Source organism: Mercenaria mercenaria, chromosome 12, assembly GCF_021730395.1.
Source record: "Mercenaria mercenaria strain notata chromosome 12, MADL_Memer_1, whole genome shotgun sequence".
Taxonomy (NCBI): domain Eukaryota; kingdom Metazoa; phylum Mollusca; class Bivalvia; order Venerida; family Veneridae; genus Mercenaria; species Mercenaria mercenaria.
The window spans coordinates 20,834,020-21,110,645 of NC_069372.1; the positions used below are offsets into that span (position 1 = coordinate 20,834,020).

At 36.0% G+C, this 276,626-nt stretch overlaps 9 protein-coding genes across 9 annotated transcripts; 8 read left to right on the forward strand and 1 right to left on the reverse strand.

Moving 5' to 3' along the window:
- Positions 1 to 3,696: 3,696 nt before the first annotated feature.
- LOC123535291 (uncharacterized) lies at positions 3,697 to 7,719 on the forward strand. Its single transcript, XM_045317896.2, has 3 exons — positions 3,697 to 3,869; positions 4,696 to 6,471; positions 6,873 to 7,719. The coding sequence occupies exons 1-3, from the start codon at positions 3,781 to 3,783 to the stop codon at positions 7,060 to 7,062; spliced, it is 2,055 nt and encodes a 684-aa protein (XP_045173831.2). The 5' UTR covers positions 3,697 to 3,780; the 3' UTR covers positions 7,063 to 7,719.
- A 1,307-nt stretch (positions 7,720 to 9,026) lies between these two features.
- LOC123534270 (intraflagellar transport protein 22 homolog) lies at positions 9,027 to 24,010 on the forward strand. The gene is made up of 6 exons (XM_045316442.2): positions 9,027 to 9,163; positions 16,196 to 16,278; positions 17,101 to 17,193; positions 17,406 to 17,504; positions 18,445 to 18,545; positions 22,938 to 24,010. Exons 1-6 carry the CDS (start codon positions 9,125 to 9,127, stop codon positions 23,090 to 23,092), a joined length of 570 nt encoding a protein of 189 aa, XP_045172377.1. The 5' UTR covers positions 9,027 to 9,124; the 3' UTR covers positions 23,093 to 24,010.
- A 9,209-nt stretch (positions 24,011 to 33,219) lies between these two features.
- LOC123534281 (amine sulfotransferase-like) lies at positions 33,220 to 39,466 on the forward strand. The gene is made up of 7 exons (XM_045316451.2): positions 33,220 to 33,331; positions 34,459 to 34,669; positions 34,897 to 35,056; positions 36,092 to 36,252; positions 36,776 to 36,876; positions 37,685 to 37,862; positions 38,584 to 39,466. Exons 2-7 carry the CDS (start codon positions 34,492 to 34,494, stop codon positions 38,694 to 38,696), a joined length of 891 nt encoding a protein of 296 aa, XP_045172386.2. The 5' UTR covers positions 33,220 to 33,331; positions 34,459 to 34,491; the 3' UTR covers positions 38,697 to 39,466.
- A 1,805-nt stretch (positions 39,467 to 41,271) lies between these two features.
- Positions 41,272 to 81,980, forward strand: LOC123533172 (uncharacterized). Its single transcript, XM_053519381.1, has 20 exons — positions 41,272 to 42,029; positions 47,278 to 47,446; positions 48,449 to 48,623; positions 54,133 to 54,305; positions 56,635 to 56,716; positions 57,156 to 57,278; positions 57,805 to 57,954; positions 58,227 to 58,435; positions 58,677 to 58,773; positions 61,244 to 61,374; positions 62,151 to 62,267; positions 62,908 to 63,059; positions 64,756 to 64,876; positions 65,301 to 65,457; positions 66,455 to 66,657; positions 67,768 to 67,911; positions 70,718 to 70,847; positions 71,178 to 71,357; positions 74,854 to 74,950; positions 75,525 to 81,980. Exons 1-20 carry the CDS (start codon positions 41,899 to 41,901, stop codon positions 75,622 to 75,624), a joined length of 2,841 nt encoding a protein of 946 aa, XP_053375356.1. The 5' UTR covers positions 41,272 to 41,898; the 3' UTR covers positions 75,625 to 81,980.
- Positions 81,981 to 82,818: 838 nt separating this feature from the next.
- On the reverse strand, positions 82,819 to 102,170 carry LOC123533174 (arylsulfatase B-like). The gene is made up of 9 exons (XM_053519382.1): positions 101,609 to 102,170; positions 99,956 to 100,301; positions 97,890 to 98,073; positions 93,591 to 93,769; positions 92,917 to 93,028; positions 91,777 to 91,872; positions 86,060 to 86,309; positions 84,007 to 84,167; positions 82,819 to 83,787 (listed from the first exon to the last, which is right to left on the reverse strand). The coding sequence occupies exons 1-9, from the start codon at positions 101,617 to 101,619 to the stop codon at positions 83,570 to 83,572; spliced, it is 1,557 nt and encodes a 518-aa protein (XP_053375357.1). The 5' UTR covers positions 101,620 to 102,170; the 3' UTR covers positions 82,819 to 83,569.
- A 4,365-nt stretch (positions 102,171 to 106,535) lies between these two features.
- Positions 106,536 to 113,245, forward strand: LOC123560643 (galactose-3-O-sulfotransferase 2-like). The gene is made up of 2 exons (XM_053519383.1): positions 106,536 to 109,213; positions 111,849 to 113,245. Exons 1-2 carry the CDS (start codon positions 109,176 to 109,178, stop codon positions 113,041 to 113,043), a joined length of 1,233 nt encoding a protein of 410 aa, XP_053375358.1. The 5' UTR covers positions 106,536 to 109,175; the 3' UTR covers positions 113,044 to 113,245.
- Positions 113,246 to 120,699: 7,454 nt separating this feature from the next.
- Positions 120,700 to 124,977, forward strand: LOC123561652 (galactose-3-O-sulfotransferase 2-like). Its single transcript, XM_045354165.2, has 2 exons — positions 120,700 to 121,059; positions 122,936 to 124,977. Exons 1-2 carry the CDS (start codon positions 121,022 to 121,024, stop codon positions 124,203 to 124,205), a joined length of 1,308 nt encoding a protein of 435 aa, XP_045210100.2. The 5' UTR covers positions 120,700 to 121,021; the 3' UTR covers positions 124,206 to 124,977.
- Positions 124,978 to 131,741: 6,764 nt separating this feature from the next.
- LOC123561662 (galactose-3-O-sulfotransferase 2-like) lies at positions 131,742 to 156,369 on the forward strand. Its single transcript, XM_045354176.2, has 3 exons — positions 131,742 to 132,029; positions 153,442 to 153,480; positions 154,801 to 156,369. The coding sequence occupies exons 2-3, from the start codon at positions 153,443 to 153,445 to the stop codon at positions 156,155 to 156,157; spliced, it is 1,395 nt and encodes a 464-aa protein (XP_045210111.1). The 5' UTR covers positions 131,742 to 132,029; position 153,442; the 3' UTR covers positions 156,158 to 156,369.
- Positions 156,370 to 221,978: 65,609 nt separating this feature from the next.
- LOC123533178 (1-deoxyxylulose-5-phosphate synthase YajO-like) lies at positions 221,979 to 236,706 on the forward strand. The gene is made up of 5 exons (XM_053520469.1): positions 221,979 to 222,137; positions 223,880 to 224,025; positions 234,060 to 234,213; positions 236,002 to 236,175; positions 236,590 to 236,706. Exons 1-5 carry the CDS (start codon positions 222,045 to 222,047, stop codon positions 236,704 to 236,706), a joined length of 684 nt encoding a protein of 227 aa, XP_053376444.1. The 5' UTR covers positions 221,979 to 222,044.
- Positions 236,707 to 276,626: the final 39,920 nt, after the last annotated feature.

The window sequence follows — 276,626 nt, forward strand, 5'->3', positions numbered from 1 at the left end:
CCTTGACCTTTAACAGAATAACCCCAAAACCAATAGGGGTCATATTCTCTACATGCTCAATCATCCTATGAAGTTTCAACACTTTGGATAAAGTGGTTCTCAAGTTATTGATCGGAAATAGTTTTCCATTTTCAGGTCCCTGTGACCTTGACCTTTGATAGAGTGACCCCAAAAACTATAGGGTCGTCTACTCTATAAGCCCTACCATCCTATAAAGTTTGAAGCTTCTAAGTCAAATGGTCGGAAATTAAGTGTGACGGACGGACGGACAGGGCAAAAACAATATACGTATGTGTAAATCCTATAAAACAGAAAAAGTGTAAACTTCATAATTCGCCTAACACAACAAATACGAAAATGTTGCAAGTTCGTTTTGACTGAGCCTGTTCATGGACAATAGTGGACGTGCATGCTACAATCAGCATACCCTCTAGCCACGGGTTGAACAGAACTCAACATCTGAATATGTTACACGTACTTAAATGTAATTTAGAGACAGCACGATATGTTCATATGGCGGTGTATGGATCCTTCAATGATAAACTTAAGTGCATTTCTATGAAAAGTGGCGTATGGTCCCAAATTGAGATAACGGACTAGCCCTAAACGAGACAACAATTAAAAGAACTAAACAAACTAAAAATTACCGTCAGGCTGAGAGGAGACCCGAAGTTATAGAGCCTGCATATCGCAAAAACTGACAAAAGGCAAAATTAAAAATGTGGCACCACATCCAAAGGATGTAAATTTTCATTGAACGCCCTTCGAATGATATATGATACTGCCCAAATTGAATGATGGACAGTCCATTTTCATTTTCTTTTTCTCGTTGTAATATTATCACTCTTAGTGCATGCAACTTATTTCGAAATACATGAATAACGCGGTTATATAAATAAGTCAACGCAGTTGTACTAAGTTTTCGCAGCTGAGTGAACCATCAAGGTGTTAGCTTATTACTAACTTATGAAAAGCTGATGAAAATGAGTGTTCAAATGCGGTACGATCGGCTGGTATGATTGTAATGGCTGAAGATAACGTGTTCTGTGTAGTGGTGGAAGAAGGCAATAAGTTGTTTTGATGGTTATTAATCTTTAGTCTTGCATAGTGCAACGTGCCTCTTTTATTGCCTTGTAGTGACTTCTAATTTAGTTCCTGGAGTATGTCAGATACACTTTGTCTGTCGTGATACCGGTTTTTTTTACAAAGCGGACTCCTCGTCGATGGACCATCCCTTGTTTCTAGATATCAATTTTGTGTTAATTAAGGGTCCAAAGCTGTGCAGGTGTATACGACTTTGGATCTGACAAAAGTCTTGCGGAATTGTTTCCTTTACTGTAACGGAGAAGATGTTGAGATTTCTGCTTAGAAAGCTGCATCCAAGATACTTACCGATTGAACAGGTTGCAAAATCAGACCATGGAGTTAAAAATGGAGATAACTTGGCTTTTTTTGCAGAATGGAGTGGCATGCACCATGTATTTTCCCACAGTTGGAGGTTTATGTGGTCTTGTTGGAGATTGTAACAGTCTATATCACTAGAAATGGTCATGTAGACGACAGTGTTATCTGCGAAGAGTCTGGATTTTGAACATATTCTCTAGTATAGTAACAACGCAGGACAAAGGACAGAGTATTAAGGGCCACCGGACTTTCCGTTGACAGTTTCAGGTGTTTCCCTAATGGAAACAACTGTTTCTGTGCAGATATAAGATATAGGGTACGGTTTATATTTATCGGTTGGCTTTGCCTTATATTTGGTAGAGTTTGAGTTACCAAGACTGTGGGGCACTAAATATCGGATGATTTGGTTATTTCATGACGAAAACGTCTGTCTGCTTTCTACTTGACAGGTTTAATGTTACTATTGTATCGTCTGTTAATTCGAGTAGTTGGGATTCTCATGATCTCACTTCCTGAAGCCATATTGCAGTGGAAAAACAATGTTGTTGTTTTTCTGCTGATTTCTGATTTGGTGCTCCAAAATTTAAAGTATCAAAAACAGTGTAATTAAGTCTTGAACAAACGCTATTAAACCAAGTCTTCTATTTTTAGTTTAGTTGCGTTCTATGCGTCCAAAGTATCTTCTTATATATTTTATTGTGTATTTCCTTAGATTGTCACCAAATACGAAAGTAATGTACAGTTTCCTTCTGAATACTTAGAAATGAGCAACCAACAAGGCTATTTCTTCTCTCTAAAATACGAGGGCCATTGCCTCTAGAAGAGGAACCTAAAACAACGCCCTTGGGAGAGAACTTGCGCATAGTGCTGGATGACTTAGCCATACATTAAGACTGCTTTGCCTATTTTACAGTTTGTGATAAGGTAAAATGTTGGTAAGTGCTTCTAAATGTAAAAAGTCGAGTCGTTAAAGTGTTAAAGTGTTAAAGCACGGTCAAAGTATCTGACTCCCCAAACAGTGCATCGGTTTACTATGGGAACCTTTACTGGACTGGAACCTTAAACTTTATTCAGTGCAAAGTTTCGAAAGCGTTTTCGCAACACGGATAGGAATTGCTATCAAGTAAATACAAAGGTAGTCCAACACTGAAAAGTCTAAACACTTGAACAACAACAAACAAACAAACAAAAACAACAAAAAACAAAGCAAAACAAACAAACATAAACAATGATCTACAGTTCATTTTAAGAAATGTTCGATTTGAAATCCGTGACAGTAATAAATCACTTCGCAATGCTAAAAGACGCCAAAGATTTTTATCTAGTTAAATGGTCCAGTTTTCTCTTCGTACTCTTAAAGTAGAACAAGACCTCATCAAAAGTAACAAAGTTCTCCTATGCCCATTGCACATTTTCTTTTTCAACTTCATGGAACAGCGTTAAGCAGGCGAGCCTCGCATAAAATATACTGAGCAGCAAAAGAAACTATCCAGTTTTATAACTAGAGTAGTTTTTATTTAAAAACTTTAATTTATAAATCACTTGTGTTTTTCATATCACATTACACTTGAAGAACTTCACGTGTAAAATTTTTAAAAAATCAATCAACCGTGAAGTCATTAGTCCCACAATAGCTGTTTTGCACGAAATTCACGTGCGCCTGTAATTAACAATTTTCTTTGTGAAATTTTATTGTCATTGGAAATATTGATAATTGGCTAACTCGAAAAACAGCATAAAGTTAAAAAAAATATTGTTGGTTGCACCGCACGACTGAATCAAATTTAGCGCGAGCGCCCAATTGGGATGTTACAATGCAACTGACGCGCAGAAGATATAGCCTTTTAAACGGCTATTGTGGGACTACTGCATGACGTCACGGGTGATTGATTTTTAAAACATTATCATGTGAAGATCTTCAAGTGTAATTTTGGTATGAAGAAACAACTCAAATTTGAAAAAAATAATTTCTTACTTCAAAATATACTAGTTATACATCTGGATAGTTTCTTTTACTTTCAGTATAGAAATAATATCTGTACTTAAAATTCTCAGATTGCTTTCGGTTTGTTGGTTAAATTTATATTATTGGCCATAAACATTGGCGAATACATCATGGTTTAAAAATGAACATACTTTAACAACTTCAAGAAAATGTTTTTATTAACTTACGAATACGAATGCAAAAATAAACAACAAACCACTAGTATTCTACTGATAATGATAAAATTTTGTTTTATCACTGTGTACACAAATACATCTATGTATAGATAAAATAAGGTGGTCATTTAACAATACAATGAGGAAACTGATTAATCATACATCGTCATAAGTTACTCACAACTACAAATATTATTGCGCTGTTACTTTTAAGATATGTATAAGCAACAAAAAAGTTACAGAATAATGGAGTTCATGTTGACATTTATTGGAATATTTCTTGTTGTAGCAGTAAATTCGAAAAGGTAATTTGTAACTGCACATAAAACTGAGTTGAGCTTTCTAAGGCTGTTTTGCTTAATCAATGTTAAAATTGAATACTGTTTGCTATTCTAGCATAAAACTTCTGTTCTTGTCACTTTTCGGGGGTGTTTTAACAAGAGAGAAAACGTGTGTTAACAGAGAGATTCTCGCGCTCACGTGCTGTTATAACACCTTTTTATATATGCGCGTTCCGTGGCAAAATGTAAACGCATTACGGCCCCAAAACGGATAATTAAAACGGAAATGACGTCAACGTGAAAAAACCCACGCGCGTTTCATGGAATAATGACGCTGAGGGAGAATGTATTCATTTATTATGTTTTCTTTCGCTTTTTATGCTAGAATAGCGTTAGCGCATGCTCATTTCGTGTTATAACATCTTCAGAATCCCTTGGGATACGTTGGTACCCGAGCCCTATGGGCTCGGGTACCAACCAATCCCTCGGGATTCTGAAGACGTTATAACACGAAAAAACATGCGTTATCCCTACATTCACGTGTTCCGTTTTAAATCAGTGGTCTATACCTCCATGAAAATCTTTATTACTGAGACCATGCTTGGCATGAAGCCGAACGTTCATAGAACTGCTGATTTCAAAATCAAATCAAATCTGACTCCCGTGAATATTTATTATGCATCATGAGCTTGTCTGGGTCTAACTTAATGTACATGTATAGATGCAATAAAAACTAATCAGGCACATTTTCTGAAGAACTAATCCATAGAACTTTCATTTACAGTTACTGTAAAATTCTCTTTTCATAAACAATTTCACACTGTTGTTTCATCGAAAAATAATATTTCAGCACAACACTCTCGAAAGACCAGGACAATTTACATGCGGGTATAAACAAGAATTTACTTGAGGATATAAAACGTCTTGCTCTGTCAAACAACTACAAATTGGATCATAAAGCAAATTATATACAAACAAATATCAAAAAGAAAACAGACACTATGAAAGATTCTGATCCGTCAAAGAGTCAAGAGTGGCAAAAAACTGATGACACATATTTTAAAAACACTAACAAAGAACTACATACATCAGATCTAGAACAGTCAGTAAAAAAGGCACATAGTGAAACTTTTGAAGAGAAAAACAGTATACTAAAACATTCAGGCGACAAAGCCAATTTGATTCCAGACCAAGAAGGCGAAACTTCAAATACAGGTGAAAACGAGGAAGCTTACGTAAATAAAGCTTATATTGCTAATAATGATATAGACGAGTCAGAGCTGAAAATAAATAACCAGATAAAGTCCACTAAGAAAAGTGAAATTTCACATTCAACAGAATATAATGAATCTTTGTCTACTGATAAAGGAAACGGGAAGTCGCGTGAAAATGTGAAAACGGAAAATAAAGGAGACGGAGTAACAGACGAAAATGTGTTGAAGGAAAAACTAAAAGTAAAAATTCCAGAGGTATCCGAAAACGGTAAACCGAAGTTTTATGACCATGAACAACAATCTGATAACATTAAACAAACACAAAATGAAACAGAAGGAGAAGTTAATAAAGAGGGGAAGGAAGAGGAAAAAATAAATAGTTCATACGCATCAGAACATGATATTCCCAAACTTTACAATGATAAAATAGAGAAAATACCAGGGAAAGAAAGAAATGAAGATCAGGAGGTAAAGAAAGAAAAGGATTATTTAAAACAGGATATCAAAAATGGTGTAAAAGAGCACAGTCGTATACAATACAACGACACTGGTATAAAAAATGAACATGTTATGTTGTCATATGCAGTAACAAAACCAACTAACAAACATGAACGTGTTAGAGTAAACCCAGATAATGGTATGACTGATAATTCTGAGGCAACAATCCGTGATAAATATTATACTATTCCGATGCAGGAAACTGATAAAACGGTCTTAAACGAGCAGATGCTCGATAAGCATACGGAAAATGTGATAAAACCCGAAACTATTTCAAATGAAGACACAACTACAAAAAGTACTGAAAATGCAGTTGTGAGCAAATTTACTGAATTCCGAAAAAGCACTTCCAATAATCCTACAATGTCAAAACATACAAGGCCCTTCTTTAGTTCTCTTAAGAAGGGGCAAAATAATTTGACTGTAAATGAACGAAAAGGTACATTAACTACAACGACGTTCAAAGAAGAACTGAAAAATGATCACGTGCGTCCAATGCCGCCAAAGAAATCAAAACCACATCGACTACAAAGTACAACTAATAAGAAAGTTACTGAAAGTAAAGCTAATATCAAGTCAGAAAAGCTATACAAGACTACTCAGCCACAACAACCGACTGTGACAAGGCATACAACAGTTTCAACCACGATTTTTAAAAGTCCCAGTGGCAACTCATTGTCATTTGGTCCTGACAAAAATGAAACCATTAAGAAAACTGAAAATGTAGCAGCCCAAAACAGAAATATACACGATAATCATAAACTGAAGACAACAACTACCAATGCAAAACCAACAAAGAAAATTCAAAGAACTTTATACAAAGCAGAAAAGACTCACATATATCATGAAAATAGCCTCGCTGAACAAAATTCGAAAGATGAACGTATTTCAGAAGACCCATGCCAAGGCAGAAAGTAAGTGAAAAATTTATAAAGACATGTTTTGGGGTCGTTACAAATTGACAGCTGGCTCTTGCTATAGATGCCTCCTCTGTGTTCTAGTTTGTTTATATAGCATTTAAAGTCATATGGTAATCAACAGCTTTCACCCTTTATTAGTTATGCACTAAATAACAGTACAGGCATAAAATATATACATACTTATTAAAATAGTAGTATATATACTGGTTTAGCAACATAAAATTCTTATAATTGGGATAAAATTTACCATGACTGTAAGGCAATAAATTGTTCTCCTTTTGGTTACAACATACTTCACAAATCGTATTATTAAAAATAAATATTTATGTATAAAAATATAAAGAAATAATATACGTCTTGAAAATTTTAATACACTATGTCTTTCTGTTTTACAGCGACCCTTCACGACAATACACAGGGTCAGCTCTAGTAGCAGCTACTGTCGGCGGGGTGTTTGTTGGTGCATTTGCTGTTCTGGTGTTGTTTCATCTGAGACAGAAGTGCAAGAAATATGTGAATGGTGACTACAGAAGGGTTCCAATGGAATATGACTTTGAACTTAATCCAAGATTTAAAGCCCATTGATCAGTATATTACATCACGAAGGGTGAATGCGAACGAAATCTAAGTGTGTTTTTATCTATATGCTGTTGCGCTCAGACTTCTGTCGCATTCACCCCTAAAGTTAACAGAGTATGAAAATCTGTAAAACGATTTTGGAAACATAGAATGCTACCAAGCCTCGGTTTGATTGATTCTGTTCATGAGAGGTAATGAAATGTGCAACACCTCTCACTTAGTGCTGTTATATCAGCATTTGAATGATAATGATTTAGACCAATTTCTATTTAAGAACTTTGCTAAGCACGTAAAATGATGACAATACTAGTACTGGGAGATAACCTATAAAGTGAACACTTGTTTCCAAAATGTGCTGTAATACGATGAAACATATGGATCAGGTGAAGAAAATAATCAGGAAGCGTAACAAAGAAATTTTTATACATGCAGTCGCTGTCAGACTATTTTCAGACATGTTTGTCCTTTCAATATGCCTATGAAATCTATATATTCCAAAGACGGAATATTCTAGAGTCTGTATTTATCAACGTTTACTGTCAAATGTTAGACGCAAGGATCCCTGTTGAAAATCATGTAGTTTAATATATACAGCTGAAATCAATGAACAATAACTTATGTTTTAGAGTTTTCAATAATAAATAAAATATTATCTAAAGTAAACATTGTTACAGGTAATGTTATAGCGAAATTCACCGGCAGTTGCAAGAGGAATAACTAATCCAATTAGAAAGCAATTAATGACAGGTTATAACTTCCGCTTCAATAGCCTAGTGATACAGTGTCCGCTTTGAGTGCGGGGGTCTGGGGTTCAATCCCCGGCCGCGTCATACCAAAGACATGAAAAATGGTACTGGTAGCTCACTTGCTTGGCACTCAGCATTGAAAGGGTTGTACCAGGAGGTAAAATAAACGCAAGTAATTATCTGTTACTGGATACCTAGTTTGTCGCACAAGAGCTTTGTAGCTCGTGTTGTATGTTGGATTATGCGACGTTATATAAAGCTTACCTTTACTTATGGCGAATGTTTCTTCTGTTGCCATGTGTTTGGTGAAGTCAGTCTGTGTCATAACTAAAGATTATCACATTATAAACATGACTCACCTTGTCTAATGCTTTACTAAAATCCAATAGGTTTGGATCAATTGTTGTTCCTTGTAACCCGAGTTGACAAGGTCGTTTACATGCATAATTAGTTGGGTTACGCATGATCTTTTTCTGTCGGATATTATGTTGAAGAGGGTACAGAATGTCGAGCCTATAAATTGTTTGGTAACTGATGTGGACACTATAGGTTCTAGTGCTTTCCAGAGAAAACCTGTAATGGATATGGGCATGTAGTTGGCTGATTCTGACCTGTCGCCCTTCTTATGGTTAAATGATTAAAACAGGAGTGGAAGATCAGAATAGGATTAAATACAGAATGTTATAGTTTATTAAGAGCCGTTGTTTTTAAAGTTTCAACGGGATGGAATTTGTTTTGGTATTAAAAAGGTGTTAGGGATGCTGAATCTATTTTTTGTAATGCTTTGGGAGGGGTGTAGAATTGTTGGTGCTTGGTTTGGATACAGGGGATTCATTAAGACCCAAAAGAAACAGACTACAGGACATATATATCAAAACAGCTCAGCCCCGATGGAATCTAAGAACTGTATATCACAGAGTCCTCAAACTGTTCCCCCAGACACAATCAAAGAGGAAAGCATAGCATCCAACTGTAAAGTGTTTGAAAACCAAATATGCGAAGTGTCTTAAAACGTTTCATTACTTTACCAAATGCAGTTGGAGAATTGACATGACCTAAAATCTTTTGAAGTGGGAAAGAAACATCCCCATAAAAACAAGTATTGTTATCCTTCTTGCATAAATGTTCTACCCTTCAAAACAAGGCGTAGCTAATGGTTTATCAAAAAAAAGCTTACTCTAATTTAGTGGTGTTCAAACTATGGAAAAAAACTTGAAAATAATTACGGCGTGCATTTCTTCCAGTACCGCCGGAAGTAGATATCGCGACAGACGCATTCCAAGGAAATCGTCGCTTAAATACAAGATTTTTGTGGATTAAAGATGTTTAAGGCAAAGATTTTAGTATTAGGACCATGTGAGGTGAGTAACAGAACGGTACGATTCAATTAAAAAACATACAGCGAATCTGATTTGAAATAAGGCGCTGCCTAATCGACGGGGAAAATTTGATCTACGAGGTTTTAGTCAATTCGCCCCCAGTCAACTCGTCCTTTGTTCCTATTTTCGGCACCCACTAGTTTTTTCTTAGTTTTCGATGAAGTTCGCACGTTTTTACCAGAGCAGTGCAAATTAATTTTTTTCAAATACACTGAAGGCGGCTGCAGAAGAGCCGTTAATCACAAAGAATAGAGAAGTGTGAAATGAGGCCACCCTTGTGTATTCAACTTAATATCTTGTGCTAACCACTTTACATGTGCAGGGTATGCAAATTAACTGGAAACTGAATGTCCGTTGAAAATGTATGAATTGAGGGTAAAGATTTTGCACGAAATAATTTTTTCTTTTGATATGCATTGAGAAACAAAAAGTATTTACAGTACTAGCACAATTTATTATACAAGGACTGCATTCTGTCTTCTGTGGACGTCAAACCCCTTGCTGGAACGTAGACGATTTGCATGTCAAAATCATAAAGAGAAAGAATATAGTGATACAGGGATCATCCTAGGTAAAAATTTTAGGGAGAAGTGACTTCTCCCTCCGCAGAATTTAGGGAGAAATCGAGGAATTTAAGGAGAAAAATTGGCATAGTATTCAGTTTCCAGCCTATAATTATAGATTTCCACTTTCTGTGGGTCTTGCTATAACTTATAAATAAACAGTAATTATTTAAGGAAATTGATTATTGTATTACCGGTATTGTTTTCATGAAAGTATAAATAAAGTATTAACTTAGCTATGAAAAAGTCGCCTTAAAATTTTTATCAGAAATTTACACGTCCGAAACTCGTAAGTTTATCAGGTGCACGATCGAAACGCCGTGAAAATTTTCATTCATGTTTCGATTCTCGTGCTTTAATAATGCTCGATTCTTGCATCAAATTGTTTAGATTTATACATTTAATTGATATATTTATTAATCTTTTCGAAAATAGTACCAAACTCGTAGATATTGGCGATCTTTTTTGCAATAATTTTGTACGGCAGTTCAGACGTCTGCGGAATCGTATTTTTTTATCCACAGCACCCGGGCAATTCATTTATAGAAATTCGTCGTATTTGAAATATTTTTTGAAGTAAGTTTTAAAATAATAAAATCAATAAATAATATACTGTTGATGCATAAGATCATGCACTCGTTAAGTTTATCGGCTTTTTACACGCCGACTGAAAATTTTCAAAATGGCGGCGGCTTACAATATTATTGATTAACACTGTGGGATATTAACGATACGATTGGCTGAAGTTTGACAGGCGAGTAGGCGGGTATGACTATGGATTTATGGGTAATTTAATCTAGAATATGCATAAAGTTTTACAACTTTAAGTAAACAGATTACAACACGCAGAAAAACTCGGCGATTCGGATTTCGCCTGGAGGCGATAATTAGACGAAGTGGCCGACTTTACAGCGACGTTATTGCTCAAATCGCCTTGTAGGATGATCCCTGTAATAAAAATTTAGAGTGGAAGAAACTAAAAAAAATAACTTTGGTGATATAAAAAGGTTAAAACTTGAGTTTGCAGGATAACTAGGGCGAGGCGTGTTCAAGGCTGCAAACTGCGGCACTGAACTGCTCTAGGGTAGGGAGGTGGGCGACACTGGGGGGAAGTTGGTTCCAATGGTACACAGTTCTCGGAAAATAAGAAAACTTGTAATAGTCAGTGGTTGCAGTAATTAACCTATAACTTAGGGAATGGCCATAGCGGACACATCGGGTCATTGGGGTAAGGTAATCATTAAAATGGAATTTTGGTCGTATTATGAACTTAGCATTTTGGGCGAAGTTGAGTGATAACTTCGCCTTAGAATAATTTATTTCACTTCGCCCTTCCCTCTAAGAAAAGCTAGTTTCCAGTCGCCCTAAAATTGGATGAAAGATAAACATTCAGCAATCAAGTGCGCCGAGATTATATGCTTATGTAAAGTCAGTAAACACAATACACAGAATGTCAATGGGAGGCACGCGCAGTGAAAGGTACCCAACCATGACAACACAAGATGATCACTCAATTTCAGGTTGACGCTGCTAAATTGGCTGCTAATACCCCGGAAGCCAATTGATAATAGTTGGCAATCAGTTTGGGGTGTGATTGCAGTAAATGATGGTTAAAGAAAAATAAAAATAATTTAAGTTGACCAAATCGGACAAAATCATTCGAAAAACACCGATAACTTCCAAATTTCCAAAGCACAATGTGTCAGTAATAGTTGCTATGTAAGAAGATGTCTTATCCAGTGATCATGGTTTCGAATCAAAATTTGACAAAAAAAATATCGTTTCGAAATTTTTGCTGCCAGGGTGGTCTACGGCAGAAATGATTTTTAGCCTGAACGAGTTTTATAAGACATTTAGTTCTTCATCGGGATTAGTTTATAATCTAACCATTTTTAGCTCATCTGATTTTTTGAAAAAAAATGATGAGTTATTGTCATCACTTGAGCGGTTGTCGGCGTCGGCGTTGCCTGGTTAAGTTTTATGTTTAGGTCAGCTTTTCTCCTAAACTATCAAAGCTATTGCTTTGAAACTTGGAATACTTGTTCACCATCATAAGCTGACTCTGTATAGCAAGAAACATAACTCCATCCTGATTTTTGCAAGATTTATGGCCCCTTTTGTACTTAGAAAATATCAGATTTCTTGGTTAAGTTTTATGTTTAGGTCAACTTTTCTCCAAAACTATCAAAGCTATTACTTTGAAACTTGGAATACTTGTTCACCATCATAAGCAGACCCTGTACATCAAGAAACATAACTCCATCTTGCTTTTTGCAAGAATTATTGCCCCTTTTGGACTTAGAAAATCAGTTTTCTTGGTTAAGTTTTATGTTTAGGTCAGCTTTTCTCCTAAACTGTCAAAGCTATTGCTTTAAAACTTGCAACTCTTGTTCACCATCATAAGTTGACCCTGTACAGCAAGAAACATAACTCCATCCTGCTTTTTGCAAGATTTATGGCCCCTTTTGGACTTAGAAAATATCAGATTTCTTGGTTAAGTTTTATGTTTAGGTCAACTTTTTCTCTTAAACTATCAAAGCTGTTGCTTTGAAACTTGCAACACTTGTTCACCATCATAAGCTGACCCTGTACAACAAGCAACATAACTCCATCCTGCTTTTTGCAATAATTATTGCCCCTTTTGGACTTAGAAAATCATTTTCTTGGTTGAGTATTATGTTTAAGTCAACTTTCCTCATAAACTATCAAAGCTATTGCTTTAAAACTTGCAACAGTTTTTCACCATCATAAGTGGACACTGAACATCAAGAAACATAACTCTATCCTGCTTTTTGCAAGAATGATGCCCCTTTTTAGACTTAGAAAATCATGGGTAGGACAATATTTATATTACACAAAAAAAAAATCAGATGAGCGTCAGCACCCGCAAGGCGGTGCTCTTGTGTTATATTTATGTCTCCCCCAGGAGACATATTGTTTTTGCCCTGTCCGTCCTTCCGTCCGTCCGTCGTACGTCACACTTCATTTCTGAGCAATAACTGGAGAACCATTTGACCTAGAACCTTCAAACTTCATAGGGTTGTAGGGCTGCTGGAGTAGACGACCCCCATTTTTTTTTTGGGTCACTCCATCAAAGGTCAAGGTCACAGGGGCCTGAACATTGAAAACCATTTCCGATCAATAACTAGAGAACCACTTGACCCAGAATGTTGAAACTTCATAGGATGATTGGTCGTGAAGAGTAGATGACCCATATTGATTTTGGGGTCACTCCGTCAAAGGTCAAGGTCACAGGGGCCTGAACATTGAAAACCATTTCCGATCAATAACTAGAGAACCACTTGACCCAGAATGTTGAAACTTCATAGGATGATTGGTCATGAAGAGTAGATGACCTCTATTGATTTTGGGGTCACTCCGTCAAAGGTCAAGGTCACAGGGGCCTGAACATTGAAAACCATTTCCGATCAATAACTAGAGAACCACTTGATCCCAGAATGTTGAAACTTCATAGGATGATTGGTCATGAAGAGTAGATGACCCCTATTGATTTTGGGGTCACTCCGTCAAAGGTCAAGGTCACAGGGGCCTGAACATTGAAAACCATTTCCGATCAATAACTAGAGAATCACTTGACCCAGAATGTTGAAACTTCATAGGATGATTGGTCATGAACAGTAGATGACCCCTATTGATTTTGTGGTCACTCTGTCAAAGGTCAAGGTCACAGGGGCCTGAACATTGAAAACCATTTCCGATCAATAACTAGAGAACCACTTGACCCAGAATGTTGAAACTTCATAGGATGATTGGTCATGAAGAGTAGATGACCCCTATTGATTTTTGGGTCACTCTGTCAAAGGTCAAGGTCACATGGGCCTGAACATTGAAAACCATTTCCAATCAATAACTAGAGAACCACCTGACCCAGAATGTTGAAACTTCATAGGATGATTGTACATGCACAGTAGATGACCCCTATCGATTTTTGGGTCACTCCATTAAAGGTCAAGGTCACATGGGCCTGAACATTGAAAACCATTTCGGGTCAGTAACTTGAGAACCACTTGACCCAGAATGTTGAAACTTAACAGGATGATTGGTCATAAAGAGTAGATGACCCCTAACGATTTTGGGGTCACTCTGTGAAAGGTCAAGGTCACAGGGGCCTGAACATTGATAACCAGTTCCGATCAATAACTTGAGAACCACTTGACCCAGAATGTTGAAACTTCATAGGATGATTGAACATGCAGAGTAGATGACCCCTATTGATTTTGGGGTCGGTCTATTAAAGGTCAAGGTCACAGTTGCCTGTTCATGTAAAATCATTTTTTGGAAATAACTTGAGACCACTTGACCTACAATGTTGAAATTTAATAGGATGATTGGACATGCAGAGTACATGACCCCTATTTATTTTGAGGTCACTTGATCAAAGGTCAGGGTCACAGGAGCCTGAACAGTGACTTGAGAACCACTAGGCCACGAGTGTTGAAATTTAGCGGGATGACTGGACATGCCATGTAGATGATCCCTATTGCAGCCAACCATCAGTGTCTCTTTGACTTTCGCTCCTGACCCCTATTGACTTCTTGCCTATAGGACTTTGCATTGGGGGAGACATGCGCTTTTTTACAAAAGCATTTTCTAGTTATTTTTCGTTCTGTGTATTTCTTTCCTAAAAAAACATAAATTATAAAGTTAAATACAAATTTTTTGTTTGAGAAAAATAGCAGAAAACTATTTCAGTTCATTGATATGTATAAAGGGAGGTAATAAATTTAACCAACTTAATTTTTTACGTGAAAATAAAACTCTGCAGTTTGTCAAATTAAAGAAAGTATATAAAAAATTTGAGTGTCTAGGTTAACGAAAACATACTTTTGTGAGCCAAACATTGAATAGGTTGATGAAGGCTGTCCTTGAAAGGCTTTAACATACAGTAGAGAATTAATCCAGGAAATATTAAGTACAAGGTGCTTCAAGTTGTTAATGATTTATGTACTGTTGAAACATTGCACTGTTTTTATTTATATCTCATAAATAGATCATACTAAAAATGTAACTGAATAAACAATGTCATTGTTATTTATGTGTGTAAGCAATGTTCTGTCTCACATTTGCCAAACCTCTCTCTAAATTTCAAAACTTCTCCCTATTTCTCCTGGAAATTTTCAAGGCTAAGGTAGTCCCTGATTATATCCATAGGAGTTGAAATCCAATCATTGGGTTATATACAGAGTGAAGGATTAGTCTAAGAATTGGTATTTGAATAAGGGTTTAGTTTATACAATAATGTTTGTCCTTGCTGCATAAATGGTTCTTTCCAATATTTTCAGTGAGAGTGATGTCTTTTGCTCTTATGAAAAAGGAAATCTTTCAAAATAAATCCTAATTAAGGCAAATAATAGTTGTATCATTTTAGGACCAGAACAAAATGGTGTTAAAGGCACTGAACTCCAGATTTTTGCTAAAAATAATCTTTCATTAAAATGGTACAAAGGCTTTGCAATTTTCAGTGTTAAAATGAGTAAAAACAACTAAATGTTTCCACACATATAGTCTGTTAAGTTTCAAAGCTTTCTTAAGACATATAGCATTAATTTTCTGATACCTGAAAATTTTCTCTTTTTTTTTGTTGTTGTATGATCTTGAGGCCAGGTGCCTTTAAGATATTAGTGATACTTGGGTGCTCAGAATTTAGATCCAAAAATGTACCACAGTACCATTTACATACCTGTTTTTAAACAATGTCCAGGGGAGACCCCCTAAAATCCTTCCATACCTACCTCCAATTGGCGTTGTGTGCCTTCAAGATTACGCCTTCAGCTTTTGTCTCCAATAAAGTATATTGGATTCGGGTTTGCAAAGTTTCATTTTATTTAAAATCTTTTCAACAGTTTTAACAACAATTTACCCATCATGCTTAGATTCCATCTACCATCATCTTGTTGCCATCAACTTTCCAAGTTACATTCAAATCCTATCAAGATTATCTAGACAGATGCACCTTTACTTCTAAGCTTCAGGCAATTACAGGTCACCTTTGAGTATCAAACATTTTCATTATTTCTTCAGTCAGTTGTTTTGTGAAATAAACTGCCTGGCTATATACTATAGTCACCATCCCAGACCTTTGTGCTTACAAGGTGGCTGTGCAACCATCTAGTCCCAGACCAGAAAGCAGTGTTTTTATTTTTTAATGCCATTTCTTTTCTAATCACAATTTCTATTGCTAATATTCCATATCATATTTTGCATTATTATCTTAGCTGTTGTTGGACCCGTCAGCCTATTAGAATTCTTTTCTCACGTTAACTAATATTCACCCCATAGATGTAATGCTAGAAAGACAATTTGACATTATTACATTTTTTCAGTAAATTTGAAAACTCTTATGCGCTTTTGAGGAATTTTTGCTCAGATTCTTGTTAGAGGGTTAAGTGTTAATTTCCTCCAGTGACTAACTTCATTTGTATTTTTACAGAGTGGCAAAACTGCATTGTCAAATTTCCTAGCAGATGCAACAGACACTTCTAGCGGGGAATATCATCCAACTCAAGGAGTGAGGTTAGTTGTGGTTTTTGTATGCCATTTTCTCGTTATTCTGTGCCTGGTATTTCATCTGCTATCAAATAATAAATGTTAATTGCAAAAGATTTTTTGGTGTACATTTTAAAAGTCCAACATATAAACTTTAAAAAAAATACCAAAGAAGAAAAAATTCTAAAAATTGTTATCATGTACAATCCATGGTGACCTTCACCCTCTGCAACAGCCAGATGCTTTCTTGCTAACCAAGAATTTTGGTCATTTATACTAGTTCCCCAAAAACAAAGACTTTCTTAGATAGTTCTTTCTAAAATTAGGAACAGGTATTTAGATTTTCTAACCATCTAATTATTCATAACATCTATTTGGATAGCAACTATATCTGTTTTTAACATAAAAAATAAAAGCCTTATGGATTTTTAAGTTGAGCAGATTTTCTATTTTAATTAGAATTATACTATTTCCTTTTTACTCCTTTATAACTTTCAATTTGTTTGCCAGAAACAGGAAACAGCTGCTGCAGTTGGAGTTAAAGTGTGATTTTTCAAAGGCTTGGACTATCGCATAGTTGGATTAGGGCTTCATATGTTCTAGTTGATTTTGTGGCCATATTGTTCTGTATCTACTGCAGTGCTGTTTCAATGTTTGTCTCTATTAAGTATATAGATGTGTTTACCTTATTTATTCAGCATTTTGGCATACAACCATCCTACAGAGTAATATTGTGTGAAAAGAAAAGCTTGCCAGGAACTTGGCTGTTACATACTACAATAATAATGTATTGGTATCAATTATGCATTGCACTAAATGAAATAATTATTCAACCATCTATACTTTCAGAATCCTTGAGTTTGAAAATCATAACCCAGGTGCTGGTCATGGCAGGCAGTCAGCCGTTGAGGTGGAGTTGTGGGATTGTAGTGGGGATAAAAAGTAAGAACTGGGTGTAGATACAAATAATTAAATGTACAGTGTAAATAAAATACACAGTAGGCAGAAATTTTACAATAGCTGTTGAAAACTAAAACTTGGAATAGAGACTACCGGTATTTGCGTTATTTTTGCTGCAGAAAAAAGTTTGAAGAATAAAGCATGAAAATAATCATGACAGAATTTGTTGTCTCACATTCGTTTTACTATTTCAGGTTTGAAGCATGTTGGCCTGCAATGGCAAAAGATACAACAGGCATCATTTTTGTTTATAATCCTGACCAGCCCAATCATGATAAAGATCTAGAAAACTGGTACAGCCTTTCTTTTAGTTCACTCAAATCATGTTGTATGATATTCCCTAAAGTCATTGGTAGTATATTACACACTTACTAAATGTCAGTCTGGGACTCAAAGTTTTATTATCAAAAGTAGCCCTGTATTTGCAGGAGGGGGTATTTACTAAAATTGCATATGATTTGTAAAATAATATCATATCGGTATGCCATTTATACTTAGGCATTTATGATTTTTATGTTGGTTTTAAAAATCTAGCTTTTTGACAAATATTTATATACTGACACATAATGTAATGTCAAAGAATGGCACAACGTTTTATTACCACAAATATTTTTTCCTTTATTTTTAAGTCTTTTTTGCATGCATACATAGAGGATATTACACGAGTGTCTTTTCATATTGAATTATTATTATACTAGAATTTCTTAAGAGTTGAATAAAATAATAAAATGCGAGGTTCTGTCGAGCATTTTATCAATTTTATTCAACAAGTTTAATAAATTCAATGTGGAAAGTCACAAATGTAATATTCTTTTTATCACATGTTAACTTTTCCTGTCGAAACATCAAAAATTCTACTTTCTTTTCCTATGTAAACAAGTCAATTTGACCAACGTCTCCTGTGCTATAAACGACGTCGACGTCAAAGCTTTATTACACTAGTGTATTACCATTTTTAAGTAATGGCTTTATCACACTTCTGCGACGTCAAACATGTGATAAATAAAGATATAGCGTGAACTCTCACATTTATGGAAAAGTGTGAGATATTTATATGATAAGTTTCTTTCATGGTGTTTTTCTGTAGTAGTTGGTAGCATTGTTTGATACATATTTCACCACAAAGCATTTAAAAAATGCAATTTTAAATTCATTGTTATAAAATGGTCTAGCCGTCAAAGGTTATACCTCACCCGTGCTTATGTATGAAATTGAGAACTATTTTTATTGCAGGTATGCATATTTTATAGACGACCAGGGTATCAAGGAGACGTCTTGTTGTGTGTTTGCTCACCATAAACCAAGCGCTCCAGACAGAGAGAGAGCACAATTATGTGAGTCTTTGCAAACAATATGATACAGTTTACTTTCCTCTTTACTGGCTGAAGTTTTTAATTGCACAATCTTTCGAGGAGTAATGAATGTTAGTGAGTACAGCACAACAGTAGTTACATTTGTAAACCTTCAAATTCGTACAACAGGTCTTGGGGCAGCAATTCGTATACATTTCCAACAGGTTTTAATTATGTTTTAAAGGGACTGGCTTCCAGATCGTTCGACAACAACAACAAATTATTTTTTTTAGATATCTGGAAATAAATGCTATATTTCTTAAGAAGGCTTTAAAACTTAATTACTGACAAACTATATGTTACGGAAACACATGAGAATTTGCTGTTTTTACGATGAAAATCAAAAAGTGTTTGTAACGCTTTACTCCGGGTAAACTTTCTTGATTATAAATATCTATATTTTGAAGTCATAATTCACTAATTCCGTTAAAGCGCTATTGGTTACGATGACGGGAAAATGTCTTTATTGCCGTGGCGGTCCGGCGTTCGATTCCCGAAGCGGTCATCTTTTTTTCTTGATTTAGAATTTTTAAAATATTTTAGAAACAAAAACTCATATTCTAATGTTCATAATATGACCAAACTTCAGTTTGAAAGAAAGATTATTTTTAGCCAAATCTGGAGGTCAGTGCCTTTAACAACAGTGAATTAGTTTAAAATATATTTTAATTACTGATAATGTATAAGATCTTTTTACTTAACAATATTACAACTACATATGTACCGTTTGTACTTGACTTTTACAGTTTCCATCCAATTCAAATGAAAATTCGGAAGGTGCATAATTTTATGACTTATATTTGATTAATAGGTACTGTGTTTTGCCCCTTTTTTGGACTTAACATTATTACAATCTGTACCTTGTGTACTCGACTCCTTCTATAGTTTCCAACCAATTCAAATGCAGTTTGGTATGCATCATCAGCATGAAGTGGACATGCACACATTGTCAGGACTATTATGCCCTATTGTTCTTTCCTGAGTTAGACCCCTTTTCGTTGGACTGTATGATATTACAGCTTCATTTGAGTTTATGTATTCAACTTCTTCAGCGGTGAATTGCAGTATACATTATCAATAGAAGGGGACATGCACATATTGTGACTTTCATATCTTTTCTTAATAAGCCCCAATTTTAGACTTCATCATATAATTCTTCCAAAATTCAAACACATTCAGGTGGCATGTCATATAATTTTGACATCATTCTTTTTTAAGACTATTTTTGGTACTTCCAAAGAAATAGGTTTCTGAACTTTTTGTCTCCTTTTTCTTCCTTACCATTGATTTAGACTACAAGTGCCATTGATCATATTTTATGTTTAGACTCTGTTAACAGATGCTGGTCCCAAATGCTGGTCCCAAATGCTTGTCCCAAATGCTGGTCCCAAATGCTCATCATAGTATGAAAGTATCTTGCACATAACTTCAGATCCCTTGCGTAAAAGTCAATGTTACACCTACGCTTAGCTAAGAGATCCTGTTTCTTGTCTCCTTGTATCTACGGACTTGCTTTAACTTTTCACCATAACGTTATGACATTTCGCACACAATAACAGGCCTTATGTTCACAAAACATTTTAAGTCTGAACTTAGATTGTTTGTCACTTATATCGAAATCGCATGTTTGAAATTAGATGTTAAGTTAATGACTTTTTTTCAAGTGGCTTTTCAGTATGGATGGTCAGTCTTATTTAGAATTTAATTTTAAAGTTCTCGTAAAATTTGCTGCAAAAATTTCAGTCTAAGACTCAGCTGAGACGGAAAACTGTTTTGTGAACATGGGGTTTTGTCCTTACTTCTAAAGTCAAAATAGTTGTGGCATGAATGTATTTTAGTTACAGTAATACAGTATTTAACAAATGATCGGCCATAAAGGTGGCACAGATCAGGTACTAGTTCTCATAGCAGCCTGTTTGTGTTGCTAAATTCTCAACCAAATCGCCTGTAATATTGTCAAATCCTCAATGTCCGAAGTACACCTATATATTAATGAAGAAATATGTAAGCCTATAAAACTATGCAATGTGATTGTTCCTATCTTTAATCATTACAACAATTAACGTTTAAGAAAAAACAGATTTCTTATAATCTGTATAAATTTTTATGCCCAACCATGTCACAGAAGTGGGTGTACTGTTTTGCTCACTGTTGGTCTTGTGTGCCACAAGGTAAAAGGTCAGGGTCACAGTGCCCTTGTATTATATATAGTTTTATGATCAAAAGCTTTAGAAAGCTTAGGCCTGTGACCATTAAATTTCATAGCATTATTGTCTACTATCATTAGGTGTCCCCTCTATTAGGGGTTCAGTAAGTCAAAGGTTAAGGTTACAGTGACCTAGACATGGAAAACAGATTTCGATCCATATCTGGAGGTTACTATGGCCTTGCACTATCAAACTTCATGAGATGAATGTATACGATCAGTAGATACTTCCAACTGTTTTTGAGTCTTTAAGTGAAAGGTCAAGGTCAAACTGACATTGATACTTACAATGGTTTTGCATCAATAGCTGGAGAGTATGTATGCCTTTGGCTATCATACTTCATAGTGTGATTGTGGAAGATAAGTTAGTTTGGAGGTTAAAGGTCATGGACACAACTTCATAGCATGCTTATCTATGGTTGGTAGTTTTTGTGTCATTAGGTCAAAGGCCAATGTATACTACAGTACACTCTTCAGATTGTAAATTACACACCCAGTGATCTCCGATAGACTATCATGAAAAGGGAGCATATGTGTTTTACAAACGGCCCCCTTGTAATTCTTACGGTATTTCTGCTGTGAATTTGAAGTATGACACTGAAGTAGGGCATGTATATTCTTATGATTTAAGTATGAATGATACAACAATTTTCTTTATAATCTTATCTGTAACCAGAATGTGATTGCCCTAATATTATATATAAAGAACACATTTATTGCACATTGCATGTATATAGCCAATGCACCAGCCCATCCAACTGGTAAGCCACTGTCACCTAGTGTTGTCTGTAGATAGTAGCTTTTCCTTAGTTTTTAAATGATGAGGTCTTGATTTGTTCATTTTACTTTTAGTTTCTTAGGACTTCCCGCGATTGGAGGATAACTGCACATGTACAGTGAATAATCAGCAATGTAGTTACTGGGCCATTGTCATTTTCACTTATATCATCTCTGTCATTTAACCAATGGAATCATTTGATCATAATTAACACTTTGAAATTATCGTGTTTAAAATTTGTCATTGTTTTCACATGATTATTGTCATATCACTTTGAAATTTCATCAAAGTACTATCACTGCTATCACTTTATGCTGATTGTTATGACTTGCCGCTAGCAGAAAGGATTTATTTATGATTTATATATATGCTTTGAATTTTTTCAGTTAACCAACAGTTTTACTGATTTGCAAGACTAGTGCCCTTTTTTGCCGAGTGATTTATTTTTTAAAATACTTTTTTATTGATTTTTTGTTAGATGTGTGAATTTTAAAATATTTTATAATTTAACATTATCAGTAGATGAGCAGTTATACAATGTTCAGATTTGATTCAGATTTATTTTGTTGTATTATTTTAAATGTGCATGCATGTGCATTTGTCTAAGGGCACTCGTCCACCTCCTCTGACCTGACCACTGTATATATATATGTTTAATGTATATTGATTTAAAAAAATGACATTTACCCTAAGAGAAATGCTAAAAATGTTCTAATTCTTTGCAAAATTTAAAATGATTGCTTTTAAATGTGTACTTAGATTTCTTTGTAATTTCCTGATCTGTGTATATATTTTGCTTAGATCCTAATAACGTAAATAAACAAAACAAAACAAACCCAACTAATTGGCACTATTTGGTAGATTTGTGTCAGGTATGATTTTAGACCATTATCAGCCTTTCACTGATGACATAATTTGTCATGTTCATTCTGTCTTGAAGTGCATTGTTATTTACTTACTAATCATTTCTCTGCCATTTGATAGAATACAAATATGTACTAAATCTTACGTAACGTAAGTAGCGTTTGGTTACAAACTGTAACTGCATTGCTTTACAATCAAATAATGAAATGAGCCATGCCATGAGAAAACCAGCATAGTGAGTTTGCGACGAGCATGGATCCAGACCAGCCTGCACATCCGTGCAGTCTGGTCAGGATCCATGCTGTTCGCTGATGGTTTCTCTAATAATAATAGTCTTTGAAAGCGAACAGCATGGATCCTGATCTGCGTAGTCTGGTCTGGATCCATGCTGGTCGCAAAGCCACTATGTTGGTTTTCCCATGGCACGGCTCAAATAGATTAGGCTAGGTTCAGTTCTGTTTAAGGCTAGTAGCTGTAAAAATGGCTTAAATTTGATATAAAGCAACATACAACACTATATTTTCAGCAACATGTTTTAGCAACATACCTGTGGTTCACACGAATATAGAGGAGGACAGTGAGTCTGTGAGGAATCAGTTTAGTCAGTTCCTGGCCAAGTTGACGGTGGCATTGTCAGACAAGAGAGACCAAGAAGAACTTAGTATTATGAACCACCGATAGGAACTCCTTGTGATAGACTTTTTGTGTAACTTATTTATTTCTTACATTGACATATGACTTGTGTAATGTGACTTTAAGTTTAAGGCGGATAAATTTTATTCTTTGAGTACTGACAGGCCTTTTTTCATCATTTTGGGAATGCCACCAACACCAGTGAATTGGGAAAATGCTCTCAGAAATTGTCTTAATTGGGACTAAGTATTATGAATCATCGATAGGAAACACCTTGTGATAGACTTTTTGTGTAACTTATTTATTTCTTACATTGACATATGACCTGTATAATGTGATTTTAAGTTAAAGCTGATGAATTTATTCTTTGAGTACTGATGACGTAGTTATTAAAGGTTTACATGTTGCATTATCAATGGGCACAGATATAATAAGAATATTATTATAATAAGACACTGAAGTGTAATGTAACCACACAATCAAAGCAAGTTTAGTTTAACAATTTTATTATAAGACCAACTTTTCGGCTTTTACAGAGCCTTCTTCAGGGTACCAAGAATATTATTAGAATGCTCAGTCAGACTGTCTCTTGTTTGAACTTCCGTCTATCTGCTATAGTTCTACCCTAGGTCTGCTCTGTGTCGAATAACCTTGTACAGATTTTCACCTCCGGAAACAATGTTCATAACACAGTTTCCAAGCTTGTCTGTTTAAGGTCAAAGTCACCCCAACTTTCAAAAATTATAACACATGATTCTTGTCAGCTCCACATCAGCTTTTCCCTTTGATTGATTTAGATGCAAGGCACATGTTATAGTATGCTGGTATTCTGCGCATACTAAACATATTCTGGAGAATGTCATATGACTGAAAGTTGTGGTCAGTGGATTTTGTTAACTATAATGGTGGAATATGAAATACTGTTAGATATATGTACATTTTGATAATAAAATATTTTGATAACCATTTTGTTTCTTTTTTTAGCTCACCTGTCACGTAGTCCGTCGTCCGTCCGTCGTCTGTTCACAATTTCTTGTGAACACGATAGAGACCACATTCTGCAATCAATTTTAATCAGACTTGCACACAACTTGTATTGGCATAATATCTCAGTTCGTTTCGAAAACTGGCCAGATCCCATCATGGGTTCCAGAGTTATGGCCCCTTAAAGGGCCAAAATTTACTATTTTTTGCTTGTGAACAGGATAGAGACCACATTTTGCATTCAACTTTAATCAAACTTGCACACAACTTGTATTGGCATAATATCTCGGTTCTTTTCGAAAACTCGCCAGATCCCATCATGGGTTCCAGAGTTATGGCCCCTTAAAGGGCTAAAATTTGCTATTTTTGGCTTGTGAACAGGATAGAGACAACATTTTGCAATCAGCTTTAATCAAACTTGCACACAACTTGTATTGGCATAATATCTCGGTTCCTTTCGAAAACTGGCCAGATCCCGTCATGGGTTCCAGAGTTATGGCCCCTTGAAGGTCCAAAATTTGCTATTTTGGCTTTTGCAGCCATATAGAGACTTCATTTATGGTTTGATTTGATACAAACTTGCAAAATATCTTCAACAACAATAAATCTTGGATTCCATGAAGAATCTTTCAGAACCAATCTTAGGTTCTGGAGTTATTTTATATTTGATTACCTCCCCTGATTTTAATCAAAATGGATTTATATCAGTAAGTACTTGTAGAACTCATTTTAAATTTCAGTATTGTCATTAGTTGGACTGAGACAATCAGGGTAGATAACTATGGACTGATTTTATTATGCCCCACTTAGAAGAAGGTGGGGTATATTGTTTTGCAGATGTCGGTCGGTAGGTCGATCGGTCGGTCAGAATGTAGACCATCCATTTCCAGATAACTCAAGAACGCTTGGGCTTAGGATCATGAAAATTGGTAGGAAGGTTGATCATCACCAGTAGATGACCCCTATTGATTTTGAGGTCTGTATGTCAAAGGTCAAGGTCACAGTGACCCTGAATAGTAAAACGGTTTCCGGATGATAACTCGAAAACACTTGGGCCTAGGATCATGAAAGTTGATAGGGAGGTCAAAAATGACCAGCAGATGATCCCTATTGATTTTGAGGTCAGTATGTTAAAGGTCAAGGTCACAGTGACCCTGAACAGTAAAACGGTTTCCGGATGATAACTCAAGAACGCTTAGGCCTAGGGTCACGAAAGTTGATAGGGAGGTTGGTCATGACCAGCAGATGACCCTTATTGATTTTGAGGTCAGTATGTCAAAGGTCAAGGTCAGAGTGACCAGGAACAGTAAAATGGTTTCCAGGCAATAACTCAAGAAAGCTTGGGCCTAGTGTCAGGAAAATTGATAGGTTGGTCATGACCAGCAGATGACCCCTATTGATTTTGAGGTCATTAGGTCAAAGGTCAAGGTCACATTGGCCAGGAACAGTTAAATGGTTTCTGATCTTGTCCAAAACCATAGGGCCTAGGGCTTTGATATTTGGTATGTAGCAAAATCTAGTGGTCCTCTACCAAGATTGTTCAGATTATTTCCCTGGGGTCAGATATGGCCCCACCCCGGGGTCACATGGTTTATATAGACTTATATAGGAAAAAACTTTGAAAAACCTCTTGTCCAAAACCACAGGGCCTAGGGCTTTGATATTTTGTATATGACATCATCTAGTGGTCCTCTACCAAGTTTGTCCAAATTATCCCTCTAGGGTCAAATGTGGCCCCGCCCCAGGGGTCATATGGTTCATATAGACTTATATAGGGAAAAACTTAGAATCTTCATGTCCATAACTTACATCATTCAAATTTGGACCACATGTATAGTTTTGAGTGGCCAGATGAACCTTGACATGAGTTGACCTTGATTTACCTAGTGACCTACTTTCACATTTCTGTAGCTACTACCTTCAAATTTGGACCACATGCATAGGTTTGTGTACAGAAAAAAACTTTGACCTTGTTATTGACCTACTTTCACATTTTTAAGGGTACAGGCTTCAAATTTGGACCACATGCATAGTTTTTTGTTCCAAAATAAAATTTGACCTTGATTTTGACCTAGTGACCTACTTTCACATTTCTCAAGCTACAGCCTACAAATTTGAACCACAAGCATAGTTTTGTGTACCGAAATGAACTTTGATCTTGAGGTTGACCTACTTTCACATTTCTGAAGCTACAGGCTTCAAATTTGGACCGTATGCATATTTTTGTTTTCTGAATTGAAATTTGACATTGATTTTTACCTATTACCTACTTTCACATTTCTCAAGCTAGGGCCTCCAAATTTGAAGCACATACTGAAATGAACTTTGACCTTGAAATTGATCTAGTGACCTACTTTTACATTTCTCAAGCTACAGCCTTCAAATTTGGACCACTTGTATAGTTTTGTGTTCCGAAACAAAATTTGACCTTGATTTTGACCTAGTGACCTACTTTCACATTTCTCAAGCTACAGCCTTCAAATTTGAACCACATGCATAGTTTTGTGTACCGAAATGAACTTTGATCTTGAGGTTGACCTACTTTCACATTTCTGAAGCTACAGGCTTCAAATTTGGACCGTATGCATATTTTTGTTTTCTGAATTGAAATTTGACATTGATTTTTACCTATTACCTACTTTCACATTTCTCAAGCTAGGGCCTCCAAATTTGAAGCACATACTGAAATGAACTTTGACCTTGAAATTGATCTAGTGACCTGCTTTCACATTTCTCAAGCCACAGTTTTCAAATTTGGACCACATACACATTGCTTTGTACCGAAATGAAATTTGACCTTGATTTTGACCTTGAGCTAGTCTTGAAATTTGGAACATTGAAACATGGCTCAGTGGATGGCGCCAAAATCACTCTGTAATCTCTTGTTAGGTTAATAGGTCAAAGGTCTAGGTCAGATTAAACCAGAATGGTAGAACTTTTGTTTACAGTGAGCATATAATTTCTGTTCCTTGTGCAATTACTGAATGCATCAAGGAGGGCATTTCATGTTCGACGAGCTGTTGTTTTAAATTACCTCCCTTGATTTCAAATCAAAATGGGTATATCTCCGTAACTAATGAAGATACTGATCTGAAATTTCATTTATGCCATCAGATTGACTTGGACAATCAGTGAAGATACATATTGACTGAATTTATGACAAATTACCTCCCCTTATTGTTATGTAAATGAATATACTTAGCAGCTTCTAATGAGATTGGTTTGAAACATTATTTATGTCTTCCATGGTAGGAAATAGTCATGTTAGATAACTCTTGATTGAACGTTTATCGATATGAATACTTTTCTAATATATTGTTGTGAAAGCTTTTACTCTGTATCTTCTACCAATGTATGATTATCTCCCCTGATTTTAATAAAAATGGATTTATCTCAGTAAGCTTTTATAGGACTCATTTGAAATTTCATTATTATCATTAGTTGGACTGAGACAATCAGGGTAGATAACTATGGACTGATTTTATGTCAAATTACCTCCCTTTGTTTCAAATTAAAATGAGTGTATCTCAGTAACCAATGAAGATACTGATTTGAAATGCCATTTATGCCATCAGATGGACTCGGACAATCAGGGTAGATAATTTTTGACTGAATTTATGACAAATTACCTCCCTTTATTTTATGTAAAGGAATATACCTCAGCAGCATCTAATGAGATTGGTTTTAAATGTTATTCAAGTCTTCCAGGGTAAGAAATAGTCATGCTTGTACAAAAATTCAGCATTTGAGCCTAGGACCCTCAAACTTGATATAGAGATTGGCCCTGACTAGTATGTGACCCATAGCTCAAAAGGGACTGTTACAAGAAAATATTTATTCTGATGATATTTAATGAGTATGCCTATGACATTGTGACCTATGTCAAAACTTGATCTTATCATTAAGAGCAATGGTACTCAGGTGAGCGATATAGGGCCACCATGCCCCTCTTGTTTAAATGAAATGTGTGTACTTTGTAATTATGCTATTTTAAGATTGACTATAGGAATTATATGGATCCTTGCATAGTATCAAGATTGGTTAATTGCAGAGTTACTGGAAATTAAACAGATCATGTAAGCCTTTGACCGTAAATGGTGACATTGACCTTGGTATTGCTGAAATGAGATACATCTAAATGCGTCTTGTTATATGGAACATTTGTCTTGATATTTAAGTCTGAGTTATGTGCAGGACATGAAATGGCCCCTTTGACTGTGACATTTACCTATTCCGAAACAAGGATTTTCCTTGACTTGTCTTTAAATTTTTAACCTTTACCCTGCTTAATTTCTAAAATGGACTGGTCAATCATTCAATTTGGGCAATACCATTTATTATTCAAAGGGATGTTCAATGAAATTTTACTGACTGAATAGCGAACAGTGCAGACCAAGCACCAGCCGGCATGGATGTGCAGGCTGATCTTGGTCTTCACTGGTCGCAAAGGCTGAATCACTTGCCACCAGCAGGCTAAAGGTTAAATAAGACAATTCCACTGATAATAAACATCGTTTTAAAGAACTGTGAGATTGGTAATAGGAATTCATAAATTTTCAAAAGGTTTTAATTATTTTTGAATTTATCGCCATAGTAAATTCCACCAAATGTTTTTTTCAAAATTCAGTTTTGACTTAACCTTATTCGTCAATCTTTCAGGATATCTTAGCATAAAATAAATCAACATTTCCATGCACATTTTTATTTTTATTAAAACTCTCAATTTTTTAACTTGTGATTTTATACAAGAGAAAGTACATTTTTCCCAGAAAATAGACATTATTTGAGATACCTTTAGGAATAAAAAATGCCTTACTGCCGATGTTGGAGACCATTAAAATAATGTATATATTCTCTATTGATTCTACAAAATAAGGCTACAATTTACAAAATGTTACAGATACGGTGGACGAAACAGTTCCTCCACTGTGAGTCACAGGCCTGCTCTCATAAGTGACACAGTATCTTGTTCTGTAGAACATTTGTATAAAATGTTATTATCCGAATTGCAGAACGGAATTAAAACAGACCCTGATCTCCAAATGTGACCTTGACCTTGGAGAACGTACACAGGTCTTCCCAGTGACACATTGTCAAACATTCCTGACAGGTATGTTAAAGACACTTGCTGCAGTTTTTTGTATGAGAGATGGGGCAAAAATTTCCCAATAATAGAATTAGTTTAAACTTTGTATATGAACACAGTTTCATTTTAGAAACAGAAAAATGCAAAAACAATCAGGTCACCGTTCTTGTTTAGGAGTTATCTACCCTTAAAACTGGATTTTTCTTCAAATTTGAATATTCAAGGGCAGATAACTCTTGAACAAGCATGGTGACCTTCGATTTTTAGCTCACCTGAGCACGAAGTGCTCAAGGTGAGGTATTGTGACCAGTCATTGTCCGGCGTCCGTCTGCATCCGTCAACATTTGCCTTGTGAAGACTCTAGAGGCCACAGTTGTGACCAAATCTTTATAAAACTTAGTCAGAATATTTGTCTTGATGATCTCTAGGTCAAGTTCGAAACTGGGTCATGTGGGGTCAAAAACTAGGTCAGTGGGCCAGATCATAGGAAAAGCTTGTGAAGACTGTAGAGGCCACAGTTGAGACTCAATCTTTATGAAGCTTGTTCAGAATGTTTGTCTTGATGATCTCTAGATCAAGTTTGAAACTGGGTCATGTGGAATCAAAAACTAGATCATTAGGCCAGGACAAAGGAAAATCTTGTTAACACTAGAGGCCACAGTTGTGACTCAATCTTTATGAAACTTGGTCAGAATGTTTGTCTTGATGATCTCTAGTTCAAGTTCGAAACTGGGTCATGTTGGATCAAAAACTAGGTCACTAGGCCAGATCAAAGGAAAAGCTTGTGAACACTCTAGAGGCCACTGTTGTGATTCAATCTTTATGAATCTTGGTCAGAATGTTTGTCTTGATGATCTCTAGGTCAAGTTTGAATCTGGGTCGTATGGGGTCAAAAACTAGTTCACTCGTTTAAATCAAAGGAAAAGCTTGTGAACACTCTAGAGGCCACAGTTGTGACTCAGTCTTTATGAAACTTGGTCAGAATGTTTGTCTTGATGATTTCTAGGTCAAGTTCAAAACTTGCTCATGTGGGTTCAAAAACTAGGTCACTAGGCCAGATCAAAGGAAAATCTTGTTAAGATACTAGAGTCCACAGTTTAAGTTTGATTCTCATGAGGATTAGTCAGAATGTTTGTCTTGATGACCTCTAGGTCAAGTTCGAATCTGGGTCATGTGGGGCCAAAAACTAGGTCATCCGGTCAAATCAAAGGAAAAGCTTGATAACACTCCAGAGGCCACGTTTATGACCCTATATTCATGAAACTTGGTCAAAATGATGATCTTGATGATCTTCAGCCCATATTTGAATCTGGATCATCTCGGGTCAAAAACTAGGTTTCCTGTTAAAATCAAAGAAAATCCTTGTGCATACAATATGGGCTGCATTTTTAATTTGATGTGCATGAAACTTTTGTCAGAATGTTTGTCTGCATGAAATCTCAGGTGAATTTTTATCCGGGTCATGTAGTATCAAAAACTAGGTCACCAAGTCAAATCAAACAATAAGCTTGTTTACACCACAGGGAGCACATTTTTGATTCTATCTTCATAAAACTTGGTCAGAATGTTTATCATGAAGTCTTGGATGATTTCAAATCTGGGTCACGTAGGATCAAAAACTAGGTCACTAGGTCAAATCAAAGGAAAAGCTTGTATACACTCTAGAGGCCACTTTTTTGCTCCAGTCTTCCCGGAACTTTGTCAGAATGTTTGTTTTCATAAAATGTTACACGAAGTTCGAATCTGGGTCATGTGGGTTAAAAAGTAGGTCACTAGGTCAAATCAAAGAAAATGCTTGTTTACACTCAAGAGGCCACGTTTTTTGGTCCAGTCTTAATGAAAATTGATCAGAATATTTGTCTCCATGAAATCACTAGGTAAAACATGTTTACACTGTTATGGTGTGTTACTCAGGTCAGCGACCTAGGGCCATCTTGGCCCTCTTTTTTCATAGTTCTGTTTCTAACATGACACTGTGTTCATATACAAAGTTTGAACAAATTCTACTTTGGGGATTTTTTTTAACCAAAACTGCAGCATGCGTCCTTAAATTCCTTAGATGGGTGATAAAGCTAGTTTAACAGACTATTTATTTATTCAACATGTAACACAAATCATACACGCAATCAAGATTACAAGCAAAATAGTGCAAGGGATTTGAATACAAGCTTTCAATTATATGCAATGCTAAGCCATCATCAATAGACCTTAATATTTTTTGGCACAAATGCTAATAACGAGACTATGCTTCGCGTCCAAGACCCAGGTCCATATATCGCAGTGTCTAGTTTAAAATTCTTCATCAGTAAATGAATTTTAATATAACCATTAGTAAAGTTTCTCCACAACTATACCAGCACAAGATCTAAGCCCGATTCTCCAGGTTTTAAATAAAAATGCAAACGGACATTGGTATCTCTCGTTCTTATTCCATTTTACCCTGTCTTTCATCAACAGGGAAGCGGTAGACCTACATTGCGTATTAAATCGGCCTATTGGACTCTTGATAGATTTACATGTTTGTTGAGATTAAACGTTTCCCATTCTCATTAAAAAAATGTCAACAGGCCCATTACAAAACTCTCTTTTCCTCATTCTGTGGCCCCCTTTTATTGTTGCTTATCTAAACTTAGTAAAAAAAAATTCAGAAAGTGCTATCAAAGAGGATTGATTTTATGCATTTAATGACTCTAACGACTGATGCCAGTCTAGACTCTTGATGCCTTAGTAATGTGCTTATTTTAGATTTAACTAATATTGACCAGACGATAGTTGCCTTCATTTGAAGTTTATTTCCTGTCATGAAAGGTTTCACCGCATCTTGATATTTCTTTCGTATATTGATCATGTTTTATACCCAATGAAAAGCTATCTGAAACATTGAATCTAAATCGCATGGTGATATTCTCTTTGGGCACGGAATGGTCCTGAAGCTGTCGCTTGTTGAGACACGATTAGTAAATGTCAAGTAGAGGCTGTTGGACCGGGAGAACTATTTTGATGATCATCATTTTGATGATCAGCATTTTGACTAGGCATTTAAAAGAAACGGTTCTGATGTTTTTCTGTTGCAACAAAAAATTGTCGACATGAAACGTTACTCGATAGAAATAAGAACTAAAAACCAAAAAAAAATTAAATTAAAGTTAAGACGCCATCACCCAATTCTTGTAAAGTAATTTTAAAAAGATATTTTATACGTATTAATATTAAGTGATTTAAACACGAGTGAAATTCTTGCATTTAAACCTTCTTTTTTTAAAAAAACCCAATTGTTCATTAGCAAGAAGACGAATAAGCAAATGCGTGTATGTACATCAACGATTACTTAAGATCTAAGGCAGATAAGTTTTAAATCATTAACTTAAAATCCAAATGACCCCTACAGGCTGTTATTATGGCGAAAGAAAGCCGACCGTTCGATATTTTTGTTTGCCTTATAGTCATCACGGCATTGCTACTTTTCCAGCTTTTCACGATTGAGGCAGACTCCAGGTGCCCCTCCTGGAATTGCTTCAGGTATGGACGAGCACCTGGCGCCCGTAAGCCAGCTGGATAGCTTCCTCGGATGAAGAATTCTAAACCTCAAGCGAGCTTTTTCGAACACCGTTAGGCGAGGGACAAGTGTGTCAATGTCAGCGGCCTTAAAAGCACTCAGCAATTTAGACCCCGTTTCGTTTTTTTTTCTATGTGGCAAAACACTTAAACTCGTTTGTTTTTAATAGAATTTTATACATTACACTTCCTGTACTTGTTTCACAAAAATTTGTAAGTTTCAACCTAAGTATGGAACCCTTTCTTTCACACAATATGCATTAAAATGATGTCTTTAAAATATAGCTAACCACACGTTTGTTCTGCTTAGTTCTATGAATAGCCGAATAGTAACAAATAATTTTCGTGAAAAACTTAATACGCCTATGTTCTAACTGGCCCCAGCATTAAAAAAATATAGCTCACCTAGCTTTCGTTATTTGTGTATAAAATAGCTATATCTACAATAAACAACACGCTCAATTCATTGAGTGCCTACTATAAAGAAAAAAAAAGCAATGGAAGTAATGGATTCGCTGGAGCCAAGATGTAACATTTGCGCTGCCGTTATCTTTTACATAGTTTTGTCACGCCGATGCAGTATATGTGCATTTCAGGTTACTTCCCTTTGTGTACTAAATAAACAAGGTTGAAGATATAGGACAAAAATAGTGATTTAACAGGTGAGCTTTTATGTTGTATAATAGAGAAAGGGCCATGTTTTGGGGTGTTTTGGGGATGATACACATTATTATGTAAGGGAGCTTACTTTTGTTTCATAATTATGGAACATATATTTTTCATTTACGGTTCATGCAAAAACGTTGTGTTACCTCCCCTCCAACAAATATGCAGCTGGTTACATATATGAGCCGCGCCATGAGAAAACCAAAATAGTGGCTTTGCGACCAGCATGGATCCAGACCAGCCTGCGCATCCGAGCAGTCTGGTCAGGATCCATGCTGTTCGCTAACAGTTTCTCTAATTGCAATAGACTTTGAAAGCGAACAGCATGGATCCTGACCAGACTGCGCGGATGCGCAGGCTGGTCTGGATCCATGCTGGTCGCAAACCCACTATGTTGGATTTCTCATGGCGCGGCTCATATGATTACTTGGTATCTTACATAGTTTTACAGGTAGTCCTGATGTTGCATAAAATGTCAGTCTAATATTGCACGTGTATTGCCTCGTGTGAATAAATGGAAATAAATCGAATATCACAAAACGACAACATATATGATTAAAACTTGCAAAATTTAGAATATCTTACAAACTGTTTCCATGAATATCACTACAAATATATGGAATTCAGTAGTAATTTGTAGATAATAGACAAAAACGTCAATTTGAACTCTAATTTTTAGTGATGTCTTCGCAGAATGTTTCATGAGTTACGAGCATAATGACATTTGAGCAATTCACATTGCCATAGCAACGGAATGAGTTCAGTTTCAGTAATCCGTGATTATCTTTGAATGAAAATCTGGAAAATGATCCGTAAAGATAAGTGCATTGAAATGTTACATGTGACACTATTTCAGATTAAGAAACGAAGGGGCAGTTTTGTTTAAACATCTTATAACCTGGAAAATATTACACTTATGTACAATTTATTTGATATAGAAATATATCTATTATATATATATATACAATATATCTATTAGACAACAAGTAAATTACAATATAAAAATGTCTGTAAAATCTATTTTGCTGAAATATCGTTATTAATAAGTAATCGCATTCATCTGCCACTACTCGTATTGAAATAACACACTAAATAGTTGCCTGCTTTTTTCTTGTTCCTTAAGTGTCCTAACACACAAGACGGCATTAAAAACGAAATGACAGAGATCAAGGTGAAGGACGAAGGTGGAGATGCTATGACGATGATTGACTTCGGAGAGTTTCGATCGTCTCTCTTCGGTAGAACAGTTGAATACATCCGCGATGTGAACACACATTTGAAGGATTTTAAGTTTAAAGACGGGGATGTTCTCTTATGCTCATATCCAAAGGCAGGTAAGAGGAAAAATAAAATATAACAATAACAATTGTAATAATGGGCATGTCCTCGCGTATGACGCTATTAATTATCTAGCTTGCAACTCCTTGTCTTTAATTCATGAAAATGGGCAGCAAACATTGAATTATTTCATTTGGACCGTTTTTAGCTCATATGGAAACTCGTTATTTCATTCCAGAAGGTACTTACGACTAAGAATGATTATCGTCTTTACATTACCTAGGATGCACTTGGACATTTGAAATTCTAACAATGTTGATGAAAGGTAAACCTGAAGGGCCTGACCAAAGTAAAATGCACTCAATGTTAGAAGCGACGTGTGCCAGCGATATAGAAAATATTTCATCACCAAGGGTACTGAATACTCATCTGCCGTATAGAAGGTAATACAGCAAGAAAACAAAACTTGTGTATAGTTGTGAGGAACGTTTTACACACGTGCTCGTCCAGTCTTGGTGCCCATATGGGTGCCCCCATAAATTAAAAACCACTATTCATGATGCTAACACGAAAAAATGATTTTTTTTTCTTTATGGGCGGACCCATGTGGGCACAAAGACTGGACGAGCACCTGTGGTTTTACACTGAATTGGTATAGAGCTCATAGATAATGTAATGAAGTTACGTTCACTTCGGATTGGTTTCTATTGTAATTTCTTGTTGCTTTTCGAATGAATAATAGACATTAAATACAACTATACAGTTAAGTCCTATTCACAAATTTTACGACTACACATTTTTAACGCCTTTCCACTCTTTCTAAAAAGAATGTATTGTGTCGGTCGATAGACCAATTGATGTGTGATCAATAACTAGAGAACGCTTTGGCCCACAGTGGTCAAACTTTTTACAATGATTGCCTGTTGTCAGTAGATGACCTCTATTGTTTTAGGGGTCAATAGATCAAAGGTCAAGGTCAAAGTGACCTCGAGAGTGAAATGACTTCACGAACCCTTTGGCCTCCTACCCTCAAACTTCATAGGATGACTGCATGTAGTCAGAAGATGATCCCTATTACTTTATGTACTGACCGCTTAATAACTCCAGAACGTTTGTTCTAACTTTATAGAACTATTGCTTGTGGTCAGCAGTTGATACTTAATGTTTTTGGGTCAGTAGGTCAAATGTCACAGTGATCTTAAACTGAAAACGATGGTTTCTGATCAAGATCTGGAGCATTTTGTTTGGCTTACTAGTACGGCCGTCAATTTTCAAAGAATGATTGCCTGTGATCAGACGAGGCTTATCCTTTTTTGAGGTCATAAGGCCTCGGTCACAATAGAAATAAAATACATAGTTCCCTCTGAGAGGCATATTACAAACAACCCTTGTTATACAGTTTTTATTGCTATTCCGTGCATTTTTTCATAATGTTAAATTTGATTTGAAATGTTATATTCGTAGAATGACGTTTTCAGGATTCCGCCGGACATAAATAACAAGAAAGTGAAACTTGTATTCGTGGTTCGAAACCCGAAAGATGTGGCTGTTTCATTATATTGTATGATGTATGCCTTTAAACATTACAACTACACCGGCAAGTTCAGCAATTGGCTACCTCTCTTCCTCCGTGGAGATCGTAAGTTTTAATTTTGGGTTACAGACGCTGAGTTCCTTAAGGTAATGGACACATAATGACACTCGGCAATTTCCGTGCCATTACGTATCCCCCACGTGCGACTTCGGCATCCTTCGGCATCGTTCGGCCAAAACAGAAACATATTTCAACGGATATCGCATACGGAGAATATGAAAACGAACGGAAATTGCCGATTATCATTACGGGTCCACTACCTTAAGATACTTTCGAAGAATTCTTCTACTTTTGACAATTTAAGATGATTAATAGTTTTCATGCTGGCGACGACGATACATTTTAGGGTAAAATCTATGGGCGCACGAACGTACAACTGAAGTTTCACTCTATATATTTTTGTTCTTGAAGGATACCAAAGTCACTAGCCAAATTAAGAGAATTAGATATTACACACATAATTGATCAAATAAGTATATTTTTTTTTCAAAAACATGCATTTGAAGATGTTATTCCAAGCGATTTAATTAATTAAAGTATCTTGCACGACGTTTTCGTACATTTTCAGTTGCCTATGACAGATACTTGAAATATTTGAAGGATTGGGAAGATGTATACAGAGCTAACAAACACGACATGCTTGTATTGTATTTTGAAGAACTTAAAAGGGTAAGGAACAGAAATATTAAAACATAGAAAAGTTATGTTCCAAGACCACTCAGCTCCCCAAGAAAAACTGCTTGACATCAAGAATGCTAAGGTAGATTGAACTAGCTGTTCCACTCCGTATAGAGTTTGGATGTTTTTAAACTGGGAATGAACTCTATATTTTTGAAAGCTTTAAAATGATTTATCCTTACCCTGATAAGTTTCTATAATGAACTGGTCCATCATTCAATTTAGGCAATACCATTTATTATTCGAAGGGGTGTTTATTGAAAATTTATTGACTGCATGAGTAGCGAACAGTGGAGACCATGATCAGACTGCACGGATGTGCAGGCTGATCTTGGTCTTCACTGGTCGCAAAGGCAGAATCACTTGCCGCCAGCAGGCTATAAAGGTTAAACACCAATGATAAGGTAGTGGTCCCCAGATGACATTCGACAATTTTTGTGCGATCAACTGTTCTGGTATACTATTTCGGCATCCTTCTGCTGTAACAACAGAGGACTGCCGAAATCACATATTATGGTGAATACGTCATCGATCGGAAAAAGCCGACTGTCCTCACGGGTCTGCTACCTTAACACAAACTGGCTGTATATTTTTTTGTATTGGTGCTGCTCGCTTCATATGTGAGTAGTGTCTAAAAGATGGTGTCAGCTTGTTATTTCTCGATTGATATGATCAGTTTCATGTAATGTCTAACATCCTGCAGCCGATCATATATAGATATCTATATCTTTTATTTCTTACAAGATTTAAGATAGGCAGATTTTGTAACATCTGGTGAAAAGTACACGCTTATTTTCAGGATACGCTTGGTGGGGTTAGGAAACTGGCGACATTTCTCGACGTTTCACTCACTGACGAACTTATTCAAGAAATTTCAGAAAAGTGTCAATTCCTGCAAATGAAACAACGTTATACACCGGAAATGCTTGGGTCAAGCGCGTATAAAGAAGAAATTAATTACGGGTTTATGAGAAAAGGTAGGCTTTCCAAAATCTTTGATTAAGGTTAAAAACACTTTTGCGACACCTTCAGAACAACTATTCTTGGAGACTATCACAAGCTTAAAAGTTAAATATAATCATTGTCATGACGAAGTCGAGTGCTCATTAAAATTGTATACATGTACACTTGTTTAAGAACCGTTAGTTTGCATGTACATTATCAATTTTATTTGATCAAGTGGTTGTAATTTTTCGTCTTTCAATATCAATAAATAGCTGATTTACTTGATGGTGATATAAGCAAAACACGCCCGGCGAAGGTACATCCGTAAACAAAGACAAAAGGTTGGGCACTTGACTTCCGGGTCACTGCCCAGGTGGAGGGCCCGCAGTGACCAGCTGTTAGTTTCTTCCCCCTTACGAGCCACAGACAACACGGTGCACGTTAATCAATGAATCCGAGCTTTCCGACAGCTCGCCTCTTTCAATAAAATTTATATTATCTGACAAGTTACCATCATAATAAAGAGAATAATGTTATGAAAATTACAAACTATCCGTACTTTAAAGGACACATTAATTAACAAATATTGCCAAATACCATAAAGAACGTTTGATTTCACTTTACTGTGGACAACTCTTGCCAAAATAACACAAAGAACATTTTATTTTACTTTGCTGCGAACAACTCTTGCCAAAATAACGTAAAGAACATTTTATTTCATAACATTCACTTTGTCTTTGTCTTTTGTTACAGGAGAAGTCGGGAACTGGAAAGAATGGCTTACTGTTGCTCAGAGTGAAACAGTGGATGGAATGGTTTCTGAAGATTTGAAAGATTCCAATCTCAAGTTTATTTATCAGTTGTGACTCTAGTCTCGAGTTAAATATCAGTTTTGACTCTAGTCTCAAGTTTGACATCAGTTGTGACTCCAGTCTCCAGATGATATATCAGTTTTCAACTTTTCAGTCTAAAGTTGCGACTCCAGTGTCGAGTTTATATTTCAGTTGTGACTCAATTCTCGAATTTTACATCAGTTGTGACTCCAATATCGAATTTTATATCAGTCTCCAGTCGCAAGATGTGACTCCAGTCTCGAGATAATATATCAGTCTCCAGTCTCAAGATGTGACTCCAGTCTCGAGATGATATATCAGTCTCCAGTTTCAAGTTGTGACTCAAGTCTCGAGATGATATATCAGTCTCCAGTCTCAAGTTGTGACTCTAGTCTCAAGATAATATATCAGTCTCCAGTCTCAAGATGTGACTCTGGACCTGAGATGATATATCAATCTCCAGTCTCAAGATGCGACTCCAGTGTCGAGATGATGAATCAGTCTTCAGTCTCAAGTTGTGACTCTAGTCTCTAGATGATATATCAGTCTCCAATCTCAAGTTGTGAGTCCAGTCTCGAGATGATATATCAGCCGCCAGTCTGAAGTTATGACTCTAGTCTCGAGATGATATATCAGTCTCCAGTCTCAATTTGTGAGTCTAGTCTCGAAATGATATATCAGTCACAAGTTGTGACTCCAGTCTCGAAATGATGTATCAGTCTCAAGTTGTGACTCTAGTCTCGAGATGATATATTTCAGAATTGACTCCAGTTTCGTGTTTAATATCAGTTGTTACTCCAGGCTCCAGTCTTAAGTTGTGACTCCAATCTCGAAATTAGATATCAGTATCCAGTCACAAGCTGTGACTACTCGAGATGATATATCAGTTGTGTCGTATATGATTAATCTAGTAAAGTAGTATAGCAATATTCTTGAAACTACTTTGTGCAATATTCTTGAAACTACTTTGTACCTGATGAGCTATTTCCGATCTGTATTCAGATACCTCAGTAATCATATTGCATCTTTCAGAGAAAAAACTCCGTATATCCTTACGACAGGGATGAAATAATATAATAACCGCCCCTGATTTTATGTCTCTTCTTAGAGCAACGCCGGTCCCGCCCGCTTAGCTCAATACGGATCGCGGGGTAGTGAGTTCGATCCTCGGGCGGGCCTTATGTTCTCCGTGACGATTTAAAAATAGACATTGTGTCTGAAATCATTCGTCCTCCACCTCTGATTCATGTGGCGAAGTTGACAGTTACTTGCGGAGAATAGGTTTGTACTGGTACAGAATCCAGGAACACTATAGTTAGGTAACTGTCCGCCGTTACATAACTGAAATACTATTGAAAAACGGTGAAAAAAACAACGCCAGCAACAATAAAACAGAGTGTATCTTACTTAAAATTGTTTGTATATGCATCGATAATTAAGAGTTCAATTTTCAGTCAGGTCGAAGCATTAATGACTCCCGAAGCTATTCAGATGTTGTATATGATAAAACATGAAATAGATAATCTACTCAGACCCAATTAAGAATATGAGAAATGGTAAAACTAAAAGATAATCTAGTCGTTATAGGCGGACTACTTGTCCTGTATCCATCCAAGTTTTCTCTAGGTATCACTCCGGGTTTTAACATTAGCCACCACATGAATTCGGGGCTTAAGAGCACAGGTCCCTAGCTTCGGGCTTATTACACTTTTGAAGGGAAAATGCTGTCGAATATTGTCTTTAATATTTTAATGGTGTTTAGAGATTTTACGGAGTAAAATGACGCCGAATTGCTAACATTGAAGATTTAACACCACTCCACTGCAACAAGAACGGTGGAACCTTTGTCGATTCTAAAGTCTTCAGACGACAATCAATGGCATCTGTGAGCACGTGGTGCTTTTCTTTTCATATCAAAAACAAAAATAGAACAGTAAGTACACCTCATTTTATGTCAAACATAATTTTATGACATTGTAGTTCGCAGTAACTACCTAAAAGAACAAGGTGAGTAGCTATATTTTAGCACGCCGAACAGATTAATGGAATCTTTATGTCAGACGATAATTTAAAAGCTTTACTCAGTTTAAAAATTACCGTCAAGTTCTATTGCATATTGAGCTATTTCGTTGCTAATGCTTAAATTAATGACACCGGAGTTACCAGTTCTTGAAGACGGACTTACGGCAGTAATGGTTGACTATATCAATATGACCGTGCAATTTTGCGGTGCTTTTTCTTTCTGGATTCCCTTTAAGCTGACAAATACCTCGTCTCCTCAGAATGTTATTGAAAAACGACGGATAATGGACACTGGAATTTATTCGCGCAATTCCATAAAGAGCTTACAGGAGTGGTATTCTATTAAAGCATAATGAGGTTGGTACCTTGGAAACTAAATATTAATACGTGACATTTAAAGGCGAGACAAAAAAGTGAGTGCCTCAAAAAAAAATGCTGACATTAACCGATAAAACATTGGCCTAGATGGCTAGTACTTATTTCACACCACTATATACGTTAGACAGATAAAATAAAGGATATCATTTAGTTTGTTTATTTTATTTACATGACATGACCGACTGATAAGCTTTAACACTATTGTAGAATAAACCGTGTGGAAATGCGTGCTTTTTAAGGCATTTTATAGGTTCATTGATAAACTCAAATAAGTGGTTCATTGATAAAAAAAGAACGACAATTTCTTTATTGATATAGCTATCTCACCACACGGAAATTTCACCACTATAGTATGTACAGCTGTGACCGAATTATCGTAGAAAACACGTAGTTTACAGTTGGGTTATTGTGTGTTTATTCGTTGAGTTGTTTACATATATACTCAACGGAGGAGAAAAATGTGATTCTGACTGACTGACATTATTTCTGTGCATGTTGCACGAATGCATTTTATTTATTAACTTCAGGATAAAAAAGTTTACGGACGTAGATAGCAAAGGGTAGCTAACCTGTAATCGTGTAGATGTGTTTTACTGTAAAATAGGTCGTGGAAAAGTTCTATTATACATGTTCTGTTTTGCATAAATTGCAAGCGTGCAGCAAAAATACGGTCTAGGGACGCAAGAACTTTATATTATAGAAGTGACCGAAATAATTATTTGTTATTGCGTTCTCTGACGTTACTAGTGGCTAATATATTTTAAAGAATTATTTGTGATGGGATAAACAGACAGAGGGAAGATTAAGTGAGGAGGTGAAAGTAAAATAATTTACTATGGCAGGGTTAGAGAGGAAGCGATTAAAGGAAGATAAGGAAAGAGCGTTGAACTGGAAACGTTGGGGACCATACCTATCAGAACGCCAGTGGGGTACTGTCCGGGAGGATTACTCGGAAAATGGGGACTGGTAAGTACTTGTATACCAGCTGTTCACTGACCTTGACCGTAATCAGTGAACAAGGATTTTAATGATTTTTAAAACACATTTAATTACCGCTCTCGAACAAACATGCTGTTATGTGGCGTTCTATGCTTCCAAAGGGGTCGATTTTATTTTGGTTGCACGGTTGTTTTTAACGTGTATGGTGTCCTCGTATGACCGTATAGGCCCATTCATATAAATGTAACTTGTAACTCGGTCATGTTTATACAATTTATACAGTTAACACGATGAACTATATTGGTCGGCAGTTATCATATAGTTTCAGTTTGCCCTATATCTCGCATGTTCAAGTATTAAATTACATGTAGCTAACAATCAATAGAGCGGTATTGTTTTGTACAGGGGCGGTTCTGTTAGCTTTTTGTCGGGGGTAGTGAAGCACTGTTAGTCGTTTTTGACTGGGGATAATTTATCAGATCATGAAATAAGCCATCCCTGGGAGTGGAAAGAGTAGGCCTCATTACAAGAAACCCTTTGTTTTATAGGCTTATCCATAGAGTATGGCGCTGTAAGGGAGAATCGGTTGAAATAAGGAACGAATAGAACTTTGAAACAACTGAAGAAAGAGCATCTTCAGGAAAATCATGTACGATATATGTATTTTAGTAGAGCGTACATTTTCCTAATTTGCAGACGTAGAGAACGTAGCTTTAATTTATTACTGACAATCGGACGTTGCAGAAACTTGGCTAGGGACAGCATAGTCATTCATTGTCGGTCTGTGTGTAGGCCATCAGAAGCTGTTTGCTGTTCTGAACGGGAGATCTAATATTTCAAAACTTATTTCTTGACAAAGCACCTTGTCATTGACCGTTTTACTCAGCTTTTTACTGAAAAATCTTTGTTTATAAGTGACGTATAAAATATATTAGCTGGGACTCAAAGAAGAAAGCTGGCTATACGATGAGAAAAGGAAAAGCAGGATAAAACACGAAACGTTAAAGACCTGCTCCAGTTCTACCTTTTAACCTTAAATTGTCACTGAAATAGCATGAAAATCCTGACTATGAACAGTGACGCCTGTCAAAGTAGAGTCTGTTTCATATAAAATTTTATATAAAATACCTGTGGTTTTGCCTGCTAAAGTGTGGCGCGTGGCCGTTAACTGTTACCTATTGTTATCATGGGTTGCATACACACAATAGAATTTGAATAGCCGCGGAGCAGGGCTTTAAGTAAAAACTATAAAAATAACAATAATAGAACTTAATACTGGGAAGAAGGATATCCTTGCGTATTACAACAAAACATGCTAAAGTTAGTAATTGTGTATTATAAAGCTACGTAATGCAGCTGCCGTGCATCTAGACACATCCATTTAGCTGCTATAAAACAATGTCGATGACTGAGAGGGAAACTGTTGTAAGTGTGCAGAAATAAAGAGCAAAATACAATAGTTTCGCGCTCAGCCCTCGATGTGCAAAATGCTTGCAATTTGGAATTACTTTATCACCAAGTGAAACATCGAAAAACATCCTTTTCTAATTGTGCCCGTGAGATGTACGTTTGAAAGCACTCCATTTTAATGTACATTGAAAACAGTCCCTACAATACACGGAATATTGCAGAGTCTGTTCTCACACAGGATATTGGATTTGAGTGAAGCGAGTACGATTGGTTTTGTGCCCCCTTTTTTGCCTAAAGCACTTTTCCATTTTTTTCGCGACATAATTGGCAGCGAAATTGAAATGACATAGTCTAAGTATGTAAACGAGGCAGATATTCATCAATAATTCACGTCATTGCTAGAATTAATTATAGACATCCGCGAGAGCGATTTATAGAATATCTTGCTTATGTTTTATGTCAGATATACCTGTACATACGAATTACAAGTGCGGCTCATTACAGTTTACAGCACCATCTATCAAGTTTACCTGAGAGAAGCTAATATCCATTATATAGTTCCTTTGAGACGCGCCTTAACCTTTCACGTAATATTCAAGTCTGCACCTTATAAATGTATAATTTTTGTAACAGTTCATGTTTAGTCAATGGAAAATGACCTTTATTACATTTTTTTCGACTGCTATTTGATCCGGGTTTTTTTCTGACCTCGGACAATAGTATTGATTATTGACCGGAAAACCATTCTGTATGTATATACGTTGTAGAACTTCTTTCACAAACGACTATGATACATAATAAATTATGGGCCGTTTCGTGAGAAAACCTGTATTAGTGACAAAAAAAAAAATAAAATTGAGATAACACAATATTTATGAAGAATATTATTTTGCCTTTCAAACCTGAAAATTTGAAGTTATTTTATCATGCCATTACTATAACAACTGCCTGATAAAGCCTGTCTGAGAAAAGCAGTCTTTCTCATGTCGCTGTATAAACCTATAATAAAGTCCAAGGACATCAGATTGTAAGACCCCCGCCTACCGTATATTCAGTAATTCGCGCTCCTATTCAACAAAAAACTAAAAGTTGTTAATAATGGCATGATAAATAAAATAACAGGTTACTGTCTTTTGAGAAAGGGATTACTCAGACTCGGCTAGATATGGTCCGGAAGGAGCTCGGCCAGCCTCGATCTATAGCATCGTTTGAGAAACCCTTTCTCAAAAGACTGTAACCTATTATTCTCTATTTCATCTTAACGTCAGGTCTCAAATTTTGCGTATCACTTACTACACATTATGCGTTTGAATATTTGGGAACAGTTTAAAATAATTTTACTGAAAAATAACTTAACCGTATATTTTTTTTTTCATCACGGACCTTTTTATCTACATACTTTTTTTTTCTCATGATGCACGGGAGCTTTGGAAATTCCTTGGCTATAACAATACAAATAACATGTATTTGTAAAATATGGTAGAATTTGATTTCCCTTAGATAACTGTATTACATCATACTTGTTTGTTGTTTCTCCATGAGACGACCCATGTAATAGTTATGATATATAATGTTGTGTTTTAAGAAGTAAATTATGTAACTTAATTAAAGGACAATGGTTTTGACTGTGGACTGACAAGCCATTCAATAAGACCCCGATTGTTGTCCTTTGTATTATAATACATAATTAGTTACAACCTATTATTGAAAAGGAGTGTACGTAAAACGCTTCTGCTCTTTGCATTCATAAATTTAAGATTGACGGCTACCCTAAGCACCCCATATTTCTACAATGAAACAATCGATTTGAATAATCAACCTAAGGTCAACCATCGCGGTCAAGTTGCGACTACTATTATATGAACTGGAGTAATGAAACGTTTTGAGTCGGTTAATTGGCCGGGTGGTATTCCGATGCACTAAACTGTTGCTTTGATATTAAACACTGCATGCTACTAGTTTAAGCTGTTAGTATCATAAATATATTACAAAAAACAAAACAAAACAAGTTCCCTCACTGACAGAAGATTTATGAAATAAACAGTTGTTTCTGACTTGCTAAGATTAAATACAACTAGGACAAGTTACTGACACTACTCTCCAAGGTTGAGGTTTGTCTTTAAACTGTGTCATACATTGTACAGTCGAATACTGCAAAATTCAGTTATATACCTGCAAAATTTTATGTAGCAACATTAACAAAAACAACAACAACAGGAATAAATATAGTCTTTATAATTATTTGCAAATGATTCTTATTCCTTGGATAAAATGCCGCAAAGATGTTTAAACATGGCTATTTCAGAGAATTACTCTAGTTAGATGTTTTTACGTGTTCTTTTTGTTTTGTTTATTATTTTATTCAAGAACGTCAACAACGAGGCTTTCAAATACCTGACAACATATGTAATATATGAGAAAATGTAGGAAAACCTTTATCTGAAAGAAAACATTATTCTTAGAAAGCTGTCAGCGAGTTGAATTGAAAAAGGAAAGATTGATATTAAAACACTAAACTGCTCTCAAAATATTTCAAATTCCATTTGGTTTATGTTAGATATATAGAGCATCATTTCATAGTATTTACTAGACTGTGTTCAGGCCCTGTGTTTTGTTCACATGAGATAACTCCTGAGGCTATTCAAATTTTGTATAATTATGTCCCTTTTCTTATCAAATCACTGGGTCTGTGAAAGATTGGTTTCTGCATCTCCTGAATCCTGGATATAATCAGGGCCAAGAAAGTTCGGTCAGAATATATTAGACAAAATGATTATAAATATTAAAAATGATTATCTAGTCTGTATAGCCAGAATAAGTATTTACCATTAAATGGTTGTGAAGCAGACAGCATAATTGTATGCAGTGGCAGTCACATAAAATACATTACACTAAGAGTCCCTCGAGATGACATTAAACCTTCTCCCATTAGCAAGATAATAAAAACGCAATACTTGGCGTGATTTCAGATTCCATTTAGATTCGGTTGCTGAAAGTCATTTTCACCATTATACTCTGAATGTCAACCGTTATAATGGTTGTGTGCAAATTGCATATTTAACGTATCTGAGCAAGAAGCGCTCGTAGTGAACTTTTAGGACCGTTGAATGTCCATCGTTCTTCCGTTACTTCTCTTAAACGTTTAGCCAATTTCAATCGTGAAATAGACAAAAAAAAAAAAATGAAATACAGTCAAACTTGTATTAAACGGCCGGCAAAGGGAGTAACACAATTCGTCTGCTTGAGGCAGGTGGCTGCTTAAGATAAGTTAAAATAGAACAAAGAGTCAATTTTGGACGTCAGTTGACTGGCTGCTTAATAAAGGCAGGTAATCCGTCCTTGAGGTTCAGTTGTAGACCCTGAGCATGGACGTATATATAGCATTTTTAGCTCGACTGTTCGAAGAATAGGTAGAGCTACTATGTTGGACTCACCCATGTGTCGCCGTCAGGGTCAGCGTCCCAATTTGGTAAAGTTTTTGTATGTTAGTTGGTATCTCAGTAACCACTTTTGGGAATGGATTGAAACTTCACACACTTATTCACTGTGATAAACTGCACAGGTTGCATAACTCTATTTTGCTTTTTACAAATTTATGCCCCGTTTTCGACTTAGCAATTCTGGTTTACAAACTGTAGTTTTTGTATGTAAGCTGGTATCTCAATACCCGCTGATGGGAATGAATTGAAACTTCACACACTTGTTCTGAGATGATCTGGCATGCATTGCGCAGGTTCCATAAATCTGCATTGCATTTTTACAAAATTATGAAACTTTTTCGACTTATGTATTATTCATTCAGTTGACAAGGCTGTTGAATATTCGAGCGTTGCTGTCCTCCGATAGCTCTTGTTTTCATTTCCAGCTGGAATCATTTTACGCACGATATGGCAAGATCACGTGCGTATCGATGGGGTGAGGACGGTTTGATGGGTTTGACCGACAGACAGTGCCGGTTGTGTTTGGCGCTCTCGCTATGGAACACTAAAGATCCAATCCTGAAAGAGCGTCTCTATGGCCTAAATGGACATCAGGTAAATCATAACTGCTGTTAACCAGAATTACTGGCAGTTCAGTTGAATTCTGTATTCAAATTTAACATAAAGAAAAACATTGATCTAAAATACAGGAGTCAGTTAAGGTCGAAAAGGCCTTGTTTAGCATGGTTATTTTATCTATACTTTCCCTATTCCTTAACACATAATATAGATGTTATTTCTTAATAATTGAAGATAGTTTTCTTGGTATCCGTCTGGAAATTCAAGAATTTTTTCATCTTTATTTACCATACCACTGCGATGAGTAATTTACATATTTTCCATGATGCAGTCACTTGCCGGTTTTTATATTATTCAAGTACGTTAGCAAGATGTTAACAAATGATGCAGCAGAATCGGATTCGACATTTATAAACTGACTCGATACTAGCAGTCGATAGGATCAATTGATTGAATCTGTAAAGTACTCATTGTCTGAACCTTTTTATACTGTATCAGTTTCACCATTCGTCGTTGAGTTCTATCTTCGTAGGCAATACCTCTAAAGTAATTTGTGCCGTAAGGAAAAGTTGTAAGAAAGTTAGTTGTTTTATGAGAACAGGTTATATACAGATACATGTACCATTGTAGATACACTGGCCACTGAAAAAAACGGTGTAAAACCCAACAGAAACAAGTTTACATATACCTGGCCATCTTGGTTTTGAATACAAATATTACAGATATATATGCTATTATAATAGTCGCATCTTGACCGCGATGGTTGACCTTAGCCTGATTATTCATATCGATTATTTCATTGAAGAAATAAGGGGCCTTAGGGTAGCTGTGTATATTTATATAGACTAAGTTTATTTACATTTGATCAGTTAAAACTTTCCAATACACTAATTTATATTCACACAAATTTATTTTTCCATTTTCGCGTGCAGCTCGTGATTTACGTACACTCCTTTTCAATAATAAGTTGTGCCTCTTTATGTATTATAATACAAAGGTCAACCATCGGGGTCAAGTTGTGTCTACTATACTCAACAGGGAAACCATGGAGAAGACGTGAAAGAGTTGTATTACTATCTCGACAATACGCCAACCCATTCCTACATGAAGGCATTATACAAATACCCGCAGAAAGAATTTCCATACGCTAAAATCGAAAGGGAAAACGCCATTCGGACTGTTCACGATCCAGAATATGAATTGCTAGATACAGGTTTGGAAATTTTTGTTGGATTGTTGAATCAATCAGTAGTAAAGAAATAGAAAGATTTCAAGCTCAAATTAACCATGCCTTATCAGAAAAGTTAAAAAAGAATATAATCTGACCAATTTCATTTTGCGTTAGCGAATAGGCCAACTAGCAGAAACCCAACCCCTCTCTAAGGTGTCCGATCCACAAATAAGCAAGTTCTATATAAACATTGGTATCAAAATATTTCAAATATTGATGCCTGGTAAGCTCATGTAAGTGTATTGCCTACTGAACAAGAGCTGTCACTATTGGTGACAAATGGCCCCGAAGCATGCCCAAGAATGCTACAGTTTTGTGCGCAAAAAAAAAAAACACACATCATTTCATGACCTTGACCTTGACCCAAGATCTCTACAATTCAATTAATGCTCGCTTCAAATAAATCAATGCTCTTTTTGAAAAATGATGTTTGTGCGTATTGATAGACCTCTCTCTCTCAATGAATTAGTGAGAGCATTAATTCATATCATTTGTACCACGCATTTACATAGTTAAAGAGAGGTTCTAAATATTTGCAGAACGCAGTAATTGAAATCAAGAGAAGTCGTTTTTACCTCGGTTGAAATCATTTATGGCAGAATTCGACATTAGCAGAAACTCAATTATTTGAACATGTCGCTAATTATCTGAAGCTCTCTGCAATTCAGTTAAACGCAGCCTCTCGAAAAATGACTTTTTGCAGACATGAATTGATTTGCACCTCTCGCTGAAGCCTTAAATTGAATAACATCGTGCGTAATAAAAAAGAACGCTCTTTTCAATTTTATTGTTTCACGATAGGTTAAAATTAATAAAGAATTTCGAATATCTGGGTTTATTTAATTTGGCGTTCCATCATGACAATTCTCATTAAAAGTCATTGGTTTTTAGCTCACCTGTCACAAAGTGACAAGGTGAGCTTTTGTGATCGCGCAGCGTCCGTCGTCCGTGCGTGCGTGCGTCCGTTCGTGCGTGCGTAAACTTTTGCTTGTGACCACTCTAGAGGTCACATTTTTCAGGGGATCTTTATGAAAGTTGGTCAGAATGTTCACCTTGACGATATTTAGGTCAAGTTCGAAACTGGGTCACGTGCGGTCAAAAACTAGGTCAGTAGGTCTAAAAAAAGAAAAACCTTGTGACCTCTCTAGAGGCCATATTTTTCAATGGATCTTCATCAAAATTGGTCAGAATGTTCATCTTGATGATATCTAGGTGAAGTTCGAAACTGGGTCAACTGCGGTCAAAAACTAGGTCAGTAGGTCAGATAATAGAAAATCCTTGTGACCTCTCTAGATGTCATATTTTTCATGGGATCTGCATGAAAATTGGTCAGTGTTCATCTTGATGATATCTAGGTGAAGTTCGAAACTGGGTCACGTCCGGTCCAAAACTAGGTCAGTAGGTCAAATAATAGAAAAACCTTGTGACCTCCGTAGAGGCCGTATTTTTCATGGGATCTGCATGAAAATTGGTCTTAATGTTTATCTTCATGATATCTAGATCAGGTTTGAAACTGGGTCAACTGCGGTCAAAAACTATGTCAGTAGGTCAAATAATAGAAAATCCTTGTGACCTCTCTAGAGGTCATATTTTTTATGGGATCTGCATGAAAATTGGTCAGAATGTTCATCCTGATGATATCTAGGTCAAGTTCGAAACTGGATTACGTACAGTTCAAAACTAGGTCAGTAGGTCAAATAATAGAAAAAACTTTGTGACCTCTCTAGAGGCCATATTTTTCAAGGGATCTTCATGAAAATTGGTCAGAATGTTCATCTTGATGATAACTAGGTCAAGTTCGAAACTGGGTCAACTGCGGTCCAAAACTAGGTCAGTAGGTCTAAAAATAGAAAATCCTTGTGACCTCCCTAGAGGCCATATTTTTCAATGGATCTTCATGGAAATTGGTGAGAATGTTCAACTTGATGATATCTAGATCTAGTTCGAAACTAGGTCACATGCGGTCAAAAACTAGGTCACTAGGTCAAATAATAGAAAAACCTTGTGACCTCTTTAGAGGCCATATTTTTCAATGGATCTTACTCAAAATTGGTCAGAATGTTCATCTTGATGATATCTAGGTGAAGTTCGAAACTGGGTCAACTGCGGTCAAAAACTAGGTCAGTAGGTCAGATAATAGAAAATCCTTGTGACCTCTCTAGATGTCATATTTTTCATGGGATCTGCATGAAAATTGGTCAGTGTTCATCTTGATGATATCTAGGTGAAGTTCGAAACTGGGTCACGTCCGGTCCAAAACTAGGTCAGTAGGTCAAATAATAGAAAAACCTTGTGACCTCCGTAGAGGCCGTATTTTTCATGGGATCTGCATGAAAATTGGTCTTAATGTTTATCTTCATGATATCTAGATCAGGTTTGAAACTGGGTCAACTGCGGTCAAAAACTAGGTCAGTAGGTCAAATAATAGAAAATCCTTGTGACCTCTCTAGAGGTCATATTTTTTATGGGATCTGCATGAAAATTGGTCAGAATGTTCATCCTGATGATATCTAGGTCAAGTTCGAAACTGGATTACGTCCAGTTCAAAACTAGGTCAGTAGGTCAAATAATAGAAAAAACTTTGTGACCTCTCTAGAGGCCATATTTTTCAAGGGATCTTCATGAAAATTAGTCAGAATGTTCATCTTGATGATAACTAGGTCAAGTTCGAAACTGGGTCAACTGCGGTCCAAAACTAGGTCAGTAGGTCTAAAAATAGAAAATCCTTGTGACCTCCCTAGAGGCCATATTTTTCAATGGATCTTCATGGAAATTGGTGAGAATGTTCAACTTGATGATATCTAGATCTAGTTCGAAACTGGGTCACATGCGGTCAAAAACTAGGTCACTAGGTCAAATAATAGAAAAACCTTGTGACCTCTTTAGAGGCCATATTTTTCAATGGATCTTACTCAAAATTGGTCAGAATGTTCATCTTGATGATATCTAGGTGAAGTTCGAAACTGGGTCAACTGCGGTCAAAAACTAGGTCAGTAGGTCAGATAATAGAAAATCCTTGTGACCTCTCTAGATGTCATATTTTTCATGGGATCTGCATGAAAATTGGTCAGTGTTCATCTTGATGATATCTAGGTGAAGTTCGAAACTGGGTCACGTCCGGTCCAAAACTAGGTCAGTAGGTCAAATAATAGAAAAACCTTGTGACCTCCGTAGAGGCCGTATTTTTCATGGGATCTGCATGAAAATTGGTCTGAATGTTTATCTTCATGATATCTAGATCAGGTTTGAAACTGGGTCAACTGCGGTCAAAAACTAGGTCAGTAGGTCAAATAATAGAAAATCCTTTAGACCTCTCTAGAGGTCATATTTTTATGGGATCTGCATGAAAATTGGTCAGAATGTTCATCCTAATGATATCTAGGTCAAGTTCGAAACTGGGTCACGTCCAGTCCAAAACTAGGTCAGTAGGTCAAATAATAGAAAAAACTTTGTGACCTCTCTAGAGGCCATATTTTTCATGGGATCTGCATGAAAATTGGTCAGAATGTTCATCTTGATGATATTTAAGTCAAGTTCGAAACTGGGTTACGTCAGGTCCAAAACTAGGTCAGTAGGTCAGATAATAGAAAAACCTTGTGACCTCTATAGAGGCCAGATTTTTCATGGGATATGCATGAAAATTGGTCAGAATGTTCATCTTGATAATATCTAGGTCAAGATAGAAACTGGGTCAGATGCGGTCAAAAACTAGGTCGGTAGGTCAAATAATAGAAAAAACTTGTGACCACTGTAGAGGCCATATTTTTAATGGGATCCTTATGAAAGTTGGTCTGAATGTTCATCTTGATGATATCTAGATCAAGTTTGAAACTGGGTCAACTGCGATCAAAAACTAGGTCACTAAGTCTCAACATAGGAAAACCTTGTGACCTCTATAGAGGCCATATTGTTCAATGGATCTTCATGAAAATTGGCGAGAATGTTCACCTTGATGATATCAAGTACAAAACTTGGTCACATGCCTTCAAAAACTAGTTCATTATGTCAAATAATAGAAAAACCTTGTGACCTCTCTAGAGGCCATATTTTTCAATGGATATTCATGAAAATTGGTCAGAATTTTTATCTTGATGATATCTAGGTCAAGTTCAGAACTAGGTCACATGAGCTCAAAAACTAGGTCACTATGTCAAATAATAGAAAAAAACGACGTCATACTCGGTTCATGTGGGGACAGGTGAGCGATTCAGGACCATCATGGTCCTCTTGTCTAATGTATTTTTGTTGGGTTTGTTCTAAGCGATACTGAAACCGTTTTTTAGCTCACCTGTCACAAAGTGACAAGGTGAGCTTTTGTGATCACGCGGTGTCCGTCGTCCGTCGTCCGTCCGTGCGTCCGTAAACTTTTGCTTGTGACCACTCTAGAGGTCACATTTTTCATGGGATCTTTATGAAAGTTGGTCAGAATGTTCATCTTGATGATATCTAGGTCAAGTTCGAAACTGGGTCACGTGCCATCAAAAACTAGGTCAGTAGGTTTAAAAATAGAAAAACCTTGTGACCTCTCTAGAGGCCATATATTTCATAAGATCTTCATGAAAATTGGTGAGAATGTTCAGCTTGATGATATCTAGGTCAGGTTTGTAACTGGGTCATGTGCGGTCAAAAATAGGTCAGTAGGTCGAAAAATAGAAAAACCTTGTGACCTCTCTAGAGGCCATATTTTTCACGAGATCTTCATGAAAATTGGTGAGAATGTTCACCTTGATGATATCTAGGTCAAGTTTAAAAGTGGGTCACGTGCCTTCAAAAACTAGGTCATTAGGTCAAATAATAGAAAAACCTTGTGACCTCTCTAGAGGCCATATTTTTCAATGGATCTTCATGAAAATTGGTCAGATTTTTTTATCTTGATGATATCTAGGTCACATGTGCTAAAAAACTAGGTCACTATGTCAAATAATAGAAATAACGACGTCATACTCAGTTCAACACTGGGTCATGTGGGGATAGGTGAGCGATTCAGGACCATCATGGTCCTCTTGTTTTGTCTTCTTTCGACTTCCCAGCTTTTGATGGCGTTGGGAGATTCAAGGTGATCCTCCAGGCATTGTTTCAAGCATGGGCGAGCACCTGGGTGGAACCAGCGACCTTCCGTAAGCCAGCTGGACGGTTTCCTCACAACCGAGGTTTCGAACCCACTTCGGAGAAGGGCAAGCGACCTTAACCACTCGGTCACGGAGGCCCCTGCTTTTCTCATGTAGAACAAGTATTTGAGAATACCTATAGAGTGCTAATAATTCATATGTTAATGTGCTTTGGTAATAAGAACCAAAAAGTTGCTAAAGAAACTGAAATACAGATCAGTTATGACTACGGTCATTGAACTTTGAACTCAATTATGGACATATATAATGGTCTACGGTCATCGAACTTCGCAAGACAACCTGTGATTAATGCCCAGCGAATTAAATTTCCATTTCATCGTTCCTTAGTACCACTGCTTTATTTTTTTCAAATCCATTTTCAGGTGTGTTTGATGAAAGCCGCTACTTTGATGTTTACGCCGAGTATTGTAAAGGAACTCCCAATGATATCCTTGGACGTTATACAATAATCAACAGAGGCCCGGAAAGGGCTACGGTACATGTTCTCCCGACATTGTGGTACAGAAATAGCTGGGACTGGGGAGATGACTGTGATGTAGGTGATGCTAAATTACTTTGTTCAGGCGCTATATTGTTATCGCTTTGTCCTGTCTGTTTTCCCGATACAATTCAGACAATGCCTTTTACTCCACATTTTGACATTTTCTTGACCCAGACAGTATTTATTTCAGCTACTGACGGAAATTTAATGAAACTTGATTCAGTGAGAAATGATTAGTTGAAGTTGGTAAATCGAACACAATTTTAGGTTGTGGACCTGTAATGGCATTCGGTAATTTCCGTGAGATTCCGTATTCTCGTCTTTCGGCATTCTTCGGCAGTAAATATAACTTGTTCAGTGGCAACCGGAAAATACCGAAGTCACTTTCGGAAAAAACGTGATCAAATATAGTCGCCCATTGTGCTTTAGGGTCCACAATCTTACGGCAATAAAACTAGTGTCATTTCGATCTGTATTAATGCTGAATGCAGTTATTTCAAAATAATGTAATTTATTCCTTTTACTTTGATAAAGGCCAAGCCTGACTAAAATATTATAAATTGACGGACCCTTTTTGGCCGTGCAACGAACTTTAAATCGTAGTGGACTAAATGACTCTAGGTCAGCTCTACGAATACTTTTACTCACTAGTTATCCAAACGAGTGTCTAAAGGATAAATATCTCCCGCTTATTTGTTTTGTTATTGTTTATTTCACGACAAGTGATTGATTTCTCAGCAAATTTTCCAGCTAAAAAGTTTTCCAATTTACATATTTTCAGGTTAATCAGGTACTTATTACAACGGCTAGACCTAATTTGTCAAGTTCTTCGTATTAAATAAAGCTCAATAAACGCACGCAATGTATGACTTGTGTAAATACACGTCTAGACGCTTTCCTATTTCCTGCCTCTCTCATTTTATTTACCCTCCGAAGTCGCTCTTTTAAGTTATCTATTAAAAGTCATTCTTTGCCTCTCGAACGCTGCGTCCTGTATGTGTAAAGACGAAATCGAATACTGAAAAAGGCAAATCCATAAGGGCACTACAAATTCACTAGCTATTACCGTTTGCTTTTACTTTTCACTCTTCTGTTGGTATACTAGAAGATTGACCATTGGGTAGTTAACTTAACGTCATAGGGAATATATTGTTAACATGTCCGAATGAATTTTGTCCGAGTAATACTTCAAGGGAAAGGCAATGCTGTTTTCATGTTAATTCCATCTTCTAGGATTTCTTAAACCATTTAAAGGAGTGAAAGAATTTTCAAAATCGGCTTAAAAATGAGAAAGTTATGAGCATTTAAATATTTGATCAAAATGGCGGCCATTTTGTTTCCACATGGCGGATTTATTAACATTTAAGATACGTATTTTAACTATATTTACTTATTTCTGTAAAATAATTTCTCTACTTTTTCCAGTTATAATGAAATAAATTACCATGTTTTACATCTTACACTCAAGAAATGTATGAAATTAATCTATTTAAAAGGTTATTTGCTAAAATTCAACAGTGTGTAAATGACGTCATAAACACACTAAAATGGCTGCCTCCTGATCAGCCATTTTCTTAAATTTCAAACTGCCATATCGTTTTCAATGGTGGCCCGATTTTAAAAATTCTTTCAGCGTTATGAAAGGCTTGAGATTAGTTTCATATTAAATTAACTTATTATCAGGCTTTCATTGCCCTTTCAGTTAGCTATAATCACACTGCGGCATGTACAAGGCATGCTGATTATATTCTTGATCGCTTGTTTAAGATTTACCATTGTTGATTAGTTGTTCAAGAAATAAAGTTTAGTATTACTGCATGTAATCACAGAACCCAGACACTTGTCCAAAATATTTGAGACCTGTGTTCTAAGGTAAAAATATATGTTGTTTTAAATATATATATCGTCCTCAAGATGGCAAGCAAATTGGAAAACAGTTGGATTCGTTATAAAGGGAAAGTATTAAAAATGTTATAAATAAAACTGCCATGTTTACTGCACATAAAACTTAAGCACACCAGGTCACATGATGATATGTCCGTCGTGCGTTGTCGTGCGTCGTTATCAATAGTACTGTTAACACTCTTGTGGCCACAAATTTTGCCCAGTCTTGATAATCTGAAAGAAACCTTGTTTAAACCTAAGAAGACACATTTTATGCCTGATAATATACGAAACTGTTACAATGTTTGTCTTTCTAAAAACTAGGTCAAGTTTAAAGAAATTAGCAGCAGGTCAATACAGGGCTTTCTTGACGACCCTCTTGATACATGTTACCATGGAAACGCACATGGAGATAAACTGTATTTCTTTTCTGTTACATATGCACTGTCTATTCTATGTTTTAGAACCGAGTTTTATAATATTTCAAACTCTCTTTCAGAACTCTGTGGATTTTAAGCCAATGGTACAACACCTAAGTTCAGAGGCCCCAGGCATGGTGAGATGCGAACATCCGACTTTAGGTTAATACTACTCATACACTTAATCTATCTACACCTTGTTATATTAATTCTCTAAAACAATTACAGAACGCAAAATCGCAAGCATTGTTTTGCATGGGGCATACTAGACGTTTTGTCCTTGCTAATCTGTTCATATATATGTCCTTCATAAATATCTTGTGTGTTTTTCTCCCTTTGCAATGTTCAGATCAGATAAAAATCCCTGCTCAAGGGTTCGAAAGGAGCGTGGCAGGAGAAGAAGTTGTAGTGGGAACTCGAGTCACATTCAACGGAGAAAATGCCTCGAAACGTTTCGTTGTCCGTTCTAATTAATCAATACGAAACGATTAATTGTTACAGTTGGTATACTACTTCTTCATTTTGTACATTTAAGTATTCATGATATAGATGTATACAATACAACACTACATACGATGTTACGGTTGTAATTATTTTGTAGGTGAATCCCAGCAGAGGGCTAGGTTAAATAGCATGGATAGGTATGTAGAAGAATTAGAGCCATCTCATAGGGGTGTAGATAACTTCTTCAACCTCTCACATCCAGTGAACGGTCATGACGAGGGTAAGCATGTTTCAGATAATATGGCTGGTGCATGATTATACAGAAACCTTATAGTAAACAGCGTAAGGTTTGTAGACCTCACAATTTGCGAGTGTCCGTCCGTCCGACTCTGTGTCATGCATATCTCAAACATATTTGATCTAGAATCATGTACAACGTAGGATTATTATTCAACTTGTAAACTTTTGCACCTGGGTTTTGTTTGGAATTACTTTGACTTTGTCAAAACTACATGTTAAGGGCCTTTCAGTTTCTTTTATCTTGTTTTTCTTGCTAATGTTATGTTGTATCAATTCCAAACCCCACAGTTACTCAAACCAAGAGCTTTGACAACAGTACTTCCAAACTAAATTTTCCTCGAATGTCTAAAGCATTCTGCTAAAAATACGTGCTTGTCCTAAAGCTTATACGTATTTGAAACGTAATACTAGTATTAAAGTATTATGGTATTAAATATAATACTGTTTAAAACTGTTTTTATTTTGACAAAATTGGAATAAAATTGCACTTACGTCTGATATTACAGGTATTTTTAGAATGGAATTTGGACGCCATCCCAATGGAAAGGAAGTGCCTTTATTGTTCACCGAGAACGAGACTAACTACAAGAGGCTATATGGGGTTAAAAATACATCAAAATATCAAAAAGATGCGTTCCATGACTATGTTGTAAAAGGTGGGTAATTTCCATTTTAAAATATTTGTTATTACACCCTCTAATTTTTATTTTCCCGGAATACTGTGTCTTTCTAGACCCTAGCTTGGACTGTGCATTTTTACAGATACTTTTTTAAATACTGGTAAAAACTTACTTGTCGTCTGAACGTATTTCATAACTAATATGCTCGTAGTATTTCCAAAAGTATTTTCTAAAAAGTCTGCTTAGAAATTGTGCACGCAAAAGTAATATGTCTTGCTTTCCTGATTAAATCTTTGATTGTTTACAAGGTATGAAAGAAAAAGTAAATCCAAAGAACTTTGGGACGAAATGTGCCGGCCATTATGTCCTTGACCTTGCACCAGGAGAGGAAGCAGTTATCAAAGTGAGGCTGTATCAAAGCGCTGAAGCACCGCCAGCGAAACAAACATTCGCACCAAACTGGTTTGATCGTGTCTTCGAACAGAGGATTTTAGAGGCAGACCTGTTCTATGACGAGGTCAGTGCGAAATAAATAGAGTATTAATACTCCGATAAATATACTCGTTTACAGTATTATGTTTCTTTTATGCTTGCCACGAGTTACGTTTTGAAAAGTTTAGTAAAGAAACGGTTATATTTCTGAAAATGTCATCCGCGTAGGAATCTAACAAATGAACTTAGTTGCCAGCTGAATGTAGTGTTACACTTTTGGAAAGGGATCAGTATGACTCGTTTTGATTATTTTTATTTTTTTAAAGGTAATACCATGCCGAGGTAAACAAGAAAGATTGATAGCTAGACAGGCCTTTGCTGGCTTACTTTGGACTAAACAGTTCTATAACTACATTCAGAAAGGTAAGTTTTTGAATAATATTTTTGCGTCTGAAAAAATGGGAATTCGATATCTTTGCACCAGCAAAAATTGGGAATTAGATATCTTTGTGGCAGCAAAAAATTGGAAATAAAATACATATCTTATTTATACATTTATCGACACAAATAGAATTGAACTATTATTAATTATATTAATAGAATGGCATTAATGGGAAGACTGATCAGTTTTAAATCTGTTGTAATTTTCTATATCAAATTAATGAACAGGAAGTCCTGATTCTATCCAGTTAGATATATGACCGTTATTTTTCTGAGAAATGTAAAAAGGTTTGATGTATATGTACATAAAGTTCAAATATACCACACAGATTGACAACAATATACAAAAAATAAGGATACTAGTAAGTGACTTTTAGTCGAACGTTAGTGTACTCTTTCGATTGGGACACTACTGTCTACAGTTCATAGCAACACAATGTCATTTCGACAGAAACTTTCTTCTGTGTCATGTTCTCTCACTTTGTCTATGAAAATAACACCGGCGTGGTGAGCCGATCTGATCTAACGGTAACGTATGTCTTTGAAATGATTGTGAAGCTACCGATGCTGTATTATTGCGCCCACCCTATTGAGAAAGATTACACTTTGAACATTTACATCATAGTTACTACGGCAACCATTTTTGTTTGTTTGTGTTTTTAGCTCACCTGAGCAATGCTCAGGTGAGTTTTTCTGATCACTCAATGTCCGGCGTCCGTCGTCTGTCTGTCTGTCGTCTGTCGTCTGTCGTCTGTCAACATTTAGCTTGTGTATGCGATAGAGGCTGTATTTTTCAATTAATCTTCATGAATTTTGGTCAGAATGATAACCTTGATGAAATCTAGGCCGAGTTCGAAAATGGGTCATCTCGGGTCAAAAACTAGGTCACTAGGTCAAATCAAAGAAAAACCTTGTGTATGCGATAGAGGCTGTATTTTTCAATTGATCTTCATGAATATTGGTCAGAATGATAACCTTGATGAAATCTAGGCCGAGTTCGAAAATGGGTCATCCCGGGTCAGAAACTAGGTCACTAGGTCAAATCAAAGAAAAACCTTGTGTATGCGATAGAGGCTGTATTTTTCAATTGATCTTCATGAATATTGGTCAGAATGATAATCTTGATGAAATCTAGGCCGAGTTCGAAAATGGGTCATCTCGGTTCAAAAACTAGGTCACTAGGTCAAATCAAAGAAAAACCTTGTGTATGCGATAGAGGCGGTATTTTTCAATTGATCTTCATGAATTTTGGTCAGAATGATTACCTTGATGAAATCTAGGCCGAGTTCGAAAATGGGTCATCTCGGTTCAAAAACTAGGTCACTAGGTCAAATCAAAGAAAAACCTTGTGTATGCGATAGAGGCGGTATTTTTCAATTGATCTTCATGAATTTTGGTCAGAATGATATCCTTGATGAAATCTAGGCCGAGTTTGAAAATGGGTCATCTCGGGTCAAAAACTAGGTCACTAGGTCAAATCAAGGAAAAACCTTGTGTATGCAATAGAGGCTGTATTTTTCAACTGATCTTCATGATATTTAGCCAGAATGATTACCTTGATAAAATCTAGGCCGAGTTCGAAAATGGGTCATCTGGGATCAAAAACTAGGTCACTAGGTCAAATCGAAGAAAAACATTGTGTATGCAATAGAGGATGTAGTTTTCAATTGATCTTCATGAAATTTGGTCAGAGTGATTGCCTTGATGAAATCTAGGTCGAGTTTGAATATGGGTTATCTGAGGTCAAAAACTAGGTCACTAGATCAAATTAAAGAAAAATCTTGTGTATGCGATAGAGACTGTTTTTTTCAATTGATTTTTATGAAATTTGGTCAGGATGATTGCCTTAATGAAATCTAGGTCGAATTTGAATATGGGTCATCTGAGGTCAAAAACTAGGTCACTTGGTCAAATCAAAGAAAAAACTTGTGTATGTGATAGAGGCTGTATTTTTCAATTGATCTTCATGAATTTTGGTCAGAATGATTGCCTTGATAAAATCTAGGTCGAGTTTGAACATTTGGTCATCTAGGGTCAAAAACTAGGTCATATCTAAGAAAATGCTTGTTTTATCGCAAGAGACCAATTTTTTGGTCCAATCTTAATGAAAATTGGTCAGAATATTAATTTTTGTTTCCATGAAATCACTAGGTCAGACATGTTTTACACTGTTATGGTGTGTTTCTTAGGTGAGCGACCTAGGGCCATCTTGGCCCTCTTGTTTGTTGTTTGTGTGTGTGTGTGGATGGGTGGGGGAGATGTGGGCGATGCATTTTCCTACTTTTATCATGAAATAATTGGTTTTACCACTCTTTGGTGAAAAATGGTGAAATCTGGTTTTTCGTTCCTTCTCTAAAAACTCCCGCTATACACTGCGCAGCGAAAGAGAGAAATTGAATGAACACAAGAAGTCCCTGCAAGATTTTTACTGTCAAGGTATTTCTATTTATAGAATGGCTTAATGGAGACGAGACACAGCCGCCACCGCCGGAAACGAGAAAGAAATGGGGACGTAACAGGGACTGGAAACATCTTTTTAACAGGGATATACTTTCTGTGCCGGATAAATGGGAATATCCTTGGGTAACTACCGATAGCAGTTTTACTTCCGCTCGGTTATGCGTCATGATGTCGTTAACCCTTACCCTGCTAAATTTCTGTAATGAACTTGTCCATTATTCAATTTTGGCAGTACCATTTATTACTTGAAGGGGTGTTTACTGAAAATTTACTGACTGAAAAGCGAACAGTGCAAACCATGATCAGCCTGCACGAAAGTGGAGGCTGATCTTGGTCTGCACTGGTCGCAAAGGTAGAAATCAATTGCTGGCAGCAGGCTAAAGGTTAAGAGAAAACACTTTCGTTCGCCATATTAAAAGTGTCAAGTTTGAAGTCTAGATTTTTTGTGTATGACCCATTATCTAAAACTTTCTTGAGATTAATTGGCTCGTGATTGTGTTTATATTCCTTTGCATGAAAGTTTGTCATATAAGAAGAGCCCGTCCGCTTTGCACAATATGGAGAGCGTAGGTCTACAGATCGCGGGTTCGTGAGTTCGATCATCGGGCGAGGTGTATGCTCTCCATGACGACTGATAAAACACATTGTGTCTAAAATCATTCGTCCTCCAGCTGCGATTCATGTGGGGACTTTTTGTGGTTACTTGCGGAGAACAGGTTAGTTCCAGGAAAACTGGTTAGGTTAACTGCCCGCCGTTGCATAGCTGAAATACTGTTGAAAAGCGGCGCTAAACCGAAATCAAATAATCAAACAAACAAACAATAAACATAGGCCTACAAGTAGCTTATTTATGTAGATTTTTTGCCTTCCCTTCATCTATTGTTATTTTTCTTTTTCAGTATGCATCCTGGGACCTTGCGTTCCATATGATTCCAATGTCATCGATTGACATTCAGTTTGCCAAGTCACAGCTGGTGCTCCTGCTCAGAGAATGGTACATGCATCCAAACGGACAGGTTCGTATAATTTAATGTAATTTACTGTGAATCATGTAAGTGGACACACTTTATAGTCAGTAAAAACAATGCAGGGAAAATCCTACATGAATTTAAAGTTGTAGCAAATGTCCAACTATTACATTTTTCTACAGGTGGACATTAACCTGTTCAATATGCATTGCCTTTTTTACTTAGCTCAATAGGGAGAGCGCAGATCTACGGATCTTGTCGCGAGTTCGATCTTCGGGCGGGGCATATGTTCGTGACGATTTGCTAAAATACATTATGTCTGATATCATTCGTCCTCCACCTCTGATTCATGTGGGGAAGTTGGCATTAATTGTGGAGAACAGGTTTGTACTGGTACATAATCCAGGAACACCAGTTAGGTTAACTGTCCACCGTTACATAACTGAAATACTGTTGAAAAAACGGTATAAATTAAACCCAAAACAAACAAGCAAACTTTTTACTGTTATCGATTTTTTTCTTCATTTTCATATGAATAACGTCCTTTGAAAAAAAATGGCCATCGGTATCATCAACTAATTTCACATGTTAGGCTGTTACTAGAGCTAGCTTTCATCCACAAAGATAATCGGATTAGAGACAAGTCAGATAACTTCGAAGTAAGCTAGATTTACCTTTTCTTTTGTAGATTCCAGCTTACGAATTTTCATTTGACGACGTAAATCCACCAGTACATGCGTACGCAGTTCTCAAAGTGTTCAAAGCTTCCGGGTTAAAGGGCACGCGAGATGTGCAGTTCCTTTCTCGGTGTTTCCACAAGCTCGTCCTTAACTTTACATGGTAATTGTTATGTTTAGTTATATGTTTGACCTTTTTGCTATTTATCTACATTCTGCTGAATAGATGGAAGTCCCTTGTGCATGCTACCATAGCACTATATTCAATATCTTTGGGTGACCAAGCGTTATTCTGAATCAAGAGCTCAAGATCTCTTACATATATTGCGTCAGAATCCCGACAGTTTCGTAAAGATCTCTGCTTTCTGTCAGTAAGGTGTATTAAGATGTATAACATCAGCAGGACACATACCAGCCTGTCTCTGATACATAACCAGGACCCACCCCTTCCTGCCTGACTGATACATCGCCTGGACTCGCCCCTGCCTGTCTCTGATACATCACCAGGAACCACCCTTGTCTGTCTCTGATATATAAACAGGAGACACACTTGCCTGCCTCCATACATCACTAGGACCCACGCCTGCTTTTCACCGATACATCAGTTTCAGGCCTTCCGGCGTTCCTATTTTTTCCTACCTTTTTAAATGCCGCCTACTTTTTCCTAGTTTTTGATGAAAATCTCCTACTACTCCTTTTTTTTTTTGAATGACATAAAAAGGGGAAAAAACAACAGCCTTTTCAGTAGTTATATTTGCAGAATGATGATGGTTTGATGTGTTGCTGGCAGTTTCTGGAGCCATTCAGTGCCTCCTGCAATACATTGCCTCATATCAAGGTACCTATAATCCTACCAAACCGCACTGATTCAAGCACAGAAACTGCCTGTCAAGACCTCTAGGGGTCATCATTCGGTTTCCTGTGTACAGGGCCGGGCCAAGGGAACTGAGAAGTGACCTATACTTATCAGAGATGCACCCCGCTATTTTAAAATATTAATAATTTTTTCTCAAAATTTAGACTCAGAAACATACCAGAGGCCACCATTTCATACCTGTATTTCAAAATGTTCCAGGGGGAAAGCCACCTGACCCCCACTCCCATCAAGAGTGGAGTAACCCCTCCATTACCTCAAAATTTAGACCTAAAAATGCACCAGAGGACAGCATTACTTGCCTGTAATTAAAAAATTCCAGGGGGAGAGTCTCTGACCTCCTAAAATGAGGGGATTACCGCCACTAGAAAATGCATCAGAGGCCACCATTTCATACCTGTATTTCAAAATTTTCCAGGGGTAGAGCCCCCTGACACCCCCTCCCATCAAAAGGGAAATAACCCCTCCATTACTTCAAAATTTAGACCTAAAATGCAACGGAGGCCACTTGCCTTTATTTCAAAAACATCCAGGGGGAGAGCCCTCTGACCCTCCTAAAATGAGGGGAGTACAGCCACTAGTAAATGACCCCCTAACCTGGACAAAGGCACCCTTCCAATACCTGCCCACTCTCAGCGCTCGCTATGCGCCTTGGCGGTGACGTCTTCGTTCTAGACTGGTGTCCCCCGAATAAGTCAAAAATATCTGGGTCCGGGCCTGGTGTAGGTGTAGTAACAGCTGATAAGGTAAGCATTGCAAATTTCATGTTAATAACCTTCTACTATTCCTACTTTTTTGTCCGCAAACTTCCTGTTTTTTCCTACTTTTTTGTTTAGGGACCTTCTACTTTTCTTCTACTTTTTTGCAAGGCCATGCTGGAAGGCCTGCAGTTTGACTGGGTTTCGTACCGTTTTTTGGTCCATTTTACACACTGTAACTTGTTTCATATCGATAGCAAGATAGTAAGTGTAAGCTTTTGTTTTAGGTGGATAAACCGGAAAGATGTTGAAGGCAAGAATATATTTTCTGGAGGTTTTCTTGGTTTAGATAACATTGGAGTGTTTGACAGGTCAAAGCCGTTACCGACAGGAGGGTTTTTGGCTCAGGTAAATATTAATCAACTCGTGCTTTGGTTCAGTAACTGACAAACTTTGTTGTTGTGAAACTATGTTCTTTTTTCCCTATGTAATTGTGTACGGACTGAACAATTAAAATACGCTCATAAAGCTTAAAAGTTGTAATATCTGTATGATTATATACGAGATATGTAATTGAGAACCGTCGCCATTTCAAATATTCAACCAAATGGAAAAAAGTATCCAATTATAGAAAACAGAAATTTGATATTGTATGAAAAATATCCGAAATAACGCAAAAAAATGTCTTTAATATAAACTAAACCTTAAGATTTTTAGATAAAGAGGTTAACTTAAGCTCACAGCTGTTCTATGCTTGAATAGTGTGATTATATAAACTGAAAACCCAGTACAGTCTTGTCAAAACATGTTTCGCAAAATTCTTTTAATGTAGGCAGACGCAACGGCATGGATGGGATTTTTCTGCTCTATCATGTTGGAAATCAGTCTGATCCTGGCTCAGAGGGAACCTATCTATCAAGACATGGCTAGCAAATTCTTCGAACACTTTGTGGCTATTACAGATGCCATGAATAATGTGGATGAAGTTGGTAAGGATGAAGGGATATACCAATAAAATACGATTAGAGAAACCAGAATTTCCGAAGTATTGCATCTTGCTAACGCAACAAATGCATCTGTAGCGGTTCTCGTATCGGGTGACCTCGGTAGCTCAATTGGTAGAGCGTTGGCACGGTAAGCCTAAGGTCCGAGGTTCGAGTTCCTGTCGAGGCTGCACATTTTTCCGGAGACTGTTACATTTGAAGGTTCTACCGAGATGTTTGCCCTTGGAGCACATGCGGGGCGAAGCAGTTTGGCTGGGGTGTGCATCTTAATTCGGTTAACAGTCTGCGGCAGACATTGACCAGGAGTGTCAATGTCTCGCAATAAGAGGGAAGGTGTGTAGCGGTTCTCCTATCGGGTGGCCTCGGTAGCTCAACTGGTAGAGCGTTGGCACGGTAATCCGAAGGTTCGAGGTTCAAATCCCGGTCGAAGTTGCACATTTTTCCTGAGACTGTTACACATCTTATGCGTACTTCCTGTTATATACCCGCCCACAACACAAGGATCCTTCAAACGTAATTGAATGTATAATTCTCCAGCGGTATTATCTTGTGATAGAATTACAACTTCCCAGTATTATGAAATTGAAAGAAAAGTTTGACAGTAATTTGTTTAAATAACTATTGTGTTAGTGATTTATAAAATTGTATCCGATATAGTTCAAAATGTTTTAATTTTACTATTTATATATAGAAACGTTTTCTAACGCTCCGTTCACTGTTAGACACATTACCTCAATACTTAGGATGTGACTTGCAACAACTGGTTTGACTGTCTATATCGTTTCCTTTACACATGATTTTTATGACAACATCTAATTGTAAATATTAAATATCTTTGACTGCCTCCTGCCTGTAGTCACTTTTGTTGTCAAATTTTTACCGATTATCAGACCTGTAACAGTATAGCGGGGCTATTGTTATACATCAAAGGTACTATTTATAAAGCCAAAAAGAGACATGATACTGCCTTTAATACATGCAGGTCTCTGGGACAATGACGACGGGTTTTATTACGACCACGTGCGAAACAATCACTGCAGTCAACCTGTAAAAATCAAATCTATGGTCGGCCTGGTTCCACTGTTCTGTACCTTGGTCCTCAAAGATTCCGATTTTGTCAGACACCCCGGATTCGCCAAGAGGACGAAATGGTTTCTTGACAATAGAAAAGATTTGAAGAAACAGGTCAGCAGTAAATTTTATCATGATAAACGTCACCTATTACCTGATATGTTACAAAAGGGAGCATATGTAGCCGAATGCTTGACCTTTAGCCTGCTGGCGGCAAATGGTTTTGCCTTTGCGACCAGTGCAGGCCAAGATCAGCCTGTAGTGCAGGCTGATTATGATCTGCACTGTTCGCTATTCATTTAATAAATTTTTAGTGAACACCCCTTTGAATGTGAGTGGTACTGCCCAAATTGAATGATGGACCAGTCCATTTTAGAAATTTAGCAGGGTTAAGGTTAATGTTGCTGACGTCGAATCACTTGCCCGTAGGAAACCTACATAGGACGTAGAATATGATAAAGCCATCCATCTGTCTTATGGACGGTCAATGGTTCTACCTACATATAGGTGCACGCCAGTGCCAGCATTATTGCCCTTAGGGACACCCGGGTCTTCCTCTATCGTCAGATGCTGGAAAGTCGCCATATGATTTTGTCGGTGTGAGTTAAACCCAACATCATACAAATAAGACAAAAAGAAGTTGAAAACTAGTTACAGGGAAATTTTAATCAAAATGCTAAAAAGAGCAAATGTCTTCTTTCTAAAACTAAAATATATAGCTTTAGAAAATAAAGAATGTCGTTAGCAAATAGTTGTAGCCTATAAAGATACCCATATACACCAAACTTTGTAATTTGAAGCAAAATGGAAAGTAACACACATACTATATCGTGTATAATATGAAAACATCGAACAACTGTATCAGTCAAAAGAAGAATCGTACATACACATTTGTAACAAATCTTTGTGTTTCACGGGCTCATAACACATGTAACAGATTCAATTAGATAATGTGTCTATTAGCTGACTCGCACATAATTATTATCTATAATAAACTGAAATGATTACTATTGTATAATTTAATTATTATTGTCAGATTTTAAATATTGTTGTCAGATTTTAATTATTATTGTCAGACTTTAATTAGTATTGTCATTATTGTCAGAGTTTAATTAATATTGTCAGATGTTTAATATTATTGCCAGATTTTAAATATTGTTGTCAGATTTTAATTATTATTGTCAGATTTTAAATATTGTTGTCAGATTTTAAATATTTTATCAGATCTCGCTGATGAGCCGTGGTACTCACCAAGAGGGGTCACTGTTGCTGTCAGTGTTGAACAAGGAAAAACTTATACGTATTCTGACGCATATGTTAGATGAGAAACAATTTCTGTCTCCATATGGTATAAGATCTCTTTCAAAGGTAAGATGTATCATTGTAAATAGCAAAATGATTTTCAAACAAAGATTGTGGCAATTAAGTTCGGACAGTCTTAAACTAATTGAAAATTACAACAATGATACTAATAGATTCTAATAGTTCAACGAATCTAGTTCAATATTATACACTAAGTCTTACTGAATGACCTGCTCATCAATAGTCGGAAGTCCAGTGTGACCGAGAGCAAGTAGTTTTTTTTTACTATTGACTGGCAAGCCATTTAGTAAGTATTTTATTACATGACATCAGAAATAATTTTTTACATTTTTTTCTTCAAAGTTTTAACTTAAGCCCAGCAAAATTTAGAGATCTCTCACATTGCACAAACTGTGTGCTTCGATATATCTAGTGCGTCATGTAATGAGTATGCTATTAGGTTATTTAACATTGTTCTGTACAATACGGAGATAAATTTGGACGAGTATCCAGCTGAGAAAACCATATTGCACCCAGCTGGGTACGAGTCCAAATATATCTTGTATTGTACAGTTCAATGTTAAATAGATCTAACCTTTTTATTCTATATCTATTTTATTTTGATTTAAATTGAAAATGATGCATTTCCGTCTTCCTCAATTCAAGACGCATAATCTAACTCTGTACATAGAGCGCCTACTTCACCCGATTTACATTCGGAACATTTAGGACACGCATTTCGGGCTTTATCGTATGTTTAACATGGGACTTTTCGAACCGTCCAAATACGGAAAAAATACAGTTTTTTTGTACGCACGTGCGTCCAATAAGGTAATATATTGTACGGTCACATGTTGCAAATGAACGTCCACGATTGGATAGATAAAATAGATATAGAATAAATACAGTTAATTAGGAATGTTAGTTTATTGTCTTTCTGATCTTAAGTTTATCCGGCTTGTCTTAGAAAAGTTTATCACCCTTAGCAAAACCACATGTGGATAGAATTTTCTTCGAATTTCCAGATAAACTGAGTTCAGAAAGACAATAACCAAATACACATCATATATCCATTTAAACGCACAAAAACATCATTTAATTCACATTAATTCCAATCATGGTGGTTGCATTACTGTATGAACACTGTATCGTTGCAATTATAGACAAATGCTATTTATAGAATATTTTCATTGCAGTAATGCACTTTGGTCTTATTCAACATCTACATTGGCTAAACTCTCAGTATATTGTGAGGCAGGATGCCTCACGACCTTGTTTTGATGCAATTGTTTTGCATTGTTTTTACGGCCAATTGGTAGTTTTTATTTCTGATGTTAAAGTTGTCAGGCTATCTGTCAGCTACTTTTTAATCACAGTTCATTGTTCTGTAACATTTCCAGACATTGACTGATAACCAGTCGCATTGTTAAATTGTTGTTTACTAAATTACATTTCAAAATGTTAGAACTCTACTTATGTCATGCTTGTGTCAGTTAGAGAAACTGTAATTCTAGCTTTCACGGGGATTTTTCTATAGAAGTACGCAATGTCAGCCTGAGTTATTCAACCGTTCAATCAACAATCACCTGCTGTATTAAATTAAATAGATGTTTTCATGTAATGTCCATTGTTGACTTTGTAAAACTTCATAAAAATTTATGTGAGTTGAAATTTTGACAGTTGTCAACCATCTTGGATTTTTGTACGTATGCACCGGGTGACTAAAATCTCGTACAAGCGGACTGAAATCGCTTCATATTCTGCAGAAATAGTTAACTTTTATTGTCAAGTATTTGATATTTAATACTTGGCATGTAGTGTTGATTCGTAGCGTTCTATATTGTTTTATTATTTATTTCTGTCCGACTTTGTTTGTTTACACTAGTTTAGAGGTTAAGCTCCGCCTTATTTGCATATAAGGAAACGTTCGTATCCCGAATGACGTCATGGTCGGCCGAAGTAAGTTCGTAGCATCAACTCGGTTACGGACCTGTCCGGGTATTTCCGACTTTGACCTTATTCAGACTAATTTAGATTCTGGTATTCATCCTCATTTGCATACCATGCATACCACAAAGGTTAATTATTAGAACGCTAGAATAATCACTTTGCCTCCGTCTCTCGTATAGAAAGGCTGTTTGTCAGTTTGTTCTTAGACATTTTTTTTTATTTACGCTTCTAAAACCTATACGAATTATTCAAACTTTGAAACTGCACGGTACTTATTATCATTAAATTATACAGTTATTTTATTAACAGTATTTGGCTGTTTTCTCTTAGAAAACTCTGTAATTTTAGAGTTGGTTCTCGGTCCGCCTGCTACACGACTTTTGCCTGATATTTTCATGGTTTATATTTCATTACTGATTATTTTATTCAGTTATAATTAATAGTTATTGTTAAGGCTTCCCATAAATAAAAGTTGTTTGAAGCCGAAAGGAACGTTGTTAGTAGTTTATTTTAAACTTTGAAATAAATTTGAACTCAGGCGCTACCAGCCTTTGAACTCGGGCGTTACCAGCCTTTTAACTTGGGCGCTACCAGCCTTGTCTTGGGCGCTACCAGCCTATAGGGTCGCGACCAGACCCTAGTTTAGTCAACATATTGCTTATCCCTGAACAATGAATAACCTTGTAGTATTTTAATTGGTGGACTCAGTCCCCTGACTGTAGTCCCCTTGCCCTTGGTCTGTTTACATTTAACATTCTTTTTACCCTAACCCAAATAAAGTACAGTGATCAGGGTGGGGGCATTACAATATTGTACACTGAAAGTTTTCAACTTTATAAGAATTAATGAAAACAAAGAAATAGTTAAGTGTTTCTTTCCATATTTAGCAACAGGATATTTAAATTTGTTTTGTGTATTTTAGGAGCATGAGGAACACCCCTATTATCTTCATATTGGTGATTGTAAATATAGTGTACAGTACGAACCGGGGGAGTCTAGAACAAAACTGTTTGGTGGCAACAGTAATTGGAGAGGTCCCATATGGCTACCAAGTTAGCATTTTTAGATTTTTATGATAATACTTTGAGTTTGTTTTAGCATGATGTTAAATCTTCTTATTAAACGAACCTAGACCAGTTGAGACCACGTATGGCCTTGATGTACAATGTGCGTCACTTTAATTAAATGAGCTCGTACGTATTTGTGTTGTTTATATGTTTGCTTGTTATGTGATGTTGGGAGCTGAAACGAATCAGTGTGATATTTTTGTTGTATTTTTAAATTTACAAATAATATTTTCACTATTCTCGTGGTCTTTAACTTAAAAGTATATTTTCTCTGTCCTGTGTGTGCCATATATCTGTATGCTGTTTCTGTTTCAGTGAATTACCTCATAATTGAAAACCTGCATAGATTTGATTATTTTTATGGCGAGGACCTGAAGGTTGAATGCCCTACTGGGTCTGGAAACTACATGAGATTGAAGGCTGTCGCTAGAGACCTTGAATGTCGTTTAATAAACTTGTTCAGGCCAGATGCAGATGGAAATCGCCCTTGTCATGGTAAATTGACTTCCTAGCACATTTGAGCACTATGTGTTCGGTGATTTATTAAAAAAGAATTTCACAGAGATTTTTTCAAATATTCCAATTCGTCTAGAACATGGCTGCCAGAGAGTGTTGTCACATTCTCCAATATGTATAAAGTGGAAACTTTAAAACTCATACTGAAGAATTGGGTAAAAATCGATTCTATTATCTTTCCTTGTTCATCGAGAACAACACTATACCTTGTTGTCTCCCTTAGACCGCCTAGGTAAATATCGATCACTATCGGATATTTTTAGCGAGTGTGGTAGACCGTTATGGTTCGGCTGTCTCCGCTTATCACATCACGGGAGGTGCCGATCATCAACAACAAGGATTATAGATTAGAACGTGGGAAGGGGGGAATTTATTTTACACCAATTTTAAGTACCGGTAAAACAACAACAATAAATATAGTCATCTTTATAATTACAAGGTTACATATAGGGTTACAACTTTGTTTAATTCTGTTTTACAATAATGTACAATATAGAACGGAAAAAAGAAGAAACTACGTTATTTTATTCTTTTATTTTGCATAGTATATGAAAATATGATCTCTATATATATCTTCTTTAAATTTTGCATTAAAGAAACTAAGACATAAATACAAATATAAATGCACCAGCATAACATACATGTACATGAAACATTTTTAGCACATATAATACACAGTACTACTATTGTCTTAAAAAAATAGAAAGCAGGAAAAATTTATAATTTTTTAAACTGCTTACAAACTCGACACTTTCATTTTCAGTTATAAAAAAAAGATGTGAATTACGTTTCTTTATTAGATTCAATGGGATTTAATTGAAATGAAAATTTAGTAATTTATCAATTAATTACATTTATTCAAATTTAACTTGTCAAAAATAATTTTGCTATGTAATCAACATTTTAAAAAAAGTCATTATCACACACTAAAAAAAAAATAAACAAAAAAAAAAAAAAGAACGAAAAACTAACAAGCATACTTGACAATGTAAAAAGGCATCAGAAAATGCTGACTAAATTTCGAAAAAAAATCCATAGGAATATTTTTGGATAATATTTTACGAAGATTGTTCAAATCCTTCCAGTTAAAAACATGACCATACGTTTTACTTTATTATATAGTGGAAAATTTCAAAATAATTCGTCTTCCCAGAAACCGTTAGACCGATTTTCAAGTAATTCCACTCGTGACCCTTAACGAAGATTGTTCAGATTGATCATATGTGTCAAGTAATGACCGCCAGAGGGCGTACATTTGTAAATATTTAAACACTGGAAAATTAAAAACAAATCGTCAGAAACGGCCTCCTCAATTTTAAAATGCGTATGAGTGGCTAAGATTGATTAAATTATTCATACCCGTCCGCTTAGCTCAGTAGGGAGAGTGTTGGTCTAAGGATCACGGGGTCGCGAGTTCGATCCCCGGGCGGGGCATATGTTCTCCGTGACGATTTGATAAAAGACATTGTGTCTGAAATCATTTGTCCTCCACCTCTGATAATTCATGTGGGGAAGTTGGCAGTCACTTGCGGAGAACAGGTTTGTACTGGTACAGAATCCAGGAACACTGGTTAGGTTAACTGCCTTCCGTTACATGACTGAAATACTGTTGAAAAACGGAGTTAAACCCAAAACAAACAAACAAACGTAAAAAGCATAACCACCAGTGCTAAAAAAATCTCAAAAACAACATTGCCTAAACTTGTTGGTCCTTAAGCATCCCTCTACCAAAACTGATAAAAGCTATCTTGATTTGTAAAAGAACATGGCTGCCAGGGGCGGGTTTAATTCTCTGTTTCTCTATGGGAAACTTTGAAAATCCTTGGCCTTTTATTGGGCAGAAATATTTCTTGTTAAGAACTTCATAAGTAAATGCTTATCTCTTTTTACCAATTTTACACTAAATTGCAAACGAAACACGATTAATTAGATTTTTGGTTGCGGGTCTACCCGCTACCAAAGTTACAAGTGTATTTCTGACAATCATATTGCATCTTTATTTTATTCCAAATCACATCCAAAGGATGTTCATGTGCTACACAAAATAGTCCCATTCATGAACAATTCGGATGAATGATCAATGATCAAACCTGTATCTATTCACACTGACCATTTAGATTATATAAGATCTATCATTGATAAGTTTTTCCAGCCCATGGTTACATCACAAGCTAGGTCCGACAGAGATCATCCTAGATATGAGGCACATTTGTATTTGTTTCTCATTCATTAACCAGGTTTTCAACGAAAACCTGAGTTATTAGATTGGGGTAGATGTCGGTCGGGCGGGCAGGTGGAGGCGGCGGCGGCAAACTGGTGTTTCCGGTCAATAACTTTTGTTTCGGTAAAGATATTTGAATAAAACTTGGTATGTATGTAGCTTATATCAAGAGAAAGGCTGGGATTGATTTTGGGGTTTCTGGGGTCAAGGTCACGGTCACTGTTACTTTAAATAGAAAAAGGGTTTCCGGTCAATAACTTTTGTTTCGGTAAAGATATTTGAATAAAACTTGGTATGTATGTAGCTTATATCAAGACAAAGGCTGGGATTGATTTTGGGGTTTCTGGGGTCAAGGTCAAGGTCACTGTTACTTAAAATAGAAAAAGGGTTTCCGGTCAATAACTTAACTTAAGAATGAGCTATCATGATGAAACTTGGTGTATAGAAAACTTATATAAAGTTGTAGCTTGGGATTGATTTTGGGGTTTCTGGGATCAAGGTCAAGGTCATTGTTACTAAAAATAGGGTTAGGTTAGGGTTAGGTTTAGCATATCTTCTACATGCATGGAGGGATTTTGATGAAAGTTGGCACAATTGTTCACCATCATGAGACGGAGTGTCATGCGCAAGAACCAGTTTCCTAGGTCTAAGGTCAAGGTCACACTTAGAGGTCAAAGGATACAAGAATGAAAACTTTGTCCGGAGCATATCTTCTTCATGCATAGAGGGATTTTGATGTAACTTGGCGCAATTATACACCATCATGAGACGAAGTGTCTTGCGCAGTTCCCCTCTTTAGAATTACTTCCCTTTGTTGTTACTATAAATAGCTTATATTGTAACCTTTTCATTACTAGACGTAGGGAAAAATCGAGACCACTTTTCTGTAGTACAACATGCATGTTACATCAAATTTTGAGGTGTATTTTGACCAGTCTCTACTAAACAACCACAAAATTAAAATTACATCTGCAAATACAGGTGCTAGAGTAAAGAAATTTGCTGTGACGGGCGTATATTGTGACATTCTGGCACTCTTGTTTATTCTTATGAAAAGTGTTGAAAACCTGGTTTCGTGGCATTGCCGCGTTTCTTCTTTATATTTATAGACTGACATTTAAACAGAAAATAAATCTACCAAAACCTGCAACCACCAGACCTCTCAAGGCTTTGATTTTTCATATTCAACGGAGCTGTAACACAAGTTGTATGTAAACTTGAATGCTTTTAATTGATGTGATTTTGTCTATACAGGTGGTTCCGACTTGTACGCAAAGGACCCACATTTCAAGAACTTGTGTTTATTCTATGAATATTTTGATGGGGACAACGGAAGGGGATGTGGTGCTAGGTTTGTATTGACTAGCTAAGCTTTTGTTGTGATTATACCTTGATAAATCCAGTTTCAATGTAAAGAATAATTCGAAAAGATTTAATTTTATAATCTACTTAAAAATCTCAAAAGTTTTTTTTTTTAATTTTATTGATATGCAAATGTTTTAATTCGCTGACTACGTTTTATACGTCTTTGCTCGCTTGAAAATGAAAATAAATAAATATGTTACATTATTGTGAAGCTCGTATGTGTACAAATGTATTCAGATTTTCCCTTTAATTGTTTAAATGCATCCTTCGGTGATCAGGGTGATTATACAAACTGTTATCGTAGGGTTGGCATTAATTCTGCCACCTTGAATGTGCAAACGCATTGAATGTACATAAATAAACCTTGGTAAAACCTAACCCTAACCTTTAGTCGGTATATTATACACTCAATACGTGCGTACATTCAATAGGTGCGGATTAAGTTGGCGATTATCGTAGCGTAAGGTTTAAACTGGAAACGAATGGTACTACAAGGGAGCTAATGGTACTAAAACGAAGTTAATGGTACTATAACGAAGCTAATGGCATTTTCTTTTCAGTCACCAAACTGGTTGGACAGCACTCATTACTAAGTTACTTGAGAAAGTTAAAAAGGACGATGATGAGAGTGCGGACAGTCTGGATAGTTGGGAGAGTTAAGAACGTTGGACCACAGGGAGAGTCCTTAATGGACTTTCTCGTGCCTGAACGTGCTTGAACATTGTCAGAGCAATGTGCCTGGTACATAACTGATAAACAGTCAGTATAAACAATCATGGAGCGTTGATAAACGTGGGCTTATTAAGGAGTCAAGTGATGTATCACAACTTTCTTGTAAAATGTGTTAAGAATCTTCTAACCAAGTGTTGGAAAAGAGGAAGCCTGGCAATTTAGTCACCGTGTCAAATAATGTAGACTGAAACTAGTTATTATAGAAACAAAACTACTTCGAAATTCCTTGGTACAAATTTATATAGTTAGTACAAAAGTTCCTGTAAAAACAGACTGGTCCTTATACTATTACTCTTAGTTTTGGATTTAAAGCATTAAAAATAAACTACATTTTGTAAAAATGATCGTTCGCTTCATTGGTTGCAGAATAACAAGCTCTACTTTCGGAGATATTCGGCTTTTGTGGTTGTGTTTTCTGTTAAAATTTTACCGTAACTTTATTATTATTCAAGTCTCGCGATGCTTTCATTTTTTTTTCTGTTCTTGTTTATTTGTTGATATTTTACTTCTGTCATATTAAATAATTGTTTTGTATCATATTCTTTCATTCCTTTATGAAAGAATAGTAACTAGCTAACTTGTCTTCAAGTATCAAAGGGTAAGAACCCACTGTCCATTATTCTATTTTTCCGAATCACTGTCAACAATTCTAACACCAGTAAACAGATCTAGTCAGCAAACTATTTTATATATAAATGTACATGTAGTTTTTGTCAGTAATTTTTCTAGGAAGAACAAATACCTCAAAAATTTAACATTAAAGTGCCTTTTTTATATCATTAATTTGAAACTCTCTATGAATGATAGTGCACGAGTTCTGTCACAGGTTCTCTGTGCAAGTTGACGCTCAAACCATCATTTACAAAGTGTGTTCGGTTTTGTTCGTAACTTCTTTACAATTAAGTATTGAAATTGTGCCATAAATATTACTATATTTGAGATATTGAAAGTTTGACTAAACATACAGGCCGTATGATCCCGGTGCAAAAATTTAAAGAAATGTGATTATAAGAGTTCTTCTTTTACTTTTGATGTATATTTACTAATTCAAAATCATTTAGGGGAAAAATTAGAAATTTAACATATCCGAAACTGATTCTTGTATCCCTGGAAAATCAACAAGCAACTAAGTATTATTAATCGCGAAAATTAACCATTTGTTACTACTCTAATTGGAAGTTAAAACTTGTTGCACTCTTCATTCTGTTATATTTCTTAATGACTCAAAAAACAACTTTCATCCGAATTCATCACATGTTAGCTTGCTTGTTGGTTTCATTGTTATGGGTGTTTTTGTTTTTACTGTTGTAGATTTGATATACTTTGTATTTAGATTATGAATGATGTTTAAAAATTCTGGTGAGAAATATGTGTAACGTTTAAACCGCTTGGTTTATATTGTATTGTTAAGCAGTTTTTATTGTTTTTTTAGCCCACCATCATCAGATGGTGGGCTATTCAAATCACTCTGCGTCCGTGGTCCGACGTCCTTCCGTCCGTCCGTCCGTCCGTCCGTCCGTTAACAATTTCTCGTTATCGCATCTCCTCAGAAACTATCAGGGGGATTTTGACCAAACTTTGTCAGAATGATGTATTGGTACTCTAGTTGTGTCCCCCTGAAAATCAGACTGGTTCAGCAATTTTTTAATGAGTTATGGCCCTTTGTTTATTTCTATAATTTACATAGATTTATATAGGGAAAAAATTTGAAAATCTTGTCCAGAACCACAGAGCCTAGGGCTTTGATATTTGGTATGAAGCATCATCTAGTGGTCCTCTACCAAGGTGATTCAAATTATTTCCCTGGGGTCTAATATGGCCCCGCCCCGGGGGTCACATGGTTTGTATAGACTTATATAGGGAAAAACTTTGAAAAATCTCTTGTTGAAAACCATAGGGCCTTGGGCTTTGATATTTTGTATGTGACATCATCTAGTGGTCTTCTACTAAGATTTTTAAAATTATCCCCCTAGAGTCAAATATGGCCCCGCCCCGGGGGTCACATGGTTTACATAGATTTATATAGGGAAAAGCTTTGAATATCTTCTTGCCCAAACCACAAAACCTAGGGCTTTGATATTTGTTATGTAGCATCATCTAGTGGTTCTCTACCAAGTTTGTTCAAATTATCCCCCTAGGGTCAAATATGGCCCCGCCCTTGGGGTCACATGGTTCATATAGACTTATATAGGGAAAAGCTTTTAAAATCTTCTTGTCAGTAACCTACAACATTCAAATTTGGACCACATGTATGGTTTTGAGTGGCAAGATGAACCTTGACATGAGTTGACCTTGGTATTGACCTAGTGACCTACTTTCACATTTCTGTAGCTACAGCCTTCAAATTTGAACCACATGCATAGTTTTAAACACTGAAAAAAACTTTGACCTTGACATTGACCTAGTGACCTACTTTCACATGTTTGAAGGTACAGGCTTCAAATTTGGACCACATGCATAGTTCTGTGTTCCGAAAAATATTTGACCTTGATTTTGACCTAGTGACCTACTTTCACATTTCTTGAGCTACAGCCTTCAAATTTGGACCACTTGCATAGTTTTGTGTACCAAACAAACTTTGACCTTTACATTGACCTAGTGACCTACTTTCACATTTTTGAAGGTACAGGCTTCAAATTTGGACCACATGCATAGTTTCTGTGTTCTGAAATAAAATTTGACCTTGATTTTAACCTAGTGACCTACTTTCACATTTCTCAAGCTACAGCCTTCAAATTTGGACCACTTGCATAGTTTTGTGTACCGAAATGAACTTTGACGTTAAGAATGACCTAGTGACCTACTTTCACATTTCTGTAGCTACAGGCTTCAAATTTAGACCACATGCATAGGATTGTGTACCGAAACAAACTTTGACATTGACCTAGTGACCTACTTTCACATTTCTCAAGCTACAGCCTTCAAATTTGGACCACTTACATAGTTTTTTGTACCAAAATAAACTGTGACATTAAGATTGACCTAGTGACCTACTTTCAAATTTCTCAAACTACAGCCTTCAAACTTGATGCACATGCATAGTTTTGTGTACAAAGAACTTTGTCCTTGAAATTGATCTAGTGACCTACTTTCACATTTCTCAAGCTACAGCTTTTGAATTTGGACCACATGCACAATGTTGTGTACGGAAATGAAATTTGACCTTGAGCTAGTCAGTAAGTGTTGAAATTTGGAACACTCAAAAATGGCACATTGGTGGGCGCCAAGATCACTCTGTGATCTCTTGTTTTAGAAAAGAATGATTCTTAATATATTTTTGTCGTTTCACTGTATGCTAAACGCTAAAGTCGTTTCATTGTATGTTAAACGCTTAAGTCGTTTCACTGTATGTTAAACACTAAATTTGATTCAAATGCATAATAGGGGGCAGTGGATATTATATTTGAAAATTTCCCAAAACTTCTCTGATACCAGAACGAGAAAAATCCATAAAAACGCAATTCTGAGTATTGGAATTACACGTATGGCATTTTCAGCCTACCATTTTAATCTTTTATGAGAAAAGCGAGTGAAATATTGCTTTCAAGGACACTAAGTTTTGAAGCAGAAATGGCCCAGATTACAAACCTAGTCAGAGCTGTTTCGTATTATCTGCAAATGATTGACCTAAAACGTTGGCCTGTTCTAATAGCACGAGACCAGGCATAAATAAAAGTTGTAAGAAAAGTGTGTCATTTCGCAAATTTGAGTTGCATCTGTCGATACCGCAGCTAAATCGTTTTTAATCTAGACCGTCTCTAAGAAGCTAGGAAAATGGATTCAAGCGTTTATTTGTTTTACACTGCAGTTATTTATTCATGTGCATCCTATGTTTTATAAGCAGAATATAAATGCCTTAAAATACATCTACTCCTTTTATTCAGCATAATTAACGTACCGATGCCACCATACGAAACTGGGCCCTATCACGTTGCAGGCATGTATGCTTACTGTACTGGCTTTGTTTTATTTGCAGCTTATACTTTCATTAATGTGTCTGGTAAATTACACGTATGTTTATTATTTTGTACTTTTTACCCATAACTGTATATATGACCAATATCAAATACGTTCTGCACAGTTGTTAAGCTTTTAAAAGTTTTAGCTCACTTGTGCACAAGGAGCTTATGGTAACTTTTTAGGACCATTGGTTGTTCGTCGTGTCCCTCCATCGTTCACAATATCTTTGATTTTTTTTCATTGCAGAGTTGGTGCAGCCGTTTCTGCGCATGCGCGGAATTATTATCAATTGGAGAGCACGCAAAATTATTCATTGCTTTGCATGTCCGCACGCATTTAGTGTATAGTATGCATAATATACTGACTAAAGGTTAGGGTTAGTATCTCCATGGTTACAAAGTATATATATTTAAGATATTTTCGTTCAAATTTAGTTAACCCGGTATATACCGGAGTCTGTAATATATCACAGGCGCACCAACTCTGCATTTAGTCACAGCCAGTATCTTTAAAGAACATCTCCTTAACCGCCTACTAGTAGTAAGTTGCATCCAAACTTCTAAGAAATATTCCCTTTTGGTCCCAATTCAGAGTCTTCAGGTCACACATATGGAATTCTGTTTCCATGGCAACAAAAAAACCCCGTCAACAATCTTTTCTTTTGAAACCACTGGTCAGACTTCAAAATGATTTGAAAGCAGTGTCAGGCTTGAATGATCTTCTACCAAACTTCTTCAATTCATTCTAATGAATTAAGAAACATGGCTGTCAAGGGACGTGGCTAGTCTTCTGTGCATGGGTATAATTATGGAAATCCTTTTTCTCTGAAACTTCTGGCCCGTATTCAAAATGACTTCACACAGATATTCATTTGGGTGAACCTCTGCCGAATTTCTTCAAGCTCCCGTCACATTATCCCCAACGTTATATCTACCTCCACAATTTTGTCTTGTGTTTCTTGATATTGTCTTTTAGTATCACGTATTTCCCTTCGACGACATTACCTCCCACTCTGCACGTTACCCTTTCCCCGAGATATAACTTCTAGTTTATTGAGTTTCTTGATATTTTTTCCTCGTATCATGTTATTATCGTCGCTACATTTTCTTAGCCCCAACATCCTCCCCATCTCCCCTTTACCTTCCCACCAGGTTTTTACTAATTAATCCATGTCATCATTCCACACCTCTCCAACCCCTCCCGCACATATTACCCACTCAACCCGCCCGCTTAGCTCAATAGGGAGAACGCAGATCTACAGATTACGGAGTCGCGAGTTCGATTTCCGGGCAGGCGGTATGTTCTCCGTGATGATTTCATAAAAGACATTGTGTCTGACATCATTCGTCCTCAACCTCGAGAACAGGTTTGTACAGGTGCAGAATCCAGGAACACTGGTCAGGCTACCATCGTTACATAACTGAAATACTTTAAAAAAACGGCGTTAAACCTAAAACAAACAAACAAACAAACAAACAAACAAACATTACCCACTCGCATTTAACTGGTAGAAACTTTAAAACTCTCCTATCAGAAAACACAGGTAATTGAACAGATGTTTTCCTTGCGTGGCCCCAAATTAAAACTGTTCAAGCAAGGTGTGAAACTCAGGTTAGCGATTTTAGAGCCATGACGGCCCTATTGTTTAAAACTGATACATCAGTTTCATACGCTAAAAAATCTAATTTTAAAATGATAACTGTTTGATTTACTTTGGTTTAGATAGGCGTTACCTTAAAAAAAACGATATACATGTATCATGCAGTTTGGTCCTTGTCCCTGTGATCTACCTTTTTAGCATTTTATTCTTGATTGTGATAAAGTGTTGGATACATGTTTCAGTATTATCAAAGATATTGTAGCATTTTCTTTAAAAATGAGCCATTATCCATGCTATAACGATTGTTGGAAACAAGAATTTAGTCTTAGTAAGATTTGATATGTATGCCAAAGGCAGTAAAATAGTATTCAGGTAGAACTGGTAATCTTTCATAGATGTGTAAGTCTGTTAAAATTATTATATAATAATAAATAGGTTTACATTTTTTGTTAAAATCTGAAATTGTGTGATTGTAATTGTTTGAAATTTTGCTATAGACATGTAAAATTATTTTTATGATACAGTTCTATTATAATTTGCCATTTAAAGAACTTTGTGTTATGAAATAGCTTTTATCTTTTAAATGTAAGTATGCCGGCTTGATCAAAAGCTTTGAATATCCACTGTTTAGATGTTAAATTGTTAAAATTGATTTCATTGCGGCTGCCATTATGTAAACAGGGACAAGTTGTTATTAAAGTTTCTCTATTACAGACTTGAAAAATGCTTATTTTATAGATACCTCCTGCGACATGTAACTTTTGACTGTCCCTAGTTTCGTTAAAAATGGAGAACCGTTTTGAACTACAATCAAACTTCGTTAACTCCAACTCGGATAATTCGTACACCACCTTTCTCTCGAACTCGTCAGGTCCCGGAAAATCCCTGTATAATGAATTTTGTTTGGTAACTCTAACAACCAATCACTCGAACAAATTTTTCTGGTACCGTCAAGTTCGAGTTAATGAAGTTCGACTTTGATATTTTGACTTGAAGTTTTGGTATTTGAATGCATGCTGAAGGGATTATTTTGTCTATTGTTTCAGACTTTGTGGTTAGTTCACCTGGACAGAACAATGTAATAAATATAAATGTAGGGACACTGTTTATGTATACAAAATCTAATGCAGTTGAAACTCGGTATTTCAAATTCGAAAGGATCAATCGTTTTACTTCGAGATAACCGAAATTCGACTTAAAATGATGTTTTGGGCACGTGTTTTCGGGACGGGACTTGAAAATGTCTTCGCGAATAGCCGGAATTTTGTGATTAGCTTCTTCGAGATATCGAGTTTTAACTGTAAATGCTCTAATAATAATTACAATAATAACTTTATTTTGACAGGGTGCATAGTATACATACAACTAGTTTCCCACATGGATTTCTGTGTAAATGTTACCACACAGGATCTTCAATAAAACAGTAGCACTAATTTAGAATAACTCCGCTAATCATGTATGAAAGGACACAAGCTCTATAATTTGTATAATGTAAATTACGTGGTATCAAGAGCATCTTTTTAAAATGTCATAAAAGGAAAAATAACATCATCATATTAAAATTAGTTTAATCATATTTTATTGCTCTCTGTTTCAATATTACACACAATATTACATACATTGTTTAACACACAACAAAAAACAAAAGGGTTAGGCTACGAGTTATTTCAACATCAGCATACAGCCCTTCCCACACATATTGAAATTGACGACAAAGACTGAAATGATGTATTGTGATGAATATGTCCGGATTCGACCATTTGATGCTTGCTTTGTCTTATTGCACGCTCAGTAGTTTCCCACTTCTACACTCTATACATCTATAGATCTATTCATTTAGTGTGCATTTCTACCGCAGAAACTACTTATTATTTTACACACCAACCATCCACTTCTTCAAACATAAGTACTAAACAATTATTTGTTCCTGACAATTTATCGAAAGACACTGAATTCCGAAGAATATTCTCACACCTGATTTAAATGCTTGAATGCTTGAATGCAACTGTATTCTTTACTTCAACAGGAAGGAGTTTGTTTGCTTCTATGTAGTTTTACTTCAAAGTGGATGCGATACCATTTCCTTTGCAACTTTCGTTCAATATAAGGTTTTTTAGATCTATTCAGATCTTTAACATTTAACCTGCTGGCGACAAGTGATTGTGCACACTGTTCGCTAATCAGTCAGTAAATTTTTAACACCCCATCGAATAATAAGTGGTACTGCCCAAATTGAAAGATGGACCAGTCCATTTTAGAAATTCAGCAGGGTAAAAGTTAAACTTGGTTCAGTCGATTAAAGGACATTGTTGCTTACATCCATGGTTCCCAAAATCCATTGCGGCGGCTGGGATTCGCACGCGGGTCTTCTTTTGGTAACGGGCACGGTACCATACCTTTTTCATAATGTTTAAGTCTATTAAGCATATCTTGCACCTTTTCCGGATATTTCATAGATAGTTCTTTATTTTCCCATGGGTCTTTCTTTATATTGAACAGCCAGGTTGATTGATTAGATGGCACCTTTGGACCTGGAATTATCATACAGAAAATTACTTTAGATTGAAGCTGATACGAATGTCCTATATAGTAGCACTTTAAGTATACAAATGGTAGTATTGTTTTAATGTTACTTACTTTATATGCTTACCTAAAAGCTAATAACATACAAATAACACTGATGTTTCCTTTTGCTAGTAAACTTAAATAGACATAGTCGTATTTATACAACTTTCACAAAAAAAACTAACCTTGCTTGCCTTGGTAACCTGTCAACAGTTTCCACTCCCCTATCCTTATCGAAGCCCTCATAGTTGTATTAAATGTGTTATTATATAACGGTTTTATAGACGCAATTTTTCTAGGGTTGATGTCGTGGAGTATTTCCCTCCTAGAAGTCTTTGCGCCGTACCTGTTACAGAACAGTGATAACTAATTAAGGACATCTAAACACTGCCAAAAGCAAACATTTGAGCCGCGCCATGAGAAAACCAATATAGTGGCTTTGCGACCAGCATGGATCTAGACCAGCCTGCGCATCCGCGCAGTCTGGTCAGGATCCATGCTGTTCGCTAACGGTCTCTCTAATTGCAGTTAGACTTTGAAAGCGAACAGCATGGATCCTGACCAGACTGCGCGGATGCGCAGGCTGGTCTGGATCCATGCTGGCCGCAAAGCCACTATGTTGGTTTTCTCATGGCGCGGCTCATATACCAGGAAAGTATTGCAAAAATTCTGGTCTATTAAGTACAAAGTACATGTAAATTTTATATTATTCATGCGAACTTTCTTAGTAGCCTATAAATACGTAGTTTTAAAAAGTAAGTTATTTATGTCAACTATGTAAAATTAAACAAATTACAATTAACAGAACTAAATAAGAATGATTAAAGTAGGTCAACCATCGCGGTCAAGTTGCGACTACTATAGTAGTCGCAACTTGACCGCGATGGTTGACCTTAGGCTGATTATTCATATCGATTATTTCATTGTAGAAATCAGGGGTGATTAGGGTAGCCGTGTATATTTATATGGAACGAGTTTGTATACAATGCAGTATCAAGTATATATACTTACATTTGAATAGTTAAAACTTTCCAATACACTAATTTATATTTACAAAAATTTATATTTCCCTTTTCTCGTGCAGCTCGTGTTTTACGTACACTCCTTTTCAATAATAGGTTGTGCCTTATTATGTATTATAATACAAAGGTCAACCATCGGGGTCAAGTTGCGTCTACTATACACATGTTCGCTAAAATGTGAAAATGCAGTATAAATGTGGAAAATGAATAAAATAAACAGAACAGATGTAGACCAATGTATAATTTCAAATTAAATATAATATACAAGATGAATTTCATTCATAATTTCGAGTGTAAAATTGTGAACTTTTTAAATTCTGTTTGTTTGTTTACATTTCGCCTAACATGTGCACACTGCCGTGACCTCTAGACCTGACGTTCATTAGTGAAGTTCATGCAAGTTTTTTTCTGTAACGTTGGCGAAAGCATAAAATACGTTGATAATCTCAGCAATATGGAATATTGAGACAATGTGACTGGTGTTCGGTGGAAGATAAATTATCCCTTGTTCAATATACTAGGTACCCATGCACCGAACTGCGCGTTTAAGCTGACAAATTTACGATTGAAACGGGTAAGTATATTTTCCCCTTCATGACCATGGTTCTTATAGAATACCGTAGCCAGGGGTAGGGTACAACATGTACAGAGGCATTTTCTTTCTGGTCTGGCACCAGTGCTACTGGTACCATTTTTCACGTCTTTGGTATGATGCGGCCGGGGATCGAACCCACGACCTCCCGCACGCGAAGCGGACGCTGTACTACTAGGCTATCGAGGCAGTTGAACATCTTATGAATGAAAATACCTTGTGTACGAGAGGTCTACCATGGCTGAACCTCTGATAGATGCGAATGCCTAGTATACAAGAGGTCTACCATGGCTCCTGGACGAACCTCTGACTTATGAGAATTCCTGGCATACGAGACGTCTACCATAACATACGGTTGAATATCTGATGGATGAGAATGCCAGGCATACGAGAGGTCTACTATGGCGTCGTGGATGAACTCCTAATGGACGAGGATGCCTAGCACCGATTAAATAAATGATTTGAATCTATGATCCCAAAAAGACAATCAGAAAAAATAGCAGCACTGAAGTTATAAATCTGACCAGTAGCATACCCTGTACCACCAAGCACTTGGTGACAAGTATGTGCAGAATTAATCTTTTAGGAAACAACTTTATTGAATGAGAACTAAGATATACTTACTTAATCGTTTCCCACTGGTCAAAACCATCTAAAGGTTTAGTTCCATTTAAATGTCCTCCAGCCAGTTTGACCAGTGTAGGGAACCAGTCAGTCACATGCATGAGTTCCTTTGAAACAGATCCAGCCATCTTCTCATCTAACAGCATACTGTGCACGAACCCAGCAGCGCGTATACCCCCTTCCCATAAGCTGCCCTTTCCACCCCTTAACGGACTATTGCTAGCCCCTCTTCTAACGTCTCCACCATTGTCTGGTTTTGAAATAAAGAATGACGCTATTTTAAGACTACGTTTTTCCATCTTTATAGATTTAAGAAATAATTAATTGCAGAATCATGTTTTAGAATATCTAAATATTACGAAGATGTTGTATGCCTAAAGGAATAATTTAACGAGGACTTAACAAGTTTTTCTTTTACGTTGAAGATTGAAGAAAACACGCGGTGAGTCTCTTCGATCAAAAGTGAATGTTGCATGATGGGAGATTAATTGCAAGTTGTTCAATATGATAGTACTCATTTGCCGAATTGCGCGTTTTAGGTGAGAACTGCCCGATTGAAATGGGCTTGCAGTTTTCATAGTTGTTTCCCCGTTCCTGGCCATGTTTACAATACTATATATGTAGGGGTAGGGTATAACATGTACAATGATATTTTCTTTCTGGCGTAGACGTCTTGTTAGTTATTCAATGTGAATCAGTGAATTAAGTGTAACACCATTCTTTTATATCATTCCGATTAAAAAAATAGTCCTGTATATATAAAAGTAGATAAAGTGCGATAACACTTTCTCGGCACACTTTAACACTTTCGACCCAAATGACGTCAATGTTGCCGTATTTTAATAAAAAGTGCAAGTTTTTTTATATTAAATAAAGAATCTAACAATGTACAGAAATACAAATCTTTTCATTGTTTGTGATTACATTAATTAATATCAAAATCTTGCTATACCTAGAAAAATGAATGGGTACGTAATATACTTCTTCGAAAATCACTTGATGACAATGTTGTAATGTGGTTGGTCGGATTTACAATTCACATGTGGATGCGTTATAGATTCAGGAATACAACTAAAAATATGTATTTATGTTTTATAAAAAAAGTTACAGACGGGACAACTTTTTTCATCTCCAAGACCTGACAGTTATGAACCAAATGTGAATTATGATAGATGGACCGACGGACGGAAAGACGGACGAATGCAATATATATCTATGTCCCCCTTTTTTCCTGAGCAGGGAAAAAACAAACGCTCTGTTTTACACATACGGTGGTATAACGGACAAAGAAAACGGTCGTGTATAAAAAATCTCTATCATTGTAAGGACAGTAATTTGGTCTTTTTTGGAACCAACGAAATTAACTCCTATTTTACATCCTTTACACAATGCACAGCTCTTTGACTTTACTAGCGAGTAAGATATAGAACAAAAAATGGCAAAGATGTTCCCGTTTGTGAAGAAAGCACCAAATTTTGCATGAAATTACTTTAAGGTATCCCAAATCCTACAAGAGGAGGAGACACGCTATATCTGCCCTGGAACCTCCTTTTAAATCAATTTAAAAAAGGGAGGTAAAAAGGTCTTGAAAAAAGTAATTTTTTTCTTTAAATCAAAATTCATCTATAAAATAATGTTTCCTATGATCTAAACATGGATAACATATCACTATCATAGACAAACAACCATTTGGTATTGACAAATATACGAAGTTTACTACAAAATACTCTTATTTCTTAAGATACATACTAAAAAGGGAGGTAATCAGATCTTACAGTAATGTTTAATTTCAAAACTGCGTGTGAAAAGACGTTTCTTATGAAGAAAGAATGAAAGTTTGTATTTTAGTATTATAATGTATACTGGATCAGAAATGGACTACATATACGATTTGTTGGCTTGAATAGACCAAAACATGAGGCCCCAAAGGGGATCTACCTTTCATTTAGTTCAATTAAATATATCTAGAACAATTTCAAAAATGTTAATTCATTACCTTAACCAGTTAGAACCCTTAACACAAAATTTATTCAATTGCATTTTATACACATTCAATATACTTGATTCAGGAAAAATAATATGAGGCCCTTAAAGGGGAAATTGTTACATATCACATTTTAAGGGCAAATTAATTTATTTCAATCGTTAAAATATCATATTACTGAACTAAACATAAGTAAAGAAACAGAATTCATGGATCTTATGTATAAAATATCAAAAAGTAAAAAATATTCACATGTTTAGGTCCATGAGGTAACCTGTATACCTGTATTTATCAGGACAATAGATTTATATAAAAAGAGAGGCCCTTCAATGGATCATTTTTGTATGTTACATAACTGTACATGACATAATCATGTTTTCAAATCAAATGACTCATCAAAAGACCAAAAAAAATAAAAGAAACTGATATTTACACTCTTTGAGTCACTTTCAGTAGATATCTAAGAATTGTAATAGGTTTCCCAGTACTTCTCTAATACATTTGTTTGACAAAATTATATTTCTTATACATGAATGTGTTATTGCACTGGCATTTACTTGCTTCTATGAAGTGTACACATTAATGAAAGTCAAGTGTCATTACTGGTCAATCCTGATTCAACAGAATTAAGCAATGCAAGGGTCATAATAAGGTATACAGACAAAAAAATCATGATAGTCGCAAAATGGCGCATTCAAAGGGTCCTCCTTCTTTGCTCTGAGCTTTATTTCTTCCTTTTACATTTTTTTTGCTGAAATCACAAAACAGATCTATCCTTGACATATAGGAAGCATTTTCGCAATAATATGATAGCATGGCAGATTTATTATGGAAATGTAGGTCATACAATTTGGGGTATCATTTTAGTTGATATTGTAGTTGGTTTGTTTGACTGAAGTACATGACCCCCAATTTTCTTTTGATGTTATTTTCAGCACTGACAATATTGTAAAAATGTAAGCTACTGACATTTAAAATGGGTCATGCTTTGTGCTGTAGCCATTTGAAATCTGTTAATTTTATCTAGAATAAAGAAGGCCAGCTATTAAGTATGTTCATACCTTAATGTCTCTCCCCAAACATGGCTGCTTATATAAATATTAGAAATATGAACATCAGGTAGTTTAGATGTTTTCATGCTGTCTATTTCCTTTAGGAACTAGAATTTTATCTGGCACCATTTACTGACTTACAGCTTGATACTTCTGTTTATAACATGACCATGTATTGTTCCAAAAGTCTGAAGTCACAACATGTGGTGCACTAACTGGTATGTGACATGGTACACATTTGTTTGCCGCAGATGAATAAAAACAAAACCACAAATGATGTTAACAGCAACCAATACTGATACACACTGTTATTTTCTATAGTAAAACAGTTTGCTAGTTGTTAGCTGTAGCTTCATTTGGCCGTTCCAAACAGTTCTGGTACATGTTGACTAATTCCATAGTAAGCCGTCTTTTTGGCATAGAAACAAGGACAAAAATCCAACTGGAAAAGACACATCAGAGAGAGTAGACTTTGACTTAAAGCTAACATTCTTTAGAATGCATTATCTGGTTGTGATTCTGTCTCAATACGTTTGAAAGGCATAGGATATCTTTACTTATGGTTATGCCGTGTTAAAAGATTCAAGAAGCGCAAATGACAATTGGAAGGATAGATTGTTCTATCATGCAAAGAAATATCAAAATGAAACCAAAGAATATATTTTCTTAAGCAATTAGACGCATTGAAAGCAACCCCATAAGAGATGTTCACGAATGTAGCAAATACCATTGTATCAAGCAAGTTGTAGACAGGCATTTATAGCATACATTGACATTTCTAATCCTGTCAACTGGAAATGGTCAAGAGAACAGGTACTTGGCTTTAATTATGTAATACGCTTCATAATTAGCTGCTATAAGTTGGAGGAAACGCATCGATATAACAGCAAGAATACATAAAAAGGCAGATATAATTGTATTAAGCCAATTCTGTGTACTTAGACATTTTGAAGACATGTGTGCCAGAGAGTGAAATACTGGCAAATCTGTTACAGTTTTTGTTAAATATTAAAAGGGATGTTACGCCTAAAATTAAAAGCTGTTTGTTTAGGGTAACCTGATCGTAACTTTTCTTTCAACGTTTGTAAGTTTACGAAAAATGCTTGAGGCATTGCACTAAACAAGCAATTATTCTAGGACTTATAATTGCGCTACTGAGAGGTATTCCTAACTAGGTATTGGACAGAGAGCACATATCAGCTATGATTATAACTAGGATGGTCTGCAGTGCTGAATGAGCTCCATTGGCTGTACCGAGATGCAGAGTATACTCAACTCTGACCCACAAGTACAGTTCTGAATTATCATTTCTTTATCAGATACATGATATCATTATATAGGCCGAGTTGGAACCTAAGACAGAAAATACACTATTTCGTTGTTTGTCAAAGGCTTAATATGCAAAATAGCTGTAGCTCAGTATATTTTAAGGAGACAGTGTTATAAACTAATCGATTTATCTTTACCTATCTAACTCTATTTGGTACGACTTTCTTTATTTCTGTGTCATATTTTCATCTTGAACAAAATTTTATATGTAACTATCTGCGTTTTTGGGGTGTCTGCAGTAAATCACAGCACTTTAGAAATGTTTATAGTTATAAGCTCTGTGGATGGGTACAGTGAGAGAGACCGTCTAGTGGTAAAGGTGTTGTCAGATCAATAGGAAGGTCGTTGGTTCAAACCGTACAAAGGTTAATCTATCGTACAATACCAGTGCTCTTTTCAAGAAAGCGGAATTTAGACTGATTCTAAAACTTGAAATTTTCATCAAATTCAAATAAATTAGTATCATTGAATAAAGTTTAAATTAGCAATAATAAATACAACAATACATTTAGTTCACATTCCATATTCTTGTTGTAAAGAAAGCATTAGGATGATCGTATGCTTTAGCTTGAAGTCATTCATTGTCTTAAAAACATAAATTATGTTTTATGTAATACGTTTTACATGAATTTAAATTAAATATTGAAATACAAGAAAAAACACAAAATAACTCCTTCTTTAACTGCTCTTTTGAATGCTTAATAATAATATTCATACGGAAATCGAACTATCGGTACCACATGTACAGTAATCGATTATATGAATTACAGTATGTACGTATATGTGAACTTGTTTTATAAAATACCCTTAATGAACCTCAAAATGTGAAGAATGTTTAAATAATATTTTGATATAATTAGATACTAAAGTTAGTTTTTTTATCTGAGTGATATAATATTCACACTTAAAAATAAAGTCATCCTGTAAATGAAATTGTTAAACAATTTACCCCTTTTAGGGCCTCATCTATGTCATTTGTCAGTGTCCTATATACTAAATGAGTATAAAATTTAAGAAAATAAATATTATGTCTATAATATTTACTTACTTAGGTTATAAAATTAACCTTTTAGACATTGCTTTCAAAAATATATGATTAAGATAAATAAAATATAGGTCCCTTTTAGGGGCCTCATTTTAAGCTAATTGAGGTTAGCGAACTGCGTGTCTCCTCCTTTTTTGGATTCAGCATACTTCAAAATAGTTACATACGAAGTTTGGTGCTTTCTTCACAAAAGGAAACATCTTTTTCCAGTCACTATACAAATTGCATGCTTGCAAGACGTTGCAAGTTTTAAAATAAACTGGATTTGTCGGATGAATAAATGAAGTACGAGGGATTCACTGTATACCTGTTGTGAAGATAAGCACCGTATTGTTCCACATCCCTCGTTGTTTCAATGACTCCACAATTTCACCTATACCTTCATCCATACATGAAACCATTCCTAAATGAAAGATTTTTTTTTCATTTCAACAACAGCGTTTCAAGCGCTTTTTTTCATTGTTTTAAGTGGCACTTACACTGTTCAGGTTATAGAGCTAGTATAAATTATTCCAAATTTAAAAGTAGAAGAAGACCTCATCCCCCACCCCGACCCCCACCTCCACCCACACCCCCATACTCCGAGCATTATTCAGGGCAGGCGGACTCCAGGTTAGAACAACCAACCAAAGTAGTTGGAGGGCCTGCTCGCATGAAGACATGAGCATGATTCGAAAACACGGGTAAGGGGCAAGTGATTCAAGGTCAGCGACCTTAACCACGGAGGTCGTGTTTTCAAGTTGACATTGGCAAGGACACTTTGTTGCTCGATCATCCATATCAGGCAGTTCTTCAAGTGGAACATCTCATGTAAGACCAGTCAATAACTGAAGAGTGTGATATAAAAATGTAACCGAGATTTTTGAAACATTTTTATGAATAGAGCCTTTGCTTTCACTTTAACCAACAGATTAGTACACACGCATAACCATACAAGTAAATTAGTATTATTTAGAGATTATTCCGTAAAGATCTGAGTTTAACGATAAGCCCCACATTTTGAGAAAAAAATTCAAACATCAAATCATAGAATGAAAGTGTGTGTGTTTTTTTTTCATAAAGATTTAATAGCATATATACAGGTATATTATTATCAATTTACTGATATATACATTGAATTCCGGAAAATGACTGCATAAAGGGGCAACACTTTCGAAAAGTTCAACTGATACATATCTTCGTGTTGATGCATTTGCAATAATGTCCCAGTACTGAAATTTCACATAACTATAGGTGGAACATATATAGTTTTCAGCAATTGTTTAGTTTTATTTCTTTACAAATGGCATTCATTTTTAAAGTATCCAGTCGTACGGGACAGTACGGTAGAACATGTAATGGACAGGTAGATGTTGGTGAAGATGTCGTTCGTTTATCAAATATTTCAGTGTTTTGATAATATACACCTAAACCTTAAATGGAAATGAACACTGTTTTATTTCTTTACCTGCATATGTTTTTCTCTTGCTGTTATTAACATTTTCATATTGTTCTAAGTATTTCACAGGGACTTGTAATGGACCATGCACAGCCTGGTACGGCAGGAAAACGAATAACGGCTGAAATATAACATAAAAATTTAAGGTAGTGGACCGTAATGACAATCGACAATTTCCTTTCGTTTACGCATGCTCCATGAGCAACTTCGGCCGTTTACGCATGCTCCATGAGCGACTTCGGCCGTTTACGCATGCTCCATGAGCGACTTCGGCATTCTCCGTTGATACGAAAAATGATTTTCTGTGAAGACCGAAGAAAGCCGAAATCGCATACGGAGAATTCGAAACCGCACGGAAATTGCCGATTGTCATAACCGGTCCACTACCTTAAGTTATAATGATGTTTTTACGGTTATGTAATACGATCATTATTTTTCATATTACATGTACAAAAAAAACCCCTAAAGCAACTGGGATTAGGTATGCAATAAGCTGGGAAACACTTCGTCATTATTCATATACGTATCATCTGGAAGCAAATGCTTTTTCAAAGACTCCTAGTATTCAGATGTACTTTGGTAGGATAAAGTTTGGTGAATATATTTAACGAGTTCAATAAATGTAACGAAACTTTTGAAAACTTGTGGGGAAAACGAAACTTAATTTGAGTCTTGCAGCTTACCTTGTCGCTGTCATGTTTTTGTATCATATGTTTGACTTTGTTAGTGAAAAGCGTTGTTGAATAAGAGCCGTTGTATTTGGTGATGTCAACAGGTTGATCATTTTCCATTAAGTCAAAACCACTCATCCGGCCATGACCTGTCCTGTGGGTGAAGTAATCTGAATGACCGGCCAACAATCCTTAAATATAAGTAAGAAATGACATAAGATTTTCAAATAAACCGAAGACATAAAATAGTAAGAATACTTTAGTATGCTTTCAAGTCTTCATGCCTCGTTTTGAAATTGTCTTGTTACTTTGATGTACATTTTCCTCCTGAATTAGTGGCATGTAGAGTGGTATGAACTATATACTATGGTACGTCCTGTTTTATTGAAAAGTAAAACTGTTAAAGTATCTTACATCTTACATCGTTGCTTTGTTAAGTTGACAACTAAGAGAGAGAGAGAGAGAGAGAGAGAGAGAGAGAGAGAGAGAGAGAGAGAGGGGGGGGGGGGAGAGAGAGAGAGAGAGAGAGAGAGATGACACTGAAAAGTTTATGGGGGAAGTGTTTTTCCGTGAAAAAATAATCTAAATGTTTTCATGTAATTATGATCATACCTGTACAACACTAGCAGTGGAATGATTAAAAAAAATTTAAAAGGGAAAAATATAAGTAGATCTATAATGATTTTTCTTTAAATATTTGTATGTTTACATATAAACTCGACTAAGTATCTAAGGTTCTATAGCTTTCTTCTTTTCTATGTTGCGCATAATGTCGTAGCTAGACAAGAATATATTTGCGGGCCGGACTTCGTTGGATCAAAAAATAATTTTTAAAACTTTTCTGAAAAAACTTTTTGCAGACCTTGGCTTACAGTACTTACTTGAAGCTATATTAGTAAAAAATATTTGCTTGTTTCACGTGGTTTTCTTTTCCAGCGCGCCGCTATGACTTTTGGCGCTATGGAGGATAAATGTGACGTAATACCCCAGTCATACATACGGCGCGGATAGCTACGTTTAGCCACGGATAGAAACGTAGTTATCCGTATCGATCCGCACCTGAGTCGTACCTCAAAGTAGTAATCCGTATCAATCCGTATTGACACTTGGTCAAAAGACGTACTCCAAACTTGGAAGTTTCTCCAACTTTTGAACATGCACAAAACTTTGAGCGATCTGTTGCCATTTGAGCGTGACTTAGTCCAACTTGGTCGAAACTTATTCATCCGTAGTTAAACGTACTTGACGTAGTTATCCGTACTGAAACGTACCTTGCCGTAGTTTGACATGATGTCAAAGATAATCGTAATAAAAACGCTGGCTACACGTGGCCCAATTTATATAAAACTTACCGATCTGCTACTAAACCTTAATGCGAACGTAGTAATATTTATTGATCCGTAGCTTAACGTAGTTATCCGAGGCTGTCCCTACTTACGCGTAGTTCAACGTAGTTCACCGCAGATCCGTCCACGCGCTGGGCAAGTTGTCAAGCGCAGTAAAACGTAGTTCAACGTAGTACGCCGTACCTATCCATACTTAATCGCGTCCTGTATCTTTTTGTTCCCCATTTCTCACCAATTTTCACGTACTAAGACTTACTGCTCCGTACTTATCCGTGTCCAATCCCCCGCAGATCTTTCCCATCCGCATCGTACCTCAACGCACGGACATATCCGTATGTGTGACTGTAGCTTTAATCGGTACAGTACGTTGCATAATAACACAGTATTCAGCCTTCTTTATTTGATAAGGAAATAATTCATATCTTTTTAGAATTGATGTGTAAAGTCCAGTCGCATTTTTCTTAAATACACCTAAAACCATTCCTAATCTATTTAACGTTCTTGTAAAGTACTTAGTTACAATAATTCCATTGTAAATTCACTTGAGGAGCAGTCACCTAAAGCCTTACACCGGAACCAGCTGCAGCACCTTATTCTATTATATTTAGAAAGAGACATATTATCATATTATCCGTAGACACGTTTTTAATCCTATTCAATTATTTTGCACATGTACCCTCAAGCAAAGATTTGTATTCGAAAATAGAGTATATTTTTGCATAACTTTCAATACATGTACATTGACAGAACATTATAAAACGTATTGTTAATGTTTCGACGATGTCGCTGAAATAATTAAAAGTCTACTAAAACATTTTTTACAGACTTGAAAAAATAATCAGCATCATATTTGCTAAAAAAATATTATAAAACAATACTCGGTTTTTAACATCAAATCTAAAACAAATTTACTTTGATACCCTGTTTAAAAGTGATAAAGATGTTATATATAAACTACTTTCAGACCCCTTCTTCCAATAATAGTTGACTGGCAACCTATCCCAAACGGGATGTGGTAGGTTGATAAAACTGTCGCCCCTTTTTCGTTAGAGAAAGGGACATCTATGTGATGCGTGTGTGTGGTCGCACGGTCACTTTTTTTTACAATGGTGTCCCTTTTTAGTGTGGTGAGACTTATTCAGTGAGAAGAACTCGCAGTGTGCTGGGGTTACAATTTCTCAATGATTATTGCTAATGATCAGTGTGGAGTGATCACAGCTCTGAGTACTTCTCACAGAAAATTGATCATCTAATGGTGTTCACACCTTGTGAGTACTTCTCACTGAGAAGCATTCACGGTCTTGTGAGTAATGCTCACTGAGTTGTGTTCACGACACTGTGAGTACTGCTCACTGAGTAGTGTTTCATGGTAATGTGAGTACTTCTCACTGAGTAGTGTTCACGGCACAGTGAATACTGCTCACTGAATAAGCGTTCACGGCATTGTGAGTAGTGTTCACAGCATCGTCAGTACTGAGTACTGTTCATGGCATTGTGAGTACTGCTCACTGATTAGTGTTCATGGCACCGTGAGTACTGCTCACTGAATAAGTGAATAGTGTTCGCGGCATTGTGAGTACTACTCATTGAGTAGAGTTCACATGCTCGTTCAAGTATAAAATCTGAATTATCTGATTTAGATGTCAATTGGTATTCAGGGATAGAAATATAATCAGAGAGAGGGAGAGAGACTCAGTGTCAACGACATTCATATATTTAAACGTTTAAGTATGTCTGCGCTGATTCAAATATTGCTTAAAATCGAGAATTTACAAAATATAAACATCTTTTTTTTTCACAAAATGGCTAAACATAATAAAGAAGCTTCTCGTTGTGAAACTATGTCAAGTGGTATTCAATGGACAATTATTCCGCCGTTGCAATAGGACGTTTGGGACGAAGGAGTGCATTTAATGAATCTGTATACAAATTTTATAGATTATCGCTTAAGAGGATCATTGAGGGCATGGGGGTGGCGTGCTTTGAGTGTGGCACATTTCATTTACCATTCATGAGCAGACACAATCAAACTGAGGCTTGGTTGCATTATGAGGGTGGCCAACCGACGTGACTTCTGATATCATACACACGTAGAAAATCGTTCGATCCGGGTATCGTTTTCGCTTATAATTTCCTTATTACTGGACAGATATAATAAAGTAAAAAGAAGACAGAAGAAAGGGTGCTTTTTTCACCACAAAGCGCCTGACAGAAATTCTTGATAGTTTTCTCAAACGCTTCGCCCAAATGTTTTTTTTTCTCGGACTAAATATGTAGATACCTACACTCTTCAATTTGGGCGAAGTGTTCGAAGACAGTATTTATTAAGTCTGGCAGACATTTTGTGAAGAAGAAAGCACTGGTTACGCTTAAAATCTCTCAAGTAACAAGGAAATTACAAGCAAAAATGTTACATGAATAGATTGCTTTCCCCCGTGTATACAATATCGAAAAGTCATGTGGATTGACCATCCTGATTATATGCTTCCAAAGGTACTTATTATAGATTTGTTCACATCTGCCGGATTAAAGTGTCATGCGGCGGCCTCAAAGAGTCTGTCCGGCATGGAGTATATTCAGAGTTATGCATATGCTTGGTTGCGTTCTTATACGTCTTGAAGATCTGATTTTAACCCTTACCCTGCTGAATTTCTATAATGGACTAGTCCATCATTCAATTTGGGCAATACCATTTATTATTTGAAGGGGTGTTCACTGAAAATTGACTGACTGAATAGCGGACAGTGCAGACCATGATCAGCCTGCACGTGCAGGCTGGTCTTGGTCTGCACTGGTCGCAAAGGCAGATTCACTTGCCGCCAGCAGGCTAAACGTTAATGGCGACAGTAATGATTATGGAGAGATTACAACATCTTAAGATAAACACTAGACCATAACTGTACACGCAGTGGCAGGTATTTGCAGTGCAATGAAAACAATATTCAGGTAAAACTATGTTACGTACCAAAGAAGCTGTCAAAACCTCGATTCGTTGGTAAATACTCCTTCTTGAAGAAGCCAACGTGCCACTTCCCAACTATGTGTGTAGAATAGCCAGCTTCTCGAAGCTTATCAGCAATTGTTGGGCTATCTAAAGCCAAGCCTAAAGGTGTCCCAGGCCATAATACCCATTGCAGACCTGTGTGAATCTAAAATGTCACGTACATTTGAACTTTTATTTTATTTTTGGTCATAATTATCATTATTACTTCCCTTGTTCTGTATGCTATTAATATCATTATATTAACATTCAATGTCAGTCTGGAGTCTAGACAATTTTTTTTCATTGCAAATCTCTTTTTCTAAGAATCACACTCCTTTCTAAGTCTGTTTATTTGGTACAAAAGTACTTTTAATAATGGCGTTTAAAGAAGTTTTCCGAAACTTAACGGAAAACGTATTATACAGTCAAGGAATAAAGTTCAAAAATAAGTACGAAGCGCCTCGTAGGATCCCCTAATTGGTGAATCTTTAAGTGACAGGAATATAGCTGGCATCTAAGTTCATTCTTGCAATCAGGATGGTAACACATACAGGATAGTGTATTAACAAGAATGTCATATTTAGTATAAGCACTCCTAGTAGTACTGATGATAATCGGACAGCATAATGATAATCGATTAATCGGAAATAATCGGAAGGCCTTCCGAGCGATTAATCGGAAAATAATCGGACTTTCACACTGAACTTTCTGTAACTTATTAACCATAAGCTCATTTGACTAACTGTATTAGCATATATTTAGCAGGCGTAATGTAATTTGTGTGTGAAGTTTTAGCCCTTGTATGCAGTCAATGTGGCTAATTAAAAAGTATCTTTTATTTATTGAGGTATAATGTGGCATATTTATATGATTTGCACCCAAACGTCTGTGGGACTATCAGGAGTCCCTGAGAAACTGACCATGCTGTCAGACCTAAAACACCTCAATAAAAATGCTATTTTGTCCCTATTTGTACTGTACATTATATTATTGGTTCAAACTTCAATGCCCTCCTATTTTTTATTTCTAATTTTCTATTTATTACTATTTCTTGTTTATTAAATTACACATCTACAGCTGTATATTAAAAATATCTAGAAGCATAATGCTGATTGAAATCATGAAGTAAATTAACCTACTTTACGAAAGTGGGCGGGGTATCATTATTTGCGGTCTTTATTGCATAATCGGCAAACGACACTCTCCATTTTTTAATTTTCTTTCACTGCTGCACCTTTACATACCTTACAGAATCCAAACTTCTTCCACACTGGTGGTATAGTCTTCTCTGGATATGGGAATATAGCTTTGATTGCATTATTATTTTGAGGCATACAGACACTAAATAGCCTGAGCACCTATGAAAAAATGGTATCGCATAATGGCGGATTCAAATAGTTCTCAGTTTTTTTTTGCTGTAAGAAGGATTTTCCTTGAAATCATTGCTATATATTGGTTGAAATCATATTGCATGCCTATACTTGACATACTGGTAGCATTTGCATGTTGAAAAAAGACTCCAAACTGATTAAACATGTGAAATTTATTCATACACCCCTACCCTAAATTGTGATTGTCATTTCAGTGTAAAAATTACGGTGTGTCCGTTTGACCAGAAATATTTTTCTTGCATCAAACATGACCCCTACTTTTCTTTGGATATTTTTACAGTATAAATGTTGCTCTACAAGAAAATGTAAGTTAAAGAAATTTAAAATGGGTCTAGGTGTGTATTGCAGCATTGTGAAAACTTGTCATTTTATATAGAATATATAGTGGTGGCTATTTAGTGTGTTATAACCTTGATCGAACGCAGTGCGTTTTGACTCCGTTTTGAAGGATGGAAAAGAAATGAACCTAAAGAGGAAATACCACCAAAAATATGCGTAACTCCGGATATGGATTTATCTAGCCTAAATGTCAAATAATCGATTATGCAAGTTCATAATCGATGTCGGCGACTTTGGCTCATTTAATGATCGACAATCGATTGTCGGCGACAATCGGAACATCACTACCTAGTAGTAAGTAGTTACAAAAATGTTTACCTGGTACCTGCCAGAAAGTAGTTGACCTCTTGTTGGAGTACATACAGGTTGGACGTAGTAGTTCTCTAACCTCACACCAGAAAGGGCTAATTTATCAATATTTGGTGTCTTTATCATCGATCCGTGGTACCCGACGTCATTAAATCCCAGATCGTCGGCAACAATAAGTAGTATATGTGGTTTTATACTGTCAGGAGAAGACTGTTGCACGAAATTACCACTCCGGTCGTTGTCAGTATAGTTTGGCAGCAATAAAAGAACATGTCCTGGATACAGTGTTGCTAATAGTGATAATACCAGAACACATAGAGTAACTCCTGCAAACAGACGTTTCGTGGTGTAGGTCCTGTTAATGAGGAAAATAGTTAAGAAAATAAAAACAAATTATGAGTGTTCTCTGCAACATTTAATAAGAGCCAAAAAAAAAACAAAAAAAAAAAAAACAACAACAACAAAAACACGCGTTTACATGATAGATTATAGTTTAAAAAGTAGTCATAATTAGATGAATTGATTGAATCAAAATCCGGGTGACCTTAAGTTGTTTTAATACTTTTAGCTCAATTAGATCTCTTATTGCGTACCGAAACTGGTGTACCAATCAAGGTGTAATAAAGCCCAAACATCATAATATAAGGGACTTCCTTGGCCGAATTGTTTAGGTGGGTTCGAAGCCTTGCTTGGGGTGTAGAGTTCTTTATGAGAGGAAGCAATCTACCTGGCTTACCTCTCGAAAGATTATAAGGACCTCATATTACTGCCCCTCGGGTTTGGGAAAACCCTGTGTTACACAGGCAGTCATATAAAATCCTTTTATTCCCAACCGTAGAGACAGCTTGGATAAAAATCCTCGCTAGCGCTTGGTTTTCCATTCTAGGCTGCCCTTCAGGTTTGGATAAACACAGGCTGTCATATAAGATCCTTATAGACTTACACCAAGGTACCCGTCCGTATCGAAGGGGTACTTGGGGTCTTCTTCTTGAAAGTCGCCATATGACCTATATTAGTGATGGTGTGACGTTAAAAACTCGATAAAAATGAACACCACAATCTGAGCTCTTCGTCTGAACGCGGATAGCTGACTATACCAAAGTTTATCCTGTCGTATACTTACGTTTACCACATGTCCATAAAATCTGAAAAAGTTTCAATCCATGCCAGACTGTGACAGTGAACAAGCGTGTGAAGTTTCAATTCGTTCCGGTTAGTGGAAACTGAGATAACAGCTTACCTACAAATCTCAACTAAAAATTGCGAAGTAGAAAATAGAGAATAACGTTGTAAAAATGCAAACTAGTGTTTTTGAACATGCGTACTGCATGTCAAATCATCACAGTGAACAAGCAGGTGAAATTTCAATCGATTTCCATTTGTGGATAAGGAGAAACCGGCTTACCTACAAAACTTAACCAAAAATTGCTAAGTCGAAAAGAGGGCATAATTTTGTGAAAATGCCAAGTAGAGTTATGGAATCTGTTCATTGCATGTCTGATCGCAGGGATCAAGTGAGCGTCAATCCATTCCTGCAAGTAGTTACTGAGATCCTAGGTTACATGCAAAACGTGACTAAATAGGGACGCGTACGTGAAGATATCCAGTAGCTCTACATATTCTTCGAATAGTCGAGCTAAACAGAAATGAAGGCTTACTTACATAATATCCATGATTTATTTTTACACGTGTTATGCTAGAATAGAATATTTATGCTCAAGATACGCCAGGGCTGTGTCAGTCTCAGAGGCTCGGGCAGCAGTCGGGCAGCAGTCAACCACTCGGGACTCTGCAGATGTAATAAAACGGAATAAATCATCTTGCTGAAGTTGGCGTAAATCTACCCCTCATACTTGGACTCAGTGTTGTTATATTCTCTAGTCCTTACAGGGTCCTGGAAACATTCAATTGTTCTAAAACAAAATTCCGCTCAAGCCGGGGTTACTTGGTGTGAGTCATGTGTGTGCGAGTGAGTCACTTCATTAATTATCTCTAATGAACTTGATTAATCAAATCAAACCTAGTCTGCCATTATTTTGCTTCTATGCTTCCAGTTGATCTTCCAACAGGTATGATAATAACTGCATTAAGTTTTAATCCTTGAAATATGCCGTTAAAAAGTAAAGACTAATTTTAAACCATGTAAAAATATTAGAAAATAAAGTCAACACCAATTTTTGCACAATACAAAAATAAGAGAAGTTAAACTTACCCTGTTCCGAAATGCATACTTCTTTTGATCTGAATAAGGTTTAGGTACTGTACACAAATATGATAAATCTTAACCTATCAAGTCAATCAGCTGATTATATTAATCTAACAAAGCAAGGAACAATACAATGTCGGGCACATCGTTTGATATGCGTTACCCTATTATGTCTTCTTGTTTACGGCAAAGACAATATAAATGTAGTGTATTAAGCCTATTTTTGGACAGTTTTATATGTTTAAAATATTAATGAAATCTTTGGATAAAAATGACATTTTAGCGTAAAGGTTTGTAGGTATATTTTTCTTTTTAACAATTACAAAGTATTGGTGCATATTCTGTATTATTATACCTCACATAAATGTCTAATGTAAATTTCCCATTAGTTTAACGTGAATAATATATCATATTCCCCAGTGATTTTATATCACATGCGCAAAATCGTTATTTTCAATTTCTGCGCAGGTGATATGATCCATAATTTCATATCACATGCGCAACAGCGTTATTTTGTTTTTCTGCGCATGTGATATTATTTTTTCATATCACCCGTCGAGAGATTGATACTTTCGCATTGATTAAAAGACTGAGTCGATAAATTTTCAGACGAGGCGCTTATATAATTATACGTTAGGATTAAATTACCCTTTTCTGGTGCTCTTGCATGTGCGAACACGGCCGAAATTTCTTTTTAAGCTACGTGCAAAATATTTCGAAAACAATTTTTCATCAAATATTGAATCGAAACTACCACAATAAGTTTGGAAATGATCTAGCTTAGAAAATGAGTGCTCACACTTATATGTTTCATTTAGAAAAAAAGAAAGTTATCACCGTTTTTCGAATGTTACTGACTGACGCAATGTTGAAATATTAGAATAAATATAGGGGTCAGCGATATGTAAACGTCTAAACTAAATCTATCAAAAACGTCTTATTACACAGCAAAGTCGCCACAAATTATGAGTGCTAACAAGTACGGACTCTTTAATTCTGTCTTCATTATTTGGTTAGTAATTTCTTTTTAATGTTAAATACATTATTATGTTGATTTTCCAGTAAAAGCTTTGACCCTTATACGTTTTCGGTATAATAAAATAAATATTGCATTCCTGAGAGGGTGATATGAAAAATGTTCACCCCTCGAAATATGAATATAGACCTCGGCTGGCGCCTCGGTCAATATTCATATATCTCGCGGTGAACATTTTTCATATCACCCTCTCAGGAATGCAATATTTATATATTGTATTCCCATTTTTTATCATCATGTGATATATGCCTTCAATCTTAATCCAGTAAATTAATCTTTCACATAAGAAATAGAGGAACCGATGATAAAATAGGGTTATTACAATAGTAGCCCGATCTGTGATACTGTATTCGGCTCGAGGGATTTTACCAGATTGGATCTCACGAGGCGCACAAGCTCCGAATGTGATCCGATCTTGCTAAATTACAAAGTCCCAGATCTAGCTGTTGTTATAATGACCATTTTATGTGCGCTATTAATAGAACTGTGTCAGGTCATGCATATCAAATGAAAGTAGTCCGGCAACGTGCAATACATAATGTACAATACGGATTTTTTTCTGCCTGTTCATATCGTCATCAGAATATTATCATAACTACCATCATAACCACCATCAAATGTGCCGACGATATGACGACAATGGCGATGATGATAATGATGATGACCAATTTACTGATCTGAATATAATTGTATAATGATCCATATTACTTATTCATTTTAATATCTTTTAAATCATTCAGTATTTCAGTTTGCTAGCGATACTCAAACATAAGAGGGATACATCAGGTAATATGAATGAAAGGTGAAAGGTAAAAGATAGGCAAAAGGTAATATTACGTCTGACTTGATTTTGAAGCTGTTTAAGCTGCCTTGCATTGGTAATTTTTCAGGAACCTAATTTTAAAAAGAAATGAAAATAATATATTTATGAAAATATTAAATAAAATGCATTCTAAGTAGGCCGTTGCGATCGACAAATTTATGTCATAATGAACGGACAACTTGTCCCTTTCTGTCGGGTGTTAGAACCACGTTTAGACTAAAATGCTGCATGTAATAAACAATCAAGCTGGCTTACAAAAAGGAAGAACAAATCGACTGTTCTACAATATGATCACCTCGGCCTTTATGCTACGCATTTACCGGAGAATACGGAAATGCCCGATGTTGCACGATTGGATTGTTCTACTGCAGCAATCGCTTTTGTCTTTATCATAAATTGTTTCTAATACGGGCAAGGCTGTTCGTTAAAGAACATCTGCTGTAACTTCAGTACGCAGTTATGAAATTGCAGGCATTCGGATTTGGGCTTAAGGAGAGTATGATGGAAAGGTTCATACTATTTCTGTCAGTAACATTAAACCTCAATCCATATTATCAGGCCAGGCATTGTATATGTTTTGATACATATTAAGTCATATGAATAACCGTTGGCAAGCTTTAAAGATTTCTATATTTCTGTTACTTTTCATCTAGATTATATTAATATCTACCAAGTTATAAATGTTCTTCTTTCGTCAATCCATTGTTTTTAAATTTCATTACAAGAAATATGACATCTAGTTTCATTTACAAATACAAAGGTGTCCGTTACATTAAGACAGAATCCAGATGGAACTTCATTATAAATGGTAATAAAAGCGTCTTGTTTAAGTCTTGAATTTGTAAAGGTGAGTTATTCCTTTTATATTCTCTTAAAAGAAAAGGCAATGTTATGTTGATGTCAATTCCATCTGCTGGGATTTCTTTAATCATTTAAAGATGTGAAAGAATTTTCAAAATCGACTCAGAAAAAAGAAAATTATGAGCATTAAAATATTTTATCAAAATGGCGGCAATTTTGTTTCCATGGCAACAAAAAACAAAATAACTTTAGGGGAGCGGTGGTCTAGTGGATAAGGTGTCGGCCGCTCAATCCAGGGGTCGTGGGTTCGAGCCCTACTGGAGTCACGACCATGACTTCTCATATGACACCAGTATTGGTTTTTCCAGGAAGCGGACTCGAGAATGGTTACACTAAGCTTGAAGCTTTCATCACAATCGAACTAAAACAAATTAGTATAAACTATAAACTAAAACAAAATGGCGGATTTATAAAAATTCTAGACACATATTTGAACTGTATTTACTTATTTCTGTAAAATAATTTCTCTATTTTTTTCCAGCTATAATGAAAGAAATTAGCATGTTTTACATATTACATTTAAGAACATATAAAATTAATCTATCTAAAAGGTTATTTGCTAAAAATAAGAATTCAGCAGTGTGCAAACACGCACACACAATAGCTGCCTCCATGATCAGCAGTTTTCTTAAATTTCAAACTGCCATATCTTTTTTTTTTAAAAGGTCCGATTTTAAAATTAATTCAGTGTTATGAAAGGCTTGATAATGGCTTTCATGTATTAAATTATTGTCAGGCTTTCCTTGTCCTTTAAACTCATGTAATTAACATATAATTTTGACACAGAACTTGAAAAAAAATCAACAAATTAACAACAGTCTGTGTGCTGACTGGATAAATCTTATTTCATAAAATACTTAGTGGCCCTAATACACATGCGACCGCACATGCCTTTCGGTATGGCATATAGCAATTTATAAGTTAGAGCAAGCAATGAACAATTTGCTTCACTTTCTCATCAGCTGTAAATGGAGATATCTCTGCATTTTGCCAGTTTCTTCATTGTCAGCCTATAACATGGGATTCTGCCTAATGTTGTTGCCTGTAAGTTGCTTGCAATTTAGCTAGTGATTTTTCGTCTGTTCATATTCATTTCTATAAATTTAAACATGCTATATGCCATAATATCAATGAAATAAAGTCGCGGCCATTTCCCATCTACCGCTGTTTGAAAATGCTAATAAGAATAGTTTTAGAATATTTGTACTGACGTCGTGCAACGACTGTCATAGATATATTGAACCTCATAAAATCTTTGTATGTTCTATTTTGGTCGTAACCAGTCTTAAGTTGGTCCTTGCATCAAGACTTAGGCAGTCACCTGCCTTTGGCAACCGCATGCGTTCATTCTTTTGTGGATTGCTTAACACAGGTTTGGCTGTATATTTTTGTAATTGAGAGGTTGCGATTTTGTACTTGTGCAGATACGCATACTTGTAGGTTCAAAGAGCATCTCACGCGACAAAAATCAGAAAAGCAAAAATTGTTCTCATAAAAGTTATGTGTGAGTGTACAAGTTATGTATCAGGTAAAGATTATCTACGGTGTTTCTTTAGGGCCAGCGCTAGCTCCCTGTGAACGCGTAGCTCGGAGGTACGATGGCGAAGAGCGACAGTACAATTGCGAAGTTCGACAGTAAGATAGTGACAACACGACAGTGCGATGGCGAAGCGGGACAGTACGATGGTGGAGCGAGACAGTATGATGGTGACAGTCCGTCGTACTGTCGCGCTTCGCCATCGAACTGTCGTGCTTCTCCGTCGTAGTGCCGCGCTTCGCCATCGCACTGTCGCGCCTCACCATCGTAGTGTCACCATCTTACTGTCGCGCTTCGCCATCGCACTGGCACGCTTCGCCATCGCACTGTCGCGCCTCACCATCGTAGTGTCACCATCTTACTGTCGCGCTTCGCCATCGGACCGTCGCACCTCACCATCGTAGTGTCACCATCTTACTGTCGCGCTTCGCCATCGCACTGTCGCGCCTCACCATCGTAGTGTCATCATCGTACTGTCGCTCTTCGCCATCTTACTGTCGCGCTTCGCCACCGCACTGTCGCGCCTCACAATCGGAGTGTCATCATCGTACTGTCGCGCTTCGCTACCGCACTGTCGCGCCTCACCATCGTAGTGTCATCATCGTACTGTCGCGCTTCGCCATCGCACTGTCGCGCTTCGCCATCGCATTGTCGCGCCTCACCTTCGTAGTGTCACCATCTTACTGTCGCGCTTCGCCATCGCACTGTCGTGCCTCACCATCGTAGTGTCATCATCGTACTGTCGCTCTTCGTCATCTTACTGTCGCGCTTCGCCACCGCACTGTCGCGCCTCACCATCGTAGTGTCATCATCGTACTGTCGCGCTTCGCCATCTTACTGTCGCGCCTCACCACCGCACTGTCGCGCCTCACCATCGTAGTGTCATCATCGTACTGTCGCGCTTCGCCATCTTACTGTCGCGCTTCGCCACCGCTCTGTCGCGCCTCACCATCGTAGTGTCATCATCGTACTGTCGCGCTTCGCCATCTTACTGTCGCGCTTCGCCACCGTCGCGTTTCACTGTATTTTCTCCGTTTGCTTAAGGGCCGACTTTAATTAGACTCTGTATTGTATATTATTGTCAGCTCTGTCCAATCATGAAATAATTGGAACGCCTTTCGGCATGGGTATTATTGAAATGAATAACACCATACCTGATGCTATTCAAATGCAAACTCCCCGGCAGAGTATCACTCAATAGCATCTGGTATGATGATATTAAAAATATCATACCTTAATATTGTTTAAAATGTACTAATCCAAAATAGGCTTCGTTGGTCTATGACTATTTTACATTGTTTACTTGAGGGATAATAAAAACGAATATCAGCCAACCGAGTGTTATTTATAAACAAAATAACATTGTATTCAAAATTAACCTTTCTGCGGAAAAATAAACAGTAATGTATTTATATGTAATTAATAATGTAATGTAAATCCCTACTGTTAATTTGTGCTTGTCCGCGGACAGACGGAATGCAAATACGCACTTGTTGTTCGCAGTCTAAAAGTCTCGAGTCGGACATAGGAATTCCACATCTAAAGGAATTATGTTTCATTAATTTGTTTGTTTGGTAATTAATGGCGATTAAATTATCAAGGTTAAAGTGATGATAATTGTTGCTTTAAACTTCTATACGATCAATAGTGCACACATGCGGATCAATTAGTGAAGTATACCTCATACGCATGTTGGCGATAAACAAATCAATTAAGCGTGTCACCGTTTAGAAGTTGTAATTATGCCTCTGGGCAAATACCCTTCCTGCAACCGACTTCGCACGTTTTTGTCGATAAAACTACGTTTGTTCAAACAGTTTAAGGACAATTTTTTGCAATATTTTTTGTAGCATTTTTATAAATTAATCGCCATTTTCTATCGCCAAAAATTGCGTTTTAATCGACACTTTAATAAAATAATCGCCATTTGGCGATAATGTCGATCGGCAGCGCGAGCACTGATTAATTGTTTTGTGAGAAAATGTTGTTTAATTAGCTCATATATTTCAAGCCATGAAACGTTAAAAGTATATATTGTCAGTTAAAAATGATAAAATACACTGTTGTAAAAAAATTGCCTATAAAGCCTCTGGGCAAATTTTACGCAAAAGTGTTAATTCTGTCTGAATACAATTGTTTGTTTCCGCTAACCAGACCGACCCTGTCCTTTTACAACTGACCTTAAAGTTTTAATTGAAGAAACGCATTGGATAAAATGTAGATTTACGTAAAACAAGATTATTAGGCCTAGTAAATAAATCCAAAGCAGGTCCCTGCGTCTGACTGTACAATTCTTTCATTAAAGACGGCCCTTAAGTAAACAGAGAAAAGTTGGTGAAGCGCGAGAGTACGATGGCGAAGCGCGACATTACGATTGTGACACTACGATGGTGAAGCACGACAGTGCGATGGCGAAGCGCGACAGTACGTGACACTATGATGGTGACGCCATCGCACTGTCGTGCTGTCACCATCGTACTGTCGCGGTTCTCCACCGTACTGTCGTACTTTCGCACTTCGCTTTCACAGGGAGCAGGCACTGGCCCTAACGGAACACCGTAATTATCTGATAGTCCTTGTAGAAATGTATGCGAATGTGCACGATATCGCCATCTCTCTGTTACTAAGCATACTGTCTGCTGTTCATAGTTGGTTCTACCATCACCAATAAAATAACTGTCTTTGAGCAATCAATAAGACTTTAGGTCTATACGGTGTGTGTGAATTACATGCCTGATATTATCTAATATATTTATATGTTTTAGAATGATTAAAAAACCGATGGGAGATGGGATTCCAAAGTGGTAAGTGAAATCGTTTTTGAATAATTGTCCATTCATTGATTTTTTATATCTATGAGTAGTGTGTCGTTTTTCATTTGCAACTAACATATGTTTGTCATTTAAATACAGATTAAGAGAATCTTTATAAGCATGTACACATGCTCGTGACTGGTTTATAGGAGTAGTAGTAAAATACTACAAATCAATGACATAAGACTCTGTAAAGGTATTGTTCAATATTTAATACATGTACTTGTTACACGTGTTAAGTTCAATACTATCCGTAGAGGTTTGTCTAATTACACCAGTAATCAATACAAAAATCTTATTGGAAATTATCAAGCGTTTTTTAAATTCATTTTCACAGTTTATCTTATATCAAGTAAACCCTTTTCAGGTTGTCATCTTGAATATCAAATTATGTGTTTTAGATTTATAGGTTATCCCTGAAAAGTTCAATAGGAAAAGCAAAAATTCAAAGAAACAGCCAACGGCTTCTGGAGAACATACATGTACGTTGGCTGCTTCTTTGGATTTTTGTATGTTCTCTAAAGCCGTTGGCTGCTTCTTTGATTGTTTGCTTTTCTAGTAAAGACAATGATACGTGTATCTCCTTTACCTGCTTGTATATGTTATAAGTGTCTGTATCATACTCTAATCCCCTTATTTTACATATGCGACTTGGGTGAATTTAAGATGATGATGATGATGATGATGATGATGATGATGACGATGGTGTGTTTTATAGAGCAAAGTCTCCTTTTTGAAAGCATTTTGGAACATGGTATCTTGACCAGACAGTTGTTTCATCCAGGACGGTTAAGGCACGGCCGTCGCTGTATATTCAGCTTTAGTGTTGAGATACTGAATTTAATTGTACGCAGCAATTTGTTCCGCGATTGGCTGTGCATATGGTATTCAGCAAAGTGTTCCAGAACCGATTGTATAATAGATCGTTGCAAGGTGTTCCCAAATTGACTATAAATGGTACGCAGAACTGACTCTACATGGTTCGCAGCAAGGTGTTCCCGAACTGACTCTATAAATGGTACACAGCAAGATGTTCCCGAACTGACTCTATAAATGGTACGCAGCAAGGTCCTTCTAAAGTGACACTACATGGTAGGCAGAAAGGTGTTCTAGAACTGACTCTTTGTATTGTACGCAGCAAAATGTTCCCAAATTGACTCTGTAAATGATACGCAGACTGACTCTACATGGTAAGCAGCAAGGTGTTCCCGAACTGACTCTATATATGGTACGCAGCAAAGTCTTCCTAAACTGATTCTACATGGTACGCAGTAAGGTGTTCCCGAACTGACTTTATATATGGTACGCAGCAAAGTCTTCCCAAACTGATTCTACATGGTAAGCAGCAAGGTGTTCCCGAACTGACTTTATATATGGTACGCAGCAAAGTCTTCCCAAACTGATTCTACATGGTAAGCAGCAAGGTGTTCCCGAACTGACTCTATATATGGTACACAGCAAGATGTTCCCGGACTGATTCTACATGGTACGCAGTAAGGTGTTCCCAAATTGACTCTACAAATGGTACGCAGACTGACTTTTCATGGTACGCGGCAAGATGTTCCCGAACCTACTCCATGCGTGATACGCAGCAAAAGTGTACACGCCCATATAAAATCTTTATGGAAGTCATGTTCAAGGGTTACTGAAATCCCAGTTCGGTACAATGTATAGAAGATTATGGCGTATTTGATTACATATTTGTTGTTAGATAAGGTGAACAAAATAAATAAATGAGCCGTGCCATGGGAAAACCAACATAGTGGGTGTGCGACCAGCATGGATCCAGACCAGCCTGCGCATCCGCGCAGTCTGGTCAGGATCCAGGCTGTTCGCTAACAGTTTCTTCAATTCCAATAGGCTTTAAAAGCGAACAGCATGGAGCCTGACCAGACTGCGCGGATGCGCAGGCTGGTCTGGATCCATGCTGGTCGCAAACCCACTATGTTGATTTTCTCATGGCACGGCTCAAATAATCAGTTCAGAGTAAACAAATACACAAGTTAACAATAATGTAACATCCGTCTTATACAACTCAGTGTTTCGTGAATAACTATACCATAATACTATTAAATGAGAGAACATTAAGATATACATGTATTATGTTGAGTTCTCTTTTACATATCTAGAATATACGCAAGAAAATTAACTAAAGTTTGGGAGTCATTGCTACAACAGTTTAACTGTTGAATCAAAAATATAACTAGAAATCTTCAGCTTTGCACTTGATTGATTAGACATAAAGTAATGAGTGATTTTCTTCCTCTGACTTAAAAATGAAATTCAGTGTAATTATTAAGGGAGAACTTTTGTTAAGTAATGAAATAAAAATTGGATGTTTCCAGTCGGAGATGGTAAAATATGTCTCAAAAACGTACAAAATAAATTTAACTGAAACCTGAGCAGTTGCTGTTTGGGAAGGCTGCGTTTTGAAACTAAACCTGGCAAGGGATTCTGCCTTTGCGAGACTGCTTTCACATCCGTGCAGAATTATCATGGTCTACACTATTCAGTCTAAAAATTTTCATTGAATATGCCTTCGAATGATAAATTGTACTGTTCAAATTTAATGATGGGACAATTCCATTTTACACATTTAGCAGGGTTAATGACTTTTTTCTTTCAGGTTGATGATATCAACCTTATTTGTTGTGGTCTGTGCGTTAGCTGTTATAGAGACATTACTGCCACTTCACACCTCTACATCGATCCCTCCGCCCAGACAGTATAGTGTGAATAAATCTTCAAGTCACAACAGTAATAGAAAATATATAGGGTCGATTGTTCAAAAAGATTTGTTACAAATCACGCCAAAATCGTCAACAAAAGGTAAAAGGCGAAAAGTAACCCACATTGGGTTTTTAAAAGTATATAAAGCCGGTTCATCAACATTGGCAAATATTTTCTTTAGGTTTGGCATAAACCATAATTTAACATTTGTACTACCAACGAAAGGTTATCAATTTATGGGAACAAATTATTCAGCAATGCCAGTAAAGCCTGGGCAGCATCGAGATATATTGGCTTGCCATTCCGTATATAGCCGCATTTTTTTTGGATCAGTGCTTCCAGAAGATTCGGTAAAAATCGGAATTATTCGTGAGCCATCAGAACGTATGGTAAGTGCCGCGTATTATTACAGAGACGTATGGAAAAGGAAATATCTTTTGAAAGTTCCGAAATTAAATTTTATCCATAATTTGGTTGAACGACCTGACTTGTATGAAACTAAACCGTTTTCTGAAACGAAGAATGCAATGGGGCATGTCTTTGGATTTTCTCCATCGATCACAGTTAATGATACTGAGGCAATAGAAAAACACCTTGATCTCCTGAAGAAAGACTTTAAACAAGTTCTTGTAATGGAAAGATTTGAAGAATCTCTTATACTTATGAAAAGAACTTTGAACTGGGATTTAGCAGATGTTATTTATTTAAAAAGAAACAGTCACGCCCATCAGCCTGTGATATTTGGCCCTGATGAACTTAAGAAATTTAAAAACACGTGTTTCTTAGATTACGCAGTTTATGAAACATTTTACGAAATTTTTGATAAAAAGATTGACGCTGAAGGTCCCGACTTTATAAATGAAGTGGAACATTTTAATTCAGTGCTTCAGTCAGTAAGAGATTTCTGCAAACTAGGTTCAATGAACCCTCCACAAATATCCCTCAGAATATCTCAGTCTGTATGGAATGAACCTTTTGAAGTAACGAAACAAGATTGTCACTATATGAAGATGGGTGCATTTAAATTGATGGACTTTCTCAAAGAACGACACAGGGAGATGAACATGAATCATGACATAGTATCGAGATAAACTGGTTTTCATGAACAAACTGTCGAGATTAACTGCTTTTCATGGACAAACTGTCGAGACAATTGGTTTTTATGTACATAATGTCAAGATAAACTGGTTTTCATGTACACAACGTTCAGTTAAACTGATTTTGATTGACATAAGTAATAGTTATAGTATGTGTGAGAGTGTGTTACCAGGATATATCAGAGCTAGGGGTACATCGAGGGTATTTTTCTCTACACATATCGTCGAGGCCGGTAGGCCGAGACAGATATGTGAAGAGAAAAATAACGAGATGTACCCCTAGCTCTGATATATCCTGGTAACACACGAGCACTACATATTATAACTGTTTTATCGCATAGTTTATCATTAAAATTTATATATTATTTTCATTTAAATTTGTTTATTATTATTTTTACTATTTTGATTCCCTTTCTGCGCCTCGCTGACTGAAACACTAAAACTTCTGTTTTAGAAAATGTATTCCCCAGATAAAAGTACCCAACAAATTTCTGCATTGGTTTTAAATCTTTGCATTTCATTGGCCAGACATATTGTAAAACTTGTTGTTTTGTTTGTAAAAAAAATCAAAGAAAAAGAAACATTTGAGAAATCTCAGAATTTCATATATTTCATGTATTTCTGAATTTGGCAATAACTATCAAGTTTTTGAAATATTCTGGTTTATTTATTCTTTTACTTTATAAATGTAGGTGTTTGTGACAATTCTTTCTCTGTGAACTGTAAGTTGGAGCTAAAATCATCTTTTCTTTGAAAGGAAAAAATTATACTCCCTTGATAGGACCTCAATAGAGAAAAAGTGTTCCGATATATATCGGAACAGTTTTACTGTGCTGATATATATCGGAACACTTTTTTCTTATGAAACTCCATAGAGATTTCCGTGTTGATATATATCGCAACAGTTTTGTAAGATATCAGCACAGTTTTGTAGTAATAATGTGTGTTACTATGTATAACATGCTGCAAAGATCAAAGGAAAATTGCCGCACTATGCGATAATGTCGAGATAAACTAATTTTCATGGATGTAGGCTCGAGATATACTAGTTTTCATGAACATAAGTGGCAGAAACAAACACGACATTATGATGGAAACGTTAGCGACATCACCAGTCTCGTGGTCTCTTGGATTACGAGAACTACTTTAACAGTGATATAAATAAGTAAGAATTGACAACTTATTGGATACCTGTCATATGGTGAAAAAAATAGTGTCATTTGTGGGAAAACATCAAACATGGTAAAAAGTGAGGATAATGTGCCTTATATTAAAAATCGAAAGGAAGCTGAAAACAGATCAAAATTGCCGACATTATTCACAATGGCCGGCATTTTCTAAAAAAAATGTACGAAGAAAAGTTGTAATCAGACATCATCAGTAGTTATATCTTTAGTAAATCTATGCCTTCTTTTCATCGTTTTTTTGTATGCAAATATTGATTAAACATACTTACTTGAATAGATTATAGATATTTATTGCTTGTATTTAATATTATCATTACAGAAATTTAATTGCTTCCCTAAGTTGTACGGTCACTATTTGTTTTGCAGCTAACATGATTTGTTAAAATTCCTTGCGTAATGTTAAAAATGCGTTTTTAAGAATAATAAATATGAATCAAAATAACAATGATACAGTAGTTATGTTACAAAATCAACTATATATGTCTAATCACAATGGACGGACGAGTATAATTGAGCCATGCCATGAGAAAACCAACATAGTGGGTTTGCGATCAGCATGGATCTAGACCAGCCTGCGCATCTGCGCAGTCTGGTCAGGATCCATGCTGTTCGTTTTCAAAGCCTAATGGAATTAGAGAAACTAATAGCGAACAGCATGGATCCTGACCAGACTGCGCGGATGCGCAGGCTGGTCTGGATCCATGCTGGTCCCAAACCCACTATGTTGGTTTTCTCATGGCACGGCTCATATAAACATAAACGGAAGCACGTACGACGCTAGATAATACACTCATCCTGATATCCAGAGGATAAATGTCCGTATGCAATGGATAATAATTATCACAGTCACAATGTTTAAGATACACCGTAACTATCCCCGATACACATCTTATCTATCCCCAGTTCAGTAAATTATCTACTATGTCATTCCATCGTATATCTCCAGGTCACCAAAATATGGTGGCCGGTAGCGTCCATTTTAAAGCAGCGAGAAATTTTACCGTCAGTTTATGAAATGTCGCGGGCAACTTCCAGATCCGCGAGATTTTATGTCGAAACTGTATAAAACATCGCGGCCAAGAGAAATTCTCGAGTTTTTCTGTAACACTCCTGTCGTAAAATGTCGCGGATTAAAGACGAAACCGCGATATTTTCTGTCTACATGGTAGACTAAGCACGCAAACAAATTCTTAATTTAGGTAGCCGATTGCGGCCATTTTAATCCGCGATATTTTTTCTGATGCATACCTTATAAAAAATCGAGTTTAAATATTTAAATCTCGAGTTTTTTTGCCAAGAAACGTCTTATAAAAAGTCGCGGCTTCTTTTAAAAAAGTCGCGGATTTCCTACCCAAGACTTTTTATGAAAATGCGAATGCACAACGTGATTCACCCAGAACTAAAACGGGTTTAAAAGAATAGGAAGTTAACATAGCAGTGAGCAGTAGCAATAGCAGTATCAAAGGTAGAAAATATGAAACTTGCAGTAACAGTAGCAGCAGAAGCATCAGCAAAAAAAGTGTAATCGGCAATAGCAGCAAGAGCAGTAGCAAAAACTTGAATTCGGCAATAACAGCAGCCGCAGTAGCAGCAGTGACAGTAGTATCAGTAGCAGAAACAACAGTAAAGTAGCGGTAGTAGCAGTATCAGCAGCAGCGGTAGCAGTAATGGTAATAGCAGTAGTAGCAGAAGCAACAGAACACGTTTTATTACTACTGCTTCTGCCGCTATTGCTGCTGCCGATTTCATGTATTTGCTACTGCTCTACTTCTACTGCTACTGCTGCTTCTGATACTGCTGTTGCTGCTTCTGATACGGCTGGTACTGCTACTGCTACACTGCTGCTACGGCTACTGCTGCTTCTGATACTGCTGGTACTACTACTGTTACTGTCGCTTCTGATACTGCCGGTACATCTACTATTACACTGCTACTACGGCTACTGCTGCTGCTACTCCTGCTACTGCTACTACTGCTGTTTCTACTCCCACTTCTGCTTCCCTGCTACTGCTTTTCTGCTATAATTTCTGCTGCTTCTACTGATAATACAGCTACTTCTACTACTGCATTTACTACTACTGTTTTAATGCTATTATTGTTGCTGCTACTGCTGCATTTGTTGATACTGCTTCTGCTGCTACTACTGCTAATCCTACTGCTGCTTCTGTTACTACTGGTACAACTGCTATTCCTACTGCTACTTCTGCTAGTATTGCTACTGCTGCTATTCGTACTACTGCTACTGCTGCTGCTGCAACTACTGCTACTACTACTGCTAATCCTACTGCTGCTTCTGCTACTACTGCTACTGTCTCTACTGTTTATCCTACTGCTGCTTCTTCTATTATTGCTACTGCTGCTATTGGTACTACTGCTTCTGCTACTGCTTCTCGGTTATTTCTACTACTGCTGCTACTGCTCCTGTTGCTGTCACTGCTACTGCCTATTTCACGTTTTTGCTACTGCTGTCACTGCTACTGCTACAGCCAACTTCATATCAATTTTTAATGTAAAAAGGACAGGTATATTCAAATCACTCCGTCTGTATAAAATGTCGCGGCTATAAAACTCGCTAGTACTCGCCGCGATATTTTATGAGACCGTTGTTGAGGAACAAAAAGTCGCGGCTTTTAATTTTTACCCTCGACTTTTTGTAGAAATTCTACAACAAATGCAAAAAATGTCGCGGATTTTTTTCTGTTCCTCGACTTTTTATAGACAAACGAGGAATAAAATGTAGAGGCAAACTATGGACGCTACCGGCCACCAGAGTCAAAATGTTCCTTGCTGTTTCCAACAACTTTTATAAAATATCGCGGTTTATACGTTCCCCGCGATGTTTTGTACGGTCTCGACAGAAAATCTCGCTGATTTGTCAGTTGCTCGCGACATTTTATGCTAAAACGATAAATTTCTCGCGGGTTTAAAATGGCCGCAACCGGCCACCATACCAAAAAGTATGAAAAACTCCATACAAAATCAAAGTACTGATAGCACAGTACTGATGGAAGGTGATTTAGAATCCATTAAAAAGTGGCACAAGCTCTTAGAACAGCGCTTTGATAGTTAGAAACCCCATACATATAGGATTTGATCCGGCTAACCATATCATCAATATGCGATTTGGTGATATATACAGTTATGCATTCAAACCCCCTGTAAAGTAAAAAGATGCATGCAGCCGATAGTTATTCGTAGTAAATTACTGCGCAATTGGTATATATTCAAAGTATGTTGAACTATTTTTACTGGGCATGAGTAATTGTAAGTTTGTGATCAAGTCCACGAGTGATAGAGTAGACCAAATTTTCTGGCCTGTAACGATAATGACGTCAGAGGTGGTAAATTATTCCGCATAGAACTACATTGCACAGCGGATAGATACGAAATAGTTGTGAAGCAGTCTATTCCTGATTAAATTCTGCGCGGTTACATAGGGAAAGTGATTTTGATAAATCACCTTCCAAAAATGGTAAAAACTTTTAAGTTATTATCAAATCGCTCGATTAAGTTTTTTTTCTTCTATTTGATGTTTGAAAAAGTATCACCGCACGTTATATGTAAGAGCGTTTATGAAAGTTTTAGCGAAAACTTGGCCTCTCTGTTGCAGGACAGAAATATTTCAATAAAAACCGTAATACTTACGTAGTGCATTAACCAAAGATTGAATTCTCCATGCTTAAACATTTCGATGCACTGACACCAGATCAGAAAGGAAATTCTACAGTACATGTTATACCCTAGTCTTCCACTAGGTATACTATATGAACAGGAAAATATACTAACCCATTTCAATCGCGCATTTCTCACCTAAAACGCGCAGTACGGTAAATGTGTACTATGGATATTGAACAAGTGGAAATTTATCTTCCATTTTATACCGGTTGCATTCCTTCAATATTTTTTATCTCAGAGAAACAACGCGTAGTTTATAGTTTCATCAACGCTACAGATAAAACTTGGATGAACTTCGCTTATGAAGTTCCGGTCTAGATTACAAAATTGTTCTGACTGGCTGATGTGTACGCTAAATTGTGTATATGCGGCATAAATGTGCAATGTGAATTAAATAAACAATACAAATGTGTACCATGCAGTGTATGACACATTCAAAATAATTTCTAAGATGAATTTTATTCATCATTTCGAGTTTTATTGTATAACTGCGAATATTTTGCCTTCTATGTTTGTTTGTTTACATTTCGCCTAACATGTGCACACTAGTACTGCTGTGACTTTTAGACCGGTTCTTCATTAGGGAAGTTCACGCAAGTTTTTGTTAGTTTGTACAAATGAATATGATGGTGTGATTTCACTTTGAAAAAATCCAGGACCCAGAATTTACGAAGCTTGTAAATAACATCTCCCAAAAATCAGGATTTGATAAACCTTGTCGCAGATGTTTCTTTAAATTGTTTTGAAAATTCAAAAATTCAAAACCAAAAGCAAAGTCCGATAGTATAAAATCTAGTAAATAATTCAAGCAGGTTATGAATGCGTTTGCCTTGTTGAAAGAGTTTTTTTCGATTCATGGAAGTTTTCCGCTTATCTACATGCAGTGACAAACCTAATTAAGAAAAATAGGCTTTATAACATGTTGCCTGTGGTACGTCTAAATGAGGTAAATCTAACATTATACTAATTAAAGAATAATCACTCTTATCAATAATGTAAGTATATATAATATTATTAGATATAGAGAGAGATTCTCTTTTTTTCTGTCTTTCTTCACACTGACATTGAAATCTTGTCCAAAAACATTATCTCCTTTCAGGCTCATCTCGGTATTTTTGGTATGTTTTTCATTTATCGGAAAGTGTTGTAGGATTTCATTTTGATAGGAACATCTACCAGTTTAATAAGATGCCGGGGTAGCTGAATATATAGAGGATATTTGTTTGTTTTGAGTTAATATGGAATATATCTCACCGAGAAGTGAGAAAATTTCAAATATTTTCACGAGCGCGTAGCGCGAGTGAAAATGTGAAAATTTTCTTACTTCGAGATATATTCGATATTCACGAAAAATAAACAAATTTTCTTTTTATTTTATGCTCAATTACGTTGAGATGTGCATTTTGCAACTGTTTTAATCTCAGCGCGGGAAACAGACGCGCGTAAACAGACATGACGTCAGACGTGCTGTGACGTTATAAAGACGCATGCAACATAAAGTTCCATTTTGTTTTATCTTTTGCTGCATAACAGTTTGAAATTCTCTTTAAGTAAAATAATTTGAATTGTTCGCCATTCAGTCAGTATATGTTTTTGGTATGTATCCCTTTCAACAGTTAATGGTACCGTCCAAATTGAAATATGGACAAGTTCGTTGTAGGAATTAAGCAGGGTAAAGGGTTTATTGAAAAGACAAATATATGAGAACTCGTTCAAAAACTTCAATAATTTATCAGCCATCATACATTTTTCACCATGTCAAGACAGTTGAGTTGAGTAAGAATAGGACCCGTCTCCTAAGATTGGTTGTAGAAGTGTAGAGATGTGCGTTATAAAGGCAATGGCTGATGAAAAATGTCAAGTTCGAAAATTCAGATTAATTGATGTTAAACGAAAACGGCTGAATAGTTTCCAATGAAGCTTGACATACTTGATAATACATCAGTATCTATAATAAAGATTTAAAATAATGGGGAGTGCTGTCTAAATGACTAAAACTTGGAGTCCACACATAAAATTACATCATTGGCAGGTGCACAATTGTTTCATTTTGGAATGCTTTCTTTATTAAACATTAGTTTCATTGCATTATTTCATATATCTGCAATTCTTACGCCGAATTCTCTGTTCAAACTGTAATGCTTTCGTTATTAAACATTAGTTTCATTGCGTTATTTTATATATCTGCCATTATAACGCCAAATTCTCTGTTCAAACTGTAATGCTTTCGTTATTAAACATTAGTTTCATTTGCGTTATTTGATATATCTGCAATTCTAACACCAAATTCTCTGTTTAAACTGATCTGAAAAAGTATTATCCGAATCGTTTGTCCTTTCTTTTACAAGGACAGCCGGGCTCATCTTTATTTACATATATGTACGTCAATAACTGGATGCACGCATCGTATAAAGAAATGGCTTCTTTTTCTTTTTTTTCTTTTACAAATGTATCCTTTACATTAAAATTAATTTTAGGGGTTTTGAAATGATGAAAAAGAACAAGAAAATCATTTAATGAAATGCTGGTTCCGAATTGCTGTATATGGTGTACGCCAATAGAATACAAGCGAAATAACTACACTTCTATATCTGGATTTTAAAGATATTTCCATCATATGTTTGAAAATATATATTTATTCGTTATAATTAATCGGATTAGGACATGGATAAAGTTCCATCTGTGACATTACACCAAAATATGCAAATCTGCTGTGTTTGCAACAGATGCTTCCTTGTATATATAAAGCAAATGTACTTAGGAAAATCATTTTAAGATAGAAAAGCTGTTTAAACTTTCATTAAAGGGTGAAATACAAACATTTCCTTTATCAGACATTCGTGTACCTGTATGTGACAACTATACAGATATTAATACTGTAGACATGTCGTAGCACTTGTTGTTAATTGCCAAGATTATCTGTGTGTCTGGAAGGTAACAAAAGCGCATTTGACCGGGATAATATGGATTAAACGAAACACTACATATCTTTTCGAGAATGAGAAACAAAACAAAAACAACAACCAAAAACGCCTTTCACAAGAAAATGTAAACATTAAGCTTATTGTATTCGATTTAGAATGAGCGTATAAGATATTTCATGTTTCAGAATGATTGGAAAACCAACTATACACGGAGTTTCTATACGGTAAGCGTATTTATTAATAACCATATTTGAATAAGTAAATTTGATTAAGGTTAGATTGTATTTATTTAAAAATAACCAGATCCCAGAAAGTTTTCGTTACTTTGTCCTTTTAAAATTCAAATTATTCTAAAGTTGGTGGGGGAGGGGACAGTTACAAAGGTTCAGTGCTAGACCCCCTATTATTCCTTATTGATGTCAGTTGTATAAAGGTGACATTTATAAGTATCACTAGTCTTTTCGCAGATGATAGTGCTCTGTCTCTATGCACAGGTAACATTAAATTGCTTTAATTGAGGAAACGCTTAATAACGATCTTCTGTCAATAACACTGGTTAGTTCATTTTAACTTTTCTAAAAATAAAGTTATGTTTTTTTCTCGTTCTGTAACAGAAATTGAACAACATTACTTTTTAACAATGTAATTTTGTCGAATGCTATCCTATCTTAGTGTCACATTCAGTTAGGACTCGTCATAAAAATAGTTCTAATATATTACATCTAAAGCATCGGAAATACTAAATTGTAAGTTCAAAGAAAATCATATCTGTATCTATTACTTACGATTACAGCTAGAGTAGAATGTCCTTATGTCTTTAGTGTGGGATAATTGTGCAATATGTGAACAAGATACCTCAGAACAAATACAGTATGAGGCAGTTCCTAAAGTTACTGGCCTAACAAGATCCGTTTCAATACAAAAGTTTCTACAAGAGATAGGTCAGTGCTTAAGAAAGTTTCAAAATCTAGTTTCAATGTATAAAGCATAAAACTAATTATTGCCATTGTACTTGACAAAGTTATTTCCCCTTACAAGTGACTCAGCTTAAAATATGACAATTACTACTGGTTAAGAACTAATGACTACCCTTCAGTAGCAAGAAGGGCTGAAATTTATTCAGTACTGTCTTAAAATGCACATAACCATTTTGTAATGAATTTTCCACTAAATATTTGTTACTCAGAATCTTCATTCGTTATCTTCATTTTAAAGTAGACTGCATTCACGACCAAGTCTTCTCACATCATACCAGTGCTGGATTTTCCAGAAAGCGGACTCGAGAGTGGTTTAAATAAGCTTGAAGCTTGCATCACAATCGAGCTAAAATAAATTTGTTTAAATTAAACTAAAGATTGACTGAAAGAATTATGAACCAGTTCCGACATTTTCAAAAAAAGGGGAAAGATTGTCACTTTGTTCATCATGCCCGCATTAAAAAGAACTGCAGTAATCTTAATTCTGATTTGTATTATAACCATTTTGTTCCGAGCTCGTCCTGTAAATGTGGTGCTTTTGACTCAACACATTGATATATCTTTGACTCAATGCTTCTGTATATGTCAAAAAATGGTCTGAACAAGTATTGGGTGTGCAAAAAAAAACAACAAAAAAACTTACAATTTCTGTAAAAAACCTGCGAATGTCAATTTTATTTTCTAATTGTTTATGTTTATTCACATTCTCACAATGAATCATCTGAATCTCGTTCTTTCATCTGTATTTGAGCCGTGCCATGGAAAAACCAACATAGTGGCTTTGCGACCAGCATGGATCCAGACCAGCCTGTGCATCCGCGCATCTGTCAGATCCACTGTTCGCTTCAAAGCTATTTGTAATTAGAAAACGTAGCGAACAGCATGGATCCTGACCAACTGCGCGGATGCGCAGGCTGGTCTGGATCCATGCTGGTCGCTAACCCACTATGTTGGTTTTCCCATGGCACGGTTCATTTATTTTCATCTGTAAAGTATAGAATGTAACAATAAAAATTAGTACAATTTATAGTAGAAACGGTTTAATCTTGGCTTGCCATAAAACTCTATATTTATGCAATTTGAAAAGCGAAACTATATTCCTTTAAGGCTTTCTTTCTTCCAGGTTGGCAGCATCGATTTTACTGGCACTGGTTTTTATGACAATCGTTCTACAAACATACTTTCCTCTTGATATCTCCACATCGATTTCCTCACCACACCAGTTTAGCAGCAGATACACAAGTAGACCAAGCAAATACAGTACTAGTTTTGTCGCAGAAAATGCACTGATTCAAAACGATTCTTTACTAATAAACACTGCATCGGCAAAGAATATTAATATGCCAGAACATAACATGAGTAGTGTACAGCTTACTATACCGAAAAGGATAACAAATGCATCGCAGCAGACGATCACCCACATTGGGTTTTTAAAAGTCCATAAAGCCGGTTCGGAAACCATGCAGAACATTTTCTTCCGGTTCGGTCTAAAACATAACTTAACTTTTGTTCTACCAGAAAAAGGACGCTACTTCCGTAGAACCGGATCAGCAATGCCAGTAAGACCTGGGAACCATCACGATATTTTGGCTGTCCATTCCGTGTACAGCCGTAAATTGTTTAGATCGGTACTGCCGATCGATTCGGTAAATATAGGAATCATTCGGGAACCTTTGGAACGTATGGTAAGTGCCGCGTACTATTACAGGGACGTTATGAAACGTCGAGACCTTTTAAAAGTTCCTAAATTAAATTTCATCCACAATATTGTCAACCAACCGCATCTTTATGACAGAAAGCCGTTTAGTAGAACGAAAAACTCAATGGGACAAGATTTCGGATTTTCTTCTACAATTACAATTAACGACACTGAAGAAATTGAAAAACAACTCGATTTGTTAAAAAAAGACTTTAAACTAGTTCTTGTACTGGAAAGATTCGAAGAATCTCTGATACTTATGAAAAGAACTTTGAACTGGGATTTAGAAGATGTCATTTATTTAAAAAGAAACAGCCACGCCCACAAACCTGTTGTATTGAGTCCTAATGAACTTAACAAATTCAAATCTACGTGTTTCCTAGATTACGTTGTATATGAAACATTTTATGAAATTTTTGATAAAAAGATAGCGGCTGAAGGGCCTGACTTTGTCAGTGAAGTGGAACATTTTAAATCAGTACTTCATTTAGTAAAAGATTATTGTGAACAGATTTCAAAAAACCTTTCACACAAATCCCTTAGAATAGCCCAGTCTGCATGGAACGAACCTTTTGAAATATCAAACCAGGATTGTCGCTTTTTGCAAATGAACGACTTCATTGACTTTATCAAAAGACGACATAGAGAATTAAATGGGATTTCTTCGCTTAGAAAGAAAAGAGGTGTTCAGTAGGAAAGAACACAATTGATATATTCCATGTGAAATTGTTAAAGTAAAATAATAATATATTCATAATAATAGCTTTATTTAGTTGGCTATAGCGAGTCTAACATATGGTCCTCTAACATAATGATTTAAAAAATCTCTCCTTAGTTTGTAACAAAGGACATTAATTGAATTAACGTATTATGGAATAGAATTGTATAAACCGTATGCACTAGGCTGAGAAGACTTCAGTGTCTAGGCAACATCAGAAGCTAAAAGTATGTACAAATGGTAAAAGAATAGTAATTGCTATTTGTAATCATCACAACAAACCCCTAAAATCTCTTATGACAGAAAAGTACGGGAAAGTGTTGGATTACATTTAAGAAGCATCAATGTTATAATTATGTCTGCATGAGTTTAAATATTTGTAACTGCAGAAATAGACTGAAGAAAACAATAAAATGAATTGTATAGTAATGTAAACACAATTACCCTTAGGACGGCTTTATTCAGATGTACTGTCACTATTATGCAGGTGAACGTAAATACCAGATTCTTCATGGAAGACTTACGGGACACACTCTTGCTGACTCAATGAACATCTACTTTCAAAAATTATTGTAAGCAGTCCATTGTGTGTTTGTAGTGAGGTGGTAAAATACATATCATTTCTTTTTTAGCTGTCCAATATATCAAAGAGAACGTACAGATCTTCTAAAATATATTAGGCCAATAACCCCTGTTACATTAAATACACTGTTATATGATGATTACACTAATGTAATGTGTGTACAAAAGTGAGACTTAAATAAACTATTGTTGTTGTTGTTGTTGTTGTAGTACATAAGTATATACAGAAGGCAAACAGATTTGATACGTACTTTAAAATTTTAGAACGATTATAGCTGTGAAAATAGCTTTATATCCCAGGTTGTTTGCCATTTTAGCCTTTAAGTTACTACAAAACTTTAACGAAGTCCTTAAAACTCCATGTGTCTAAAGTGACATTCCTGACATATTAACCTCATTTCTTCTATTCGTATCATATCTTCTTTAGATATTAATACATAATAAAGTTTTTACAGTTTAGATATTTTAGTTTTATTTATATAGGACCTAAACAGCTTAAATTTTATATCCAAAAAATGAGGTCTAGATTCTGTGTTTTCATCCTATTTTAAAACTAAAGTTTGACAAATTTTTATCATATACTAGATTCTATATTGATAAACGAAGAACATGTACGATGGATTATTCAAGACCAAATCACTAAATAAGATATATCATTTCGATTCTAACACGTTACCAAGGATTTTAAAGTACATCCTTGACGACATTCATGAAATATTTGCCCGTTTTCAATTGTTTTTTTTTCCAGCGCGCCGCTATGCCGTTTGACGCTATGACGTAATAATTGTGACGTCAGAAAAATGGATTGTTGTAGCTCTATAATAATTCACTGTTTTCAAACTTTTCATTCTTCTTTGTTTAATAGGAAAATGAATCGGGTCGTGTTAGAATCATATTTTAACGTTGAAATTACATTATATATAGGGAGAGAGTTTCTTAAAAAGCCTTTAGCTTCCTGCTCAGTCCTCTTTGGTAACATTTGTACTGTAACAATTGCAGTAGTGTAAATAAGTATTGTTTAAATCAAATGCACTTGGTAGAGCTATTATGACGTAAAGAGGAAAAAATGAATAAGAAAAACAATAACTTAGTGACTGTGCGATTCTTTTTCTTTGTCGGAATCTGCGAGCTTGTAGGCGAAAATGGCGGATAAGAACTGGACTTATCAGCGACGGTCGCTAATTCGGTCAGTTTGGGTCGGTTCTGTACACCAATCAAAGGCTGTAAATAAAGTAAGGTAAATTGTAGTACGAATTGTATACAACAACATTCATAGGAAGAGAATCTTTTATAGCTTTCCAAGATCTAAATGCTACATTTGACATACTGGTGTTGAGTCTGTACTTACAGATTTTCAATTGCCCCTGCACCTAGGCCATGAAGGTAACTGATTTGTGTATGTCGTTGTGGCCTGTTTTCCTGAAATCATTTGTAGCCCAGACCAAGAATTTATCGTTTTACGTGAACAAAAGTAACGTATTTGTTCTAGATAAATGCATTCGCCTTGCGAACATATTGTTAAACAGCTGTGAAAGTAATGAACTGATTACTATACTCTGCAGAATTTTATGATCTGGTACGCGGGTAAAGCACAACAAATATATACTCTTTTTATGCAGATTGCCGCCATGCCATTTCAGGACCATATCCATATGCTTTCCAAAATGACACTCATTTAAAGACTTATATTGCGCCAGAGGTGTATATGCCAGCGCGAAAACCCGAAATGGAAGGAAACTGAAAGACCATGCAAAGAAAAGTAAGCCGAAGTGTACAGTTGTCAGTCACGCTCACAATACTGCTGCATTTCAAAATGCCGTCTACAGACGCCAATACTCCTGTTTTTAGCCCATTCAATTTTCCGAAGAGCTTTAGTAAATGAACTCTGAAGACAGTTTCCAACGTTTTATAGTAGGAGCAGGTTTTATGCAGAAGAATGGGTGTGTAGAAATTCCTCTCTCCATTTCGACAGATGTTGGTAAGGTCCTAAATAGTCAGCTTAACTTCCGAACAATTTTGACGCTAAATGATGGAATAGAACAGAAGCAAATAACAATGTTTCACGTGTTGTTTATAACATGTCCCTATTTGCAACGCAAACATGTCTAGAATTTTACACATGCTGTATAAAAATACATTGTGCGGACATGTATTTTGCGACTTACTTCCTAAGAAATTAAAGTTAAACAAGCGGCAGAAGTTCTGATTTGATACTTGAGTCTTACAAAAGATTCAATCGGACATCACTCCAAAGGAAATTTCTTTCATTTTAACATATTTTGTTAGCCTGTTACTATTCCTCATAAATCTAAATGCCGAGTGTTACATACGCGTGCGGAGGACATAATGCAAGACCCAGGTCATGAACCTTTCGTACTTATGTATGTTGTACTGTCGTGTGGTCCTGACACTGCTTCAGGAGCCCACATCACAGTTTTTATCGACTTACGACAAAGATATGATGACATCCTACAAGCTGCTTATCTGTGTAAAATCCAGTCATTTCAGGACCTATACTGCACAAAAGATAGGGTTAATGCACGTTCGTTTTTTTGTTTATTTACGTTAATACGCAAAACAATCGTGCGATATCGCTATTCTTGCTTGAAAACATGACATGGAGACTTAATTATTGTTTTCATTCATGACGACTTCACGATTCCAGAACGAACAATTTTTATGCTTCCAAAAGGATCTTTCCACAGGTTTTATTTATTACCATTCTATTGTTCCTTGAAATTAATTTATGAGCATTATTTTGGAATTATGTATATAAGTAAAGTAAATAAAGCATAGTGTTTGTTCATTAAAGTGTCACTCCTACTGAAAGGGCCAGCCAATTTGGCTTATGAGACATCTTCATACATTGAACAGGATTACTTCCCGATTCCTATTTTTTAACCGGTAACCATTATTTATTTAACTAGCTGGCGGCTCACCAACTGGTCTCTCTTAAGTAACAGGACCAACCTCTGACAGGGTTCGATCCTTCGACCTCCCAATTGCGGGGCAGGTGCCTTATCCTTAAGGCTAATGCAGCCTGTATGTGATCCAAAATGAATGAGCCTGTTTACAGTTCCTTCAGTTGCCTTACGTAAGTAAGGTCTGTTTTCATTTAAAAAAACTTACCTTGATATTGCCGTCACCAGTTTCCACATGTATGTGGGTCATTATAACTTTTGGAGTAAAACTTATTCCAGCATTAACCTTTAAGTGTGGAATAAGTAGTATGTAAGGAAATGAAACTCAGAAAAAAGTCCTCAAAAATATCATGTTACATTTTTGAGATATTACATCTGGAGTTCTAAATGACGTCTCGTACGTATTGTGGCCGTTACTGTCTTATGCCGCATTGTTGTACTACTGGTATACTAAGTGTTTGCCTTTAGTATCAGAGGAAAAAAATATTTCAAGATTTCTAGCAAGTACTAGCAGATTACGTCTGGTATTTTACCATCTTTGTCAAAAAGCATCGTGATGTAAAAATTCAGAACAAAGGTGTCAAAATTCAGAACATAGAATTTTTAACCACATTTATATAAACAAACTCGTTCGCATTTGAGTGGAAAGGGGTTAACACTAAACATGTGTATTTCAAAGTCAGAAACAGGACCAAAATATTCAAAGGGGATTCTTGAAATAAAAATGTATTCACAATATTTCTGCAGATGGGTGGGTTACTTGATAACATCAATATTTGCTCGAAATTCAGTAACAGCCACAGCAATTATTCATAAAATGCTTCTTGAACTGCTTTATTATGTATTGCATGCATGTAAATAAAGAAATGCAACTAATATTTCGTTTAACTGATTTTATTAAAGATAAATTTGCATTACCTAAAATAAAATCTAAAGGAAGCGGCTCTTAGATATCAAATAATTTTCAGAGTTTGGTTAGGATTTCTTTTGAGGACTTTTAATTAAAAACTATAAATGAGCCGTGCCATGTCAAAACCAGCATAGTGGGTTTGCGACCAGCCTGGATCCAGACCAGCCTGCGCATCCGCGCAGTCTGGTCAGGATCCATGCTGTTCGCTTTCAAAGCCTATTGCAATTAGAGAAACTGTTAGCGAACAGCATGGATCCTGACCAGACTGCGCGGATGCGCAGGCTGGTCTAGATCCATGCTGGTCGCAAACCCACTATGTTGGTTTTCCCATGGCACGGCTCAACTATAAATCATCAATAAGACTTAATGTTGGAATTGGTTGAAGGTACTGACAATATTTCTAGTAATATAACTAGCCTATAGGATATATTAACGCCTGAGACCCGTTAATGATTGATTACAAACGTCAACTCCCTCAGGTTTTAACAACATTAATTAATCGATCGAAAATATACAGGCTTAATAAATGTAGATTATTCCATGTTCAGGATCACGATGTAATTAATGCGATTAGAGAAGCGAGTCCCATATTTTATCGCCACTCTGATGGAATCGCTTGCATGTCGAATGTAAAAACCATTCTATCTCTGCTAAAATATTTGATGTATTATTATTAAAATTATTAAACCTCAGTATACAATGTATATGGGATCCGTTGGCCGACTGTCCGTTCATCGTATCCACTCCATATCTTCTTAACCCCTGGGAATTTTTTTATTAAACTAGTATCAGTTGTTAACCTCATCAAGTGCTCACACCAAAAATCTCAAATATTCCGTTCTATGTCTTCATAACGCTGGGAAACGTTTTATACAGCTAGCGCAAATTGTTTAGAGCACAGTCCTGGTAATTACGTCCAAGGTCACACTAGGAGGTCCAGTGTAAAATAGCACAACTTTGTGTCCGCTCCTTATCTTCTAAACCGGCTTGGACGATTTTAATAACCAGCACAAATTGTTTACCTCATCAAGACAACGAGCAGAGTATACACTACGAAGATCATAATGTCCAAGGTCAGTATCACACTTGGAAGTCAAATGTCAAAATCCAACGTCAATGTCACACTTGGAGGTCAGATGCCAAAATAGCTTAGACTGATAACCGCTCCGTATCTCGTGAACCGCTGGGAAGCTATTAAAAAAACTAGCAGCCTCATCGAGACGATGTGCAATGTGCATAAGCTGTATCACTAGGTCCATAGTCAAGATAACACTTATAGGTCAAAGGTCAAATAGCTTGAATTCGTGTATGGTATATATCGCCCAAACCGCTTGAAAAAATCATAAAAGTGGTATTTATGTTCTCTCTTAAGGACGATGTGCAGAGTACATGACTCATGCCATTAGTCTAAGGTCAGGGTCACACTTAGAATATCGAATAGCTTGAATCCGTGTCCACTTATATCTTCTAAACCGCTGGAACGAATGTCATAAAAATAATTCCATATTAACCTCATCAGTACAAACCCCAACTCATTAGGTCCAAAGTCAAGGTCACGCTTAGAGGTCAAAGATCAAATGGTTTATCGGAACTAATGGAAAGATTTTCATAAAACGTGCATCAGTAGTTAACCTTATCAGGACGACAGACAGAGTACACTAGCTTACTAGGTCCGAAGTCAAGGTCACACTTTAAGATCAAAAGTCGTGATCGCAAAGTTTTACTGTCTCCATATAAAAGCGGTGCCTGAGAGTACTGAACGCCTATAGCGAAAAATATTGAATAGTTAGCACAAATTGATTTTAATAATGAAAACTAATTGTAATATAGAATAAAAAAAAAGCTTTTTGATAGTAGTCAGAAGAAATCTATAGACAGTCCAATTATTTTGATGAAATTTCATTAGGAGATAATTTGTTTTTCCCTTTAAAGTTAGATAATTGTATTGTAAATTTTCATTAAAGAGGTAATCAATAATATGAAACTACCAGTATAAGCATAATAGGTTTGGTTTTATTGACAGCCCAGTAAAACTCACCACACGTGAATTTCTACTGTTGTTAACATACTTAATTGCATATCATATAAGTATTTATGCAACTATGATATAAATATATATCAGTAGGGTCGTGTATAAAGTTCTGCAAACATTCTATTGTCTTTTCACTGTTTCGAAATTTATCGCCAAATATTTAGTGGCTAATATATAGCTGCGTTGTGACTTCTATCCATAATGGCATATCTAGTGCAATAGAGGCATGCGGGCCATGTGCAATTATAACCAGAATGCATACCAAAGCCGTATATTGAGCTATTTTAATATACGCTGCCCTATGACGTCCGCGTAAGAACGCGCAAACGTTCCACCAGGGACGGGAAGTGTGCCAATAATTATAGATTTAAATCTAGAAATACAGATCTGCTATTATAAATAAACATCATTAAACGACGTTTCAGTTACAGTAAGTGATAGGAATTTTTGAGGTTCTAATATCTTAGCTTTTACTTCAATCCTGCCGTCACAAGTACTTGCGCTGACAACCTTAAAAATTATTTTAGTGCCCCGTTCCCCTTATATGCTACATCAGTGTGGTGATTTCTTTTAATAAAGAATATTTATGTAAAATTTGCACGATTTTTAAATTAATGTAAGACAGGTCTGTTTTAACTGTGATTTAATTAGAAGCTCATGAGCCGCACAATGAAAAAACCAACATAGTGCGTTTGCGACCAGCATGGATCCAGACCAGCCTGCGCAGTCTGGTCAGGGTCCATGCTGTTCGCTTTCAAAGCCTATTGTAATTAGAGAAACCATTAGCGAACAGCAAGGATCCTGACCAGACTGCGCGGATGCGCAGGCTGGTCTGGTTCCATGCTGGTCGCAAATGCACTATGTTGGTTTTCTCATGGTGCGGCTCATTTTATGTTTTCAGGAAAGCAGAGATTTCATCCAAGAAACCTTATACATGCAGCTCAATATCCGTCAGTATTCTGTTAGACAGTAGGGCTTTCTGGTTTTCAGTCGTTACAGAAAAGTATATCCGTTGATATAGTTAATCGGATTAGAACATGAATAACTGCACATCTGTGACAAAAATGTAACCTGTGCTGGAATATACTGATATCCTATGTGAAGGTACAATAATCTGCAAAATGATTGTAGATGATCATGTTGCAGTGCGCTATTATTGTAAAATGCGGCATTTAGGTTCAACATATTAAGTTTTACGAATCGCAAATAGTAATGTAAAGCATGTTTCTTGTGGTTGACTGTGATATTCAGGAGAAAGGTGATATTTTCCTTGCAGTTTATCACCACTTTATGAATGTGTTCCGTTAACGATTAGTTCAATGACAGAGATGGTATATCTGATATCACCGTTAAAGGTAAATTCTTGAACTTTTTATGCTTAGTCTTAAATCTTAGTTGTTTTACCTCCATGTTGTTTTACCCATGTAGTTTTTATTTTCTACTTTGATTATGGATTTTTCTACGCTGCCGGTAACACTGCACAAAAGTCAGGCCCGTATGATCTATGACTTGCTGAAATTAAGTTTGGATTATACCCAAAATAAGTCTTTTTTCTTTCATACCATAATAGTCTTTATTCAATTTTACATCAAGGGCGTAAACATTGATCAACAACCGAACAAATAATAGGAACACGTGCGGACCACATATAATTGCTCAGTATCTTCCTAAGTTTAAATACCATACATCTGTACGTACTTCAGTGCTCATCTTAAATCGAATGTTTTACCGACGGACGGACCGCCCAGCATAAACAAAACAATATACGAGCCGCGCCACGAGAAAATCAACATAGTGCATTTGCGACCAGCATGGATCCAGACCAGCCTGCGCATCCATGCTATTCGCTAACGGCTTCTCTAATTACAATAGGCTTTGAAAGCGAACAGCATGGATCTAGGCTGGTCTGGATCCATGCTGGTCGCAAGTGCACTATGTTGGTTTTTACATGGGGCGGCTCAATTATTCCCTTTATTCTACGGAGGACGTCATTAATAAATGACAAGAGGATTACATAATGTGTGGAGTCTGCAATATAAACCATGCCTTGAATTTAGGATAATTTTTAGGTGGAAGAAAAAAGTTTAAATATCTCCTTTCCATTCTTTTGACCCCAATCCATCACATTCGACTAAATAAACATTTTTATTATTTTGGTGGGTTTGTACCTTTTTACTTTTTCTTTCGAAGAACCTCTGTTTGACTATAATAATACAGTGTTGTCTATAGCACATGGCCACACATCGCCAGGCTATAATTTCACGAAAATACTAAAGTAATTGCTTAGCAAAATTCTTAATAGTGTACTTAAGTATACTATTATTCTTAGCTAAGCATTTGTTAAAATTCACATTTCACGTCCGTACTTAAGTATAATGCTTAGCTAAGACAAATAACGTACTTAAGAAAAGTGAAAAGTTAAGCAAATTAACGTACTTAAGTCAAATAACAGACTTAAGTATTTTCGTGAAATCGGGGCCAGGTAGGCGTACCCCATGTAGAAATTGTATAGGAAAGATATAGTTGACGAGTTGCTTCAAATACACCATAACAATTTGAAATACATAAAAAGTAGGGATAAGATAACAAAAAGTGTGTGGGCGGGGGTGGGGGTGCTGTGGGATAGCTATATATAGAGGAGAGAAAGCCGAAAGATAAGTAAGTATGCACGTAAGTAAAAATGAGGAATAAAGAGGGGCGTAAGAAACTAAATGCGTTAAAGCGGGCGAGGGTGAAGGAAAGTAACACTGCCAACATACAAGACAATATGAAACAAAACAGACAAAAAGCAAGACGAAAATAGAGACACTGCCTTGGAACGGTCAGTAACCTATATAAATGAGGAGTTTTGGTCATTTTAACTGTGTAAACAGGACAATGATAAAATGAGCTGTAGTAAGATTTAACATTAGTGACAAAACCAGACTGTACTAAGTAAAACATATACATACAAACAGTCCGACATATTAGTACTCAAGTGTACTCAATAACTTGTCTAAAGTCAGAGCATCGGGAGCATATTTTTTAAAGACAGGACTAGGCAAGTTGTAAGACAAAAACCCTCTTCCTCTATTCGCTCATGTTGGCATCGCGGAGCAGGCCTATTAAACTTGGGTAGCCATTGCACAATCAAATAGGAAATCTTAATGGACTACCTGTAGAGGGGTCAATTACTAAACATGCAATGTGCTTTTCGATTTTCGTGCTGATTCCTCTTTTAATAAATTTTCTGACGGAGTTTACAAATATTTAATGAAAATAAGCATTATGTATAATTTTCCATAATTTACTAACTATATCCCCATTATAATTTACTAACTATATCCACATATAATAGGATGTGTGTGAGACCAACTTTAAGAAGTGTTTTAAGGCTTGAATTGTTATTCTTTAAAAGTTCGGACGATCTGTGGTAAAACATGGTGCTTTTATCTTTTCAAATATTTCTTTTAATTTATTGGCTTAATTCGTTTTAAATATTTACAATACGGATTTTATGTATTTAGTACACTAATTTATTTATATGCAACAATGACGTTTGTAACTGTTGTTTGTTGTTTTTATACACATTATTAAATGACAAAATAATAAAGAATGAATCGAAATCCGAAAGACAAATAATTTAAGTTTATCAATATAAACGTTTATCTTACCATACCTCTTTAAACGAAATTATTAACAATATTTTCCCTTTAAACGAAAATATAAAAATATTTTCCTTTACGATTACTAGATTCAACTTAAAGGTGTATACCCTTCATTAGACTGACTACCAAACTTCTATATTTTTATTGATAATATCAAGTAGTTCATATTTCAAATATGCAATAAAAAATTCTAACAAATGTAATCAATTTACTAAATAAGGGCATTGTTCTGCTAGTTAATTCATCAGTATGGATAAAAACTAACTCCGTGTGTGTTAATCCTAATTATATGGTGATCATGGCGTTTGGTTATCATACTCTGGAATCATTTACCGATGTTAATATAGACGAGACTGATACATTAAAGAATAAAAACGATATTATTACAGCTAATTAATAGTATTCTGGAACTCGATGCACTCTAATACAACACGTATACTGTCTTCATGAATTTCATGCACTGTAATACAACACGTTTACTGTGCTCTGCAATTTAATGCACTGTAATACAACACGAACACTGTGCTCTTGACTTTAATGCACTCTAATATGACATGTATCTAGTGCATTTGAATTCAACGCACTCTAATACAACACTTTTAGTGTGTTCTGGAATTCAATGCACTCTAATGCAACACGTATATTTTTCACTCGAATTCAATGCACTCTAATACAACACGTATAGTGTGCACTTTAATGCACTCTAATACAATACGAATACTGTACTCTTGAATTTAATGCACTCTAATACAATACGAATACTGTACTCTTGAATTTAATGCACTCTAATACAATACGAATACTGTGCTCTGAAATTTAATGCACTCTTATACAATACGAATACTGTGCTCTTGAATTTAATGCACTCTAATACAACACGAATACTGTGCTCTGAAATTGAATGCGCTCTTATACAACATATACAGGTTTCTGTTCCGAAATGAAACAGAGGTTCAGTATTGCACATATACAATATTGATGTACTCAGGCTGACACTTGTTGATAATACGAAACAAAAATGCTCTACGAACTCAAATTGATCACTGATTCCTGTTATATCAACAATTGTATTATATATTCATATTTATATAGTTATTTGAACTCTAATATCTTTTGAAAAATGCTCTACGAGCTCAAATTGATCACAGATTCCTGTTATATCAACAATTGTATTATATATTCATATTTATATAGTTATTTGAACTTTAATATCTTTTAAAGTCAGGACACACACCTTTAATTGGTAAATATGTACTGCGCTTTGTCTGACTTGGACGAACTGTGAGGTATACACCAGCATACAACATTGTGTAACTGTTCAGTCAGCGCGTCGTAGTTATAGACAATTTCTAGGGTGGGCTGAGGTCGTGAGTTAGAGCCTCACTAGGAGCAATACTATTTTACTGAGGTACACTTTTCTTGATTTATTTCATCGTAGAGTCTGAACTGTATATTCAGGAATTCAACGTTTTGAAAATAGAAATGTAAAATATACTGCCTAAAGTACAAGTAAAGTGCAGTGATAATTTGACATGTAATGAAATGCAAAATTTATTTATTTTCTTAATGCAATACACCATAATTGAGCCGCACGATGAGAAAACCAACATAGTACATTTGCGACCAGCATGGATTTAGACCAGCCTGCGCATCCGCGCAGTCTGGTCAGGATCCATGCTGTTCGCTAACGGTTTTTCTAATTGCAATAGGCTCTGAAAGCTAACAGCATGGATCCTGAACAGACTGCGCGGAGGCGAAGGCGCTGGTCGCAAATGCACTATGTTGGTTTTCTCATGGTGCGGCTCATATGTATCTCGGTCCTCGGTAGTTTCTGTTTCTGTGAAAATCATTGACAAAGAGATTAACATGTATCTGTTTAGATCATATTTCCTATACTTTACGAAGGGACATATTCTTTTTACTCAATTTTTCTTTCTTTCATTAAGCAATGGATAAAAACGGGCTGTTATGTTGAATGAAATTGTCGTCTAAATGTGAAACGTATTCTTTTCAGTAAAACAACAGTGCAATCTAAAAGCGAAATGTATTCTTGTCAGTAATAAACATTGCCGTATAAATGTGAAATTACAATTTTCAGTTATATATCACACTGCTATCTAAATGTGAAAAGGTTTTGTTTCCTTTTAATTGTTTACATGTTTAAGTCTCTCCTATCTGTTTTTACAAATGGTTTTATGAATATTCTAGGAATACAATATATGTATTTAAATACATTTGTGTATCATATTATGGAGAGAAATACTTCAAATAGGATAACGTATAGAAACATCGGACTTATTGCACATTTTCTGCAACTGGCTTTATACGCTGCCAATGTTTTTATCACGTGTAAATTCATATTATTGATAATTATAGGCAAAGTGTGGAAATATATATATATAGGTTAAATACTACAAAGCATTAGCAGAAGTAATCACGACATTGTTACCTGTCACTATGGGAATCAAGAGAAAAACTTGATTGCAGATCAGTCAGGTAGATTCTAATATGCCTTTACTATATGACATCAGTAAATAACAGCAGAAATCAATGAAAAATTCCCAAGTGCCCATTTTCTCATAACAGGCGGTCTTATGATCTTAGAGAATACTAATAAGACCATTGTAAATATGATCAAAGGCTATGATTTATATCATTCTATGGTTGGCTGAGCTGTCGGTTTATTCGTAAACATTTGGAATATGAACTCCACGGGTAAGCACGAAGTTGTTATATATGAATGGACGACCCGCCACACATTAACATAGCGGCATGTTCAAATAGATTCGATGACTAAAAAACCAACACAAATCTAAAATGTTTCAAGCACTTTCACGGCCTGTAAACACTGGCTCCCTCTCTTTACGGAGGTGAGTTGAAAAAAGAGCCAGTGATACTTATGAGGCGGCGCTAATGACCGTAACTATACGTGAAATGTAAACAAAGAAAGAGGGTGAGTTTACTTTTTACTTTCTGTAACAAATTCAAGACATTATTTAAAAAAAGGGCAATGTTGTTCCACTCAGAAATAGCATATATGGCTCCCCACCTGTGTGCATTTATGATCAAGAGGGGGAACCAGCGTCGCAGAGGAGGCGCTAAGAACCAGAGTGGGAGCCAATGCTCATTTAAGCTATTAGCACCCCTTGACGGATGTTCTTCTTATCTTTATTGTTACATATCTAATAGCCCTCGGTCATTAGTTGTATATGATGTCTTTTATGTAAAGGGAATTTCTTATTTCACAACATGTGCATGCAGATATCATAGCCAATGACTTTTGAAATTGAACTGAACAATGTAAACTATGCGGCAATGGTTTTGTTTACAAAGGGCTTGGTACGGTTTTCAGTACAAAATGGCCTAAAATAATGTGTTCAAAATTCTAAAACACTAAAGTAAAGATTTTGATAGATAATTAACGCTATTAAATCTACAAACAAGTATTTGAACGTCATAGTGAAAATAACGTTACTAGCGTTTCCAGTTGTGGCTTTATTGATGACGTCATTTATATGTGAAATACAGTATAATGGTAGAAAAACCGTGGCTTTTGCTATAAAATCAAGAAATGAACAATATCCGCAACGGATAAACTTTTCATTATTTACATTTTAATGTGGAAGGAAATGTTACCTCTAGCACCTAACAAAATTCAATGTAAAGTTTTAAAATAAGCTAAATATCTTACTAAAATGAGTTTCTGTGCATTTAAAAAAACAGTCTTGTGTTCATTTAACAACAGCATTTTGAAGTATGGAGATATCAAAACTATATTGACAGTTTCTTTATTGAATATTAATAAAAAAAACAAGTCTTATCCGATAGGCCTAGGCCCTACAGATTCGTAAATGATAATTTCTACACGGTTCGGCGGTAAGAAGTAATTTGGGGGAGTAAAATTTAATTCAACATTTTGAACGTTACTTAGTCAAAATTGAAATATGTTTAAAGTAATAATGTACTATACTTGTCACGTGTCGCTTTCAGATCAACATTAATTAGAAAATATATGCATGGGTCCCCGTAGTTTGCTAGCTACAGCGATGTTAACGAAACATGTTTATGCAAAGGTTTTCATGCATTTAATACCAATTTTAATAAAACATATATTCTAGCTGTTTTATAAACCACACTGCTTAAATTTACAAACTTTTAAAAATTCATCGAATCAATCAACTTTTCATTCAATTTACCCTTGATTTCAATGAAACGTCGTAAAGTTCAAATTCAGTATAATTTTTCAACATAATACAGATTTACATAATTTTGATAAATACCCATTTGAGTGAATTATCTGTAAGGAAAATGCCGACAGTCTTAATACTTGAATTTTACGGATGTTGATGAAATACATAGAGGATCTTACATGAGTGTATTTTCTTAACGCGTTAATTAACATAATAAAACGAGCATTTTATCATTAATTTTTAATAAATTTAAGGAACAGAACAGAACGGAAGTTTTTTTTCAACTTCTTCTTCTTCCGAGTAATGTGCTGGACTCCTCTGGAGCATCGTCGCACAATTGTGACTATGTGCATGTGTGAAGGGAAAATCAGTGCATCTAAAAACAGGATAAAAACATTCTGCTCCAGAGTTACATGTGTAGCCTGCCCATCCTGGTCGTGAAGACATCTAGGGACGGGCTAACAATACCTCTTCTGGTAGCCTGTTCCAAATTTGGATTCCGAAAGGGAAGAACGAGTACTTGAATGAGTTTACATGGGTGAAAGGCTGTAGGAATCTGTTTGCATGGCCTCTGGTGTGTACGCCAGTTGGAACCAGTAAATGGAACCAGTAAACTTGTACACAAGGTACCTCGTTGTTTAAGGCAAGTGTTTCTATCTCGTTCTTGTAGGTGAATCTTTGTTATAGAATTTCCAGCATGTCATTTTTGTATTAAATAAAATACAAAACGACTCTTTGGAAAAACAGAACACAACCAAGGAAATAACAGCAGACTTGTTTTGATTGAGTCTAATGAAATGTACAACACCCCGCATGCCCCCCCCCCCCTCCCCCCCGACCCCACCCCCATCCCAGCAACGGCTTGAACGGAGCTCTATCATACAACTATTAAACGAACTTATACGGCTAAAGTGTGTGTTAATTTATACTAATTTGTTTTAGCTCGCTTCAAGCTTATTGTAACCATTCTCGAGTCCGCTTCCTGGAAAAACCAGTACTGATGTCATGGTCGAACCCACGACCCCTGGATTGAGCGTATGTGTTAAGTGCAATGTTCAGAACGTTGGCACATAGACGCTTAATGAAATACAGATTGAGAATAAAATCCTACAAGCACGCGTACTCGTACAAAGACCACCTCTGTAATCTAAGAAAATACTATTATCACATAACATACACATGCACCCTGTGAACTCCACGGACCTGATATTGCTAGGCTGTATTTGCAAGGACGTGATCGAATATACTGTCAATGAATCAATTTAAGGAGGTAGGTTACCTTCATATTTGTATGTGCGCATGTCCAACCGGAAGCTAACGTGACGATTTACGACGACGTTCACGACAAACTAAATGTGTTTGTATATTCATTCTTCTGAAAACAAATCATGAACCTGTCTCCGATCTGATGCTTTATGGTTTAATAATGCAGAAATAATGAATAAATTGCCGCAGAAACGCTTCAAAACAATGTTGCCTTAAAATGACGTCATTGACGTCATGACGTTACGTGTCAGTTACCGCGCAAAATTAATAGCTTTTATTTTGAAAGTACGTAATTCTGTGCATTTTCTTTATTTGAACTATTTTCAAACAGCTATTATTTGCTGAAACATTTTTTATGAGTCTTTTGCTCTGAATAACAATCAATATTTTGCTTCTTTTATGTAGTTATATTGAAATGTTATGCGGAATGTAAGAAAATGGATGATGGTAACCGATGTTATTTGGAATATAGTTGGATGAAAGGTTACTTGTTACGGCCATTTTCAAATAAAAAACTTGCAGTTTGATTTGTAATACCTATTTTTCAGTTTTCATTGATAATTTGTTAGTTATATACTAAAACTAAGCTCTAAAATTGTTCAAATTTCAGTAGAAAATTGTGATTTCTTGAATTGAATTGATGTTACCATGGAAACGAAGCCCGTGACCTATATATCTAAATGTAAAATTCAAAAGCCTTGACACTGGTCTATTTAAGGAACACAGCTTCGGCTTTTTATTTTCATTACAACAACATCCATGAGAATAATAGCACATGCTGAACGATTTTTCCATGAAAAATGCAAGACGAAGGGTACTGCTGCAAGTATTTTAAGCTGTGAAATTTGTTTGAATAAATACAAATAACACGAAAATATAACTTACGTTTGAAATAATATGTTTTGAAGCTACATTAACAAGAAATATAATTTTATTCAATATTTTTTATAAGAAATTGCGACAAAAAGCAAGATATAAGCTATTTTAAACATCTCTGTTGCCATGGTTACTTTAAACTTTAAGAAAAATAGGGTACCATGTAAAGTGCTTGGTATTTTGCTAATAATATTACCCAAATATTCCATGTTGGTCATTAACAGAATGGCACTGAAGCCGTCGAAAACCCCGTTTTTATACATAGCTGTTTAAAAAAGGAGAGAAAATGCGTTACCATGGAAACACGAGCCCCGCGACATATACATTTTAAGCTTAAATTAGAAAGCTAACGCGCATGCTAGTAAAATTATCAATTATGCAGACTTCTACGGATATCAGTGAAACTAAAATACACTGAAAAGTGTTAAATATCCGTATTTTCCTTCTTCTTTCAATATAAAATACCTTTGGAGGGTCATGTTCTTTAAACCTGGATAAAAATTGAACTTGAAGGGCCAGAGAAAAACGAAATTGAGATTGTAGCTGTTAAAACATCATATTACACAAATTACAAAAAATTGCTGCGGTTCAACTAATTTGAATTTACCCTGGTAACAAGGTAACCTACCTCCTTAAATATATAGAACATTTTTATATATATATACGCTGATCATGGAACTATTTTTAATCAGCAAAATTATTTTTTACTGTCTTCTTCGTTAACTTTAGGGTGTGATGTTATTTCTGAATATGTGAAATAGAATATTGATTTCGTGCAGATTCAGCACTGAATATATTGAACTCATTCATTAAAGGAATATTACTCGTATATGACTTTCAATAACGTTTTGACGTAACGTCAAATTATGCATAAATGGATATTTTTCGAACATAGTCAGGTTGAAAATCGACGCGTAGAAGGGACATTTTTTTTTATGATTTCTGATTTTTTTTTAAGTTTTGTAATTTAAACGGGTGATGGTATTAGTGATTGATCTTTAGCAATTTGCACGAAAGGCCATTTTTCAATGTAAACCGTACCACGCCCTTTCATCTACTCTTTTTATTTTGAATATTTACTTTGTTGTGTGTAAAGTCACGTATAAGTTTTACTGAAAGTCTTATTGATGAACATATTCATTACAGTAGCCTAGTATAGTTTGAATAAAGAAATGAGCCGTGCCATGAGAAAACCAACATAGTGGCTTTGTGACCAGCATGGATCCAGACCAGTCTGCGCATCCGCGCAGTCTGGTCAGGATCCATGCTGTTCGCTAACAGTTTCTCTAATTGCAATAGGCTTTGAAAGCGAACAGTATGGATCCTGACCAGACTGCGCGGATGCGCAGGCTGGTCTGGATCCAGCCTGGTCGCAAACCCACTATGTTGGTTTTCTCATAGCGCGGCTCATATAAAATTGAAAATGTCATGTTTTTGTGATATTTATTCCCCGTTAGAATTGGTGGGAAATTGTTTTGACATTGTCTGTGCCCATTTCTCTGCCGTTTTACAGTTGTATATACAAATGATAACACAGTTTTTAACTTATGTGACGTTTGAATACAAGCTGTAGCTTCACAACGAGAGATAAACTGACACGGACAATGACAAAAATACTCCTTCGATTTTAATAGGTGAATAAGTATCTCCAAAACATGTCATTTCTGATTTGTTTGTAACCTTTCGAATATGTGGGATAACAAGTTTTAGCTGTAAAATCTAGTGATGTTATTTCATATTTCCTTATCAAAACAATCCTTTCTACAAGTCTATCAGTAAACTTTCAGTAAAACTTTTAAAAGTTTAAACGCATGACTAAACACACAACAGACTTGTAACAATCCAAATATTGAGAGTAAAGGTGAAATTCCGAGAATAAACAAATTTGTAATCATATTGATTGCCAAATCGTTTTCACTACTCAATTAAATTATAAAGTTCGATGGTGTAGGACCACATTCGTAACAGATCGTATTTGTAACAGGTGTTACAAATGCGCTCGCATATGTAACACGTGTTACAAATGAGATCGCATATGTAACAGAAATCAAGCACATTTGTAACAATTTTTGAGACAAATGTGATCGATGCCGATTTTTGATGTGACATCTGATCACATTTGTCACATGTCATTTTCAATCGGAAAAATGAACAAAAATGTGCATTTTTACATCTGAAACACATTTGTAACATGTTTTAGCTTACTTGTACGATGTAACAAAGTAAGCTATTGTGGTCATCCTTTGTACGTCGTCCGTCGTCCGACCGTCCGTACGTTCACATTTTTCTTGTGAATACGATAGAGACAACATTTATTATTTGATTTTGACAAAACTTGCACAGAACGTGTATATCTCGGTTCCTTTCAAAAACCATCCATATCACGTTATTCGTCTTAAAGTTATGGCCCCAGAGATGGCAATAATTACTGATTTTAGCCTTGTGAACGAGATAGAGACCACATTTTTTGTTTATTTTTACTAAACTTGCACACAACGTATATGTCTATAAGATCTCGGTTCCTTTCAAAAACAACCGTATTGCACCATTTTACTTGGAGTTACGGCCCTTGAATTGGCAAAAAAACAACAACAAAAAACATGCTGATTTTATCCTTGTCAACACACTAGGGACTACATTTATTATTTGATTTTTATTAATCCCCCGCCACGAGTGGTGGGGGTTTATAGGAATGGTCTCCGTCCGTCTTTCCGACCTTCCATCCTTCCGTAACATTTCGTGTCCGCTCTGTATCTCCTAAACCCCTTGAAGGATAATCATGAAACTTGGGTCAAATGATCACCTCATCAAGATGATGTGCAGAACCTATGAGTCAGCCATGTCGTCTCAATGTCAAGGTCACAACTCAAGGTCAAATGTTTGAGCCTACCATTTCGTGTCCCCTCTGTATCTCCTAAACCTCTTGAAGGATTCATATGAAACCTGGGTCAAATGATCACCCATCCAAGACGATGTGCAGAACTTATGAGTCAGCCATGCCGGTTCAAGGTCAAGGTCACAACTCAAGGTCAAAGGTTTAAGCCTTCCATTTCGTGTCCGCTCTATATCTCCTAAACCCCTTGAAGGAATTTTATAAAACTTGGGTCAAATGATCACCTCATCAAGACGACGTTCAGAACTGATGAGTAAGCCATACCGGCTCCAGGTCAAGGTCACAATAAGGGTCAAGTGTTTGAGCCTTCCATTTTGTGTCCACTCTGTATCTCCTAAACCCCTTGAAGGATTTATATTAAACTTGTGTCAAATTATCACTTCATCAAGAACTCATGAGTCAGTCATGTTAACTCAAGGTCAAGGTCACAACTCAAGGTCAAAGGTTTGAGCTCTGTATCTCCTAAACCCCTTGAAGGATTTTCATGAAACTTGGGTCAAATGAACACCTCATCTAGACGATGTGCAGAATATGATGGGTCAGCCATGTCAGTTCAAGGTCAAGGTCACAGCTCAAGGTCAAAGGTTTACCCTTTCACTATGCATACCAGTGGCGGGGGATTTAGCTGTCTTTCAGGCTGCCTTGTTAAACTTATAAAGGATCTCACTTCCTTTAAAAACAGCCATATCGCGCCATTTGTCTCGGAGTAATGGTTTAAATGGCAAAATTTCTTATTTTAGTCTTGTGAACACAATAGAGACCATATTTATTATTCCATTTTGACCAAACTTGTATAGAAGTTATATATCTATACCATCTCGGTTCCGTGCGAAAACCAGCTATATAGCACCATTTGTCCTGGAGTTATGGCCCCTAAAATGACAAAATTTGCTGACTTTGGCATTGTAAACATGACATAGATCACATTTATTATTTGATTTTGACCAAACTTGCATTGAAATTTTTTATCATTAATATCTTGCTTTTTTTCCTCGAAGAGTAGCCACATCACGCTATTTGTCTTAGGGTTATTGCCCCTGAAATGGCAAAAAATAAATCAACGCAGATTTAATAACCTGTTTAGTGTAGTATTACTCATGTTAGCGATAGTGGGCCGTGACTACCCTCTTGTTGATTAGAGGCATATTTCCGGTCAGGTTAATATCTTGGTACTGGATTGTTATCTGGCAATTAAACTTGGAAAGAATACCGTTATCATGACTGGTCTGTTCATAGTAGCATGGTACTACATGTACATGTCACTTATAAATTTCCGATATCGGTTTTTGGTTTGTAAGATTTCATTTTTACTGAATGCATGAATAAATGAATATGTATGATTTAAGGGGAAGATGCACACCACATGCAATCCCTGTTCAACTTTTATAATCGGCAAATCGCTGGTTGTACCGCTTCAACAACAAATAAAATGTACTAAAACAAGATCAAGGCAGTCTCAACTAACATAGAAAGTCTTGTAAAAGCTTGTTTCCGTAGAACACCGGGTATATGTACATTTATGTATACTTTTAAATAGTGACTAGCTTGGCTATTCGAAGACTGCTCAATGTTATTGTTCTGATCCTGATGTCGTCGGCGTGCGCGGGTTCGCTGCAAGATAGGTTTTTCGTTTTCGTTTTTTTTTATCTTTGTCAATTCGCATTGCTTTGAACAATCAAAAATTAAAAAAAAAAAAAAAAAAAAAAAAAAAAAAAACAAACTTATACTGAAGATAATGGATACATCAAATAAAATATGTCCATTTCAAAACCCTGACGTGAACTTTATTGGATTATATTTACTAAGACAGTTTTCTTGCCTGGCCTGGTGTCTGCATTCGTATGGAAATACTCTTATTTTGTATCTCTATAGGAGCGGCACAAGTAACTCCACCGGTGAGGGTGGTGCAGTGGATAGTTTTGCAGATTACGAAACCGGCGGAGCCTGTTGAATTTCAAGTCAGGGCCGGAATTTCCAGAGCTATTGTGTCTCTCATCCACCCAGTTAAGACTTTACGTGTATCGGTGTGTTTTACCAGACCCGTAAACGATTGTATGAGTGTAAACTCGTATATACAAATATAATATTTATCAAAACCATTCTACAGGGTGCCAAAATTTGAGTCGTTTGCAGTAATATGTGTAATATGATCACTACAGATTGTCAATAAATTGTTGTTATTTGTACCAAAGTATTTGGAAATCTGACTACAGCGAGTTATGATCCGGACACAAACGTATATATTACAGCAAAATAACAAAACAAATCTAAGTTCAAAGCAGTGACCATGATATGGATCTATCAAGATGGATCATGATCGCAACAAACCTTCTATCCATGCTGATCATTTGTACCAAATAATTTAAAAATCTAACAATTCATGGGCAAGTTATACCAAGGACAAGAACCTATATATAACTGCACGAACGCACAAACTCCGCTATTTCACGGCGGGATTATAATAAACGAAGGCCTATTTCCTTACGAGCGAGCTAAGTGGGGTGAGGGTAATTAAAAACTAAGGTGTATTTTCTTAAAACCTCATAGACATAAATTCGCAGCATGCACAAGGTCTGGCCCTCCTAGACTTAAGGCTAACGACTCCGCCCATGACAAGTTGTATATAATTTGTACCAGGACATAGCAACTTCCTGTTTGTCACCAAACTTGAGACAGCTTTAGATAACGAAAGATAGCTAGAAATGTATGTCGCCAACGGGTTCGAACCAGTGACCTGACCATATGGGTCTACCTTTCAGCTAGTCGAGGTAACAGTAGAAGAAGCTGAAGTTGTGATCATATTATAGTGGTAGTGGCATTGGATGCAGAAATGATAATAACAATTGAGCCAAGTCATTGGAAAATTGGTATTCGAACATTTTCGTGAATTTCCGGAAACTCTATATTAAGGCTGACCTGTGCATTTATGCATCTGAATTAGGGTCTGAAAACTTCATATTCAGGTAGAATAAGCCTTCTTTGAAATAACAGGGAACGGTGTGGGCTATGATCAGACTGCGCGGATGCACAGGCTGATCTGGGGCCACACTGGTTGCAAAGCCTCGAAAGTTCCCGAAGGCCCATTTTCTCATGATGCGGCTCAAATAATTTTATGACGTTAATGACGTCGACGACGACGAAGCTAACTTGTGATGGTGCTTATGGCAGTCATTTAATGATGTTGCGATGACAGCCAACTGATTGAACATTTGCAGTATAAAACTCAACATGATACATATGTGCTTCTATTGTCAGCCCCCATGTTGGACAAACACATTCGTAACACATTTTACCTGTTACGAATGCGATCGCATGCGTACGAAATCTGTTACAAATGCGATCTGTTACGAATGTGGTCCTACAGATGGTCATGAAAGACTGTTGTCATATCGGAAAGTCCCATAATATTGCAAATATCAAATTTATACAACTAATGATGCTATGTTCAAGCGCCATTACACATGTTACAATAGACACAAGAGGAACATATAAATCTCAATACAGTTTAAGGAAAACAGAACGTTTGCTAATAACTTGAAATCGTTAAACGCCCTGATATTAAATGCATTGACTCCCACTCTGATTCTAAGCGCCTCCTCTGCGGCGCTGGCTCCTTCTCTTTGCAAAACATACACCTAGATGGGTGTTACCCGTTAACAAATCACCTAGGTTATATAGTAATGTCATTCCTTTCAACAACATCCGTACGATGTCTTTGTAATTTCCGACTTGTGTAAATAAGGGCGAAATATATAGACAATGTCCTCTTTAGGTATAAACCGGCCTAATTTAACAATTTTAAAAGTTCTAACGCCAAGAAATGCCATCGCTCTGCAGATCGATCTGCATACATAAAATGTATAACCATTTTTTGAGTGGAACTACATTGCTTTTTGTTGAAATAACGTCTTGAATGTGTTACAGAAAGTAAAAAGTAAACACACCCTATTTCTTTGTTTACATTTCTTGTATAGTTCCGGTCATTAGCGCCGTCTCGGAAGTATCTCTGGCTCTTTTTTCAACTCACCTCCGTAAAGAGAGGGAGCCAGAGTCTACAGGCCGTGAGTTTACTTAGTTCGAGACGTTTTATAAATGCATTGTCTTCGTGGCTGATTGATTTGTTGATTGGGGTTTTACGGAACAACGACACATTATATGGTGCAGAACAGGACTAAAACTGTTTGCTTTCACCAAAATGTGGAAAATGTCAAATCATGTTGTTTAAATATGTATGGGCGGCTGTTACCGCCAAAATTAGTAAATATACAATCCATTCATAAACAAGTCAGTCAGTGCAATACATTTCAATGTCGTCTAGTTCAAAACTCCACCCCGTCCAATATATTTACACTCAATGCATTGTATTTGAAAACCATTTAATACGAAACTGGAATGACCATGGCTTACATTTACCATTTCTGGGCCAAAAACGATCGTTATGTTTTGAGATATTCGCTAACAATTTCCTCTTTCTGAAAAATCGAGCAAAAATCCAAAGTTTTGCGCAAATTGTTTTGTTTATGAACAACCTGTGAAAACTTTTATCATCTGGTTTAACAGATGTGTCCTTTCGAAACACCTGTGTGAAGTTTCCGGGTTCTACGTTATTCCTGAAAAAGTATATTAGCCGTTAAATAGGCATGGTCGAGAAAAAAAGACTGTCGAAAACGGCCGCTGTATTTGAAATAGGCAGTCGTTGAAGTCAGCTGTCGGCTATCGAGAATACAGCTGTATAAAGGTAAAACAACTGTCTTGTAGACATGTTATATACCCCGTAGTGTCTCTTCTTTATGTATATTTTGTATCTGTTTAGTCTATCAGTGTTTTTGCGATTTCTTTCGTCTTCCATTTGTGTAAAATGTGTATACTTGCAGTCAGTAAACAGTTTGTATATACTTATGTATGCATGTTCCTTATTACGATGTCGAGTAATTCTGGTTGATTTCATTATCATTGTCCTTTTGGTTTAGGGTCTAAAAGTTGCTTTGTTCCTTTCGTCCGTCCGTCCGTCCGCCAGCAGTGTCTTGTCCGGGCTCTGATTTTACATGCATGGACTGATTTTTAAGTATTGATTTTTAAACTTCAAACATGTGTTACCAATGATACAAGTATTAGTGAGGCCCATTCTTTAATGACCACCTCCAATATCATTATAACAAAAAAATCTTTAACACAGAGCTATATACAAGTATTTTGTGTCAGACTGGCAATTTCTACATGCATAGACAAAATTTCAAATATATTGTGTCGTATAGTAGAACTTTTATTTTCATGCGGCTTTATTTGATAGCTGACAGTGTATTGCAGGGTAATTTCACTTGTTTCAATATGTCCTTTTCATTACTTTTTTCAATAAAAAAATATTCTGGATGAAGTAGCTGGTTTACATTTGCTAGGCAATGATATAATGGGTTTATTTCTTTTTTTCGCATAATACATGATTTACAAGATAGGTATATAATCTTATTTGCTCATACATAATTATTTAATTGCTCCTAATGTAATTCTGCCATTTTGTTTTATTCATAAATACCTTTTCAACAAATAGCAGTTTATTCATGGTCTAAAACTGCAAGTTGTTGATGTTTCGGGGCAAACGATTGAAAACGATTGTTTCAAATCTAAATAAGCAGAACGTTGCAAAATCTCACATGAGTGTTAATCATTTCTTAACATGGCAGCCACATGTAGCTTTAATCAACATATAACAAGGTAGATCGGAACTCTTCTTTGCTTGTTTACGATCTTACGATCCCGGATCCCAGAATTTATGTCACAAGGGTTATCCCCCTTTTGTGCAGTTTACACATTTGCTCTTTCTGTCTTACACTGTTATTTTTTACAACGCTAGGTATTGTACAATTGTACATGCATGATTCATAAACAATATAACATTGAATTGATTTTGAAATTATAAATCATGTATTATGCGAAAAAAAGAAATAAACCCATTATATCATTGCCTAGCAAATGTAAACCAGCTACTTCATCCGGAATATTTTTTTATTGAAAAAAGTAATGAAAAGGACATATTGAAACAAGTGAAATTACCCTGCAATACACTGTCAGCTATCAAATAAAGCCGCATGAAAATAAAAGTTCTACTATACGACACAATATATTTGAAATTTTGTCTATGCGTGTAGAAATTGCCAGTCTGACACAAAATACTTGTATATAGCTCTGTGTTAAAGATTGTTTTGTTATAATGACATTGGAGGTGGTCATTAAAGAATGGGCCTCACTAATACTTGTATCATTGGTAACACATGTTTGAAGTTTAAAAATCAATACTTAAAAATCAGTCCATGCATGTAAAATCAGAGCCCGGACAAGACACTGCTGGCGGACGGACGGACGGACGAAAGGAACAAAGCAACTTTAATATCCTAAACCAAAAGGACAATGATTATGAAATCAACCAGAATTACTTGACATGGCAATAAGGAACATACATACATAAGTATATACAAACTGTTTACTGACTGCAAGTATACACATTTTACACAAATGAAAGACGAAAGAAATCGCAAAAACACTGATAGACTAAACAGAGACTCTACGGGGCATATAACATGTCTACAAGACAGTTTTTTTTTACCTTTATACAGCTGTATTCTCGATAGCCGACAGCTGACTTCAACGACTGCCTATTTCAACTACAGCGGCCGTTTTCGACAGTCTTTTTTTCTCGACCATGCCTATTTAACGGCTAATATACTTTTTCAGGAATAACGTAGAACCCGGAAACTTCACACAGGTGTTCCGAAAGGACACATCTGTTAAACCAGATGATAAAAGTTTTCACAGGTTGTTCATAAACAAAACAATTTGCGCAAAACTTTGGATTTTTGCTCGATTTTTCAGAAAGAGGAAATTGTTAGCGAATATCTCAAAACATAACGATCGTTTTTGGCCCAGAAATGGTAAATGTAAGCCATGGTCATTCCTTGACAAAACTGTCAAGTTGATTTGCAAGAATTGGCTTCGTTTTAATAGAAATAAATGAAAAACTTTACATACCGATTTACAGCTGGGTTACATTTCCAGCTGGGTTACATTTCCAGCGGGCGTCAGGATAGCCGGTTATCCAGTGTGGTCTAATGCATACTGAAACCATGTCGTGTGATTTGGAGCGGCGTATCAAAATTTGATGCCATGCATCCAAATCTTAAACCGTTTAACGAAACACCAGTACGTGCAGACTATCGGTTAATAGGTTTGACCTTTCATAAATATTGATTCTGGATCAGTTTTACATTACGTTCCTTCTGTTGCCTTAACGTATGTTAGGGTTTCACCTGGCAGCTAGGTATAACATGGGGCTAAGAGTGAGGTTAGGTGCACTATATACCGCTTTAAACTCCCCAGCGGTGGTTTTGCCACTGACCATTCCAAGGCGGTGCCCCTGTATTTGTTTGTTTTGTCCTTTTATGTTTATTTTGTTTGTATGTGTGGTGTGTGAGTGTTGTTCGTGTGTGCCTTTGGGGAGGCTGTGTTTTTGGAACGTGGTTTTCCCTGTTGAATATTTTTCCTTACATAAAAATATATCGAAATTTATCCTAAAACCGACCTTGTGGTAAAAATCTAACATTTAATTTTAAACATTTCCTGCGTGTTAACTGAATATTTAAAGGGACCTTATTTCGTGAAACATTTTTCTTCTCAGTTAAAGCTTTGTAAGAAGTATGCTTCGTGAAACAGACTCAGTAAAAGAAAAAATTATACAAAATTGAGCTACTTTTTAATCCTATGAAATTTATGTTTACGTGTTTATGCTTTTAGACAGTGTATCAAACTTACATGTACTTCACAATTTTTGTTTGTTTGTTGTTTTTTTTCGGGGTCGGGATGGGGTGTGGAAGTGGGGAGGGTGAGTTGTTTGATTGTTTTTGGTTAAACGCCGTTTTTCAGAAGTATTTCAGTTATGTAACGACATGCAGTTAACCGAACCTGTGTTCTAGGATTCTATGCCAGTACACACCTGTTCTCAGCAGGTAACTGCCAACTTCCCTACATGAATCTAAGGACGAATGATGTGAGACACAATGTCTTTTATCAAATCGTCACGGAGAACAAAGCCAAGCCCGGGCATCGGACTCGCGACCCCAAGATCCGTACATCTGCGCTCACCCTAATTGAGCTAAGCGAGCAGGTTAGAGGTGGAGAGTGGGAGGGGAGTGGCGGCGGAAAATCTTAAGCCGTTTTTAAACAGTTCTTCATTTAAGTTGGACAGTCGGTTTCCTTGATTTCATACTAGTATTAACTATATCCACAAGTATCTGCTACGTTCGCTCGGATCCCCTAACAGGTCGTATGAAATCCAGGAAACTGACTTTCCAACTTAAATGAAATATTGTTTAAAACGGAAAAAGATCCTGTCTGTCCAACCAAAACAACAACAACAACAACAAAAACATACTTCTGATAAAGCTTAACCTAAGAAGAAAGATGTTTCACGAAAGTAAGGTCCATTTTAATAAATCGCAGTAACTGTTTAAAATTAAATGTAAGAATAGTACTACAAAGTTGGTTTTAGGACAAATTTCAAGACGTTTTTTTATGTAAAACTGATCCATAATCTATATTTATAACAGGTCAAACTCGTGTTTCGTTAAACGGTTTAACATTTGGCTGCATGGCATCAAATTTTGATGTGCCGCTCACGAAATCACGCAACATGGTTTCAGTATGCATCAGACGGCGCCAAACTTTAATGAATCGTTTCACTTTACACTGCACGAACTCATGTTGCGTAAAACGCCTTCACATTGGACTGCATGGCATCAAGTTTTAATACACCGCTCTCAATTACACAAAGCGGTGTCAATATGCATTAAACAGCGTCAAGTTGTAATGAATCATTTCGTCTTACACTGCACGTACTCACATTGTGTTAAACGGCTTCACTTTGAGCTGCATGGTTTCATGTTTAATTGGATGATTTCATATTACATTGCGTTGCAACAGGTTTTCCAATGCATCGTTCCTTGTTTAAGTAGATGGAATGAAGTTTTGTATTAACTGGTTTCAAAATACAATGCGTTGAATGCAAATATATTGGACGGGATGGAGTTTTAGACTAGACGGCATTGAAATGCACTGCACTGACTGACTTGTTTATGAATGGATTGTATATTTACTAATTTTGGCGGTAACCGCCGCCCATAAATATGTCCTCAATTGCAAAAACAATTATATGATTTATGTTGATATTTCAATAACTTTGAAAAACAATCTGCCAAGGAAGACATTTCAAATATTTCAGTGCAGGCCCTATTAACTTACGAATGTTTTTTTTTTTATTTCATTAAATGTCTTGTGCGGCATTTAGTCTTTTTAGTTGTAAAAACTGGTTTATGTGAAGTCATATTTCCATATAGATTGAAATTTAACCCTACATAGATACCAGATTCTATAGTGTTTATACAACAATAGGTGGTTGCTGCAGATGTGTTTGGCATTATCTGAAATTATCATTTGATTCGCTATAAATTAAAGTATAAAGCAAATATTATTAAGGCGTGCTGTAAAAAACTGTTTTCTGTTGGAAACAAAGATATTCTAAGTTTCATAAAACATTTTCTTTCCCTTAAATACATGTAGGTGTATATGACAATTCTACAGGGACCAGTAATATCATTTATAAATAATTAATACTTTAGACATGTAGTTGCATCAGGTGTTAATTGTCGAGGTTATTCTAGGAATCTGGAGGCAAAAAATCCATTTGACCAGACATTGTGCGGATTTAATGAAATAGTAATATAACGTGCTCAAGCAGCAGTATGAAAATTAAAATTATTGACTGCTTCTTTTCACCAGAAAATGGAGCGAACTTTGATTTTATTGTTAGTGCTTTAGAATAAATATGTAATTTTCTTTTATACTTCAGAATGATTGGAAAACAAAAAAGAAAGGGAATTACCAAATGGTAAGCCGATTTCTGTTAAGCTATATTTATTTTTTCAACTGGTCACACTTTGTAACGGCCCTTTATACTTGTTATATATATTTTATATTTTAATTATTCCTTTAAAAAACAGAATATATAATACGTGCAACAATGAAAATGTTCTTTTAGACATAGTACATCACTCTCGGACTTCGTGGTGTTATTAAGTGTGGTAGCACCTGAATCCCAAGCTTATACTTATATTCTTTCTAATAAGACCAAGAAATTGCTTGTGATTAGTAAGCTACATTCAGTTTTGCGTACGGAAATCTATATTTAAGAGTGTAATATAAAATGAACTATCCATCCGACGTGGTAAATTGAACGTTTGCTGTTGAATAAAGTGTCTTCGAATTCAGGTTATAGCGCAGTAATACCGTGCAACTTTAAGCAGCCGTCGCCCGCTAGCGAACTTAAACCTTTCGTCGATCGATGGAACCATGATTCGAGACCAATACGGTACGATAAAGCATTACGACGATACCATAACCGTCTCATAACCGTCTCGTGTATTGAGTACGCTGAACACTTCTACCGTGTCGTCATTGGTTTGTACCGAAACATCGTAGGTAGATTTGTTGAGTCGTAGCGTAGAAAGATGCTATATGGTGGCCTGGTGTCATGCAATCGTTGCTTTTTATCGTACCATCATTGTGCTGTTGTTGTAATGTATCGTTTCATCGTTGTGTTTTATCGTAATTTCATTTTGTTGTATCGTACAACATCGTTTTGTTGTATCCTACTAGCGTCGTGCTGAACATAAATAATTATAATAGTTTTATAAAATCGTGCCATAGTTGTGTGGTGTTGTGCCGTCTTTGTGTTGTATCGTTCGATATCGTTATGTTGTATCATACTACATGTATCGTTGTTTCGTGTCATGTCGTGTCGTCGCTGTGTTGTATTGTATCATCGTTATGTTAAAACGTAACTTAATTGTGTTGTGTCTTGACGTTTAAGTGTTGTATCGTGCCGTCTTTGTGTTGTATCGTACCATTGTTTTTTTGTTATCGTGACGTCATGTTCACCAAAGACTTTGAATTTGCATAAAGCATTAATTACTGCGTTTTATAAAAAAGTTATAAAGTTCAATATTTCATTTGCTATGTTTTATTATTTTCTCGTGTTGAATGTTCTAAATTGTTATTTCAACCACATATTTGCATATGTAGCTCACACACTGCTATGGATTTTCATTATAAAATCAGTACAAACAAAAGTAACATTTTCATTATAAACTGTCACAAAATACAATGGGAAAAATGAATCGTTATTCCTTTATGCTTTTATCTATTTCAGGTTGGCAATATCGATTTTACTGGCTCTGGTTTCTGTGACAACCATTTTACAGGCATATTCGTTTCTTGGTGTCTCCACAAGGATTGCTTCGACACACAAGTATATAAAAAGTCATATAACTAATCGAAAACAGAATACAAGTATGGTCACAGAAAATGCATCGATTCAAAATGATAATATTTTTAAGTATCTAGAAGTTAAACCAGTAAAATCTACATCGACGAGGAATATATTCACGTATAACATCCCAGAATACAACACAAAAAGTGTAAACATTACACCAAAAGCGTTGTCGAATACATCGCAAAAGAAAATAACTCATATTGGATTTTTAAAAGTCCATAAGGCCGGTTCAACAACTATGCAAAATATCTTCTTCCGGTTCGGTCTAAAGTATAATTTAACATTTGTTCTACCAGAAAAAGGACACTACTTCCTTAGTACAAAGTCAGCAATGCCAGTGGCACCTGGAAACCATCGCGATATTTTGGCTTGCCATTCTGTATACAGCCGGAATTTGTTTGGATCAGTGCTTCCGGAAGATACGGTAAATATCGGAATCATTCGGGAACCCTTGGAACGTATGATAAGTGCCGCGTATTATTACAGGGACGTGTGGAAATCTCCATTACTTGTTAAAGTTCCTAGATTAAACTTCATTCACAATCTTGTCAATCGGCCACATCTATATGAATTGAAACCGTTTACTAAAACAAAAAACGCAATGGGACAAGATTTCGGGTTTTCTCCCACAACTTCAATTAACGATACGGACTATATTAAAAAGCATCTTGATTTGTTGAAAAAAGACTTTAAACAGGTCCTTGTAATGGAAAGATTTGAAGAATCTCTTATACTTATGAAAAGAACTTTGAACTGGGATCTAGCAGACGTCATTTATTTAAAAACAAACAGTCACGCCCATCAGCCCGTTATATTAACTCCTTATGAACTTGATAAATTTAAATCCACGTGTTTCCTAGATTACGCTGTATATGAAACATTTTACGAAATTTTTGATAAAAAAATAGCGGCTGAAGGTCCTGACTTTATAAATGAAGTGGAACATTTTAAATCAGTGCTTCAGTTAGTAAAAGATTTCTGCGAATTGGGAACAAGAAAACTCCTGAAAATAGCCCAGTCTGCATGGAACGAACCTTTTGAAGTAACAAAACAGGATTGTCTATATATGCAAATGAAGGAATTAAAATTTGTTGAGTTTCTTAAAAGACGACATAGAGAATTAAATATCATGTACGACCTTATGAAGAATTACGATAGAAATGATGTTTTACGGGCTCAAAGATTTATGTCAAAACGAACACGGCCCGTACATCACATGTGGAAAACCATTTGAAAGATAGTATCTCAAACAATTAGCTTCGGTTGGAATTTAACAAAAAAAAAAACAACGTTTAAGGACGAGAAGAGATGTCAGTTTAGTTTATACCACAGTTACTGTCCAATGGGATGACAATCGTTAAAAGACTAGATTTCACTCTGTTTTATTAACGTTTCGGCCTTATCTTTATACCTTTATTAAGAATATATTGTACGTCTTGCCTTTCATTGAATATATAACAACTGAAAAACAACGAAGGCAACAGCGTAACGTTGTTACGTTAACGCCAAGTCTCGTTAAAGTACCAACACTTCCTGCATATCACTAAGAAGTCGTTTAATTTATGTGTTAATTGACCAGGCTAATAGAAAACATCTACACTGATGCTGCAAAATATGACTGCATAGTTATGAAATAGTATAGGTATAACATATCTAAAATGAAATACCTCAAACAGATACCACTTATAAATAATAATATATAGATATCATATGACAGCCTGAGTGACACTGATATTGTCAACCCGAGGACAGAATGTCACCCGAGGGCGAAAAGGTTGACAATATCAATGTCACACACGCTGCCATATGATATTTATTTTATTATAGGAACAAAATTTAGTACATAAAAAGTTTTAAAATGTTTTAATTCATTTAATTAAACAGTTCCATCTTAAGGACGGATTACACCAAACCGGAAGTGACTACTCAGTGTTACATGTGAAGTAGTCCAAAATGTAGTTCCATGCTATGGATGAAATCTGGTATAATGAGTGACATGAGGAGGTGACAGTTAAATTTTTGGCTTATGTTTATTGCTTATAGTATTGAGAATAGATCTAGACCATTTTCATTGTAAATTTCTTGGAATAAGTTTTATTCTTTGCGAAAAATGTCTACCTACGCGTAACTGCTAAACGGCTGTTTTCATGGGGGCATTTTTAGAGGGTGATGTTTCTCAGAACAGATTGTTTTTCTTATATTCAACATAACATGTCAATATTTTTCTATTTTTGAAGAAGACATGTTATACTAAATGACCATATATGGTTTTCATATCATTGAAATGCTCTAAAGTGCTGAAAATGAGGTCTGAATGTTTTGTTATTAATACGAAATAAATAAGGAACTGAATTGGTAGAATGTAACCTTAAGGAGGCAGTAAACAGTTTTCTGAGCTTCTCGGCCTAGAGTCGCCTACCTAACTTTCAAAACCTCACACAAAAGTCTGTAACCACACACCTGAAATAAAGATATTGCAACATTAACATCACTGTATGTCTATCGTTACAAACCATCTGCAATACATCTCTAATATCTAGTTTTCTGTTTACAAGACCTGAATTTTGTGCTCTCCCGGTCGCGGAAACTGATGACGAAAAAAGCTAAATTTGCCAATTTTTCAGTCGCTGCAGAAAATTCCCTGAAAATGATAGCCCCAATTGCTACACTGTTCCATACTCCAGTAACACTGTAAAATCTGAAAATAAGCTGAAATATATGGGCCATCCGTACCGTTTTTTCACTATTACACTTTTCCTGAGGCCCCTGCTAAAATGACAACCCCACTTTAAGCTAGCTCAGAGGAAGCATGTATACGCTCCTGCAAGTCATTACGTCATACTATCAAGATCAAGGCTACCCAACTGATTTTCTTTAAATAAGTGAAATTCAATTCTAGCCGCTGAAACTTCAATTCTAGCAATTATTATTATTTAGAAGTTCAAATATGCACTTCATTCCGTAAATTGCCTCTTATTCGTAAATTTCACCCCGGCCAATTCGACACTAACAGCTGAAAACTGTTTACTGCCTCCTAAGCGCGGTAATGACCTGTGTGCACATTGAATAGTGACGTCACTACTATATGTGTACAAGGGAGGCAATCATTTGGCTAAAAATTGAAGAAGTTAATTACCCTTATATGACATTCAAAATATCTGAGCGGTCACATGATCTGACAGTCGCTTTCGCTTGGTCACGTGTCAGAAAGGTTGAAAATGTTTTTGATAGTCAAAATATCTCTTTCTCGGGTAATGGGATTTTATCATTGTAGACAAAAGAGAGGTATAATACATTAAAATGTTAATTAAAATATGCATTTTCTTGGCGGTTCTATTTCAGGCATCAAAGTCAATATTTGAAGGCATTCTATTTCAGGGCCTTTAGAAAATAAAGAACGAGTACTTTTATCTTTAAAATTCACGGAAAAAACATGACCAGCTTCTGAATAACAAACTTTAGAAATAGTTGATAGTATAGCCTAGTCTGAAAACAATCTTATAATAATTAAAGATAACAATTCTAGCAGGTGGTTTATTTTTCATAACAAATAATAAGGTTTTTAGAATTTTTTAAAATGAGCAGTCAGTAGTATATTCATGTCAAAATCTATGACAAAAATATTAAAAATAATACTTCTCATAGATTTTTAATATTTATAACAAATATATGCCTTTTGACATTTTACAATAGAATTAATAGTAACGAAATATGCTTAAGTTTATCGATGAAATCAATACCTTCAAATTAAGCAATACCTTCAAATTAAGAAAGTGCCTGTTTCTATCGGACTCAGCATTAATACTTTGAATGAGATTTTGAGATTTACATTAATATATTACCATATCGTCTAATACCACAAATTTTTTATACAAATATTTGTAATTGAACATAAACACCTGTAACACGATCTGTATACAAGCTAACTGCCTGATATATAGTATAAATGATAAATCAAAGTCTGATCTATTTGAAATCTGAGATATTTCTAGCTTGATTTTACAATCAGCTGTTGCAGCCTGATTATAAATTAATTGCTTGCTTTGTAAGCTAGATAGATGCATGCTTAAAGGTGTGATCTAATTTGCCGAAAGGTCGGAAATCTTATGAAAATGTTGGTATAAAAACGTATTATGGTATCCGATCCACAAAATAATAACATTTCGATGCCTGGTGACCTATCATTTGAAAGAGTTGTGTCTGCTGAACAAGAATTAGTAAATAAAATGACTATAATAATAGACACGAATCTCTACAGTCTAGGTTTTTGAATACGAAATGATAAATCTTACACTGTAATAACTGGATTTCTATTGAAATATAATTAAAAACTATAAGATCAAACAATAAAAACATCTCTAACATATTTTTGTCATGTAATATATATTTTCTTTTTCAGTAGACAATACACTTTCAAAGGAGACCAAAATTATAGAAGTTTACAAGGCATCAACATTTGATACATTGCAATAGACATTGTCGGTTTATGTGAAGTCTGACGGTGAACATCGAATGCGGACTATCTAGGGAGCGTTTCAAAACACACTTTTTTCAAATTCAGAGTATAAAGTCCGCAAACATTATTTCGAGCCTACGTGCCACGGCTTTATACCAAGCACTTTCTACTATCACTGAAATCTGATGAAGTGTTGGCAAAAAAATTCAAGCAGGGTTTATTCCCCTATAAATCTGCCTCCAGTAAAAAGAGGTAATTCTAAAGCAAAGACAGTATTTTTCCCAGTTCTGAATTTAAAATTCCCAAACGAGTGTTACCTGTAAGGAATTTTGCCGTTTTGAAATTATTTTGCTAACTTGTATGTATATTTGGTCATTAAAATAACAATTATACTGTTGAACAATTTCTGAAATACAATCCATTTATATTTTACACAAAATATCTTTATTTGGATTTTGTTTATTTTCAAATTTCTCCAAATAAAACATTTTTAAGAGCATTTTTCTCATTCCACTGGTGTTGATGGCGTTCCCAAAATGATGAAAAAGGACCTGTCTACATAATTTCTGTCTCTAATAAAGCGTAAAGGAAAAAAATGTTTGTTTCAGGTATCACGACGTACCCTGAATAATTGTCCCGACACTAAATGTTTTAAAGGCCTTGGAGAATAATTTTTTCAACATTTTGACAGAAATTTGCCAAACTGCACTTTTTATGCTTTAGACACGGTCAGTGATTTTAGAAACAACTTCCTGATGCTCTAAAGACATAACCCTCTTATTTGTATTCATTTTTTGACACAAAATAATTTTCGAAAAGTCTCCCTTTAATAAAAAAAATAATCCGACCTACCTACCGTAATTCTTGAGTATGTTACCGGAAATAGAGATTTTTAGGCCTAATAAATAGAATTAAATTGTTATAATCATTCAACGTAAAATCCATAACTTATGAATAATTAGACATTCAACTATTCCTAAGACGTTTCAGTCAAATCACTCAAGCAGTATACTAGGAGAAGTAGTCCAAACATTTTTTTCTCTGCAGTAAAATCAATAAATGAACATAACTCCGGAAAATATTTCGAGCAGTATGTAGCAACGATGTGCACATATTATTTCAGTAAATCCCTGAAAGCTTCAATGAAATCTGGGCAGCAGGTATGAAGATGAATTACAGAAATCTCTTCATTGACTTTATATATGGTATTCAAAGGGTCAATACTCAGTACAAGATTATTTAAATATTAACCCTGTAATACATGCTCAGCTAGAATATATACGGATGATTCCTATGAAATTCTATTCAAATCGTGCTAATTATAAAGTAGTTCGGATAAATTTCATTCAACAAATAAATCTATGAGACCCTAAGTCCACAAAAAATCCGAGGATACGCACAAGGCTTTATACATGGAGGATATTTGTTTGTTTTGAGTGAATATGGAATATATCTCACTGAGAAGTGAGATTTCAAATATTTTCCTTAGCGCGAAGCGCGAGTGACATTGCGATTTTTTTTCACTTCGAGGTGATATATATTCCATATTCACGAGAAACAAACAAAAAATATTTTTTTATGCTTAATTACGTTGAGATGTGCATTTTGCAATAAGTTTTAATCTCAGCGCTGGAAATAGGTGCGCGTAAACAGACATGACATCAGACGTGTTTTGACGCAAGAAAGACTCACAAAGCATAAATTTCCTTTTTATTTTACTTTTTGCTGCATAACGTTATGAAATTCTCATTAAGTAAAATAATTTGAATCGAGAAATCTACTATAAAGAACAAAGTGCGACTACAATTTCCATCATGTTTTAAACAAATAACTTAAAATTCATACACAATGTACAAATAGATCGGCATTTACAGTGAGTGATATTAGTGAGTGATATGAATTATATCTCACTGATAAAACACAGTATTTCATCAGTTAGCATAAAATAAATATCATTTCTGTTAAGTTCCGTTTAAATCCTAGCAGAGGATTTTGAGAATCTAAATCAGGCTAAGTGAAAACGGAATGATGGACGCACATCTAACGAAGGCAGAAACAAATTGTACCAAATGAAACGGGAAACATAATTTATGGAACTTATGTAGATTTACTATCATTTCTTTCTAAAGAAGTCTTATTCTAAGTACATGTATATTTTGGAGAGCTCTTGATAAAACACTTTTCTCATGCTTGGTTGAAGTAACTCTTCTAATGTCTTATGAGAACATTCCTTTACTAGCATTCATTTAAATTGTCCCATATTTAATTGCCTCCTACACCAGCATAGAACATAACCCAGCTTCAGTTTTATACATAATGTCAGCTACTGTAACAGTGAACGAAATACAAGTATGTCTTGAGAAGACCCCCAGGATTTACAGCGCATTCACAGTTCATTGTTCACATCAGCTTAAGCCGACAATGTCTAATAGCACTGTCATATCGAACTTGCTTATTTGTGGACCGGATACCTTAAGGTTATTATTCCCACGGATCTTAAAAAAATGTTGGCGGGTAGGAAATTAAGATCACCCCGTTTGGCCAACATATAAAATACCACATAAGGCTAACATATTTATGATATGCAAACGTTCAGAATTAATATTAGCATAAAAATTCTACCGCTGGCAGACGATTTGATAGTAAACTTATGAGATAAATAAATGCAACAACTTCACATGTTTTTATTGCACTTACCTTACAAAGGGAGGGAAACCCTCTACACCTTCCAGAAGGTATATTGGCCACATCTTTTAAATTATGCTTTTTTACGATTGGTGATCTCGAAGGTGACCATCAGATGTAACAAATTAGTTAAGTGTTGGGAATATAAAATATAATTTGCCTGATGGAGATTTATTCAAAGTAAAAAAAATACTAACAAGAGTTATTCAAGAAATAAGCCATGCGACACTTTCTTCCTATATGAAACATACTGATATATAATTAAACATATATAAGCTTTACAGAGACATATTGTCAAGATTCTTTCGACAAGAGCTAATCAAGCAGTTGCGCATAGAACACTATGCAAAAATCCTTAAAAAGTGAGGATATTTTCACAGTGAGGGTAATAAGAACTTCTCTTTGTTCCTTGTACACCGCCGTATGAACACATCAGCAGACGTCTCTTAATTGCATTTTTGTACTTCTAACATTTGCAAATGTAGAGTTCTGCTCAATCCGGGGCTAGAGATCATGAACAATAATATGCATATCCACGACTGTCCATGAACAGGCTCAATCGAACTGAACATGAAACAGTGTTGAGCAACGTGTGGAGTATCCACTTTTTAGTCTAGTATACACAAACGGCTACGATGGCCCTGAACGCTCGCATCGGGAAGGGGCATTCTCTGTGATAATATATCAAGTGACAGTCGCGAAATTTTCAGAATAGTTCATAGATAATTATTAAACATCATTAAACTGGGGTACAGTTACAATTATTTCCCTTGTTGCTCTGGCTTCTGCAAAGGCATTGAGAACATGCGCGTGTTCTTCAAGGATTTTTTTGTTTCGTATAGGTTCTCACAAGAACATTTTGTGTTTTGTGGACACAGTGTTGTTACAATTTCTGTTTGTTTGGGGTCTACTATGATAATGGAATTTCGTTTAAGCTGATTATAGCGGAATGTGAGTGGTCATGAATGGGCGCAATCAAACCTTATTTTGCGTTGATTGCGTTATATGCGTCCAAAGGATCGTCTTACAGGTTTTCAATAAGATACAAATATTGCTTTAAATTGGTGAAGTCGGTATGTGAATTTATCGACCTTTTATCAACCTTAGTTGATATCGCTTTTATCAGGTAGATAAACCCACATATCGAACGAACCTAAAAGGCTATAGCTACCATTGTTTTATTATTAAATCCAGCCTACTTGTAGGTATAAAAATTAAATACAAATATCTGCAGCCTTTGGTCATTTTTCGTAATAAATTTTGTACGACGTCGCATTGTTTTAACGTCAAACCATGATGAAGTCACAGCTGGAGGTCAATACGTGTTTTTGGCCTCGACTTTGAGTCAATACGACTTTTTACCATTGACCATGTGACTACATCTAGACCAATGGAAAGGATTATAAATATAGATTTAATAATAATTTTAAATATCGTCCCTTTTGTTACCATTACATCTATAAATAGAACAATATATTTTTTTCACTATCCTAACAATTTTATAACAAGATTGAGATTAAAAGTTTAGTCTGTTTAACCTCCCCAGTGATATTTAAACTCTGGCCAGTTTCAGGACCGTGCCCCACTCTGTCCTAATATTTGTTTATATTAGTTTTGTTGTATTACACGCTTTTACTCTGTATATTTTTAAAGTAAATTTTAATCATTTTAGTACATATCCGTACATATTTATTTGCAGAAAATCGTTTAGGGCAACGTAGCTGTTCCATAATTGATTTTTTAATGAATTTTAAAGTTGTTATGTTTTTGTTTTACTTTCAAAAGTACAAATGTACTGACGTTGACGTTGGTAAACTCTGTTTATAAGTCGGTAGGAGAACAAGTGTCAATTATGGCGTAATCGTTAGCTGTATTAGGATATTTCCGAGAGTTTTTCTGATCGCTCGATGTCCGGCGTCCGTTGTCTGTCGTCTGTCAACATTTAGCTTGTGTATGCAATAGAGGGTGTATTTTTCAACTGATCTTCATGAAATTTGGTCAGAATGATCACCTTGATAAAATCTAGGCCAAGTTTGAAAATGGGTCATCTGGGTTCAAAAACTAGGTCACTAGGTCAAATCAAAGAAAAACCTTGTGTATGCGATAGAGGCTGTATTTTTCAATTGATCTTCATGAATTTTGGTCAGAATGATTACCTTGATGAAATCTAGGCCGAGTTTGAAAATGGGTCATCTGGGATTAAAAACTAGGTCACTGGATCAAATCAAAGAATAACCTTGTGTATGCGATAGAGGCTGTATTTTTCAATTAATCTTCATGAATTTTAGTCAGAATAACTGGAATAATTGTCTTGATGAAATCTAGGTCAAATTTGAAAATGGGCCATCTGAGGTCAGAAAGTAGGTCACTAGGTCAAATCAAAGGAAAAGCTTGTATATGGGATAGAGGCTGTATTTTTCAATTGATCTTCCTGATATTAAGTCAAAATAATAATCTTTATAAAATCTAGGCCGAGTTTGAAAATGGGTCATCTGAGATTAAAAAGTAGGTCACTAGGTCAAATCAAAGAAAAACCTTGTGTATGCGATAGAGGCTGTATTTTTCAATTGATCTTCATGAAATTTAGTCAGAATTATTGCATTGTTGAAATTTAGGCCAAATTGGAATATGGGTTATCTGAGATCAAAAATTAGGTAACTAGGTTAAATCTAAGAAAAACTTTGTGTATGAGATAGAGGCTATATTTTTCAACTGATCTTCCTGAAATTAAGTCAAAGTAATTGCCTTGATAAAATCTAGGTCAAGTATGAATATGGGTCATCTTGGGTCAAAAACTAGGTCACTAGATCAAATCAAAGAAGAACTTTGTGTATGCGATGGAGGCTGTATTTTTTAACTGATCTTCATGTAATTTGGCAGAATGACAGCCTTGATAAAATCTAATTTTAGTTTGAATATGGGTCATCTGTGTTTAAAAACTAGGTCACTAGGTCAAATCAAGGAAAAACATTGTGTATGCAATAGGGGCTGCATTTTACACTGGATTTTCATTGAATATGGTCAGAATGGTTGCCTTAATGAAATCTAGGTCAAATTCGAATATGGGTTGTCTGGGGTCAAAAACAAGGACTAGGTCAAATCAAAGAAAAACCTTGTGTATGCGATAGAGGCTGTATTTTTCAATTGATCTTCATGAAATTTCGTTAGAATGATAGCCTTGATGAAAGCTAGGTCAAGTTCGAATATGGGTCATCTGGGTTCAAAAACTAGGTCACTAGGTCAAATCAAAGAAAATACTTATTTATACTCAAGATTTTTGCTCCAATTTAAATGATAATTGGTCAGAATATTTTTTTCCATGAAATCACTAGGACAAACACGTTTACACTGATCTGGTGTGTTATGGTGTGTTTCTAAGGTGAGCGACCTAGGGTCATCTTGGCCCTCTTGTATATTAGAAGATGTCAAACAAAGGGTAAAGATTTGTATTTTTCACTCGTTAAAAGAAAACCGTTTATGTAATTAATCGGATAAGGACATTCTATATTATCGTTCATTAATCTGAGAGATCATATAACTAGTGTACAGGTGGCAGTTATATCACAGCAGTAAAAAGAGTACATACAAACGTTTGCAAGTTGTCCACTCGCATAGCTCGATGGGTAAAGTGCAGATCTATGGATCTTCGATCCTCGGGCGAGACGTATGTTTTCCTTGACGACTTATAAATGACATTGTTTCTGAAATAATTCGTCCTCCTGGGGAAGAGGGCAGAACAGATTGGTACCGCAGAATTAGGGTCACGCCGTTACATACCGAAATACCGTCAAAAAAAGAAAGAAAAAAAAACGGCGCTAAACGGAAAAAAAAACAAATAAAAGTTTATGTGCGATTTGTTAATCCCCCGCCACAAGTGGTGGGGGGTTATAGGAATGGTCTCCGTCCGTCCTTCCGTCCTTCCGTCGGACGTCCTTCCGTCCTTCCGTAACATTTTGTGTCCGTTCTGTATCTCCTAAACCTCTTGAAGGATTTTCATGAAACTTGGGTCAAATGATAACCCCATCAAGACAATGTGCAGAACCCATGAGTGAGGCAGCTATGTCGGCTCAAGGTCAAGGTCACAACTCATGGTCAAAGGTTTGAGCCCTCCATTTCGTGTCCGCTCTGTATCTCCTAAACCCCTTGAAGGATAATCATGAAACTTGGGTCAAATGATCACCTCATAAAGACAATACGCAAAACCCATAAGTCATTTATTTCGGCCCAAGGTCAAGACCACAACTCAAGGTCAAAGGTTTGAGCCTTCCATTTCGTGTCCGCTCTGTATCTCCTAAACCCCTTGAAGGATAATCACGAAACTTGGATCAAATGATCACCTCATCAAGACGATGTGCAGAACCCATAAGTCAGCCATGGTGGCTCAAGGTCAAGGTCACAACTCAAGGTCAAATGTCTGAGCCTTCCATTTTATGTCCGCACTGTATCTCCTAAACCCCTTGAAGGATAATCATGAAACTTGGACCAAATGATCACCTCATCAAGACGATGTGCAGAACCCATGAGTCAGCCATGGTGGCTCAAGGTCAAGGTCACAACTCAAGGTCAAAGGTTTGAGTCACTATCCATAACAGCGGCGGGGGATATAGCTGTCTTTTAGACTGCCTTGTTAAATGTGTTATTTGAAGTGCAATATGACCAAAAAGTGTAAAGTTTCCTTACACTTGTAAAAGTTTACGTTACCATAAGGAAATAAAAAGATGAATGTTTTATTGAAAGAAATGGTGTAGCTAACATGATTGATAATTTGGAAACAATATAAGTATAAATTGAATGTAAATGCTTGAGCTAAAGTAACACAAATCTTACTTCCGGTCAGACCAACTGGACGGACGGACCGACCAAAACGAGCAACACAATACACCACCTCTTCTAAAAAGCAGACAAGTTATCTAAGAATCGCTAGCGCGATTCATGAATTTGCAAGAAGTCACTAAAAAAAAGCGTTTCAGTTCTTAACTTCTTCACATTCTGTTTTTCTTTGTTGACACCTCGCCAACATTTGTACACGGCTGTGTTCGTCTGGACCGGAAAATCAGTAAGTTTGTCTATAAAGTTGACGAAAACATAAAATACGAGTGTCTCTGCGATTAGAAACATTTAGAAAACAATGTGACTGGTGCACGGTAGAAGATTGTTCAATATGCATAATAACCACTTGTTGAACTACGCGTTTTAGGTGAGAAATGCTCGATTGCAAATGTTTTAGAATATCTTCCCCTATGTACCATGGTTCTCATGATATGAGCCGCGCCATGAGAAAACCAACACAGTGGCTTTGCGACCAGCATGGATCCAGACCAGCCTGCGCATCCGCGCAGTCTTGTCAGGTCCATGCTGTTCGCTTTCAAAGCCTATTGCAGTTAGAGAAACTGTTAGCGAACAGCATGGATCCTGACCAGACTGCGCGGATGCGCAGGCTGGTCTGGATCAATGCTGGTCGCAAAGCCACTATGTTGGTTTTCTCATGGTGCGGCTCATATACCTAGAGATAAGGCATATTATTTACAATGACGTTTTCTTTCTGGTCCGGAAGAAAATGTAAAATGACCCGAAATAACATTCGACAGTAATAGTATGGGGGATGCACCGCCCTGCCTGAAAATTTGGGAACAAAATCTCAAACTGACGATAGAAACGAACCATAACGACAAAGGGAGGACTTTTGATTAATGTTGGAAGAAACAGTTTACTTGTACTGTTGTACTTTAATATAAAACATTTTAAACATAATTATATACAAGTTCCAAAATCTGATTTTTTTCGGTAATATTACTTTGCCATCTAAAAGCGAAATGTGCTTTTGTTTCGTTTTAATTGTAATTTTTTGAAAATTGAGCCTCATATTTCATTTACAAGGAATTTTAGGAATATTTTTATGAATATGTATGTAACGCCGTTTTTCAACAGTATTTCAGTTATGTAACAGAAGGCAGTTAACCTAACCAGTGTTCCTGGATTCTGTACCAGCACAAACCTGTTCTCCACAAGTAACTGCCAACTTCCCCATATGAATCAGAGGTGGAGGACGTATGATTTCATGCACAATGTCTTTCATCAAATCGTCATGGAGAACACAACCCCACCCGTGGATCAAACTCACGACCCCGAGATCCGTATATCTGCGTTTCCCATACTGAGCTAAGCGGGCAGGCTGTAAATACAAATGTATACTGTGTCATGAAAAGTAGGACACTTCAAATAAATTATTGCATCAAATCAGAACATTAATAAAATTGAAGCTGCTTCAAGTCATGAGACGTGTTTTGTAGGTTGTCAATGCTTTTAATGTAATAAGCAAATTCATATTATTGATATTTATAGACAAAATGAGGCAACATTTAGGTCAAAGACAGAGCAGAAGCTGAAATAATCGCGGCAAAATTATCTCTCGCTGTGGAAATTAAAAGGGAAAAAATCAGATTATACGTTTTCACCCTATGCCACCAATAAAGAACCATAGTAATTAATGAAAAATCCCCAAGTGTCATTTCCTTCATTACGGCGGTCTTGTAGTCTTAGAGAATGGCGCTATGGATATGAATATTATGATATATATCATGCGATCTGTTTATTTTTTGTTGGGTTTAACGTCGAACCGACACAATTATAGGTCATATGATGGTGGAGAAAGACTCCAGGTGCCCCTCCGTGCATTATTTCATCACGAGTGGGCACCTGGGTAAAACCACCGACCTTCCGGCTATCTAACATGAAGAATTCAACGCCACGAGTGAGGCTCGAACCGACATCGATGAGGGGCAAGCGATTTGAAGTCAGCGTCCTTAACCACTCGGCCACGGAGGCCCTATGTATTGGGCTGTGATGCCAGCGAACATTTGGGAAATGAAATCCATTGGTAAATCATGAATTTTTGTATGCTAATAGACCACCCACCACATATTTATACCGTGTTATTTTCAAATAAATTGGATGGAAAATAAACGAATCTAATATATATTTAAGGGATAGAATTTGAGACGTTTTATAAGTGCATTTTCATGGTAGTTGATCAATTTGTTGGTTTTACAGCACACCAAGACAGTACAGGTTATATGACGCAAAACAGAGTCCACATTTTATTTACATGGAAAGGTAAGGAATCAAAACTTTAATACATGATAGAATCACTTAGATACAGCAAAACCAAGTCTTCAGAATTCTATTAGCCGCCTTGTACGATCATGCAAAGGTAAGGAAGTTGTACCAGAACAACATGGAACCATTTTTTGCGGGCAGTTTATTTATATCAATATCAGTGTAAGATTTATCAACTTTGATACTTGCCTGTCAAACCATGTTCGAACTCCATATACAGGTGCAGATGTTTATAGTATCAATCTTTAATGAAAATGAATTACATTACAAATACATTTGAAGGGAAAACCTTGTAACAGTAAACAAATGTTTTCTGGAAAATGTCTCAAGCTTTTTGGCCTCTGTTTTGTCCCATGTCAACGGTTTTAAATAACTCTGCTGGAAAACAGTTGCATTCATAACATTTTGTTAATATTTTAATAATTTTGAAAAACAATGCCGGTGAAAGATTACCGTATTCAAGTATTCCAGTGGAGATCATTAACTTACGAAGGATTGTTGTGGCAAGAAATGATCAGACTCGCATCGATGTTATAAAGATCATATATATCGCTTTTTATAATTTAATGCTATGACAACAGTAGTGGCAACTGACATTTGCCATCAAAGGAGTAATTTGAGAGCCTCGCGCGTTAGTGTTGCTTAGTTCAAAGGCTTTATAGAATGTCATAGAGATTGAATATTATCCTACATAGTAAGCTTGTATGACAATAGGTGAACTGTATCATATATCTGCTTGAAATTATCTGATATTATCAGATTGAAATTACTCTCTAACAAGTTTCCATAAACTGTCAATGCGTATTGTTATAAAACTGCTGTCTTTGGAAAGCAACTACTGTTCTATTCTAGGATGAAAAATGAAGCATTCTCTTTGCCTAAAATACACGTATGTATATGTGACAACTCTACAGGACTCTGAGTAGACTGGCATCAATTGTTAGAGTCTTTCAAAACAAATATCTCTACCATATAATCCTAATAATGAAAAATTTGCAATATCTCTTATCTCTGACTCTAACGTTGATATGAGCCTAGAAAAAATGGTTTTCTCAGAAAACATCAGTGTCAGATTTAAAACAAACAAAATTACGAATTATTTGATCTCAACAGACTTTGTAAGTCTAGACTCTGAGATATCACACAAAACAATATAGAAGAATGACGTAGTATCAGGTGTTAATTGTCGATGCTATTATGGGGTCTGGAGGAAGGAAAGTCATTTAACAAGAAATGTGCGGATTTTATGAAATAATAAAATATGTTTGAACATAAATATAAAAGATGAAAATAATGGTCTTTTGAATTTAATCCTTATCATGCTGGACACGATTAATTCAGCCTTTGTGACCAGTGTAGATTTTTATCAGCCTGCACATCCGTGTATTCTGATCAAGATCTGCACTGTTTGCCATTCAGTCAGTATGTAAAAGATGTGTCACGTGATCGCTAATGGACGGACGTGTTTTTGTCACTGGTCATTAGATTAAAATACTGTTCTGGCTACTCTGGCTGAACTCTGGCTACCCTGGCCAGCCAGAGTAACCAGAGTTCTGGCTACTCTGGCTGAACTCTGGGTACCCTGGCCAGCCAGAGTAACCAGAGTTATGACTTCTCTGGCTGAACTCTGGCTACTAACTCTGGCTACTCTGGCTAAACTCTGGCTGAACTCTGGCTACTCTGGCTGCTCTGGCTAATTTCACGCACATAATAAAAGTGTCTTTTTCACTGAAACAACTATGTTTTGGATCAGTTATGACACATTGTATGTCAACGGAGTTCCGGTGCGGGATAGGGCAGCAGATTAGGGGCGCGTTGAGGATGAACTCTCTATTTTGTCTTGGAACATTAACGGTCTGAATCGTTTTAAACTTGAAGATGAGGATTTTTGGACTGTGTATCGAAACATGATATTATCTTTTTATACGAATCATGGGGCAACTCGAAGTCGGATTTTGATATTTGTGGTGCCCCTCTATCCAGAGTACTTTTTGTTGATATAAAATCTTTCCGGTAGTTCTTTTCGGTATTAAGCACGTTTTTATCGCCACTGAGGGCGCCATGTTTGTTTTTTTCTGAGTATCAAGTTTTTGAGTCGAAATTCTCTTGTATAGCCGCTCATGGTGTAAGTTTTATAGTTACATTGTATAATTTGAAGCTGTTCTTTGTGACTGTAAAAATGTTTAAACCTGTCAAGCCATATAGCCTTTGATACAGGCGATTTTTATGACATGCTATTCGCACCTGAATTTTCTCGAACCATGTATTGTTGTTTTTGTAAGTCCAACATCTGTATTAAAAGGTTAAATGTCAATATATACTGTTTCTACGCATATCATGTAATTGATTAGGACTTGTTAGACGTTAATATTGTCCTTTATATAATATATTTAACAATAAGTAATTTTCTTGTCCTGCTTTTTTAACGAATTGTAATTCTAATTTCAGTAATTTACCCGATGGCACGATATACATCAAAGAGCTTGAACAGTCAGTGTCTTCGTCTTGTCAATTGGGTTCGCTAGCTGCAAAGTACATCTTAGGGCAGCATAATATTGATGGTTACAAATGTTATTATTTCTATATAAAGTACCAGTCTTTCTGCAGCTATACAGTAGGAGTGTAATATAATATGCTATTGACATTACCTCCATGTTTACAAACACCATGATCTGCTGATGTATATAATTTTATTTATATCTGTAGCCGGAGCTATGGTTACTTTGTCATGCAGTCGTACCAGTGCTGCATATATCCACTTAAGGTACCTCTCCTTTGTCATACTGCGGCATATTTTAGCACTTTTTAGTTATTTACACTCTTCGTAACTTTTCATGCCTTGTTTTTCTTTTCTACAAGGCATGTTTAAGTATTATGTATCCGTGCTTGTTCTCCGTTTGTCGCACGCGCATGGTTATGCTTACATTTTCGTTTCGGTAAGGCCCATCGCATTTTTATATTTTCTTTCTTAGTTATTTTATATGTGAGTACCTTAATCATTATCACTCGATATACTATTGCATTTGTATTCTGTCACACTATTATACTCGGCAATTTTGTCAGCATACCGATAATGATAGACACTTGTTTTGTCTTAATTATTTCACCGGTGACTTATCTGGGTGAATATCGATGCTAGTACTGTACCCATAGCTCCGACGACAAACAATGTTCCATCTGCTTTGCATTCATATATTGTATACTTCAAGTAAATATCACATGTTACGGTTGCTATTTTAGTTCACCCTCTATAAGCACATGTATTTACTTCACTATCTGATTTTATTCACCGTCCTTAGTGACACATAAATGTAATCTATACTGATGCTATGTAACGAGAAACATTATATTGTTTAAGTTACTGGAAATAAAGAATATGTTCAGTATCGTTTTGGTAAGTACCCACTAAACCACTAAATGGCACCGTCCAAATTGAAAGTTGGACAAAGTTGTTTTACTCAGGTGCCCGCGCGTGATAAAATCATGCTTGGAGCTGCACTTAGGGCCTTCCTCAACCATGAAAATCTGGAAAATCGCCATATTATCTATAACTGTGTCGGCGTGACGACAAACTCAACAAAAAGATTAATGAATGGTTAAAGCCTTGTAACCAAAGCTATAGTTAGTTATATTAAATGTAACGATTTAATAGACTCCGCCTGGGCGAACAGTAAAACGGTATCAGTTAAATACAGCAGTTTTAAGATAATAAAAATACTGCTGTATTCAACTTATAACCTATAAAAATCTATCATAAGCAAAAAGACTAGCGTTTATCAAATATAGCTGCCGACTAATATCTAAGCGTCAATTTATCCAAACTGAATATAGTTAACCCTTAGCCTGCTGGCGGCAATTTATTCTGCCTTTGCGACCAGTGCAGACCAAGATCAGCCTGCACATCCGTGCAGTCTGATCATGGTCTGCACTGTTCGCTATTCAGTCAGTAAATTTTCAGTTAACACCCCTTCAAATAATAAATGGTATTGCCCAAATTGAATGATGGACCAGTCCATTTTAAAAATTTAGCAGGCTAAGAGTTAATGAGCCATAGGGTTGGTTGGTAACATCTGGGGGGATTAATTCTCATAGTGATGTTTAGAAAGGTATATAAACATAGAATTAGATAATATGTGATAGCATTGTATTGGCAGTAGATTTTTGTGTGGTATCATCTTGTTTATATCCCTACTCTTGGACAAAGCCGTCGCGGACGGTCCGGCCGATCCGGCCATGGCCGGACCACTTTTTTGGCCAAGCATGGTATCGGCTGTAATCGTCCGGACCAGATTTTTGCATTAACTTTCATCTTTTGCTTTTTAAAAGTGTCAAAATATTGCCTTGTTAATGTAACTATCCACCAAGAGTGGTATCGGTCATGAATGTCCGAAGGTGTGAAAACAAATTTGACACTTTCCGTGTCTAATTTATCAACCCTGCTTGACTGGATTAATCATAACTAAACAATTTCCTGATGGATCTTTCATCCAGTACGATATAAAGGACGATTTCTTTTATAATCTATAATAATTGTTTAAATAAAAAAAAACATGCTATATGTTTAAAAAATGGAAATCAATTGTGTTTAAAACAAAACATATCGAAAGCTAATTTCTTCTAATTATTACTTTCAGATACGATTATCTATCTTAAATAATGACGACATACATATCAACTATAATAAATAAATCAACATTTATAGCAATCTGCTAAAAATGGCCAAATGTTGGAAAGTTATCCTTGAAAAATAACATAAATTGACTAAAAATCTTAACAGAAACTGCTTTCGAGATGCAAGAAAAACGCACTTACTGGCATCCCAAATGTAAAAAATTTCTCGGGGGGAACCCCCGAACCCCCCTTAAAATAATGATAGGGTTTGGGTGGGGATCCACCTCTCGTGCCCCATCACCCTCTCGTTCCTTCGGCACTCGCGGGACGCCATTTGGTAATATTTCATAATATGATTATTTATCTTAAAAAATTGTTTTTAATCAAACGAAATGCCGACATACATCTCAACTATTAAACAATACATCAACATTTATAGCGATTTGCTAAAATTGGTCAATGTTGGAAAGTTATCCTTGAAAAATATCATGAAATTGATTGAACATTTTAACAGAAAATGCTTTCGAGATGCAAGAAAAACGCACTTATTTGCATCCCAAATCTTAAAATTTTCTTGAGGGAGAACCCCGAACCCCCGTTAAGAGAGAGAGAGGATAGGGAAGGGGAAATCCCTCTCTCGTGATTTCCCCCTCTCCTGTCTTCAGCACTCACGGGACGCCGAAAGCCGGACCACTTTTACGAAGCCGGCGACGGCCCTGTTGGATACATTTGGATGTTTTTCCAAGTAACAGATAAAATATTCTAACACAACCTGAAAACATTTTTGTAATATTTAGTCACATTTGCACTTTCAAATTTATCTAACCTTTAGCCATGATCACTAGCATCTCAGCATGCTTAAAATGAAAACTGTGTCATTGCGATATTTTAAGGACAGTACCTAGAGCCACTGTAATAAAACATAACATTTTTTAGAAAAAGTATCAGCTTAGATCAATGTTTGTTCATACAGTTTCTTAAACAAATGCAAAATTCCACAGATTTAAATACTCAGTAATGTATGAATGAAGAAAACAAATATCGTTATTACATAATTCCATAGTAAAAAGATAATTAATCGTGTGCAATTTTATGAATGTGTCAAAGATGACAATGAAAAACTGTCCAAACAGTTACAGACTAGAAAATAAACAAGTATTGGTTTGCACAAGGATAAAAGCCATAACCTAAACGCAATGTGTTGCTGATATTAACCCCCAATGACAATTTAAACGTGATTACTGTCAAAACGAAAGGACGAGTCCATTTTATGATAACTGATAAAATAACAATTCATATTGCTTGCACATTATTTGACAAGTAAATATTAGTATTTGTTTCATTTTAACTATCCAGTTAGTATACTGCAACATAGCTCAGTCGGGTAAGATGCAGTTAGCATTTGAATATAAGCATTTTTTTTGTTTTTCCAATTCGTTTTCATTTTTGTACCCATATTTTCGTTTCTGTTTTTGATGGTTTTGTATGTCTTTATATAACATAATATTATGTTCGTTATTTACTTAATTGCATGCATTTAATCAATATAATCTTTGATATGATGCTAAACCTTTCTCGTCTGCGATATCGGCTTTAGATATTTCTCGTGTCGTGTTGTCACAGAGCACAGGAAGGAATCAAATCTAATTTTTTTTTATGCAAAAAATGAAATGAAAATTAAATGTCAGTGCTGAGTTTCGAACCCACACGGCAACAAATCTGTGTAACATGGACAGTATGCTTTACCTCTGAGCTTATTTGTAATTGGTACAAAAAGTAGAAATATTTAGATTTTAACATATTAGAAAAATGTTGAATTCCCTCTACCATTTTAATCTATTTACAGTCATGCTTGTAAACATCAAGCTGTCGTTGGGGCTTAAAATACATTCATGGGCTTTTAAACGCCTTATCCATATATGGTGAGTATTTCATTCTTGGAACTTGTATTCAGATATTTCGATATTTAATAAAAAAAAATGCCCAAATGTACAATAGTCATTTTGGACAAGGCAATCCTTCCCTCCAAACCCACATCACCGGCAAGGCAAAACGTTTTCGTAAATTGTTTTAGCTCGTCTGATTTTTGGAAAAAAAACATACGAGGTAAAGTCGTCATTTTGTTGTCGGCGTCGGTGTCAGCGTCGGTTTAAATTTTATTTTAGGTCAGCATTTTCTCTAAAACAGTAAAGATCTGAAACATTTCACACTCGTTTATCATCATTAGGTGACTGTGTAGGCCAATAACCATAACTCTGATAAGCTTTTTGTCAAACTTATGACCCTTTTAGTACTAAGAAAACTTATGTTTCTTGGTTATATTTTTATGTAGGTCTACCTTTTCTCAAAAGCTATAAGAGTTACAGCTTTGAAACTTAGCACACTTGTTTATCATCATTGAATGTGTAGACCAAGAACTTTAACTCTGATATCCATTTTGTTAGAATAATGTCCCTTATTGTTCTTGGAAAATTAAAATGTTTGTTTAGGTCCACCTTTTCTCACAACTATTATGTTACATTTTAATGGAGTCGGTAAATGGTTAAGGTAAATTAAGAAAAGACACGGACCTATTGCTGAACCCTGGGGAACTGCAGCGAGAACAGGTAGAGTGCATCAAGGGCAGGCAGCCGTACGTGCATTACCATAATTGTCAGTTTGCTGGCTATTCTCTATATTCTCAAAGAGCTCTTGTGTAATAGTTATGTTTTGTTTCACAGATAAGCTCAAAACTGAAACAATAAAGGTTATGACTGAATAGATCATTTCTGTGAGAGTAGGACGTGATGTTAGAAACTAAAATATGTTCTATATGTTAAAATATGTTAAGGATATAGGCCTATAGTTGCTAGCCTCGGATTTTTGGCCTATCTTGTATACAGGATCGAAACGACTGCATTCTTCCATCTACTGGGACTTAACCAGTTTTAAGCGATAGTTTGAATATATCGTTTTATGACTAGAGCTGTCCTTTGTGAATCTCCTTGAGTAGTTTTGTAGAGACTTTATTAAAATTTCACCCCTTCAATAACTTAACCATGCTATTTCCTACTATGTTCCTTAAAACGGGATTAGGCACTTCGTTGTAAATAAGATGAAATTTAACCAAAGAAAAATGAAATCTGATAGGAGAAGACATGGGTATGGGTCTTAATATTATTATATCGTAATGTATGTAAGTAAGTCGTTGGTCTTCTAAGACCAACCCAGTGTTGATTGCAAAGAAAAATTTCGTGCCCCGAATTTGGGTAAAACCCGTTATTTTCAATGTTTATAACTAGAAAATGCTTTTGTAAAAAAGCGCATGTCTCCCCCAATGCAAAGTCCTATAGGCAAGAAGTCAATAGGGGTCGAGAGCGAAAGTCAAAGAGACACTGATGGTTGGCTGCAATAGGGATCATCTACTTGGCATGTCCAGTCATCCCGCTAAATTTCAACACTCTTGGCCTAGTGGTTCTCAAGTCACTGTTCAGGCTCCTGTGACCTTTGATCAAGTGACCTCAAAATAAATAGGGGTCATCTACTCTGCATGTCCAATCATCCTATTAAGTTTCAACATTGTAGGTCAAGTGGTTCTCAAGTTATTTCCAAAAAATGATTTTACATGAACAGGCCACTGTGACCTTGACCTTTAATAGACTGACCCCAAAATCAATATGGGTCATCTACTCTGCATGTTCAATCATCCTATGAAGTTTCAACATTCTGGGTCAAGTGGTTCTAAAGTTATTGATCGGAACTGGTTATAAATGTTCAGGCCCCTGTGACCTTGACCTTTAACGGAGTGACCCCAAAAACAATAGGGGTCATTTACTCTGCATGAACAATCATCCTATGAAGTTTCAACATTCTGGGTCGAGAGGTTCTCAAGTTATTGATTGGAAATGGTTTTCCATGTTCAGGCCCCTGTGGCCTTGACCTTTAACGGAGTGACCCTAAAATCGTTAGGGGTCATCTACTCTGCATGACCAATCATCCTATGAAGTTTCATCATTCTGGATAAAGTGGTTCTCTGGTTACTGACCGAAAATGGTTTTCAATGTTCGGGCCCCTGTGAACTTGACCTTTCACAGAGTGATCCTAAAATCGTTAGAGGTCATCTACTCTGCATGACCAATCATCCTATTAAGTTTCAACATTCTGGGTCAAGAGGTTCTCAAGTTATTGACCGGAAATGATTTTCAATGTTCAGGCCCCTGTGACCTTGACCTTTAATGGAGTGACCCCAAAATCGAAACGGGTCATCTACTTTGCATGTACAATCATCCTATGAAGTTTCAACATTCTGGGTCAAGTGGTTCTCTAGTTATTGATCGGAAATGGTTTTCCATGTTCAGGCCCCTGTGACCTTGACCTTTGATGGAGTGACCCCAAAATCAATAGGAGTCATCTACTCTTCATGATCAATCATCCTATGAAGTTTCAACATTCTGGGTCAAGTGGTTTTCTAGTTATTGATCGGAAATGGTTTTCAATGTTCAGGCCCCTGTGACCTTGACCTTTGACGGAGTGACCCCAAAAACAATAGGGGTCGTCTACTTCAGCAGCCCTACAACCCTATGAAGTTTGAAGGTTCTAGGTCAAATGGTTCTCCAGTTATTGCTCGGAAATGAAGTGTGACGTACGGACGGACGGACGGACGGACGGACAGGGCAAAAACAATATGTCTCCTGGGGGAGACATAATTATGGGTAAGGAAAGCTCCCCAATTCAATGTGTCATTTCAAAGGTCTTAGTTTCGATGCAAAGTGTATGTGTGCAGCCTTTCTATGACATTTCTGCCGATCACAAGGCCCAGGAGAACCCCATGCGTGTTTAGTTATTATACAAGCACGGATTAAATTTACTGGCTTATTGGCGGAATCGTATCCCTTGATTCTATTAATTTGATAATTATGCTATAAAATAACTGTAACTGTAAATACTTGTATTTTCTATTTTTCAAGCAGTATCTAGTATCACATATTTATTTGGGTTGAACTTGATTGACCAGTCCTTTTACTATGCTTCCAGGGGAAAGGAGATCATTTTGCAGAATTTGTGTATCAAGTTAGGATTACCGCAATGGTGTTATATGCAAATAATCGACTGTTACTTTTAATGGAGTCGATAAATGGTTAAGTTTAATCAGGAAGAGACAGGGTCTTTAAAACACACGAAGTAGAGCGACAAACACTATGCAGATCGCCATTTCAGCGTGAGTTTCATTTTGTTTTGAACGGGGTATATAAATCTTGCGAAATAAGTTCTACAAATAAGTGAAATTCTGGAAGGTAAACCAAAAACCCTGTGTTAAAATGTTACGCTTATACATAAAGAGCAGCGTATCTTAGTGGTATATTACCCGTATAATCAAGTCACAGTATCATTAGATGCAAGATTTAGTTTTTTCAGAAGGCAAATACTAGTAATGATATTAATGCAAACATAAATAATTATTTTTCATTGCAATGTAGAAAGAAAATACAAAATTATTTATACTAAAATAACTCAGGCTTGTTATACGAAACCAGTTCTCTCTTGCGATGAGTCGTTTTTGTTTTTGTTTTTGGTTGGATTTAACGTCGCACCGACACATGATAGGTCATATGGCGACTTTCCAGCTTTAATGGTGGAGGAAGACCCCAGGTGCCCCTCCGTGCATTATTTCATCACGAGCGGGCACCTGGGTAGATCCACCGACCTTCCGTAAGCTAGCTGGATGGCTTCCTCACATGAAGAATTCAACGCCCCGAGTGAGGCTCGAACCCACATCGATGAGGGGCAAGTGATTTGAAGTCAGCGACCTTAACCACTCGGCCACGGAGGCCCCTGCGATGAGTCGTATTAGGATGAGTTTTGTGATGCAAAGAAACAGCAAGCACCAAAGGTATTTGATAGGTCATGCGTATTAACTTTTTCTTATTAACCTTTGCAATGTCAAATTTTAATTTCTGTCTAAACTGAGAACATCATCCTGTCCTTACCACTGCACCGATTCCAAAGCGATACATCTCTTATTGTAATTCACACGCTTAAAACACACAAAGTAGAGCGACAAACACTATGCAGATTGCCGTTTCAACTGCCTCACTGAATAAAGCGTTTCTGTGCATGGTAAATTAATTCACCGTGAGTTTCATTTTCCAGAAAGGGGTATAAAGATCTTGCGCAATAAAGTTATACAAATTAGTGAAATTCTGGAAGGTAAACCAAAAAAATCCTGTGTTAAATTGCTACGCTTATACATAAAGAGCAGTATATCTTAGTGGTATATTACCCGTATAATCAAGTCATAGTATCGTTAGATGCAAGATTTAGTATTTTCATGGCCCCTGCGATGAGTCGTATTAGGATGAGTTTTGTGATGCAAAGAAACAGCAAGCACCAAAGGTATTTGATAGGTCATGCGTATTAACTTTTTCTTATTAACCTTTGCAATGTCAAATTTTAATTTCTGTCTAAACTGAGAACATCATCCTGTCCTTACCACTGCACCGATTCCAAAGCGATACATCTCTTATTGTAATTCACACGCTTAAAACACACAAAGTAGAGCGACAAACACTATGCAGATTGCCGTTTCAACTGCCTCACTGAATAAAGCGTTTCTGTGCATGGTAAATTAATTCACCGTGAGTTTCATTTTCCAGAAAGGGGTATAAAGATCTTGCGCAATAAAGTTATACAAATTAGTGAAATTCTGGAAGGTAAACCAAAAAAATCCTGTGTTAAATTGTTACGCTTATACATAAAGAGCAGTATATCTTAGTGGTATATTACCCGTATAATCAAGTCATAGTATCGTTAGATGCAAGATTTAGTATTTTGTTCATTACCAATAATGTTCACTAACAGTATGAGCGCAAGTGGAATGTTTTGTTCAACAGTAAATATCAAAATATGCAAGTCAAGTCGCAAAAATATTTTACCTGGGCTCCTGAACATTGTCATGACAACAAGCCCTACGAATTCTACAAACAAACCAGATTTATGATCAGGGTGTCTTTGTAAACCTAAAGTGACGACATTTCTACCAGTATATTACGTTTGGCATTTAAATACAGATAAGCGATAGTAAAATGGCAGCAAAATACATGTCTAAGCTGAACATTGTGACTGAACATAAGCTCAACCATTTCCATTTACAGCATGTTTTACATTCACATTTTCATAGCATATTGTTTCCATAGCCGTAACGTACTAAAATGTATTAGACTCTGGTGGCCCATTCACGCTTCCGTAGAATCAACATTCATAACACGATATTAATTTTGAAAATGTTTCTAAAATGCCAAGGTCTGAAGCCCTCAAATACGAAAATATCTGACATCCGAGGCATAAACTGACATTTTAACAAAACATCAACAAGGAACCTATGAACGATTTGCCGAAGTTCGAAAAATCTCTATACATTGTATACCCGTTTCGAACCACTGTGGGAATGGTGTATTTGTCCGAGTGCAAATAATAATATTAATGCACACATATTTTCAGTGCAATGTAGAAACAAAATACTAAAATAACTAAGGCTTGTAATACCGTAACCAGTTCAAGTCTCTCTTGCGATGAGCCGTATTATGATAAATTTTGTGACGCAAAGAAACAGCAAGCAACAAATGTATTTAATAGGTCATGCGTTTTAACTTTTGCAATGTCAAATTTTCATTTCTGTCTAAATTGAGAACATCATCCTGTCCTTACCACTGCACCGAATCCAAAGCGACACATCTCTTATTGTAACTGACACGCTTAAAATACACAAAGTAGAGCGACAAACACTATGCAGATCGCCGTTTCAGCTGCAAAAATATTATATGCCTCACTGAATAAATTTTGTCTTGCATTTCTCTGCATGGTAAATTAATTCACTCTGAGTTTCTTTTTTCTGAAAGGGGTATATAGATCTTGCGCAAGAAAGTTCTACAAATGAGTGAAATTCTGGAAGGTAAACCAAAACACCCTGTGTTAAGATGCTAAGCTTATACATAAAGAGCGGCATATCTTAGTTGTGTATTACCCGCATAATCAAGTCATAGTATCGTTAGATGCAAGATTTTGTCATTTGTTCATTACCAATAATGTTCACTAACAGTATGAGCGCACGTGGAATGTTCTGTTCTATAGTAAATATCAAAATATGGAAGGTAAGTCGAAAAAATCTTTTAACAGGGCTCCTGAACATTGTCATGACAACAAGCCCATACGACTTCTACAAACAAACCAGTTTTGTGATCGGGGTGTCTTTGTAAACCTAAAGTAACGACCTTTCTACCAGTATATTACATTTGGCATTTAAAAACAGATAAGCGATAGTAAAATGGCAGCAAAATAAATGTCTACGCAGAACATTGTGACTGAACATAAGTTCCACCGTTCCATTTACAACATGTTTTACTTTCACATTTTCATAGCATATACTAGTACTTTCCAAAGCCGTAACGTACTAAAATGTATTAGCTATTCATGTCCTATTTACGCTTCCGTAGAATCAACATTCATAACACGAAATCAATTTTGAAAATATTTCTAAAATGCCTATATCTGAAGCTCTCAAATACAAAAATATCTGACATCCGAGGCATAAACTGTCATTCTTAGACAACGTCTAAATGGATTGAATTTAACAAGAAAAAATAGGAGCACCCGAGACTGTGGCTTCGTATTGTCATGTCGTAATTTAGTACCCATTTTATCGAATAATTTTAAGGGTTAAAGAGTTTCTATTGTTTGTGTAACGATGTTATTCAAAGAACGTATGGTTGTTGGAATAAAGAGTTTGCATACTGGGTGTGACATTGTGCGATCAAATAAATTAGATTCCTTGTGGCAAATAAATTAGATTCCTTATGGGTATGATATTATTATGATAAGTTTCAACAAGATAATACTTTCTTTTATAGAATATTTTGGGAGAGAGTTCTAGAAACTGGGATTTATAAGGGATTGCAAATTAAGTTCTTTAAAGTGACACTTCTTTCTTGATTATGGATGTTGCATACAGACCGATCTGCTTATAGTTATACTCGTTGAATTTTATCTGATGAATATCAGATGGTAGGGCATCATTCAAGTTTTGGTCGGACAAGACGTTATATACTGTTTCTTTGATCTTCTTTACTTTTGCAGTTATGATATTTGTGTGCTTTGACTAACTGCGATCTTTACTTAAAGTGACGCCTGTGTATTTTGTTCATTCTCTAAGTTTGTAATTATGTTATAAACTAACTGTGTAATTGTAAATACTTGTCTTTTCTTTCAAGTAGACTGTAGTACCCGTATTTATCTGGGTTTAACTTCATTGACCAGCCCTTGTCTTATCCTTCTGGGAAATGGAGATAAAGATAATGGACTAAGAACCATGACACTGACCTGCATTTTGTCAAAATACTGGCCCTTTTTGTACGTACATGGATATTCTGAACTGGAACTCATTTCTTATACACTTCCTAGCACTATAGAATAGCGATGACACCCATAGGCGGTGCACATGTTTTAAATATGTAATTGTATAATAAGCAGAACCGGGCCGGGCTCAGGGATCATGAGCCCTTCAGCCCTCTTCCCTATCCCACCCCCTCACCCAAGTCGGTTGAGAAGTTACATTTCACAGATCCCGACTCGATGCAAAATATCTATGTCGCAAAAGTTATCCCAAATCTCGAATTTTACACAGGTCCCGGCCTGGAGAGAAAAGACTATTTTTAAGGGTCCAGTTTCGGGCCGTTTCGGTGCGAAATTTTGAAAGTAGGCCAGTGAGAGAACAATCTAAAACCTTCCTAGCATGAAATGCATGCAGAATATTTGGGTCGAAAAATCATCCCAAAACTAGATTTTTCACAAATCCCGATATGGTGAGAAATGACGAATTTTAAGGGTCCAGTTTCGGGGCGCGTTTCGTTGCGTAATTTTGAAAGTAGGTAAGTGTTTGATCATATAGGACATTCCTAACATGAACTCCATGCAATATATTTCAGACACAGATTTTGGCATTCAAAAGATGCTAGGAAGGTCCTAGATGCCCAAGCACCAATTAACTTTTCGATATAGGCAGATAAACTGACGGGAATAGGACCCAACCAAATCGAAAACATTTCCTTCTAGGGTGTGTGTGTGCGGGGCGGGGGGGGGGGGGGGGGGGCGGGGGGGGAGGGTCAGGAAAAATACCAGAAATTTCGGACCCCAGCTTTTAGCATGCAATTGATGATGAGATGGTCCTCTAGATGCCAAAGCACCAATTAACTTTTAGATAGGCAGTGAAACTGACGGAATAGGACCCTCCCAAATCGACAAAACTTCATACCAGGGTGTCAGGAAAAATAGCAGATTTGGGTCGAAATTTCGGACCCCGGATTTTGGCACGCAATTGATGCTAGGATGGTCCCAGATGCCCAAGCACCAATTAACTTTTTAATATATAGACAGTGAAACTGACGGGAATAGGACCGTCACAAATCGGCGAAATTTCCTACCAGGGGGGTCAGGAAAAATAGCAGTTTTGGGTCGAAATTTCGGACCCCGGTTTTTGGCATGCAATTGATGCTAGGATGGTGTTGAGAAATTTATATAATCCCCGATTTTTAGAGAAAATTGGCAATGACAAAACTTACACCATGATTTCTTAGCTTAGTACTTATTTAATTTGGAAAGAATATTTTGTAAAATAAACTAAACATTTTTTACAGTAGACGTTCTATTTTTTCCATAAAAGTGCAAAGACTGTTTGATTATCTTTTAGTTTAAACATATTTTTATTCCGAAATGCATGAAATATTTACAATACAACATTCCAGGAATTGGACAGAAAGCTATATTAGCTTACAGTTGTCCTCTCCTTATTACATAAAATTACATGTTTATTCATGGCACAATTAATTACCAGTTACTACAGTATTATATATAATACATGAAAAGATGACACATTTCAATAAACCAAAAAGTGCTTTTGTAAAGTACAATAAAAGTTTAAATATGAAAACATATTCAGACATATAGCAATGAATTTGAAAAGTAGAATTCAGAAACACTTGATATGAAATAACAAGCAAATCTCATTTAAAGAGATATTTGATACTGATTTAAATGGTAAGTGTAAAATTATTATAATTATCTTTTAGTGCAGGAATAAGTAGGAATTAAACAAGCATTTAAATGAGGCATGTCGTGTTCACTAATTGCCAACGGTTCACGAATATCCGAACCCACAGCCCAAGTGATGTAATAATACACATCTGAACGACAAACAATGATTTTATTTAAGAGCAAATCACTAAATGAGATATATTATTTCAATTCTAACACGTTTCCAAGGATTTACATCCTTGACGACATCCATAAAATATTTGCCTGTTTACTTTTGGTATCTTTTCCTGCGCACCGCTATGCCGTGGGTTGTTACCGACTCCGGTATATACCGGATTTGAACGAAAAGCAATTTGAACGAAAAGTATCTTAAATATATATACATGTATTTTGTAACCATGGTGATACTAACCCTAACCTTTAGTCAGTATGTTATTCATATTATACACTAAATGCGTGTGGACATGCAAACATTTGCGTATTTCTGCCGTGCGCTCCAATTGATAATCACTTCCGGGCATGCGCAGAACGGCTGCACCAGATCTGTAATGAGAAACATCTTATGCTGTTTGACGCTATGACATAATAATTGTGACGTCATAAAAATGATTTGTTGAAAATTAACACACAAATTCAGTCTTCTTTGTTTAATAGGAAAACGAATCGAGTCATGTTAGAATAACGAATACAAATACGAGTATGTAATCGTTAGACATATGGTAGATTCTAATCTTTAATAAATTTTGTTCAATTTTATCAGCGAACTTAATCTCTCGGCCACGGAGGCCCCAGTATAGACAAGCAATTAATGAGAGCAGTACAATTGTTCTTCTTACTTCGTTTTGTTGTTTTAACTTTGTATTGCTTTCTTCAGGTTACAATCATTCAGGTAACTACTGGATTGACGGTAGTAATATTAACGCTACGGACGTATTTGACATTACACAGTGGACGACATCTGATGGTAAACCATTGCCGACAACTAACCAGTTTTGGGCTCCTGGCTGGCCACTGGATACGGAGATACATCACTGTGTGGCCCTTTGGTCAGATTTCGGCGATGGGTGGGTTTACCAATGGGTTAACCCTCCTTGTGATCACCTTTGTTACTATATTTGTGAAAAATGAGAAACAGCCTGTGACGTTTTACAAAATAAGATTATTAGCATATGATGTGAAATATTGTTTTTGTAAAGACGTTTTCATAGATTTTATACCATCAATCAATTTATAAAATAAAACACTGTTTGACATTGTTCTATTGTGCGTGTGTGTAAATGCCGTTTTCTAAAAAAATGTATTTCATGACCTTCTCTACGGTCTTTTAAATGTATTGTGTTTCTCTGCATGTTGTATATTTTTTCTCATTCTTTACACATGTTCGTAAAATATGCAAAATGCTTTTAGCAGTACATTTTCTGTTGTCTGTTGAGTTTTTTCTGTGCAATTTTTTAAGGATACATTAATACACATACCATTCACCCTACTCAGCGCTTTGCGTTTAATAATTAATTGCTATTTTAGTGTTTTATACGGGTATTAACTACATGGAAACTTCACGAGTCGCGCTTTGCATGAAGTCCCAATGTGGTTTATACCCGTATAAACGCTAGCACGATTCTTGGATGATTTGCAAGAAGTCCAAATGTGGTTAATACGCACAAGAAATAGCATTCAGTTCTTATAACTACATTGTTAAGGTAGCTTCCTACAAAAACAAATTGTTTGCATTCCATGAGTATAAGAGCATTGTCATGGTACGGACTTGGTCACGTGAAGGGAGAAACTGTGTCAGGCAGCCGGTTAGCTCAGTCGGTAGAGCACTCGCCCTGCAAGCGAGGGGTCTCGGGTTCGAGCCCCGGACTGATTGCACATTTTTCTCACCCCGTGACATTTGGCGCCCAACATGGGACCGTGGCATGCTTGCTTGGTCAGTCTTACGACGCTTGCAATATTATGTACCTCCGGAATTCGAGGACGAATTTCCAATTTGTGGGGTTGTATGTCACGGTACGGACTTGGTCACGTGACGGGAGAATATGTGTCAGGCAGCCGGTTAGCTCAGTCGGTAAGCTCAGTTGGTAGAACACTCGACCTGTAAGCGAGGGGTTCCGGGTTCGTGCCCCGGGCTGACTGCACATTTTTCTCACCCCGTGATAGAATCGAAATAAATGTCAGGATATCGATCTTTTCAACGTCAAAATTGAACAGCCAAAAAAGACCTGCCAACGTTCAATTGTAATTCGCCTTCTGACAAAAATCAGGTCCTGGTTTTTATTTAAGCTATCCCCAGCTCCAGTAACATACAGTTGTGTCGATTCTGTTTTGATCTTTACCGTCAGAAAAATGGTTTAATTTGATCTAGGACTATTTTCGTAACAGGAAAGATTGCTCAGTTCGATCTTTGACAGGTTTTATAACGGAAAAGATTGCACAGTCGATCAAGAACTGGTTTTATAACGGGGAAGATTTCACAGTATGATCCAGGGCTGGTTTCGCAATGAGGAAATAACCGGCTCAAGGTTAACTGTTTAGGCAGAGTAGTAGTATAGGGATCGGTTTGGGGTCACGACTGCGCATGCGTGAGAATGACGTCATGCGCGGCGGCCATTTTGAATTTTATTTTTAGAATGACATCATCTTCCTATTTTAAGGATGACTTCACTCTGCTATTTATATCTCCCAGAAGTATATAGAGCTGACTTATATACCTATCTAGGGCATGTTCGCGCACATTGAGGGTCAGGTGCTCAGCCCTAGACGGTGAGATACCATGAAAAAATATATAGATATATCCATAACCTTAATGAATAAATTTATTTGATAATAAAACGAACAGTATTAGTAAATAACGAACGAATAAATAATAGTTTAACAATATTAGTGAAAAATGAAAAAAAAAATACTTTAAAACAAAATAATTGTAACATTTCTAATTTAATTACAGAGAAATTAAAAAGAACTATATATGAATACTATTTAAATATCATATAGATTTATCCATCAACTAATTGAATTTATACATTTTATATAAAAAAAGAACAATATTGATGCATAAATAAATAATTATTTAAAACGAAATATTTGTTCCATTTAAACTAAAACATAAAACATTCTTTAAAATAAATACATTATAACTGAAAATAAAATATTACATTTTTGCTTACGATGTTTCCTCCCTGGCGTCCACTGACAAAATGACTTTAATCATAAGCGTAATAGTACTAAATGCGCATGCTCGGACCTATTTTTACAATGACTTCATAGGCTATATTTACATAAGATCATGAGTGAATCAAACGTGATCATAGTCAGAATGTCTAGCGTGTGTTGATTTAAGACCGGATAGGCGGACAATAAAAAGTAAACATGTCAAAGTTAATCCCTTTAAAGTCGCCACAATGTCTGGCGTGTATTTATTTAAGAGCGGATGCGTTAACAATAGCGTATTCAACTGTCAAAGTTAATCCCTTTAAAGTCGCCACAATGTCTAGCGTCTGTTGACTTATGGACAGATGCATTAACAAAGGCCTATTGATCTGTCCAAGTTAATCCGTGTATCGAGTACGGGAAGGGAGGTGACATCAGGTCTGGGCCGCATATGGACCGAAGTGCCTCTTTCATAACATCAATGATATGATGTTAAAGAACATTTTTCTTAAACAATTGCCAACATTTTTAATGACCATCCAGAGTTTTAGAACCAGTAAAGGACTTTTTAAGAAAGTTGCTAAAATCATCAAAATAAGACGTTTTAGGGTCCATTTTTACATTTTTGGTATCTGACATTTTTGAATAGCCCAAAGAGTGCACCTTACCATAAACTAGGTGCCAACCGGAAATGAAGTCATTAAAATTTCAAAGTCATCGTACAGGCTCGGGACCTGTACCGTTAGAAAGATCTTTTCGAGTAGGTTCAGAAAATATGTACAATTATGGGTCTATCTCTATCCGTTTTCCAGATATTGAGGTTTAAGCCAGAATCATTCATCCGGAAACACCCGGCTTCATGCCTTTATTATTAAAGATAACCTAGGCATGTTGGGTATCTAACCGAAGGTCTCGACTAGTACTATAAGTTGGTACACTCAAACCGGAAGTGAGATCAATCACGCGTAAAATTCATATATTCTGCGCGTTCCTAGACTCGAACCTGCACAAGCACAAGCACAAGCACACGCGTACACACGAGAACACACACACACACACACGCACACGCACATACACACACAGACACACACACGCAAACGCACACACACACACACACACACACACACACACACGCACACGCGCAAACACACACACACAAGCACACGCACACGCGCATACATGCACGCACGCACACACGTACACGCCATTAAACAATATATGTAACATCATCAAAATATTCACAATTATCAAAATCTTTCGTGCCTATAACCCTAGTACACAGATTGTGTCTGCAACTTCATTAACAGGTATCACAATAATATATTCCTTTGTAGTTTTACATTTGTCATCTTTTGTTATTTCAACAACATCATAGTCGCCGAAATTGAACATGCCAGTTCCACTACGGTGCAGATACTCCAACACATCACACAATATTTCATATATATAATTTAGAACATCCAGAATTTTGAATTAACAGAGTATACACTTTAATATAATCGTACAAGTCTATGCATGAAATTCAACCTTCCGCGGATATTAAGTATTAATATTTTTTGACTTGAGATCGGCTTAAGATAATGTATGAAAGAGAACTGGCCAATGTTGACACTAATACTTTGAAAACTGTAAAAGCGGATTGAATTTCGGTCAATTTTATGACTTTTAGGAGAAACTTATAGAAAAGAGTATTTTGTGTTATAAAACTTTTATAGTCCTTTAGGATACTGTCTTAAGTACAGATAGGTTCTAGAAAGCCTATTTCGACCATTCTAGGAAATCGTCAAGATTTTCAATAAACATAAATACTGATAACATTGAACAATCAGTTTTCCCCATTTCGTGACACACTTTCTATTCATCAATTCTGAGATGTTAATTTCATGTGATAGAATTCATAAAAATCTTTCATTTACATCCCCCATTCTCGATTCGATTTTCAACCGTTATCGAGTTATGACGTAACAGCGATTTTTAGACCGTCTTTCTTAAACTTTGCAATAAACTCTTGAAACAGATAGCATTGGAAAGATCTCGTCGCATAGGTTCAGAAAATGTATAGTTATTTATCTCTATCTAGATCCGTTCTCAAGATATTGGCGTTTAAAGATTGAAGTGACGTCATTGCAAACGTTTTTGAGCGGTAAATTCAAATTTCGCAACCAAAATTTTCAAAATGTAATTTCTCCTCTATTTGTGTACCGATTTAATGATCTTGGTGTCAAACCAAAACGCTTAGCGAGACCTAAGTGTTGGTAGCAAGCAACCGGAAATGAAATCACTCATGCGTAAAATATCGATTTTCTCCTTTATTACTCAACCGACTATACCCGTGTTTGGTATCCTACGAAAGGTTTTGACTAGTACTATTCCATTGTTTGCACTAAAAGAATATAGGGTCACTCACGCGTAAAATGCGTCAAAGTAAGCTTACCTGATCCTTTCACTTTGAGATCAAAAGTGACAATGAACGAATTCACAGGGTAAAGTAAAATAAATAGAGCCAAAGCAACGTTCTGATTAGTCAGAAAAGATTATAGCAATGCTCTGATTGGCTAGCGATATGACGCATTCTGATTGATCACTCAGGGATCACACGTCATATATAGATAGATTTTTAGTGGTGTTATACCTAAATTGATAAATAAGAAAATTTTGATTACTTGATAGTATTTTGATATAAAGAGCGTATTTAGCGCCTATAGAACATTTGCAGACGATAGATCGTGTATCAGTGCTCATTTTGAGACCAAGGACAACTCTGAATTCAAGAAATTGACATTTTGGCAAGTGTTTATTTGAAGTGACATAGTACTCGGATAGCGGCGCAGACGTTTGTCACCGGTATTCGCGGGAGAGTTTTTTTTGTGTTAGATGGTCAGAGATCTTTTTGATGCTTTTTGAGTATTCTTAGGGGAACATTAAAATTTTCCAATCAGTTTCAATGGCTCCTAGAGGGAAAGGTGTCAAAGAGACGAGAATAAACACTAATAACACTGCGATGTAAAGTTCATGATAAGATTTCACCTTCAGGCAAAGAATATTTTGACTCAGTCATACCAATTCCCCCATTGTCCTTGTATCCACCCCAGCCCCGAGTGGTAAAAACGTCACAGATCAGCTGGATCCGTAGAACTGTCCAGCAAGAAGGCACGAAGCCCCCTGACCTTGATCAAACTAAGAAACAGTTGAAAGCCAAACGTGAAACTCTACAATAAGAAAAACAATGACAAGGACTCACCGATTAAACCTCCAAAAAACAGTAGTTTTGGGGGGCTGATGTTCAGGTTGACGCGAACCCGGGTGCTAAATCAACAGAGAGTTAATCGGTCAACTTTCTGCAGAGATGCACAAATAGTTTTAATGTGATGAATGAAAAGATTGGCAAGCAGGTTAACGGGCTAACTGATCGTCTTGATAAGCTAGAATCTGGACTTGAAACCAAGATTTCTAACAAAGTGTCCCAACTTTTGGACAAGAGAAAAATAGTGAATTTGGGTAAGATTCGCAAGATTTTGAGGAGTTAAAAATCTTCTATCAAGACACAACTTACGAACGAAGTGGGGACATCGTGAGAAAGTCACTGATCTTCAGTCCAACACCCATCGTATGGTTGGAATGTGTAGTCATGATTTTGGGGCTGAACATCATAGTGGCGAGTTTTACCAGAACTCACTCAGAAGACGTTCGATAAGGTTGACTCCATGACAAGGATGGGCTTAGGATCAAAGAGGGTCTCGTGTGAATTCGCGAACGCAAGAAATCCACAATGGTAAACCTGGTGTAGTGGTGGAAAGATTCCATTCGTACAGTGATAAGTCAAAGGTCATGGTCGAAGAAAAGTGAGTTAAAAAATGTGAAAAAAATATGAAGATGTGTATATAGAGCATGATCAAAGTAAAGTCGAAAGGCTTGTTGCTAGCAATTTTCGCACCATTCTCAGTGTTAAATGATAAAGATGTGAAAATGAAAGGCTCACGTGTTGTGCGTTCAGACCGAGTCGTTCCAGCAGGAGAGATAGTGTTCAGGGGGTTCTTACCATGATAACCGGGAAAATCGTGATAGTGGAGATCATTATAGTGACGGGCGTTCCAGAGATGACTCCTATTCTCGTGATAGGTCACGGGGTTATGGGGGCCATAGAAAACTTTAAAACAGACCTATGGACAGGACAGATTCAAAATGGTGGATCTGGCGTGGTCGTAGCAGCTGGAACAACAAAAAAACAATCGCAGAAATTAGATTTAAAGCTGGTTTTTGGAATGTAAAGGGGCTGGAGTTTGGACTGTGATACTGATAAATTTTATTCTAGGGAAAATCTTTATTTTTAGATTGTAATTTAGATATTTTTAGGAATTGCCGAAACCCATCTATTAAATAATGAATCTTTAAATATTCCAGGAACACTTGGTTTGGTCATAACCGTACTTTTATTAATAAAAATGCCAAAGAAGTGGTTCTGGCGGTGTAGGTTTTTTGTTAAAATGAATTGTTTGATACTTTTGATATTTGTATCTATGAAAATCTGTTGAGGGTATTTTGTGGCTAAAACTTAAAACATAAATTAGAAAATTTGTTCTTTTACCTTGTGTGTGCTATTTGCCCCCTGAATACTTCTAGTTATTTGGGATGTTGTTAAATTTTTTGACCAACTTTTAACAGATGTATACACAATCAAAAGGAAGGTTTCATATACCCTGCGGAGATTTTATAGTAGAGCTGGTGACCTTGAGGATTATTACCTGGTGTAGATATTTTTGCCCAGAAAGGGAAATTATAGATTTAAAAAAAAAATGCTTATGGAGAACTTTTAATAGACTTTCTTTTAAATTTTAAAATTTTTTGTATTTTAAAGGGTAGAAACAGTATTTCAATGGTTTCACGTCAATTTCTTCAAAAGGGAAAGCTGTTGTCGACTATTGTTGATTAGTCAAGAACAACTACAATGAATAAGGATTTTTCAGTTTTATTATGTGAGTGACTTGGTCAATAATTAAATCTACAAACTATTGCACAAAGGGAGTGCCCGACCATTCAATTTTAACGGGAACATATGTTGCCATTTAATTATATAAATGCTATTTCTGAGCCTGATTCTTATGCTAGCTTACCACAATCCAGATATGTTAAATATGATGTTAATGTAAAACCTGATGATTTTTTTAAATAGTTCTAATGTAATTGATCATGTGAATGATTTTTATACAAGACTTGAAACAATATTTCCAATCAAAGTAGAATTGTTTATGTCTATGCTGAAAGGTGTGATCTTTTAAAATGTAATATGAAGGATAATATTCCATTTAAAACTGTTAATTGGGGCCCTTTAAAAGGGAAAGAAATACAAACCTAGTAAACCTTGGTGGTCTGAAAATTTGTCTTCCTTGTGGGCTAGTGCGGTGATGCAGAAAGAAAATGGTTGTCCGGGTAAATTTTTATCTGAGAAAAAGGTTTTACAAAATATCTATGTTACACGAAGAAAAAGATTTTGACCGTGAGGTTCAACGTGCTAACGTTATTACTGGTTTAATATGCAAAATGACTATTAAATAAATGTAATGTTAAATAATAATATGGTTTTGGAAATCTATTGTAAAATTGGGTGTAGGTCATATAACTCTAAACTTATACCTATGGAAGTTTACTTGATAATGGTGTTTTATCAAACAAAATTTGGGAAGATATTTACAAAAATGGAAATTAGATTTCGTCTTTGTATAGTGTGTCTTATGATGATAATGTAAATGTGCCTGATAGAGATGTACCTATCAATAATACATTATTAGTTGTAATGATGTTATTTCAATCTTTGAGGTTAAAAAAAAAGCTGTAGAAAGCTAAGAAAGGTAAGCAAAAGGTGTTGATGGTATACCTTTCAGAAATTTTTGAAAAATGACACCAACTGTTGTATTTTACATGTCTTTTTAATGCCTGTTTTAATAGTGGTTTTAACACCACGAGTGGGGCAAAAGCATTGTGAACCCGATTCCTAAATCATCAAATATGGACCTAGAGACCCTTTGTCATACAGAGGCATTGCTCTTTTCCCCCGCAATGTAAAATTGTATTGCTCAGTGTTAAAATGATCGCCTTAGTAATTGGGTTTGAACATAATAATATATTAGTTGATGAAAAGAACGGTTTTAGGCGGAAAACGCAGTAAAGATTGATCAAGTATCTTCTCTATTAATATAATGATACACGAGAACACATAAGTTGTCAAATTTTTCCGCCTTTATTTATTTCGAAAGGCATACGATTATATCAACAGAGCCAAGCTGTGGGAAGGTTGAATTGATACAGGAGTTACGGGGAAAATGCTATCTGCCATTAAGTCATTGTATGCATCTGTTTCAGCTTCTGTACGAGTCAATGCCTTTTCTACAGATTGGTTTGAGGTACATTTTGGTTTACGTCAAGGCTGTATTCTTTCGCCAATATTTTTTAACCTGTTTATCAATGATTTGGCTGTCTACCTTTAAAACATTCAATGTTGGTATAGATATCGTAACGAAAATGTTTGTATTTTGTTATTTGCCGATGACATTGTTTTATTGGCAGAAAATGCCAGAGATCCCAAATACTTCTAGATGCCTTAAATACCCTTGGTGTATCTCAATGATATGAATATTAAATTTACCAAAAGTAATGTTGTTCATTTTAGACCAGCCAAAAAGCATAGAACAGATTTTGTTTTAGATGTGGTAATGATACAATTGCATTAACTGACAATTATACTTACCTTGGCATTGTATTAAATGAATATTTAGATATCAATGTTACTGTTAGAGAGTTGCTCAAAGTGCAAGTCGCGCACTGGCCTTGTCATTGCTAATGTAAGCTTATTGCGGAGTACCATATGATGTATTCACTAAGTTGTATGATGCTATTGTTTGGCCCGTCATCAACTATGGGGCGGCCAAAATGGGGGGACAGTCCCTTTCATGCGTAGATGCGGTTCATAATCGTGCTATGCGCTTTTTTTCCTAGGAGTTGGAAGATATACCCCTAATTTGGCTCTTGCCGGGGAGATGGCCTGGACTCCTACTATGGTACGTCAATGGAAAACTGTTTCTAGCTTTTTGTCTCGTATCTGTAACACGCAATGACCAGGCTCAAAAAAACGAATAGCAGTCTGGGCTAGCTCTAAGTTGGGTACTTCTTGTAGAAATTGGTTTTCCATGTCAAGAAAAAGTTTGGAATGTCAAATTGATTACAATATTTCTGAATATGTACCTAAGAAATATGTCATTGACAAGATCACTAAAAATGTTGAAGAAAATTACCTAAGAGCTTGGTTACTGGTATAAATAATGGAATAGAAAGTTGCTAGTGGTAGAGGCCGAAATAAGCTCAGAACTTATTGTACACTGAAAACCGAATACAAAGTTGAAGAAAATTGTCAACTTATTATGCCTATTTCACATAGATCTGCATTGTGTAAATTCAGGTGGGGGTAGGCCCTCCGTCTTGAGACGGGCCCGATATGAAGGGTTACAAGTTGAAAATAGAACCTGTCCTTTTCTTTGTAATACGGTTGAGGATGAAATACATGTCTTACTGAATTGTAACTTATAGAAGATTTAAGGAAACCCTTAATTTTGAAGGCAATTCCAGTAACTCAAATTTTGAATCTTTGTCTGATCTTGAAAAGCTTAAATTTGTGTTAACAAAACCCCGCATTATGAGATTAAGTGCAAAAACCTGCTTGCAATACTTGATAGAAATGTCAATTTCTTAATAAATGACATGTATATAGTAAAATTACTAAGTAATTTTTAAATGTCAAACTATTTTAGGCCCGTGTAAATTTTATCCATTGTTTAAAAGTATTGATGATATTTATCTATCACTCAAAATGCTCTCGTTAATCTAACATATGTTTGGGTCTGACCAAACATGTTCCATTATTTTTTACCATTTTGTAATTTTGAGCTTATTGCCATAGTATTAATAATACAGTGTTTTAAAATAAATTAGATTTTAAGCAGCTTTTAAACTAAGATTAACAAGGTATTTTGAAATTTTATCTGTTTTTATTTTGTATATATTTAAGTAGGGGTTTTATATTGCAGCTGAAAATCTATAACTCGAAGTCGGTTGGACCAATGTAAACACCCTTTTACTTTAAATAGTCGTGGTTCTATTAAACATTTTCAATTTAAACAAAGTCAGATTGGAATAAATTTTGATTGAGACTGAAGATATGTTCGACTTAAGCGGGAGTTCAACTTAAGCGAGTTCGGTTATCGAGTTTGGACTGTAGTTTGTGTGCTATTCATTGTACTATGTAAAATGTTTTAATATTGTCTGTTACAAATCTTTAATAGATTGGCTATGCATGTATGTTCCATGTATAATGATTGTTTTATGTATGTAAACATGTATAGAACGGACAATAAACTTTGAAAACCTAAAACCTATATAAGTCGTAAAGTAAATTTAACCATGATTGAACAATATAAAGAGCAAGAATACGATTCTTCAATGAAAATAAACAGCCCACATGACGATTTGAGTATAATAAACCATTTTCCCTCCTTGAATTAAACATGGCCCTTGTCAAAGGAATAGTTCTGCCCCAGGGGAAGATCATCCATTATGAATGATCAAAAATTTACCAATCTGCCAAAGAAAAACTCTAAAGCTATATAATCAGTCTTGGAAAGAAGGCTCTACCCCAGAAAGCTGGGGCGAGGCCATTATAGTACCAATACTTAAGCCCAATAAGGGAAAAAAACCAAACCCTGCTTCATACCGCCCCATCTCCTAAACGTCAACCCTCACCAAGGTCATGCAAAGAATGATAAAACCAAGACTTGAAACTTATATTGAAAATAATAATCTGTTCTCCCCATATCAGTCAGGATGTAGGAAAGCCCATTCGTGCGAAGATCACCTCCTTCGCTTCGAATCAGACTGTAAAAGGCCCATCGGAAAGTTATTACCTACTAGGCATATTTTTAGATCTAAGTAATGCATTTGATAGGCATTGGAACAAAGGGTCTCTCTTGAATTTAATACTCTAGGCATTAAGGGGGAGAATGCTTACATGGATCGCTAATTTCCTGGAAGGCAGAAAAATTAAGGTAAAGGTCAATGGCCATTTGTCAGATACAGTAGAACCTGACAATGGCACACCCCAGGGAAGTGTGATTAGTCCACTGATTTTTAAATTCTCTTTATAAACCCACTCTAAACACGGCTTAGATGCACACAACAAACAGTCCCCTCCCGGTGACCGGACAAAACTTGCCCAATTTGTAGATGATGGAGCCACATGGGTAACATCACCAAACCCACATAGTGCATTACAAAAAGGGCCCAAAGGTCCTTGAGGTAATAGAAAAAGGGAAAATGTAATGAATGGGATTCACCATTAACCCTAAAAAAACACAAGTGCTAATGGTGTGCCGGCAACCATATCTTAAAGTCCTAGAAAAATGAATAAAGTAACGCCGGAACTTAAATTATGTGGTAAAGCCCTTGAAATAGCACCGACCGCCAAATTCTTAGAATGTATTTTGATCAATATTTAACGTGGCACCATCATATAAATAATCTAGTTAATAGGTGTGAAAAGATTTTAACCTCTTGAGACTAATATCTGGAACAAACTGGGGAGTAATAAGAAAATAAACTATTTTATATAACTCCTTAATTATAGCAAAATTAATTATGGTAGCACAGCATATGCGTCAGCCTGCAAATCACAGTTAAAAAGGCTAGATGTAATACAAAGTAAGGGCCCCTAAGAGTAGTCACTGGAGCATATAAAACAACTAATAAAATGGCAGTATTAGTAGAAACGGCCCAGCTACCATTAGATATAACAAGGAGGTAAATATGCTCAAATTTTGGGGCCAGATCCAGCCGCCTAGGTGAAAATCTGCCCATAAATAATACAATCAAAGCACTGAAAGAATGCCCCATTTTCCATCGAAAGGGTTAGAAACGGTCACACTGGTAGGAAAGAGCTTAAAAACCCAGCCGTACACTCGAGAGGTTAATAGGTTACTACATAATACCAATTAAGTGAAGTAAATTTTACAAGAGCCGGTGTTTTCATATAATGCTGGGATCATGGTCACAACCCCGACTTAAGCCTTAAATGCTTCTTAATAAAACAGAAGATACCACCAGGCCAAACATATAACAGAAATGCATAAAATGAAGCATTATAGGTCACATTACCTTTATATTACAGACGGTAGCAAAAGTCCCAGCGAAAATAAAGCGGGCGCAGCCTTTGTTGTCTTTGATCCCTTATAGCAAAGAAATTTGCTCGTCGGCTTTCAAATTGACCCTAGGGTCTCCATATTCACGTGTGAGGCAACAGCCATCCAACATGCACTGAATGGATCCCCGAAAACATGCCCAGAAACGTAGCTATATTTACAGATAGTTTGTCTGTATTACAATAAATAAATACAGGCAGGTCACAATCAAGATCTGATATAATAGTTGACATTATTCTAAAATCAGCCATCTCAGTAAAATAATATACATGTTTCCCTTTTTGGGGTCCCGATTTCATGTAGGCATTATGGGAAACGAAAGGGTCGATCAACTAGCAAAGCAAGGGTCCGAAAATGGAGCCCAAAACAGGTCAAATTAGCAGTATCTGAGGTTTAAATAGCATAAAAAAGGCCAAATCAAGGGAGTTTTTTAGACAGAGATGGCTACAACAAGACAAAATGCGCTGCGCCTCTCAGAACATATCCCCGTAAAATGAAAATTTTATAGCACAAACACCGGCCATGATAAGTTTCATTACCAGATTAAGGCTGGGGCGGAACGGTCTGGGCTGGGAGAACTACTCAGATAAACATCTATGCCCACACTGTACAAAATACGAAACATTCAACCACGTATTCTTTGACATACACAAAGAGTGTACACGAAATGCAGAACACAGATTGGAACTTGAATTGGATCCTGAAACTCGGGTTTTGGGCTGTATAGACAGAAAAACACTCCTCTTCCCTCCGAAGGGAAATCGAGCAGCAGGTCTACAGCCTCCTAATACATTTCATCACCAAAATAGGCTTTCTTGAACAAATATAAACAAAACATAAACATTACATAGGAGGGGCCCGACCTAACAATGAATTTATAACTTTGGCCTTAATTTAATATCACAAAGTACCAGGGGTTTGAATCTCTATATGCACCCCGTCTGGGGGGACCATGTAAGGCTTAAAAGGCACTGGTGCGGTCAATAGAGATATATAATCTCAGGGAAACGTGTATAAACATGTTAAAATCCTAAACTTCGTTCAAAAAGATGGCGTCAAAAACCAGGGGGGCTGAGCTTGTATATGCACCCGTCTGGGGGTACCATGTAAGGCTTAACGGGATGGTGCGGTCAATTTCAGGCATATGTCCTCGGGTGAAAGGCGCTATCTATTAAAATTGCTAGGGGCGGGGGCCCCAACTATGAACAGCTAGAAATAAATTCAAGAATAAAAATAGTAACAGGAAACCGCTGTTTTTGAAGCATACCAAAATAAGCCCGAAAGAGGTTTTAACACTATAATTTATATTATAGAACTTTACTTTTAGTTGTTAAAATGTATATATACATATGTTATTTTTATTTTTTTTATATAATAATCAAAAGACCAAATTTCTCTTTTAGCAAACCCGTATCTTTTAAATTGTTCTAATTTTAAACATATACGTAATTTTAAGCCTGACTAGGTAATTTTAGACAATGAAATTTTAAAACTAGGAGACACATCCTTGCAAACCTTTACATTTCGGCAAGGATGGTCACCTGTTTTTTTCTAAATTAGTTTTAAATATATTTTTATAACTTAATCTTATTTTAAAAACTTTAGGCAAAATAAAAATCAGAAATTAAAAGTCTTTGTGTTTTCGTCTTTCGGCAAAGGCCGACTCTGATTTTACAAATTTTATAAAATTTTAGCTAGCTTTTTAATCAACTTTTTATTCAATTTACTTTTTAAACAAATTCTATAATAACAGTAATAAAATCATGAAAACATAAGAAAACCAATATCAAATAAAGCTATAAAAATAATTTAAATGGTCAGCAATGTGTATATGTGATAGGGACCCATGGTGGCATGCATAAGCATGACCCAGTCCCAGTAAAGACGCCACCATAGGAATCCAGTAGTGATGATGATCCGGAAACACACAGACGTCGACACACAACGGTAAACAAACAACAGGTAAACAGGTAAATTTTAAGAAAAATTCTTACGCGTAATTTAGGCGACGGTACACAGGGTTCGCGTGTAAAACATTTATTATTTTATAGTTTATCTTCAAATTTGCAGAATCGCTAAGATACATATAGCTAACATTGCTAGAGCACTTTTAGAAAGATAATATCATTAAAATAACCAAAATCACTTAGAAACGGTCGAATTTTTATAAAAACAACCGCAAAAATTTCATACAGCGCGATCGTTAAAAATCTTTACATGCAATAAGTAAAGTAACTAATACCGATATAATCATTAAATTCAAATTTGGACTATAAGTACAAAAAAACAGAACGGAAAAACATTAAAAAATGACAAATGTCAGCCCTTTTAAATATATAGTAAAACGGTATCGGTAAAGCACATTTAATGTTTACGAGAATATAAAATAAGCATATTTATCGATATGACACATTTATGCAGTAGGGGTGGCGTGTAATCTATAAATAACCTGTGTACTGTCAACAATCGGACGTATTATAAAGACTATGTTTTAACGTGTTTTTTAAAGTTTTAATGTTTAAAGTTTCAAAATTAATTAAATAAGCTTAAGAGTATAGATGTAGTTCATGGTCAGTGGCAGTTTTTCTCAGGGGCTTCAGGAGTGTTAGTAAGGTAGTCGCGGCTCTTACCCTGGATGTCAAAATTTAACAATTTAAATATATTTTCATAACCTATTTATTATTTTGGAAATTATGACACAGTTTAAGGGGGGGGATAACATTTAAAAACAATATAATAACAATAATACTCCAGCCAAAAACCAACATGTAAAAAAAATAACACCTGGGCCTTGAATTAAGGTCCCTTTTAAAATATATCATATGAATCTAATTCTTTGAATCGATTCAGGCGCCGACCTGTATCTGGCAACGGGTCTCAAAATTCCAATCTCGCTGGGCCTACGATTGATTAGTTAGACTGTAAACAGTCATAACTACGCAGCGCAGCGTAAACAAATAAGAATGAATAAAAAAAAAAAAATAACCATGATTGAAGGTGTTACGAGTTACTGTATATACCAACAACTCCTCCTCCACATCTCCTCCTCCTCCTCCTCCTCCACCTCCTCCTCCTCCTTCACTCCTCCTCCACCTCCACCTCCTCCTCCTCCACCTCCTCCACCTCCTCCACTCCTCCTCCTCCACTCCTCCTCCTCCTCCGCTCCTCCTCCTCCTCCACCTCCTCCTCCTCCACTCCTCCTCCTGCACCTCCTCCTGCACCTCCACCTCCTCCACCTCCACTCCTCCACCTCCTTCTCCTCCTCCACCACCTCCTCATCCTCCTCCACCACCTCCTCCACTCCTCCTCCTCCCCTCCTCCACTCCTCCTCCTCCTCCTTCTCCTCCTCCTCCTCCTCCTCTTCCTTCTCCTCTGCCCCCAAAAAGCGTAAGAATGGCAAACAGAATAAAGCAGTGTCTTTTTGATAAAAGATACTTACATCGGTTTCACAAATGCATCAGTGTCCTATTTGCCATCAGTCTTTCTCTCGGATTGACAACATGTGGAGACATCAACGTTATGTCCACGGAAATGACGAAGCAACTGATAGTTTTTCACCGCCATTACAAACATGGGACATCTCAAGAGAAACGGCGTTTCAACATCCATTTTCTATGGTCGTTTCAGGACCAAGTGGTAGTGGAAAAACTGAATGGACAAGAAGACTGCTATCATCAAATCTTGTAAGACCTCAGCCTCAGCGTATCATATGGTGTTTTGGACAATGGCAACCATTGTATGATGAACTTCAGCGTGAAATCGCCGGTGTCGAATTTGTACACGGTATTCCAGACTACTTGAATGATTCCCAATATATAAATGTTAGTCAAAGGAACCTGCTGGTCTTTGACGCCCTGATGACTGAAGCTAAATGCGACCAAAGAATTGCTGATCTCTTTACGAAGGGCAGTCACCACAGGAACATATCTGTCGTTTATCTCACCCAAAATTTGTTTCCTCAAGGTAAAGCCTGCAGAGATATCGCTTTGAATACGCAGTATCTGGTGCTATTTAATAATCCTATTGATAGACAGCAAGTGGCTACATTGGCAAGAAGAATATATCCTTCGTCTAGTAACATCTTTATGAAACGGTTTAAAACGAGCGACATCAAGACCTCACGGTTATTTGGTAATATACTTAAAATCCAGCACCCAAGAACAACACCGTTTACGTGAAAACATTTTCGAGGCAAACACTCCAGAAAAGAGAAAACGAACAGATGATGAATATAAACAAGAAGACTATTTCAATGGTGAAGGATACTTATCTGATATAAATGATGACAAGGTTGAAGATGAGGAGGAAGATTCTGATGACCATGATGATGATGATAGTGATGATGAAACAGAAAATAGAAATAATGATACTTTTGTAAAGAAACGATCTTTGATCAAGGGACCTCCAGGTAAACGTAGAAAAGTTGAGATTATAGAACAGCGATCAGCCGTGAGATATGGGATAAGCGTTTTCAGGATCCTCTCATACAATCTATTAAAGAAAAATTTAAAGCTAAAGTTAACAACTATACAGAACAAGGGCTCTCTTTTAAAGAAGCGTACCGTCGCACTGCTAATGATGAATTGCCTCAATTAAGAAAGAGACTGAGACAAAATTTTATGCCCGATTTCTAATTGACTTTTATGAGCTACAAAACGACCTACTCAGCATCAGATTCTACAGTCCGCTAAGAAACTAAGAAGTCGTACGGCATGACTGTCAAGAATCTGTTCGGCAAGCCATTGCCCTTAAAAAAGATCTATTTGATGAGTTGTGGCCCCGATCATAAAAGAAAAGAAGAATATTTAATGGATGATAATAAAGAAAGTGTTTGACGATGAAGAATCGGATGATGATGAATGAACGTTGTAAGAAGGATTGGCGTGCTTTAACTTTTCATCATGCAAAATGGGTACCATAGAGGTATACGATTATAAACAAGAAAAATGGGTACCGGATAAACCGGCCCCGGAAAAATGGATACAACACTTCAAAGACTTGAGGGACGGATATGTGTATCCTGATCATATGGGCCGTTACATCGTGGGTAGCGGTGCTCATCTTAGAAAAATGGCTGAACTAAAAGAGAAACAAGAAAGAGAAGCACAAGAACAAAAGGGGAAGATCTCTCCGTAGTAAAACTTGTGACACCCGTAGCCCAAGCGGTTGATATTGCTAGGTCCGAAATAAGACGGTCACGAAAGCATAGTGATCTAAAGCGACATAGGAATACATTGGACACACCTATGAGTCGTGATTCAGACAGCCCACGACGTAAGAAATATCGCCAAAATATGACCCAAGATACTATGGATTGGAACACCTATACATTTTAAAATGAATAACTATGAACTCGAGGAAATGTTAAAAGAGTACCCTGTGACAATATGTGCTGCGGATCAACTTCAGATACGTAGAGGACAATACGTCATCTCAAATACAGACACGAGCCAGGATTTTTGGATGTTGTGTTTTTGGGTTTGTGTGGGGGTGTGTCTGTGAGTCAGAAAAGAGCCCAATCCACAATTATGTTATTTTAACGTAAACTAGTGAATTGTTATCTTTTTTGTTATTTCATAGGTTCTACTTATTTTATGTTAATTAAATAACCATTGAGCCGGCCACTAGACAGGAAATACCAGCACCTATTTGTGCTACATTGTTTGATGATTATTATGTGTATTGAAGTTGTAATGTATAATGGTGAATGTATAATTATGATTATTGTATAGTTTAAATGTATACTTGTATGTTAATGATCTCTTTGCAAAAGTATTGAGTGCATTTCTTTTCAGAGCTTGAGCTTTGAGAAATCTAAGAGATCTGGGGGATCAGTGAGATCAAGGAAATTACAGTACACTTTTAGTTGGATTATAAGTGAGAAACTGTGTGAGATGTACATGATCAGACTGATTTTGATAGAACTTTACCACAAGTGTTACTTCCTAAATATACAAGCACTGAGATCAGTTAATTATGAACATTAAACCGGATAGTCGAACCCACCTCGTCTTATCTTTTTCCTTTAACCTATTTAACAAAAAGTGCATAAAGAAGGCCAGGTAACATTAACTCCAGAAAGTAAGTCCTGTTTTCAATGAAAAAAATCAATATGGCCTGGCAATAATGTAAGGATTCTCTTCAACGTAGATTTACAGAAAGAAAATAGTAGGGGGATTTGCATGCAATTAGTCTGTGTTAATATGTGATGGTCACTTCTTTAACACTGTTCAATATGTATGCAAAATATTCAGCTTCTTTATGAAAAGTATGGTTTAAAAAAATCATTTACCACACAACAAAAATAATGTATATAAAGAAAATTCAACTCACATATTTATCGTCACACAATCCAAAATTATTCCAAATAATAATAAACAAACACTGCGTTATCAAAACGCCACATAAGTACAACACTTCCTTTCACTGAAACACTGAATGTCACAGTTCCTGAATCCTAGGAATTCCTCTTAGTATTCCAGTCTTTTCCATCGTAGTAGGCCCAATTAAGATCTTGAATGTAGACTCCTGCCGGCATTCGTATAAAATTAATCCAGCTATTTGTCAGTCTAATAACCTCAAAATGCGTTATTACAATTTCCTGGAATATCAAATTCCATATAGTCATCTCAGTTACGTGCACTAAGTATGTACAGTCTGCTGAAAATGTTGGGCGCCATTATCACCGCCCCTCTTTAATTTTATAGTTTGTTAATTGATTTGATTTGATTTTATGTTATGTCCTCTAATGATGTTTTTCGTCCAGCGGTTGTAATATGGTTTTAGATGTTATAGGGTATGGGTTCCTTTAAGGACGATGACAAAAATTTGGTTGCAGACTTTAATAAGTCATCATAATCGTATCGCAATGGCATCATAATGACATCATAGTTGCATCATCCTACACATAAAGTTATGACAGATTATAATAATGATTTAACAATTACAGAACAGAACAGAACAAATCTTTTATTTTTTTAGACTTGAGCTTACGCTCCTCATCCTTAAACGAATAAATATATATTTCAAGGTCACAACTATGCATATATATAAATAGCAAGCATCCATACAATACAGGGAACATTGCATATCAAATATTCAACGACAGATGACAGCTGTCAAAATGTAAACAAGTAATTTACCGAAGGTAAAATCAATGATGCTTGACATCCAATAGATTACAGAGGTAAATTAATAAATCGTTTACAAAGCTTATCAAATTTCAAACATGCATAGAGAACAATATAAGATAAGGCATATTTACCTGGAAAATACTGTAAACCTAGAAATGTTCGCGGATACTATATTTCGCGTTTTTCAAAACATGAACATTTTCGCGGATACAAATCTTCGAGGAATCATATCCGTCGCGAATCGGTTTATTTTAAATTCGTTTAAAATATTTAATTCAAGCACACCTACTTTAGCCCAGTACATAATCATACTCCTTAGAATTGAACCGGTAACCAGTGTTTTATATTAACAGGTGTCATTGGTTATTGATTATCGATAATACAGGTATTTTGATTGGATTGCTTATTTCTTTATATTGAAAAACCGCGAATTTAGCGTCACTTGGTTCTTAGTTTTTGATGTGTCACGTCATTTGAATTACCCGCCCTCCCGATTACAAATACCCTTTTCTATTATTGCTAATTTTTAGTAATTTCCTGATTTGCTTTGCATATGTTAATGTGCATTATGATTTGCTTTTATTAATGCATGATGTTCTGTTGTATACAGCAGATAATTGCCAGTTTTATGTAAGTGCTTGATTTACTTTGCATATGTTGTTTTGCATAATGACTAGCTTTTATTTATGCATGATGATTGTGGCTTCTTTCAGAAAGTTTTTCAATGCATCGTTCCATGTTTAAATGGATGGATTACATTCCCATGGTAGATTGACATAGTTAGATTTGCATATTTGCTTACTGATATTTGCATGTCTTATAGTGTCTAAATGTAAAATTACTTAGAAGATGTTCGGATATAGACAGTATATGATTGAAATATTTGCTATGAATAAGAGGAACAGGGATGTGATAAACACTTATTTAAAATAGTAATGAGTTTATCAGAAGTGACGGTTTTATATAGTGATTGTGTATATATCATATATAGAGACACATACTGACATTTTTAAATAATTATGTCGGAGATTATCTTGAAAGCCCTGATGGTGTTGAATTATGCGTTATTAATCAGTTTGTTTGTATTGTATATTTATAGTGATGCATAGTATAAGCATGTAATTGATTGGGATTTAATGAAAGTTTAATTTGTAATATGTTGGTTTTTATTTGACAACTGGCTATGTTTAGTTTATACCACGTATTGCGGGTATTTCAGTTGTCAACTGGATTTATACTTAGTTTCTACCACATATTTAAAGTTGATTTTGTTTGGTGTGATTACATGCATTACGTGACACATATGCTGACATTAAAAAATATTTATATTACATTCATCGTTAATTCATTCATTTCTTTAAATCTAAATATTGGGCTTTAATTCCGCGAATATGAAGTCGCAAGTGAACATATTTAGTATTATAAGGTAGGTATCACTGCATAGTTGCATTTAAAGTATCCTCGAAAACATTCAGTTTTATTGTATCCTTCAATTATAAATGCACCCTAATCCTTTTCATCCATATCAACGGTTATTCACACCTCCAATTATTGACAGTCAGTAAATTGCTGTTATTACACTGTCATTTGTTTGCCATTTAAATAGGCGATTAATCCACACACACAATATTTTACTTACAAATAATATATCGTATTGGCTGCCTACTGCAAATTGCATGTTTATGTCGTTCGATAGATGCATATTGTTTTTGTTTTTATCCCCTGTTTGTCTTACGGATCGATATTGAAAATGCTGTTGCTTCATAAATAAGTAAATTGTAAATCAATTGAAATAATGGGGATTTATGCACTCATGTTATACAATTACGGTGCTAGAATATGAATTATTAATATCCAGGTATGTGTAAGCACAAAACCATTTTATAGCGATCTATATAAGCTGAAGCTAGAATCTTTCGCGTTTTTGTTAAAACAGAGTTTTTCGCGGCTATTTAATTTCACGGAAATATACTACCCGCGAAAGGCGCAAATTTAAAAAGCGCGAAAACATTTCTAGGTTTACAGTATATAATTTCCAGTCCAAAAATATATATATGTCTATGTCTATGTTATACTGCTTAACAATCGTTATCGATTATAACTAGCAGGCGCTTTGTCAGGGATAGCTGTTAAAAATAATAAGAATACAGAGATTATGTGCATCTCAAAGATAAAGTAAAAGAACTATTTTACAGGTCAGGTTAAAAAGTAAAAGCAGGAAGTTGAATTAGAACTGATAGAAGGGTGGTAGCTGCCCAGCAAATACTTCTAAGCTGAGACTAGCTTGCAAAGACACAGGGAGACTGTTCCACAGACGTATGCTTCTGGGAAAAAAGGAGTTTGCATGATAGTGTGTCTTTGAATACGGTATCAAGTAGTTCAAGTTTCTAGTAGATCTAAGGTGACTGTGGTCAACAAAAACAAGGTGTATAACATAGTAACTGAGCTGATCTTACGGCGTTGTTCTAGGGTTTGCCAGTTTAGTTCATTTATCATTTTGGAGACACTACTGGTGTAATTGTAGTCATTATAGACATATCTTGCTGCAGATCTTTGAACTTGCTAAATTTTATGGGTTAGGTATTTTTGCCATGGATGCCATATGGTGGAACAGTACTCTAACTGGGGTCTAACATAGGTTTTATACGCAATCTCTTTGACTCTTTTATTTGGGGTTTTGACATTACGTTTGAAGAATCTTAGGGAATTTTTTGCTTTGGATGTTACATTATTGATATGATTAGTCCATGATAGGTCTTTACTAATGGTTACGCATAAATATTTGGCAGAATCAGCCGATTTTAACTCGATGTCATGCAGCTTATAAGGGGATATTTCAGGGGTTCTTTTGCGACTGATTCTTAGAACTTCGTACTTATCTGGACTGAATTCCATGGACCAATCAGACTCCCAGGTTTCGAAACTGAAAAGATCTTGCTGTAGAGCTTGGGCATCACTGTTTGATTTGATCGTAACATAGACTATTGTATCATCTGCGAACAGCCTCACCTTGCCTTTAACACTTTCAGGCAGATCATTTATGTACGAGAGGAAGAGGCAAGGTCCGAGGACTGAGCCTTGTGGGACACCAGAGAGGACGGGGAGATTGTCTGAATTGTGACCTTTGACGACAACCTGCTGAGTGCGACCCTGAAAGAAGGACTTGACCCAAGAAGTGACCTGTGGATTGACACCTAGTCTTTGTAACTTGTAGACTAGTTTGTGATGATCTACCTTATCGAAAGCTTTGCTGAAGTCCATGACTATGATATCTGTTTGTTGACCTTGTTCTAAGCTGTCACTGACTTCTTGGGAAAACCTTATTAGCTGTGTTTCACAGCTGTGTTTTGACCCGAAACCATGTTGGTAGGGGCTGAGAATGTTAAACTGATCATAGAAGGACATGATGTTGGAGAAAAGGATAAGTTCCATTAACTTTGAGGCAATACATGTGAGGGATATGGGGCAATAATTAGAGGTTTTACACTTAGGGCCTTTTTTATATGCAGGGGCAATGACTGCATGCTTCCAGTCATTGGTGACAATACCAGTATTGAGGGAGATTTGGAATATGTAGGTAAGGACAGGGGCTATTTCTAAGTACAGTTCCTTCAATAACCTAGATGGCAGTTCATCTAGGCCAGAGGCTTTACTAGGATCCAGGTTTTTAAGGAGCTTTTCTACACCTTCCTGGGATATGTTGACCTTGGGCATGACTGGTTTATTTACAGGGGTTAGCAGTTGTTTGCATGACTGGGCGAGGCTTAGGGGCTGAGGCCGTCAGAAACTGACTCAAATTGCCGATTGAGTATGTTTGCTTTTGCTGCCGGAGCGACAAATGTTTGGCCTTCACTTTTAAAACGAGCAACACCACTATTTTCTGTCCTATTCGATTTGACAAATGAATAAAACGTTTTGTTTTGACCTGGTTTGGAGTCGGCAGTGAAGATTATGGTGTCTAAATACTGCCAGTAGCTATTCCTAATATCTTTTTGTATTTTTCCCTTTAAGCATTTACATGTATATTCTTTGACCAGTTTTTCAGAGTGGGAGTGGGAATTTGACCTATGTATTTTGGAAAGCAGACGGTCCCGTTTCCTTATTTACCTAATGATGGCAGGAGTAACCCATCGGAGATCACGACGGACTTTAGTACATCTAGTTGGGATGTGGATAGAGCTAATGCGGTTTAGCTCATCCTTAAATGATGACCAAGCACTGTTTGGATCAGTGTGATTTGCTGCAAGAAACTGCTTTGAAAACATTTCAAAGTCTTGTTTGATGCCATTCCAGTTTGCTTTCTTGTAGCATTTCATTTTTCTGATCAGTTGTATAGGGCGGCCTCTATTAACCTTTATCTCGTGAAAGACAATGTCGTGATCTGAAGGAACCTAGGGAGGGTGGGGTGGGTAAAGTAGTGGTGTTATGAACCTGAGAGGGCATGTTTGTGAGGAAAAGATCCAAGATATTGTTTCCTCTAGTAGGGATTGTGACCATTTGCTGGAAATTGAAATTAACTATACTAGTATTTTCAAGAAAGGAGGTATACAAGTTACGGTACCTACAGTTTTCAGAGATGGATTCTGATGTCCAGTCAACACCAGGCATGTTAAAATCACCAAGGACCCAGACAGAACTGTTTTGGGGATATTCTGGATGGTTGACCAAAGTTCACTTTAGGATGTGTCATCATCTCCCTTAGGTTTGTAATAGGAAGAGATGTATATATCTTTAATACCTTTGAGGGACAGTTTGGCACAGACAGAATTGCATTTTGACCTGATATGAGGCTGTTCTGAGCTGACAAGGGAACGAGAGATGGCTAAGAGGGTACCACCTCATTGGCCCTCTGTCCTGTCATCTCTAAATATTTGCACAAGTATAAATGAGGTACCTACGTAAACAAAGCCATTTTGAAATTTTGACCAAGAATTAACCAGTGCTGTGACTGGGTGTTAAAGATCACGTGCAGATACTTATTAGATATAGAAAGAATAAAGTATGGAAGGCCGGGAATGTCAAACACAAACGAAGTATTTTTATTATTGTACTATATTATTTATTTGTGCTCTACGACATTAGTCAATACAGTGACAGCGACAAGTAAGCACAGTTGTGGCTATATTTTTGTTGCCTCTCAGTAATGAAACCACTTGTTCACACTCGCACTTCTTTTTTTTTCTTTATTTTTTCTTGTTTTCATGTGGTTGGTGGAGTGTGAATGCGTTGCATTCCTGGTGTGTGTTTTTTATATATATACAGCGGGGATCTTTTTTATTCAGAATTGTGTTTGCTTGATTTTTGATGAAATTTCAGGTTCCTGTGTAAATTCTTAAGAGCTCAAAACACGGGTTATTCTATGATTAACCACATTTTGGAACTTACTATTTCTATATATTCCCAGAGAATTAAGATAGTCATCTTTGTGCTTCGAACCTTCCAGGTGACGAATTTGACTATCTTAGTAGCAGTCTGATGCAAGAAAGAAGTACAATGACAAGTTTTATTTGAACATCCAAATGCTGTAAAATTTCCATCATTAATGAACAGCAACTATATAGATACACTGTTGACACTGTCGATATTTTGTAAAAAGATCATGTTAGCCTATAAAATGACCCGCTCTCTTCTTGTTTTGCCCGGTAGTAGTGTTGACTTTTCCATTTTTTTTGTGTTGAGTTTATGTTGCGTTTTTGTGTTTGTAGATCTTTGTCTGTTGTAAATTTGGTAGATCCGCTTGTCTAAGGATGGAATAGATCTAGGCCAATTCAACATTTGCTGGTCAAAAATAGAATCGAGATGTCAACAATATAAAAACTTATTTGGTTATATATAGGGTTAGTTGTCTTGCCGTCTGATATTACTTTGCTACTTTGTGTTATATGCCATACAGTATCACATGCCCTTATGGGTTCGGAATTTATCAATAAATTTGAAACTTGATTTGAGCCGCACCATAAGAAAACCATCAAAGAGCACTTGCGACCAGCTTGGATCCAGACCAGCCTGCGCATCTGCGCTGTTTGGTCAGGATCCATAGGCCTACTGATAGCTAACGGTTTCTCTAATTGCAATAGGCTTTGAAAACGAACATCATGGATTCTGGCCAGACTGCGCAGATTGATCTGGATCCATGCTGGTTGCTAATGCACTTTGTTGGTTTTCTCGTAGTGTGGCTCATTTATCTTTCGCTAAAAATGACAATACATCTTCATTACGTCACTGTATGCGCAATTCAGGTATCACGGATAGCAATTATCACACTTTATAACGTGATAGTGTGCAACCTACTTTTTTGACAAATCAGAGAGAGTTATATTTCAAAAACTGTGGCTTCTTATTCCTGAAGACTCATGTGACTGTAGCAATAATTTCGAAGAACGGCTCTACACGCTGAAGAGCGTCTACTAATTGCCCATGCGTAGCAATAACCACCCCTTCATTAATATTCTCTTTTTTTTCTAAAAAAGGAATGTATTCATTCACGTAACAAAATATCAAGGTCAATTTACAAATAAATCAGAAATCGTGTTTCTGTAACGGAAGATAGACAAGAGAAAAAAAAAATTCAAACGCATGTTGAAATTTTTAATTCCACGAAACACAGTTTATTGCAATTTTTGTTTTAAACAGCTAGTTACAGTCACAATTAGATACAATATGGATAAAGTTCAATCCATGCCATGCAAACCATATTGATACACCCGATAGTTAATATAGGAATGCAGTTACATATAAAACAAGATAAAGCATAGCAAAAGTTCCTTCTAGGGCACATCTATATAAATATATAATGATCATCTTGTAAAATTTTGGCCGCAATGTCTGTTTTATACTGCCAAAAAATGTCAAGTAGGTATTTACGCTAGTTATTATTTAACATAAACTGTTAAATCCAACAACAAATTAAATCTGTTACCACTTTCAGTTGAGTAAATACGGAAATAAGACATTGACCCGGTCAATCCATTACGATTCGATTCGTAAATTTATTGCGCATAATTAAAGGGTCGCAATGGGGTTTGTTTTTACATATTAACCATGCATTTGAAGATAACGATAATATTTAGTTGTTTACATGTAAATTTGTTGATATATGTCTATCTGTTTGTACATATGTTATGTTCTTCAAGAATGGAGGAAATAAAAGAATCAGTCAACCATCCTCGGGTTAAGTAATATGTAACCCATGGACATGTTCAGTCAGAGAATCGCCTCAATTAGGAAAGCATAGTTTTAATGTCAGAGGTTATTTCTAAGGTCACGGAGTTTGACTGGCCAGCTTGTAATGACAACAGCTTTCGATATCAGTAGCCCAGTCAAGTGTGACTTACCGAACTATAATGTTCCTTCTCAATCCAAACGTCTTTCAAATATCCATAATAAAACGCTTCCCGTCTTTAAATAAAACCACAGTTTTTACACATGATGGAACAAATAATGTCAAAGAATCGTCATATTATCCAGATTTTTCACATTCATTTTTCATAATGTCCACAGGTTTATCACTATATTCCACATTTCGCGTTTCTACCGATATTGAGGTCTGCTGAGTATCATCTGGTTAAACGCCAACCTGTTGTGTCACGTTACAGTCATCGCTCTATCGCAAACTAAATCTAATGATTATGTTACAATCATTATTACCCTGTTTATCATCAGTCGAGGTCGATAACCGCTGAAACGGTGTGTCTAGAACATTACTTATTAAATAAATTCATATATCGTATTTCAAAGGCAGCCGACACGTTTTTGTTACTTCAAGGTGTCAGTCAAAGGTACGCTCCGTTTCCCTCCCTGTCGGTTTCTTTTTCACGAAGAATTCACTACATAAACTCTATTACATCACGCGACATCACAAGACAAAAGCACAACAAATCGGACAACGTGACACTTTTAAGAGCTTGTTTTCGTTTAACAGTTAGTCTTTTCAATTCTTTTATTTATATATGAATTAATGAAAACCCAATTCTTACCAAGTTTCGAGGATAGAATGAAGCCTTTAAAGGAATGTTTTCTGAATTAAAAACAACAACAACAACAAAAAACACCAAATAATCGCACAGATGGCTAACCCACGGCCAGATTTTCATTGTTTTGGATATTGAACAGAGTTTTTTTCTCATTTCTGAAGCAACAGGCTTGACATTACTCTCAGTCAAAAGCCAAATATTCCATCTCTTCTTCTGCCAAATATCCCGGCGAAATCTCCATTACTTTCGAAAATACGAGGTGTTAAAGTCCGATGGGTGGACCAAAAATGTTTTGTCTGACACCACATGATTTGCAGGGAAGGTTCTTACTGACCCCAAGTTTTGATGATAAGATGTTCTTTATGACATCTATATTTGATCATACGTCTTCTTGCATATATTTCGCTCGGTTTGCAGTATTTTATCGCATTTACGCGTGTTTCGGGGTTTATCAGGTTGTTAAATTCAGGGTTAAGGTTCACCGTAATTTGGTGGAAAATGTGCCTTCGTGGTGTATTTGAAATAAGTACCCATAAAAACCTATCTTTTTAGTTATGGCAGAAATATTGAGGGTAATGCCAAGCTTGTTGCTTCACAAAACAAAAAAGAACAAAAATATCAAATTTCACCAGTTTTTGACAGTTTTTAATAAATCTCTTAGATGCATGGTGACCCCATTTTAAAATGTTCCTTTAAAACATTTTTGTGTGTCATTAAAGCTGCAAAATATTTTGAAAATCTTAACGTCAGAATTTCTTTTTTTTTATTTAAATACTTTTTTCTCATTGATAACAAAGTGGGTGGGGTAATTATGTAACATCTAAGGCCAAACTGAGCCTAAGCCGCTCACCTGAGGCCAACTTTGAACTGATAAGATCTTGCTTGCGACGATGTTTTAAATTTGAAAGAAAATCTTGAAAAAAAAAATAATAAAAAATTGAATAAAGACTTTACAAGTATTTCAATTTTTAGCTCTAGCGGCCCCTAAAATAGGCCAATTGTCCCCATTTGAACAAACTTGGGAGAGGACCATATCATTATGCTACATACCAAGTTTGATGAAAATCCATCAAGCACTTCATGATAAGTTGTTTAAAAGGTATTTATATTTTTAGTTCTAGCGGCACCTTACGGGGGCCAAGTGCCCCCATTTGAACAAAATTGGGAGAAGATCATTTAATGACGCCACATTCCAAGTTCAATGAAGATCCACCAAGCGATGCATGGAAAGAAGTTGTTTAAAGGTATTTCTATTTTTAGCTCTAGTGGCCCCTTCATAGGACCAAGTGTTCCCATTTGAATAAATTTGTGAGATTTGTTATAATGATGCTACAAACCAAGTTTGATGAAGATCCATCAAGCGCTTCATAAGAAGAAGTCGTTTAAAGTTTTTTTTTCTATTTGCAGCTCTTACGGCCCCTAAAAAGGGCCAAGTGACCCTCATTTGAAAAAAAAATAGAGGAAGACCTTATGACAACAATACACATCAAGTCTGATGAAGGTCTGTCAAGCGGTTTATGAGAAGAAATCGTTCAAACGTATTTCTATTATTAGCTCCTAAATGAGACCAAGTGCCCCCACTTGAACGAACTTGAAAGAAGACCTTATAATGATGCTACAGACCAGATTAAAAGAGAAGACGTCGTTTAAAGGTTTTTCTATATTTAGCTTTAGCGACCAATAAAAGTGACCAAGTTCCAGCATTTGAACAAAATTGGAAGAGGACCATATAACCATGCTACCGACCAAGTTTGATGATCAAACGGTTCATGAGAAGAAGTCTTTTAAACGTATTTCCATTTTTAGGAATCAAGTGTTCCCCATTTGAAAAAATTGTGATAGAGGACCATATAATAATGCTAAACGCTAAGTCTGATGAAGATCGATCGAGCGGTTCTTGAAAAGAAGTCGTTTAAACGTATACCTATCTTTTAGTTCTTATGGCCCCTAAAAGGGCTAAGTGCCCCATCTGAACAAAATTGGTACAGGACCATATAATGATGCCACAGACCAAGTTTAATGAAGTTCTATCAAGCGATGCACAGAAAGAAGTTTTTTTAAGGTATTTTATTTTTAGCTCTAGTAACCCCTTAAAGGGACCAAGTGCACCGATTTTTCCAAATTTGTGAGAAGACCTTATAATGATGCTAGAGACCAATTTAATTAAGATCTATCAACCGGTTCATAAGAAGAAGTCGTTTAAAGATTTTTAGCTCTAGCGGCCCCTGAAAATGCTCCATTTGAACATAATTGGAGGAGACCCATATAACAATACTACAGACCAAGTTTCATGAAGATCCATCTAGCGGTTCATGAGAACAAGTCGTTATTTTAGCTCTAGCGGCCCCTAAAAGGGACCAAGTGCCCACATTTGAAAAAAAAAATTGAAAGAGGACCTTATAATGATGCTACAGACCAAGTTTGATGAAGATCCATTCAGAGGTTCATAAGAAGATGTCGTTTTAATGTTTTTCTATTATATTTAGCTTTAGCGGCCCCTAAAAGGGACCAAGTGACCTCATTTGAACAAACTTGGAAGAGAACCTCACCAGGATGCTACAGACCAACTTTGGTGTTATTCTGACCGGTAGTTTAAGAGAAGAAGATGTTTAAGTAAAAATGTGGATAACGGACGCCGAACCATCCACCCTATACTAATAGCTCACCCTGAACCTTAAGTTCAGGTGAGCTAATGAAAGAGATTTGTTAATGACATTTATACTTATATATTAACCTGTAAGACCTGAAATCCCTATAACATTAAGTTTGATATTATATGTTTTATAAAGTACCACCATTTTTTTTCCAATATACAAAATATCAGAAATGCTTAAACAGTCGCAAAGGAAATGCCCTACGAAATCAAAACGAATTCAGTGACCACTGTTATAATTTTGTTCTCTTGTTTGCCTTGACACTAATGTTCTTCAAGCTCACAGAGGATAAAGAAATTCTCAGACAATCTCCTACATCATTAATGTTGCAACCACTGGTAGATGTCGCAAAATCATTTGCCGCAACGTATCGCACTTTTAACGCAAGAATTTGTAACACCGTCAATATGTCGCAACACCAACGTTAACGTTAAATGTCGCGCTGCCTGTTCAGAACTAAGACATATTAACAAGTCATTAAGAGTAAGGGAAGTGACTTTGGTAAGAAAAAAAGTGGTATGTAAGATATACCTACCCTTTAATTTGCAAATGGCGTCAAGGAGCTAAGGGAAGTAACATTGGATGGGAAAATAGTCTGTTGCAGTAGCCTCCACTCACTTTACTTTGCAAATGGCGTCAATGGGCTATTGTAAGTAACCTCAGAAGGGAAAAAGAAGTATGTTGCAGTAACCTTACCTTTACTTTGCAAATGGCGTCATTGAAAGTAATGGAAATACTTCTGGATGCAAAAAATAGATCCGTTTGGGTAACCTCCCCATTATTTTGCAAATGGGTTCAACGAGTTTTGTAAAGTAATCTTGGATGATAAAAAGGTCTGTTAGGGTAACTTCCCTATACTTTGCATATAGCCTCAGATGTCAGTACGGGTAACCTACATTTTTTTTTGCAAATGGCTTCAACGGGGATAGGGGATATAACTTTATATGAAAACAATCTATTATGGAAGTTAGGATAATAGCCCCTTTACTTTACAAATGACATTAAGGGGCTATGGGAAATAATCTTGGATGTCAAAAAGAGGTATGTTAGGTTAACCTCCCATTTACTTTTTGAAAATGACGTGAGTAAGGGAAGTAATTTTGATTAAGAAAAAACATGCCGGTAAGAGTAATGTCCCTTTTATTTTGCAAATGGCGTTAAAGGGGCTATGAAAGATCATTTTAGATTAAAAAGAAGTCAATTAGGGTAACCTCTCCTTTATTTTGTAAATAGTGTAAAGGGGAGAACTGGAAGTAACTGTAAATTGTAGAAAAGATCACCGCCAGGATAAACTACCCTTTATTTTTCAAATGACGTCAAGGAGCTAGGGGAAGTAGCTTTGGATGGGAAAAAGACGTATGTTATGGTTACCACACCTTCAATTTGCAAATGACATCAACGGGGAGTTAATTTGAGATCAAAACAGAGGTCAGTAAGGGTAACCGCCCTATTATTTTGCAAATGACGTGAGAAGGCGTAAGGACGGTAACTTTTAATTAAAAACGAAGGCGGTTACAGCAATTTCCCCTTCGTGTTGCAAACCAAGGAAAGTTTTGTATTGTTTTGCACTAGTGCAAAATAGTCATTGTTTATTATATAAACAACGTTTTGTTCGGAGTCAAACTGTCCCTCATATATGATGGCACCTTGTGTGCTCTTGCTGGCCATATTGTTTCCTTGAGAAATGCCAGGTATAACAGATCTTCCAGTCTGTAAAATCCAGACTAATCTTCACAGATCACGTAATTTCCAGAGTTTAACATAATATGTCCGGTTTAACTCTATAATTTAATTAGGTAAACGTTTACATTTAATAATGAATTTAAAATTCAGCAAAATTTACAAATATGTAGCATTAAGATGATTAATTATCCGATTTTATAGCATTTAAAGTCCAAGGTGTCTTCTTTGTCCGAAAGCCAAATTGATACTGAGGCTTATCAGCGTCTGGCAGTCACTTGTTCATCTCATATAATTCTGATTGGCCACTTGGCATAATAGAACTCTGAATGAACGTTTTAACAGACCAATGTGTACATTAAAATGTTAGAGATCATGTTATACTGAACTATCATTGCTCGTTGACAGGTATTCATATTCGATATTATACTGAAGCAAGCAAATTGTTCCCTTTCTACATCTTTTACAGCAGTACTTGGTAACAGGCATTTCCATGTTTAAGGAAAAAACCTATTAGAATATATCAAATATTGATGCCTGGTAAGCTCATATAATCTTGGTATCATTTGACAGTCTATTATCTACTGAAAAAGAAAATATAAATTACATTACAAAAATATGTTATAGAATTTTTATATTTCTTACTTTTCAGTTTTCAATGATACTTCAACAGAAATCCAGTTATTACAGTGTAAGATGTATCATTTTGCAGTAAAAAAACATGACTGCAGTGATTCATGTATATTATTTATGGTCATCTTATTTACTAATTTTCAATTCTTATTCATTAGACACAACTCTTTCAAAAGATAACAAAAACATTGGGTCATCAGGCATCGAAATAATACCTATATTTGTGGATCGGATATCTTAAAAGCGCGGATTAAAACCCTAAAAGTTTGACCACAATTCTACTAAACATTTGATACGTGCATCTTTTTTCACCATCATTCCTAAAGATATTATAGTCAAAGGTTGTTCCATCGTTTCTATTGAAAAGACAAAGTAGCTTAAAAAGTAATTTCAGCTCCAAGCGTTAATGCTCGTACTCAGAGTTAGGTGTCGGTTAAGAAAGATGCCAAACAGTGTTAAAGGCACTGACCTCCAGATTTGGCTGAAAAATAATCTTTCTTTCAAATTTAAGTTTGGTCATTTTATGAACATTAGAATATGAGATTTTGTTTCTAAAATATTTTAAAAATTCCAAATCAAGAAAAAGAGATGACCGCGTCGGGAATCGAACCCCGGACCGCCGCGGCAATAAAGTCGTAACCAATAATAGTTGAAGTAGTGAATGATGACTTCAAAATATAGATATTTATAATGGAGAGAGTTTACCTAGAGTAAAAGCGTTATAAACGCTTTTCGATTTTCATCGTAAAAAGTAGTAAAAACAGCAAATTCTCATGTGTTTCCGTAACATATAGGATGTCAGTAAATATAGCATTTATTTCCAGATATCTAAAAAGGAAATTTATTGTTGTCCCTTTAATTTCAGTGTACGAGAAATGAGGCCAATATGTCTTTTCACTTAGAGACGACCCAGACAAAGGACTGTAGAATGTGTGCTTGAATAAAAGAGTTTTTATTTTATTTTGCAGCTACTAGAGTATGAAATTTCATGTCAAGCTTTCAGAGTATTACTGAAATATAACGATACATTATATCCTGAGAAACCCACTGTTTCAGAAATCCAAATTGCACGCGGCATCAATTTAACATGATAGAATATATAATATTTATAACTGAATAGTTTTTTAACGAAAAAAAAAACAACATAAGAGAATTATTATGTTAACATGTAAAAGAAATCAATCCTGTAGATAGAGGGTATTTCATGAGTGTCTTTTCATATTGAATTTATTAAACGAGTTTATTAAATTCAATGTGGAAAGACACAAATGTTGTATTCTTTTTATCACATGTAAGCTTTTTCTGTTGAAGCACCAACATTTCTTCTTTCTTTACCTATTAAAGAACAAGTAAGTTCGACCAACCTCTTCTATCAATAAACGACGTTAAAATCATGGCTCTATTACACTAGTAGTGTATTATCAAATTAGTCTAATGGTTTTATTTCAATCCCGCGACGTCTGAAGTGTGATAAAACTATATAACCTTTTATCACATGTTTTATCACAGCCTGGAGACAGTCTATTGCTTACCGCCTGGTGACTGTCCCTAACTGCCAGGAGTTTGTCCCTTACCGGCTAGAGATTGCCCCTAATTGCCCGCTGACTGTCTCTTACCGCCTGGAGACCGCCCCCTTCCGCCTGGAGACAGTCATTTTCTAACCGCCTGGTGACTGTCCCGTACTTACCGATTGGCAGTTGTCCCTTACCGCCTGGAAACAGTCCCTTACTAAGTGCCAGGCTATGACCCCTTACCACCCAGATACTCTTCATTATAGTCTGGATACGGTCCCTTACTTACCTCCTGGATGCCGTCCCTTACTGTCAGAAGGCGTTCTTCATTTACCACCACTAGACAATCCCTTACCATCTAGATACGGACCATTAACGTTCGGTGACGGTCCTTTGCTTTTTGCCTGAAGACGACCCCTTACTGCGAGGATAGGAGCCCTTACTGCCTGGAGGAGGTCCCTTATATACCACCTGAAGACAGTCGCTTATCGCCTGGAGACGACCCATTATCGCTTGGAGACAATCCCTTACTTACCGCCTGGAGACGACCACTCACTGCCAGGGTGGGGGTATCAATACTGTCGTTATCTCCAAACTGTATCCAAGATATAAAACATTTACATTGATAGTACGTTCCTGTAGTAGGGATCGAACTGAATCGAAAAATCTTCAAGATATGGTCAAATAGTGAACTATTATAAGTTCGAACGCCACGCGGTCACCTTGTTTATCTAGAGTTATCCAGCTGCTGGATCTTGATCGGACTCATAACTACACATTCATGTAGGTTATGTCTATATTTTTCTTGCCATATGGGCTTAAAGCGGGTTAAAAACCTTCCAGACTTAAATATAGTTAAAAAGGCGGTGATATTGTGTAAGAGCGAACGCAGCCCGGTCATTTGACCATCCAAGGCTACCCGGTGGCTTCACAAGGTACTTAATTTTGGCCAGGACCTACACATCTACGTACTGTAAACCTAGAATTGTTTTCGCGCTTTTTAAATTAGCGCCTTTCGTGGGTAGTATATTTCCGTGAAATTAAACAGCCGCGAAAAACTCTGATCTAACAAAAACGCGAAAGATTCTAGCTTCATCTTAAATAAATCACTATAAAATGGCTCTGTGTTTACACATATCTGGATATTAATAACTCATATTCTGCTACCATAATTGTATAACATGAGTGCACAAATCCACATTATTTCAATTGATTGTATGAAGCAACAGCCTTTTCAATATCGATCCGTCAGGCAACTGGGTATAAAAACAAAAACAATATGCATCTATCGAACGACATATACATGTAATTTGCAGTCGGCAGTCAATACGATATATTATCTGTAAGTAAAATATTGTGTCTATTTCTGCTACGTGTGGATTAATCGCCTATTTAAATGGCAAACAAATAACAGCAATTTACTGACTGTCAATAATTGGGGGGTGTGAATAACCATTGATATGGATGAAAAGGATTGGGGCGCATTTATAATTAAAGGGTACAATAAAGCTGAACGTCTTCGAGAATACTATAAATTCAACTATGCAGTGATACTTACCTTAGTATACTAAATATGTTCACTTGCGACTTTACTTTTCGCGGGATTCGCGATGGATATGATTCCGCGAATATTTGTATCCGTAAAAATGTCCACGTTTTGAAAAAAACGCGAAATATAGTATCCGCGAACATTTCTAGGTTTACAGTATACTATATTACGCAATTAGTTACTCAAAATTTGGAGTTACTGAGCCACTATGTCGAGATACATACTTCAAAATTTCGAGATTTCGACTTAGAAACTCGACATTTCGAGTTAGTATCTGGAAATTTTGATTAAATAAATAAGATACAACTGGCACTAACGCTCTGCCGTAGTAAAATTAACTTTAGTATGCAGGCCGTATAGACATTAATATCAAGGACGGTTGAAAATACAGGACATATAATATAAACAAAACCTTATCAGCTTTACTATAATAATCGCAAGCCATTTTATCAATTTTTGACCGCATATCAGGTACTAGCAGTTTAATTCTAAAATTTGTTGGTTGCTGTAATTTGGATATCATTGACTTTAAGTAAGTAATAACTGTATGTTCTAATTGTCAAGTAAGATGTGTAGGTTAACAATTGTATTATTTATTCGGTAGCACAAAGAAGATACATCATTCTTTATTACTATACACTTTTCTTACACTTTCAGACCAGTACAAAAGAATGGCGGAAGCGAAAGTTGCGTACAATTATCTCGGCAGGACTGGGGTCCAAGTTTCAAACCTGTGTTTGGGCACAATGACGTTTGGGGAAGGGGTAAGTTGTGGTTTCATGTTTAACTGTCAGATTGACAATTATCATGTTTCATTTATGCATGTTCCGTGAAAACTGTAGTTGTCGTAAAAACGTGTACCAACATGGATTAAATTTCTGAATAATTTTGATTACATGTATTTAATACACACTCAGATTTCTCAAGTTTTGTGACAGCAGCGTTAAAGACCCACCGCAACCAAGTGACCTACATTTTTCTCCCACAAGAATTTCGTGAAAATCATTCCTGTAATACTGGTATAATACAGCTTTATTATATACCTATATAAATTCTGTAAAAATCTGCTTGTATTTCACAATTGAATATGAACAGACAGACAAAAATTCCGTATTGTATCTTTTGAATTCCGTATTGTACCTTCCGTATTGTATGCTGCCGGACTATTTTCATTAATATGCATGGCCCGACACAATTCTATAAAAAGCGCACATAAAAACTTCACTATGTTCCCTTTAATATCGATAAACATTGAAGATTTCGTTCAAGAACAAAACAAGAATAAAAATGGTAAAAGTATATAATAAAAGGGTCATTATAACTGTAGCTAGATCTGGGACTTTGTATTCGGCTCTCGTGGATTTTTCAAGGTCGGATCACACTCGGCGTGCCTCGTGAGATCCGATCTGGCAAAATCCACTAGAGCCGAATACTGCATCTTAGATCAAGCTACTGTTATAATAACCCTATTATATTGCATAATGACAGGTGGACAATTTATGCCCTCCCTGAATTAATGTGTTTTCATAAATTCATCTACAAACTTATTCAGTCAATCCCTTTTCAGTAAAGGTTTAAAAACATAGATAAATAACGATCTTACCCTGTAGAAACAAAGTTTGATCTAAACTCGGCTTAATATATCAACAATCTGACTAAAGTACATATCCTATTACGCTACGCATAGGATCTGAGAACGACCTATTCATTGCCTCGTTCTGACGACCCTTTCGCTAGCCAATCAGAGCCTAACTTACAACATCTTGCAAATCTACCTGTAGCTTTGACTTTTGATATTTACAATTCTTATGTCATAATGTATCAGATAGCCGGTTAGCTCAGTCGGTAGGCTACTTGCTTTGTAAGCGAGGGGTCCCGGGTTCGAGCCCTGAAATGACTGCACATTTTTCTTACTCTTTGACATTCGAACAAGTCGTCTGATTGGCTAAAATAAAAATAGCAATACTGGAAATCCAAAATATACAGAAGACGAATGTGAATGGGTCGTTCTCAGATCTTCGTTTAGAAGATCAAGTACTTTAGTCAGATTGAATATATCAAATACTGTGCATAATGCTACATTCATTCAATACAATGTTTAGACATTAAACATATTGTCTTCGCTGTCTTGGCCTAATATATGTCGCTGTCAATTTCTTAGCAAATACTTGTATTTCTCATTTTTATCATGCAAATCATGTATAATTACCATCATGGAAATACAAAAGAATACAGTCATTCTGTAGTGCTAATATTATAATAACCGTATTATATTATCTGGAACAAAGTATATATTTCGAAACAAGTTTCATACATCTTTTGAACAATGCAGTTTTAAACTAAAATAACAACAGTCTGTGAGGTATAAAATTCCAAAAGAAAACATATTTAAGAGGTATAACAAAAACTTAATTGTAATAAGGTTTGTTCACGAACCTCCCGCTGTTTCCTGTATAAATAACCAGAACGATCATTAAATGGCAACATATTTATATTTGATTTGAAGATAATGCCAGTTGCCACTCAGCTTAACGAAGAAATGTCACATAAGGTAATGGACAGATATGCTGAGCTAGGAGGCAATTTCTTGGACACTGCCAACGTTTATGGACTTGGTGCATCAGAGAGAGTGGTCGGCAGCTGGCTTAAAAAGTAAGATCTTTAAATATAAGACAATGATGATTAACTGTTAGAATGACTTATTGGTAGCTGTTGTATGAGCACGGCTTGCTTTTTTCTTAAGTATGTTGAACAGGATGCCACACGCCGGAAGCAACACCAACATGTTCTATGTTCAGATTCTATCAGGGGAAAATCTAATGTGATCGCTTCAGTCGTTCAGTTCAGGGCGGCTGCTAATGAAATTATTGTATAACAAGTCCATTAGGCCCGCCTATGTTTGCACAATAGAGCACAAGACTCCTGGTCAAAAGTTGGGGAGTTCGATCTCCGGCGAGACAATGATTTCCGCGACGATAGTTATTTGTCTACCACCTCTGATTAAGGTTTGGAAGTTGTCGTTCATTTGCAGAGAAGGAGTAAATGCTGGCACAGAATAAAATTTTAATGAACTTTGTTTCGGTTCCTTCAACGTAATATCGTTGAACGAATGGTGTCCAGTCAATAAATAATGCAATACCAAATAAATAGTGCAACCAGCATTTTAGGACTGTACGAGAGGCGGTCGGCAAATATCCGGGTTTTTCATGCTCCTATCTTTCAACGTGCAACTACGATAGGGTTATTATAATAGTAGCCCGATCTGGGATGTTTTATTCGGCTCGAGTGGATTTTGCCAGATCAGATCTCACGAGCCGCGCAAGCGCCGAGTGTGATCCGTCCTTGCAAAATCTACTCGAGCCGGATACAAAATCCCAGATCTAGCTACTGTTGTAATGACCTTTTATTATATACATCCACCTTTTTAGCTTACCTGAGCAAGAAGTGCTCAAGGTGAGCTTTTGTGATCGTCCTGTGTCCGTTGTCCGTTCGTCGTCAACAATTTGACTGTTAACATTCTAGAGGTCACAATTTTGGCCCAATCTTAATGAAACTTGGTCAGAATGTTACCCTTAATAAAATCTTGGACGAGTTCGATATTGGGTCATCTTAGGTCCAAAACTAGGTCACCAGGTCAAATCAAAGGAAAAGCTTGTTAACACTCTAGAGGCCACATTTATGACTGTGTCTTCATAAAACCTGGTCAGAATGATAATCTTGATGGTCTTTAGGTCAAGTTTGAATCTGGGTCATGTGGAGTCAAAAACTAGGTCACCAAGTCAAATCAAAGGAAAAGATTGTTAACACTCTAGCGGCCACATTCATGACCATATCTTAATGAAACTTGGTCAGGATGTTAATCTTGATGATCTTTAGGTCAAATTTAAATCTGAGTTAGGTGGGATCAAAAACTAGGTCAACAGGTCAAATCAAATGTAAAGCTTGTTAACACTCTAGAGGCCACATTTATGATATGATCTCTATGAAACTTGGTCAGAATGTTATTCTTGATGATTTTAAGGTCAAGTTCAAATCTAGGTGAAGTGTAGTCAGAAACTAGTTCACCAGGTCAAATCAAAAATAAAGCTTTTTAACACCCTAGAGGCCACATTTATGACTGTATCTTCATGAAACTTGGTCAGAATGTTAACCTTGATGAGCTTTAGGTCAGTTTCAAATCTGGGTCACTTGGGGTCAAAAACTAGATCACCAGGGCAAATCGAAGGAAAAGCGTGTTAACACTCTAGAGGCCACATTTATGACTGTATCTTCATGAAACTTGGTCAGAATGTTAACCTTGATGATCTTTAGGTCAGGTTCAAATCTGGGTCAGGTTGGGTCAAAAACTAGGTCACCAGGTCAAATCAAAGGAAAAGCTAGTTAACACTCTAGTGGCCACATTTACGACCATATCTTTATAAAACTTGGTCAGAATGTTAATCTTGAAGTCCTTTAGGTCAAGATACAATCTGGATCAGGTGGGGTCAAAAACTAGGTCACCAGGTCAAATCAAAGGTAAAGCTTGTTAACACTCTAGAGAATTGATGACCTCTAGGTCAGGTTTGAATCTGGGTCATGTGGGGTCAAAAACTAGGTCACCAGGTCAAATCAAAGGTAAAGCTCGTTAACAATCTAGAGGTCAAATTTATGACTGTATCTTAATGAAACTTAGTCAGAATGTTAATCTTGATGATCTTTATGCCAAGTTGGAATCTGGGTCATGTGGTGTCAAAAAGTAGGTCACCAGGTCAAATCAAAGGAAAAGCTTGTTAACACTCTAGAGACCACATTTATGACCATATCTTTATGAAACTTGGTCAGAATGTTCTAATGATCCTAAGGTTAAGTTCTAATCTGGGTCAGATGGGGTCAAAAACTAGGTCACCAGGTCAAATCAAAGGTAAAGCTTGTTAACAATCTAGAAGCCACATTCATGACTGTATCTTCATGAAACTTAGTCAGAATGTTAATCTGGATGATCTTTAGGCCAGGTTTGAATCTGGGTCATGTGGGGTCAAAAACTAGGTCACTAGGTCAAATAAAGGAAAAACTAGTTAACACTCTAGACAATACATTTATGACCATATCTTAATGAAACTTGGTCAGAATGTTAATCTTGGTGATCTGTAGGTCAATAGTTCAGGTGAGCGATACAGGGCCTTCATGATCCTCTTGTTGTTTGTTCTTTTGCTTTTGAAAGAAATCTTCATTGTTTGTCGATGTTAAAATAGGAACGAGTGAAGTTTTTGTCTGCGCTATTTATAGAACTTTGTCAGGTTATGCATATTAAATGAAAATAGTCCGGTAACATACAATACAAAAGATACAATACGGACATTTTCTCTGCCTGTTCATACTTACTTGTGAAATACAAGCAGTATTTTCGACAGAACTTATATAGGGAGCTATATAATAAAACCACTTATTATATACCTATATAATAAATTCTGTCAAAAATACAGCTTGTATTTCACAAGTAAATATGAACAGGCAGAAAAAAATCCGTATTGTACCTTTTGTATTGTATGTTGCCGGACTACTTTCATTTAATATGCATAACCTGACACACTTCTATAAAAAGCGCACATAAAAACTTCACTCATTTCTATTTTAACATCGACAAAGATTTAAGATTTCGTTCGATAACAAAACAAGAAGGTATATAATAAAAGGGTCATTACAACAGTAGCCTTGCGCGCCTCATGAGATCCGATCTGGCAAAATCCATTCGAGCCGAATACAGTTTCCCAGATCGAGCTACTAATATAATAACCCTATTATATCATACATGAGCAAAAACTACATTTTATCGCCTATTAATCGGTTATATTATTTTTAATAGACATTTGCGAATTAAGTCTACGTGGACTGTGAACACCTAAGACGATCGATTTTTCAAGGGGACCGTCTCAACATCATTATTTTAATTTATGTGTGGTAGGAAAACATTCCTATAATGATGGTAAGTTCTAGCTTATTTTGTAACCGCACAGGATAAGATTTGGATTTGTCTGTCCGTCCGTCTGTTCGCCAGAGAAATGTTTTGTTTGACATATCGCAAAAGTATTTGATCTAGCGTCATAACACTTTCCTGTTGTTCAATATTATAAGTTGCGCATCTGCGACAAAGTTGAAAAGATGAGCTAGTCTGATTGCAATGTATCCGTCTTCCATCGTCGTCGTCGATTGACATGAAAAAAATCTAAACTGGGTCAGCTGGGATGAAAATAAAGTCAGCAGGTAAAACATTGCGAAAACTGTAGAAAACGTAATATCTTGCGTCTCCATTCCTTTGTTGTTATTATACGCCAGAAGGGAGTACTTCGTTATACACCAGGTGTTTATCTGGCCGTCTGTCTGTCTGTGTGTCCGTCTGTCCGTTAGCAATTTTGTGTCGACTCCGCTCTGTAACTCGTGAACCCCTTGAAGGATTTCAAACAAACTTGATACAAATGTTCTCCACATCAAAAGATAATAGGTAAGGGTAGATTTAAAGACTATGTGCAGAGCGCCTGTATCAGATTGCTCGCTTTAAGGTCAAGGTCACACTTAGGGGTCGTGTCCGCTCTGTAACTCTTGATCTGTTTGAAGGATTTTAAAAAAAAATTTGCACAAATATCCACCACATCGAGACGACGTGCAGAGCGCATGTTTTGGATGGCTGGCTACAAGGTCAATGTCACACTTAGGGTTCAAAGGTCATATAACTTTGTTTCGAGTGCAATGTGTAACTCTTGCACTGTGTCCGTCGTCATCCGTCGCACACATTTTCACTGTTAACACTTTAGAGGTTAAACAATGAAACTTAGTCAGCTAGAATGGTTTGAGTTAACAAATTCTCGACAAAGTTTGAAATTGGGTCATCTTGGCTTAAACACTAGGCAACCAGATTAGATCAAAGAAAAACATTGTAAATATTCTTGATTCCATTTTTATACTACCTGAAGTGGGGGAGCATATAGTCGCCACATTGCTCGTCCGTTCTCCGTCACACCTCTTGTCCAGTTGATAACTAAAAATATTGAAGTTGTTACTTAATACAATGGTAGAGCTCATTGATAGGAAATGGAGTGACAAGGAACCATAACTCTAGTTTGTCCGATTTTTGAATTATCTCCCATTGTTTGCAAACCTTGTCTGAGACATAACTCGTATACTAAGCAAGATATGTACTTGATACTATACAAACTGATAGAAGTCAGTGAGAAGGAGTGTAGTGACAAGAAACAATAAATCTATGTGGTCACAGTTTTTTAATTATCTCCCTGTTTTGAAAACTTCGTACTTACATATGACACCGGGGGTATAACAAAATACGTTCTTTCGGGCGTATAACAACAAAGGGATGTAGACGCAAGATACTAAGTTTTCTACAATTTTGACAATGTTTTACCTGCTGACCTTTATTTTCATACCAGCTAACCCAGTTTAGATTTTTTTTCATGTCGGGCGACGACGACAGACGACGGATACATTGCGATCGGACTAGGTGATCTTTTCAACTTTGTCTCAGATGCGCAACTTAAAATATAGAAGAATATTTTAGGACAGTGTTGTGGCGCTAGATCAAATACTTTTTGCGATATGTGTAACAAAACATTTCTCTGACGAACAGACGGACGGAGAAACAAATCCAAATCTTATCCTGTGCGGTGGCATAATAAGTCAGACCTTTCCATCATTATAGGAATGTTTTCCTACTGCACATAAATTAGTTAAATCATGTTGAGATGGTCCCCTTGAAATATCGATCGTCTTAGGTGTTCACAGTTCACGTAGACTTAATTCGCAAATGTCTAATAAGAAGTGTGAATACACGAGAAGTTTTGAGCGTTTAAACGAGGTAAGCGTTAGGGCTACCATAGACTCTAAGCTGGAGGAACAGCGGTCTTTAATAAAATTCCTGATTTTAGAGGGTGAAAAACCTTGCCACTTTTTTGAAAGTTTGCAGAAAAGTTTTCCTAAAGCCTGCATATCCCATTCAACCTTTTATAGCTGGGTTTCACGTTTTTTTGGAGGGCAGTACAAGCGTGAGGGACAAGCCTAGGCCAGGGAGACCCGCTGAGGCAGTGACCCCTACAATGGTGGCAAATATTGAGGTTTTTGTCAACAAAGAGCGCAGAGTGACACTGCAGTAGGTAGGCAATCACTGTAGGATCAGTAAAGCGTCGGCACATCATATTTTACACGCAAAATTAGCTATGAGCAAGGTAAGTGCTAGTTGGGTGCCGTAACAGCTGACAGAAGACGAAAAGTCATCCAGGGTGACCATAGCGAAAGAGCATTTCGGGCTTTTTAACCAAGATGAAAATAAGTTTTTGAACTATATTGTCACAGGGGATGAAATGTGGGTTCGTTCTGAACCTAAAACAAAAGTTCAGTCAAAACTGTGAAAACGAACTGGTTCCCTACCTCCCGAGAAGTTTAAGCTGTCTCCCTCTGCTGGCAAGGTTATGCTGGTTGCTCTTTGGGATTCATGTGGGATAATACTAGCTCATTTCATGCTATCAGATCAAACTGTGACTGCTAGATACTATTCAGAAGTAATTGTAAAAAACTTAAAGAAACACTGAAAAAAATTGAGCTCCAGTCAAGCCCAGAAAAATGTCCTTCTTTTGCATGGCAATGCTCCATCTCTTACTGCCTCATCTACAGTAGAACTTATCAATTCCTTAAAGTGGCAATTGTTGTTCCACCCTCCATACGGCCGAGATCTTGCCTCCTGTGACTTTTATTTGTTTCAAGAACTGAAAAAAAGTTCGCCGGAAACAAATATGAGACCAGGGCGGCTTTGATTTTAGCTGTAAATCGGTACCTCAGCAGTAGGTCTACTTTATTGTTTGCAGAGCGAATACAAAAGCTCCCATGAAGATGGCAAAGTGTATAGACATAGGCGGGGAACATTGAACGGTTTTTGAGAAACAGCAAAAAGTCCAGCAAAAAGTCCGACCGCCTCTCGTATGTCACATTTACAACACATCACTCAGAGAAGATTCGTGATGCCTGACATTGTAACGTATATGAAAATTACTAGGCACCGTGAATATGTACACCAGTAAATGGATATATAATAGCTAGTTAACTCTGTGATGGTATATTGTAATATCTTTGTTATTGTATGATTGTCATGGTATGATTATAAATTAAACATAGGGACCTCCGTGGCTAAATGGTTGAGGTCGCTAGCTTCAAGTCACTTGCCTGTCATCGCTGTCAGTTCGAAACAGTGCTTTTATTGTAGAATTCTCTTATTGAAAAACGCCATTCAGCTTGTTTACGGAAAGTCAGTGGTACAACTCTGGTGCCACAGTGCGAAATATAATGCACAGAAGGGCATTTGGCGCCTTCCTCCACCATTGAAAGCTGAAAACTCGTCATATGATTACAGTTGTGTCGGTACACCACACACTCACTATGATTTACCTTTAGCCTGCTGGCGGCAAGTGATTCTGCCTTTGCGACCAGTGCAGACCAATATCAGCCTGCACATCCGTGCAGTCTGATCATGGTCTGCACTGTTCGCTATTCAGTTAGTAAATTTTCAGTGAACACCCCTTCGAATAATAAATGGTATTGCCCAAATTGAATGATGGACCAGTCCATTAATGAAATATAGCAGGCTAAGGGTTAAACAAGATATATGGAAAATATGTCTGTGAAAGATCCTTTGGAAGAATAGACCGTAACAAAACAATATAATAACAGCCTCGGTTTGACTGAGTTCTATTCATGAAAGGCAGGGGCGTAGCGTGATCCATTTAGATGTTACTCAAGGGGAGAGTGCGGGAGGAGGAATCCCCTCCTCCGGCGGGGTGCGGGGAGCCTCCCCGTGGAAATTTTAGAGCAAATGTTTGGTGACTTTTCTAACCAAAACTATGCTCCTTTAGTTTGGAACAAAATATTCACAAACGGCTCGGAATGTAAAGAAAGGTCTATATAAGTTGATAAACGTTACAAATCGGGGTCGGGGAGGGGAGTGGGGCTGACATTTTGGGAGGACTTGGACTAGGCAGGACGAAATTTATTATTCACAAATTAACAACACGAGTTCTTTTTCCAAACTTTTTTGTTGTATACAAAATTTGCATTCACTATACATTTTATTTGGAAAGACAAAATTTAATGCGTTAATTTTCATAAAAACAACATTAGAGTAATAATATCAATGGCGACCCTTTCCGCGAGATTGCACGCGTAATCTGACGTCCTTCACCAAAATAATGAATAGAATGGTCACGTTCCAAAAATTATTTTAAAATTGGACGCCAAAACTTTGAACAAGAACATTTAATTATAGCTTTAACTATTTTTTCTGGTGTCAAAGATCACAGAACACGACTCTATGAATTTTCACTGGAGTTAAAATATGTCAAACAAAAACCAGGAACTGTATTTTTATCGAAGGCGAATTATAGTTGAACGTGGGCGGGCCTTTTTGACTATTCTGTTATAGGATGACGGAAAGATCAATATCTTCACATTTATTTTGATTTTCTGATACTCCTAGAAAGCAAATCAGTTATTTTTGTAGCAAGCTATCGTAAAATGTAAATATAAGAATTGAATGCTATTTTTATGCGTTCATTTATGGGTATGAACCAAACTGGAAGGCCAAGAATCGCTTGCGCGATTCATGAATTTGCAGGAAGTCCCAATGTGCTCTGTACCCGTATAAACGCACAGAAAATAGCAGTCAATTCTTAAATAAAGTACACATGTGTTCATACGTGTTACAACAGAATATATGCAAATTACCTTGCATTAAATACTCTAAAATGCCTATGAACTGATCAGACTGCTGAGGACAAACTTTGACTTATGCACAATTTCAAAACAGACAAAATGATGAAGCTATTTCAACAGATTCTTATTTCATTCTTCAACTAAATTTACGCTAAATTCTCTTTTGAATATTGCAGTTATAGGAAAATGTTGTAAGCATTATATTGATTTCTAGGCCAAATTATTGTTTGCCATCTGTTGCATGTTTTTGATATCACAATCGTCTTCCTTTCAAAAATTTACAATTGCCGTGAAATGTATCACACCATTATTGGAAACCATCAAGTAAATAATGATACTGAGACAAAAGTCTTGTGACAGGTGTTTAGGCTGAAATATAAAATCTATATCACGAAACAATAATAAAGGAATTGTCCAGACGATATTAGTAATTAAATATTTGCTGGTTCTGAGTATTTATTACACAGATAGATAGATAGATAGTTTATTCAAACAAAAGGCAATATGCACATATGTACATCCTAGGTTTCTAAATTACTTTCTGGTACTTATAACATGTGTAAATGTTCAGTTCTGCTCAACTTGGGGCTAGAGGGCTTGCACTTCCACTACCGTCAATGAAACCGAACCTGCAACATTTTCGTTTATGTCGTGTTGGGCGACCTGTGGTTTTCCACTTTTTTATTTTAAAGAAATCGAAGTTTTACCGTATTTCAAACATATTAAGGTGTAGGATGTATACTTATTTCGTGCGTTAAATAATTTTGATTGATGTATTTTTTCTGCAATAAATTTTGGGAGATGAGTGTAAGGGCATAAGAAGAAGGCGGCTGGAATTGAAATTTGGTTTCTTTATACTACCCCCTCCCTCGACGGAGTGATGTAGGGTTGAGTAGGTGCTTTGCAGTATAATGACCCGGAAATATATAGTCATAACGGTATGTTTTCCAAGTAATAATTAATGAATTGATAGTTTATATGACTGAAATTGAATGTTATACTATGACAATGAGGATAACAAAGTCTAAATGTTAATTTATGAATCTGTTCTTTTTGCTCTCGTTGATTCTCTTTGATTATGGGATAGATAACTTTTTTTTTGTTTAGGAAATAATGCTTGGGAATTGATAGTTGTTACAGACACGGTTGCTTATCCTTCCAAATTTTACTAGTGATGGACAATTGCCATTAGGAAGATCGTTCTTATGGTCAATACCAGCTATAGTATAAAATTATATGCATCTGAAACCTCATATATATTCAGAATTTTCAATATATTTAGATTTAAGTATGTATTTACAATAACAAGTGCAAGTGGAGCAAGAAAAAACAACAAAATTTATAAATTTTGATCGAAATTTTGATAAAAGAGCAACAGCAATCTGCTGACACAAACTTTATTAGTCAATGACCAAGACAACAACATACTCATATGCTATGACATTGTCCCTACCCCCATACCCACTCCTGATCAGTTTTATATTGCTTCTACGGAGTTTTTAGCTCTTTTTAAATGTTACTCAGTCGAGTAACTTAGTATGCCACGCTACACGCATGAAAGGTAATAGACTGTGCCACATCCTTTACACCCCCAGCAATGGCAATTCTATTCTAATAAAATTGAATGTTCTCCGTGATCCCAAAGAACCAGAAAATATAACAAGTACGGGGAGACTTTTTATAGGCGCCATACACGGCACTACTTAAAGGCTGATAGCCTGACCAGCATGACCTAGCTGGCCTAAAGAACTCGCGTACTGTAAGTGTCCATTGATATTGATGCCATCATCGTTAGCATTTTTGTGACGTGGCTATGACGTCACAAGTTCTTTCCTTAAAGTCTGCTACACATGCTAGGAATCAAAACAGAGTCGCAATGACGGGAACAATGACTTCTAACACATACAATTTAATCCTTGACTTTTTTTTTTATTTTGTTTCAGACAAGATCGCAGCAGTGTTGTTCTAGCAACTAAAGTTAGGTTCCCGATGGATAGGAATAATGTGAACAAAGTTGGTCTTAGCAGACGACATATTATAGAAAGTTGTGAAGAAAGTCTAGGACGACTTCAAACCAATTATATAGACCTTTTGCAGGTAAAAAAACATGCAGATTTTGGACACTATCATGTGCAGTCATATTTTTACTTGGATATGACTTTTTGTACCCCGCGACAACAAAGTTGTAAGGGGGGGGGGGGGTATACTGGTTTCAGGTTGTCTGTCTGTCTGTCCGTCGACGCAATCTTGTGCGCACCATCTCTCCTTATCCCCTTGACAGAATTTAATGAAACTTCACACAAGTGTTCAGTACCAACAGTAGTTGTGCATGGGGCATGTTAGGTGCTTTAAGAAAAAAAAATGCAGAGTTATGGGACTTTGTTTTTTGTTACTATACATAGACACAATCTTGTGCGCACCATCTCTTCTCATCCCTTTGACACAATTTAATGAAACTTCACACAAGTGATCAGTACCAACAGTAGTTGTGCTTGGAGCATGTTAGGTTCTTTTAGAAAAATAATTTGCAGAGTTATGGGACTTTTTGTTACTATACTATATACTATATACATAGACACAATCTTGTGCGCATCATCTCTCCTCATCCCCTTGACACAATTAAATGAAACTTCACACAAGTGATCAGTAACAACAGTAGTTGTGCATGGGGCATGTTAGGTTCTTTCAGAAAAAAAAATTGCAAAGTTATGGGACTTTGTTTTTTTGTTACTATACTATATACATAGACACAATCTTGTGCGCACCATCTCTCCTCATCCCCTTGACACAATTTAATGAAACTTCACACAAGTGATCAGTAACAACAGTAGTTGTGCATGGGGCATGTTAGGTTCTTTCAGCGACAAAAATTGCAGAGTTATGGGACTTTGTTTCTTGTTAACATACTATGTACATACAGTCTGCATATGCAATCTTGTGCGTGCCTAATCTACCAAACCCTTGCACACAATTTAATGAAACTTCACACAAGTGATCAGTACCAACCCTAGTTGTGCATGGTGCATGTTACATTCTTTTAGATAAATATTCTGCATAGTTATGGGACTTTGTTTTTTGTTACTATACTGTATATATACAGTCTATATACATACAGTCCACAAAATTATGCAATCTTGTGTGCGTCAAATTGCAATGTACTGTGTCAGTGCATGCGGGGGTACATTCATCACCTTTAGTGATAGCTCTAGTTAATTATAGATATTTATGTGTTTTTTTTTGCAACATAAAGAAGTCAGTTACTTTTGTCATGACTGCCCTGCATTATAACGAAATTCGTTCGCTTTTTAATTATATATATTTATGTGTATTTTGTGATATTTTAACACTGGGTTGAAGTTTCAAAATAAAACAAAAGATAGCATAGCCTTTTTCAATGAATTATAAATACGCTATTTAAAACGTATTGTTCTAAACATGTGAGAAATTTCATGAATATACTATGTGTAATATAAAAGATATTGCCAAAATATCTAGGGGGTAAGTGTACGTACAAACCAGAGGAATAACGACGTCCCCAGAACGTATGGATGTGTGAACCATATTTAAAACGTATGTGCGTAACAATAGTACGTAAGGGAAGTGGAAGAAAAAAATATAGACAACGACAAAATAAATACATAATAAAAGAACGCGATGAGATACCGCCTCGGAACGACCAGATGCAAGTTTAAATAGATTGATTGTGCTCAATCCGGCCCTCTGCTCCTGTTTGTTAAATAAGTTAGAGGACATTGTGAATAAAAAGTATTCTGTCCAAGTGAAGCCCTTACTCACGTTATGGTAACAAAGACACAAAGATGCTCGTCTGAGTAAAAACTTCATTCGAACTACAACATACATCGTTTTATTAATCTTGTTTTCCAGTCGCATGCTTGGGATAACGCTACACCAATTGAAGAGACATTGCGGACATTGGATGATCTCGTGAGATGCGGGAAAATACGATATTTTGGTGTTAGCAATGTTTGTGGCTGGCAGCTGCAGAAAATCGTCGACAAAATTGAGATGATGGGTCTGAATTCATGCGTTTCACTTCAGGTTAGCATGCAACCGTGTTTTAAAGTTTTCTGAAATAAGTTTTCGGTCGTATAGAAGACATAATTCTTTGTCTAAATTGCCAGTAGTTAAAGCAGCAACTATATACTTCAGTGCGACAACAGGAGCTACTTCTGCAGCAACTGCTGCTGTTGCTGCTGCTACTGCTGCTGCTGCTGCTGCTGCTGCTCCTCCTCCCCCCCATCCTCCTACCCCCTCTTCCTCCACCTCCTACTGCTACTGCTACTGCTACTACTATTACTTGTAACAAAAGCATTTACTTGTTAATGCTGCTACGCCAACAGCTGCTACTAGAAGTTGTTATAACAAAATTTCATGTTATTCTTCAATGTAAACCAATTCGTACACATTTCTAGCGGTATCCACGAAGATATAATTCTTTATTTCTTACTTCAGCAACAGTACAACTTACTTGCACGTCAGTCTGAGTTTGAAGAATTCATGGTATGTGCAAATGAAGGCATTGGTGTGTTGCCATGGAGTCCTCTGAAAGGGTTTGTAAACATCATATAATATTCATCTTGTAACGGCATTTTCGAATATTGCGTCTAACCCACAATGTTTGCAAGAACTTGTACGACTACGCGTTAAAATTACCATATAAAACATTTATAAGAATAAATACCAATTTGCAGTGGGCCTATGGAATGTCCTTCCGGCTTGAACAATAAAATGAGCTTCCGGCTCGAACCATATAATGATATAGTCATTGGGGAATGCTTAGTTCAGAACTGGGAAAACCCCTACTTGTAAGTTGCTTTGGGAATGCCTCCTTTTACCAGAGGTGGTTTTATTGCGAAAAAAAAAGCCCTATGACAGAGGCCTGTACTGGTCTTTCCCACAAAAGATGGTTGTTCTGAGGGCTTTATCTCACTCTGTCCCTCTGTTCAGATCACGCTGTCTGTACAAGTAGAGAATAAACTTAAGAGTCCAGAGTGTCTGCATTTGCTCTATGTAAAGTGCCTTTTATTGTGTTTATCATGAAATGGGCACTATATAAATCTGGTATAAAAATAATGACTGAAGTTAACTTATATAATTAAGATTTTACCTACCAATAAGTTTACAACTTTACAAATAAAGATTTGATAGAGCAAACTTTTAGTAGTCACAACAATTAAAGAAGAAGTTATTTCATATTCTGACAATTTTCATCTAAGTCAACCAAAACAAAAACCCGATTTTATTCTAAATATATGTATTTTGAAAACTAATTTATCTTCACAAAAATATTTTTTCTACCCTGAATGAATGAAGCCGCTATACATAAAGTTACCTTCTTAGATTGAAGCTGTTCTAACATTTTAAGAATATCCTCTGCCCTGGGCTCCCATGTTCCTTTCTTTTCCTTTCCCGGATTATACATCTCATCGTCGCTCACCTCACACCAGACTTCCTCTTCGACTGCTGTCATACTAATCTCTGAAAATTTAAATGTTTACCATCATTATTGATATTGATATACCTCATTTTGATGTTTGCTTTTTTAAGTATTTGTACTGGGCCATATTATAATCCACTCATACCAGTACTCAGTTCTTCCTATAGATATTCAAGCAAAAGGTTAAAGGTCATTCTGAAATTACAGAATACAGAATAATCTTGTTTTGGGTCAAAGGTCATTCTAAATACAGAATAATCTGGTTTTGCTTTTTTAAACTGTTATGGAATACTTACAGGGCTTTGAGTCAGACTCTTTATTCAGGGGCCTCAATGACTGAGTGGCAAAGCTGGCTTTGAATCACTTACCCCTAACAGTTCAACAGTTGTGGATTCAAAACCTCACATTGGTGTACAATTCTCTCATTGTACTAAATAAACACTAAGATTACTGCGCCCGATGTTAAATACAGTATCTATAGTCAAATGTGCAGAACTTCAAATAAATTTCAAGTATTTTGTATAAGTATATTTTTTTCCTGGGCAAGTTGAAGTCAGTAAGGGCAGGTCCTGACATGCCTTATGGGCAAAATTTCTATCCAGTTAAACGAAACAATCACCTGTAAAATGTAAGTCTACTGATAAGCTCGTAAACCTGTAGAGGACAAGCCAGATGTCCTATTGTCTTTCTTTTTATACAGCGCCTTTCAAGGATGTATACATTTTAATTGGAGAATCGGTCCCCTCTTTGAATCAAATGCACCGAAACTTTAACCTGGAATTCTAAGTAAAAAGGGGGGGGGGGGGACAATTTATAAAATACTGGTGCAAGAGTTATGGTCCTAAGTATTAAGCCAGATGATGTGGGTGATGATGAGGAATAAATATTTTAAGTTTGAAGCAAACCCGTCAAGTAATTACAGAGAAAAAAGAGAAAGTGCATCAAAACTTTAAGGTGTGGACACAGAAGGCTGCCGACGCGAGTAGGACAGCTCTCAGTATACTTTGTATAGTCAAGCTAAAACAGATTCACTTATAAATACTTTCATTGGGTTTGTTCTTTACTTTAAATTAGTATACAGGTACGTAAAGTGAAATAAAGACAGGAAATTATATACAAACAGCTATATTTAGGTTCTTTTTTGACTTGCATGTCGTGGTTCTAAAATCTCTCCATATTTCCCTACAACCTCTCCACCTCTCCCTATAATCTCTCCACATAAACATTGCCCAAATAATAGGATGTTTCGGGACAGCGTGATAACTTCTGACGGTCGCCGTCATGTCCAAACTTATTCTGCATATTTCCCTTAGGAAATCCCCAATTAACATCCGTTGGGAACGTTTTCTGGTACATGTACAGAGTATTTGTAATGATTACATCTTTGATAATGAATTTATGTTGACATTAAAGCATAAACTTGCCTCACTGATATATTATGAATGTATATTTTGAGCTTTATTTCTGTATTAAACTTAAGTGTCATATCAGCAGTCTGTTGTTAATGAAACCGGTGTCGGTAGATATCTCCTTGCACCTGTCACATCATATTTTCGATTTTAAGTCTCTTATTTAAAATTATGGATTAAATGCAACCCATGAAGTTTCTACATGAATATTAATGTTTAAGTTATTAAAGCAAGTAGGCCCTAAGTCTGACCAGTATACGTATTATGACTTTTTTGGATTTCCTAAAGTTTTCGTTTTTCTTACAGTAAAATGCGGAAATGGGTAAGGCTTAGAGGGATGACAACTATAAAATATCAGATCAAACATTCAACAAGAGCTGTCAGTGGACAGCGTGCTCGACTATTCTCAGTGCTTGATAGTACAATATAAGCTATGAGTAAAACTTTAACATTGCAATAAGCATATTCTAAGTCAAAAAGGGGCCATAATTCTGTCAAAATGCTTGATAGAGTTGCCTCCTCCTTCTTACAGACTGGGGTCATGATGGTATTAAACAAGTATACAAAAGATCAAAGCAATATCTCAATGGACTTTGAAAATATTTAACATTTGTGTGACACTCAAGCTCAAGCCGTGGCGAGTAGGATAGCCCACTATTCTTCGAATAGTCGAGTTAAAAGCAGATTAGACCACCACTGGAATGTAACTAAGAGACATGGGACACAAGAGGCTTTACCTAAACCTTAAACTCCCATAAAAACTGTAAATGTATAAATTAAGTCGTCCCGAGAAGATGTGTAAGGCTATATAATAAACACATGGGTTCGGCTCATGCTTAAGTCCAGGTGTTTTTTTATAGTCCTGAGAGATCACTGTGATGTCACGCATTAATATCTGTTTATCTGGTGCTGGGCAAAACAAATTTATGTTTTTACATCGTTTTTGTATGGGATCGAAATTTTTAATTTTTAATAACTTTTTGGCTTATTTATGGATTGCAAGAATTCAAGAAGTTTTGAAATACTTACAATTTTCATATTCAAATTTATATCTTTTTAAAATGAATAACCATTTTAAATGACATAAAATTTTAATAGCGGTACTGTAGTGATGTTCAAAACTTCTAGAAAAACAATGTAAGTTAAGCGTTCATAATTAATCCATTTTATTTTGAAATAATAGCAGAGCTACCGGCGCCGCAAAGCGGCGCCGACAGCGTCACATTACGGTTAGACGTGTGAAAAAGAAAATGAATAAAACTGTGTACAGACATTACTATCGAGTTGAAAATTCGTGGTAAGTTTTTGGAATCGGTGTTGTTCGGGTTTCTTCCAGTACGCAATGCTCATAGTAATTAATCAGTAAGATGTCAACAGACGCTTGCTGTTTACAGTTGACAAAAGCGTTTCGCTTACTGCTTTGAACGTTGAATAAAAATGTAAATGAGCGCCTGATAATAAGAATTTAGTGCTAAATACATTTTCTACGAAGAAAGAAAGGTAAAATACAATATTTTCAATGTGAAACGATTTTCGTCACGCTGCCGCAACTGAAGTTTATTATATATACTTATATTTGTGGTGATGACGTCATACTTCCACACTGATGCAGTGGTTAACAAGGTAGCGTTGAAATCCAAAGGTCGGGAGTTCGATCCTCATCAGAAGCGTCTTTTTTTTTTTTAATTTCTTTTTTATTTCAGTTTTTTTTTATTTTATTTATTATGGGATTTGAAAGTATTGTAAAAACAATAAAGTCCTTCATGTGATATTTAACAAGTGTTTTGTTAGTGATGTCAGGTTCCAATGTAGTACTGTCTATAGCCTACAGTAGTCAGTAGATAAAACTTTAAAAAAAAAAAAAGGTTTTTGGATCAAAACTTACAGGCATTTAACTGTGAAAAGCACAAAATGCTCTTTTCCCTGTTAACATATATTTCATCCACAAGCTTAAAAATCACTGTCAGGGGTTCCATTTGACCCGGGACCCCGGGTCCGGACCCGGGAGATTTTCAAAAGACGCTCAAAGGACCCGGCAGAATACTCGCCTGTGCGTCCTTCGGGACCCGGGGGCATTTTCCTTTGATAATCCTTTCTCTTATCATTAATTTCCTTCAGTAAAACTATTTCCACGATAGACACGTGTATTCAAAATAAACACTCGCGGTCATGCTCTCCTGCCTTTGATCTCTGCTAAATCCCGCCCTTTCTCCTGTAGACATGCCTCGCTGATTTTTTATCAGCAAGTTACGTCACGGCGAGTGCACATAGGTAACAAGAAATCAATGAAGTGTTGAAATTAATTGATAAAGCGAATCCTGTGTACTGTCAAAAAAGGCGCCAATTATTAAATTATCGTAAGCAGCTAATTACCGAGCATGTGAAAAGTGCCCTGCAAGATTTTTTCATGCCAACTTTAAATAAGATCATTGTTTAGTGATCATATCGTAAATTCAACAAGAAACTTCACAAATTTTGATGAATTTCGAAAGCAAAAATAAGTTTAGAATGTCCGTTCACGGGTCTAATTACACCCGATGTCAAATGCATATTTCCAAAATTCCTAAAAAAAACCTGACTTTCAATGCAGTTTTTTATGATAAGTAGCATCATTATTTGAGGAACTATCGCTGATTTAGCTTAGTTTGCCAAATAAACTGAGCAAAAACTACTTTCCGATGACATTCTGAAAGTGTAACAGTATTCGGATAGTACATTTTGGATACATTTTTCTAGAGTGTTATAGCACTGTTCTGTTATTAAAAAAAAAAAAAAAATGAAGATAAACCTAATTAAAATAACATGAAATGTTATAGTAAATTATATTGACGTGTTGGGACAGGACTCCTGTATTTTGGAAAAGGACCCTTCAAAATTTGGGCCCAAGGGTCCTGGGACTCTTGGGTTTTCGGGTCTAGTGGAACCCCTGCACTAACCAGAGTTTATTACTAGAAAAAACCTACTGACTATGAATTATCAATAAACATCAAAAAGGCTCCTACTAGTAACTACCATTCCTAATCTGTATCAGTTGTGCTAAAAGATTAACCATAAAAATGTTAACTTCGCAGTTCAGTAAATAAAACAGAAGTTTTCGAGAATTTCGGCAAAAAGTGATTTTTTCTGGGTAAAATTCTCATCATTTACATGTACAAAGCTAGTCTTTTGGTTTTTAAACAAGCTTTGTACATGTAAATGATTTTCATTCTCCCATACCAGAGGTCTATCATAGCAGTATTTTGCCTTAAAGTTGGACACATTATTCTTTCTAAAAAGAACTGTAACTTTCTTTAGATTTAATCTTAATGCATTCTAAGACATTCACTTAGAAATCAGGAATTATCATTAATTCATGAAAATTTTAATAGATCTTAAAGAACATAAACTTCCTAAAACGGATCCATAATTCCAGGTCATTCCAGCAGCACTCCTTAAATTTTCAAGGGGCACTGGTGATTTTTCAAGGGAGCTCTGCCTTCTAGGTAGCACCTAAGTTCATATTAATTAATACATTATAAGTACTAGTTCAAGTCATAAATTTGGCCACTTTTTGCGTTTTTTTATAAATATTTCTTTCTTTATACAACGTATTTGTACAAAATTTCTACCATATATGCTTTAGTACAAGCAACATTGATTGTTATCATTAACGGCCATTTATAGTATGGTAAACAGTAAAACCGCACTTAAAATAACGGACAGGTTTAGACTCCACATTTTACCCTCTAGAGGTTGTAAATATTCGGCCACTTCTTAAACATAAAGTTGGTTATGTTTTCAACATTGTCTTGGAAATAAATCGAAGCTGCAGCCAAAATCATTCTTTTTTCAATAAACTGCAATCAATTTTCAGTAGCATACTTCATGGGAAATATCTGCCAACAAGCGCCTGTTAACCTTCTCACACCAGCATGACGTAGTTTAATTTTAACGTAACTTTGTATTACACATTCTAGCATAAAACTGCAGTTCTTGTCACTTTTTGGGACTGTTTTAACTGGAGAGTAAACGTGTGTTAAAAGAGAGATTTGCGCGCTCACATGCTGTTAATGTTATAACACCTTTTTATATATGCGTGTTCCATCAGTTCTAAAAATAGAAAATACCACGGATTTGTATACAAACTCGATCTCTCAAGAGTCTATGGTACTGGTACTGATGATAAACCCGAACAGAAAATGGGGTTTTTTACCTGTAACTTTTTTACTTCTGCAAATTGAAATCGATGGTCGGTATCAAAATAAAGCTTAACCTTTGCTGAAAACTTTACATAATTCAAATTTATATTTAGTAAGCAAACTCACACGAAGTGAGGGCCTGAAAGGGGTATGTAAAATGGGGATTTTATGAACGTTGACTGATGATAAATTCGAACCCTTTGTCATTTACAAAATTTTCTTGGTATTATTATATTGAAACTTTCCCCAAAAAGCTGCAACAGTCATTCCTGATCAAGTAATGAAAAGTTAACAAATGTCAGGCCTTCATGCTTTGACAGTGAGCATGCGCAAAAAATACCCTCTTTCCCAGTAATTTAGGATAAATATTTTTCATACAAATTTATTTAAGTCATTTATTTATACAGAATATTTACCAATTTTGTTTTTGTTTACACCAGTTGGTGTTGTAAGTGGAAACTATTAGATGGTGTGTTCAATTTTATAAATAACCGATTGCAATCGAATATTTCCAAGGTGTTCGACTTTATCATCTGTCCGGGTTTATCATCAGTACCAGTAGAGCCTGGACCTAAGCCCAACCCGTGTAAAAAAGACCTTTTACCTTTTATCATATATATATCATACACGCAGCTTTTTATGCTTAATGTAATGCTTTCCATATTTAGCACCTAATTTTATATTACAAAACAGATGCAGAAGAAAATTATCCTATTGTGATAACTTACCGAAATTTACAAAAATTACCCGCCGAAAATTCAGTCTTGATAATTTCTACTTCTTCACCGGTATGTGCTAAAAGCTAGAGTCCGGAACGGCCGGAACACTTGTCTTCCGTTGTAGGTTAGACGGTACTAAATGTTTCCGCTAATAAAAAATGAGGAAGTGGCTAGCGGTCAGGTAACCGGGCCTCTAGACCTGTAGTCTAATCTGCAACGCAAATTGTCTAAACGTCTTGATAAAACTATTAAGCGAAGATTATTATACGGCATCGAGATATGGGGCACAGGAAACAATGACGTTATTGAAAAATTAATTAAATTAAAATTTCTTAAGTGCATTTTAAAATCTACAATACAAGATCAACCCCAAGTTACATGGGTGTAATTAATATATGATATCCTTTCGGTCAACAATATGCCAACGGGAAAATGATCACTCAACTGTCTTCTATTGTATATAAAATATGTATATTGTCTTATATTATTATAACATGAATCATTTAAGAAAAACATGTCCTTGGCAATTTGCAGTCAAATCATATTGTTAGCTAAATTTGGTTTAAACAATATATGGGACCAGCAACATGTAATTAATAGTGAATGGCTTAAAATTTATTCAAAACTGATTGATACTCTCTTATTGAAAACTCCAGCAATGGCACCTTTTATAGAATATTAAAAACTTCTTTTGGCTTAGGAAAGTTCTTAAGCAACACCCGAAGTAATTATAGCGAGTTATGATTAAATTCCGCACCCGAAATCATAGATTAGCTGTCGAAACTGGACATTGAACAAGGATACCAATAAACCGTAGGACATGTAACACCTGTGAAAATAGGTTAGTGAAGGAGTATCATTTTCTGTTTTAATGTAACCTTTTGTTTCAAATGATCGAAAAAAATCATTAAACGATAAAAGGTAAGGGTAGATTTCCAGGAAGCACAGAACACCCTAAACACAGCCATAGATCCATGCATCGCAATGTAGGCCCACAACAAAAAGAAGTTACAACGAAAACGTATATTATAGACGTGTTGCTTCAAAAATCCAACAACAATGATGAAAACATGTAAACAACATTAAATTTATACATAAATGAAACATTACTATGGAATTTCATTCACGAAATTTTTTTTTCAGAAAATAACGCAGTGTAATAAATTACTGTTGCTTACCAGGATTCTTAAGATAACAATTTAAGTTATTATTTCTTGGTAACCATCTCAAACTAGGTTATTTGGGCAAATTAAACTGTCTCGGTTTTATCACCGCTCAAAACAAGTTTATCTTAAAAATTTGGGTTTGGTCTGTTATTTTATTAAGTTATTCAACAAACGTACTTTAAATAAAAGCAGATTATTAGGCTAAGCATATTCTAATATTTGTTGTCTATTGACAAATGTTATAAATGCTGTCTATGTCACATAATCGTGTAAGTACTTGGGTTTCCTAATTTCCCCTTTTTACTCGTGTTAGAATCTAAGACAATTTCGTCAGGAACAGTGTCAATTTTCGTACTACATGTATCACTGGCATGATACTTCTTCACTTGTGGCACATTTCTGTCAATTGTTACTCAAGACTTCTCCAGCGATACCTAAGTGCTTTCGTGTTTTTCTTTTACGAATTAAACACATATTTTCCTCGTCGCCTTTTTAAATGACTACTTTATGACCTTTTTGTGATTTCCGTAAAATTTCCGGGTTTCCGGGGATTACACGTTTACATATTTGGACAAAAAAAATTCGAAATTGATAATCGTACAAAGTGATAATTACTGCCAATGATTTATCGAATTTGCGATAGTGTTTTTCTCAGGAATAAAGAATTACAAATATTTCTGTTTCCAGTCACAATGTATTTAAAACTACAAAAAAGGAGAGCAACCTTTTGAAATCATGTCCCGTTTTGAAAGATAAATTATAGTCCCCTTTCTTAAATACCGTTCTCAGTATTCATATTGATTGCCCGGCCCCTACCCATTGCCCAATAATAATAATTACATAATAATAATAATAGTAATAGTGAATGAAAATCTGTATACTAGCATTTTTAGATCTTCACATTTTTTGCTTTGAAGGTGCAATAAAAGATACCAAAAATCTTGAAATTGAACATAATGAAGAAAAGGCGTCAGCCTGTTATTATTTATCGTTGCTGCAAGGAGAACAACCATTTTTGGACATATTTCACTTACCCCTATCCCAACATAAAACGCTCTTCCAATGTATTTCATTATAATGCTTTCCATACCCACTCTCTCCATGTTTAGTAGATTATGTTGAAATCTTATCATCTTTGGACAAGTAATAATTGACCAGTCGACGCCTGTCAATCAAACTTATCAGATATCGACAAGCTGATTGTCGAGATTAGCAAGTAAATAAGCATCTGTTACCGAAATGTAGTTAAAACTCTATACTTTGTTGCTAAAATGTTGAAGTGAAGTTGGAGTTGCGCAAGTTATTTCTTTTTCTCAGTCATAAGAAGAGACATGCAAACTTGTGCCTTCCATATTTAATAAGAACTCTTTATCAAACCTAAAGATTATCGAAAACGAGCATCATTTTCAGGGCATAAATAATTCAGTGTGGATTATAAATTAAAAAATACACGTTTTAAACACAGCTGAAACTACTAATCATTTAATTCCAAATAAACTAAGATATACACATACTGATATTGTGAATGAACAAGTAATTGTCAAAATGTAGTGTCATAAGACCATATGAATAGAACTGAATGGACCTACATCATTTTTTTTGCCGGAAATGTAGCGGTGTTTTTTTTTTCTTAAAATATCTTAACTGTTCTACCAATACAAGAAAAAAAGCTATATAGGCGCGCGTTTCATTTTAAAACGGTTATTAATAATTGTAATAAATACTACACAGATTTTCAAATATAGATGAAGGATAGAAAATGTTGAAGTATTTAAAACGAATAGGCTTGATAATGGAATCGCACAGATTCCCCAAACTGGGAAAAGGACCAGTGTGAATCAAATGCCCGTGACTGGTGGGATGCCCATACTCAGCCCCTAAAAATGAACCTGACTAAGTTCATTAAAAATAAATTGTTATTCCAGAATTAAGTTGGAAGTCGTAAATTGCGTTTGTTAACCGTATGAATTAACATCTAGGTAAATTTAAGATGAAGAAATTAATATTATTAAGAATTAAGTATAATTGAAATACAGTTTTAGAATTTGAGAACATACGAAAATACGATATAGACTTTGAGAAACATACAAGAGAGAATAAAACTACAATTCTTACCTTAGCGAAACATTTTTACTTTAAACCACCTAATTAAAAAGTCGCATATCCGCAGTCTCTTTAACTTCAATAGTGTCATATCTATCCCGAAAACGTTTCACAGACACTGTTACATATACGACCCATTAGCAAAACAGTTTCGTATCCGTCATTTTAGAGGTTTGGCATTTCCAGTTCACGTGATCTAAGAGGCGGAGCGATCGGACATTTGGCGACTGGTCAATTAAATGCTCATTCACATGACAAAGTAACGTAACGTTGTGTCTTTTCCTATTTTGCGTTCGCTAAAACATTTCTTGCCACATAAATATTTTTAAAGCTAAATTTTCGTCAGTCGGGTTACTATTTACGTGAATTGTAAGTATTACACCAATAACGTCAAATATGATTGTGACATCATTAAAGTGTTTGCAAAGCATACTGTGTTGGTAACCGCCTGAAAATCAGTGTTAAATGAATATTTGCGATACCATTTTGTATTCTGGATCAAAAGTAAAGGGAAGAGACATATACTATGCTACATAATTAGGGAGAATTACCTGATGGTTAGAGAACACCAATTGTTCTCCCATAGACTTACATTATAACAGTATGGCGTGTACGGCCTTAAATACATGTAAATCGAAACCTGTATATATATTCACATTTGTTCAAGAATTGTGATAGTTTATCTTTAAAAGAAATTTTCGTCTGAATGAGCTGACCACGTGTTTACATCATTGGCATGGCGGGAGAAGTTCGTTTGATAAACTACTTTTTTCAATTCACATAAACTATATCATTTTTTTAAATGTATATCCAAATACGGTAAATGCAGTAAACAATTTCAATTTTGAAAAAAAAAAACAACACTTTCTCGGTTTGTTTACTTGACTGACTAATCAGAACGGACAAACATTACCTTATTCTCAGGAATACACTTACCTCATTCCCATTGCAAAGTCTCAACATCATAATTACCATTTGAAATAGTAGAAAATTCGTATGTACATTTTTCCTTTTCGTCGGTACCATTTCTTGGACACCTTCATAAATGACTGGATGATGTGTTAGCAAAGTACAACAATTCAATCAGAATGGCAAATGTATTTGTCGTTCACAAGCTCAGCTATCATTTTACATTATAATCTTAAACAGACTGGAAGAAAAGTCATCGAACTGAATTATACAATTAAGCATGAATTAAAACGTAAAGCTAATGCTCTACAATAGGAACAGATATCCTCAGGTGTTCCGTTTATTTTTGATCGCGGCCGATGAGGAACAAATATCCTCAGGTGTTCCGTTTATTTTTGATCGCGGCCGATGAGGCATGAGGCCGCGATCATTTTGAATAGGACAAGTATTTGTGCGCTGGGGAAAATATTTTATGATGGACCTGTGAATTCTTTACTTGTGGGTGAAACAGGTCTCATAAGCGTAAATACGACTAGCTTCTACTGATTATAAAACATACCGTACGATTTGTTGTGAATTAACTGTTGTTGTACTTTTAGTAGTTCAACCGCCACCCTTGTTTAAGAGCAACATTTAAAAAACACGTTTTTTTTTCATCCTCAAGTAATAAGTAAGCAGACTCGCCCAGTTTAATCAATCCAGACGCATACATAGAGCGCTTACTTCACCCGATTTACATTCGGGACATTTTCACGCGTTTCGGGCTTTATCGTATGTTTAACATGGGATTTTTGAACCGTCCAAAGATGTTGGAAATGTTTGTTAGCAATTTCAATGACATTTTATAAAGAATACATTTCCTATTTTTCAAAATGTTACTTCATTTCTTATGGCAATACCATTCTAAAAATGTTAAGAAATTAATTGAATTTATTGCAAAAAAGATTCTGCTCCATAAAATTGTTTCTCCTACTTTTTCTCTCTTGATGCAAGAAAAAATGTAAACAAAAGGGAGACCACTAGTTCCAACAAAGGGATAAGTTCCAGAATGCATAATTAGTAATGTTTTAGTTACTTCCCCTTTAGTGATGATAGACCATAAAAATACAGGAAGTGAATAATTGCTTCTCCCTTAGAATTTCATAACTTCCGCTGCGCATGCGCAGTGAGCACTTTACGATTCGAAGTTTTGGAGGCAGATCGCTTGTAAATGCGAAGTGATAATGATTTAATTTCTGTAATAATAAAACAGTTGTGAGGTAATCCATCATCTGTAGAAATTTCTTTTTGTTTGCTGTTGTATTTATGAAAATTGAAAATCATTTCCAACTTTCTATGTTACTAAATAAAAGCAAAACTTTTGTTCCTAAAGAACATGTCTTTTCCATCAAAAAAATCATGAGTGTATTTACGAATTTTCAAGCGAGTTGCACTTTCTACTTTCAATCGACGGCCGCCATATTTGTTTACATTAAATGTCAAGGTCATTGAAATACCTATGTTTGTCTCATTGTTTTTTTTTAATAAAAATGTTACTGCTTTCATTTTCTACCACTTTTTTTCCACCCTTGCCTGAAAAAACAGTAATGAGTTTGTACACTGTTCAGACAATTGTGCTCTGTTGAAATTTAACCAAACACAAGTTTACATTAACAGAAAGCATGATATGTCACACCATGCGCGGACCCAGAGGTGGGGGGGGGGGGGGACCGGGGGCCCGGACCCCCTCTGGAAAATCTGCATAAACAGAAAGCATGCTATGTCACCATGCGCGGATCCAGAGGGGGGGACCGGGGGTCCGGACCCCCTCTGGAAAATCTTTAAAAAAGGAAAGAAGACAAGAAGGAAAGAAAATGTTTTTCGAAAAAGGCAACATTAGGACTGCATGTAAAGTATATGCGGTTGCTGCTACATACGACCCCGACATAATTCATATTATTTATCTAAAAGAAACTAAGAATTTTACCTTCAAGAAAGCTTGATTTTATCATTTTTCCCAAATTTAACAGGTTAGTCCATAAAACTGTCCCAGAATGCAAAAAAATGAAGTGCTAAGTTTCAAAATTTCCGGGGGGGGGGGGCGGGGGGGGGGGGGGCTGGGGATCGGACCCCCTCTGAGAAAATTGGCTGTGTCCGTGCATAGTCACTATACCTGTCCAGTACTGGACATTATGGTAAACGTTTCTTCCCTGCACAAATGACAATTTCGCAACTTCTGTCCGGTTTGTACAAATTTCTGGCGGCGATAAACCATTTGACTTGTACATACATGGGATACTGCAAGCAGATCTTACAGATAGTGTTGTTCAGCTGAATCATTACATGTACTTTAAAAGGTGCATGCATGTTATGTATTTCAGTGTTTACATTTTACGTTACAAAGCGGGTAAATAACCTAAAAGTAGATTCTAATTAAGATTTTATTACTTGGAAGAACACAACATTCTTATAACTGAAAACTTTATTGCCTTTCTTTCTGCCACGTTGTTTAAAAAAAACGTGCTTTTAGGCCTACTGAAATATTTCATTATTTCGCGTTTTTTCATTTCCCAATTTCCTTTAAAGACGGAAATTCACAATGTTACGCCACAGGCACGGGTCCAGTGTATATTTTTTGTTTAATATATTTTTTTTCACACAAATATACTTTATATATGTTAGTCAAAAGAAAAAAAATCGATGACAAAAATTCCGGTTATAGTATCATTTACATTGAAAAGGTGAACTATGCATATGTATATATATATACATATTGAAACATTTAAAGCCTTCCATAAATGCTAAACTGACCCCATAAATTGCTTTGAAAAACACAGTACAAGTCTCTACGAGCGAAATATTTCAGTTATCCCCGGTGATTTCATTCCAGATAGCGGACGTGTTCCTGGTTTTTATCACTTCGTTTGGCAGCTGAAATCGCCGGGGATATTTGAAATATTTCGCTCCTAGAGACTTGTTCTGCGTATTTCAAAGCAATTTATGGGGTCAGTTTAGCATTTATGGATAGCTTAAAATGTGTCGAAGGTGCAATCATGCAGGTAGCGACTGCAAGTGTATAAACTCCGATTTTGAAATGTTCCACAAGTTTGCCGAGTAGCTTCCCATAGCGTTACGCTCGCTTAGTTCACCTTTTCAATGTATATGACTCTATGACCGGATTTTTTGCCATCGACTTTTTTTTTCATTTGACTAACATATATAAAGTATATTTGTTTGAAAAAAAAAAGTTATATTAAACCAAAAAAATGTACACTGGACCCGTGCCTGTGTGTTACGCATTTACTACCATACTTCTACAACTTATTGCGTCACCTTTAAAATTAAATTCATGAAATTCGTGCATTAACTCAAACTTTTTCTTTCGCGTTTAACTGAATCGCCCCTTTTCTGTCTTTAAATTGAAATTCATGGAAAGATAAGTATTTATTTTATTCTCAGACAAGTTTGCATCTCAACTTAAACTATTATTTCTTCCTTCCTTCCAATCTATTTTCGCAGTGGCTCAAGTATTTATTTTTGATATTTACGCTATGTTACTATATCTGCTTGCTGTCCTCGCATTTGTTTAAAGTTTAACTTACATCAATTAAATCATATAAATATACTGAAATCCAGTACAGTTTTACATCTTCTTGTCAAAAGAAGATTTGTTACGTTGCAATAGATATGCTTTCAAAAGATCTTCTTATAAGGTTTTTGTATAATCCACAAGATCTGTAATAAAATTTTGCGAAAATATTACAAAAATCATTTAAAAGGGCGATGTATATTCTATGCGTACATTGTAAGTTATTACGCGATAGGCCTCCGAGACCAAGTGGTCGCCGGCTTCGAATCACTTGCCTTTACGACCATTGGCTTGAAATTTTGCTTTTGTTGTGAGATTCTCTCATGTAAGAAAGCCACCAAGTCGGCTTACAGTGTGTACTCCCGTATAAAAACTAATATTTAGAGGGGCACATAGGGCCTTTCGTCAAAACGTAAAGCTTAAAAGTCGCCTTTTTATCTCTAATTGTCTCGGAATGACGTAAAAGCCTTCATTAATGCAACTAAGTGGGCTTTTATGGTATTTTGAATAAAATGATATATAGAGGATATTTGTTTGTTTGCAGTGAGATATCGAAATATATCATCACCGATAAGGGAGACAATTGAATATTTTCACGAAGGCGGAGCCTGAGTGAAAATATCAGAATTGTCTCCCTTATCGGTGATGATATATTTCGATATCTCACTGCAAACAAACAAATTTTCTTTTTATTTTATGCTAGTTTGTGAAGATCAACGAATTTTCTGTTTATTATGTGCATAAATGTTCATATAAATCCAATATTTCATGACGAGATTCGGATTTATTTAAGCTACCGTGTTACATATGATACATCCGCTAAATTACCATGGGCACTTAGGCACATTAATATCGAATATTGGTGATTAGGTTTTTTAAATCAACACGACGCCATTTTGTTTTTAAAAACAAAAACTGCATTTAAATATTTTGTGTAAAAAATACACACCGCGGCTAACAGAGACATTGACAAATGCCGGTAGTTAAGTAGAAGAATATTTAAAACTTTTCGGGTCAATCCGTCAGTTCGTTGAATAACCGGAAGCTTGCTTTGTTTACCAAAACACACGCTGAAGGTCAGATTAAAAAAAGAACACGAAAAATCTAAACAACTGTGGAATATGCGTAAGTCCTTGGAATATCAAGCTGCAGAATTGAATATCATCATGGATTCAATGGAAATAGCTAGGAAATATTGATCTAGGAGCTGCATAGCATAACAAAATGGATGGAAGTTGGAACACAACTGGCTGGGCTTGGAGTGGGAAAGTACTTCGACGAAAATGCTGGCATATTACGTAAGGTTAAGTTGATGTCTTGTGATAATTAACTAAGACAACAACCAACTAAATGTCCTGTCGCCAGTAAAATCTACCATACGATAGTGAACCAATGGAAAAAAAAGTAGAGGAAACAGATCTGTAGCTACATGAATGGCAAGGCCTAGCAACCAAGCTGACAAAGGTAACATTATTTCTTTTGCAAATTTAATTATAGCTAGCCAGTTCTATATACGATTGTCTAGCAGTTCATGCCTCGTGTATGGCTTAATATTAGTATAATCCAGTAATTTTAAAGGCAGCAAAGGGAGGTAATTAAAGAATATATTTCAAGGGAGATAATTTATCTGGAAAAAAAAGAAGTTCGGCACTGTGAGTGATATCGATTTATATCTCACTGCTATTTTCCAGTATTTCACCAATAAGCATAAAATAAAAAAGTGAAACATACATTACACATGTTACGTTACCATTTCAACAACCTTGTTGTATTGCATCAAATATTCAGAAAATATTCTATCATTCTATAATTGTAATACAATATACTTCTTTACTTGTCAGAGAGTGTAATATGTTTTCCGTAACACACTTTAAAATACGTTACCACAACCATTGCTTTTTCAAAAAAGATATTTATAAAAGAAGCTGAAGCCTAAATTGTCGCATACTGATTTATTTAAACTGTTAGCTGTTAGTTTTAAGAAGGTTTTCTTCTGTTATTTCAGAAATAGCCTAAAATATAATGCACCATCCATGTAACTCTAATTCTAGATGGAATTTCAATAAAACACGCAATAATATCCATCTGTGCATCCATAATATTATGATCATACAGCTGATATTTTCATTCTTCTTGTTAGTAAAAGTCATATTTTATAAAAAAACAAAACTTTTTGAATTTTAGAAAAAGTAGCATTAAAAAGAACATAAACAAAACCAACCCTAGCTTTATAGGATGAATCATAGGGTCCTGAGTCAGATATCTGGATGAGGCCTTTGCTCTCCGTGATGATTAAATAAAGACATCGTGTCTAAAGTCAGCTTAGTAGAAGTAGACTTACACCCACCTGTACAATACGAAGAACTTAGCTGTTGACTGCAGAGAATTGAGTAGTTCCAGTACAGAATCCATCGACACCTGTTAGGTTAACTGCTCAGTCAATATTTACATGACTGAATTTCTTTTGCAAAGTTGTGCTAAACCAAAACTAATAAACAAAAGAAAATATGTATTTAAAGTAAGAACTTTAGATTTAAAACTAAAACCAGCTGGACAAAATTGTTTCAGTGATACCAAATCAAGATATAAGATATATATAAAACTTTATACATATGAAATAAGAAGACTATTGTAGACATTTTGAAACATTTACAAGAATGACAAAATGTACAAAATATTTTTTTGGTATTCTAATTTGTACAGACAAGGACTAAATCATATTATGTGTTGAAATATTCCTTGATATACTGTTATATTAAGAGAAACACTGCTAAGAGTAACTATGCATCAATCAAATTTTGAGTAATCCATAAAATTTCACTATAACAGAACACTGTTTAAGCTAGTGTTAGGGGTATGAGGGGAATTATACATTTCACTATATCTCACGAACAGTCCCTTGAAAATCGCAGTTTCCAAGCCTCTATTGCATAATATTCCATAAAATAAAATATTATGTTGTTGAAACTTATCATAATAGTATCATACAAAAAGGAATCTATTGTATTTGCCGTAAAGAATCTAATAACTATATTGATTCCGCAAAGTCACACCCAGTATGCGAACTCTTTATTCCAATAACCAGACGTCCATTGAATAACACCGTTTCACAAACAAGACGATCACGTTTGATCTGCTGGGTAGTAAAATATGACAATACGAAGGCACTGTCTCAGGTGCTCCTATTTGCTCTCGTTAAATTCAATCCGTGCTTGTATTATACCTATGCCCGCACGGGGTTCTCCTGGGCCTTGTGATCACGGAATTTTTCTTTGCAGTCAACCCAGGGATGGTCCTAGAAGACCAACGGCTTACTTACATTACGATGTAACAATATTAAGCCCAGTCCCGGGTCTTCTCTCTTTCAGATTTCATTTATCTTTGGTTAAATTTTATCTTATGTACAACGAAGTGCGTAGTACCAATTTAAGGAAAAATAGTAGGCAATAACATGGTTAAGTTCTGAAGGGGTGAACTCCTAATAAAGACTCTGCAAGCTTACTCAAGGAGATTCACTACACCAAAGGACAGTTCTAGTCATAAAAGTATATATTCAAACTACAGCTGAAAACTGGTCAAGTCAGAGTAGATGGCAAAAAGAATGCAGTCACTTCGATCCAGTATACAGGGAAGATCAAAACATCCGAGGCTAGCAACTATAGACCTATATCCTTAAAATGCACTACCTGTTAAATGATGGAACATATTGTAGTTTCTAACATCTCGTCCTACTTTGACAAAAATGAGCCATTCAGTCATAACCAGTGTTGTTTCATTTCAGAGCTTATCTCAGAAACAAAACTTATCTCCTTTACGCAAGAGGCCTTCTGACCAGCAAACTGACAACCATGTTAACGCACTTTGTTAACGCTTTCAACAAGGCTGACCAACATAAGATAATACATAAACTCCACTGGAAGTCTATCCATTAGAATCACAGAGAACAAAGTCTTTACTCAAAGACAGATCCCAAAGTATCATTGTTGACGGCTGTCTCCCATGCACTTTACCTGGTCTCGCTGCAGTTCCTCTTGGTTCAACAATAGGTCCCTGTCTCTTCCTGATTTACCTAAACCATTTACCGACACTATTAAAAGAAGCAGCAGATCATTTGCATATAAAACCACTGTGTGTCTTATGCGGAAATCCTACTTTGTTACACAAATTCTGCAAAATGATCCCCATTCCCTAGAAGCATAGGAAAAAGACTGCTCAAAGAAGTTTAACCCTGAAAAATATGGGGTACTAGAGACTACTTGAAAGAATTTCTTTTTTTAAAAAAGTGTTTTTACAAACACACAGTTATTTTATAACATATTTATCAAATTAATAGAATGAACAAAATACACTGCAGGGTTTCACTTTAAGTAAATATCTCAGTTGGTCAAAGCACATAATTATCATAACTGCAAAAGTAAAACACTCATCCAGAATCAGCAAGAGAAATGTCAAAACAACAAACAGAAAAGTCAAAGAAACAGCATAATATAACACCGTTATATCCGACGAAAACTTGAATGCAGCACTTTCATCTGACATCATCACATGAAATTCAACGAGTATAATTATCAGCAGACGTATACAACAGCTATCATCAAACAAGCAGTATCACCTTAAAGAACTTAACTGACAATCCCTTGAAATTTGCAGTTTCCAAACCTCTGTCCCATAATATAAAATAGAATATTATCTTGTTGAAACTTATCATACCGATAAGGAATCTAATATATTTGTAGCAGTGTGTTTATAATGTATATGATTATGCGTCTTTTAAATGTGGGTGCGTGTGTGTGACGCGACTTTCCAGTCATTCGACGACGATGTCAACATGCAACAGTGCTTGGACACATTACACAGCTTTATAGTACTGTTACTAGAATATCATTCCATAATGTTGTTGACCTGTCAGACAAAAAATCTTTGTCAGAAAATAAATGATCACTACTTTTCTTGGTGTCAAGTGTTTTTCTTTTTTGTGGTTTATAGGCCATTAATGAACATAAGGTTAATAATTCATTTTTAAGATGGAACTGGCTGTATGTGTGACAGCTCTCACAGGATTTTTATTATATAAAGGACATATAGCAAATTCATTTACTACCTACTTACTAAATGCCCCAACGCCTAGCGAGGAAGCTACAAGTACATGTACCAATTTTATAAGGATATATATTCACTAGGAAAAGTCACGTTTAAAAACGCAGACCTCTCTAATCGTGCCCCTGTAGCAGAATATGTGTGGATGCGTGCACACACAAATACAAAAACAAAAAATATGGGAAAACAGTGGGACACCGCTTTGGAACGGTCATTGGTAAAAAGCTCCTGTGTTATTTATGCATATACATGTACTCTCACTTTTCATCTCTAAGTCTTTTATATGCCTGTCAAGGCTAACACTGACAATGCTAATAGTGGTCTCCATTTTGGTTTACATATAATATGGCAACGTAATTTCTATGTGAAAGTCGTTTCATTAGGTACATTTTACCTTTTGAAGGTCCTTCTTTCTCTGATCTGTTGAGTAACATAATGTCGATATCATAACATCTGAGTTTTATCAGCTTGTTACTATTGCACAAAATAAACGTTTAAAAGGAACCCTACATCATATAATTTCGTTTGCTTTTCAAGAATCATTTATGTGTTTGAGGGCTCCCTTAGCCTTATTTTTGCCTGGTGGCCAATTGGAAACAGTTAATACAAATGTAACTGGGGTGTGTCGTGCTTTTTTGTTACTTTTGTCATTAGACAAACAAGTTATTGTAAAGATATATAAAAACGTTTGACATTTCTGAAAATTTGGGCATTTTTATATACATACCAATTTCTTTCCATTTCTAGTCGTATCAAATATTTTATAATCCAGAATCAGTATAGGTATCAACTTCGCTTTTATATTTGTAGTAAATAATATATTTATTTAATTGATTATTCCCCAGGAATTCACGTTATTCAAAGGCAAAATGAACAACTTGCATCTTCAGTGTTTAATTCTCCACTTAACTGTTTGCTTAGGAGAGTCGCCTTGGTCTGCATGTCGTTAAGGACGGCACATTTTGATCTAAGAAGGGATATACCACAACTGTCGAATCGCTTGTTCTTTACAAAGGAGCAAAAGCTTCTTAGTGTTTATGTCTTGTATCCATAACCATTAGCTTGTGATAGGCTTTTTTCATGTGCCTGTGGGTCGTTTCATGTTTCTGGTGACTCGCCTACTTCTCGAATACTTGACAAGTGGAGTTCTTGAAACAATTCTAGAGTTTTGGGATAAAGTTTTGGAAATAGGTCCTTTAGGTTTAATGTGTAATTTTGTTTTATTTTCCGCTAAAACATTTTGTTGATCAGAAATTTATAATCTATTCTGTTTAGTGTAGTATCATAAGATAGGTGTAAAATAATGGTACTACACTAAACAAAGTTATTTGTTCTTGCCAATACCTTGACCTGAGATGCATTTGTACTTTTACACACCTCACAACACCTTCTAAACAGTATTTTCAACAAGACCCGCATAGACGTTAATAGCGCTTTGAAATATAATTGACAGTAGATTGATAATTACATGCACATGTCCATAATTATTAAATCAACCAATTAAATTAAATTACTGAGTTAACTTGGCAGACTTGCTAGTAACACTTGTAGCGATACATACCTACGGCGAAACTTTAAATTGTTCGCTTGACTTAGCGGATACCCCAATACAACTTGTTAAAAACTGAGCTTTATTAATGAAACGCTTTCATCATATCCTGTAAAATATTTTCTCGATGAGAACATGCCATAAATGGCGCTTAAATATTATTAAACCAGCAAAAGTGTCTATATATAAACAAAATAACTCGTCAATGGCTTCTAAATTAATCCCAGGGTTATTTATTTTAACATTTAAGTTGATCGACAATTTAGAAATAGGCTATAAACGTCTGACAATGAATCGGCCGATAAATGTGACTTCTTACTGAAATTTTGAGGGACATTATACCTGTTACACGTGTGTGTAATCACACTAGGTAACCCGATATGTTCGGCGCAGGATGCTATGTTCGGCGCAGGATCGATACATAGATTTTCAAATTTTAGTGGTGTCAGTATTCTCATTATTTCGGTCTATAAAAACAAATATCCAATAAAACCACCTCACTAGTCTTATCACGCAATAAATGAAGTTTCCAAAGCCAATTTAAAATCCTGAAAAGATGCCACTATAAGCAAAAACGGCGAAGTTAAATGTGAAACTTTACGCCAATTTCAGCAATTTTAAAGTTTATAACCACATTTCTTTGAAAATATTGCAAAACAAAGCCAATATCTTTATGCACTATATTTATCAACCTTTTCCCTGTCATCCTTCCAAATCATAATGTCTAAATCGGTGTTTTAGCAAAGATTTTTAAGTTTGAAATACACCATATGCACGAAAACAGGCGATGTTTGGCGCAGGATAAAAAATTTGCGGCGATGTTCGGGAGCAGATTATTGTAAACTTCATCATACATATCGCAATGACCGTTTATGACGCTGTGAAGCTAATTTTTGATATCTTATAGATTTTGCTGTATGTGTTTAACGGTTTAGTATACGATGTACAGGTTTTTTTTAGAGACGTGTTCACATTCATACAACGCACATACATGCATATTTAGCAGATAGAGTGCAGTGATCAATTTGGACACTGTTAAGCCATTGTGTCTATTGTTTTTATCCGATTTCTTTAAGATATTTTTTTAATGCATGTGTCTGTGACCATAATTCAGTACAAGAAGAGTTGGGTCAGCCATGATCTCCGCCCTGGCCCTGATCTTTTTCAGACTTCCGATGCATGTAAAGATTTATCCGGATGATTTTTTATTTTTTTTAAAAGAAACGTTAAGTTTTAAAAATAAATACACTAATACAGAAAAATGTTCAGCATTTGAACATATCATTTATGGCACAATGTGACTGTATGAAAATATGGAAATGAAACTAGATTACCATACTGGACAACTGGGATATCAGACAAAACTATCTGATAATGTAGAGATGGGTTTTTTTTGTTTGTTTTTTTTTTTTTGGTGTTTTTTCGTGTTATAACATCTACAGAATCCCGAGGGATTGGTTGGTATCCGAGCCCGTATATGGTTTGCTACGGACTATATAAAAAGGTGTTATAACAGCACGTGAGCGCGAGAATCTCTCTGTTAACACACGTTTTCTCTCCCATTAAAACACCCTTAAAAAGTGACAATAACAGCAGTTTTATGCTTGAATGTGAAACTAGTGTCACGTGCCATACAGGTTTCTGAGGACGGTAAGATACAAGTTAATCTAAAACGAGGGGATAAATGTTGTAATATTATATATGCGCGTTCTGTGGCAAAGCGTAAACGTATTACGGCCCCCAAAACGGATAATTCAAAAGGAAATGACGTCAAAGTGAAAAACAACGTAGACTTTACCGCGGATTCATTGAAATTTAATGACGTTGATTGACAATATTCATTTACATGGTTAATGTAGGGATAATACACTTCGGTCTCGGCCACAAACATATCCCAAGGGTTTCCGCAGACGTTAATGCACAAAACAAACGAGTATGGTCGCTATTCTTGCATTAAAAAAACATTGCACGACGACTAAATGCATTCGGTCAATCTGCGCAGAAATACATATATACATCCCTGACAAGCATTTCAAAATAAAAATTATGTATTAACAGCACGTGATTTGCCTTATTTGCACACGATTTTTCTACCGTTAATACATTGGCGGATCACAGTAAAAAAGTAGTTTTTATGCCTATGCTAGAATATCGTTAGCGCATGTTTTTTTTTTTTTTTTTTTTTTTTGTTCGTGTTAAAAACATGCGTTATCCCTACATTAGCTAATAGTTTTGTCTGATACCCCGATTGTCCAGTTCATTTCCTTTCATTTTAGACAGTCACATTTTTACTCCCGCCATAAATGATAATGCCAATGCTGAACATTTTCCTGCATCAGCATATATCTTTTAAAACTTAACATTTCTTTTAAAAATAAAAAAATATCCGGATAAATCTTTTTATGCTTCGCAAGTCTGAAAACAATCAAAGCCAGGGCGGAGTTTGTATAACAATAAATGGTCTTACTAACTGGCTGATACAACTCTTCTTGTATTGAATTATGGACACAGACACATACATGAAAAAAAACTCCTAAAGAAATCGGGTAAAAACAATAGACACAGTTGACTGACTGTGTCAAAATTGATCACTGCACTCTATCTGCTAAATTAAATATGTATGTAACAGTATGTGGACACGTCTCCAATAAAAACCTGTACACCGTATACTTAACCATTAAATACATACAGCAATAATGCAGTAATTCGGTCAAAAATGTGCTTCCGTGGTGTAGTCGAAAGAAGTCCCTAATAAATAGATCCTAATTTTTCCATTTTTCGCGCATTTGCGCGTAAATCGGGGGCTAAATGGGCATTATTTCACTCGTGGAATGAATTTTACATAAAATAGGACACTTTCCATGCTAATATTCGCATGTTTTCGAGTTGTTTACTTGAAAACGAAAGTAGGGTGTTTATTATGCGGACCGCTTTCTGAAATGCGGCAATATGAGGGTACCTGACTTCAGTTGACTTGCATTTCACTGCATACTATTCAACACCCCTTTTTCTTTTCGTTTTCTTGAAGCAAATGTATGGATATCTTGTGGAAAATAGGTCTACGACGGAGTGAAAATCTAGAAACTGTAACAAAATTGTTCTGAAGTAGCTGAATTTTATATGAAACAAAGAACAATTTCTTTTATTGGTATATAGCCATAAGATATCAACAATTTGTTTGACAGCGTCAGAAACGGTCATTTCGATATTTGTGATGAAGTTTACAATAACCTGCTCCCGAACATCGCATATATGCATGTATGTGTGTTATAATGTATGAATGTGAACACGTCTCTAAAAAACAAACCTGTAGATCGTATACTAAACCGTTAAATACATACAGCAACATCTATAAGATATCAAAAATTAGCTTCACAGCGTCATAAACGATCATTGCGATATGTGTGATGAAGTTTACAATAACCTGCTCCCGAACATCGCCGCAAATTTTTTATCCTGCGCCAAACATCGCCTGTTTTCGTGCATATGGTGTATTTCAAACTAAAAAATCTTTCCTTAAACACCGATTTAGACATTATGATTTGGAAGTATGACAGGGAAAAGGTTGATAAATATAGTGCATAAAGATATTGGCTTTGTTTTGCAATATTTTCAAAGAAATGTGGCTATAAACTTTAGTATTGCTGAAATTGGCGTAAAGTTTCACATTTAACTTCGCCGTTTTTGCTTAAAATGGCATCATTTCAGGATTTTAAATCGGATTTGGAAACTTCATTTATTGCGTGATAAGACTAGTAAGGTATTTTTAGCCCACCATCATGATGATGGTGGGCTATTAAAATCACTCTGCGTCCGTGGTCCGTCCGTCCGTCATTCCGTCCGTCCGTCCGTCCGTCCGTCCGTTAACAATTTCTCGTTATCGCATCTCCTCAGAAACTACTGGGGGGATTTTGACCAAACTTTGTCAGAATGATGTATTGGTAACCCTAGTTGTGTCCCCCTGAAAATCAGACATGGTTCAACAATTTATGAGTGAGTTATGGCCCTTTGTTTATTTCTATAATTTATATAGATTTATATAGGGAAAAACTTTGAAAACCTTCTTGTCCAAAACCACAGAGCCTAGGGCTTTGATATTTGGTATGAAGCATCATCTAGTGGTCCTCTACCAAGATGATTCAAATTATTTCTCTGGGGTCAAATATGGCCCCGCCCTGGGGGTCACATGGTTTATATAGACTTATATAGGGAAAAACTTTGAATAACCTCTTGTCCAAAACCACAGGGCCTAGGGCTTTGATATTTTGTATGTGACATCATCTAGTGGTCTTCAACTAAGATTGTTCAAATTATACCCCTAGGGTCAAATATGGCCCCGCCCTGGGGGTCATATGGTTTACATAGACTTATATAGGGAAAAACTTTGAAAATCTTCTTTTCCAAACCACAAAGCCTAGGGCTTTGATACTTGTAATGTAGCATCATCTAGTGGTTCTCTACCAAGTTTGTTCAAATTATCCTCCTAGGGTTAAATATGGCCCCGCCCCGGGGTCACATGGTTCATATAGACTTATATAGGGAGAAGCTTTTAAAATGTTCTTGTCAGTAACTACAACATTCAAACTTGGACCACATGTATATTTTTGAGTGGCAAGATGAACCTTGACATGAGTTGACCTTGATTTTGACCTAGTGACCTACTTTCACATTTCTGTAGCTACAGCCTTCAAATTTGGACCACATGCATAATTTTGTGCACTGGAAAAAACTTTGACCTTTATTTTGACCTAGTGACCTACTTTCACATTTTTGAAGGTACAGGCATCAAATTTGGACCATATGCATAGTTTCCTGTTTCAAAATGAAATTTGACATTGATTTTGACCTAGTGACCTACTTTCACATTTCTCAAGCTACAGCCTTCAAATTTGGACTCCATGCATAGTTTTGTGTACCGAAAAAAACTTTGACCTTGACATTGACCTAGTGACCTACTTTCACATTTTTGAAGGTACAGGCTTCAAATTTGGACCACATGCATAGTTTTGTATTCTGAAATAAAATTTGACCTTGATTTTGACCTAGTGACCTACTTTTACATTTCTCAAGCTACAGCCTTCAAATTTGGACCACTTGCATAGTTTTGTATACTGAAATGACTTTTGACCTTTACATTGACCTAGTGACCTACTTTTCACATATTTAAGGTACAGGCTTCAAATTTGGACCACATGCATAGTTTTGTATTCCGAAATAAAATTTGACCTTGATTTTGACCTAGTGACCTACTTTTACATTTCTCAAGCTACAGCCTTCAGATTTGGACCACATGCATAGTTTTGTGTACCGAAACAAACTTTGACCTTTACATTGACCTAGTGACCTACTTTCACATTTTTGAAGGTACAGGCTTCAAATTTGGACCACATGCATAGTTTTGTATTCCGAAGTAAAATTTGACCTTGATTTTGACCTAGTGACCTACTTTTACATTTCTCAAGCTACAGCCTTCAAATTCGGACTACTTGCATAGATTTGTGTTGTGTACGGAAATGAAATTTGACCTTGAGCTAGTCAGTAAGTCTTGAAATTTGGAACACTCAAAAATGGCACATTGGTGGGCGCCAAGATCACTCTGTGATCTCTTGTTACTGGTTATTTGTTTTTATAGACCGAAATAAGGAGAACACTAACACCACTAAAATTTGAAAATCTATGTATCGATCCTGCGCCGAACATAGCATCCTGCGCCGAACATATCGGGTTACCTAGTGTGGTAATTAAACGTATGAATACAACAAAAGTATCGATACACCATAATTTAATCTTGCATCTTTTATACTTCTTGTTAACTTTATTTGTGAGTGTTTGGATATTTGAGTGCTCACTGGCATCGCAAGGTACTGTATAATACTATGAAAATATGTTTGAAACCTGTCTTGTCCAGAATTAAGACTTTTCTATTGTTTGTTCACATTTCTTGCGGAATTTAAAAAAGTTAAAAAAAGCTCTTATTGGAATTTAGGACACAGATCAATATATATTCAAGTTCGATGATGATATTATTCTTGCCTACCTAGCGGGGAAAGTATACATTTATCCGAGCACGCGCCGGGAATAGATATTCCTGTCTTTCCCTAGGGAAAAACCTTGTCTAAAATAGCGTGCACTAAGGTGAAGTCACATAGTACTGGTACCATTGTGACGTCATAAACTTTATAAATAATGTCAGGAAATACCCAAACCTATTTGTCTCCACGATCTATTTTGAACATGATAGGCAAGAAAAATGATCTAACATGTCTGTCTGTGTAAGACAGCTGTTTTCCCTACCCTCGGGACAGCATGGATAAAAAACCTCGCTAACGCTCGGTTTTCCATTCCACACTGTCCCTCAGGTAGGGAAAACCCCGTCTTACACAGGCAGGCATGTAAGATCCTTATAGTTATATGTTTCTAAGAGGTACAACTGCATAAACATATAGTGGTAAACCTTGAATGACATATGAGCCGTGCCATGAGAAAACCAACATAGTGGCTTTGCGACCAGCATGGATCCAGACCAGCCTGCGCTGTTCGCTTTTAAAGCCTACTGGGACTGGAGAAACCGTTAGCGAACAGCATGGATCCTGACCAGACTGCGCAAACCCACTATGTTGGTTTTGTCATGACGCGGCTCATTTTTATTATGTTGGTCCAGTTATCACTGAATTTCAAAATTATAAAATGATATGAGTTTTAATGAAGTGTATTTATAGAGTTTTCTTTTATAAGCCAATCGGCATATTTCATTTGATTATCAATAGATGCCACGATGTTATAGAGAATACTTTTCTTTTGCTGCAATTTAAATTTGCAACTGAATCATAATAAAAGGTTGATTGCACTGAATAATAGCTATTATATTTCGATAGTGACTTATAGGTTCATGGGGTTGGCTGATTCTTGTTTTCTTATTTATATGTTTTGCTATATTGTATATATTACATGTCAATTTAATAATAATAAAAAAATCTTCTTCTGTACGACACGTAATGAAATATTATATTTTAGATGGCAAGGGGCTTCGCCAGCTGATATTGCTTTTATTATTGATGGCTCCGGGAGTGTTGGCAGCGACAATTTCTACCAATCCCTGTATTTTATCCAAGACTTTGTAGACTCTTTCAATATAGGCCCGTTAGCAACACAGGTGACACTGATTATCTATGATAGCAGTGCTAATGTGAAGCTTTAATTTAAAACACACAAAGACGCAACGACGTTAAAATCAAGTATAGCAGCCACAACGTACGTAATATTTTGGTTATCTGAAATACTCTCTTGCTACTAGTAAATTAACACATTAATGACGCGCCGCAGAATACCCGTGACACAAATGCATGATCACAGCATGTTTGATAGTTTATCTGGTCAAAAACTAGAGTGCAGAAATCCTAATCATGCATTTATTTATCACACTAGGTAACCCGATATGTTCGGCGCAGGATGCTATGTTCGGCGCAGGATCGATACATAGATTTTCAAATTTTAGTGGTGTTAGTGTTCTCCTTATTTCGGTCTATAAAAACAAATAACCAGTAAAATTACCTTACTAGTCTTATCACGCAATAAATGAAGTTTCCAAATCCGATTTAAAATCCTGAAATGATGCCATTTTAAGCAAAAACGGCGAAGTTAAATGTGAAACTTTACGCCAATATCAGCAATACTAAAGTTTATAGCCACATTTCTTTGAAAATATTGCAAAACAAAGCCAATATCTTTATGCACTATATTTATCAACCTTTTCCCTGTCATACTTCCAAATCATAATGTCTAAATCGGTGTTTAAGGAAAGATTTTTTAGTTTGAAATACACCATATGCACGAAAACAGGCGATGTTTGGCGCAGGATAAAAAATTTGCGGCGATGTTCGGGAGCAGGTTATTGTAAACTTCATCACACACATCGCAATGATCGTTTATGACGCTGTGAAGCTAATTTTTGATATCTTATAGATGTTGCTGTATGTATTTAACGGTTTAGTATACGATGTACAGGTTTTTTTTTAGAGACGTGTTCACATTCATACATTATAACACACATACATGCATATATGCAATGTTCGGGAGCAGGTTATTGTAAACTTCATCACACCCAGCACGCAAGCCTATATGGGGCCCATATGGGCTATATCTGGGCAAATGTACCATATGGGTCCCACATGGGACCCTTATTGTAAGTATTGGTCCATATTGGTCCCATATGGGACCCATATATAATGTCCCAGTGATGTAAATTACAAATGTATTCATTTTAAGTTTATATGTGGTGTCACCAGTATATAAGTTCATATTTTAAGTTTTCTTCGAAAATCTTTATATTTTTTGAAGTATCATAAGAAACATGCTTCCAAGAAGGGTCCCATATGGGTCCCTTATTGTAAGTATTTGCCCACACTGGACCCATATGGGACCCATATACAATAACTCAGCGATGGATATACCAATGCATTCATTTTAAGTTTAAAAGTGATGTATCTAGCATAGAAAATAGTTTTTTTATGGTTTCTCTGAATGTCTCTACGTTTTCTTTTCTCTCAAAAAGAAACACGTTTCCCAGAATGGTCCTATCTGGGTCCCATATTGTAAGTATTTGCACACACCAGAGCCATATGGGACCCATTGAAGTGATACAGCAACGTCTTTACTTTAGGACCATAAGTGTTGTCACTAGTATAACAATCCTTTTTTCATTGTTTTTTTTGAATTCTAATACATGTACATTTCTTTGGTCTCAAAAAATATGTTTCCCAGAAGGGTCCCATATGGGTCCCATCCCAGCAAACAAAAGACGTCTTTATTTGGTTGTTTTATGGTCATGTCATCTGTGAACAGAAAAAAAGATGTTATTTTCCGTTGTTTTACCTACGAAATAAAGGCGACTTTTAAAAGACGTTTTAAAGCCGCCTCTGTCTATAAGAAAATGCAAGGTTTCGTTCTTCTTAGCTGCATGACATTTACAATATAAACTGTTAGAAAAAAAACTATGCTATTAGACATACCGGAATGTTGGATCGAAGGTTTGATAATTTTCTTACTTCATAATAGAAAGGACGGGTATAGCATTTTTGTTGTATTTTCAAAATAAAATTACTAGGGTTACAAAATCATGAAAATGGACTAATACTAGTAAATGATTTTTTGCACTTCCGAAATTATTCCTAATTGTTATTAAAATTCGACTGTTGTCTAAGCTATTTCAAAATTGTGTAATTACTTTTTAATAATAACATTCATTCATTTTGAAATATCAGGAAAGCTATACTGGACATTGGGAACATTTATAATACATGTTTGTAACCATGGTAACTAAGGGTCCATCTCTCTCTACACATGTTATCTATTAGTCACGCCAATGGTTTACACACTATTCAGTTAATTTGATGGAGGTTTAAGCTGCAATACAGAACAAGTTTATTCATTATGTACAGAAGGGACCGATGCAGAAAAAGTGAGTACACTACTTTTAACATTATTATAACATAATAATTGTATTATTATTCGTCAGTAACTTGACGTACTTATAAGATATCTATTTTAACATCATTAGCTTTTTTTTTAATCTGCATTCTATTTCCTTAAAAATATCTCATACTATAAACTTATAGAGGACATCTCAGAAAATGTTGATAATAGTTTAAATGCTTCCATTAAATGTTTAATCAGTACCTTATTTATCAAAACTGTTTTTGCATTTCTATTTAATTTGCGGGAAAATGATGAATGATAATTATAAAAAAAACTCGACTTTAATATATTTCAGGTGATACTAAAGCTATAAATTACGACTTACTTTTTTGCAAATAGTCTTAATTTTCATGGACAAATGCTCAGACTGACATTATTTTTTCTACTTTACAGAATGCCTTTACAAAGAATCTGATGAAGTGAGTTGGAAATGCAATAGATCAAGATAAAAAGGTCCACAATGATTCTGAAACCACTACATGAGGAGCTACAATGTTTCGGACAGTTGACAATATCAATCAATCAATAAGACCCATACAATTCCAGAACGCCCCTAAATGGCCCATACTATATATACGACATGGGACCCAGAAAGGTCCCACATGGGTTATAAGATCTGGGACCCATAAGGGGCCCACATTGGTCCCATATAGTATATCCCATATGGGACCCATGCCAAAATGGTTTGCAAAACCCATCTGGGTCCCATATGGGTAGCCCATATAGGTCCCATATGGGAACCCATATGGGTCCCACATGGGTCCCATGTATGCTTGCTAGCTGGGCAAATATCGAAATGACCGTTTCTGACGCTGTCAAGCAAATTGTTGATATCTTATGGCTATATACCAATAAAAGAAATTGTTCTTTGTTTCATATAAAATTCAGCTACTTCAGAACAATTTTGTTACAGTTTCTAGATTTTCACTCCGTCGTAGACCTATTTTCCACAAGATATCCATACATTTGCTTCAAGAAAACGAAAAGAAAAAGGGGTGTTGAATAGTATGCAGTGAAATGCAAGTCAACTGAAGTCAGGTACCCTCATATTGCCGCATTTCAGAAAGCGGTCCGCATAATAAACACCCTACTTTCGTTTTCAAGTAAACAACTCGAAAACATGCGAATATTAGCATGGAAAGTGTCCTATTTTATGTAAAATTCATTCCACGAGTGAAATAATGCCCATTTAGCCCCCGATTTACGCGCAAATGCGCGAAAAATGGAAAAATTAGGATCTATTTATTAGGGACTTCTTTCGACTACACCACGGAAGCACATTTTTGACCGAATTACTGCATTATTGCTGTATGTATTTAATGGTTTAGTATACGGTGTACAGGTTTTCATTGGAGACGTGTCCACATACTGTTACATACATATTTAATTTAGCAGATAGAGTGCAGTGATCAATTTTGACACTGTCAACCAACTGTGTCTATTGTTTTTACCCGATTTCTTTAGGTTTTTTTTTTTCATGTATGTGTCTGTGTCCATAATTCAATACAAGAAGAGTTGTATCAGCCAGTTAGTAAGACCATTTATTGTTATACAAACTTCGCCCTGGCTTTGATTGTTTTCAGACTTGCGAAGCATATAAAGATTTATCCGGATATTTTTTTATTTTTAAAAGAAATGTTAAGTTTTAAAAGATATATGCTGATGCAGGAAAATGTTCAGCATTGGCATTATCATTTATGGCGGGAGTAAAAATGTGACTGTCTAAAATGAAAGGAAATGAACTGGACAATCGGGGTATCAGACAAAACTATTAGCTAATGTAGGGATAACGCATGTTTTTAACACGAACAAAAAAAAAAAAAAAAAAAAAAAAAAAAAACATGCGCTAACGATATTCTAGCATAGGCATAAAAACTACTTTTTTACTGTGATCCGCCAATGTATTAACGGTAGAAAAATCTTGTGCAAATAAGGCAAATCACGTGCTGTTAATACATAATTTTTATTTTGAAATGCTTGTCAGGGATGTATATATGTATTTCTGCGCAGATTGACCGAATGCATTTAGTCGTCGTGCAATGTTTTTTTAATGCAAGAATAGCGACAATACTCGTTTGTTTTGTGCATTAACGTCTGCGGAAACCCTTGGGATATGTTTGTGGCCGAGACCGAAGTGTATTATCCCTACATTAACCATGTAAATGAATATTGTCAATCAACGTCATTAAATTTCAATGAATCCGCGGTAAAGTCTACGTTGTTTTTCACTTTGACGTCATTTCCTTTTGAATTATCCGTTTTGGGGGCCGTAATACGTTTACGCTTTGCCACAGAACGCGCATATCCTTTCGACTACCGCTATCGTACACCGACGCACTACCTGAGACGCCAAATGCAGACTATATCTTTGGGGTTCTCCATTACCGCTACTGTTTTGCAGGCAGGCTACCTCAGACGACTAATACGTACCAGAACAAGAGCACCGCCTTGCGGGTGCTGACGCTCATCTGATTTTTTTTGTGTAATAGAAATATTGTCCTACCCATGATTTTCTAAGTCTAAAAAGGGCCATCATTCTTGCAAAAAGCAGGATAGAGTTATGTTTCTTGATGTACAGCGTCCACTTATGATGGTGAAAAACTGTTGCAAGTTTTAAAGCAATAGCTTTGATAGTTTATGAGAAAAGTTGACTTAAACATATTACTCAACCAAGAAAATGATTTTCTAAGTCCAAAAGGGGCAATAATTATTGCAAAAATCAGGATGGAGTTACGCTGCTTGCTGTACAGGGTCAGCTTATGATGGTGAACAAGTGTTGCAAGTTTCAAAGCAATAGCTTTGATAGTTTAAGAGAAAAAGTTGACCTAAACATAAAAACTTAAACCAAGAAATCTGATATTTTCTAAGTCCAAAGGGCCATAAATCTTGCAAAAAGCAGGATGGAGTTATGTTTCTTGCTGTACAGGGTCAACTTATGATGGTGAACAAGTGTTGCAAGTTTTAAAGCAATAGCTTTGATAGTTTAGGATAAAAGCTGACCTAAACATAAAACTTAACCAAGAAAACTGATTTTCTAAGTCCAAAAGGGGCAATAAATCTTGCAAAAAGCAAGATGGAGTTATGTTTCTTGCTGTACAGGGTCAGCTTATGATGGTGAACAAGTATTCCAAGTTTCAAAGCAATAGCTTTGACAGTTTGGGAGAAAAGTTGACCTAAACATAAAACTTAACCAAGAAATCTGATATTTTCTAAGTACAAAAGGGGCCATAAATCTTGCAAAAAGCAAGATGGAGTTATGTTTCTTGCTATACAGGGTCAGCTTATGATGGTGAACAAGTATTCCAAGTTTCAAAGCAATAGCTTTGATAGTTTAGGAGAAAAGCTGACCTAAACATAAAACTTAACCAGGCAACGCCGACGCAGACGCCGACGCCGACGCCGACGCCGACAACCGCTCAAGTGATGACAATAACTCATCATTTTTTTTCAAAAAATCAGATGAGCTAAAAATGGGGGTGCTCATTTCCATAGCGTATAATGCAGTATTTGGGTAAATATTGTATATTTTTGCAATTGAAAATAGAAGGAATTAACAAAAATATACTACATTTTTATGCTGCGGTAATTTTTATGTATAACGGTTGCTACACTATGGTAGTTATGTCCATTGTGTTGTTATTGGTATAACTACACTGTGGCACAACTTATAGTTTCTTGTTTCCTGCAATAGTCTACTATGGTATTTATATGCAGATAAAACAAACAGTTAATGTTATTTATTTAAAAGTCACATTTTTAAACGGCCACGCCTCACTGTGGCAGTACATGCTATTTTGTGTGAATATGTATTAATACGCTGCGGCACTCTCTTTGGTTTCGCATGCCTGCTTTAAACTACTGTGGTAATCGGGGAATAAATAATGCCTACAGGAAAGTTTTGATTACTAGTATAATCCTTTTGCAGGGAAACTTTCCACACTGGGGAAAGTGCATTTAAATTCATTTATTATGTATAACTACCTATGGCACTGCCTTAAAATTCAATTTTCCCTCACAAAGTCTACCACAGCTCTAAGAAACCCAGGACGAGTAAAAACTACACTGCGGTACTACATTGAAATTCGTTCTTCCTGCAAACGTCTACTGGGGGTAATTATTTGCAGAGTGGCTTGGTTGCTGTACCACTTCCTCCCTTATGTCAGCCCCTCCCCCTCCCCAATCCCGTCTAACAAGACATATGCATCCACTCCTATACCTAGATCCTCACTCCCTGTAATTACTATAAGTACTCATTTTTTTTCCAGCACCATAGTGCTTTGGAATTCCTTCCAGTACAACTTGTGCAAGCCCCAACCCTGAACCATTTTAGGCAGGGTTTAACCAACTTGCACACAATGCTTAACATGATAGACTTGTTTCTTTAAACTGCTTTTATCTGTAAATCCTTCTTGTTTTTAACACTATCAACTGTATTCATGCTTATGTATATAAATTGGGTCTGAGTCAACAAGTCGCTCAAATCCAAAAATGTACTCAAATTATCGCTCGGGTTTCAAATTTCTCGAATATTTAAGCATGTCAGAAGAGGAAAAGTCTGTTATTGCATTATATTTTCGACTGCTCTACCATGTTAACAGGTTAATCTCTTAGTACAGGATAAAATTTTTCGAGAAATCCAGCCCTTAAGTACAAAAGGCCATTCCAGAGAAGTTGTGCAATAATTGTAGTTGAAAATCAAAATGCCCTTGCTTACATCAAAATACTTGTCCCCTATTTTCAGGGTTAATCCCCGTGATCTTTTAAATAATACTTTCAGGGAATGCTTTCTTTCGTATCATGCGTCCAGAACTGGGAAAAATTATCTTGGAAGCCGACGAAGAAGAAATGACTGTCTGACTAGCGGACACTAAGCACAAACTGGAGAAGAAACGACAGTGTCTAAGATTAGTGACAACATTACATGGTGTACACATTTTTACTATTTTGTCGTGTGTATATGTACGTTTGTTTTTAGTACGAATGAGAAAGTTTGATGATCATCTTTGGATAATTCATTTTCACATGCAATATACTTTTCTAATATGAGCTGTCTCAAGGGAAAAGGTGTTTAGAGTTAAAGTTTTGAAATTCAAGAAAAACATGTTTCATAAAGTTTGGCTTCTTGTGAATTTTGATACATTATAATATGGTATAGAAATAATTATCATACAACATACATGCACACACAAACACACGTACAGGGACATGAAACACTCAGTCTTACATCATAAAAATATATTATTTGCCAAAGGTTTTTTTTATAGTAGTTTTACTGTGATTTATCAATACTTTTATTTAAACATAGAACGTGTGTAACATTGTATGGTATGAGACAATGTAGCCCTCTGTAATTCAATATAGATGGCCATTTACCTGTTTTGATATGTGTTATTTTATATTTGTATGTTTGTATAAAATGTAAATGGATGAGATTATAATAAATGATCTAATCTACAACCGGGCATATTAAATATAGACACATAACTAAATTATTAAACAGTTCTACCGATGACATGTTTATCACAGTGAATTTTGGACATTTATCTTTCTATGCGTCTTTAAACCCAATGCTAATTAAACCACCCCACCCCCCTTTCCCTTTTAGACGGCTATTCAAAAAATACATGCCCCATAAAATTAACGGTTATTGTCGTAATTGGTTTGACAAAATTGTTTCATTCTTACTCAGTTTAAACGGACTACAGTACAAATTCAACAAAAAACAGGAATTATTTCATGACTTTCAGTGAACTTTTTGTGTAACATTACATATGCTCTATGTTACCTTTTGCGATGATTTGTAAGTAATGAATGATCCTCATTTGTTTTAGCTTTTACAACTTGCTTTCGTTTAAATATATTTTTTTTAGTTTCCCGTCAAATTTTTTTTTTTGCTTTTAATGTTTTACTTTAGTCTCGTTCTTTGGATGGACTAAGTAGACTGTCTATCATGAAATTTAGTCCAAAAAACGTTGTTCAGGTTTTGTAGCATTTGATATATCATTCTTTTTACTCTACCGTTCATAGGAGATTGCCTTACTGTAGTGTTTTCATTCAGTTGTTAATTTTTATTATTTTATCTTATTATTTTCTGTTATTTAAAAGGGTTTTTGTTGCATTTTACTATTATCACCTACCAGTTATGTCAGCGGATCGGACCATGTAAACGCGTCAAACTATACGTTATTAAGGTTCATTTAAATTTATTTATATCCATAAACTGTTTTTGTGTGTATACGATGCAAGTGCCAAAACAAAACTCAAAAAAGTCGAATGACACTTCGTGGTAAAACTATAATAGTAGCTAAAAGTGTCTTTTTCTTGTTTGTTATGCCTTACTGACTTTCAAACAGATTTTTAAAAATAACTGAATTTATTAATAGCATTATATCTAAATTAGAGCGTATCCAGTTGCGAGCTGTATTCCGTTGATACTTTTCTTTAAAGTCCCAATAAGGTATCAATTGTTTAATCTATAAAGAAGAATTGTAAGGTCTCATTTCACCGAAAGCACATCCATGTACGGTTTTGGAAACAGATCTTTTAGAGTCTGTTACATTTTTCCAGTTATATCAGGGATATAGTTCAACTAACCATCGTTCCTGGGGAAAAACCAGTACTAGGGCGCCCAAAATCCGTAAGCAACTGCCAACTTTTTCACATAAAAAATCCTAGTCGGTATTTCAGCTCGAACCTGCGACCCTCCGTCAGTGAGAGGATTCAGAGATTTTCAAGTGCACGAATATATCTCCCACATTACGGGCCCGGACTATAAATTAATATAATGAGTATACAAGGCCCCAAAGGAAATACTGATACTGTACCATTTATAAAGCATTCCAGAGTACCATGCATTATAATGCATAATGCATGGAGCTCAAAGTCAAAATTACCATTGGGGTACTTTGGGATAATTTAAATGCATTCTTACCAAAGTTTGAGCTTTAATCTGAAAAATACAATACTTCCAAAATGGGTAAATTTACACACGTCTATAGCACTTGGGAAAAAGCGATGTGTGCATATGTATTACCGTTGCAGCGTAAAAACGATGAAGCGTTCTATAGAGAATTACCCCAGTGTATATATGTATGTTCCTGTGCAATAACAATTAAAATATTACTGCCGTAGTGTATAAATGTACACTATTTCTGATTACCACAGTGAAATTTTGTATTTCATGGGAAAAAGTTCAGAACTACCGTAGTGCCACAGTGAAAGTAACTGGTGAAAAGTCTACAAAAACGCCTCAGTGACAGACCCGTGGGTTTTCAGACTTCAGAATGCCCCGGGGCCGCATAATGCAACGTAGTAAAATAGCTTTAAATACCGTAGCGTAGAAATGAGTAATTAATTAAGTTTTAAAAACTGAGTTCGGTAGTTTACCACGACGAGCAACCATCAAAACTAATGGGTATTTTGAGAGTAATGATCCCTTAATTTGTCTGAAAAGGATTTTTTTCAACAAATTGCGATAAAAAATGATTTTAGAACATTATTGCGCCGAGACGTTTGGGTTTTGTTTTAAATTTTAGGAGACCTGTAATTTGTTGCGTAATATTATTTAGTATGTCATATGAATGATTTTAACTTATTATTTAACTGATTCTATACCGTTTGGTTAATAACATAAATGAAAGTTTACACTTCAGATCAAAATTCTGCAATAAATAAAAAGCATTCAAATTCCCCCAAGATTCAAAGAAAAATAAAAAATTCCGGTAGTCCTACGCTGTACGATGTCGGTCATCTGGACCCTCGTTTTGATGGTACGTTTTAGGCGTCTGCGGTAGTCAGTCGGTGTATGATAGCGGTAATAGCGACACCCGTTTTTATGGTACGTATTAGTCTGCTATGGTAGCCGAAAGAATATATAATATTACAACATTTATCCCCTCGTTTTAGATTAACTTGTATCTTACCGTCCTCAGAAACCTGTATGGCACGTGACACTAGTTTCACATTCAAGCATAAAACTTCTGTTATAGTCACTTTTTAAGGGTGTTTTAATGGGAGAGAAAACGTGTGTTAACAGAGAGATTCTCGCGCTCACGTGCTGTTATAACACCTTTTTATATAGTCCGTAGCAAAGCGTATACGGGCTCGGATACCAACCAATCCCTCGGGATTCTGTAGATGTTATAACACGAAAAAACACCAAAAAAAAAAAAAAAAACAAAAAAAAAAAAAAACCCATCTCTACATTATCAAATAGTTTTGTCTGATACCCCAGTTGTCCAGTATGGTAATCTAGTTTCATTTCCATATTTTCATACAGTCACATTGTGCCATAAATGATATGTTCAAATGCTGAACATTTTTCTGTATTAGTGTATTTATTTTTAAAACTTAACGTTTCTTTTAAAAAAAATAAAAAATCATCCGGATAAATCTTTACATGCATCGGAAGTCTGAAAAAGATCAGGGCCAGGGCGGAGATCATGGCTGACACAACTCTTCTTGTACTGAATTATGGTCACAGACACATGCATGAAAAAAAATATCTTAAAGAAATCGGATAAAAACAATAGACACAATGGCTTAACAGTGTCCAAATTGATCACTGCACTCTATCTGCTAAATATGCATGTATGTGCGTTATAATGTATGAATGTGAACACGTCTCTAAAAAAACCCTGTACATCGTATACTAAACCGTTAAACACATACAGCAAAATCTATAAGATATCAAAAATTAGCTTTACAGCGTCATAAACAGTCATTGCGATATGTATGATGAAGTTTACAATAATCTGCTCCCGAACATCGCCGCAAATTTTTTATCCTGCGCCAAACATCGCCTGTTTTCGTGCATATGGTGTATTTCAAACTTAAACATCTTTGCTAAAACCCCGATTTAGACATTATGATTTGGAAGGA

Excerpts from the sequence above, each read along its gene's own strand:
- LOC123533178 (XM_053520469.1), top strand. The coding sequence starts at position 222,045 with ATGGCGGAAGCGAAAGTTGCGTACAATTATCTCGGCAGGACTGGGGTC. Across the intron at positions 224,026-234,059 it reads GTCGGCAGCTGGCTTAAAAA|ACAAGATCGCAGCAGTGTTG; the intron begins GTAAGATCTTTA and ends ATTTTGTTTCAG. Across the intron at positions 234,214-236,001 it reads ATTATATAGACCTTTTGCAG|TCGCATGCTTGGGATAACGC; the intron begins GTAAAAAAACAT and ends CTTGTTTTCCAG.
- LOC123533174 (XM_053519382.1), bottom strand. Across the intron at positions 93,770-97,889 it reads AGGTTTTGACAGCTTCTTTG|GATTGTTGGCCGGTCATTCA; the intron begins GTACGTAACATA and ends CTTATATTTAAG. Across the intron at positions 84,168-86,059 it reads GACCAGTGGGAAACGATTAA|GTACGGCGCAAAGACTTCTA; the intron begins GTAAGTATATCT and ends GTTCTGTAACAG.
- LOC123534270 (XM_045316442.2), top strand. The coding sequence starts at position 9,125 with ATGTTTAAGGCAAAGATTTTAGTATTAGGACCATGTGAG. Across the intron at positions 9,164-16,195 it reads TAGTATTAGGACCATGTGAG|AGTGGCAAAACTGCATTGTC; the intron begins GTGAGTAACAGA and ends GTATTTTTACAG. Across the intron at positions 16,279-17,100 it reads CATCCAACTCAAGGAGTGAG|AATCCTTGAGTTTGAAAATC; the intron begins GTTAGTTGTGGT and ends CTATACTTTCAG.
- LOC123560643 (XM_053519383.1), top strand. The coding sequence starts at position 109,176 with ATGATTAAAAAACCGATGGGAGATGGGATTCCAAAGTG. Across the intron at positions 109,214-111,848 it reads GGAGATGGGATTCCAAAGTG|GTTGATGATATCAACCTTAT; the intron begins GTAAGTGAAATC and ends TTTTTCTTTCAG.
- LOC123561652 (XM_045354165.2), top strand. The coding sequence starts at position 121,022 with ATGATTGGAAAACCAACTATACACGGAGTTTCTATACG. Across the intron at positions 121,060-122,935 it reads ATACACGGAGTTTCTATACG|GTTGGCAGCATCGATTTTAC; the intron begins GTAAGCGTATTT and ends TCTTTCTTCCAG.
- LOC123535291 (XM_045317896.2), top strand. The coding sequence starts at position 3,781 with ATGTATAAGCAACAAAAAAGTTACAGAATAATGGAGTTCATGTTGACA. Across the intron at positions 3,870-4,695 it reads GTAGCAGTAAATTCGAAAAG|CACAACACTCTCGAAAGACC; the intron begins GTAATTTGTAAC and ends ATAATATTTCAG. Across the intron at positions 6,472-6,872 it reads GACCCATGCCAAGGCAGAAA|CGACCCTTCACGACAATACA; the intron begins GTAAGTGAAAAA and ends TCTGTTTTACAG.
- LOC123533172 (XM_053519381.1), top strand. The coding sequence starts at position 41,899 with ATGGCAGGGTTAGAGAGGAAGCGATTAAAGGAAGATAAGGAAAGAGCG. Across the intron at positions 54,306-56,634 it reads ACTGGGGAGATGACTGTGAT|AACTCTGTGGATTTTAAGCC; the intron begins GTAGGTGATGCT and ends ACTCTCTTTCAG. Across the intron at positions 56,717-57,155 it reads ATGCGAACATCCGACTTTAG|GTGAATCCCAGCAGAGGGCT; the intron begins GTTAATACTACT and ends ATTATTTTGTAG.
- LOC123534281 (XM_045316451.2), top strand. The coding sequence starts at position 34,492 with ATGACAGAGATCAAGGTGAAGGACGAAGGTGGAGATGCTATGACGATG. Across the intron at positions 35,057-36,091 it reads ACTCATCTGCCGTATAGAAG|GATTCCGCCGGACATAAATA; the intron begins GTAATACAGCAA and ends TGACGTTTTCAG. Across the intron at positions 36,253-36,775 it reads TCTCTTCCTCCGTGGAGATC|TTGCCTATGACAGATACTTG; the intron begins GTAAGTTTTAAT and ends GTACATTTTCAG.
- LOC123561662 (XM_045354176.2), top strand. The coding sequence starts at position 153,443 with ATGATTGGAAAACAAAAAAGAAAGGGAATTACCAAATG. Across the intron at positions 153,481-154,800 it reads AGAAAGGGAATTACCAAATG|GTTGGCAATATCGATTTTAC; the intron begins GTAAGCCGATTT and ends TATCTATTTCAG.